The sequence below is a fragment of the Capra hircus genome, chromosome 5 (genome assembly GCF_001704415.2).
Source record: "Capra hircus breed San Clemente chromosome 5, ASM170441v1, whole genome shotgun sequence".
In the NCBI taxonomy this organism is placed as follows: Eukaryota; Metazoa; Chordata; class Mammalia; order Artiodactyla; family Bovidae; genus Capra; species Capra hircus.
The window spans coordinates 54,899,481-55,181,707 of record NC_030812.1 but is presented as its reverse complement, the minus strand read 5'-3'; the positions used below and the strand labels follow the sequence as shown (position 1 = coordinate 55,181,707).

At 46.6% G+C, this 282,227-nt stretch overlaps 11 protein-coding genes, 1 long non-coding RNA gene and 1 pseudogene across 17 annotated transcripts; 6 read left to right on the top strand and 7 right to left on the bottom strand.

The window, feature by feature from the left end:
• LOC108636103 lies at positions 57,159 to 58,799 on the bottom strand (annotated as a pseudogene).
• On the top strand, positions 58,933 to 94,515 carry OS9 (OS9, endoplasmic reticulum lectin). Of its 2 annotated transcripts, XM_018048008.1 has the most exons (15): positions 58,934 to 59,127; positions 59,550 to 59,726; positions 60,599 to 60,662; positions 60,793 to 60,869; positions 61,054 to 61,152; positions 89,341 to 89,551; positions 89,670 to 89,774; positions 89,995 to 90,095; positions 90,297 to 90,348; positions 91,024 to 91,112; positions 91,341 to 91,616; positions 91,894 to 92,083; positions 92,991 to 93,155; positions 93,315 to 93,427; positions 93,751 to 94,515. In XM_018048008.1, exons 1-15 carry the CDS (start codon positions 58,966 to 58,968, stop codon positions 93,874 to 93,876), a joined length of 2,007 nt encoding a protein of 668 aa, XP_017903497.1. In that variant the 5' UTR covers positions 58,934 to 58,965; the 3' UTR covers positions 93,877 to 94,515. The 2 variants fall into 2 exon arrangements, with proteins under 2 accessions (XP_017903498.1, XP_017903497.1); XM_018048009.1 differs by lacking the exon at positions 92,991 to 93,155 and having other exon boundaries at positions 58,933 to 59,127.
• Positions 101,128 to 118,645, bottom strand: AGAP2 (ArfGAP with GTPase domain, ankyrin repeat and PH domain 2). Of its 3 annotated transcripts, XM_018048004.1 has the most exons (19): positions 112,620 to 113,905; positions 110,876 to 110,934; positions 110,168 to 110,255; positions 109,894 to 109,979; positions 109,599 to 109,746; positions 108,361 to 108,495; positions 107,946 to 108,055; positions 107,355 to 107,513; positions 107,119 to 107,205; positions 106,930 to 107,034; positions 106,349 to 106,511; positions 106,055 to 106,174; positions 105,187 to 105,315; positions 104,236 to 104,295; positions 103,856 to 104,004; positions 103,665 to 103,755; positions 103,320 to 103,542; positions 102,935 to 103,190; positions 101,128 to 102,748 (listed from the first exon to the last, which is right to left on the bottom strand). In XM_018048004.1, the coding sequence occupies exons 1-19, from the start codon at positions 113,773 to 113,775 to the stop codon at positions 102,506 to 102,508; spliced, it is 3,567 nt and encodes a 1,188-aa protein (XP_017903493.1). In that variant the 5' UTR covers positions 113,776 to 113,905; the 3' UTR covers positions 101,128 to 102,505. The 3 variants fall into 3 exon arrangements, with proteins under 3 accessions (XP_017903493.1, XP_017903495.1, XP_017903494.1); XM_018048006.1 differs by lacking the exons at positions 104,236 to 104,295; positions 112,620 to 113,905 and adding an exon at positions 117,418 to 118,645; XM_018048005.1 differs by lacking the exon at positions 104,236 to 104,295 and having other exon boundaries at positions 112,620 to 113,906.
• On the top strand, positions 113,644 to 117,745 carry LOC108636010. Its single transcript, XR_001918068.1, has 3 exons — positions 113,644 to 113,730; positions 116,999 to 117,175; positions 117,278 to 117,745. It is a non-coding gene; the product is annotated as an uncharacterized LOC108636010 (long non-coding RNA).
• Positions 119,878 to 122,883, top strand: TSPAN31 (tetraspanin 31). The gene is made up of 6 exons (XM_005680265.3): positions 119,878 to 120,208; positions 120,739 to 120,906; positions 121,135 to 121,215; positions 121,527 to 121,658; positions 121,975 to 122,088; positions 122,190 to 122,883. The coding sequence occupies exons 1-6, from the start codon at positions 120,146 to 120,148 to the stop codon at positions 122,262 to 122,264; spliced, it is 633 nt and encodes a 210-aa protein (XP_005680322.1). The 5' UTR covers positions 119,878 to 120,145; the 3' UTR covers positions 122,265 to 122,883.
• CDK4 (cyclin dependent kinase 4) lies at positions 122,887 to 125,976 on the bottom strand. The gene is made up of 8 exons (XM_005680266.3): positions 125,770 to 125,976; positions 125,126 to 125,362; positions 124,824 to 124,959; positions 124,541 to 124,708; positions 124,279 to 124,388; positions 123,978 to 124,028; positions 123,697 to 123,832; positions 122,887 to 123,288 (listed from the first exon to the last, which is right to left on the bottom strand). The coding sequence occupies exons 2-8, from the start codon at positions 125,341 to 125,343 to the stop codon at positions 123,196 to 123,198; spliced, it is 912 nt and encodes a 303-aa protein (XP_005680323.1). The 5' UTR covers positions 125,344 to 125,362; positions 125,770 to 125,976; the 3' UTR covers positions 122,887 to 123,195.
• On the top strand, positions 129,908 to 134,578 carry MARCH9 (membrane associated ring-CH-type finger 9). The gene is given in 5 exon segments (XM_018048003.1): positions 129,908 to 130,364; positions 130,367 to 130,461; positions 131,491 to 131,646; positions 132,322 to 132,514; positions 132,777 to 134,578. Coding segments are annotated over 5 exon segments (1,038 nt in total). The 5' UTR covers positions 129,908 to 130,105; the 3' UTR covers positions 133,112 to 134,578.
• Positions 136,501 to 141,880, bottom strand: LOC102170758 (25-hydroxyvitamin D-1 alpha hydroxylase, mitochondrial). The gene is made up of 9 exons (XM_005680264.3): positions 141,349 to 141,880; positions 140,566 to 140,756; positions 139,867 to 140,069; positions 139,585 to 139,785; positions 139,060 to 139,235; positions 138,681 to 138,853; positions 138,404 to 138,482; positions 137,934 to 138,131; positions 136,501 to 137,379 (listed from the first exon to the last, which is right to left on the bottom strand). The coding sequence occupies exons 1-9, from the start codon at positions 141,538 to 141,540 to the stop codon at positions 137,266 to 137,268; spliced, it is 1,527 nt and encodes a 508-aa protein (XP_005680321.2). The 5' UTR covers positions 141,541 to 141,880; the 3' UTR covers positions 136,501 to 137,265.
• METTL1 (methyltransferase like 1) lies at positions 142,121 to 146,452 on the bottom strand. 2 transcript variants are annotated; one of them, XM_013963919.2, is made up of 6 exons: positions 146,267 to 146,452; positions 144,954 to 145,117; positions 143,848 to 144,008; positions 143,642 to 143,755; positions 143,396 to 143,497; positions 142,121 to 143,227 (listed from the first exon to the last, which is right to left on the bottom strand). In XM_013963919.2, exons 1-6 carry the CDS (start codon positions 146,377 to 146,379, stop codon positions 143,072 to 143,074), a joined length of 810 nt encoding a protein of 269 aa, XP_013819373.2. In that variant the 5' UTR covers positions 146,380 to 146,452; the 3' UTR covers positions 142,121 to 143,071. The 2 variants fall into 2 exon arrangements, with proteins under 2 accessions (XP_013819373.2, XP_005680318.2); XM_005680261.3 differs by having other exon boundaries at positions 143,848 to 144,032; positions 146,267 to 146,412.
• On the top strand, positions 146,939 to 154,566 carry METTL21B (methyltransferase like 21B). The gene is made up of 3 exons (XM_005680263.3): positions 146,939 to 147,166; positions 147,284 to 147,395; positions 152,566 to 154,566. The coding sequence occupies exons 1-3, from the start codon at positions 146,990 to 146,992 to the stop codon at positions 152,955 to 152,957; spliced, it is 681 nt and encodes a 226-aa protein (XP_005680320.1). The 5' UTR covers positions 146,939 to 146,989; the 3' UTR covers positions 152,958 to 154,566.
• TSFM (Ts translation elongation factor, mitochondrial) lies at positions 154,754 to 162,914 on the top strand. Its single transcript, XM_018048002.1, has 6 exons — positions 154,754 to 154,906; positions 155,135 to 155,305; positions 156,102 to 156,230; positions 157,024 to 157,146; positions 160,279 to 160,366; positions 162,319 to 162,914. Exons 1-6 carry the CDS (start codon positions 154,808 to 154,810, stop codon positions 162,723 to 162,725), a joined length of 1,017 nt encoding a protein of 338 aa, XP_017903491.1. The 5' UTR covers positions 154,754 to 154,807; the 3' UTR covers positions 162,726 to 162,914.
• On the bottom strand, positions 163,894 to 183,545 carry AVIL (advillin). Its single transcript, XM_005680258.3, has 20 exons — positions 182,652 to 183,545; positions 180,098 to 180,182; positions 178,736 to 178,810; positions 177,795 to 177,991; positions 176,284 to 176,392; positions 176,081 to 176,191; positions 175,638 to 175,840; positions 175,078 to 175,156; positions 174,851 to 174,949; positions 174,026 to 174,179; positions 173,823 to 173,923; positions 173,197 to 173,334; positions 172,930 to 173,088; positions 171,806 to 171,985; positions 169,999 to 170,144; positions 169,747 to 169,891; positions 168,128 to 168,316; positions 167,469 to 167,537; positions 166,243 to 166,359; positions 163,894 to 164,485 (listed from the first exon to the last, which is right to left on the bottom strand). Exons 2-20 carry the CDS (start codon positions 180,161 to 180,163, stop codon positions 164,372 to 164,374), a joined length of 2,451 nt encoding a protein of 816 aa, XP_005680315.2. The 5' UTR covers positions 180,164 to 180,182; positions 182,652 to 183,545; the 3' UTR covers positions 163,894 to 164,371.
• Positions 183,597 to 206,654, bottom strand: CTDSP2 (CTD small phosphatase 2). Of its 2 annotated transcripts, XR_001918067.1 has the most exons (9): positions 206,065 to 206,654; positions 192,803 to 192,951; positions 191,203 to 191,241; positions 190,666 to 190,767; positions 190,039 to 190,095; positions 187,819 to 187,911; positions 187,511 to 187,696; positions 187,056 to 187,325; positions 183,597 to 186,672 (listed from the first exon to the last, which is right to left on the bottom strand). XR_001918067.1 is itself a non-coding variant. In XM_005680257.3 (8 exons), exons 1-8 carry the CDS (start codon positions 206,126 to 206,128, stop codon positions 187,200 to 187,202), a joined length of 816 nt encoding a protein of 271 aa, XP_005680314.1. In that variant the 5' UTR covers positions 206,129 to 206,654; the 3' UTR covers positions 183,597 to 187,199. The 2 variants fall into 2 exon arrangements, 1 of the variants encoding a protein (XP_005680314.1); XM_005680257.3 differs by having other exon boundaries at positions 183,597 to 187,325.

The following is a 282,227-nucleotide window of genomic DNA, read 5'->3' as shown; positions in this document are numbered from 1 at the left end:
AACATCAATAAGAAAAAATTATCAGTCACCCCCAAATGGGCAAAAATTGTGATTAGACAGTTGAGGGAAAAAGTAAAAATGGCTTTTCAAACAAATGAATGTACACTTGACCCTATTCATAATAAATAAAATCCAAATTAGAGTAACAATGAAATGGTTTTTGTTTAGCAATTTAGTAAAGGTCAAAGAGTTTGCTAACACAAGTGATCAAGTATTTGAGGAAATAGTCACTACCATACACTGTTGTGAGTGTTAATGGACCCAGCTTAGAGCAGTTGGCCAATCTATTAACAATTAAAATATTAATCAAAAAATAAAATATTAATCATTTAAATCTTAAATATTAGAAAGTTAAAATTTTTAAATATGATTCAGTCAGACAATGCGACACTGGACTAATCTATATCTACTGATACTGAATGATATCCAAAGCTGTTAAGCAAAATAAACAACAGCATATATAGTCAGCTCCTGAGTGTGGGTTTTAGCTTCTAGGATTGTGCAAATACTAGAAATGAAGTGCTGCCATAATAAAAACCTAAAAATGTGGGAATGGATTTGGAACTGGGTCTTGGGTAGAACCAGGAAGTAATCTAGGAGTGTTAGTGAAAGACTGAAAGATATTGAAGAGCATATTAGTAGAAGGCTCATGTCCTTTGAGAAAGCTGCTGATAAAGAAAAGTGAGGAAAGTAGGGAAATTGAGGAGCTTCCCAGGTGGCACTAGTGGTAAAGAACCTGCCTGCAGAGGCGGGAGAGGTTAAGAGATGCAGGTTCGATCCCTGGGTTGGGAAGATCCCCTGGAGGAGGGCATGGTAACCCACTCCAGTATTCTTGCTGGAGAATCCCATGGACCAAGAACCTGGTGGGCTATAGTCCATGGGGTCGCAAAGAGTCAGACATGACTGAAGGGACTTAGCATGTATGCATATATATCTAATGAGTTGGGGATCTCATTGAGATTTTCAAGCAGAATGTTGAAGGTGCCTTCAGGTTTCTTCTTGTCACTTTTAGTAGAACATATATGAAAAGAAAGAGATAAGCTAAAGAAAGGAATGCCAATAAAAAAAAGTCCTGGGGATTGTTAGGTTTGAAATTTCCTAGCCTCTCCAAGGACCAGTGAGGCTAGAATTTAAAAAAATGGCTTCCAGGACTTCCTTGGTGTTGCAGTGGATAAGTATTGGCCAGCCAGTGCAGGAGTCATGGGTCTGATCCCTGGTCTGGGAAGAGTCCACATGCTGTGGAGCAGCTAAGCCAGAGCACCACAACTACTGAGCCCATGGGCTACAACCACTGAAGCCTGGGTTCCTGTAGCCGGTGCTCCACAAGAGAAGCCATCGCAATGAGATGAGAAGCCCGCACATGGAAACGAAGAGTAGCCTCCTGCTTGCCACAACTAGGGAAAGCCCACATATAGCAAAGAAGACCCAATGCAGCAAAAAAAAAAAAAAAAAAAAAAAGGGCTTTCAGGGAAAGACCATATCTAAGGAATGCCCAAGAAACTATTGTCTGAAAATAAAGCCAAGGATATAAACATAAATTTTCTGTTAAAGAAAGAGCTAAGGCAGTGCCTCAGAATGGTTTCATTAAACAATAGGACTCTCAGTGATCAAAGAAGCCCAAGGAAGAAAAGGTTTATCTCGATAATATTTGTGAATATGGCTTTCATGTGATGTAGTTAACCTCCATAAGATTCACAGGAGAACTATAAAGATTTTAAGAGAATTGTATTTGCAGAATTTTATTGGTGATAGAATAATTCTCCCTTACTATTCTAATAGATAAATGTTAGCTGTTTTAGATCCCTCAAGTTTGGAGTAATGTATTACGCAGCAATAGGTAACTAATTCAGAATATTATATAATGAGGGGGTTATAGGCACTGCTTTATTTAAAATAAATTACCAAGAAAAAATTCTAATTAATTTTTTTCTTCTTGGTTATTCATTTCAAATAAAGCAGTGTGTACATGTCAATCCCAAACTTCCTAACTATGCCTTCCTTCACCCTCTACGTTTCCCTCCAGTACCCATAAATTGATTCTGTAAGTCTGTGAGTCTGTTTGTAAATAAGTTCATTTGTATCATTTTTTTGATTCTGCATATAAGCTATATCATATGATATTTCTTTCTCTGTCTGACTTACCTCACTTAGTATGACAATATCTAAGTCCATCAAATTGCTGCAAATGGCATTATTTCATTCTTTTAACAGCTGAGTAATATTCCATTGTATATATGTACCACGTCTTCTTTATCCATTCCTCTGTTGATGGACATTTAGGTTGCTTCCCTGTCTTGGCTATTGTAAACAGTGTTGCAATGAACATTGGGGTGCATATATCCTTTTGCACCATGTTTTCCCCAGGATATATACCCAAGAGTGGGATTGTAGAATCATATGTAGCTGTATTTTTAGTTTTTTAAGGAACCTCCGTACTGTTCTCCATAGTGACTATACCAATATACATTCCAACCAACACTGTAGGAGGGTTCTCTTCTCTCTACACCCTCTCCAGCATTTTTTGTTTGTGGATTTTTTTAAATGATGGCCATTTGACTGGTGTGAGGTGATATCTCATTGTAGTTTTGATTTGCATTTCTCTAATAATTAGTGATGTTGAACATCTTTTCATGTGCCTCTTGGCCATCTGTATGTCTTCTTTGGAGAAATGTCTATTTAGGTCTTTTGCCCATTTTTTGATTGGGTTGTTTGTTTTGATATTAAGCCACATGAGCTGCTTATAAATTTTGGAGCTAATCCCTTGTCACTCACATCATTTCCAAATATTTTCTCCCATTCTGTGGGTTATCTTTTCATTCTGTTTACGGTTTCCTTTGCTGTGCAAAAGCTTTTGAGCTTGATTAGGTCCCATTTAAGTTGCAGCAATATCTTTTTCAATCCATCTCCTAGAGTAATGCCTGAATTCTACTTTAATAAAAAGAATCATGCAGAATGTAGTCTTCTGTGTTTTGACTTTTTTCTTTCAGCATTATGAGTTATTGTGTATAGCTGTAGACCATTGCTTCTCAGTCTATGCAGTTGACCTTTGAACAGCACAAGGGTATTGTTGAACTGTGCAAGTCCATTTATATGAAGATTTTTTTTCCACTAAATACATATTATGGTACTATATGATCCAACACTGGTTGAATCCATGAATGCAGAACCCCAGATTCATCGAGGACTGACTATAAAGTTTTACATGGATTTTTTTGTTTAGAATTTTTTTCTTGGTTAAAAAAAGTAGAATACAAGCAAAACTAATCTATGTTTGTGGTCAGAATTGTGACTACCTTTGAGGCATGGAGTAGTAACTAGAAGGGGTCAATCTGGGTGCTAGTAAAGTTGTGTTTCTGTATTCAAGTGTGCTTAATTTGTAAAAATACAGAGTTGTATTCTTGTAATCTGTACTTTCCTATATGTATATTATACATGAATACACAGTTTAAAAATATGAGAAATACTTGTAATCACATGGGGCTGGATGATACAAGTTGCCTTTTCTCACATGATGGGAGTTTGGTGCTCTCGGCTGAACCTCTCTCTCCTTGTCTTTCATGGCAGTCTCAGGGTAGCCAGTGTGTGAGTGGAAGCTTCAAGCTCCCTTGAAGCCTTGCTTGTAATTCACACAGCATTATTCCTTCCCCACCCTCTCTCTCAAGCATATTTAGGTGGTAAGGCAAATTATCAGGTTATCCCAGCTTCAAGGAGTGGTTATACTCCATCTCTTGATGGATATAAATGCAAAACATTTATGACCATTTTATTTATTTATAAATTTTTATTTATTCACCTATCTATTTATTTATCTTTGGCTCTGCTGGGTCTTCACTGCAATGAGAGGACTTTGTCTAGTTGCACCGAGCAGGGGCTACTCTCAAGTTGTGGTGGACGGGCTTTTCATCGTGGCGGCTTCTTTTGTTGCAGAGCACAGGCTCTAGGCACTCAGGCTTCAGCAGCTGTGGCGTGTGGGATCAGGAGTTGATGTGTATGGGCTTAGTTGCTCTGACACATGTGGAATCTTCCCGAACCAGTGACTGAACCTGTTTTTGAGGCAGGTTCTTAACCACTGGACCACCAAGGAAGTCCCATGACCATTTAAAATCTTCCATTATCACCAATAACCAAATCTTTAAGTGCAGGAATTATGGCTTAATTAGATACTTTTAGAAAGGAAGAATGTCTGAATAACTTGGCGTCAACATTATAAGGAATATCGCTCTGAAACGACAGAGCATTATACACAAAGGTGCCTGGAAATAAACATGTACCCAATAACAATCAACAAGAGACCCAGATCTTTTAATACCCTTTTCCACTAAAAGGAACCAGGGTCCTTGGATTCATTCCAGGTCCTATCCCAGGGTTGGGATAGGAAAAGTTAAAGATGAACTTGGAATGTCAGGCTGAATAAATTAATGTAGGAAAAGAGAAATTGCTGATTGACAAATATAAGGGAAATGATGAAGTAGAAAATAATTCTGCAACCATCAGAGTAAAAATTGGTTTGATCAAGAGTCATCAATGAGTGCTAATTTTAAGGGAGGAAGTTTCATGAGGAATAAGGTGTTTACATAGTTTGTGTAAAGTGTTTCCCTACAGTTTGCTTGTTAGTTATAAGAGGAAAATTGTAACTGCACAGTGGGAACAACAGACAGCACTTGACTAGGTGGTCAAAATTAATATTAATAATGAGAGGCAGAGGAAGTTGTGAGCCTCCAGGTATGTGTCTCCACCCCAAGAAAGACACAGAATCACTTAGGCAGTATTCTGGCTAGGGGTACATAATTTGATTCTAAATATGGGAAAACACACAAGCCCCAGTTGAGGAATATTTTATATATTTAAAAGAAACTGGCCAGTATTTTATTTTTAAATATTAATGTCATGAGAGACAAAGGCAGACTGAGTAACTGTTCCAGAATAAAAGGAGACTAAAAAAAACAACTAAATACAAGATGTGATCTTGGATTGAGTGCTGTCCTTGAGGGGAGAAGAAAATGCTGTAACAGGCATTCTGGGGACAAAACTGGGATATGGATGGCAGCTTACAGTCACTGTTTTATCTTTGTTAAGAGATAGATGGTAAATGTTAAATTTTCCATTGTTGGTAACTGTGGTTACCAGTATCCTGTTCTTAGAAAACGTACTCAGATGTGTTAAAGAAATATGGTGGCATGATGTATGTTATCTACTTTCAAATGACTCAAGAAAAAGAAATAATTGGGTCTCCCTGGTGGTCCAGTGGTTAAGACTCCACACTGACAATGCAGGGGGCCCCAGGTTCAATCCCTGGTCAGAGAACTAGATCCTACATGCTGCAGCTAACGAGTCCACATGCCACCACAAAGATCAAGGATCCTGTGTGCTGCAGCTAAGACCCAGAGCAGTCAAAATAAGTAAGTAAATAAATAAAAATAAGTTTAAAATGAATAAATAATGGAATATGTTGTATATATATGTGCATGTGATATATGCAATATATAATTTATATTTTATTAATGTAATTATTGGGAGAAGGAAATGGCAACCCACTCCATTCTTGCCTGGAGAATCCCAGGTACAGAAGAGCCTGGTAGGCTGTCATCTATGGGGTCGCACCGAGTCAGACACGACAGAAGCGACTTAGTAGAGAGAGAATGTAATTATTGATTATTTATTATGAACTATATAAAATTATATCTATAGAGAATGATAAAAACAAATGACAAAGAAATGAATGGTAAAACAAATTTTGACAAAATGTCCAGAATTGGTGAAGCTGGATAAAAGATATATGGATTGGATAGGAGAAAAGCGATAAGCAGGAAGTTATCTGAGAGCAACCAGAGGCGGCCACTTCAGCTAACTGTTGAATAGGCACCTAATCCCACCAAGCAATTTCGCAGCCCTGCCCAGTACTATGCTCACTAGACCTCCAAAAATAGTCAGGGGGCTGTAAAACCCCCACCCACCAGGCTGGCAGGACTTGCCCTACCTCTAGCACATGCCCACACCTCACAGTATCCTGCCCTAAAGTAATTTTCTGTGGCCACTGGACTCATTAACTGCTCGTGAATATTCCACAAATACATACATCTAATTATAACAAATTATGGGAAGAACATGCAAGATAGTGTACCTTGTTATATAACCTGCAATTGTCAATCACGGTTATCCATCAATGGCCCCTGTGGATTATGCAAATAACCTTGCCTTATAAACTGTACCCCAGGTCTCCAGGGCCATTTGCCTCTTTTGTTGTGGCCCACCTCTCTCTTCAGGTATTCTCTCTGTTTTCTCTTTGTATGTGCTCAGTTGCGTCCAATATTTTGATCACCTGATGAAACAGCTGACTCACTGGAAAAGTCCCTGATTCTGGGAAAAATTGAGGGCAGAAGAAGAGGGCATCGGGGACATGAACTTGGGCAAACTCCAAGAGACAGTGAGGGACAGGGAGGCCTGGCGAGCTGCAGTCCGTGGGGTCGCAAAGAGTCAGACACGACTGGGTGACTGAAGAACAACAAGTCACATCCAAAACAAGTCACATCCAACTCTGTAACCTACTCTTTCTTTCCTTATTGTTAATAAACTTTCTTGCAACAGGTAAGACCTGAGATTCTTCTTTTCATCCTTGAGGCCCTCCCTTCTGGAGGAAGGGTCTCCAGACTCTCCTTCTGCTAACAAAAGTGATCAAAGAAGAAAAAAAGATATGTGGGAATACTCTGTATGTATTTTCCAAATTTCTAAGTTTGAAATTGTTTCAAAGTAAAAATTTAAAAAGAAAAAAAAATTTGCTTCTTCACTGCTTTAGTTAAAAGTGAGCATCTATTTAGTAATTTAGTGATGGTGCTAAGGAATTGTTTCAGCATATTACTGTCACACTTATAAAAATGGGCAAGTAAAAACTGTTAATAATGAAATAATATAAGCATTCTAATACAGTTTCATCTTATTTTTTGTGTCTCAACATTTCCAACTTTAATGGAGATATTTAGTTTCAGCTAAATACTGATTTTATCACTCTGTACACACACACACACACACACGCACACATTATTTTTGCTGGGCCATTTGAGTTAGTTGTGACTTTTAACTCCTAAATACCTAAAAGCTTCAGTATCTATCTCCTAACAACAAAGGTATTCGCCTAAGTAACCGATATGACTGTCAAACTGTGGAGGTTTATTACCGATAGAAAAGAAAGTGAAAGTGTTAGTTGCTCAGTCCTGTCCAACTTTTTGTGATCCCATGGACTGTGACCCACCAGACTCCTCTGTCCATGGAATTCTCCAGGCAAGGATGCTGAAGTGGGTAGTTATTCCCTTCTTCAGGGGATCTTCCTGAGCCAGGGATTGAACTGGGTCTCCTACATTGCAGGCAGATTCTTTACCATCTGAACCACCAGAGAATCCCAAATTTAAAAAAAATTATGTAATACACAGTCCATATTAAATTTCTCCAGTTGTCATAATGATGTCCTTTATAGCTTTTAAAAGAATTTCAATCAAGGAGTGCTTATTGTATTTCTTCATCATGTCCCTTTCCTTTCCTTATCTTTGAGGATATTAAACATACTTATTTAAAACATTTTTCAAGTTTCTCTATTATTTCCATTTAGGTAGAATGAATTCTTCTATTTATTCAGTTTGTTGACTTTCTGTCATGGTGGTATTTTTCATTACGAGCGTTGAATTTTAGTTTGCTAGCTTGTCTTTTCTGTTTCATTCTCATATGTGTCTTGGTTAGTGTCTTTGTAGATTAGGTGTTTATTGCTCGGCATCAGTTGGCTTACAGTGTCGTTCTGCAGTTGGTTTTTGCACTAGTGATAGCGCCATCTGTTCAGTTCAGTTCAGTTCAGCTCAGTGGCTCAGTCATGGCAGACTCACTGCGTCCCCGTGAATCGCAGCACGCCAGGCCTCCCTGTCCATCACCAACTCCCGGGGTTCACCCAAACTCATGTCCGTCGAGTCAGTGATGCCATCCAGCCATCTCATTCTCGGTCGTCCCCTTCTCCTTCTGCCCCCAGTCCCTCCCAGCATCAGGGTCTTTTCCAATGAGTCAACTCTTCGCATGAGGTGGCCAAAGGACTGGAGTTTCAGCTTCAACATCAGTCCTTCCAATGAACACCCAGGACTGATCTCCTTTAGGATGGACTGGTTGGATCTCCTTGCAGCCCAAGGGACTCTCAAGAGTCTTCTCCAACACCACAGTTCAAAAGCATCAATTCTTCTGTGCTCAGCTTTCTTCACAGTCCAACTCTCACATCCATACATGACTACTGGGAAAACCATACCCTTGACTAGACGGACCTTTGTTGGCAAAGTAATGTCTCTGCTTTTGAATATGCTATCTAGGTTGGTCATAACTTTCCTTCCAAGGAGTAGGCATCTTTTAATTTCATGGCTGCAGTCACCATCTGCAGTGATTTTGGAGCCCCCCAAAATAAAGACTGACACTGTTTCCACTGTTTCCCCATCTACTTCCCATGAAGTAATGGGACCAGATGCCAGGATCTTAGTTTTCTGAATGTTGAGTTTTAAGCCAAGTTTTTCACTCTCCTCTTTCACTTTCAACAAGAGGCTTTTTAGTTCCTCTTCACTTTCTGCCTTCTGTAGACTTTTGGAAATTTGTGGGGGCATTTTTGGTGCTAACAGCAACTGGTGAAGCTAGTAGCAATTGGTGGGCAGGTGTCAGCTAAGTTAAATTAATAGAACACGCCTAAGCAACAAAGACTTGTCCTACCCTAGATGCTGATACAAACTTGTTAAAAATACTGCTTTAGGCATAACTTGAAGGAATAGCCCTGAGCCTCTAGGATCAGCAAAATGGAGGTCACAACCTCAACAAACTTCCGAAAACAGGAAGCTGCTTATTGAAGAACTGCTTGACCTCTGCTATGGTCACATCTCTCTTCCCCCAATTTAAGGCTATCCCAACTCAGGTTTCTTAGGCATGCATCTAATTGATAAAGGAATGGCTAGCTGCAAGGGATTTGGAGAAAGGGAGTTTTTAGTACTCCAGTTTCTGCCACAGAACCAGATACATTAGGAAAATGTTCTAAATATACTGGTCCATTTCAGAGTTGTAGGTTTCCCTCTCTCCCACTGCATCCGTCCCTACTAAGTGGTTTTGTGACCATCTCCCTAGTCGAGAACCGTAGTCAATGTTGACCACGCAGGGACCTGATTGAGGGTGATGTTGCAATCCTGTCCTCTGCCAGCTGTGGGTGTAGCTTATTCACCACAGTAGCCTAGGGGGGCTGGCTAGCCTAATCCTCTCTGCTCTTTGCAGTCACTCCAGGCAAGCATTTAAAAAATTTTATTTATTTATTTGTCGCGCTGGGTCTTTGTTGCTGCGTGGGCTTTTTCTCTAGGTTGTGGCCAGCAGAGGCTCCTCTCTAGTTGTAGTTTGCAGACTTTTCTCATTGCGGAGCAGGGGCTCTAGGGCTCTGGGGCTTCAGTAGTTCTGGCCCATGAGCTCAGTAGTTGCGGCTCCCGGGCTCTGAAGTACAGGCTCAATTGTTGTGGAGCAAGAGCTTAGTTGCTCCTTGGCATGTGGGATCTTTCTGGACCAGGGGTCGAACCCATGTCTCCTGCATTGGAGGCAGATTCTTCACCACTGAGCCAACAGGGAAGGCACAGTCATGCAGTTTTAATGTATAGAACCCAGTCAGAAGTCGCAGCAGCATACAGCCACCTGTCATACTGCGGAACATCTAGGAAACACTCCAAAGGAACTGGTTCCAGGTGGCTAATACTGGTCCTGTAGTTTCACTCCCCAGCTATCATAGTTTCATTTCCAGTTCATGGAGATTCTAATTTTGTTTTTGTTTTAAAATGGGCTGCCTTTTAAATACACATTTGGAATGCATTATCAGTCTGTTATTGTATCTGTTTGAAGTTTTTCTCTAAAATTCACTCAATCTGTTTGATAGGAAGTGACCCTATAAAACTTGTCTACTTATGCAATTTTTTTAAGCAGAGAAAAGATTGTATTATACTCACTGAACCATGCACTGCTTATTGAAGAACCGCTTGACCTCTACTCTACCCTGTCCAGAGGACAGGATTACAACATCATCCTCAATCAGGTCCCTGCGTGTTCAACATTGACTATGGTTCTCGACTAGGGAGACAGTCACAAAACCACTTAGTAGGGATGGATGCAGTGGGAGAGAGGGAAACCTACAACTCTGAAATGGACCAGTATATTTAGAACATTTTCCTAATGTATCTGGTTCTGTGGCAGAAACTGGAGTACTGAAAAACCATACACTTTTTTTCACATGACACATATATCTTGGATGTCTTTTTATAAGAACATTTGAAAATATATCTCCATTAAAAATTGACTGCATATTATTTATATTATACAAATATATCATATTTAGACAGTCCCGACTGACATCTTGTTTCCTTTACCAACAGTGATGCAGTAAACCTACTAGGTGAATTTTTGTGAATATGTCTGCTTTATATAAACCAAATGCCAGTTATTATATGTAAGAACACGTTTAATTTAGATTTTTTGACTTGGGTTATGACAAAGAACCCATCCAAAGATGTCAGTCTGAAGAAGCAACCAAAAAAATTGTGAGCCACTTGTTGCTACCATACACAGATTTATTCTCATTTGACAAGTTAATGAACAATCAGCACATTGATCAATTAAATAGCAAGCGGAAAAGCCCTGTGCTACTGAAACCACAGAAGTGTGTCTCAAGGGTAGGGGGTGGACTCCAAGGAGCTCTTGCTGTTTATATCTCAGCACAGAAAGAATTCGCTTTGCCAAATTGTTCTCTGTAAAGACTATATTAATTTAAACTCCCTCCAAATACTACATCATTGTTTTTGAGGCTGCCTAGTATTCTGTCATTCGGATATACCATAGTTACAATGCTTCAAAGAGTGTCTGGTCCAGGGAGTGTTAGTTGTCATGATTGCTGTTACTACAAGACATTTTCACTTTTTTGTGCTAGTATTATGATATTACGATATTGTATTGCTGATATTTACTTGGCACTTTTGCCATTTTCTTTTTCTTATCACTTAGTTTCCATCCTTATTTCTAGTTTTATTGAGATATATTTGACATACAGCACTGTGTAAGTTTATGGTGTGCAGCTTAATTACTTGACCTACATACATCATGAAATAATTACTGCAATGGGCTTAGTGAACATCCATCATCTCATATAGATACTAAATAACAGAGAAAGAAAAAAAATATGTATATATTATTCTTGTGATGAGAGCTCTCAGGATTCGCTCCCTTAATTACTTTCATATTTAACCTACAATGGTGTTAATTATATTTATCATGTTGTACATTATATCCCTAGTATTTATTTATCTTATAACTGGAAGTTTGTCACTTTTGACTACCTTCATTTAATTCCCTCTCCCTCCAACCCCTCCTCTGGTAACTACACATCTGATCTCTTTTTCTATGGGTTTATTTGTTTGAAGTACAAATGATTTATTATGTTAGTTCCTGGTATACAACACAGTGATTCAACATTTCTATACATTAAAAAATGATCACCATGATAAGTCTGTCACCATACAAAGACATTACATTATTATCAACTATATTCCCCACACTGCACGTTTTACAACCATGATTCATTTATTTGCTAACTGGAAGTCTGTTAATCTCTCTCATCTATTTTCCTCATCCCCCTAACACTCCTAATCCATCAACCACCTGTTTATTCTCTGTATATGTGACTCTGTTTCTCTTCTGTTTGTTTCTTTGTTTTCTTTTTAGATTCCACATGTAAATGAACTCATACAGTATTTGTCTTTCTCTGTCTGACGTTTCACAGAGCACAATGTTCTCTAGGTCCATATGTGTTATCACAAATGGCAAGATTTCATTCTTTTTTATGACTGAGTAATATTCCATTGTATATATATATCAGTTCAGTTCAGTTCAGTCTCTCAGTCGTGTCCGACTCTTTGCGACCCCATGAATCGCAGCACTCCAGGCTGCCCTGTCCATGACCAACTCCCAGAGTTCACTCAGACTCGCATCCATCAAGTCCGTGATGCCATCCAGCCATCTCATCCTCGGTCGTCCCCTTCTTCTCCTTCCCCCAATCCCTCCCAGCATCAAAGTCTTTTCCAATGAGTCAATTCTTTGCATGAGGTGGCCAAAGTACTGGAGTTTCAGCTTCAACATCAGTCCTTCCAAAGAAATCCCAGGGTTGATCTCCTTCAGAATGGACTGGTTGGATCTCCTTGCAGTCCAAGGGACTCTCAAGAATCTTCTCCAACACCACAGTTCAAAAGCATCAATTCTTCGGTGCTCAGCCTTCTTCACAGTCCAGCTCTCACATCCATACATGACCACTGGAAAAACCATAGCCTTGACTAGACAGACCTTAGTCAGTAAAGTAAAGTCTCTGCTTTTGAATATACTATCTAGGTTGGTCATAACTTTTCTTCCATGGAGTAAGCGTCTTTTAATTTCATGGCTGCAATCACCATCTGCAGGGATTTTGGAGCCCAAAAAATAAAGTCTGACACTGTTTCCACTGTTTCCCCATCTATTTCCCATGGAGTGATGGGACCGGATGCCATGATCTTAGTTTTCTGAATGTTGAGCTTTAAGCCAGCTTTTTCACTCTCCTCTTTTACTTTCATCAAGAGACTTTTTAGTTCCTCTTCACTTTCTGCCATAAGGGTGGTGTCATCTGCATATCTGAGGTTATTGATATTTCTCCCGGCAATCTTGATTCCGGCTTGTGTTTCTTCCAGTCCAGTGTTTCTCATGATGTACTCTGCATATAAGTTAAATAAGCAGGGTGACAATATACAGCCTTGACGTCCTCCTTTTCCTATTTGGAACCAGTCTGTTGTTCCATGTCCAGTTCTAACTGTTGCTTCCTGACCTGCATACAGGTTTCTCAAGAGGCAGGTCAGGTGGTCTGGTACTCCCATCTCTTGAAGAATTTCCCACAGTTTATTGTGATCCACACAGTCAAAGGCTTTGGCATAGTCAATAAAGCAGAAGTAGATGTTTTTCTGGAACCCTCTTGCTTTTTCTATGATCCAACAGATGTTGGCAATTTGATCCCTGGTTCCTCTGCCTTTTTAAAAACCAGCTTGAACATCTGAAAGTTCACGGTTCACATACTGCTGAAGCCTGGCTTGGAGAATTTTAAGCATTACTTTACTAGCGTGTGAGATGAGTGCAATTGTGCGGTAGTTTGAGCATTCTTTGGCATTGCCTTTCTTTGGGATTGGAATGAAAACTGACATTTTCCAGTCCTGTGGCCACTGCTGAGTTTTCCAAATTTGCTGACATATTGAGTGCAGCACTTTCACAGCATCATCTTTTAGGATTTGAAATAGCTCAACTGGAATTCCATCACCTCCACTAGCTTTGTTTGTGGTGATGCTTCCTAAGGCCCACTTGACTTCACATTCCAGGATGTCTGGCTCTAGGTGAGTGATCACACCATCATGATTATCTCAGTTGTGAAGATCTTTTTTGTACAGTTCTTCTCTGTATTCTTGCCTCCTCTTCTTAATATCTTCTGCTTCTGTGAGGTTCATACCATTTCTGTCCTTTATTGTGCCTACCTTTGCATGAAATGTTCCCTTGATATCTTTAATTTTCTGGAAGAGATCTCTAGTCTTTCCCATTCTGTTGTTTTCCTCTATTTCTTTGCACTGATCACTGAAGAAGGCTTTCTTATCTCTCTTTGCTATTCTATGGAGCTCTGCATTCAAATGGGAATATCTTTCCTTTTCTCCTTTGCCTTTGGCTTCTCTTCTTTCCACAGGTATTTGTAAGGCCTCCTCAGACAGCCATTTTGCATTTCGTTTTCTTGGGGATGGTCTTGCTCCCTGTCTCCTGTACAGTGTCACAAACCTTCATCTATAATTCATCAGGCACTCTGTCTATCAGATCTAGTCCCTTAAATCTATTTGCCACTTCTACTGTATAATCATAAGGGATTTGATTTAGGTCATATCTAAATGGTCTAGTGGTTTTCCCCACTTCAATTTAAGTCTGAAATTGGTAATCAGGAGTTCATGATCTGAGCCACAGTCAGCTCCTGGTCTTGTTTTCGCTGACTGTATAGAGTTTCTCCATCTTTGGCTGCAAAGAATATAATCAATCTGATTTTGGTGTTGGCCGTCTGGTGGGAATGCCATGATCTTAGTTTTTTTCAGCGTTGTTTCAAGGTAGCTATTTTACTCTCCTCTTTTACCTTCATCAAGAAGCTTTTTAGTTCCTCTTCACTTTCTGCTATTAGAGTGGCATTATTTGCATATCTGAGGTTGTTGATATTTTTCCTGGCAATCTTGACCCCAGCTTGTGATTATCCACCCCGGCATTCTGCATATGATATATTTTGCATATAAGTTAAATAAGCAGGGTAATAATATATAGCCTTGACATACTCCTTTCCCAATTTTGAACCAGTTAGTTGTTCCATGTCCAGTTCTAACTACTGTTTCTTGATCTATATACAGATTTCTGAGGAGACAGGTAAGGTGGTCTGGTATTCCCATTTCTTTAAGAATTTTCCACAGTTTGTTGTGATCCACACGGTCAGGGGCTTTAGTATAGTCATTGAAGAAGAAGTAGATGTTTTTCTGGAATTTCTTTACTTTCTCTGTAATCCAATGAGTGTTGGTAATCCTATTGGGCTTGACTTTTGAGGATGAAGTGAGGTAGTGGATTCAATTTATTTTCTTTATGGACTTCTAGTTGTCCCAATAGCAGTTACTGAAAAGTCTATCTGCAGTGCCCCCTGTCATGTTATATCGTGTCTGTATGTGTGGTCCGTTTCTGGGTTCTCCTTGCTCTTCTGTTCTTCCACTTATGTTTCCTTGCACAGGTATTATACTATTTTAATTACTATAGCTTTAAAACTGTCTTTATACCGAGTAGGGTAAGTTCTCCCATCTTGTCATTCTTCATGACTACTCAGCCATACACATTTTAGAATCAAATTGTCAGGAGCAACGAAAATAACTTCGGTCTGACTGATATTTCTTTCTTTTCTCTGTTTTTCATTTCACTTAAAATGTGTTGTGTATATTTTCATGCATATCTTACCCCAATTAACATTGTTCATGATGTCTTATTCTGTAGATGATCTACATTTTTATGTAGTCAGATCACTCAACCTTTCCCTTTATGGTTTCTAGGTTTGGGGTCATGCTGATGCAAGCTTTTCCCACCCCAACATTTCAAAATATTTTTTTGTATTTTCTTCAAACTTTAAACAAATCTGTGTGTGTGTGTGTGTCTATACATGTGTGTTTAATCCTCTGGTATGTACTTTTGTATGTGATGCAAAATAGAGATGCAACTGAAATTTTCATTTTAATCTATGGATGTGTTTGAGAACTAATATATTTTGAGTATTTACTCTTCCAGTCCATGGGCACAGGCAAATTATTAGTATCATAGAAAGCCAAGTTCCCTAATCAGCAATTGTTATAAACCAATAAGAGAAAGAGCCTCATAAAACACCATACCTTTAGAAATTAAAGAAATAGTTCTTAGTAACTCAAAAGTCAAAGAAAGAATGAATATTCTCTTCTTTTTAGTAGGTCTTGTTAATGGTTGAAAATGAATTTTTATAGTTCTCTCCCCAGAGATTTTGCACAATTTTGTTAGATTTACTAGGCACTTTATATTTTTATGCCTTTGTAAATAGTATCTTTGTAGACATTTAATTTTATAACTTTTAACTAGTATATAGAAATTTGATTGACTTCTGTATACCAATTTCATCTTAGTAGCCTCTTTAAAGTCTCCTTTATGGATTTCCCTGGTGGTCCAGTGATTAAGACAGCAAGATTGAAATGCAAGGGGTGTGGGTTTGATCTCTGGTAGGGGAACTAAGACCCACATGCTGTGTGGCATGCCTCCCCAAAAAGAAAAGGAAATTTCCTTTAATTTCTTATGAAATAAAATACAAATGCAAAAATCTCAAAAAAAATTGGTACAGTTTCATGATTTATTCTAAGATGAAAGTCTTTATAAACACCATCCAAGTAAAGAAGTAGTTTACCAGATATTCCATGATTACATCCATGTGCCCCTTTCCAATTCTTATTCTCCACTAAGAGAAACCATTATCTTGATTTTTATAGTAACCATTTCCTTACATCTCCCTATGGTTTAAGTTTCCAGATGTGATTCCCTAAACATGATAGACTTGCCTAAGACCCAGTCTTAGCCTTCTCCTTTCATGTCACTTTTAAATGGGCAAGCATTTTTAAACAGTTACATTAAGATATAATTTACATGCCATAAAATTAATCCATGATATGTGTACAATATTATAACTTTTACTTAATAATTGTTGTGCAACCATCATGGCCATCCAATTTCAGAACATTTCTATCACCCTCAAAAGTTCCCACCTGCCATTTTCAGTCAACCCCCACTTTTACCCCCAGCCCAGGTACCCCTGATCTGTTTTCTTTCCCTAAGATTTGTTTTTCTCTGGTACTTCATATAAATGAAATAATAAAATATGTAATCCTTTGCATCTGACTTTTTTCATTTCACAAAATATTTTTGAGATTCATTCATGTTGTAGCATGTGTCAACAGCGCTTTCCTTTTTAGTACTGAATGATATCCACTGTAGGGATATATCACATTTTGTTTATCCATCACTTGATGGACATTTGAATTGGTTCCTGTTTTTAGTTAGTGTTAGTCACTCAGTCACATCTGACTCTGTGACCCGGTGGACTGTAGCCCTCCAGGCTCCTTTGTCCATGGGATTCTCTAGGCAAGAATACTGGAGTGGGTTACCATTCCCTTCTCCAGGGAATCTTCCTGACCCAAGGATTGAACCTGGGTCTCCTGCTTTGCAGGCAGATTTTTTTACCAACTGAGCCACCAGGGAAGTCCTTCCTGTTTTTGGTCACTATGAATAATGGTGCTACAAACATTTGTTCTTAAGTCTTTGTGTGAACATATGCTTTAATTCCCACTGGCTAGATACTGAAAAAAGGAATTGAGAGGTTGTAGGGTAAGTTTCGGAGAAGGCAATGGCACCCCACTCCAGTACTCTTGCCTGGAAAATCCCATGGACGGAGGAGCCTGGTAGGCTGCAGTCCATGAGGTCTCTAAGAGTCAGACACGACTGAGTGACTTCACTTTCACTTTTCATTTTCATGCACTGGAGAAGGAAATGGCAACCCACTCCACTGTTCTTGCCTGGAGAATCCCAGGAACAGAGGAGCCTGGTAGGAGGCTGTCTATGGGGTCGCACAGAGTTGGACATGACTGAAGTGACTTAGCAGCAGCAGCAGCAGCAACAGGGTGAATTTATGTTACTTTTCAAAGAAAACATCACTTCCCAAAGTGGTTGTACCATTTTACATTACCTTCAGAAATGTAAGAGAATTCCAGTTTCTCTGTGTCTTGCCAATATTAGCTATGTGTCCTTTTCATTATATAGCTATATAGCTGTATCTATTCTAGTGGGTATGTAGTGCTGTCTCATTGCACTTTTCCCTAATGACTCATGATATTGAGCATAATTTCAAGTGCTTATTATTATCCATTTGTTTATTTTCTTTGGTGAAGTATCTTTTCAAATCTTCTGTCCATTTAAATTTTTTTAATTTTTATTTTAAAGTATTTATTTATCTCCTTGGCTGTACTGGGTCTTAGTTGCACCATGTGGGATTTAGTTCCCTGACCAGGGATCAAACCAGGGCCACCTGCATTGGAAACTCAGAGTCTTAGTCACTGGAAAACGAGGAAAGCCCCCAGTCTACTTTTAAATTGAGTTATCTTCTTATTATTATTGAGTTGAAAGAGTTTTTATATATTTTGTGATATGCATCAGTATGCTCTCCCAGGCTTTTTTTTTTTTTCCATTTTCTTAATGATGACTTCTATATAGTCTAATTTACCAATTGTTCATTTTATAGGTAATGCTTTGGTATCATGTCTAAGAATTCTTGCTTATCTCAAGGCCATAAAGAATTTTTCCTATGCTTTTTCTTAGAAGTTTTATAGGTATATATTTTACATTTAGCTCTGTGATTCATTTTGAATTAATTTTTGAGTGTGGCAAGTCTAAATGAATCTTTTACTTATGGATATTGAATTGTCTTAGCACCATTTGTTAAGACTATCCCCCTCATTGAATTGCCTTGGAATCTTTGTCAAAAGTCAATGGGCCATAAATATAAGGATTTTTTTTTTCAGAATTCTCAAATCTATTTCATTGATCTATATACCTACCTCTGCCCCAGTACCATACTCTTTCAATTATTGTAGCTTTATAATAAGTTTTAAGATGAAATGGGCTGAGTCTTCTGAACTTCTTTTTAAAAATTATTTTGACTACTATGAGCCATTTACATTGCCACCTACATTTTTAGGGTAGACTTACTAATTTCTAGCAAAGATCCTGCTGGGATTTTGCTATGGATTACATTTAGTCTATACATCAATCTGGGAAGAATTGTCAGCATATTGAGTCTTTCAAAAGACTGAGAAGGCAAACCACATGCAGGGAGAAAAATCTGCAAAAGATATGTCTGCTAAAGGACTGTTATCCAAAATATACAAAGAACTCTCAAAACTTAAGAATAAGTAAACAAATAAATCAATTAAAAGTTGAGTCAGTTTTGACAGTTTTTTAAGGAATTTGCATATATATTCACTTATTTATATACAAATTTATATATTCATATATATTTATATATGAATTTATTTCCTAAAGTTGGATCATTGAAAAAGCAAGAGAGTTCCAGAAAAACATATATTTTTGTTTTATTGACTATGCCAAAGCCTTTGACTCTGTGGATCACAATAAACTGTGGAAAATTCTTCAAGAGATGGGAATACCAGACCACCTGACCTGCCTCTTGAGAAACCTGTATGCAGGTCAGGAAGCAACAGTTAGAACTGGAGATGGAACAACAGACTGGTTCCAAATAGGAAAAGGAGTATGTCAAGGCTGTATATTGTCACCCTGCTTATTTAACTTATATGCAGAGCACATCATGAGAAACACTGGGCTGGATGAAGCACAAGTTGGAATCAAGATTGCTGGGAGAAATATCAGTAACCTCAGATATGCAGATGACACCACCCTTATGGCAGAAAGTGAAGAAGAACTAAAGAGCCTCTTGATGAAAGCGAAAGTGGAGAGTGAAAAAGTTGGCTTAAAGCTCAACATTCAGAAAACTAAGATCATGGCATCCAGTTCCATCACTTCATGGCAAACAAATGGGGAAACAGTGGAAACAATGGCTGACTTTATTTTTGGGGCTCCAAAATCCCTGCAAATGGTGATTGCAGCCATGAAATTAAAAGATGCTTACCCTTTGGAAGGAAAGTTATGACCAACCTAGACAGCATATTAAAAAGCAGAGACATTACTTTGCCAACAAATATCTGTCTAGTAAAGGCTATGGTTTTTCCAGTAGTCATGTATGGATGTGAGAGTTGGACCATAAAGAAAGCTGAGAGCCAAAGATTTGATGCTTTTGAACTGTGGTGTTGGAGAAGACTCTTGAGAGTCCCTTGGACTGCAAGGAGATCCAACCAGTCCATCCTAAAGGAGGTCAGTCCTGGGTGTTCATTGGAAGGACTGATGTTGAAGCTGAAACTCCAATACTTTGGCCACCTAATGCGAAGAGCTGACTCATTTGAAAAGACCGTGATGCTGGGAAAGATTGATGGCAGCAGGAGAAGGGGACGACAGAGGGTGAAATGGTTAGATGGCATCACTGACTCAATGGACATGGGTTTGGGTAGACTCCGGGAGTTACTGATGGACAGGGAGGCCTGGCGTGCTGCGATTCATGGGGTCTCAAAGAGTCGGACACAACTGAACGACTGAGCTGAACTGAATTTATACCTAAAGAGGAATGATTGACATTTGTTATGCATTTTAATGTGTATGACTTGAGTTTCACAGTATCTTTTTAATGTTGGCAGCATCTTTAGTCATGTTCCATTTTCCAGCCTGTGGTTTCTATTTCTATTAGAATTTGGATTTAATTAATTTTTGACTTGTTGATCCTCTCTATTGAGTGTTTATTTTATACTTCTATCTACTCTTTTTTTTTTTTTGGCCATACCATGTGGCGTGTAGGATCTTAGTTTCCAGACTAGAGATCAAACCTACGCCTCTGCACTGAAACTGTGGAGCCTCAACCACTGGACCACCAGGGAAATGCCTTCAATCTGCTCTTTATTTTATCTTTTATCTTTTTTTTGCTTTCTTTTTCTCTTTGTTGCCTTTTTTCCTGACTTCTGTAGATGGGTATTGAACACATTCATTTTCAACATTTTTTCTTTATTAACATATGCATTAATAAATGCATAAGGCTATGGATGTGGTTCTACATACTATTTTACTTTCATCAAACAAGTTTTGTTATGCAGTTCTTTTGTTATTATTCAGTTAAAATATTTTCTAATTTCCGTTATGATATATAAGGTTTTATAATTATTGCAACAATGCCAGCATGATGACTTATTTGCTTTATGACATAATATACACAAGAAAGTAGGGTAAAAGTATAATACCTGTAATCCTGTGGTTACTGAAAGCAGGTAAAGATTTTTTGGGTCAAATGTACATGTTATTGTGTTTGAAAGACACTTAGGGTTGTTTTTTCCGTGTAGTTATGCCACTAAATGGGTGGATAGTTAGGCTAATTTGTTTAATTTTGTTTTTAAATTTTAGGGGTTAATTTCTCGTGAGGGCTTGGGAGACTTATTTTTGCAAAATATTTACACAGTCCAAAATCTTATCTGAAAAATAAAGAACAAGGCTGTGGTAGGCAGAATAATGTCCCTCAAACTTATCCACACCCAGATCCCCAGAATCTGATATGTTTTGTTACATAACAAAAGGGACTTTGTAGATATAATTAAGGTTACAGACTTTAAAATAGGGAGATTATTTTGGATTATCTGGATGGGCCCAGTATAGTCATATAAGCTCTTAAAAGCAGAGAACTTTCTCCAGCTTGGAGCAGAAAAGATGCAGCAGAAGAATGAGTTGGAGAGATTTTTCTGTATCTACTGAGATGGCCATTAGATTTTTCACTTTTCATTTAAAAATAAATTAAAATTAACAAGCCATCATAACCATTTTTAGTGTACAGTTCAGTAGTATTAAGTATATTTAAGGTATACTATTGTGCAATGAATCTTCAGAATTTTTTTGTCTTGCAAAACTGAAACTCTATAACCATTCCACCCCTTTTTAATTTTTTAAGTATGGCTAATTAAATTAACTCATCTTCTAAGGGTTTTTATCTTTGAATTTTCTGTGGTAATCTATGGTCATAAAGTATTTTTTTTAGTACATTGCTGTATTCAGTATCCTAATGTTTTAATTTATCTTTAAAACTGCTTTCATACATGAGATAAGGCCATACTTTTTTTTTTTTGTACTGTCCTTTTTTTGTTTATTTGTTTTGGAGTCAGCTTATTTTAGCATCATAAAATGCCTTCAGGAGCTTCCCTCTTTTCCTGTTTTCTGGAATAGTTTGCTACTGCTACTGCTGCTGCTAAGTCACTTCAGTCGTGTCTGACTCTGTGCGACCCCGTAGACGGCAGCCCGCTGGGCTACCTTGTCCCTGGGATTCTCCAGGCAAGAACACTGGAGTGGGTTGCCATTTCCTTCTCCAATGCAGGAAAGTGAAAAGTGAAAGTGAAGTTGCTCAGTCGTGTCCGACCCTCAGCGACCCCATGGACTGCAGCCTTCCAGGCTCCTCCATCCATGGGATTTTCCAGGCAAGAGTACTGGAGTGGGGTGCCATTGCCTTCTCCGATAGTTTGCTAAGATAGGCATTAATCTATTCTTTAGAGATTTGGTACTAATAGAACTCTTTAAGATGACCCCATGGGGATGGCTTTTACTACTGATTTAATTTATTTAATGGCTATGCAATATTTTAAGTTTAGTACATCAAGAAGTTTCAATGAATTATAATTCCTTAGACCATTTTTCTGTTGTCTGAGTTTTCAAATGTGTTAGCATAAAGTTATTTATGATGTTTTCTTTTTCTAAACACTATTTTTGGAGATTATCCCCTTTTTCATTCCTAACATTGACTTTTGCCTTTTCTCTTCCTGATGGTCTGTCTTACCAGAAGCGTGTGTATTTTATGAGTTTAAGAACCACCATTGGTTTTTTTTTTTAACCCTCTATATCATCTACCATATCATTAGCATCATTATTTCTTTCCTTTTCTTTTCTCTATGTTTTTTCTGTTTTTTTTTTTCTTTCTGAATTCTTGGGGTTACTTTTAGCACTAAAAAAACCCTGCATTAAATTTTTTAATAGGCATTACATTCATATAGGTCACATATATAGAAAAGTTACGTATGGCAATTTCATGCAAAGATGGGCACAATAAAGGTCAGAAAAAACAAAGACTTAACAGAAATTGAGATTAAAAAGAGGTGGTAAGAATACACAAAAGAACGATATGCAAAAGATCTTAATGACCTGCATAACCATGATGGTATGGCCACTCACCTACAGCCATACATCTTGAAGTGTGAAGTCAAGTAGACCTTAGAAAATGTTACTATGAATAAAGCAAGTGGAGGTGATAGAATTCCAGCTGAACTTTTTCAAGTCCTAAAAGATGATACTGTTCAAGTACTGCACTCAATATGTCAGCAAATTTGGAAAACTCAGCAGTGGCTACAGGACTGGAAAAGGTCAGTTTTCATTCCAATCCCAAAGAAAAGCAATGCCAAAAAATGTTCAAACTACTGTACAGTTGTACTAATTTCACATGCTAGCAAGGTAATGCTCAAAATCCTTCAAGGTCAGCTTCAATAGTATGTGAACCAAGAACTTTCAGATGTTCAAGAAGGATTTAGAAAAGGCAGAGGAAACAGAGATCAAATTGCCAAAATCCATTGGATCACAGAAAAAGGAAGGAAATTTAAAAAAAAAAATCTACTTCTGCTTCACTGGCTAGGCTAAAGCCTTTGACTGTGTGGATCACAACAAACTGGAAAATTCTTAAAGAGATGAGAACACCAGACCACCTTATCTGTCTCCTGAGAAACCTGTATGCAGGACAAGAAGCAACAGTTAGAATCAGACATGGAACAATGAACTGGTTCAAAATTGGGAAAGCAGTATGTCAAGGCTGTATTTTGTGACCCTGCTTATTTAACTTATATACAGAGTACATCATATGAAATGCCAGGCTGGATGACTCACAGGCTGGAGTCAAGATTGCTGGGAGAAATATCAATAACCTAAGATACGCAGATGATACCACTCTAATGGCAAAAGGTGAAGAAGAACTAAAGAGCCTTTTGATGAAAGTGAAAGAGGAGAGTTAAAAAGCTGGCTTAAAACTCAACATTCAAACAACGAAGATCATAACATGTAGTCCCATCACTTCATGGCAAATACAAGGGGAGAAAGTGGAAACAGTAGCAGATTTTATTTTCTCGGGCTCCTAAATCACTGTGAATGGTGACTGGAGCCACGAAATTAAAAGACTCTTGCTCCTTGGAAGAAAAGCTATGACAAACAGACAGTGTACTAAAAAGGAGGGACATCACTTTGCCAACAAATCTGCATAGTCAAAGCTATGGTTTTTCCAGTAGTCATATATGGATTTGAGAGTTGGACCATGAAGAAGGCCAAGGGCTGAAGAACTGATGCTTTTGAATTGTGGTTCTGGAGACAACTCCTGGGAGTCGCTTGGACAGCAAGGAGATCAAACCAGTGGAATCCTAAAGGAAATCAGTCCTGAATATTCACTGGAAGGACTGATGCTGAAGCTGAAGCTCCAATACTTTGGCCATCTGATGCCAAGGGCTGACTTGTTGTAAAAGACCCTGATACTGGTGAAAATGTTAACCTCAGATTAGGACTTGACCCCATGTGCCGGGGCTCAAACCCAGCCAAAACTCTGCTTGGGACTTGAACCCACAATCTTTTAATTAGAATCACTCACCTGGTATCTGGACATACTGAGGCTCAGGATCTTTGTGTCTCATTGCAGAAAGAATTCAGTGAGAAACAAAGTATGAGTAAGAAGGGGATTTTATTCAGGGAAAAACACACTCCACAGACAGAGTGTTAGCCATCACAGAGGGTGAATGCTGCCTTGAAATGTGGTGTGGTTAGCTATTATGGGCTGGGTAATTTCATAGGCTAATGAGTTGGTGGATTATTCCAACTATTTTGGGGAAGGGGCAGAGATTCCCAGGGGTTGGGCCAGTGTCCACTGTTGGGTCTTTAATGGTTGACCTTGGAACTGCCATGGCGCCTCTGGGTGTGTCATTTAGTTTGCTGATGTGTTACAGTGAGCTTGTTCTGAGGATCAAGGTCTAGTCAAGTTGACTTGTCTGCCATCTTGGACCCATTTGGTTCTAATCAATTTATGTTGTACCTTGGACTTTGTCATTCTTTCAAAGGTTATGCCCTGCCCCCTTCCCTCCTGTTTCACTGGGAGAGGTTGAGGGCAGGAGGAGAAGGGGGTGAGAAAGGTTGAGATGGTTGGATGGCATCACTGACTCAATGGACATGAGTTTGAGCAAACTCTGGGAGATAGTGAAGGACAGGGAAGTCTGTCATGCTGCAGTCCATGGGGATGCAAAGAGTCAGACACGACTTAATGGCTGAACAACAGCAACAACCAGCGGTTGGACTCCACATTGCTTTCACTGCCCAAGGCCTGGTTTTGATCCCTGTTGGGGGAACTGAGATCCCACAAGCTGTGCAGCTCTGCCAAAAAATAAATAAATAAAATGAAGCTACCCACTTCACTCTGAGGTCCATGTTGGTTGCATCTCTAAAGTTTTGCTATGTAGTGTTTCCTTGTCATTATGATTTATACTTGGCTTTAAAACTTATTTAGAAATTATGCTTATTATATTTCTAAACAACTGTGTTTTGTTTCTGCTGCTTTTATATGATTGCTATTGATTTCTAATTTTGTGCCATTCTGTCAGTGATTTTTTTGGTGATTGTTGAGACTTTCTTTGTGATAAACTGTGAAAAATAGTCTGGGTGTGCTCAAAAGCATGTATTTTCTCTAATAAATCAGTTTAAGATTCTGCTTGTGTTGTTCAAATTTTCTACTAATTTTTTGTCCAGGTACCAATCAATTATTGAAAGGTTGTGTTAAAATTCTCACTCTAATGGTACATTTGGCAATTTTGTTAATTTTTTTCTTTACAAATTTGACATTGTGTTCAGTGCATATGAATTCAGAATTTTGGTGTTATTATGATACACTGCAGATGGTGATTGCAGCCATGAAGTTAAAAGACACTTACTCCTTGGAAGAAAAGTTATGACCAACCTAGATAGCATATTCAAAAGCAGAGACATTACTTTGCCAACTAAGGTCCGTCTAGTCAAGGTTATGGTTTTTCCAGTAGTCATGTATGGATGAGAGAGTTGGACTGTGAAGAAGGCTGAGTGCCGAAGAATTGATGATTTTGAACTGTGGTGTTGGAGAAGACTCTTGAGAGTCTCTTGGACTGCAAGGAGATCCAACCAGTCCATTCTGAAGGAGATCAGCCCTGGTATTTCTTTGGAAGGAATGATGCTAAAGCTGAAACTCCAGTACTTTGGCCACCTCATGCGAAGAGTTGACTCATTGGAAAAGACTTTGATGCTGGGAGGGATCGGGGGCAGGAGAAGAAGGGGAGACAGAGGATGAGATGGCTGGATGGCAACAATGACTCGATGGACGTGAGTCTGAGTGAACTCCGGGAGTTGGTGATGGACAGGGAAGCCTGGTGTGCTGCGATTCATGGGGTCACAAAGAGTCGGACACGACTGAGCGACTGAACTGAACTGATGATACATTATTCCTCTTATTTCCCTCTTACACCTTACTGTTCTGATCATTTTTTTCCTAGTCACATTTTTTGAAATTATGAAATATATCACTACATAAAATTGTATAAAACATACACATATTATAATAAGGTGTATATATAATAAAGTAAATCACTTTATGGAAGAACAAGAACAGAACCTTAAAACCCTTCTGTGCCCTGCACACCCCATCCTTCTTTCTTCCTTAGTACAGAAGTAATGAGTATCCTGACTTTGTGAGGATAATTCTTCTGTTTTTCTCTAGAGTTTTACCATCTATGTATGCATCTCACTGAATTTAATCTTTTTCTGAACTTTTTACAAGTAGCATCATACTATATGAAAACAAGCAGAGTACATATACAGAAGTCTTCTGGCACTTGTTTCTTCAGTGTGTTAATGAGGTTCCTACATGTTGATGACTACAGTTGCAGTGCATTCACTAACATGCCCATATAATATTCTTTTGTATAATTCATTGTCATCTGTCCACCCAAATTACCTTTCGTGGAGATTTGGATTGTTTCCATTTTTCTGCTATTACCAACAATTGCTTCTACGAACAACATTATCTTAAGTACCCCCTAATATTATGTACAAAAATTACTTCAGGAGAATTTTATTTGGTAATACCTTAGTGGGTGTAGGATATGAAGGTGAGCCTGTATCTTATTTTAGTATAATATCCACTTTATTTGTCTATGCCAATTTGTTTCCAAAATTGTACTCCACATACAGTGTATTAGAGTTCCTAGCATTTCATATCCTGGCCGATACTTGGTATTGACACACTATTAATTTTATAAATAATTTATTGGGTGTTTAATGGTATATCATTGTGAACTTAATTGACATTTCACTGATTCCTAACAGTTGATCATATTTCAATTTTTTATTGACTAATATGAAACTGATTTAAACTAATGTACTTAACTGATATGCTAAAGTCAAACTTCAGGATGAAATTAAGTGTTATTTATTTTAATGTTAAACCAACTTTGTATTCCTGAAATGAACCCAATTTGGTCATTATGTATTATCCTTGACTATCCTTTTTATATCTTGCTTGATTCAGTTTACTAATTTGTGTATGTTTGTGCTATTTTTTAAATTGAATATGATTCAAATATGACCTTATATGAGTTTCAGGTGTACAATATAATAATTTGATATTTGTATATATTGTAAAATGATCACCACAATAAGTCTAGTTAATACCTATTACTCTACATAACTACAAAACTTTTTATTGTGGTGAGAACTTTTAATATTTACTCTTCAAATTTGCAATACAAGAGCCTCTTGATGAAAGTGAATGAGGAGAGTGAAAAAGTTGGCTTAAAACTCAACATTCAGAAAAGTAAGATCATGGCATCCAGTCCCATCACTTCATGGCAAACAGATGGGGAAACAATGGAAACAGTGAGAGACTTTGTTTTGGGGGGCTCCAAAATCACTGCAAATGGTGACTACAGCCATGAAATTAAAAGACACTTGCTCCTTGAAAGAAAAGCTATGACCAACCTAGAGAGCATATTAAAAAGCAGAGACATTACCTTGCCAACAAAGGTCCGTCTAGTCAAAGCTATGATTTTTCCAGTAGTCATGTATGGATGTGGGAGTTGGATCATAAATAAAGCAGATCACTGAAGAATTGATGCTTTTGAACTGTGGTGTTGGAGAAGACTCTTGAGAGTTCCTTGGACTGCAAGGAGATCAAACCAGCCCATCCTAAAGGAAATCAACCCTGAATATTCATTGGAAGGACTGATGCTGAAGCTGAAACTCCAATACTTTGGCCACCTGATGTGAAGAACCAACTCATTGGAAAAGACCCTGATGGTGGGAAAGATTGAAGGCAGGAGGAGAAGGGGATGACAGAGGATGAGAAGATTGGATGGCATCGCTGATGCAATGGCTATGAGTTTGAGTAGGCTCCAGGAGTTGGTGATGGACAGGGAAGTCTGGCATGCTGCAGTCCATGGGGTCGCAAAGAGTTGAACATGACTGAGTGACTGCATTGAACTGATTATTAACTATAGTCACCATGCTGTGCATTATATCCCCATGATTTATTTATTTTATAACTGGAAGTTTATATCTTTTGACCCCCTTCACCTATTTTGCCTATCTCTCATCTCCCACCTCTGGTAACCACCTATCTGTTCTCTGTATCTATGAACTCAGTTGTTGTGTTTAGTTTTTAGATTCCAGGTATTAGTGAGATGTTACAGTATTTGTCTTTCTCTGTCTGACTTATTTTGGGCTTCCCTGTTGGCTCAGAAAGTAAAGAATCCATCTGCCAATGCAGGAAACCCAGTTTTATCCCTGCATTGGAAAGATCCCCTGGAGACAGGAATGGCTACTCACTTCAGTATTCTTCCCTGGAAAATCCCACAGGCAGAGGAGCCTGGTAGGCTACAGTCCATGGGGTCGCAAAGAGTCAGACATGACTTAACACTTTCACTTTTCACAATGTATTCAAGTTCCATCTATGTAGTCACAAGTGGCAAAATTTCATTCTCTTTTATAGCTGAATGATATTCCATTGTGTGTGTGTGTATATATATATATACATATATGTGTATGTATATATATGTACATATATGTGTATATATGTATATATATATATACACCACATTTTCTTTATCCATTCATCCATTGATGAACAACTTAGGTTGTTTTCATCTCTCACTATTATAAATAATACTGCAATGAACATTAGGATGAATATATTTTTGAGTTAATGCTTTCAATTTCTTCTGATAAACAGAAGTGAAATTGATAGATCATATTGTTTCTGTTCAGTCGCTCAGTCGTGTCTGACTCTTTGCCACCCCATGGACTGCAGCATACCAGGCTTCCTTGCCTTTAACCATTCTGGATGGACCATATGCTGGTTCTATTTTTAGATTTTTGCAAATCTTTCATATTGTTTTCCATAGTGACTGCAAACTTTATGGTTCTGCCAATAGTGCAGAAGAGTTCCCTTTTCTCCACATCTTCTTCCTGTTTAGCATTTGTTATTTCTTGGCTGCGTGGCATGCAGAATCTTAGTTCCCCAACCAGGGATGAACCTGTGCCTCCTGCAATGAAAGTCCAGAGCCTTAACTACTGGACTACCAGGGAAGTCCCACTGTCTTTTTGATAATAACCATTCTAGAGGTGTGAGGTGATATCTCTCTGTGGTTTAGATTGCATTTCCCTGATGATTACTGATGCTGCACACCTGATTTTCATGTGCCTGCTCGTCTTGTCTTCTTTGTAAATATATGTATTCAGATCTTCTGCACATTTTACAATCAGACTGTATGTTTTTTTGCTATTGAGTTATATGAGTTCTTTATAGATATTGACTATTAACCCTTTATCAGGTATTGTTTGCAAATATCTTCTCGCATTCAATACGTTGCATTTTCATTTTGTTGATGTGAAACTCCCTTTGCCGTGTGAGAGTTTTTTAGTTTGATGTATTCCCACTTGTTTATTTTACTTTTACTTCCTTGGTTTGGTGTCAAATCCAAAAACTCATCCCCAGGACCAATGGCAAGGAGCCTACCACCTATGTTCTCTAGTTTGTTAATTGTTTAACACACTGATCCTGAGAGATAATGACTTGTGGTTTTTCCTCCTAGTTCTTTTCCCATCTTTCTCATGTTTTGGTAACAAGGGTATACTAGCCTCAAAAAATAAGTTCAAAATGTTCTTTTTCTTTTTACTCAAAGGAGTATATGAGATTGTAATAGTCTTTTATTCAATTTTTCATAATAGAAGTCACTTGTAAACCATCTTGGCCTAAGTTTTCTTTGTAGAAAGATTTTAGACTAAGATTCATTTTCTTTAGTAGTTTTAGGACTTTTTAAAGCTTTCAATTTCTGGTTGGATCAGTTTTAGTAAGTTATATTTTTTAGAAGTTTACCTAGTTTATGTGATTTTTCATATTTATTATCATCAAGGTGTTCATGATATACTTCTACTGTCTTTCTAATCTCTGTAGCATCTGTAATTTGGTTCCTCTTTTAATTTTTCATGGATTATTTTTTTCCTCATTCTTGTTATTGGTCAGTCTCTCCAGAGGTTGTTTAGTTTTGTTAGTTTTTTCAAAGAACCCATTTTTGGCTCTGTTGAGCTTCTGAATTATATTTATTCTCTATTTTATTAATTTCTACTCACTTTATTTTCCTTCTGCTTTGGGGGGCTTAATTTTCTGTTCATTTTTTCATCTTCTTTTTTAAAATATTGAGATATTTTTGTCTTACAACATTATAATAGTTTCAAGTGTCCAACATAATGATTTGTCTACATTGCAAAATGATAAGCCTGGTTAACATCCATAACCACACATAGTTACAATTTTTTTCTTGTGATTAGAACTTGTAGGATCCACTCTCTTCACAACTTTCAAATATATAATGCACCATTATTAACTATATTCATCGTGCATAACCCCAGCACATAAACCGTGTTCATGGATCAGAAGAATCAATATAGTGAAAACGAGTATACTACTCAAAGCAATCTATAGATTCAATGCAATCCCTATCAAGCTAGAACTGTACATGGAACAACAGACTGATTCCAAATAGAAAAAGGAGTATGTCAAGGCTGTATGTTATCACCCTGATTATTCAACTTTTATGCAGAGTACATCATGAGAAACGCTGGGCTGGAAGAAGCACAAGCTGGAATCAAGATTGCTGGGAGAAATATCAATAACCTCAGATATGCAGATGACACCACCCTTATGGCAGAAAGTGAAGAGAAACTAAAAAGCCTCTTGATGAAAGTGAAAGAGTAGAGTGAAAAAGTTAGCTTAAAGCTCAACATTCAGAAAACTAAGATCATGGCATCTGGTCTTGTCACTTCATGGGAAATAGATGGGGAAACAGTGGAAACAGTGTCAGACTTTATTTTGGGGGGGCTCCAAAATCACTGCAGATGGTGATTGCAGTCATGAATTTAAAAGACACTTACTCCTTGGAAGGAAAGTTATGACCAACCTAGACTGCATATTAAAAAGCAGAGACATTACTCTGCCAACAAAGGTCCGTCTAGTCAAGGCTATGGTTTTTCCTGTGGTCATGTATGGATATGAAAGTTGGACTGAGAAGAAAGCTGAGCACCGAAGAATTGATGCTTTTGAACTGTGGTGTTGGAGAAGACTCTTGAGAGTGCCTTGGACTGCAAGGAGATCCAACCAGTCCATCCTAAAGGACATCAGTCCTGACTGTTCTTTGGAAGGACTGATGCTAAAGCTGAAACTCTAATACTTTGGCCACCTCACGTGAAGAGTTGACTCATTGGAAAATACTCTGATGCTGGGAGAGATTGGGGGCAGGGGAAGGGGATGACAGAGGATGAGATGGCTGGATGGCATCACCGACTCGATAAATGTGAGTTTGAGTGAACTGCAGGAATTGGTGATGGACAGGGAGGCCTGGCGTGCTGCGATTCATGGGGTTGCAAAGAGTCAGACATGACTGAGCGACTGAACTGAATTGAGCTGATCTATCAAGCTACCAATGGTATTTTTCACAGAGCTAGAACAAATCATTTCACAGTTTGTATGGAAATACAAAAAACCTTGAATAGCTAAAGCAATCTTGAGAAAGAAGAATGGAACTGGAGGAATCAACCTGCCTGACTTCAGGCTCTACTACAAAGCCACAGTCATCAAGACAGTATGGTGCTGGCACAAAGACAGAAATAGAGATCAATGGAACAAAATAGAAAGCCCAGAGATAAATCCACACACCTATGGACACCTCATCTTTGACAAAGGAGGCAAGAATATGCAATGGAGAAAAGACAATCTCTAATGAGTGGTGCTGGGAAAACTGGTCAACTGCTCGTAAAAGAATGAAACTAGAACACTTTCTAACACCAAACACAAGCATAAACTCAAAATGGATTAAAGATCTAAATATAAGACCAGAAACTATAAAACTCCTAGAGGAGAACATAGGCAAAACACTCTCCAACATAAATAACAGCAGGATCCTCTATGACCCACCTCCCAGAATATTGGAAATAAAAGCAAAAATAAACAAATGGGACCTAATTAAAATTAAAAGCTTCTGCACAACAAAGGAAACTATGAGCAAGGTGAAAAGACAGCCTTCAGAATGGGAGAAAATAATAGCAAATGAAGCAACTGACAAAGAACTAATCTCAAAAATATACAAGCAACTCCTGCAGCTCAATTCCAGAAAAATAAACAACCCAATCAGAAAATGGGCCAAAGAACTAAACAGACGTTTCTCCAAAGAAGACATACAGATGGCTAACAAACACATGAAAAGATGCTCAACATCACTCATTATCAGAGAAATGCAAATCAAAACCACAATGAGGTACCATTTCACGCCAGTCAGAATGGCTGTGATCCAAAAGTCTACAAGCAATAAATGCTGGAGAGGGTGTGGAGAAAAGGGAAGCCTCTTACACTGTTGGTAGGAATGCAAACTAGTACAGCCACTATGGAGAACAGTGTGGAGATTCCTTAAAAAACTGGAAATAGAACGGCCATATGACCCAGCAATCCCACTTCTGGGCATACACACCAAGGAAACCAGAATTGAAAGAGACACATGTACCCCAGTGTTCATCACAGCACTGTTTACAATAGCCAGGGCATGGAAGCAACCTAGATGTCCATCAGCAGATGAATGGATAAGAAAGTTGTGGTACCTATACACAATGGAGTATTACTCAGCCATTAAAAAGAATACATTTGAATCAGCTCTAATGAGGTGGATGAAACTGGAGCCTATTATACAGAGTGAAGTAAGCCAGAAAGAAAAACACCAATACAGTATAATAATGCATATATATGGAATTTAGAAAGATGGTAACGATAACCCTGTATGCGAGACAGCAAAAGAGACTCAGATGTATAGAAAAGTCTTTTGGACTCTGTGGGAGAGGTCGAGGGTGGGATGATTTGGGAGAATGGCATTGAAACATGTATATTATCATATGTGAAATGAATCGCCAGTCCAGGTTCGATGCATAATACAGGATGCTCGGGGCTGGTGCACTGGGATGATCCAGAGGGATGGGATGGGGAGGGAGGTGGGAGGGGGGTTCAGGATGGGGAACACATGTACATTGGTGGCAGATTCATGTCAATGTATAGCAAAACCAATACAATATTGTAAAGTAATCAGCCTCCAATTAAAATAAATAAATTTGTTAAAAAATAAAAATAAATAAATAGATAATTTTTTTAAAGTGAAAATAATAATAATAAAATTGGAATCAACTTCTTGAATGCTTAGCTCCTTCATTTCCAGTGTTTCCTCTTTCATAATAGGAACATCTCATAAATTTCTTATCAAGGACTACTTTAAGTATCTCTCACAAGATTTTTTATCACTATTTTAACTTCCTTATATAATTTAAAAATGAATAATACTTTCCTATGATTAAAACCCAGAAATTTTAAAATTATAGAAAAGTGCATAAAAAAGAAATTATAGAAAAGCATACAGTGAAAAATCTACCTCCCAAACTTGTCTCCCATCTGCTCAGTTCTTATTGTGCCCTCCCCCCACCACCAAGGTAACCGTACTGTTAGATTTTCATGTGTCCTTTCAGTCTTTGTGCATTTATGAGTAATTATGACTAGAGATTCTTTTTTCCTGGTCCCTTTGTTCACACACAGATAATAGGATATTAAATGCATGGCTCTGCAGTTTATTTTTATTCCCTTGAATAAAAATTGTGTTCCTCTTAGAGTTAATTGTGTTTCCCCCTTAGAGTCTTTTCAGCAACAATATGTATAGAGCAGCCTCCTTTGTTTTTATGGTTGTATATTATTTCATCTAGGAATGTTCCATCATTTTGTTCCTAGTACTATCCTGATTAAAATGGTTCCCCCAATCATTTGTTATTCCAAAAGTTTATCACATTGTACATATATAAATATAACATGTTTTTGTGCTTAGTCACACAAGAGAGTCATGTTTGATTGTTTACGACCCCATGGACTGTAGCCTGCCAGGTTCCTCAGTCCATGGAATTCTCACGGCAAGAATACTGGAGTGGGCTGCCATGCCCTCCTCCAGGGGATCTTTCCAACTCAGGGATCGAACCCAGGTCCCCTCTATTGCAGAAAGATTCTTCAATGTCTGAGCTACCAGGGAAGCCCAAGAATACTGGAGTGGGTAGCCTATCCCTTCTCCAGGGGATCTTCCCAACCCAGGAATCAAACTGGGGTCTCCTGCATTGCAGGCAGATTCTTTACCAGATGGACATATACATACATCCATAAAAGTATAGTTACTTTGCAAAGAGTCAGACATGACTGAGTGACTAACATTGAGGGAAAGGTATGTTTATTTAAAGATTTCATTTTAAGAAACATTTTATTATGGAAAATTCAAAACAAATATAAAATTAGAAATATTATAATGACTCCCTATGTATCCCCTGGCTTCAACAATTACGGCCAAACTCATTTCATTTATCCCCTGCCCACCTCCCTGCACTACCCCCCCACCACTCACAGATTATTGGGAAACAAATCCCAGACATTATATTGTGTCATCCTTATGTGAAACATATTTCTGTTTTTACCTCTAAAAGATAAAGACTCTTTTAAAAATATAACCATATACTGTATCACATGAAAAAATTAACAGTAATTCTTTAACAGAATCAAATATTTGATATTTCTAATTTTTCTAATTTAAAAAAAAATCTAGTCTTTAATTGTATAATAGCTTTACAATCTTGTGTTGTACAACAACATGTGTTCTGCTGTACAACAACGTGAATCAGCTATGAAAGTGTTAGTTGCTCAGTCACGTCTGGCTCTTTGCCACCCCACGGACTGTATCCCACCAGGCTCTTCTGTCCATGGAATTCTCCAGGCAAGAATACTGGAGTGGGTAGCCAATCCCTTCTCCAGAGGATCTTCCCAACCCAGGGATCAAATCTGGTCTCCTGCATTGCAAGCAGATTCTTTACCATGTGAGCCACCAGGGAAGCCCAAAAAAACTTATAGTGCATGATACAGGGATTAAGCCTGTGACCTGGTGTCACTAGCACCATGCTTATATGTATACATATATCCCCTCCCTCTTCAACCTCCCTCTCACCTCCCCATCCCACTCATCTAGGTCACCACAGAGCACGGAGTTAAGTTCCCTGTGCTCTACAGCAGCTTCCCACTGGCTATCTCTTTTACACATGGTAGTGTATATATGTCAATGCTACTCTCTCAATTTGTCCCACCCTCTCCTCTACCCACCCCACATTCACGTCCTCTGCACCAGATTTTTCTAATTATCTCAATCTTTTTAAATAAGAAAACTGTACTTGGCTTTTTTGAATCACAATCCAATAAGGCCTATATACTCCATTAGATTGTTATAGCTCTTAAAATTTCCTTTAATCTGTGGATAATTCCACCATCATTTTCTATTTCCTGTCCATCGTTTGTTAAAGAAACTAAATATTTGCCTCCTTGTTTTCCATAGTCTTCTTTTGCTGATTGCATCCCCAGGGGTCTTTTGATGTTTTCCTCAGTCCCCCTGTGTTCTCTGTAAATTGGTAGTTAAATACTGATCACATTCAGATTTCTTTTTTCTCTCTTTTGTTGATTCCACAAGTTTTGCTATAATGATGTTTTCATTATCAATTAATTACAAATGTTTTCTAGTTACATTCTGATTTCTACTTTGTCATCAACAAATGACAGAAAGAACATGATGATCACACAGGATATTTACAGGGCCAGGCCTGAAGGTAGTGTATATCACTTGACGCACCACTGGACAAAACTCAGTTACACAGTTTGATCTAACTACAGCAGAGACTAGGAAATGTAATTTATCTATAGGATAAGTAAGAAAATTAAACATGTTTGGTGAACACAGGATGTGGCTTTTACCTGAGTCCATTCTTTTAGTCACCAAATATGCATTTTATGTTTACTTATACACGTATATCACACACTTGCCTCAAGTTTTGAGAGAACCCAAATTCCCAACTAGTACTTGCATTAAGTTCAGCCCAAAACCTCAGAATGAAGTCTTCTTCCTCAGTTCCAGGTGTGGCTCCTCTCTGCCTCCACCCTCTCCCACCCCTGGCATAGGTACAGAAGAGCTGCAAATAAACACTCAGATAATCACGATGGTGTGATCACTCACCTAGAGCCAGATATCTTGGAATATGAAGCCAAGTGGGCCTTAGGAAGCATTACACGAACAAAGCTAGTGGAGGTGATGGAATTTCAGTTGAGCTATTTCAAATCCTATGAAAGTGATGCACTCAGTTCAGTTCAGTTCAGTAACTCAGTCGTGTCTGACTCTTTGCGACCCCATGAACCACAGCATGCAAGGCCTCCCTGTCCATCACCAACTTCCGAAGTTTACCGAAACTCATGTCCATTGAGTCAGTGATGCCATCTAACCATCTCATCCTCTATCGTCCCCTTCTCCTACTGCCTTCAATCTTTCCCAACATCAGGGTCTTTTCCAATGAGTCAGCTCTTCGCATCAGGTGGCCAAAGTACTGGAGTTTCAGCTTCAACATCAGTCCTTCCAATGAACACCCAGGACTGATTTTCTTTAGGATGGACTGGTTGGATCTCCTTGCAGTCCAAGGGATTCTCAAGAGTCTTCTTCAACACCACAGTTCAAAAGCATCAATTCTTCTGTGCTCAGCTTTCTTTATAGTCCAACTCTCACATCCATACATGACTACTGGAAAAACCATAGTCTTGACTAGATGGACCTTTGTTGACACAGTAATGTCTCTGCCTTTTAATATGCTATCTAGGTTGGTCATAACTTTCCTTCCAAGGAGTAAGCGTCTTTTAATTTCATGGCTGCAATCACCATCTGCAGTGATTTTGGAGCCCAAAAAAACAAAGTCAGCCACTGTTTCCACTGTTTCCCCATCTGTTTGCCAGGAAGTGATGGGACCAGATGCCATGATCTTAGTTTTCTGAATGTGGACTTCTGAGCCAACTTTTTCACTCTCCTCTTTCACTTTCATCAAGAGGCTCTTTAGTTCTTTGCTTTCTGCCAAAGGGTGGTGTCATCTGCATATCTGAGGTTATTGATATTTCTCCCAGCAATCTTGATTCCAGCTTGTGCTTCTTCCAACCCAGTGTTTCTCATGATGTACTCTGCATATAAGTTAAATAAGCAGGGTGACAATATACAGCCTTGACATACTCCTTTTCCTATTTGGAACCAGTCTGTTGTTGTATGTCCAGTTCTAACTGTTGCTTCCTGACCTGCATACAGGTTTCTCAAGAGGCAGGTCAGGTGGTCTGGTATTCCCATCTCTTTCAGAATTTTCCACAGTCTATTGTGATCCACACAAAGGCTTTGGCATAGTCAATAAAGCAGAAGTAGATGTTTTTCTGGAACTCTCTTGCTTTTTCCATCATCCAGCTGATGTTGGCAATTTGATCTCTGGTTCCTCTGCCTTTTCTAAAACCAGCTTGAAATTTTGGAATTTCTTGGTTCATGTATTGCTGAAACCTGGCTTGGAGAATTCTCAGCATTACTTTACTAGCATGTGAGGTGAGTGCAATTGTGCAGTAGTTTGAGCACGCAATATATGCCAGCAAATTTGGAAAACTCAGCAGTGGCCACAGGACTGGAAAAGGTGTTTTCATTCCAATCCCAAAGAAAAGCAATGTCAAAGAATGCTCAAACTACCGCACAATTGCACTCATCTCACATGCTACTAAAGTAATGCTCGAAATTCTCCAAGCCAGGCTTCAACAGTACGTGAACCATGAACTTCCAGATGTTCAAGCTGGATTTAGAAAATTCAGAGGAACCAGAGATCAAATTGCCAATATCCGTTGGGTCATCAAAAAAGCAGGAGAGTTCCAGAAAAATATCTACTTCTGCTTTATTGACTATGCCAAAGCCTTTGACTGTGTGGATCACAACAAACTGGAAAATTCTTCAAGAGATAGGAGTACCAGACCACCTGACCTGCCTCCTGAGAAATCTGTATGCAGGTCAGGAAGCAATAGTTAGAACTGGACATGGAACAACAGACTGGTTCCAAATAGGAAAAGGAGTATGTCAAGGCTATGTATTGTCACCCTGCTTATTTAATTTATATGCAGAGTACATCATGAGAAGCGCTGGGCTGGAGGAAGCACAAGCTGGAATCAAGATTGCTGGGAGAAATATCAATAACCTCAGATGACAGCAGATGACACCACCCTTTGGCAAAAAGCAAAGAACTAAAGAGCCTCTTGATGAAAGTGAAAGAGGAGAGAGAAAAAGTTGGCTTAAAGCTCAACATTCAGAAAACTAAGATCATGGCATCTGGTCCCATCACTTCATGGCAAATAGATGAGGAAACAATGGAAATAGTGTCAGACTTTATTTTCTTGGGCTCCAAAACCACTGAAGATGGTGACTGTGGCCATGAAATTAAAAGATACTTGCTCCTTGAAAGAAAAGTTGTGACCAACCTAGACAGCATATTAAAAAGCAGAGACAGTACTTTGCCAACAAAGGTCCATCTAGTCAAAGCCATAGCTTTCCCAGTGGTCACGTATGGATGTGAGAGTTGGACTATAAAGAAAGCTGAGTGTCGAAAAATTGATGGTTTTGAACTGCGGTGTTGGAGAAAACTTTTTAAAAATATTTATTTATTTATTTTAATTGGAGGCTACTTACTTTACAGTGTTGTAGTGGTTTTTGCCATACACTGACATGAATCAGTCATGGGTGTACATTTGCACCCCCCATCCTGAATCCCTCTCCCACCTCCCTCTCCATCCCATCCCTCAGGGTCATCCCAGTGCACTGGCCCTGAGCACTCTGTCTCATGCATTGAACCTGGAACCTGGACTCTTGAGAGTCTCTTGGACTGCAAGGAGATCCAACCAGTCCATCCTAAAGGAAATCAGTCTTGAATATTCATTGGAAGGACTGATGCTGAAGCTAAAACTCTAATACTTCAGCCACCTGATGCAAAGAATTGACTCATTTGAAAAGACCCTGATCCTAGAGAAGACTGAAGTCAGGAGGAGAAGGGGACAATAGAGGATGAGATGGTTGGATGGCATCACCTACTCAATGGACATGAGTCTGAGTAAACTCTGGGAATTGGCGATGGATAGGAGGCCTGGAGTGCTATAGTCCATGAGGTCGCAAAGAGTTGGACACGACTGAGTGACTGAACTGGACTGAACTGAAACACTCACACTCAGAAAAGTAAGAATGGAGGGAAGACCAGCTGTGATCAATGGTGCTTAGTGACCTGGGCATCTGGCAGAGCAGGACAACAATTTCTCTGATTATATTCTGGTTCTATAATTTGAATTAATGTTGTTATCTTTATTCTCCATGACTCATGGATCTGCCTTTGGCATGGGTGGGAGCTTGCTTTTTTTCCCTATCCTCATGATTGCATCTCAGGTTCTTTGGAGAATACTCTCTCCTTGGGGCTATAGAAGTTTTATAGCCAACTTCCTATATGTAGAAATTTGGATGCCTTATAGTGGTTTTACATTTGAACCATCAGAGACAGTTTGTGGTTTCTATGGAGTGCAATGATGCAAAAACTTGGAGGAGATTTTTATGCCCTCTTAATTCAAGACAGAACACATTATTAATCTGTGTTTTGCCACAAGACAGGACACTCATGAGACTTATTGGTCAAGGCCTTCTCAATTTTGTTTCCCACTTTTTAAGTCTTGAGGCAGTAGATTTTTCCAAAACTTTAAGACCTAATGTTTCTGAACATGTAATTCCCTTTAATATTTGCTTGCAAAAAAAAGGCCAGTTCTCCCCTGAACTCATCTCTTTTTTTTTGTAATGCATCCAAAATTTTCCAGTACATCCTGGCCATTTGATTCTTTTCAACACTTTCGTTTGAGCTCAGTGTCATGTCGTGTGTTTTCCTGATTATTTCAGGCATCATTTTACCAAGGACTTTGTCACCATGTAACATGATGTTCCAGATAGTGTCTTTGGTCTCTCAGCTTAATACTTATCCTTTTAGAACATCTTGTCAAGTAAGACTGCTTTCCTCATCATGTGGTTTCCTATCAGGTCATGGTAGCAGTGAAGGGATGATGACACCCACTGCACTTCAGTGATGACAGTGGAGGCAATGGGGTCCTGAGTTCCTGTTCAGGCAGCTGGGTTTCAAGAGCAGCAGCCGCAGTGCTCAGCAATGGCAGCTTTTAGGGAACACCATTTCCCCTTTTGCTCCTCTGGGAGTTAGTGACTTCCTGCACTTGCTAATCATTGAATAGTTTTATCTTCCTCTTTTTTCCTACTCCATCCCTTGTGAGAGTTCGTAAATGATTTTCTGTATTAAATTCTATTTGATACCCAGAATTGTTTCTGTTTTCTTAACTGAACGGTGTTTACTGTCTTGCTTGCTAACACAAATAAATCTCCATCCTTTGAGCCTCCAGTATAATTTTCTCATTGGCAGCCACCTGGTTGCTATGTTAGTGTCATATGTTTTTGTTTTAATTACAGCAGCACTTCACTTCCACTACCGTAACCCTGATACTTAACCCAGACAAAGAACTACAATAAAACTACAGACAAGTATCCTGTATGAATGAACATAATGTAAAAATCTTCAATAAAGATTTATATTCTTTCTATTCTAGCAAATAGAATTCAGCAACAACAGAAGGGATTTCCCTGGTGGTCCAGTGGTTAAGACTCCACTCTTCCATAGCAGGGGACATGAGTTCTACCCCTGGTCAGGGAACTAAGATCCCACATCTTAGTTCAGTGCAGCCAAAAAGGAAAAAATAAAAGCAGTCACACACCCAAAAGCAAAGTTGGATTAAAAAAAGGAAAATAATTCAGCAGCTTATTAAAAGGATCATACACTATGACTAAGTGGGATTCATTCCCGGAATGTAAGAATGATTCGGTATAAAATCAATGTAATATCCCACATTAACAAAACGAAGGGAAGGGATCACATAATCATCTCAGTTGATATAGAGTAAGCATCTGATTGCTGGAAAGGGTGTGGAGAAAGGGGAACCCTCCTACACTGATGGGAATATAAGTTGCTTAAGCCACTGTAGAATGGAGGTTCGATGGAAGTTCCTCAGAAAACTGAAAATAGACTATCATGTGACCCAGCAATCCCCCTTCTGGGCATATACCCAGACAAAACTGTAGTGCAAAATGATACCTCACCCTTACAGCAGTACTATTTGCAATAGCCAAGACATGGAAGGAAACTAAATGTCCATCAACAGATGAATGGATAAGGAAGATGTGGTACATGAATACTACTCAGCCACGAAAAGAACAAAATAATGCCATTTGCAGCAACATGGATGCAACTAGAGATTATCATAGCAAGTGAACTAAGTCAGAAAGAAAAAGACAAGTAACATATGGTATCACTTATCTGTGGAATCTAAAATATGACAAATGAACCTATGTATCTGTGAAACAATAGAATCATGGACAGAGAGAACAGACTGGTGGTTGCCAAAGGGGCGGGGTTTGGGGAAGGGATGAGGGGGAGTTTGGGATTAGCAGATGTGAACTATTGTATATATAATGAATAAGCAACAAGGTGCTAATGTATAGCACAGGGAACTATATTTAATATTCTATGATAAACCATAATGAAAAAGAATATCTTTTTAAAAAAGCAGAGTCTCAAAGAGATTTTTTAATATTCATTTTTATTCATTTATTTGGCTGTGCCAGTCTTAGTTGTAGCACACGGAATCCTCGATCTTCGTTACCACATGCAGGATCTTTAGTTGCAGCATGCGATGTCTCAGTTGCAGCATGTGGAATGTAGTTTCCTGACAAGGGATTTAATCCAGGCCCCCTGCACTGGGAATGCAGAGTGTTAGCCACTGGACCAACAAAAAAGAGATATTTGTACACTCGTGTTCATAGCAGCATTATTCCCAATAGCTAAAATATGTAAGCAACCCAAGTGTTCATCAGAACAAGACTGGATAAGCAAAATGTGGCATATACATGCAGTGAACTATTATTCTGTAATATGCTTCTACACAGATGAAACTTGGGGCCTTTAGACTGAGTGAAATGTCAGTCACCATAGTACAAATACTATATGATTTTGCTTTTATGAGGTACTTAGTGTAGTCAAATGGTAAAGACAAAAAGTATAATGGTGGTTGCCAGGGGCTGGGGTAGGGGATCAGTTCAGTTCAGTTCAGTAGTTCAGTTGTGTCTGATTCTCTGTGACCCCATGGACTGCAGCATGCCAGGCTTCTCTGTCTATCACCAATTCCCTCAGCTTACTCAAACTCATGTCCATTGAGTTGGTGATGCCATCCAACCATCTCATCCTCTGTCATCCCCTTCTCCTCCCACCTTCAATCTTTCCCAGCATCAGGGTCTTTTCCAATTAATTAGTTCTTTGCATCAGGTAGCCAAAGTATTAGAGCTTCAGCTTCAGCATCAGTCCTTCCAATGAACACCCAGGACTGATTTCCTTTATGATTGACTGGCTTGATCTCCTTGCAGTCTAAGCGACTCTTCTCCAACACCACAATTCAAAAGCATCAATTCTTCATCACTCAGCTTTCTTTATGATCCAACTCTCACATCTATACCTGACTACTGGGAAAACCAAAGCTTTGGCTAGATTGATCTTTGTTGGTAAAGTAATGTCTTTGCTTTTTAATATGCCATCTAGGTTGGTCATAGCTTCTCTTCCAAGGAGCAAGCATCTTTTAATTTCATGGCTGCAGTCACCATCTGCAGTGATTTTGGAGCCCAAGAAAATAAAGTCTCTAACTATTTCCATTATTTCCCCATCTATTTGCTATGAAGTGATGGGACCAGATGCCATGATCGTTGTGTTTTGAATGTTGCGTTTTAAGCCAGCTTTTTCACTCTCCTCTTTCACTTTCAAGAGGCTTTTTAGTTCCTCTTCACTTTCTGCCATAAGGGTGGTGTCATCTGCATATCTGAGGTTATTGATATTTCTCCTGGCAATCTTGATTCCAGTGTAATAGCCCCAGAGTTTCAATTTTACAAGATGAAAAGTGTCTATAAGATGGATGGTGATGATGGCTGCACAATGTGAATGTACTTTATACCACAGAACTGTACACTTAAAAATGGCTATGATGGAACATTTTATGTTATGTATGTTTCAACACAATAAAAAAAATATTTTAAAACAATTGCTTGCCTATATACCAGTAATGAACAAGGGAAATTTGAAATTAAACTCACAATATCATTTACTTTAGCATTCCTCCAAATGAAATAATTAGGTATAAATTTAACAAAATGTGTATTGTATCTTTATGAGGAAAACAAAAATTCTGATGAAGGAAATCAATGAAAAATAAATAAGGAGAGTATTCATGTTCATGGATAAAAGGCCTCAATATTGTCAAGATGTCAGATCTTCCCAACTTGATCTATAGATTCAACACAATTCTAATCAAAACACCAGCAAGTTATTTTGCGGTTATTGACAAACTGGTAACTAAAGTTTATATGGAGATGGCAAAAGACCCAGAATAGCCAACACAATATCAGAGGGAAAGAACTAAATTGGAGATTGACACTGCTTGATTCATGACTTTCTATAAAGCTACAGTAATTAAAATATAGTGGTATTGATAAAAGAAGAGACAAATCAATGAAGCAGAATAGAAATCTCAAAGATAGACCTACATAAATATAGTCAACTGATCTTTGAAAAAGGAACGAAGTCTGAGAATTTCCTGGTGGTCCAGTGATTAGGACTCTGTGCACTGCTGAAGGCTTGAGTTCAATTCCTCATGGGAGAATTAAGGTCCCAGAAGCAGCATGGGATGGCCAAAACAAGAGAGAGAAAGAAGTAAAAGCAATATAATGGAGAAATTGCAGTCTTTCCGCAAATGGTGCTGGAACAACTGGACATCCATACACTGAGAGAGGAATCCAGACATGGACCTTACAGCTTTCACAAATATTAATTCAAATGGATCACAGGCCTAGGTATAAAATGCAAAACTATAAAACTTCTAAAAAATCAGTGGCATCCGGTCCCATCACTTCATGGGAAATAGATGGGGAAACAGTGGAAACAGTGTCAGACTTTATTTTGGGGGGCTCCAAAATCCCTGCAGATGGTGACTGCAGCCATGAAATTAAAAGACACTTACTCCTTAGAAGGAAAGTTATGACCAACGTAGATAGCATATTAAAAGGCAGAGACATTACTTTGTCAACAAAGTTCCATCTAGTCAAGGCTATGGTTTTTCCTGTGGTCATGTGTGGATGTGAGAGTTGGACTGTGAAGAAAGCTAAATGCCGAAGAATTGATGCTTTTGAACTGTGGTGTTGGAGAAAACTCTTGAGAGTCCCTTGGACTGCAAGGAGATCCAACTGGTCCATTCTGAAGGAGATCAGCCCTGGGATTTCTTTGGAAAGAATGATGCTAAAGCTGAAACTTCAGTACTTTGGCCACCTCATGCGAAGAGTTGACTCATTGGAAAAGACTCTGATGCTGGGAGGGATTGGGAGAAGGGGACGACAGAGGATGAGATGGCTGGATGGCATCACCCACTCGATGGAGGTGAGTCTGAGTGAACTCCAGGAGTTGGTGATGGACAGGGAGGCCTGGTGTGCTGCGATTCATGGGGTCGCCGAGTCGGACACAACTGAGCGAATGAACTGAACTGAACTGAAATGATCTTGGGTACGGCAATAACATTTTAGATACAACACCAAAGATATCATCTATGAAAGAAATTATTGATAAGCTGAACTTCCTTAAAATTAAAAATTTCTGCTCTGTGAAATATGCTGTCAAGAGGCTGAGAAGCAAGCCACAGACTAGGAGAAAATTTTTCAAAAGACATATCTGATAAAGGAATGTTATCTAAGATATACCCTGAAACTCTAAATTTCAACAGTAAGAAAACAAACAAGCCAATTAAAAATAGGGAATAACATCTGAACAGAAACCTCACCAAAGAAGATATACAGATGGCAAATAAGCATATGAAAAAATGTTCCACATCCTATGTCACTATGTCACTGCTGCTGCTGCTGCTGCTAAGTCGCTTCAGTCATGTCTGACCCTGTGCGACCCCATAGATGGCAGCCCACCAGGCTCCTCCATCCCTGGGATTCTCCAGGCAAGAACACTGGAGTGGGTTGCCATTTCCTTCTCCAATGCATGAAAGTGAAAAGTGAAAGGGAAGTCGCTCAGTCATGTCCAACTCTTAGCGATCACGTGGAATACAGCCTACCAGGCTCCTCTATCCATGGGATTTTCCCGGCAAGAGTACTGGAGTAGGGTGCCATTGCCTTCTCCCACTATGTCACTAGGGAACCGTAAATGAAAACAACAATAAGATAGCACTAGCACATTGCTGTGTGGATCACAACAAACTGTGGGAGATTCTTCAAGAGATGGGAGTACCAGACCACCTGACCTGCCTCCTGAGAAATCTGTATGCAGGTCAGGAAGCAACAGTTAGAACTGGACATGGAACAACAGACTGGTTCCAAATAGGAAAAGGAGTATGTCAAGGCTGTATGTTGTCACCCTGCTTATTTAACTTATATGCAGAGTACATCATGAGAAACACTGGGCTGGATGAAGCACAAACTGGAATCAAGATTGCCAGGAGAAATATCAATAACCTCAGATATGCAGATGACACCACCCTTTGGCAGAAAGCAAAGAAGAACTAAAGAGCCTCTTGAAGAGTGAAAAAGTTGGCTTAAAGCTCAACATTCAGAAAACTAAGATCGTGGCATCCGGTTCCATCACTTCATGGCAAATAGATGGGGAAACAATGGAAACAGTGAGAGACTTTATTTTCTTGGGCTCCAAAATAACTGCAGATGGTGACTGCAGCCATGAAATTAAAAGATGCTTGCTCCTTGGAAGAAAAGTTATGACCAACCTAGACAGCATATTAAAAATCAGAGACATGACCTACAACAAAGGTCCATCTAGTCAAAGCTATAGTTTCTCCAGGAGTCATGTATGAATATGAAAGTTGGACTATAAAGAAAGCTGAGCACTGAAGAATTGATGCTTTTAAACTGTTGTGTTGGAGGAGACTCTTGAGAGATCCAACCAGTCCATTCTAAAGGAAATCAGTCCTAAATATTCATTGGAAGGACTGATGCTGAAGCTGAAACTCCAGTACTTTGGCCACGTGATGCAAAGAACTGACTCATTTGAAAAGACCCTGATGCTGGGAAAGATTGAAGGCAGAAGGGGACGAGGATGAGATGGTTGGATGGTACCACCGACTCAATGGACATGAGTCTGAGTGAGCTCCAGGAGTTGGCAATGGACAGAGAGACCTGGCGTGCTGCAGTCCATGGGGTCGCAAAGAGTTGGATGTGACTGAGCAACTGAACTATAGCACACAGCTATTAGAATGGCCAAAATCTAGAACCCTGACAACCAAAAGGCAATGTGGCTCAGAAAAACTCTCATTCATGGCTGGAGGGAATACAAAATGGCACAGCCACTTCAAAAGACAGTTTGGAAGATTCTAACAAAGCTGAACATACTCTTAGTGTACAGTCTAGCAATGTGGGCCTTGGTATTTATGCAGATGAATCAGAAACTTAAATGCACACAAAAACTTGCACACAAATGTAATAGTGGCTTTATTTGTAATAGTGCTAATACCTGGATGAAGGACAAAGATGTCCTTAAGTAACAGAGTGGATAAATAAACTGGGGTACATTCAGACAATGGAATATTATTGAACAGTTAAAACAAACAAACAAACAAAAAAAAAAGCTGTCTAAGCCATGAAGAGACATGGAGGAAACTTAAGTGCTTATTACTAGATGAAAGAAGCCAATCTGAAAAGGCTACAGACTGGATGATTCCAACTATATGACACTGTGGAAAAGGTAAAGCTATGGAAACAAAACGACCAGTGTTTGCCAGGAGTTAGTGGAGAAGGTATGAATATACAGGTCACAGAGGATCTTTAGGGCAGTGAATGTATTCTGATGATACCATTAATGGTAGATGTCATTACATTTGTTAAAACTCAAGGGAAACAAGGGCTTCCCTGGTGGCTCAGTGGTAAAGAATCCACCAGCAATGCAGGAGACACAGGAGACACAGGAGACAGGGGTTCAATCCCTGGGTTGGGAAGATCTCTTAGAGGAGGACATGCCAACCCACTCCAGTATTTTTTCCTGGACAGAGGAGTCTGGTGGGCTACAGACCCTGGGGTTGCAAAGAGTCAGACACAACCCTAGTGATTGGGCACACATGCCTGGGATCCAGAGGCCCAGGCTGGGAAGGGAGCACAGGCAGCTGGTTTCAGGAGGAGCAGGAGCACTTGGCCACAGTAGAGACCTCCCAGCCATTCCCAGGAGAGGAACCTTGAAGGACACCAAGATGCCTGGTGAACAGCAGATTGAGGAGTGTGGGGAAAGGAGGAGGAAGAGATGCAAGACGAGATGGTGCTGCCAGTGAAGAGGGAGGAGGATGAGGGTGAGAAGTATGATGTGGTGACACTCAAGATCCCCGTGGACCACAAGGAGGTCTCCAGCAAGCTGCCAGTGCGATTGGCCAACATGGCAGTTCACACTTGGGCTGACCTGCAGCCACACCTTCGCTGGCCTTCCACACTGGCCAAGTACCCACTGACATGGGTGAGAGGCCCTTCCTTTGCATTTAATGCAGCCAGAACTTCCTGGTGAAATGGGTGCACACCATAGCCAAAAGAAAAAAAGAAAGAAAAAACCCTCATAGAATGTATCACTATAGCACCAAGAGTGAATGAACCCTAGTGTAATCTGTGAGCTTTGATGATGTGTCCTTGTAGACTCACTAATAAGGGAAGGGTCACTCTTGTGTGGGATGTGGATAGCAGTGGAGACTCTGTGTGTGTGAAGACAGGGGATATATGGGAACTCTCTGTACTTGATACTCAATTTTTGTGTGAACCTGAAATTGCTGTAAAAAAAATAGAGTCTGTTTACAAGGGAAAAAAATGAAATGTAGTTTTCAAAATACAAGCCCCAGAACCACAGTGGTATATAGAAGGGTGAATTTGAAGTAGAAAGACATATTTGATAATCAGCACCCTCTCCTTGCAGATAATACAAGAAACCTTGAAATTTTTAATTTGGTTCATCAAGTTCCCAATGTATGTTATTGCTTTGGTGTGTTTTAATTCCTTTCTCTTAAGAGTTAAACCCTAGAAGACATTAGCATTGGTGTTTTTCAACTCAATAGTCAGTAAGATTTTTACCTATTTCTCCACTTCATTCCTCAGACCTTTTGTTTAGTATCCTTGCCTTTCCTCTAAAGTATATCTTTTAGATGTTCCTTAGCGACAGTCTTCTGGTTGCGAATCCTCCTGGGGGAGTTGTTTTTGTTTGGTCTGAAATTTTGCCCTCATTATTGAAAGCTATTTTCAGTAGCCATAAAATTACCAGTGGAGATTATTTTGTTTCATCACATTATCATCTATTATCTTCTGGCTTCCATTGCTGTCATTCAAGAAGTTAGTTCTCAGTTTAACTGCTACTCCTTTGAAGATAATCTGGTTTTCTGGCTGCTTTAATTTTTTTTTTTTTTAATTTTTGGCCTCGCGGGGTCTTTGGTGCTTGCCTGGCCTTTCTCTAGTTGGCGGGGAGTGGGGCTCCTCTTCGTTGTGGTCTGTGGTGTGTGCTCTTCCTGTTGCTGTGCGTTCTCTTGTTGCAGAGCACAGACTCCAGGGTGCGCGGGCTCACTCGTGCACACGCTTAGTTGCTCCGCAGCATATGGGATCTTCCCGGACCAGGGATGGAAACCGTGCCCACTGCATTGGCAGGAGGATTCTCAGCCACTGGACCACCAGGGAGGTCCCTCTGGCTGCTTTTAACCACTTTTGTTGTGGTAAAATGTACATGTAGCGAAATGCACAGGACTTACATGTGTAGGTCCGTGAGTTCTGAAGAATGTGTCCACTCATCCAACGCACACTCTGGGTGCTTTTAGTATCTGCTGTTTTTCTTCAGTGCCACTCAGGTTCATAGTGATATACCTATGAACAGACTTCTTTTCATCCATTCTGCTTTAAAGTTTTGGTGGGGGACATATTGAATCAGTGGATTTTGTCTCTTTCATTAGTTCTAGAATATGCTAAACCATTATCTTTGCTTCATTCTTTCCTGAACTGTAATCAGTTTTCTCACTTTACTCTTTATATATCTTATTTTCTCTTTCATGTTTCTCCCTTTGTCATTCTGTGTTTCGTTCTGGGTAACATCTTCCAGTGTATTTTCTACTTCACCAACTGTATCTTCAGCTAAGTTTAAACTGCTCTTTGAGACTTTAAAAATAAGATTTAAATGAAAAATTTTCAAATACAATGCAAAGTTAAGTATAATGGATCTCTATGCACTATCATGCTGCTTCAACTAAAAATATGATCAATTTTGTTTCATCTATGCTCCCGCCACTTCTCCTAGACTCCCACAGAATTATTTTAAGGCAAATGGTAGTCATTACACTCTTTCATTGGTGAATACTTGAGTATGAAGTCCCTAAGAGTTAAGACCTATCTTTTCAACATAACCATAATGCCATTATTACATCAGCAAAATTAACAATGGTATCTTCAGTTCAGTTCAGTTCAGTCGCTCAGTCGTGTCCGACTCTTTGCGACCCCATGAATCGCAGCACTCCAGGCCTCCCTGTCCATCACCATCTCCTGGAGTTCACTCAGACTCACCTCCATCGAGTCTGTGATGCCATCCAGCCATCTCATCCTCGGTTGTCCCCTTCTTCTCCTGACCCCAATCCCTCCCAGCATCAGAGTCTTTTCCAATGAGTCAACTCTTCGCATGAGGTGGCCAAAGTACTGGAGTTTCAGCTTCAACATCATTCCTTCCAAAGAAATCCCAGGGTTGATCTCCTTCAAAATGGACTGGTTGGATCTCCTTGCAGTCCAAGGGACCCTCAAGAATCTTCTCTAACACCACAGTTCAAAAGCATCAATTCTTTGGTGCTCAGCCTTCTTCACAGTCCAACTTTCACATCCATACATGACCACAGGAAAAACCATAGCCTTGACTAGAAGGACCTTAGTCGACAAAGTAATGTCTCTGCTTTTGAATATACTGTCTAGGTTGGTCATAACTTTTCTTCCAAGGAGTAAGCGTCTTTTAATTTCATGGCTGCAGTCACCATCTGCAGTGATTTTGGAGCCCCCCAAAATAAAGTCTGACACTGTTTCCACTGTTTCCCCATCTATTTCCCATGAAGTGATGGGACTGGATGCCATGATCTTCGTTTTCTGAATGTTGAACTTTAAGCCAACTTTTTTGCTCTCCTCTTTCACTTTCATCAAGAGGCTTTTTAGCTCCTCTTCACTTTCTGCCATAAGGGTGGTGTCATCTGCATATCTGAGGTTATTGATATTTCTCCCGGCAAACTGGATTCCAGCTTGTGCTTCCTCCAGTCCAGCATTTCTCATGATGTACTCTGCATATAAGTTAAATAAGCAGGGTGACAATATACAGCCTTGACGTACTCCTTTTTATCATATAATGTGTAGGCAGGGTCTGAATCTCCCTAACTGACTCATAAAAGTCTTTTCATAATAGTTTGATTCAAGATCCAAACAAGAGTTATATGTTGCATTTGACAGATAGGTTTCTCAAACTTCTTTTAAACTATAACAATTCTCCACCCCCCTCCCCCGGCTTTTTCCTTACAATGTATTTGTTGAAGAAACTGGAGCATTGATCCCATTTTATTCTTGATTACTTTCTGATGGTGTTTAACATATTGTCCTGTTTCTAATATTTCCTGCAAAACCAGTATTATATTTATAGTCTTGTGTTTTTTTTTGGCAAGAATCCTTTGTAGAAAATGCTCTGTGCTTCCTATTGTATCCCATCAAGAAGCACATACTGTCTGGAATTTCTTCTTCTCGTTAAGTTTTATCAGTATGTGCACATGGTGTCAGTTTGATTCATGTATAAGCCTCTTGCTTAATATTTCTGATAGTCATTGATGACTATTGCCTAGATCATTTCATTAGGATTGTAAAATGATGACGGTATAGAATTCCTTCTGCTCTTATTAGCTAGAATTCTTCCATGAAGAATAATTTCTTCTTAAACTACTTAGTTACTTTATTCAATTTTTAGTTTAAAACTTTATAATTGTATTTCTAGAGTCTCTACTTTAAATGTTAGATTATTTTTATAGCTTCCTGTTTTCCGATATATTTTCAAATTTCTCTTGTATTTCTTTAAGTATAGTAAGCATAATTACTCTATAATCTATGTCAGATAATTACCATATCTGAAGTCTTTGAAGCTCAGTTTCTGCTGCTGTTTCTTCTGGTTCTCATTCACAGTGTCTTGTCTCCTTTGGGGTTTAGTTATTTTTCATTAAGAGTCACTAACTTCCCTAGGAAATGATCTGTAGGAGTTCTTTGGGGTCTGGGATGAAGAGGACATTTTTCCAGAGTGAATTTGCATTTACTTCAGCTAAGTGCCCACACCATTATTTTCTCCTCCTCAGAACCACTTAAATCTAAATTTACAGCTTGAATTTTTAAAAAACATTTAAATGTTGTGAAATTGTTCTGTAAAATTTTTTAAAGTCCTACTTGTAATCACACATTCTCCATCTTTGTTTGGCTCTGAGGCTACCTTCCTTGCAGGTCTCTGGAGCTGCGGAGCTGGGGGCAGGTCCACCAGCAGGAGAATCTTTCCTCAAACTCTTCACCCCCGAAGGATCGTCTTTCCCTTTCTCTAGAGAGAAAGCTCACATCTGCACACTGTTGGTGGGAAGGTAAATTGGTGCAATTGCTGTGGAAAACAGTATGGTTTCTCAAAAAACTAAAAATAGAGCTACAATATGATCCAGCAATATGTATATACATACAATGGAATACTACTTGGCCATAAAAAATAAAGAAAATCTGCCATTTGTAGTAACATGGATGGACTTGGAGGATATCACGCTAAGTAAAATGTCAGACAAAGAAAGACAAATGCTGTATAATATCACATATATCAGATCTAAAAAATACAACAAGCTAGACAATATAACAACAACAAAAAAGCAAACTCACAGATATAGAGAAAAAAGCTAGTGATTACCTGTGCAGAGAGAGAAGGGAGGAGAGGCAATAGAGAGCAGTGGATTAAGAAGTACAAACTGTTGGGCATAAAATAAGCTACAGGGATATATTGTACAGCACAGGGAAGGTGACCAATATTTTATAATAACTATAAGTGGAGTTTACCCTTTAAAAATTATGAGTCAATACACTGTACACCTGTAACTTGCATAATTTTGTATATCACCTATGAAGTGAAGTGAGGTGGTGAGCTGTGTCCGACTCTTTGTGACCCCGTGGACTGTAGCCTACCAGGCTCCTCCTCAGATAGAGGTGAAGTATATCACCTATACTTCAATTTAAAAAAGAGTTCAAAACATACATGAACAAAACAAAGCTTAATTCTGCAAATTTGGCAAATGCCCTCCAAGCAAATGTAACTACAGGGTTTTGAATACCTCTCTAGGTTTCTGACTTAATTTAAGTTTGGGCCTGTTAATTCTTTACTATTTTGTTGGCTTTATCCTTGCTTTAAGAAGGAAGATAATTGTATTTCACTTAGCATTTTAAATCATCTTTAGTGCAAGGTTAACCAACTGTGTTGAAGAAAACAGAAATCTGGTTAGCTTTTCCAGCACAACTTTTTATCTTCATAAGAATTAATGTGTTTTTCTCCCCTTAACTTTCTACACATGTGTGTGTGGGGGTTCATTCAGTCATGTCTGACTCTTTGACCTGCCATGAACTGTAGCCCACTAGGCACCTCTACATACTTATCATTAATATATCCTCTGGTTAAGCAAATGTCTCTTCAGTAAGTTCCAATATCTTAGGTAGTCTATCAATTTTATTTCTAAAAAAAATCACTCCTGAATCCTGAATTTTCTCTAATCTTGATGAATTGATCTCTGATCCTGCCCTACAACTTGAAATCTCCCTGTAACATCACCTTGGGGATTTCTTTTTCTCTTTTGTGCTGGATACTCTGTTTCATGGATTTCATACCTTTCTCTCTTTTGACTAATTTATTTGTCTTGGTGTAATAAATCCTCTAGTCAAGGCTATGGTTTTTCCTGTGGTCATGTATGGATGTGAGAGTTGGACTGTGAAGAAGGTTGAGTGCCGAAGAATTGATGCTTTTGAACTGTGGTGTTGGAGAAGACTCTTGAGAGTCCCTTGGACTGCAAGGAAATCCAACCGGTCCATTCTGAAGGAGATCAACCCTGGGATTTCTTTGGAAGGAATGATGTTGAAGCTGAAACTCCAGTACTTTGGCCACCTCATGCGAAGAGCTGACTCATTGGAAAAGACCCTGATGTTGGGAAAGATTGAAGGCAGTAGGAGAAGGGGACGACCGAGGATGAGATGGCTGGATGGCATCACGGACTCGATGGAGGTGAGTCTGAGTGAACTCCAGGAGTTGGTCATGGACAGGGAGGCCTGGCGTGCTGCAATTCATGGGGTCGCAAAGAGTCGGACATGACTGAGCGACTGAACTGAACTGAATAAATCCTCTCCTAACTTTCTGAAGAACAATGCATGGAATATCTGTATTTTGAATTGCATGTCTGAAATTGTCTTTATTCTGGACTCATAGTTAGATCATAGTTTGGCTGTGTGTATTAATAGAATTCTAGGTTGGAAACAGTTTTCTTCAAAATTTCGAAGCCATTCTTTACTGTCTTCTATCTTACAGAGTTTTGATAAGCCAAATGCTATTCTGATTCTTGCTCTTTGTATGCAACTTGTCCTTTTTCTCTGGAAGCTCTTAGAATTGTCTGTCTGTGTCCAGTGTTCTGAAATTCTATGATGAAGGATTTGGTGCGGGTTTGCTATCAGTGCGCCCTTCCAATTTAGAGACTTTCTTCATTTTAGGATAACACAATACTTTAAAATAATTTTGGTGATGATTTCTTCCTTTCTGAGTCTCTGTCCTTTTTGTGAAACCCTCGCTATTCAGAGAGGCTTTCCCGGTGGCTCGGTGGAAAGAATCCACCCATGACGCAGGAGACCCAGATTCAGTCTCTGGGTCGGGAAGACCCCCTGGATGAGGGAATGGCAACCCGCTCTAGTATTCTTGCCTGGAGAATTCTTTGGCCAGAGGAGCTGATTGGGCTGTGGTTCATGGGGGTCGCAAAGAGTTGGATACAACTGAAGCAACTGAGTACCCACGTATGCAATATTCAGATGCTGGACCTGCTGGACTGATCCTTTACATTTTATTAATTTTCTCCTAAAGTAGGACAAATTTCATTTTCTTTCTTTCTTTCAAAGACTTACTTATTTGTTTATTTATGGCTGCACTGGGTCTTCACTTTTGCATGCATGACCTTTCTCTAGTTGTGGAGAGAGGGATCACTTCATTGTGATGCTCAGGCTTCTCACTGGAGTGGCTTCTCCTGTTGCAGACCCCAGGGTCTAGAGCGCTGGATCAGGAGTTGTGGCGCACAGGCTTAGTTGCTCTGAGGCTTGTGGAATCTTCATGGATCAGGGATTGAAGCCATGTCTCCTGCATTGGCAGGCAGATTCCCAACCATTAATTTTCAACTTTATTCTCTAGTCTTTCTATTGAATTTCTATTGAATTTTTATTTTTACTGGTTTTGATTTCTAAGAGCTCTTTTTTTTTTCTCTGAATAGTAGCTGCTTTTAAAAATTGCTTCCTTAAAAAAAATAATAAATTTCTGTTGTAAATTTTAAGTCAAAAATTTTATTTCTAAAATATAATCCAATGACTTCATGATCTTTCATGAACAAACATACCACCAATTCTCTAAAGGATAAAGAAAATTGAACCTGTCTATAACTACATATCTTGCCTGGATAGTCACAGAATATTTCATTCAATAATCAAAGAAAATAATTTTTCCAATGAGGAGTCAAGAGATCTATATTACAGTTCAAACTCTTTAAAATTAAAATACATAATATACTGCAATATAAAACAAGATTTGTAAGAGGGATGAGCAAGATAGTAGTCCAGTTTCCTTTTTGTAAATAAGGTGAGTTGGTCTATTTAATTTATAATCCTTGTTGGACTTAATACCTGAAAATTCCAATTTAGGGCTCAGACTTTGGCCTTATCATCCAAAATAGCAACCAAATTAAAAAATGCAGTAATTCTTCTACTTTAGCTCATTATATATTAAAAACTCAAAAGGCCAAAAATTCTATAATACATATTACCAATGAGCAAAAATCTAAAAAGTTTATGGCAGGGCATCACATAGAATTACCTTGCAATATATTTGTTTAAAGTAGACTTTTAAAATAGAGTACTTACATATTTCTTTCATACATTCATACTTGCCTTGGCAATTTCACATCTATAAAAATCTTATAATCATTTTTTAATAAATACAAAATAATAAAAACACCTATGAAATTTGGACAAACAACATTAGCACTAAGTATAACCCATCCAGATTCTTAGTTTAACTCATTCAATTACTACAAAGATCTTTATAGAGTTGAATCTAATACTGTATATTGTACATCACTGCCCTCTGATGGCATCACCAATATATAATTTTAAATTAAGCAAGCAAAAGAAAAACTTCATTATAATGTAAAACAGGGTATGTCAATTTTATAAGCTACAGAGGTAGAAAATAAATTATAAGAAGTTTAATGTTTTCCAGAAATATTAATTTCTTAGTAAGTTCTAAAAATTTACAGTGTTCCTTCATATAAGGCCTTCAAATAATTTTTCAAGATTTTCCCTGATGATCAGTTCAAAAGGCACTGAGTCTCCAGTCAGTCAGTTCAGTCGCTCAGTCATGTCCGACTCTTTGCGACTCCATGAATTGCAGCATGCCAGGCCTCCCTATTATCACCAACCTCGGAGTTCACTCAAAGTCATGTTCATCGAGTCGGTGATGCCATCCAGCCATCTCATCCTCTGTCGTCCCCTTCTCCTCCTGCCCCCAATCTCTCCCAGCATCAGAGTCTTTTCCAATGAGTCAACTCTTCGCATGAGGTGGCCAAAGTACTGGAGTTTCAACTTCAACATCAGTCCTTCCAAAGAACACCCAGGGCTGATCTCCTTTAGAATGGACTGGTTGGATCTCCTTGCAGTCCAAGGGACTCTCAAGAGTCTTCTCCAACACCACAGTCAAAAGCATCAGTTCTTCGGCGCTCAGCGTTCTTCACAGTCCAACTTTCACATCCATACATGACTACTGGAAAAACCATACCCTTGACTAGACAGACCTTTGTTGGCAAAGTAATGTCTCTGCTTTTTAATATGCTACCTAGGTTGGTCATAACTTTCCTTCCAAGGAGTAAGAGTCTTAATTTCATGGCTGCAATCACCATCTGCAGTGATTTTGGAGCCCCCCAAAATACAGTCTGACACTGTTTCCACTGTTTCCCCGTCTATTTCCCATGAAGTGATGGGACCAGATGCCATGATCTTTGTTTTCTGAATGTTGAGCTTTAAGCAAACTTTTTCACTCTCCACTTTCACTTTCATCAAGAGGCTTTTTAGCCCCTCTTCACTTTCTGCCATAAGGGTGGTGTCATCTGCATATCTGAGGTTATTGATATTTCTCCCGGCAATCTTGATTCCAGTTTTTGCTTCTTCCAGCCTAGTGTTTCTCATGATGTACTCTGCATATAAGTTAAATAAGCAGGGTGACAATATACAGCCTTGATGTACGCCTTTTCCTATTTGGAACCAGTCTGTTGTTCCATGTCCAGTTCTAACTGTTGCTTCCTGAACCTGCATACAGGTTTCTCAAGAGGCAGGTCAGGTGGTCTGGTACTCCCATCTCTTTCAGAATCTTCCACAGTTTAGTGTGATCCACATGGTCAAAGGCTTTGGCATAATCAATAAAGCAGAAGTAGATGTTTTTCTGGAACTCTCTTGCTTTTTCGATGATCCAGCGAATGTTGGCAATTTAATCTCTGGCTCCTCTGCCTTTTCTAAAACCAGCTTGAACCTCTGGAAGTTTAAGCAAAAATCTTCGCATATAATGAAATAATGAGATATGAGATTAAGTGGCAAATTAAAAACAGCTAGATCACTTTATAAAGGAGGGGAAATACAAGTGCAAATTTGAATATTTGAGACATATGCAAATTTTTTCCATGCAATATAAATATATATTCACAATTTAGTTCCATGTTCTGACTACTGAAAAATAGCAAATCACCCAGTGTCTGCAGAAGAGCACATGTAGGGAAAATAAATATTTAATGAAAGGTCTGGACATTTTCTAAGTCTGACAATCAAAAGGATTTTCAATATTCAGTTTTGAAAAAGCACTGCACTTTAGAGCTCTAAAATTACAAAGTCTGAATCTTCATTTATTCAAAGAGAAGAAATTAAATTGAGGATGTCCACTTGATTGCAGGTATAGTTATTGGCAGTAGACTCTTACACTCATGCTTTATAAAATTGTCCAAGTCCACCTTCTGGTGGGGGTTCAGATGTAGCCTTTTTTTTTTCTATTTTTTCTTTTTTCTTCTCTTTTCTTCCACAGACTGAACATTCAGAATACTTCGAGATGCAGCCTCCTTCTGTCTTCTCTCTGCAGCCTCTGCAAGCTTTGCTCTTTTCTCTTTCAGGTCCGGCGAGGGAGGCGCGGCCTCCGTGGGACAGGGAAAACACCCCCCCACGGGGATCGCGGTTGGAGGTCCCCTCCTCCGCCCGCCCTAACTAGGCGGTGAGACTGCACGATCTAACGCGGGTCCCAGGTCTGCGGTGCTCGCTCCGCCCTCCTCCTGCTATAATTTTATGCACACAATATATTATTTATCTGAGGCTCTTACTGATGGGTTTTTGTTTGTTTGAATTAATTTTCGGTTGCTTTTTCTCCCTTGCAATTTGCTTCCTCTGAGTTGCTGCTTTTCTTCTTCTTGTTGTTTTGTTTTCTTCTTTGTATATTAAAGACATTCCTTAAATGTTTTATGATCCTTGGCTGTCCGCTTATATTTTGAAGTGAGGCTATCAAAAAACTGATTGGAAAGCTTGTGTGCCGGCTAGGGCACGAGGGCTTCCCCGGTGGCTCGGACAGAGAAGAATCTCCCTGCAGTGCAGGATTCTCGGCCAAGGACTTAAATGTAGGATTCCCTCATTTTGTTTCTTTAAGAGAACCCTGATGAAAATATCTTTGGGGATTTCTCTGTTGGGCGGGACAGAGTCTCCAGATCAGTTTTTCCAAAGATATAGTCATGATCTTGTTTATGTTTGTTTAGGAATCAATTTCTCAGGATTACTTAATCAGTTCCCATTCCTCCATTTGCTTTCTAGCTTCTGAAATGTTGCTGCTGTCTCCTTTCCCTTTGTTCCTAAGTGGCCTGGAAGACAATACCTACGTTTGTCACTCGCAGCTGTCCAGCTCCCAGTTTTCAACTGGAAGTTCCCATTATTTCTTTGGGGGCTTCCCTGGTGGCTCAGAGGTTAAAGTGTCTGCCTGCAATGTGGGAGACCTGGGTTCGATTCTGATCCCTGGGTCGGCAACCCACTCCAGTATTCTTGCCTGGAGAATCCCATGGACGGAGGAGCCCATGGGTTCACAGAGTCGGACACGACTATTTTTATTGGAAGACAACTGCAGGATCGTCCAGAAAGGTTTTGACACAAATTACCAGATCACCTAAATATGTATGTAAAATGAAAAGAGGAATGCTACTATACAATAATTGTTTTGTAACAAATATTAAGTAGCTTTCAAGAGTATTGTGTGCACGCACCCATCCACCTCAAAGATCCGCTTGGCGGCGGCCAGACACAATAAAAAAATGACTTAAAAAGCAATCAGAAATGCGTACAACAGCTGGGCTAGAACAGAAAAGAAAAAAACACACACAAAAAACTGCTTAACTGGGCCCGGCGTGTAGACCGCGCCTCCCTGGAACTGGGAGAGGGGAGGAGGGGGTCCGATATCATTGGTGATTGGTTGGCCTCTTCAACCAATCACGCGTAGCGAGTGATTTTGCTAATTGTCATGATACACCTCCTCGTGGGCTTTAGAGCTACGTTGACAAATGGGAATAGGGCACGTGAGAGGGACAGAAAGTTTCGCCAATAAGACCTTGGGGCGTTATGGGCGGGATGAGGCCGCCGCCAGGTTTAGGGCGGAAGGAGTTGTTCTGGATTAGAAGGGGAACGAAAGATGGCGGCGGAAACGCTGCTGTCCAGTCTGTTGGGACTGCTACTTCTGGGGCTCCTGTTACCCGCAAGTCTGACCGGCGGGGTCGGGAGCCTGAACCTGGAGGAGCTGAGTGAGATGCGTTATGGGATCGAGATACTGCCGTTGCCTGTCATGGGAGGCCAGGTGAGGAGGCGTAAATGGGCAAGGGTCCTGGGCAGAAAGGGAAGGAGAAGGTAGAGGAAAAAGGGCAGCTGTGGAGTCTGTGGCGGAAGCCTAAGGAGAATCGGGAAGAGTAAGCAGCGGTTTTATGAGGACTCCTGAAGATCGTAGTCAAAGACCCATTCCCTTGGGGCCAGGGACTGGGAGGGGTGGGGCTTCCCTCTGTCAACTTCAGGTCCCAGTTCCCTATTGAAACACCCAGACTCCTCCCCTGTGAAAAAGTGGGAGTGCCCTCTCCCCTCACCCGCTGAACACCGCTGGAGGACTTGTGGCTCACTCTGTCTTGACTGGACTCCTCCCCATTATGTGAAGAGGGATCTCGTTGTTCTCCCTGATCCCAAACCTCTGTTTGCCTCCCTGTCCCCCGACCCCCACTTCTTTCCCAGAGCCAAGCTTCGGACGTGGTGATTGTCTCCTCTAAGTACAAGCAGCGCTATGAATGTCGCCTGCCAGCTGGAGCTATTCACTTCCAGCGTGAAAGGGAGGAGGAGGCACCTGCTTACCAAGGGCCTGGGATCCCTGAGTTGTTGAGCCCGATGAAAGATGCTCCCTGCCTGCTGAAGGTGAAAGGAACTGGGATAGAGGGAAGGAGGGCATGGAAACTAGTTATCTATTTGGGAACTAGTTATCTATTCACAGTGTGTCTGTGAATGAAGAGTGATCAGAGTATCTGTAGGTGTTAAGAAGGCCATTGAAGGAGCAGGCATATTGTACAGACAGGAAAAAAGCAAAGAATCCTGTAACCAATGATGATACTTTGCTGATTATAGAGGAGTGTTAGGATAGAAAATCTCAGAATAAAGATTAAACCAATACTGAGGTGCTTAAAGGGGTCAGGCTGAGGCAGTAGGCGTACTCCCTTAGAGAAACTTTCCTGGTTAGGTCACCCCTTTCCCTGTCACTCTCTGCCCAGTGTCCTGTTTTATTTTCATCATGGCACTTTTCATGACCTGAAATTATTAACTGAATTATCAGTTTATTTATTTTTGGTCTGAATCCTAGTACTAGAATGTAAGTCTGTGAAATCAGAGAATTTATCTTGTTCACAGCTGTATCCACAGTAACTAAAACAGTACAAGGAAGTTCAATTAATACTTTGATATTCCATGTTTCCCTGGTCTGAGTGCTTCAAGGATATCATGATTTCTTATCTTTATGGACAACAAAGAAGGATTAAAAAAAATATTTACAAAGAAAAAAATTTTTTTAATATTTAGAAAGAGAAGAGTAGTAAACCAACTAGGCTGTAGAAGTCTCTCTCCAAGTTACAGAAGACAAAGAGCCCTCCTCACCAAGAATCTGGAGGATTAAGAATAAGGAGGAGATGAGAAGTAAATCAGTGGTTATGTGTTTTGAGGCCAGGAGAGATTTTGGTTTCCAAGAAGAGATGTCTGCATTCCATCCCCCTGACAGTTCTTTTTTCTTTTATTGTCAGACCAAGGACTGGTGGACATATGAATTCTGTTATGGACGCCACATCCAGCAGTACCATATGGAAGGTGAGTTCCACCTATGTTTTCCCTAAGCCCTCAGAAACCTGTCATGGAAGGTGACCTGCCTCCCCAGTTCCCTTCCCTCCCAGTCCTCTGAGAACAGGGTAACAATGCTTTACTGTGCTCTCTCTTGCAGATTCAGAGATCAAAGGTGAAGTCCTCTATCTTGGCTACTACCAATCGGCCTTCGACTGGGATGATGAAACAGCAAAGGTGGCAGGGGTGCGGGACTGGGAGAGAAAGGGGTCTGGGCTGCAGACTGAGAGCTCTGTTGAGAAGGGGAGGGGCAGGATTAACTGACGTGCTTCTCTGGGCTCCGTCTTAGGAGCGAGTGCTCTTTTTCTTCCTCCTTGCTGTCTTTCTCACACCCCTGCCTCATGCCTGATGTCCTCCCCAGGCCTCCAAGCAGCATCGCCTGAAACGCTACCACAGCCAGACCTATGGCAATGGGTCCAAGTGTGACCTCAACGGGAGGCCCCGGGAGGCTGAAGTTCGGGTGAGTCTTGGGAGAGGGACGTTGACAGTCTGACAGTGACAACTCAGAGTCTAAGGGAAGAGGGCAGGGTTGTGTGGTATAGTCAAGAGTGTCTACCAGGCCCTAGACCCTAAGTTTAAGACTCATATTTCCAGCTTTGTGTCACTGCCTCAATTTTCACAGGCACTTCTATTTTTTTTTAATTGGTTCATAATTGCTTTACAATGTTGTATTAGGTTCTGCTCTACAACAACGTGACACAGCTATATGTGTACATATATGCTCCCACTCTTGAGCCGCCTCTGTCCGTGCCCCCACACCCCACTCCCCTAGATGAGCGCATAGCCCGGAACTGAGTTCCCTGTGCTGTACAGGAGCTTCCTGCGGGCTACCTGCTTTACACATGGCAGTGCATACATGTCAGTGCTACTCGGTTAATTCATCCCACCTGCTCCTTACCCCACTGTGCCCAGAAGTCCATTCTCTGTGTCTGCATCTCTATTCCTGCCCTGCAAATAGGTTCATCAGTACCATTTTATAGATTCTGTATAGACACATTAATATATGGTATTTGTTTTTCTCTTTCTGACTTCACTCTATATAACAGAATCTAGGTTCATCCACATCACTGCAAATGACCCAGTTTCGTTCCTTTTTATGGCTAATACCCCACTGTATATATGTACCACATCTTCTTTGTCTCTTCTGTTGATGAACGTTGAGGCTGCTTCCATGTCCTGCCTATTGTAAATAGTGCTGCACTGAACACTGGAGTGCATATGTCTTTTTGAATTATGGTTTTCTCAGGGTGTATACCCTGTGGTGGGATTGGTGCATCATATGGTAGTTTTAGTTTTTTAAGGAAGCTCTACTGTTCTCTGGGCTTCCCAGGTGGTGCTAGTGGTAAAGAGCCTGTCTGCCCATGAAGGAGATGTAAGAGATTTGGATTCCATCCCTGGGTTGGGAAGATCCCCTGGAGGAGGATATGGCAACCCAGTCCAGTATTCTTGCCTGGAGAATTCCATAGATAGAGGAGCCTAGTGGGCTACAGTTCATGGGGTCACAAAGAGTCGGACACGACTGAAGCGCATTAGCACACGTTTACACTGTTCTCCATAGAAGTTGTATCAATTTCCATTCCCACCAACCAACCACACTTTTATCTGTGTTTCTCCTTTCTTTCCCCTAAGCTGGACACCTGAGTTTCATTACTGACTCTTCTTCACTTTGTCCTCCTTTCTACACTTACTTGACTCTGTAGTGAGGTCGTGCTGGAGTCGGTACTGGGCTCCACTCTGGAGATGCAGTGGTGGGCAGACATGCAGCCCCTACCCTCATGGACTGCAGGCGGGAGACGAAGGCAGAGGTTAAAGAATCACAAAAATGAGCGTGTGATTACAAAGCTGAGAAGTGATATAGAGGAAAGGAATCAGAGTCGATAACGAAGCTCCTTCATTCTTCTGCATTTCTCTCATAGCTGACATCTTCTCTCATATGCTTCATACCTTCATCTCTCACCTACATCATCTCCAACAGCCTCTTAACAAAGTTTCCTGGTGTTGTGGTACTTAAAGGAATTCAGGCAGGCAGCTGTCTGGTAGGCCAAGTTCCTCAGGTGATCTAATGTGTATTCACAAACATATACGCCTGTAGAGAGCCGGGACACAAGAGTTCTCTTTACGCAATACAAATTTGCACATGCAGTTGTGTGGTGGTAAGTGTGGGACACTAGGATCGCCCAGGTAGGGTGGGGTGGGGGAGGGGGGAGCCCAGGTGTAATGTCTGCCAATATCCATGGTATAAATATCCCCACCATGGCCAAACTCATGCTTTCACTATGACGTCAATCATAGTGCAACATTCCTGAAAACTTACTACTTGGCTCTTGTGAACTGGCCCGAGTTGGCTCTAACACACCACTCTGAGCAAGTGTCACTTCTCTACCGAGTTCTGGAAAGCCTTCAATAATTCTGCCTGGCATAAATGATAAGACCCAAATACTTCAGAGCAGACTGGGGTGGTAGCAGCAGAGAAGGGGGAAAGCAGCCAGATTCTGCTGCTTTTGAAGCAGATTTTGAAGATAGAGCCAATAAGATTTGTTGAAGGATTGGATGTGACGGGGAGTCCACAATGATTCCAGGGCCTATAGCTTGAACAGCTGGAAAAATGGAATTGTCATTTAGTTAAGTGGGAGGGAACGGGTGTGGAGGAGTAAAGTAGGCTGGTGTTGGACATATGAAGTTCAAAATGCGTAGTAGATCTCCCAGTGGTGATGGTCAGTTGGTAGTTGGCTCTCTAATTCTGGAACTCCAGGACAGGGTCTGGGTTAGATATATAAAATCTTACTGCATTTCTGTCCCACTGCTCTTCTTCCTGCCCTTTGATTTTTTATTGTTGTTGTTTGTTTTTTAAAAACTATTTGTTTATTTGGCTGCACTGGAACTTAGTTGGGGCATGTGGGATCTAGTTTTCCCAACCAAGGACTGAACCCAGGCCCCCAGCATTGGGAGCACAGAGTCTTATCACTGGACCACCAGGGAAGTCCCTCTTCCTGTCTTTTGAACCACTGGGTCTGTTTCCTCTGCCTAGAGATCTCTGAATGGCTGTCTCCATCCTCTCATTCGGATTATATATCCCTGTGACACCTCCACAGGGAGACCTGACGGGCACACAGACACACACTCTTCTGCCTTCATCCTGGTGAACTCCTGTGGTGTTTTATATTCTTCAAAGCATGTGTCGTTTCCTGAAATTAGCTTATTGTTTGGGTTTAATTTCTTTGTCTATCCCCACTAGAATAAGCTCCAGGAAGTCAGGGACAATATCTGACTGTCTTATTTTCTGCTGTATCCTCAGTGTCTTCCACAGTGCCTGGCACCAAGTAGATGCCCAGAGATTATTCACTGAATGAATGATGAACCATTTCAAATGTCACTGTATTTTTTGTGACCTTTCTTGGCTAGCCCAGAAAGTTCATTGTGTTCTTTCAGTGCTTCATATATCAGTACATCCGCATCCACATGTATCCACATCTTAGCCTGTTTGGGCTGCTGTAACAAACTACCACAGGCTAGGTAGCTTATAAACATCAGAAATTTATTTCTCAAGTTCTAAAAGCTGAAGTCTGAGACTGGGGTGCCAGTGAGGTTGGGTGAGGACCCTCTTCCAGTCCCAGACTTCTTGTATCCTCACAAAGGAGCTCTGTGGGGTCTCTTTCATAAGAGTATTAATCCCATTCGTGAGGGCTCCAACCTCATGAGCTAAGCATCTCTGACAGAACCCTCTCCTGATACCATCACAGTGGGCATGAGGATTTCAACCTACAAATTTTAGGGAGACACAGACATTCAGATGACAGCAATCCACAGCACCCACACACATATATAATCTATTATAGCACTTACTTCATTGTATTCTATATATTTCTTTACTTGTTTGTATGTTCCGTAACACTGAGAACTGAAGGCAAAGACTTCATTTTCCTCATAGCTACTGACAGCGTGCCCTGTGCCAAGCACTATGACAGACAACTGGAGAGGAAATGCTGACTGAGAGACCTAGTTTTGCTGTCAGGAGACAGACATTATACAAATAGCCACAGCACACGGACAGACTCTCTGACGGGTGAGGTATTTTTCATAGGGGAACACACAAAGAACTAACCCAGGTCGAGGGGAGACCTGTGGGGAAGGTGACCTTTGAACTGGCAGTAGAAGGATGAGGAGTTATTCCAGCCACTGTAGAGGAGTGGGAAGGAGAGGGTGTTCCAGGTGGAAGGTTCATGGAATTCAAAAGGCTTGGAGATGGGAGAGATTGATAGCTGTGCACTGGCTGGAGGGAACTACGGGAGGTGAGGCTGGGCAGTCGCTAGGGGACAAGTCACGTCACGCTAAGCTCTGCACCTGTGCTGAGGAGTTTGGACAGTCTGAAAAAGGGGAAACCAATGAAGTACTGTCCTAGAAAAAACCCGAATGAACTTTCTGCCAGCCTGATCTTTTGAGCAGATGCTGACAAATTCACTGTTGGTTTTGACGGCTCGCTCTGCTTCCGTTCAGTTCAGTCGCTCAGTCGTGTTGGACTCTTTGCGACCCCATGAACTGCAGCATGCCAGGCCTCCCTGTCCATCACCAACTCCCGGAGTCTACCCAAACCCATGTGCACTGACTCGGTGATGCCATCCAACCATCTCATCCTCTGTTGTCCCCTTCTCCTCCTGCCATCAATCTTTCCCAGCATCAGGGTCTTTTCAAATGAGTCAGCTCTTCACATCAGGTGGCCAGAGTACTGGAGTTTCAGCTTCAACATCAGTCCCTCCAATGAACACCCAGGACTGATCTTCTTTAGAACAGACTGGTTGGATCTCCTTGCAGTCCAAGGGACTCTCAAGAGTCTTCTCCAACACCACAGTTCACAAGCATCAATTCTTTGGCGCTCAGCTTTGTTTATAGTCCAACTCTCACATCCATACATGACTACTAGAAAAACCATAACCTTGACTAGACGGACCTTTGTTGACAAAGTAATATCTCTGCTTTTTAATATGCTGTCTAGGTTGGTCATAACTTTCCTTCCAAGGAGCAAGTGTCTTTTAATTTCATGGCTGCAATCACCATCTGCAGTGATTTTGGAGCCCCCCAAAATAAAGTCAGCCACTGTTTCCCCATCTATTTGCCATGAAGTGATGGGACTGGATGCCATGATCAGAGTTTTCTGAACATTGAGCTTTAAGCCAACTTTTTCACTCTCCTCTTTCACTTTCATCAAGAGACTCTTTAGTTCTTCTTTGCTTTCTGCCGTAAGGGTGGTGTCATCTGCATATTGGATGTTATTGATATTTCTCCTGGTAGTCTTGATTCCACCTTGTGCTTCATCCAGCCCAGTGTTTCTCATGAGGTACTCTGCATATAAGTTAAATAAGCAGGATGACAATATACAGCCTTGATGTACTCCCCCAATTTGGAACCAGTCTGTTGTTCCACGTCCAGTTCTAACTGTTGCTTCCTGACCTGCATACAGGTTTCTCAAGAGGCAGGTCAAGTGGTCTGGTACTCCCATCTCTTTCAGAATCTTCCACAGTTTAGTGTGATCCACACAGTCAAAGGCTTTGGCATAATCAATAAAGCAGAAGTAGATGTTTTTCTGGAACTCTCTTGCTTTTTCTGTGATCCATCAGATGTTGGCAATTTGATCTCTGGCTCCTCTGCCTTTTCTAAAACCAGCTTGAACATCTGGGAGTTCACGGTTCACATATTGCTGAAGCCTGGCTTGGAGAATTTTGAGCATGACTTTACTAGCGTGTGAGATGAATGCAATTGTGCGGTAGTTTGAGCATTCTAAACTGACCTTTTCCAGTCCTGTGGCCACTGCTGAGTTTTCCAAATTTGCTGACATATTGAGTGCAGCACTTCCACAGCATCATCTTTTAGTATTTGAAATAGCTCAACTGGAATTCCATCACCTCCACTAGCTTTGTTTGTAGTGATGCTTCCTAAGACCCACTTGACTTCACATTCCAGGATATCTGGCTCTAGTTGAATGTGAGTGATCACACCATCATGATTATCTGGGTCGTGAAGATCTTTTTTGTACAATTCTTCTGTGTATTCTTAACATCTTCTTAATATCTTCTGCTTCTGTTAGGTCCATACCATTTCTGTCCTTTATTGTGCCTACCTTTGCATGAAATGTTCCCTTGGTATCTCTAATTTTCTTGAAGAGATCTCTAGTCTTTCCCATTCTGTTGTTTTCCTCTATTTCTTTGCATTGATTGCTGAGGAAGGCTTTCTTATCTCTCCTTGCTGTTCTTTGGAACTCTGCATTCAGATGCTTTTATCTTTCCTTTTCTCCTTTGCTTCTGGCTTCTCTTCTTTTCACAGCTATTTGTAAGGCCTCCTCAGACAGCCATTTTGCTTTTTTGCATTTCGTTTTCTTGTTGATGGTCTTGATCCCTGTCTCCTGTACAGTGTCATGAACCTCTGTCCATACTTCATCAGACACTCTTATCAGATCTAGGCCCTTAAATCTATTTCTCACTTCCACTGTATAGTCATAAGGGATTTGATTTAGGTCATACCTGAATGGTCTAGCGGTTTCCCCCACTTTCTTCAATTTAAGTCTGAATTTGGCAATAAGGAGTTCTTGATCTGAGCCACAGTCAGCTCCTGGTGTTGTTTTTGCTGACTGTATAGAGCTTCTCCTTCTTTGGCTGCAAAGAATATAATCAATCTGATTTCAGTGTTGACCATCTGGTGATGTCCATGTGTAGAGTCTTCTCTTGTGTTGTTGGAAGAGGGTGTTTGCTATGACCAGTGCATTCTCTTGGCAGAACTCTATTAGCCTTTCCCCTTCTTCATTCTGTATTCCAAGGACAAATTTGCCTGTTACTCCTTTCTTGACTTCCTACTTTTGCATTCTAGTCCCCTATATGATACGGACATTCTTTTTGGGGTGTTAGTTCTAGAAGGTCTTGTAGTTCTTCATAGAACCATTCAACTTCAGCTTCTTCAGTGTTACTGGTTGGGGCATAGTCATGGATTACCATGATATTGAATGGTTTGCCTTGGAAACGAACAGAGATCATTCTGTTGTTTTTGAGATGGCATCCATGTACTACATTTTGGACTCTTTTGTTGACCATGATGGCTACTCCATTTCTTCTAAGGGATTCCTGCTCACAGTAGTAGATATAATGGTCATCTGAGTTAAATTCACCCATTCCAGTCCATCTTAGTTCACTGATTCCTAGAAAATCAATGTTCTCTGGCTGGAGTGAATCAAATGATTGGGAGACCAGTGAGGAGGTGGTCACAGTGATCCAGGTGAGAAAACAAGGTGGCCCGGGGATGAAGACATTTGAATTATTGGAGAGATTCAAGGGGTCCCAGGTCTCTGGCTTGAGCAATTGGATAGATGGTGGTTTCCGTTCCCAAGATGGGTATAGTGGGAAGAGCAGTAGGTTTGGTAAAGGAAAACGTTGGTTTGGGTTTTGAATAGGATGACTGTAGTGGCTATAGGCATCCATGTATATATATGAGGAGGCTGTGGGATCTCTGGGTTCGCAGCTCAGGAGAGAGATCTAAATTGAACCCAGAGTGTTCGGAGCCATCAACCTACTGGTTATGATTGAAGCTGTAGTATGGATGAAATCCCACCCAAAGAGACAGGATATTGTGAGAAAAGTGGAACAGAGCTCAAGGAAGCCATCACTGAAAGCCTGGGCAGAAGCGGTCTCTGCCGAGAAGAAGGGGCCAGAAAGGAGACCGTGGTGACACAGAACATAGAAAGGACATGTCTCGAAGAGGAACTGGCCCGTGGTGTTGGCTGCATCTGAACCTCAAGGAAGTGAAGAATTAAAAGCTGCTTGTGAGCGATCATAGGAATTGTCATTTTAATAAAAGCAACACACAAACATGGAAATAAAAATTTGGATGGTAGGGATGGGAGCCAGATGAGGATTGGTAAGTGCCCTGTTTGCAGCCTCCCCTGACCAGTCCTTGGTTGGACTCGGTGCCAAAGGTCATTGGCGGTTTCCTGCAGAGCAGTTTCAGTGGGCTGGTGAAGCTGAGGTGTTGAGCACTGTGGTGAGAAAGTGGAAGTCTTTGAAGAAGTCTGAATTTGAAGGGGACGGGTGTGGGCTTGGGAAGGTGGGACTTTGTGCTTGTTGTTTCACGTGTTAAGGTAGGAGCAGGTTTACATGCTGGGTGGACTTAGGAGAAAGGAGGGTAGGTTGAGGTATAGGAGAAGGAATGAGAACAGAATGTGGGCAAGGCTGGGATCTGAGTAGGGGACTATTACTGTAACTAGAGCAAAAATACAACATATTTTCTGGGGAGTCTGGAGGTTTTGGTGGCAGAAAATTGATGGTATTCCTATCTGACTGCTTCTCATTTTCAGCTTTTGATGGGCCCCCAAGTTAATAGCTTTAGTGACTGACTGAATCCCCCACTCCAGGGCTGGCCTGGTGAAGTTCCATCTTCCAGGTGCCTCCTAGGTGGGAGCAGTGTGCACAGAGTTTGGTAAAAGTGCATTTTCTATGGAGTTTGGGAACAGTGGGTTAGCCATCTGGAATTAAATAAATTTGGATCCCTATCTCACTTATATTAAATAGGATTTCAGAGAGCTCTGAGATTTTTTCCCACTAAAATGTTTAATTATGAAACATTTCAGACATACAGGAAATAATGTCATAGACAAGTTAAACAGATGTTTAACATTTTGCCATATTTGCTTCAGATCTGTTTTTTTTAATAAGATGAATAAAATGCTAATGATATAGTTAAAGCCCACCATCTCATTTCTTCGTCTTGTCTCCAGAAACAACCAGAACCATCTCTGTGGTTGCTTTGTACTTTTATTAGTGCTACCCTGGTGGCTCAGATGGTAAAGTGTCTGCCTGCAATGTGGGGGACCTGGGTTCAATCCCTGGGTTGGCAAGATCCCCTAGAGAAGGATATGGCAACCCACTCCAGTACTCTGGAAAATTCCATGGACAGAGGAGCCTGATTGGCTACAGTCCATGGGGTCGCAAAGAGTCGGACACGACTGAGTGACTTCACTTTCACTTTCACACATATCACAGGCAACATGCATAGTTTTGTGTTTTAAAATTATCATCAGCATAGTTCTGCTTTTTCACTAATGGAGGTATTTACCGTTCTGTGGTGTGACATGGAGATCCAGTTCAATGATTTTAATGGCTGCATTGTGTTTCATTGTTTACTTATCCATTCCTCTATTGAGGAACAGTTGGATTTCAACTCTACTGCCCTTTATGTAGACCGCATTGTGAATGGGGAAGAGATTCTCCAGGGAAATACCTACTAGAATCACCGGGTTATCGGGAATGCAGATATTGGTGAGTTGGGTGCATTGCCCATTTTTTAAATGTCTTTTTAACATAAAGGCATTCTTCATTTATTTTTAATTATTGCTTTTTAAGTTATAGTAAAACAAACATTAAAAGTTGCCATTTTAACAATTTTTAAGTGTACAATGCAGTAGCAGTAAGCACATTAACAATGGTGAATAATTGTTACCACTAATTACTATTTCATTAACATCTTCATTTTGTTTTCTTCACTAAGCTGTGTCTGACTCTGTGACCCCATGGACTGTAGGACGCCAAGCTTCTCTGTCTTTCACTATCTCCCAGAATTTGCTCAAATTCATGTCCATTGAGTCGGTGTTGCCATCCAACCACTTCATTCTCTGTCGCCCACTTCTCCTGCCCTCAGTCTTTCCCAGCATTAGGGTCTTTTCCAGTGAGTCAGCTCTTCTCATTAGGTGGCCAGAGAATTGGAGCTTCAGTTTCAGCAACAGTCATTCCAATGAATATTCAGGGTTGATTTCCTTTAGGACTGACTGGTTTGATCTCCTTGCAGTCCAAGAGATTCTCAAGAGTCTTCTCCAGCACCACAATTCAGAAGCATCGATTCTTTGGCGTTGAGCCTTCTTAATGGTCCAACTCTCACATCCATACATAATTGCTGGAAAAACCGTAGCTTTGACTATCCAGGCCTTTGTTGGCAAAGTGATGTCTCTGCTTTTTAAGACACTGTCTACGTTTGTCATAGCTTTTCTTCCAAGGAGCAAACGTCTTTTAATTTCATGGCTGTAGTCACTGTCCGCAGTGATTTTGGAGCGCAGGAAAGTAAAATCTGTCACTGCTTCCATTTTCTCCCTCATCTGTTTGCCATGAAGTGATGGGACTGGATGCCATGGTCTTAGTTTTTTTAATGTTGAGTTTCAAGCCAGCTTTTTCACCGTCCTATTTCACCCTTAGTTCCTGTTCACTTTCTGCTGTTAGAGTGGTGTCATCTGCATATCTGACATTGTTGATATTTCACCCAGCAATCTTTTTTTTTTAATTTTTATTTTTACTTTATTTTGCTTTACAATACTGTATTGGTTTTGCAATACGTTGACATGAATCAGCCACGGGTGTACATGAGTTCCCAATCCTGAACCCACCTCCCACCCCATATCATCTCTCTGGATCATCCCTGTGCACCAGCTCCAAGCATCCTGTATCCTGTATCGAACATAGACTGGCAATTCGTTTCTTACCTGATAGTATACATGTTTCAATGCCATTCTCCCAAATCATCCCACCCTCTCCCTCTCCCACAGAGTCCAAAAGTCTGTTCTAAACATCTGTGTCTCTTTTGCTGTCTCACATACAGGGTTATCATTACCATCTTTCTAAATTCCATATATATGTGTTAGTATACTGTATTGGTGTTTTTCTTTCTGGCTTACTTCACTCTGTATAATAGGCTCCAGTTTCATCCACCTCATTAGAACTGATTCAAATGTATTCTTTTTAATGGCTGAGTAATGCTCCATTGTATATATGTACCACAGCTTTCTTATCCATTCATCTGCTGATGAACATCTAGGTTGTTTCCATGTCCTGGCTATTATAAACAGTGCTGCGATGAACATTGGGGTACACGTGTCTCTGTCAATTCTGGTTTCCTCGGTGTGTATGCCCAGCAATGGGATTGCTTCACTAAGCAATCTTGATTCTAGCTTATGATTCATCCAACTCAGCATTTTGCATGATGTACTCTGCATATAAGTTAAATAAGCAGGGTGACAATATACAGCCTTGTACTCCTTTCTGAATTAAGACCCAGTCATTGTTCTGTGTCTGGTTCTAACTGTTGCTTCTTGACCCACATACAGGTTTCTCAGGAGACAGGTAAGGTGGTCTGGTATTCCTGTCTCTTTAAGAGTTTTCCACACTTTGTTGTAATCCATGCAGTGAAAGGCTTTAGTGTAGTCACTGAAGCTGAAGCAGATATTTTTATGGAACTCCCTTGCTTTCTCCATGACCCAGCAAATGTTGGCGATTTGATCTCTGGTTCCCCTGCCTATTCAAAACCCAGCTTATGCTTCTGTAAATTCTTGGTTCACATACTGCTGAAGCCTAGATTGAAGGATTTTGAGCATATGCTAACATATGAAATGAGCACATTTGTATGGCAGTTAGAACATTCTTTGGCATTGCCCTTCTTTAGGATTGGAATGAAAACTGACCTTTTCCCATCCTGTGACCACTGCTGAGTTTTCCAAATTTGCTGACATACTGAGTGCAGCACGTTCACAGCATCATCTTTTAGGATTTGAAACAGCTCAACTGGAATTCCATCGCCTCCACTAGCTTTGTTCATAATGATGCTTCCTAATGCCCTCTTGACTTCACATTCCAGGATGTCTGGCTCTAGGGGAGTGATCACAGCATCGTGGTTATCTGGATCATTAAGATCTTTTTTGTACAGTTCTTCTGTGTATTCTTGCCACCTCTTCTTAATATCTTCTGCTTCTGTTAAGCCCATACCATTTCTGTCCTTTATGGTGCCCATCTTTGTGTGAAATGCTGCCTTGGTATCTCTGATTTTCTTGGAGAGATCTCTAGTCTTTCCCATTCTATTGTTTTCCTCTATTCTTTGCACTGATCATCGAGGAAGGCTTTCTCATCGAGGAAGGCTTTCTCATCTTGCCTTGATAGTCTTTGGAACTCTACATTCAAATGGGTATATCTTTCCTTTTCTTCTTTGTTTTTTGCTTCTCTTCTTTTCACAGCTATTTGTCTGCATTCAGTTGGGTATAAATTTCCCTTTCTCCCTTACCTTTTGATTTTCTTCTTTCCTCAGCTGTTTGTAAAGCCTCCTCAGACAACCACTTTGCCTTCTTGCATTTCTTTTCCTTTGGGATGGTTTTGGTCACCACCTCCTGTACAATGTTGCAAACCTCTGTCCATAGTTCTTCAGGCACTCTATCAGGTGTAATCCCTTGAATCTATTTTTCACTTCCACTGTAAAATCATAAGGGATTTGATTTAGGTCATACCTCAATGGCCTAGTGGTTTTCCTTACTTTCTTCAATTTAATCCTGAATTTTGCAATAAGGAGCTCATGATCTGAGCCACAGTCAGCTCCAGGTTTTGTTTTTGCTGACTGTATAGAGCTTCTCCATCTTTGGCTGCAAAGAACGTAATCAGTCTGATTTCAGTATTGACCATCTGGTGATGTCCATGGTTGAGTCTTCTTTTGTATTGTTGGAAAAGGGTATTTGCTGTGACCAGCATGTTCTCTTGACAAAACGCTGTTAGCTTTAACCCTGCTTCACTTTGTACTCCAAGGCCAAACTTGCCTCTTATTCCAGGTATCTCTTAACTTACTTTTGCATTCCAATCACCTATGATGAAAAATACATCTTTTTTGGTGTTGGTTCTAGAAGGTGAGGTAGGTCTTCTTAGGACCAGTCAGCTTCAGCTTCTTTTGCATCAGTGGTTGGTGCATAAGCTTGAATTACTGTGATGTTGAATGGTTTGCCTTGGAAATGAACCGAGATTATTCTGTTGTTTTTAAGACCACACCCAAGTACTGAATTTCAGACTCTTGTTGATTATGAGGACTACTCCAGTTCTTCTAAGGAATTCCTCCCTACTGTAGTTAGTAGATACAGTGGTCATCTGTATCATCAGAATTAAATTCTCCCATTCCTGTCCATTTTAGTTCACTGATACCTAAGACATCAATGCTCAAAATTCTCCAAGCCAGGCTTCAGCAGTATGGGAACCATGAACTTCCAGGTGTTCAAGATGGTTTTATTTTTTTATATATGAAACTTTTAGTATTTTATTCATTTTCATAGTTTTACAGTATTAGTAAAAAAAAAAAAAAGGCCATTATAAATAAGTATAAAATGGAAGTTGATGAAAAAATAACCCCAAGTCTTCCTTGACTTCCACCCTCCCACCAAAAAACTAGCTAGTGTATGGCAAATATCCTTTTCACACATTATCTTTAGGCATATGTTCACTTTGTAGTGGTGGATGGTTTAGTCGCTAAGTTGTGTCTGACTCTTGTGACCCCACGGACTGTAGCCTGCCAGGCTCCTCTGTACATGGTGCTTTCCAGGCAAGATTACTGGAGTGGGTTGCCATTTCCTTCTCCACAAGCTGGTTTTAGAAAAGGCAGAGGAACCAGAGATCAAATTGCCAACATCTGCTGGACAATGGAATAAGGAGGAGAGTTCCAGTAAAACATCTACTTTTGCTTTATTGACTATGCCAAAGCCTTTGACTGTGTGGATCACACTAAACTGTGGAAGATTCTGAAAGAGATGGGGATACCAGACCATCTGACCTGCCTCTTGAGAAACCTATATGCAGGTCAGGAAGCAACAGTTAGAACTGGACATGGAACAACAGACTGTTTCCAAATAGGAAAAGGAGTACGTCAAGGCTGTATATTGTCATCCTGCTTATTTAACTTATACGCAGAATACATCATGAGAAATGCTGGGCTGGAAGAAGCACAAGCTGGAATCAAGATTACCGGGAGAAATATCAATAACCTCAGATATGCAGATGACACCACCCTTATGGCAGAAAGTGAAGAGGAACAAAAAAGCCTCTTGATGAAAGTGAGAGAGGAGGGTGAAAAAGTTGGCTTAAAGCTCAACATTCAGAAGACGAAGATCATGGCATCTGGTCCCATCACTTAATGGGAAATAGATGGGGAAACAGTGGAAACAGTATCAGACTTTATTTTGGGGGGCTCCAAAATCCCTGCAGATGGTGATTGCAGCCATGAAATTAAGACACTTATTCCTTGGAAGGAAAGTTATGACCAACCTAGATAGCATATTAAAAAGCAGACATTAGTTTGCAAACAAAAGTTCGTCTAGTCAAGGCTATGGTTTTTCCAGTAGTCATGTATGGATGTGAGAGTTGGACTCTGAAGAAAGCTGAGTGCTGAAGAATTGATGCTTTTGAACTGGTGTTGGAGAAGACTCTTGAGAGTCCCTTGGACTGCAAGGAGATCCAGCCAGTCCATTCTAAAGGAGATTAGTCCTGGGTTTTCTTTGGAAGGAATGATGCTAAAGCTGAAACTCCAGTACTTTGGCCACCTCATGCAAAGAGTTGACTCATTGGAAAAGACTCTGATGCTGGGAGGGATTGTGGACAGGAGGAGAAGGGGACAACAGAGGATGAGATGGCTGGATGTCATCACCGACTCAATGGACGTGAGTTTGAGTGAACTCCGGGAGTTGGTGATGGACATGGAGGCCTGGCATGCTGCGGTTCATGGGGTCGCATGCGGTTCATGGGGTCGCATGCGGTTCATGGACACAACTGAGCTACTGAACTGAACTGAAGTCATCAATGCTCAATTTTGCTATCTCCTGCTAGGCCACATCCAGTTTACCTTGATTCATGGACCTAACGTTCCAGATTCCTATGCACTATTGTTCTTCACAGCATCAGATTTGACTTTCTCCACCAGACATATCCGCAGCTGAGCGTCATTCCCACTTTGGTCCAGCTGCTTCATTCTTTCTGGAGCTATTGGTAATTGCCCTCTGCTCTTCCCCAGTAGCATATTGGACACCTTCTGACCTAGGGGAGGCTCGTCTTCTGATGTTATATCTTTCTGCCTTTTCATACTGTCCATGAGGTTCTCCAGGCAAGAATACTGGAATGAGTTACCATTTCCTTCTCTAGTGGACCACATTTTGTCAGAACTCTTCACTATGACCTATGCCCTTGGGTGGCCCTGCATGGATTGGCTCATGGCGTCTCCAACTTACACAGGCCCCTTTTCCATGACGAGGCAGTGATCTGTGAAGGGGAACGTCACTATTTTATCATTTATTTCCTTCTTCTTCCTTTAAGTTCTGTTCTCTTTCTGACTTCTTGGATTTTTTTCACACTTAGAAAATTTTTTATATTTAATTTTTGAATAGGTATGAATTTTCATAGCTCTAATATAGAAATGCTTTACAAAGTGTACAGAGAAAAGTCTTAACACACTTTCCCCTCATCACTCTGTTTCTATCCCTGTAGAAAGGTAACCATTGTTAGCTTCTTTTTTACAATCAGAGATTTTTTTTTGCTCTTATTTTTAAAAAATTAAAAAAATTTTAATTGGAATATAATTGCTTTATCATGTTGTGTTAGTTCTGCTGTGAAACAAAGTGAATCAGCTGTATGTGCATATACATCCCCTCCCTCCTGAGTCTCCCTCCCAACCCCAAAATTTTTAATTAAAATATCCTTGATTATGAATTATGTAAATTATACAGTACAGTATAATGATTCACAATTTTTAAAGGTTATACTCCATTTATAGTTATTATAAAATATTGGCTGTATTCCCTGTGTTGTTCAGTATATCCTTGTGGTTTATTTATACATTATAGTTTGTACCTCTTAATCCTCTGCCCCTATATTGCTCACCCTTTCATCTCCTCACTGATAACCATCGGTTTGTTCTGTGTATCTGTGATTTGACATTAAGTTATTTATTGATTTTCTAATGTTAAACCAATTTTGCTTTCCTGAGATGCATCTAGTTTTAAAAATATCTTAAAAAATATACTATTAGTTATTTATTTTTGGATGCACTGGGTCTTCGTTGCTGCATGCTGGCTTTTTTCTAGGTTCAACGAGTTGGGGCTACTCTCTAGTGTGGTACACAGGCCCAGTTGCCCCAAGGCAGGTGGAATCTTCCCGGACCAGGAATCAAACCCCTGTCCCTGTGTTGATAGGTGGATTCTCAACCACTGGACCACCAGGGAAGTTCATATGTATTATCTTTGAGTATCCTTTTTTTACCTTGTTGGACTCAGTTTGTGATGTTTTCAAGGATCTTGTATGTCTCTCCTGAGAGAGAGTGACCTTAGTTTTCCCTTCTAGTACTGTCCTTATGCTTTAGACAAGGTTATGCTAGCTTCAAAAAATCAGTCAAAAAATGTTCACTTTTTCTATATTCTGAAGATTGTGTAAGATTGTGATATTTTATTCTTACATGTTTGCTTGAATTCACCTGGAAACTCATCTTGGTCTAGGTTTTCTTTGCAGGAAGATTTTTACTTATGATTCATTTATTTTAGTAGTTTTAGGAATATTCAAAGTTCTTTTATTTCTACTTGGGTCAGTTTTAGTATATTTTCTAGAAATCAGTCTAGTTTGTCTCCTTTTTCCAATTTCTTGGTATAAAGGTGCTTATTTCCTTCTAATCTCTGTCAGTTCAGTTCAGTTGCTCAGTTGTGTCCAATTCTTTGAGACCCCATGAACCGCAGCACACCAGGCCTCCCTGTCCATCACCAACTCCTGGAGTCCACCCAAACCCATGTCCACTGAGTTGGTGATGCCATCCAACCATCTCATCCTCTGTTATCCCCTTCTCCTCCTGCCCTCAATTTTTGCCAGCATCAGTGTCTTTTCAAATAAGTCAGCTCTTCGCATCAGGTGGCCAAAGTATTAGAGTATCAGCCTCAGCATCAGTCCTTCCAGTCCAAGGGACTCTCAAGAGCCTTCTCCAACCCCACAGTTCAAAAGCATCAATTCTTTTGCCCTCAGCTTTCTTTATAGTCCAACTCTCACATCCATACACAACCACTGGAAAAACCATAGCCTTGACTAGACGGACCTTTGTTGACAAAGGTCTCTGCTTTTTAATACGCTGTCTAGGTTGGTCATAACTTTCCTTCCAAGGAGCAAGCGTCTTTTAATTTCATGGCTGCAGTCACCATCTGCAGTGATTTTGGAGCCCCCCAAAATAAAGTAAGCCACTATTTCCACTGTTTCCCCATCTATTTGCCATGAAGTGATGGGACTGGATGCCATTATCTTAGTTTTCTGAATGCTGAGCTTTAACCATATTTTTTCACTCTCCTCTTTCACTTTCATCAAGAGGCTCTTTCAGTCAGTCAGTTCAGTCACTCAGTCGTGTCTGACTCTTTGCGACCCCATGAATCGCAGCACACCAGGCCTCCCTGTCCATTACCAACTCGCAGAGTTCACTCAGACTCACGTCCATTGAGTCAGTGATGTCATCCAGCCATCTCATCCTCTGTCTCCCCTTCTTCTCCTGCCCCTAATCCCTCCCAGTATCAGAGTCTTTTCCAATGAGTCAACTCTTCGCATGAGGTGGCCAAAGTACTGGAGTTTCAGCTTTAGCATCATTCCTTCCAAAGAAATCCCAGGGCTGATCTCCTTCAGAATGGACTGGTTGGATCTCCTTGCAGTCCAAGGGACTCTCAAGAGTCTTCTCCAACACCACAGTTCAAAAGCTTCAATTCTTCAGCACTCAGCTTTCTTCACAGTCCAACTCTCACATCCATACATGACCACAGGAAAAACCATAGCCTTGACTAGACGGACCTTAGTCAGCAAAGTAATGTCTCTGCTTTTGAAGAGTCTCTTTAGTTCTTCACTTTCTGCCATAAGGGTGGTGTCATCTGCATATCTGAGGTTATTGATATTTCTCCCAGCAATCTTAATTCCAGCTTGTGCTTCTTCCAGCCCAGCATTTCTCATGATGTACTCTGCATATAAGTTAAATAAGCAGGGTGACAACATGCAGCCTTAATGTACTCCTTTTCCTATTTGGAACCAGTCTGTTGTTCCATGTCCAGTTCTAACTGTTGTAGCATCTGTAATTAGATTCCTCTTTTCAGGTTATTCCTCTTGCATGTAATTCCGTCCTCAGAGTACATCAGAGAATTCACACAGGTGTAAAATCCTAAAAATGCAGTGAGGGTGCAAAGACCTTCTCTCCAGAAGTCAGATCTCAGTGCACACCAGAGAATTCACACAGGAGAGAAACCCTATGAGTGCAGTGAATGTGGGAAGGCTTTTAGCCAAAATTCAGCTCTTGGAATACACCTGAGAATTCACACAGAGGAGAAACCTTATGAATGTGGAAAACCTTTGTCCATAAAACAGCTATATTAGAGTATATCACACCACAATGCATACCATAGGGAAAACCCTGGAGTGTAATGAGTTTGGAAAATGCTAAAGGAAGTATGGGGCTTCCCAAGTGGCTCAGTGGTAAAGAATCCACCTGCCAAGCAGGAGATGCACATTCAGTCCCTGGGTGGGGAAGAGCCCCTGGAAAAGGAAATGGCAGAGTCCCATGGACAGAGGAGCCTGGCAGCAACAGTCCATAGGGTCTCAAAGAGTTGGACATGACTAAGTGACTCAACAGCACCCACAGGTTTTGTTACTGGTCCGTCTCGAGAGGCTGGTCAGTTTTATTAGTTTTATTTTCCAAGAACTAATTTCAGCTCTGTTGAGCTTCTGTAGCAATTCAATATTTGTTTTCTATTGTATTTATTTCCAGGCTAATTGTTCTTTTCCTTCCTTTTACTTTTTTCAGCTTTAATTTGCCTTTTCCCCCCCTAATTTCTTGAGTACTTAACTCATTTCCAGCTTTTCCTCTTTTACATCCTCTTACAAATTTCTCTTCAGTTACTAATACAAATATGTCACGGTTTTCTGAGGCTATTTTAAGTTTTTTTAATCTAATTTTCAAATTGATAATACTCTCCCATAACTCAAAACCCAGAAAGTATAAAGGTGTGTGATAAAAATTTTCCCTCCCAAACTTATCTCCCACCTGCTCATTTCCCATCATGCCCTCCCTCACTGCCCAGTAACCCTGCTCTTATTATTCTGTAGCCTTCTGGCCTTTCTTTGTGTGTTTAAAAGCAGTTGTGATTAGAGATTCTTATTTCCTGTTCCCCCTTTTTTTAAAAACATACAATGCACAGTACGTTAAACATACTTTGTGCCACCTTATTTTTATACATCTTGACAATAATTCTTAGCAATCTTTCAGGGCAGTACGTCTAGAACTTTATTTGTTTTCATGTTTACATAATATTCCATTGTATGAATGTTCTATCACTTTGTCACCATTACTATATGCTTAAAATCATTTCCCTCCTACTTTTTGTCATTACAGAAGATAATTCTATTATACATAAAGTATAATTGCTGGGTGCAGGTGATATATATTTAAAGATTGTCTGTAAAAACTTTCTGTTACAGAAAATGAAAAACAAAACCAGAATTGTCCAGTGACCTCCCTGTGTATCATTTGGCTTCAACCAATATGGCCAGTCTCATTTCACCTATCCCCTTGCCCACCTCCATGCAGTATAATTCCACTCCCACTCCAAGCTCATATGGAAGCAGATTGCAGGCATCATCTCATTTCATCCTTAAATATTTCTGTGTTATCCCTAAAAGACTAGAGCTCTTTTAAAAATATAACCACAGTACTATATCACACTTGAAAAATTAACCAAATTTCTTATCACCAAATAGTCAAGCATTTCAAGTTTCCCTGATTATCTTATATATATATATTATATATATATATAATATATATATAATAGTTACATAGACTTTCATGGTTATACCATTAAATTTGAGTCCTTTCAAATTTGGTGAGACTGGTACAGTACAGTGTATGTCAGTGTCTGTGAATGATTCTTTGTGTTTGAAAAGAACATGTCCTCTACTGTGAGGCACGATGTTTTCTGTATGTCTTTTAGGTCATGCTGTTCACATCTTTTATATCCTTACTGATCTGTCTCCCACTATAATTATGGATTTGTCTGTTTTTACTTATTATTCTTTCAATTTATTCATCATTATTCTGTCAGCTGTTGCTTTTTGTATCTTGGGGCTATGTATCAGTTTATTCAGCTAATGTTTATTAAGTGCGTCTATGTGCCAGGAACTGTTCTAGTTGCTAGAGATATTTCAAGAGAACACGAGACAAAAATGCCTCATCTCGTTGGGAGAGACAGACAAGGAAGATAAAGAATTACACACAATTTAAATTATTATTCCTCATAAATTGAATGGTTTAACATTATGAATTGACCTTTATCTTAGTAATTTTTTTACTTTAAGTCTCTGCTGTGATAATAATATAGCTATAACAGCTTTGATTATGTTTACTGATTTTTTTCATCCTTTTGGTTTTACCTTTTCTATATTCTTATGTTTTAAGTGTGTCTCCAAATAGCACGTACTTGTATTTAAAACATTTTTAGCCATTTATATATGTGTGTGTATATATTTGGACTTATGTCTAACATTTTATTTTATGCTTTCCTTTGTTCCATTTTTTCTTTCCTTCCTTGCTTTTGGTTTATCTTAATGATGCCACTTTTCTCTCATCTCAGTAGGAAGTTTTGCTCTGTCTCTTTATTTTTTAAAATAACACGTTTATGGAGATATAAGTCACATAGCACATAATTCAGGGTGTATTTCAGTGGTTTTTTCATGTATTCAGAGGTGTGCAGCCATCAGCACAAGCAATTATAGACCATTGTCATCACCCTGAAAGAAATCCTCTACCCTTGAGCAGTTACTTTCTATTCTACCTCCACTCCCCACCCCATCCACCTCTCCAGACAACCTCTCATCTTTCACTCTGTCGATGTAATGGTGTATAATGTGTGACCTTTTATGTCTGGCTTCTTTCATTTATCATGTGTTCAAGAGTCATCTGTGTGTAGCAGGTACCAGTACTGCTTTACATTTTATTACCAAATAATATTTCACATTCTATCTATTCTTTCATCAGTTGGTGAACACTTGGGTTGTTTGCACTTTTTGGCTATTATGAACAATGGTGCTTTAAACATACATGAACAGGTTTTTGTGTGGTTTTTTCTTTTGGTATATACCAAGGAATAGAATTGCTGGATCATATGGTAATTCTATATTAAATTGCCAGACTTTAATATTTTTAGATTGCCAGACTTTCATTAAATTCTATATTTAATTGCCAGACTTTTTCTGAAACAGTCCCATTGTTTTATTATATAATCCCACAAGTGTTGGGTGAGAGTTTGAATTTCTCCACATCCTCATCAGCACTTGTTTTTCACCTTTTTTAAAATTAATTAATTAATCTTGTTTTACTTTTGGCCACGCTGGGTCTCCGTAGCAGTGTGCAGTCTCCTCATTGAGGTGGCTTCTCTTGTAGCGGGCTTCAGTAGTTGCAGGATGTGGGCTCAGTTGTTGTGGCTGATGGATTCTAGCTTGCTGGGTCAGTAGTTGTGGCTTAGTTGCTCCTCGGCATGTGGGATCTTCCCAGACCAGGGGCTGAACCTATGTCCTCTGGATTGGCAGGTGGATTCTTAACCACTAGACCACCAGTAAAGCCCTGTTTTTCATCTTTTTGACTGTAGCCTTCCTAGTGAGTATGAAGTGGCATCTCATTGTAGTTTTGATTTGCATTTCCTGATGGTTAACAATGTGGAGCAACTTTTCGTGGGTGTATTAGCAATTTGTCTTTTTTTTTTTTTAGAGAAATGTCTATTCAGATCTGTCGCCCATTTGAAAATTGCATTGTCATTTTATTATTGAGTTATAAAACTTCTTAATATATTCTAGATACAAGTTCCTTATCAGATATAATTTGCAAATATTTTCTCCCATTCTGTGAATTGTCATTTCACACTCTTGATGGTATCCTTTACAACACAAAGGCCTTTAATTTTGATGGATTCCAATTAATCTTTTTTTTCCTTTTGTTACTTGTGCTCTTGATATTGTACCTAACAAATCATTGCCTCATTTAAGGCCAAGAAGACTTACACTTATGTTTCCTTCTAAGAGTTTTATAGTTTTACCTTTAGGTCTTTGATCCAATGGGAGTTAATTTTTATGTATGGTATGAAGTAGGAGTCAAACTTCACTGTTTTGCTTGTAGATATCCTTTTGACTTAGCATCATTTGTTGAAAAGACAGTTCCCATTGAATGATCTTGGTAACCTTACTGAAAGATGATAATAGTAAAGGTTAATTTCTGGACTCAACTCTGTTTCATTGATCTGTATACTTATGTTAGTACCACAGTATCTTGATACTGTAGCTTTGTAGCAAGCTTTGAAATCTATAAGTACGATTTGAAATCCAACCCTGTTCTTCAAGATTGTTTTGGCTATGTGGAGTTCCTTGAATTTTCATGTGAATTTTAAGAACATAACTTCTGCAAAGAAAGCACCTGAAATTTTGATGGAGATTGCAATTAAATCTATTGCTATCTTCACAATATTAAGTTTTATAATCTGTGAACTAGGATATCTTTCCATTTAAGTCTTTCATTTCCTTCAGCAATGTTTTATAGTTTGGGGTTTTTTTGTTTTGTTTTGTTTTGCCTTTGAAATAGTGGATGTTAAAGAATAGTTAGCTATTGTTTTTATAGTATTATATTTTAAATTTATTTTTTAAATAGAAGCATTGTTGGATTAGGGAATTCCCTGGTCTCATAGAATGAGTTGAGAGGTGTTCCCTCTTCTTCTATTTTTTGTGTTTTGGGGTTTTTTAAATATTTATTTATTTAAAAAAATTATTTATTTTTGGCTGCACTGAGTCTTTGTTGCTGTGCATGGACTTTCTCTAGTTGCGGAGAGCAGGAGCTCCCCTCTAGTTTCGGTGCCCGGACTTCTGTTGTTGCAGAGCATCAACTCTAGAGCTCAGTCTCAGGAGTCGTGGCACACAGGCTTAGTTGCCCCGCGGCATGTGGAATTTTCCCAGACCAGGAATCGAACCCACGTCCCCATTTGCAGGCAGATTCTTAACCAGTGGACCACCAGAGAAAGCATTATTTATCTGTTTGTCTGTCTATGCCAGGCATGCAGAATCTCCTAGTTGCAGCATGCAGGATGTTTAGTTGTGGCAAGCGGACTCTTACTTGCAGCATGTGGGGTCTATTTCCTTGACCAGAGATCAAGCCTGTGCCCCCTGCATTGGAAGAACAAGTCACTGGACCACCAGGGAAGCCCCTCCTCTTCTATTTTTTTTGAAGAGTTTGAGACCAATTGGAATTTTTATGTTTTAAATGTTTGGTAAAATTCATCAGTAGACCCATTTGACCCAAGCTTCCCTGTGTGAGTAGTTGTTTTTAATTACTAACTTAACCTCTTTAATTGTTACTGGTCTGTTTGAATAGATTTTTTCTTCTTTACTCAGTATTTTGTGTCCTTCTAGAAATTTGTCCGTTTCATCTGAGTTATCTGATTTGTTGGCATATAGGTGACCATAGTATTCCTTTACAATCCTTTTTACATCTGTAAGGTTGGTAGTAATGTTCCTTCTTTCATTTTGAATTGTACCAACTTGAGTCTTCTCTTTTTTCCTTGATCAGTCTAACTAAAGTTTTGTCACTTTTATTGATCTTTTCAAAAATCAACTTTTAGTTTACTTTCTCTATTATTTTTCTGTTCTCTGTTTCATTCATTTCTGTTCTAGTCTGTATTATTTCTTTCCCTCTGCTTGCTTTGGGTTTAGTTTGCTTTTCCTTTTCTAGTTTCAAAGTGGAAGTTCAGGTTATGGATTTGATCTGTTTCTTCTTTTTTATACTTTACAGGTAAAAATTTCCTTCTAAGCACTGCTTTAGCTGTATCCATAAGTTCTGATATATTATGTCTTCATTGTGTTTTCATTCATCTCAGTATTTTCTAATTTTCTTGTTATTTCTTTGAGCCATTGGTTACTTAGGAGTGTATTTGATTTCTACACATTTATGAATTCCTCAGATTTCTTTGTTATTAATTCCTTTTTTAAATATAAATTTATTTTAATTGGAGGCTAACTACTTTACAATATTGTATTAGTTTTGCCATACATCAGCATGAATCCGCCACATGTATGCATGTGTTCCCCATCCTGAACCCCACTCCCTCATCCCTCCCCGTACCATCCCTCTGGATCATCCCAGTGCACCAGCCCTGGGCATCCTGTATCATGCATCGAATCTGGACTGGTGATTCGTTTCATATATGATAATATACATGTTTCAATGCCATTCTCCCAAATCATCCCACCCTCGCCCTCTCCCACAGTCCAAAAGACTGTTCTATGCATCTGTCTTTTGCTGTCTCGCATACAGGGTTATCACCATCTTTCTGAATTCCATATATATGCATTATTATACTGTATTGGTGTTTTTCTTTCTGGCTAACTTCTCTCTGTATAATAGACTCCAGTTTCATCCACCTCATTAGAGCTGATTCAAATGTATTCTTTTTTAATTTTTTTTAATGTATTCTTGTTAATGGCTGAGTAATACTCCATTGTGTATAGGTACCACAACTTTCTTATCCATTCATCTGCTGATGGACATCTAGGTTGCTTCCATGTCCTGGCTATTGTAAACAGTGCTGTGATGAACACTGGGGTACACATGTCTCTTTCAATTCTGGTTTCCTTGGTGTGTATGCCCAGAAGTGGGATTGCTGGGTCATATGGCCATTCTATTTCCAGTTTTTTCAGGAATCTCCACACCGTTCTCCATAGTGGCTGTACTAGTTTGCATTCCTACCAACAGTGTAAGAGGCTTCCCTTTTATCCACACCCTCTCCAGCATTTATTGCTTGTAGACTTTTGGATCATAGCCATTCTGACTGGCGTGAAATGGTACCTCATTGTGGTTTTGATTTGCATTTCTCTAATAATGAGTGATATTGAGCATCTTTTCATGCGTTTGTTAGCCATCTGTATGTCTTCTTTGGAGAAATGTCTGTTTAGTTCTTTGGCCCATGTTTTGATTGGGTCATTTATTTCTCTGGAATTGAGCTGCAGAAGTTGCTTGTATATTTTTGAGATTAATTCTTTATCAGTTGCTTTATTTGCTATTATTTTCTCCCATTCTGAAGGCTGTCTTTTCACCTTGCTTACAGTTTCCTTTGTTGTGCAGAAGCTTTTAATTTTAATTAGGTCCCATTGTTTATTTATGCTTTTATTTGTTATTAATTTCTAATATCATTACACTGTGGTTAGATAACATACTCTGTCCCTGTTTTTATAAAAAAATGTATTTTATTGAAATATAATTGATTTACAGTGTTGTTTTAATTTCTGCTGTAGAGCAAAGTGATACACGTATATACATTCTTTTCCATAATTATTTTCCATTATGGTTTATCACAGGATATTGGATTAGTTCCCTGTGCTATACAGTAGGACCTTGTGTATCCATTCTGTATATAATACTTTGCATCTGCTTGGGCTTCCCTGGTGGCTCAGATAGTAAAGAATCCACCTGAAGTGTGGGAAACCTGGGTTCGATCCCTGCATTGGGAAGGTCCCCTGGAGAGGGGAATGGCTGCCCACTCCAGCATTCTGGCTGGAGAATTCCACTGGCAGAGGAGCCTGGCAGGCTACAGTCCACGGGGTCACAAAGAGTTGGACACGACTGCTCGACTTTCACTTTCGAATCTGCTAGCTTCAAACCTCCAGTCCTTCTCTTCTCCACCTCCCCTCCCCCTTGGCAATCACAAGTCTGTTCTCTATGTCTGTGAGTAGATTTCTGTTTCATAGATAAGTTCATTTGCATCATATTTTAGATTTATGTAAGTGATATAATAAGGTATTTGTCTCTTTCCGAATCACTTCATTTAGTATGATAATCTCTAGAGGTCCATCCATGTTGCTGCGAATGCCATTTCATTCTTGTTCACAGCTGAGTAGTATTCCAGTGTGCTTATGCACCACATCCTTATCCATTGATCTGTCAATGGACATTTAGGTTGTTTCCATGTTTTGGTTTTTGTAAATAGTGTTGCTGTGAACATAGGGGGTGCATGTATCTTTTTTAATTATAGGAGAACATACTTTATATGATTTAAATTTTTAGCTCTTTGAATTTATCATAATGACTACTTTATTTATTTATTTTTTTTCATAATGACTACTTTAAAATGTTTCTCTCTGAAACCTAACATCTGTCTCCTCTCACAGGCATTTTCTGTTGCCTGCTTTTTCCGTGTATGGATCACACTTTGTTTCTTTGCATATCTCATAATTTTTTGCTGAAAAGTGAACAAAAATATATTAAAATATACCTAAAATATTTTAGGTAATATATTGGAGCAAGTTTGGATACTGATTCTTGGCCTCCACCATGAGACATGTTTTGGTCATTTGCTTGTTTCTTTCGTGACTTGGCTGAGCTATTTTAGTGAGGCCTACTCCTCTTGCAGTATGAAGCCCTGATGTCACTCCTCTGAGGGCACAGCCATGGGCATGCACACAGCCGCAGTGGATGATGGTGTGTCAGCAGGGCTCCCTTTAACTGTCTCTCTTGCTGATGTGTTAATCTGTCTGCCTCTGCCGATGTCATACCCAGCTGTTCATACTCATTAATTGCTAGCCAATTGCTCTGTAGCTTTTGACATGTGGGGCATAAGTTGCTCCATAATCTGATCCAATTAAATTTGGGCTTCTGTACCAGGGTTGTTTTTGATGATACCAGCCTCTTCTTTAGTACTTACCTCCAATTTTTTTCATTTTTTGGAAAGTGCCCTTAGGCTTAAACTTCCTCATACTGTTTCACAAGAAGTCAGTTCATTTGGAAAGATCTTTGGAGCTTTCTTTTCTAATGGATTCCCTCTCCCCCTGGCAGAATCTCTAAGCCCCTACTCTGGAGCTGATGTCAGAGACACTGACCCAGTTCTGTCAGAGTGACGCTCCTGTTTTATGAGCAGAGACCTGGGCAGGGGTGATAGCCTCTGGTCCTCTCAGTTCTCATCTCTGTTGTGAAGCCTCTGCCCTTTTAGTGATCTGTGGTAAGGGTGATCAAGGCCCAGTATTCCTGTCCTTCTGCTCCTGAGGTGCAGCCACTGTCCTATGAGCGGGGCTGGGTGGAGGGAGTCCTCAGTCTCTTGACTGTATTCAGCAGTTATTCTCTGCAACTTGTAACTAGAGAGGATTGAGGAATATTGGTGGCCTGCCCCTCTGGTGACATACCATATCTCTTGGCTGGTTGCTGAGGGGATAGAAGCCCCATTTTTTGGAACTTACTCACCTGGAATGGAGCATCTGTCTGAGCTGTGAAGTCAGGGTTGAGAGAAAAGAAGGAGGGTCATGGCCCAAGTACTATAAACTTACACTATTCAAGATTTAGTGGATTTTCTTGAATAGATGTTTCTTAATTTGTTGTACGTCCTTAGGAAAATATCCAGAGATTTTAAATGCCTGAGTTAAAAAAAAAAAAAAAAAGCGTTCACCAGTTATGGAATTTCACTAGGGAGTGGATCTGCAGAGCTCCTTGGGCTGCCACTCAGAAGTGGGACCTCTCTTCTACTTGTAACAGTTACTTTAGAAATTACAGAGTGTGTGTGTGTGCAAGCTCAGTCATGTCCAACTCTTTGCAACTCCATGTCGCACAGAGTCGGACACGACTGAAGCGACTTAGCAGCAGTAGCAGCAGCAGCAGCAGCCCTGCCAGGCTCCTCTGTCCATGAAATTTCCCAGGCAAGAATATTGGAGTGGGTTGCCATTTCCTCTTCCACGGGATCTTCCTGACCCGAGGATCAAACCCACATCTCTTGCATTGGCAAGCGGATTCTTTACTGCTGAGCCACCAGGGAAGCCCCAGAAATTACAAGGGTGAATCCTAACATCAATGGCTAATCCTAATCAAAGGCTAACATTAATTGATATCTTTACTCTCTTTCTGATTAATACAAAGACCTTAGAACTGTTTAAAGTTTTTTTAAATCATACACACATGCACACACACACAGAATATACATATTTCAAATACATATAAAAATATATATCAAATATGTATAAGTATGTACATACTATATTTACATAAAGCAAGAACATGAAACAGAAATCAGCTGGTTACCTACAGTTAAGTTGCCCAAGTTCAATTCGTATTTTTACCACTTACCAGCTGGTCAGCCTGAACAAATCCCTCAACTACATCAAACCCTTGTATCTTGAGCCACAGAGTTGAGATAATGTTACCTCCCTCACTGGGTTGTCGTGATAATTAAATGAGCTAATGCATGTAAGGGCTTCCCTGGTGGCTCAGAGGTTAAAGCGTTTGCCTCCAATGCGGGAGACCCGGGTTCTATCCCTAGGTCGGGAAGATCCCCTGGAGAAGGAAATGGTAACCCACTCCAGTATTCTTGCCTGGAGAATCCCATGGATGGTGGAGCCTGGCAGGCTACAGTCCACGGGGTCGCAAAGAGTCAGACAGGACTGAGCGACTTCACTTCACTTCAATGCATGTAAAGGGCTCCCCTGGTGGCTCAGTGGTAAAGAATCCACCTGCCAGTGCAGGAGATGGGGGTTCCATCCCTGGGTCAGAAGATCTCCTGGAGAAGGAAATGGCAACCCACTCCAGTATTTTTGCCTGGGAAATCCCATGGAGGGAGGAGCCTGTCAGGCTATAGTCCATAGGGTTGCAAAAAAGTCAGATCCAATGTAGCAACTAAACACTAACAATCCATATATAGCACCATATACACAAGGCACAGAATACAGTGCCTGACAGACTGTTAAGTCCTTAATAGCAGACAACTGTTTTAAGAATAACAGTAATGGTTGGTGGTGATTACTATTTATTCATCCTCCTGTCCTGGCAGTTCCTCTGTGATGAGGGTGCTGGTATCTCTGGGGACTACATTGACCGAGTAGATGAGCCCTTGTCCTGTTCTTACGTGCTGACCATTCGAACTCCTCGGCTCTGCCCTCACCCACTCCTTCGGCCCCCACCCAGTGCTGCTCCCCAGGCCATTCTCTGCCACCCCGCCCTGCAGCCTGAGGAGTACATGGCCTACATTCAGAGGCAAGCTGGTGAGTAATTAAAAGAGGACAGGGAGGAAGCAGACACAAAGGGAGGGACAGGCAGAAGATCGAGTATCAAGGAGCTGAGAACGTGTCCTCGTCCCGCTGACATGCTATCTTCCGGTAGACTCAAAGCAGTATGGAGACAGGGCCCTAGAGGGGCGGCGGCAAGACCCGGACCCTCCAGTGTGGAGTGAGACCAAGCCTGGGGTGGTGCCACCAAAGAAAGCAGGTAGGTCCTTGAGTCACCTGTTTCGTGACCCACGTCTCCACTTCTTCCTTTCTTCAGTGTTACTGTCCTGTGCACCCAGGGATGTGCTGTCTTCAACAGCCCAACAGCCCTGACTTTTGGGGTGGGGGAAGGAGTACTACAGGCCCTAACCCCTCACAATAGAAGAGGGAAACATATCCCATCTATCCTTTCAGGTTTCTCTTTGTTTTCTGTATTCTAGGTGCAAGCCCAGCCAAGGAGAACAGTAAAGAATCAGATTTCTGGAAGATGCTTCACGAGCCAGAGGAACAGCCCCAAGAAAGGGAGGAGACACAGGCTGAGGTGAGAGCCAGCTTCCTAGCCACTTCTCTGAGGAGGCTGAACATGGGCTTTGGGTCGGAGGGCCACTCAAGCTGAGGTTCATTATGAGATGACCTCTTTTTATCTAGGGATGCAAGACCATACCAAGAGGCAGTGCCTTAAGAGTGTGGTTGGCATGCAGAGAAGCCTGTGTACTTGACTCTGCCCTTTTCTCCCCATCAGGAGCAGGAACCAAACCTTGAAGCCATAGACCCACCGCCAACCTCTCCCGACGGTGAGTGAACTCTCCATGTCTCCTATACTGCTTGCATGTGTTTTCAGGTTGGCAAGCATGGCGTGGGGATAGACCTAGACACTAGGAGGGAGGCTGAGCAGCCAGGCCAGCAGCAAATTCCTTTTTAGAGACAGCAGTGCTTCTCTAGGGGGGTAGCAGAACATAGTGGTTCCACTGCTTGCCTGACTTTATAGTCCTGGATAATTTCACTCAAGCTCAATTTCCTTACCCATAGCATGTGGGCAATAACCCCTAACATAGAGGGCTGTTACAGGATTAAATGAGAATGAATCTAATTTACAATACAATCCCTGGAACTGAGTAGACAAAAAAGGGTTTGTATTTGTGAGGAGAACAGGATTCAGGGAGGAGGAGCCCTTGGTCCCAGAATCTCTTCTGTTGACCTAAAAGCCAGGTTGATTGCCAGGAAGCCCTCAGTGGCACGTGAAAGAGCAGGTAACTCGGCAGCCTGTTAGCATCCTTCTCTCTCTCACCTGTGAGGCCCCCTTAGGCCCCCTAAGTGCTATTTGGAGGGGTGTGTTGGCCACTGTCTCTCAGACCAGACAGGTAGTTCCTGGAGCCAGGGACCATGTCCTTCCTTGACTTCCTTAACTCCTCTTCTTAGGAAGTAAAAGTAGAATTAATTTATGATCTGTTCCTATTCCTTCATCTCAGATTTTCAGAACAACGTACAGGTCAAAGTCATTCGGAGTCCCGCAGACTTGATTCGATTGATAGAGGAGCTGAAGGGTGGAACAAGAAAGGTATGAGCCCTGCTCCCGGGAAAGTTGGAACCTTTCTCCCTGCTGGGGGCACCTGGAACACCACCCCTGAACTGGGCCCACAGAGTTGCCTCAACTTCCTTTACTCCTCATGAGTCCCCAACTAAACCACATCCCTGCTGTCTGCCCCCCACCCCACACTGTTTGTCTCTATGGAAAGCCCAACCATCTGCCATTTCTCTCTTTCTCCTGATCCTCACCCATCCAAAGGGGAAGCCAAACACAGGCCAGGAGCAGCCTGGAGACAGTGCTACAGAAGTCCCTTCCAGGGAACCAGAGGTGAAGGAAAAGGGAGACTCAGAACAGCAGAACGAGGTTGAAGAAGAGGAGGATGATGAGGATGAAGACGAAGATGAGGATGAACGGCAGTTGCTGGGAGAATTTGAAAAGGAACTGGAAGGTATACTGCTCCCATCAGACCGAGAGCGGCTCCGGGAGGAGGTGAAGGCTGGCATGGAGCGGGAGCTGGAGAACATCATCCAGGAGGTGAGCTCTGCTCTCCCACCTGCAGCTTCCAGCTTCCTTGGCTGCCTGTGCCGATGGCGGAACCAGTTGAGGGGCTGGGAGAGAACCTGGGCCACGCCTCGCCTGCCTGGGGCATTCAGCCAGGAGCCCTGAACTGCTAGTTGCTTAATTAAAACTGGGACGGTGGGGAAGGGGATCTGTGAGAAGGATGAGACTTAGCTGTTACTCCTTTGTAGAGCCTGGATAGCCCCTCACTCCCCAGATCCCTGACTCTCCACCCCCATCTTGGGCCTCCCAGACAGAGAAAGAGCTAGACCCAGACGGGCTGAAGAAGGAGTCAGAGCGCGATCGGGCTATGCTGGCCCTGACATCCACTCTCAACAAACTCATCAAAAGGCTGGAGGAAAAACAGAGCCCAGAGCTGATGAAGAAGCACCGAAAAAGGAGGGTTGTCCCCAGAAAGCCTCCCCCACCCCCTCAACCAACAGGTGAGGGCTGTCAGACAGGAACAAATGGCCAGGTCCATCACCTTTATCCCTTCTGAGAATGCTCACCCTCTCACTCTTTCTGGAACACCATTCTCGGGCTTCCCAACACCTCTAGCCCTTTGCCTGGTTACTTCCTAGTGATCCTTTTGAGAAGCAGCTTTCAGAGCCTGTGTGGCTCCCTGGCATGGCTGTTTCCTGGCTTGCTCTATACATCCAGTGTCTAGCACTTTGCCGGCACCTTGTGATTGATGAGTAGATGTTAAATGAGTGACTGTGAATGTGCAGGCCAAAGGCCACACACCTGTGACAGGTGCTCCTGTCACCTAGGACTGCACAGGGAGCGCCCTCAGCCGGCAGAGGGGAACAGGCAGCCCAGCTGCTCATAAGCCAATTGCCTGGACAGACTCATTCCCTTCCTGCTATGTCCCTTGTGTCTGTCTCACGGGTCCTGTATGTGTGGAGGCCAGGCATTCCAGGTCTAACGTCCTAGTTTCAATCCTTCCACCCTGCTATCTCTGTTATAAACACTGAAATGTCTTTCAAGTCCCAACATTGTTGGGTGCCAAACCAAAGTTTTCCAACCTCCTTCTTAAAACAAACTTCTCTGCAGGCCCCAACTTCTCTGATTTTTGCTTCAGAAAACAGTTGTTTTCCTGTAGGTGATGGGCAGAATTACTGGGTCCAGCGGGTAGAAAGGAAACTGCAGTCGGTGGAGGGAGCTTTATAGGTTGGAATGGGGTGGGGAGTGATGGGTCCTAATTTATTCTGAACCCTGACTCACATACCTGTTTGAGAGGGAATAACTTGCCGAAACCAACTGATGGCTTAGGGAGAGGCGAGCACCCCAGCCCCTAACCCTGGAGTCACGGCTCTGCTTTGTGTCTCCCTGTGTGTCTCCCCCTCTAAGAGGAGGATCCTGAGCACAGAGTCCGGGTCCGGGTCACCAAGCTCCGTCACGGAGGCCCCAATCAGGATCTGACTGTCCTCGAGATGAAACGGGAAAACCCACAGCTGAAACAAATCGAGGGGCTGGTGAAAGACCTGCTGGAGAGGGAGGGACTCACAGCCGAAGGTGGGCCCTGGGGGGCGGGCTGGATTCAGAGCTGTTGGTAGGGCTTGCTGCTGGAAGTGGAGGGGCTGGGGACCTTGGCTGGGGACCCAGGGGGCAGAAGACCTACACTGGAGCTGCCACCTGGCCTCTCCTCTCACTGCCCATCCCACTCCTTTCCAGGGAAAATTGAGATCAAAATTGTCCGACCAGGGACAGAAGGGACTGAGGAGGATGCACGCTGGCTGACTGATGAGGACACAAAAAACCTCAAGGAGATTTTCTTCAATATCTTGGTGAGAGGCACCCCACCCCTGAGTCCTAGACTTCCCACCTTCCCTGTCCCCCAGCAGGCTGAGGGGTTGAGGGTGAGGTTTAGAGTCCTCCAGGCAGCCCCCAGCCTTGCCTCTATCCGAGCCTCAGTTTCCTCATCTATAAGAGGAGGCTATCAGTTCTGGGTGTTGAGCCCTCAGCAAGAGCCCTACAAGTCACCTGTGTGAGTGCTGGCTCCTGCCTCCCCACCAACAACTGCCCGCCCACCCCCCACCCCCATCCTCCAGTGTCTGCTACAGCCTCTGCTTATCCCACCTCCCCACCCCACCGTGTGGCCTTCCCCCAGGTGCAGGGAGCTGAAGAGGCGCAGAAAGAGCGGCAGCGGCAGAAAGACCTGGAGAGCAATTACCGCCGGGTGTGGGGCTCCCCAGGCGGGGAGGGCACTGGGGACCTGGATGAATTTGACTTCTGAGACCACCACCATCAGCTTGCCAAAGAGTCCAGAGTCTTCTAGACTGGCCCTGCCTCTGTCTCCCATAAACCCCAGGGCCCTGAAGGCAAAACAGCAGAGAGCTGAGCTGTGAGCTGTGGACCCCGAGGCCCTCCTGGGGTGTGGAGGGGCTGTGGGGCAAGTGCTGCTGCTACTGCTGAGACCTGGAGACCTCCCAGGCCTATGTGATCTACTGTCCCTGGTTCTCCCCACACCCTCTTCCTTCCCTCCTGGCTTCCCCTGCTGTCATCCCCCAGCTTGTGGGTTCCTTTCCCCTCCCTAACGAACATTTTGAGATCTTTTGAGTAGAGCAGGGAGAGCAAGAAGAGGGGCTGGTCAGCAGGCCCTAAGAGGTAGGCCCTCCACCCTTGCCCCACTGCTATTGAGAGTCACCTCCCTGCTTCCCCCAGATCAGCTTGAGATGTCCGGCCCCTTTCCCTTTCCACACTGTTCCCTACAAATCTGTGCTTCTGAGTGGAAGCACCTTCTCTCTGTTGCTAAGAAAATGGGAAGGAAGTTGCCCACCGTCTCTGACACAATCCCACGAAAAGGGTAGGCTACAGACCCACCTACCATGTTCTAGAACAATCAGGTTTCTAAATAAAGAACTGGACCATCAAACCATCAGTCTTTTTTTCCTTGAGGGTGGGGGGCTCAGTAGAGGAGACTTGGTGTTCTCCTAGGATGGAGGGCATGCTCCCTGATCCTTTTCTGTGCTTCACAGTTCAGGGCAGTGGCAGTGGATCTGGGGTATGCAGAAGAGACCAGGACAGTGAAGCAAAGCCTGCTGGCCTGGCCAGGACTGAAGCAATTCCAGTGCTAGTCTCCCTCCTTTTCCTAATCTGTCCATTTCTGTTCCTTCTCCCCCCTTTATATCCCAATAGCCACAGGGTACATACAGAGTTACCCCACCATGGGGATCCTCCTGCTGCACTCTCCCTACAGTGTGCTGCAGACTCCATCCCCATACCACTTCATTTCCCAGAAAAGACCTCTAGCTTTGGTCATGCCCAGAGAGAGGGCTGCCACTCACACAGGTCAGCTCCGTAGTATGCCAGTGGTTGGTGGCCTGGTTAGGTATCTCCATCTCTTTCTCACTAGCAAGTGCAAATCTAGGTCCCCTGCTTCTCCTACTTTCTTTCTCTGTCTGCATCTCTCAGGTGTGCAGCATTTCTGACAACTTCACTGACTCATGAGATAAGAAATAGAGGGCATGAAACTCCCAGGTCTCCAAAAGTGGACAAAAAGATTCAGCTGGGGAAGGAAGCTGTATGAGGCTGACCCTCTTCTTGCTGAAAGTGGTCTTATACTTGTTGAGCAAGTTATGCTTAAATTGTTTTATTTAAAATTACAAATGGGTAGGCTTCTAAAACCCTGCAACCCCAGATCCACTTGTGCATCTTAAGGAGAGGGATCTAAGACACTACCACAAGTGCAGCTAGAGGCAGAATGGTGGGTTCAAATTCCCACCCCTCCACTTACTATTAGTAGGGCCTTGAACAAGCTGTCTAATTGTTGCAGTGCTGTTTCCTCCTGGGTAAACTGTGGACAACTATACTGGCCTTGGGTGGTTGTGAGGATTGAATGAGACAGTGTGTGTGTTGTGCTCTTAGCACAGTACCTGGCCCATAGGAAGTACTCGATAACATAATAAACCAGCTGCTGAGTTCTGAAGAGACTGGAAGGTACCTGGAGACAAGAGTCATAGAAGGAATACCATCAGAAGCTGATCAGAAGCTATAGCAGAATTTTGTAGAATGGGAGCATGGGGATAGGCTGGGGCAGGAGGCTTATCTTTGATTTGATAGGCATAAAATCTTAACATCATCAGAAGAAACAGTGCATATAAGTGCACATGGAATATTCTCTAGGATAGACCATATACTAGGACACAAAACAAGCCTCAAAACATTTAATTGGATAGAAATTATTTCAAGTATCTTTTTTGATTATAAAAGCATGAAACGAAATCAACCACAAAAAAAGAGAAATGAAAGAAAAAAAACAATTACACAGAGATTAAACAGTGTGGTACTAAAAAAACCAATGGGTCAATGATGAGATCAAAGAGAAAATTTAAAAATACCTTGAGACGAATGACAATGAAAACATAACCACACAAAATCTATGAGATGCAAGAAAAGCAGTCTTTAGAAGGAAGTTCATAACCATACAGACCTTCCTCAGAAAACAAGGAAAATCTCAAATAATCAACCTGGAGAAAGAACAAGCTAAAACAAGCAGAAGGAAGAAAATAAAGATCAGAGAGTAAATAAAATAGAGATTAAAAAAAAAATAGAAAAAGTCAATGAAACCAAGAGCTGAGTCTTTGAAAGGGTAAACAAAATCAGCAAACCTCTGCCCAGGCTCACCAAAAAGAAAAGAGAAAGGACTCAAATCAAATAAGAAATGAAAGAGGAGAAATAACCAACACTATAGAAATTTTCAAAATGTAAAAAATACTACCAACAAGTGCCGGAAATCAGACAACCTAGATGAAATGGACAAGTTTCTAGAAATATATCCCACGGAAACTGAATCAAAAAGAATTAATTTGAATAACCCAATCATTACAAGTGAAATAGAACTTATAATTTAAAAACAACAATAAAATACAACTCCCTGCAAACAAAAGCCCATGACCAGATGGCTTCACTGGGGAATTCTACCAAACTTATAAAAGCAGAAATTATACTGATCATTCTCAAACTCTTCCAAAAGACGAAAGAGGAGGGAACAGTCCCAAAGTCATTCTATGAAGCCTCCATCATTCTGAGACCAAAGCCAGACAAAAACACTACAAAAAAAGAAAGTTACAGGCCAATATCTCTGAAGAATATAGACACAGAAATTCTCAACAAAATATTAACAAGCTGAATCCAACAAAGATCATGTACCACAGTCAAGCTGGATTCATCCTTGGGACAAGGATAGTCCTTGGGACAAGGATACAAAGATCAGTGTGATATACCACATCAACAAAAGAAAAGACAAAAACCACATGATCACCTCAATCGATGAAAAAAGGCATCTAATAAAATTCAACATCTATCCATGATTTTAAAGAAAACTCTTACCACAGTGGGTACAGAAGGAAAATATCTCAACATAATAAAAGCCATATTTATGACAAACCCACAGATTATATAATACTCAATGGTGAAAAGTGGAAAGCCTCCCTGCTAAAATCTAGAAGACAAGGATGCCCACTCTCACCATAGTATGGGAAGTCCTAGCCATAGCAATCAGACAAAGAGAACAAATAAAATGTATCCAGATTGAAAAGAAAGAGGTAAAACTCATTTATGCAGATAACATTATACTAGGTCAAAAAATTCTAAAGACACTACACAGAAACTACTAGAACTGATAAATTCAGCAAGATACAGGATACAAGATAAACATACAGAAATCTGTTGCATTTCTTTACACTAACAATGAAATGTCAGAAAGGGAAAGTTAAAAAAAAAAAATCCCTTTTAAAATAACATTATTAAAAAAAAAACAAAACAGGATCAAACCTGACCAAGAAGGTGAAAGACCTACATGCTGAGAACTATAAACATTGATAAAGGAAACTGAAGATGATTCAAAGAAATGGAAATATAGCCTAAGATCTTGGATTGGAAGAATTAATATTATTAAAATGGCCACACTACCAAAGCAATCTACAGATTTAATGCAATTCCTATCAAAACACCCATGACAGTTTTCACAGACCTGGAACAAATAATCCTAAAATATATATAGAACCATAAAAGATCCAGAAATCCCAAAACAATACTGAGGAAAAAGAACAAAGTAGAGACATAACCCTACCAGACCTCAGACCATACTACAAAGCTACAGTAATCAAAACAGCATGGTATTGGCAAACCAGAAAAATGAACAAACAAAAAAACAGACATATGGATTAATACAACAGAATAGAGAGCCCAGAAACAAGCCCATACACCTATGGTCAATTAATCTTTAACAAAGGAGGCAAGAATATTCAATGAAAAAAAAGGCAGTCTCGTCAGCAAGTGGCGTTGGGAAAGCTGGACAGCTGAATGTATATCAATGCAGTTAGAACGTTCCCTTACACCACACACAAAAATAAATTCAAAATGGCTTAAAGACCTAAATATAAGATATGACACCATAAAATTCCTAGAAGAGAATATGCAAAACATTTTCTGACATAAATCATATTGTTTCCATAGGTTAGTCTCCCAAGGCAATAGAAATAAAAGCAAAAATATGCAAATGGGACCTAATCAAACATAAGCTTTTGCACAGCAAAGGAAACCATAAATGAAATGAAAGGACAACCTATGGACTGGGAGAACATATTTGCAAATGATGCAACTGACAAGGGCTTAATTTCCAAAAATATACAAACAGCTCATACTACTCAATAATAACAATAGAACCAACTGAATCAAAAAATGGGTAGAAGACTTAAACATTTCTCCAAAGGAGATACAAATGATCAATAGGCACATGCAAAGATGCTCAACATTGCTAATTATTAGAGAAATGCAAATCAAAACTATGATGAGGCATCACCTCACACTGGTCAGGATGGCCTTCATTAAAAATGTGTACAAATAATAAATGCTGGAGGGGGTGTGGAGAAAAGGGAACGCTCCTACAGTGTTGGTGGGAATGTATATTGGTGTAACAAGTATGGAAAACAGTATGGAGGTTCCTTAAAAAAAAAAATAGAGTTGCCATGTGATCCAGCAATCTCATTCCTGGGTATATATCCAGAGAAAACTAACGCCAAGAGATACATGTAGCTCAATATTCATTGCAGCACTATTTATAATAGCCAAGACATGGAAGCCACCTAAATGTCCACTGACAGATACACAGATAAAGAAGATGTGGCATACGCACACACACACACACACACACACTGGAATACACACACACACACACACACACACACACACACACACACACACACTGGACTACTACTTAGCCATAAAAAAAGAATGAAATAGTGCCACTTGTAGCAACATGGATAGACCTAGAAATTATACTCTGTAAGTCAGAAAGATAAATATCACATGATATCACCTATATGTGGAGTCTAAGATATGATACAAATGAACTTATTTATAAAACAAAAACAGACTCATAGATATTGAAAACAAACTTATAGTTACCAAAGGGGAAAGTGGGTGAGGGAGGAATAAATTAGGGGTGTGGGATTAGCAGACACAAACTGTTATATACAAAATAAACAACAATGTCCTACTGTATAGCACAGGAAACAAACTATATTAAATATCCTGTAATAAATCATAATGGAAAATACCCCCCAAAATATATATACATGTGTGTGTATATATACACATATATATGTATATGTAACTGAATCACTTTGCTGTTCACCAGAAACTAATACAACATTGTAAATCAACTATATAATTCAATAGAAAATAAAAATAAATGAAAAAGAAAATAGAGTTCTAGAGACTTTGCTAGATTTAATCATTTTGTACTTTCAATAATAAATTCCTTTTTACTTTCCTTTGGCTTCTGGTGAAACTCCCAGCTGTACTAAGGCAAACAAGAGGAGGGGAGCAGGATGTATGGCAGATGGTAACTGGAAGAGGGGAGAGCAGATAGCAGCAGGAATCAGGTGAGGACCCCAAGGGGAACTGGGAAGTTGGCGTGGATGTTAGGGATAGCAGCGCCCCTCCAGCCCGCAGGGAATCCACTTCTAGAGTCCTGTTCTGCCACAGTCTGGAGAACCACCTTTTACATTTCCCACAGGCCAAGATGCAGCCCATGATAAAAAGAAGCCAGTGGAGTCCTTAGTGTGGGAATCTGATGTGGGATTGCTGACACCTTGGCCACCTTTCACTGCTAGGAACTGAAAGGAACATCCCACTCGCCTCTGGCTCCCTGTGGTCATTCATTCTCTCCAGGGTCCTTGTTTCCTTCTCACAATCTCTCACATTCAAGCTTCTGAGGAAGGGAGTGAGCTTTTGCTACCAAAAAAGAAAGTGAGGATGGAGTGGGGGCATCTAGGGGCTCTGATAAAGGGGAGCATGGTGGCTAGGTCTCCCAGTTGAGTCTTCTTTGCTACTTGCCTCTCTTCCTCTTGCTTTGCCTTCCCAGACCACACACCTGCGACTACATCTGCAACCCTGACTCCACCTTCTCCTGGGTCAGGCTGCTGTGCTAGGAGGTCACCCAGCCTAGGACCCTGCAGAAGCAGGGCCTCCCATGTGAGTGAGATCTGGGCTCCTTCATACAATCAGCTCACTGGCACACCTGTAGCTGAATGTCCCTCGTGAGGCTGAGTGTGCCTGGGGGGCCAGAACCAACTCCACCGGAAGACAATGGGCCATAGACTGATTTATCAAAGTGGCTGACAACATGTGTGTGGCTGTGCCCAGGTTGCTGGCCCAACAGCACCCCATCTGGCCCCTCTACCAGGTTGAATGCTTTCAGCTGCAGACAAGCAACAGCAGGACTGGCTACATGCTGAACCACAAGATGCTGCAGCTCTTGGCATGGTGTGGGCCTCAGGCTGCCATGTCCTTGCAGTCTTTTGCATGTCATGGGGGTAGGCAGATGTCCGCCTCAGCGGAGCTGGAATTTGTGACACCAGTGACATCTGTGGTTGGGAGATCTCCCAGCTCTTCCCTCCCTGCCAGGAGAGGGACTCTACTATAAAGCTCTACTTCTGGTACCAGATGCTCAAAGTGAGTAGTCTGGCCTGGGGTCCCCCAGGGCTGATGCTGGAGCCCTGACCAGGTGCCGTCTGAGCACATATTGTTCAGATTACAGATAAACAGATGCCACCAAGATAACCTATCCAAGATCACTTAACTATGAAGCGGAGGTACTGGTGTCAAAACCAGATTTGACTCCAAAGTTCTTGCTCTTAACCAAAGCGACCTTATCGCCTCATTCCTCCAAGCAGCCCCCTCTGGTCTTCTCTAAACTTCACACCCCAACTCCCGCCCAGAACAGGAGTCATCTTGGGAGTTAGTGACTTCTCTACTCCCTGGGTCCCCACTGTTGCTCTGACCTGCCTGTCTTCTTCCACTCCAAGAACTGTTGCACATGATGGAGTACCTGACCTACCACCTCTTCCCTCTAGATATTGCCCTGCCACCAGCCCCAGCAGGAGGCACCCGCCCTAGCCCTCTCCCACCTCCAGTTCCCCAGCCTGACCAAGGCCATTCCCTGACCCAGCTCTTCAAGAACAGACCAGCAGCTCACCCCCTAGACAAAATCACTTCCTCTTTAATTGCTGTTGATGAAGATTCACACCACTTGCCTTGGAGGAGATGAGGGGGTAGTATCCCCTGCTGCCCCCGCCCCTCTTCTCTCCCCAGTTACCTGGTCCTCTGCAAAATATTTTAGCCAGGAAAAAAAAAAGACCGGAAACCACTGACACAGACGGCCCAAGGGCTGGGTTGATTGAGGGAGGCGGGGCTGGGCCAGGTAAATTCACCCCACCATCCCCTTTCTGGGGATGGGACGGGTGCGGGGGCGGGGTAGGGGGGTCTGGAAACCCTCCCAGCCGCCTCACACCATCTTAACCCTGGCTGGGGGGGATCATGGGGTTGAGGGATGGGTCTGGAGCTGCTCCAGTGGGAGGGAGGGGCTGGACAGGAAGAATAGTGGGGGAGGGGTCCCATTGTAGGGGTGCCCCCTACCCCAGATCACCACGGGCGCTGCACAGTCACAGGGACGCAGTCACGGTCACAGACACTCACAACCCGAGAGCACCCCCACCCCACCCCACCCTCTGCCCACCCTTGGCTTCCCCTACCCTGAAACGCCCTCCCCAAGCCCTGCCCGCCCCCGCCCCTTGGTTGGGGAACAAAGCAATAAATTACAAGGCCCCTCCCCAGTCCCCATTAGCCCGCTCTTGCTCCGTCCCTTCTCCCTCCCAAGATAGTGAGGAGGGACCCAGGTTTTCGGCTCCCCCGACCCTTTAGTTTCCATCCATGGGTGGATGTGGGGGGAACGTCCTGATTTCCACTCCTCTTGGTCCCTTTCACGGAAAGGGTTGGGGACCCCCTACCCCCATGGGCAGCAGGGGTCCTGCCCCTCGCTGCCCTTCCCCCTTCACTGGGCAGTGAGATTAGCATGGAAGGGGTAGGGTCCCCCTTATTGGCCCCAAGTCCCAGAGCTAGCCTTCCCACGTACTAACCCCTCCCTGTGGCGTGGCGTCGCCCCAGGAGCCAGCCTGGGTAAATGCTCCCGCCGTGGGATAATCGAACACAGGCAGGACTTAGTCCTATCCCCCACCCCTAGGGGGCGCGAGCGGGCACATCCAAACGGCCAGGAGCGGGGACCTCGGCGGGGGAGTCCCTCCAGCGGGTAGACCCAGAGCAATCCGAGTGTGGAAACAGTGGAGAGGGGGCGTGTCAAGCTGGGGTCTCCATGCCTCGCTGGGGAGAGGGAAGTGCGTTTGTGTCTTCCGGGAGGCGCGGGGGCTGTGCCCTCTTGCGGGGATGGTGTGGGGGAAGAAGTGCTCCCGCGGGAACGAGGTGCGGATCGGAGAGGTGAGTGGGTGCATCTGTCCAGCGGTCCACCCGGTGTGGTCGTGCCCTGCCCGTGTGGGGGTGGGGGTGTCTCTCCGGCGGCGCAACTATACCAGCGCGACTGGAGCGTCGGCTCGGCCCACGCTGGCAGCGCTGCTCCGGCGGCGGGGGCTGGGCGTGGCGGTAATGCTGGGGGTGGTGGCCGCGCTGGGAGTGGTGGCCGTGCTGCCGCCCTCACACGGGCAACCGTGCTGGAGAAGGATGTCGGCGCACAGCTGACTCCCAGCCTGGCGAGCGTAGAAGAGCGCGGTGCGGCCCTGCGCGTCGCGGGCGGACACGTCGGCGCCGTTCTAGAGAGAGCGGAGACGGCCGCGTTACGGTGCGTCCCCGGGCCCAATCCCCTCCCGCCGGCTCCCCGGGATCGCCAGGCCCACTTCCACAGGGTGCCTTTGGGGATCTCGCCCCGCCCGCCGCGCGCCTGCCTGTTTCCCAGACGGAACCCTCAAGCCCCTTTACAACATCCCCGGTTCACTTACCCACAGCAGCAGTTGCGTGATGACTACGTGGGAGAGCTCGGCCGCCAGGTGAAGTGGGGAGCGAAGCTGCGGGTCCTCTACGCTGGTGTCGAGCGGCCCGTGTCGCGCGTGGGCCAGAAGCAGGAGAACGGCGGCCACGTCCTGGGCCTGCACCGCGGCCCACAGCTGGCGGCCCAGCGGTTCCTCGGAAGTGCCCAGTGGCGCCAGGAACAGCAGCTGTTCGTACTTGGCGCGAATCCACGACTCACGCTCCTCGCTGCAGGACCAGAGATCAACAGGAAAGGCTCTAGGGACCTCCCACCCCAAGACCTCTGCTCCCTACCCAGGTGACCCTCCTGGGAGCTGCACACACTAAGTCGCCCCCACCCCTCTTCTGCGCGCGTACCGCGAAGAGTCCCGCGTGGGTTTGACGCGGCCCCGCGTGTCACTCTCCCACACGCGGTTGGCCATGTCGTTGCCAATGGCTGTCAGCACCAGGGTCAGCTCCCGCGGCCAGTCGTCCAAGTCGAGCGAGCGAACGCGGGACAGGTGTGTGCCCAGGTTCCGGTGAATGCCAGAACACTCGATGCAGATGAGTGCGCCCAGGTTCAGGCTGGCCCACGTGGGGTCTGGGGACGGATGCAGGGGTCAGCTCCCTGGCGGAGCAGCTGGACGGGCCACCCAGCAGCATTCATCAGTTCTAGCGAACCACACTCCCTCCCGGGTCTCTCCACTGCCCCCTTGTGCTCACTGGGGGCCCCGCAGTCCACGCAGATTGAGTTCCCCTTGGCATTCCGGATCGCCTGGATGGCCACGGCTTCGCTTTGGCTGTCTGTGCGCAGCTGCAGAAAGGGTTGGAAGTAGTCAGACTCTCCCTCTGAGCCCTTCTCCGGACGCCTCAGACACTCACCTCTGCTTTCCGCCCAACACCCGACCCTTTACCTTGACCTTACTGCTCTCACAGCACTGGAGACTGGCTAGGATCTGACTTTCGATGGCCTGAACCCAGGCGTCCCGCTCCTCAAAACTGGCTGCCTCAAAGTGCCATGTCTGACCGGTGCTGGACACGATCAGGAACTCGAAGTTTTCCTCTAGGTGGGGGGATGGGATGGGGTCATTAGGGATAAAATTCAAACAGGAGCTGCCTCGCCCAAACCGTTCCTCCCAGAGGTCCATCCCAAGCCCCTGGGAGTGGAGCAGAGTGGTTGGGGAAGCAGAGGGTGCGGGAGAGCAGGAAGCCCGAGCACATGCAGGGGGAGGCAGGGGCACCCCCACCCCTCTGCACCCCAGCTCAGCGCCCCACCCAGCTCCCCGCTTGTTACCTGCTTTATAAATATTTCTTAAACTACCAAAGGATTTTAGTTTCCACATTTTGCGCTTGGCTGGTTTCCCGAAGCAAAGGAGATAGAGATAGAATGGAGAGCAAAACAGAGAAAGAGACCAAGAAAGGAGAAAAAAGAGAGGCAAATGGAGAGGTGGAGAGAGAGAGAGTGACAGAGAGTGCCAGAGACAAAGCAGGACAGACAGATGGGGAGAGAAAGCAGAACTAAAGTCAGTGGCCCCGAGCAGAGAAGAGCGGAAGCCAAGAGCCATGAGAGTAGGCAGATCTGGAACCTGGGTCTGAGCACCCGGCAGAGAGCAGGGGCGGCAGGGACCGGGGATCATGACCAATGAGGAGCCGGGTCTCTGGGAGGGGAAGGGATGGCCAGGATCTGAGGGAACATGGGGAAGGGGGGCAGGAGTTCAGAGGCCAGGGGTGAGGGGTCCCTGGGATTCAGGCAGAGTCTCATGGGTCTGTGGGAAGTCACAGGGAGGCAGGAATGGAAATCACTGTAGTCAAAGGCTGTTGTGGGAGCTTGGCAATCACAGAAAGTTATTGGGAACAGGAGCTGAAGAGTCACTGGGGGTCACTGAAGTCAGGGACTGAGTCCTCGGGGATAATGGGGCCTTCTGGGCACAGGGGCTGGGGTGTTAAGCAGAGTTGGGTCTGGAACATGAACTAGAGGGTCATGAGGAGAGGGAGCAAGAGCTACAGACTTACAGGGGCCATTGAGAGCAGGGGCTGGGCCCTATTGCCATAAAAGGCATTGGCTGGGGAATAGGAGGAAGCACAGGGGCTGAAAGGCATCCGTCCATTTTTCACTAAATACTGTACAGAGTGGTGATGATAGTCAAGCACTCCTCTCAGGCACCTTTCCTCCTCCTGCAGGGGTGACCTGGAGTTTGGGGGTGAGGGTCCACGGTGAGAGTGAAACTGCCCACCAGGGCCTCACCTTCAGCCTGCCCAGCCGAGCCTTCAGTTTTAGATGGTGTCGTCAACTTTTTCCTCCTCTGCTTCTTCACCATGGGAGAAGGAGGGGGTTCCCGACTCAGGGGGCTCAGGTCTCCAGATGGGGTACAGTCTTGGGGAGGGGAACACAGCTGCCTCAGCTGCCCCCTCCACAGATTCCCTGATTTCTCCATAACCTGTCTCCCCTGAACTAGATTTGGCATTTTAGGGTCCCCCTCCTCAGCCATCCCTCTCTAGGAGGTCCCCCTTGATCAATCCTGGGGAGGAGGGCAGATGAGTGGTTTAGAGTCAGACCTGTACTCAGATCCTGGCTCTGCCACTTACTGGCCTTGAGACCTTGAGCAAGTCACTTAATCTTCTGAGTCTCAGTTTCTTCATCCCTAAAATGGGGATAATAATCTTGACCCAACAAGGTTGTTGTGAGGACCACTTGTTACAATGTTACTTGCTATTTGTTTAAAAAATACATATTTCCAAACATTCCAAATGTTGATGGCTGGCTATGTGCAGGACAATGTTCTCAGTTTAAGCCTCAAAGCAACCGTCTGAGGTAGAAACTATTATCTCCATTTTACAGATGAGGAAACTGAGATGTGGAGAGGTCAAGTAACTTGCCCAAGTGGCAAGCCAGGATTCAAGTTCAAGTTCAGGCAGCTTAGCTCTAGAACCCACTTGTCTTAGCCATTTTGCTAAACACAGTATGACTGAGCTTGGTGCCTGGGTACCCAGTCAGTGCTTGGGGTGTCCACTTATTCACTGAGTCCAGCCTCCAAGCTCCCACCCCAGTTTTAGTTCCCTCCGCATCCCTTCTGGATCTGGAAGACAGCAATGGAGGATGATTCCTTACTGACCGGTGCTGAGGGCTCGTGCCAGGCTCCGGTCTGGCTTCAGCAGGTGCTTGGATGTCTGGTCTGGTGGTGGCTGCAGGGAGCTAGGGCTGGGGCTGGGGCTTGGTGTAGGAGTGGTGGCTTCTGTCAGATGGGGAAGAAAATAAATCCTCAGTGAGTCAGTCTCTGAGTGAGTCCTTACGTGGTCCCTTGTCATTACCCACCTTCCCATTTAACCAGTCCCATTCTCCTCTTCCTCGCTCCTCTTTTTCCTAGCCCTGGCCCCTCTCCTGCCCCTTTGTCAGCAGCCCCACTCACCAGGACCTTCTCCCATCTGGACAGTGCTCATGTCCTTGACCAGCCCGTTGATGCTGGCTGAGGGGCCAAAAGCAGAGATGGCCCGTGGGGGCCGCTTGCCAGGGACTTTTACTGTTGTTCGTAGTAAGTCCATCTCCTTGCCATGGGTACTGTGGATGTAATCCTACAGGAGTATAGGGGTTGAGAGTGTAGGGAATGTTGGGGTCCTCAGTAGTGCTGGGAGGCAGCCAATATTATGGGCAGAGAGGGACTGGAGAGAGGGCTCTGGGAGCTGACTGGGTTGGGATGAGCCCAACAGACTGGGCCCAGCACTGTCTCCAAGCATCCCTGAATGGCAGGCCAGGTTAGAGGTCTTTTCTCCATCTGCTCGCACTAGATTGCAAGTCCTCAGGAGATGGATTTACATTTCTATCTGCAACATGGGCACATGGTAGCTGCCTAACAGATGTTTTGCTAAAGTAAAAAGAAGAGGACTAGCACTTCCCAGAACCAGTGTTGATATCTGCTAGAGGCATAGACTGGAAGAGCTAGAAGTGTACCCAAGGCCAGCCCCTGTAGCCCAGCCAGTCTCTGGCACTCACATTAATGCTGGGGTGGTAGAGTAGGAAGCCATTACTGGACAAGGTCACATATTTTTTCTTCCATTCTTTGTTCAAGGAGTTGCCACTTCGCTTTAGTAGGAAGCTCTGAAGAATGCAAAGAGACATGTGGGAGAAAACCCAGTGAAGACCAGCTCCCCCCAGCCCAACCCCAGTCCCTGCACCACCCACCTGTTTGATGGGGATGGCTCGCCCACTTCCCGTTGTCTCTCCCCGACTGTCCAAGCTCCGTTTCTCAGAGTCACTGCCCCGACGATTCTGGAATGGTTATTGGCATAAATTAGAGGATGGATATGCTGATGGAAGGACATGAGAGACAGATGAAAGGCCAACAGAGAGATTTAGGGACCAGGGAAGATAGGCATGTAACAGGGGACAGGCAGATAGGGGGTTAGAGTGTCCAATACCGCAAAAAGGCTGGTCCTACGCTTGGCTGCCCGGTGCAGGGACCCTGGGGTGCTCAATCCGGCCACTGCAGCTGCCTCAGCCCGGAGCTCCCGGTGACCGACATTGGGTGAGGACGGGAGAGAGGAAGAGTAGTCGCTAGTGTGGCCCCCGTTACCAGCCTGCAGGCAAACAGAGGGCTCAGAACTGCCGAGGGGCCCCCAGCCCACCAGGCTACAGTCACATCAAGTGATGAGGAATTTGAGATAGTCCCTCATCTCATCACCATTTATTTGTATTATCATTAATAATAAAACTCCTCACTAGCATTGTCACAGTGCTTTAGATTTTGCAGAGGTTGACTTCACAAGTATTATGCCATACAATTTTCCTGACAAGCTTGGGATGTTTAGGTGAATTGCTCAAGGACGCTACAAATGGTGTTTCAAACCTGGTTGATTTCCAGTCTGATGCATTTTCTACAAACTGTCACCACCATTTCCATCTGCCCTCACCCCCACAACTTCCTTGGGTTCTTTGTGCCTCTCCTTGGATCACCAGCCCCTCCTCTAATTCCCACCAGCCCTTCTTTGGACCATGAAATCCTGACTCACCTGCCCAGCTACAGGAGTGGAAGCTGCTGAGTGGCTCGGGGAGCTGGGGAGGGACTTGCAGGCAGCCAGAAGCTGCTGCTGCTTTCGCAAGGTCACCACTTTCTGGGCCACTAGGGGAGGGGAGGGGAAGAAGGCATGAGCAGGGCAGATACCCAAGACCACCCTTTCGTGCCCAACTTTGAGAAATGCCCAGGAGATAACAGGCTCCAACTTCCTTGTCACTGTGGCCTTGCCAGCTCCTCCTGCCCAGAAGGACCTGTGGCTATTAAGCAAATCTTCTCTGACCTCCCTGGTCCCTCCTCCCTCCCACACAGGCTAATTTCCTGTCGCTCACAGAGGGAGGCCTGGAGGTGGGACCTTGAGGAATATCTAAGTTCCCTGCTCCCCAACACATGCAAGGGATGGCCAAGCTCACCCTCCTGGAACACCCGATCCACATTGAGCCCATAGGTTGCACAAGTCTCATAGTAGCTGCAGCGCTTCATATCAGCACACAGAGCCCTGGCACGAGCATCGCCCACCACGCGGGGGGAGGAAGCACTGATCCTGTCTGAGGGGACGAGAGAGAAGGGGTGGTGGATGAGGGCGCCCATGCCCACTTTGCTGCTTTCCTTTCTTCTGGGTTCTAGTCCTAGTCTGGGACTGCTGCTGCTGCTGCTAAGTCGCTTCAGTCGTGTCCAACTCTGTACAACCCCATAGACAGCAGTCCACCAGGCTCCCCCATCCCTGGGATTCTCCAGGCAAGAGTACTGGAGTGGGTTGCCATTTCCTTCTCCAATGCATGAAAGTGAAAAGTGAAAGTGAAGTCGCTCAGTCATGTCCAACTTTTTGCGATTCCATGGACTGCAGCCCACCAGGCTCCTCCATCCATGGGATTTTCCAGGCAAGAGTACTGGAGTGGGGTGCCATCGCCTTCTCCGCTGGGACCACTAGGGATAGGGTATGAGACGATATCCCTCCTATGACCGGGTGCAATGGGAGCGTATAGTCTTTTCTGAATGTTGGGCCCAGCTGCATCATGAGTAGGCTGGGTGAACTCAGTGTGCCAGTCTTCAAAGAATACTCCAGAGCTGACTGGAATGTCCTGATAAGGTCTGACACGGCTGACACTCCTGAGTGGCACTCCCCCTGCCCTGCAAATTCAGTGAGTTCTGAACTGAGTGGGAAGACACCTGGCAGCATATGAACTGGGATGAGGCTAAATGTCCATGGTAAAAGGTGGACTGTTCATCTGCAGCAGGAAGCCAAGGGGCAAGCAACAGGTGGAAACAGCCATCTGCAGGACAGGCATCTAGACAGAAAGACCTGCCAGCTTCGTACAGGTGGGTCCTGGAGAAGCTTTTCCTGGCTCTGCTGGTGAAGAGGGCCTGGTGGTGGCCTCAGGAAACGGCAGTGTGAGAACACCAAGCAGGTGACATCTCAGAGGAAGGAGGTTGCCATTGCAGCTGTCCTTCCTGGAAGGTCCTCTTTTCTCTCTCAGACCTTGGGGAGTTTGTGTTTTGTTTAACGACTCTTATTTAGAGACCAGGCTCCTTCCAGAGGGTTACTGAAATCCAGTGGCCCTGTCCACACACCTTGCCAAGCTCTCACTTGTGTTGGGTGACACCCAGTAGCAACCCCTCTGAAAGCTGTGCTTCCCCAGCCCCTCCTTACCTTGTGTTCCCACCAGTGCCAGGGCAAGGCCTCCTCGTCCCTCACCCCGAAGGGAGCTCAGCTGCCCGTGAAGACGGCTCACGGCCTGGAAACTGTTCTCATCCTCCAGGCTGAAGACGAAAATCACAGCATCTGCCCAGCCTGAGAACTTGCGGAGGGTGAGGGAGCAAATGGATGGTCAGACAGGTCCACTTCTCTGGATGTTATTCCCAAGGAGACCTGGGAAACCAGAGGCCTCTCCTTTGGCCAGTGCTGACCCCAGCCCACCTGCCTACCCCATCATCTCATCCCTCACCTTGGCATCGGGTGCCCCAGCTTCCTCTCGGATCAACACCAGATGAGTCTGTCCATCCACCAACATTTCTTTCTTGTGCTGCTCACCTGTCCAGAAGAGTTGGGAGTGATAGGAGGTCAGAGGTCACAGGTCACCAAATCTCCCCATGCTCCCTGTATTTTAAGCTGTTGTGGCTGCATTCTTCTCTCTGGCCACCATACCTGCAGAGTCATTGATCACACTGCCCAGATCCCTGACCCCAACCCTTAGGTTACTATGGGTCCTGAGAACTCACTCTCTGTCTTCTCCAGCACCTGGTATGAACCAGTCAGGAATCGGTGGATAAGCGAGGACTTCCCACTCCGGGCATCACCCAGCACACCCTGAGGAAAGGTTGTAGGGCAGAGATGGAAGGAATTAAGAAGAGGCAGGATGACTGAGTCTGAACATTCCAGAGAACTCCAAGAGACTGGCAGTGTTAAGTCTTCCAAGCACGGTTCTACAGGGCCTGGGTGACATCAGTCAGGAGGGCATTTGCAAGGATCAGGCCACGAGTGTTGTAAGAAATGATCCCAAGCTAGAACTGGACCACAAGCTGAAGAGTGTCAGTTCAGTGCCTTTTTTTTTTTTTTTTGGTATTCTGTTGTTTAGGAAACATACCAGATGCATGTCTGGTGAGGGACATGTTACAGCTCTAGGCAATAGTTGGAAAATTTTACCCAATTCTAGGCAACAGAACATGAAGGACTGAAGGGGAGAAGTCAGAAATGAGGAGAAATCTGGAAGAGGACCATGGACCAGCAGGAAGAAGGGAAACTATAGTAGGAAAAGTTATGAGGATGTATCAAGCCCCAGGAAGGTGCTATGAAGGTAGAATCTCAGAACTGGAAAACTATTCCCCATTCTCATAGAGGGAGGGAAGGGAAGAGGTGAAGGTGAGAGAGCTGAGTGCCAGTGGCAGAGAGATCAACCTTCACACAGACCAGGAGACTGGGTTACCTACCAGGCGCAGTTCAGGAATGGAGCGGCTCAAAGTCCATTCCTGGCTATTGACCACAGCTTCTGTAACAGAAAAGGAGTCTTAAGAGGGATACTCCAGGCCAAGGAGGGCTCCCAACCCTGTTACCCCTCCTCCTTTTGTAGTTGCCCTGCCTGGGCTGGAGAGCTGTGTGGAAAAGCTGAGGTGAGAGTGGTCCCCAGTCCTCCCATCCTAGTCTCTCTCCCCACAGCTGTTGCTGCCGCTCAGTGGTTGCTTAGCAACGGAGCCAGCAAGACAAAAATACTTCAGTGGGCATCTCCCTTAAAACACATCCCCAAACATGAGTCCCTGCCCCAAACTGGGGGACCAAGACTCTTGACAGTTGATGGGGTCTTCTCTCTGGAAGACAAAAAGGTGTCCTGCTCACCAAACTGACTGATTCCCAGGGTAAATCCCCAGAAAAAGGGACTGGGACATAGGAGGGAGTGGGTCCACCTCAATCTCCCTTTCATAGAACCGAACCTGAAGTGAAGATATCATTCCCCCTTTTCAAGGTCAACGGCACTGTGGCCCTGACCCCTCCCCACAGCCCAAGGAATGGAGGTTGGATTTTTCTATACGCCCCTCTCATACCCTTCTCACCAGCACCCTCCAGAAGAACGATGGGGAACCGGGCTCCACTCCCAGGCCAAGAGAAGCCACCGGCCTGGGGAGGGATAGAGTGGGGGGGCGGGAGAGGAAAGATGCTCCTTCCGCCCGCCGGGTCCAGCCCCCGCGCCTGACACTAGCCGGACGTTCCCGGGGCGCCGCAGCTGCGGCGGGAACTCTGGGATCCGGAGCCATCTGCTCCCACCCGCTCGAGAGCCAAACCCCGGGGGCCGCCTGCGCTCCCGGACTCGCCACCTCTCCCGGGAGTGTGAGCTGAACCGAGACGCCCTCGCCTCTCTCTTCTAGAAAATAAATAAATAAAGACCACCACCACCACCGCCCCCTCAACCGGAAAAAGACAGTACTTTCTCCGTACCCACTCCCAAGTCTCCAGGAGTAAGAATTGCCTTTGCAGCAGTTCCACCCCACTGAGTTACTCCCGGTCAGGCCCCCTAGGAATTTCAATGCGCTCTGGGGCTGGGGTGGGCGGTGGGGGGAGAGTGAAGCTACCTATCCGCCCCCTCTCACTTCACACGCAAGTGTTCAGCACGTTCCAGCCCCCGTGCACTCCCGTACTGCCCAATTCGCCTGAATGCAAAGAACCCTGTCCCTTCCTGCTAGAAACTTCACCAGCCTGCTCTCAGCCCAGCAAAAGACCTGTCCCTGGCGAGGACTGTCTGCAAGGTCACTCTGATCACCCACCCCAAGTGCTCAGGAGAAACTGAGGCTTCCCACCTCCTTTCTCCTTCAGTAACCCTCTGGGCAACGCAAAGCCGTTTCCATGCTCCCAGAGGCCAGCTGAAGCTGGGAGTGGAGTCTGGGGCTTCTCTGGGTGCAATTTCCTACAGCCATGCTGACCAAGGGCATTATTTATCCCAGAAACCTCTGAGGCTTTCTGAGTCCCTCTGACATCGTAGTCTTTCATGTCCCACAATGCCTACTCACCCCGCTTCCAGGACCTCTTATCCTTTTTGCCCCAGTTCTTGGCAGAGAAATGAACCTGGTTCATCCATCCACCCAAGAAGCTTCTCTCAGTCAGTCCTGGACACCACTCCTCCACCCCAAGCTGAGCATTCCAGGTGCCCTCCCCTCTCTGTCCTCAGGCCCTGGGCCTACTCACTGGGGGAGGCGCGGAGCTCTGCACCCAGCAGCTCCCTAGACCCGCTGCCAGAAGACAGGACCGGCGGACCGGGAGGGGGCCCGGGACCAGGAGGCCCTCCTGTGCTCTTGGTAAAGATGCCGCTGATAAACTTGAGCATCTTGCGATCTCGAGTGGATGCTCGGCCCCCCTCCCGGCCCCGTTTCAGCCCGGGAGCTGGAGGCTCCAGAGTGATTGGAGGTGCAGGCCCGGTGGGCAGCGCGGAGGCGGCGGTGACAGCAGAGGTGGGAGTCAGGGTGGCTGGGACGGTTAGCGGAGGAGGAGAGCCGGCAGGCGGTCCCGGGTGCAAGTCACTGTTGTCCAAGGTCTTACTCTTGCCTTTCCGAGGGGACAGCTTCCCTCGGACTCCGGGCACAGCCCCGACCCCACCAGAGGTCGTGGCTGCCGCTCCCCCTCCCCCTGCGGCGCCGGCGGCGGCGGAAACTCCAGTCCCGGCGCTGCTCTTTGACCCCTTGACCCTGGGCTTGCCCTCGCTTTCGGGCCATGACAGGCGGCTACCGGCGCCCTTGCCCCCGCCGGCTTTGGCGCCACTCGTGGTCACGGTCTTGCAAGGCTTGGGAGCCGGCGGGGGAGGCGCCACCTTGAGCCTCCGGCTGCCGGTGCCGGGGTGCGGGGAGGACGAGCCGGGGACGCCGACGCCCGCCCGGCCTTCGGGTTCCGGGCCCCCCCAGCTGGGGCTGCTGAGCAGGGGGCGCCGGGAGGAGGTGGGGGCGCCCCCGGGCCTGGGGTCTGGACTCAGGCCCCCGGAGAGCGGGGGTCCGGGAGGGGCGGCCCAGAGGGAGAGGCGGCGGCCGGGAGCCGGGGAGACGGGGCGGGCCGGGCTGGCCGGAGCCGGGGACAGGGCGAGGGGCTCGGCGCCCCCGGCGCCCGCGCTGCTCGTGCTGATCCACAGCGCATCCTGCCGGTGGAAGAGCCGCTCGTGCCGCTTCTTGCCCGGCTCCTCAGCGCCTCGGGGGCTGCCGGGATCCGCGGTCTCGGTACCTCTGGTCCCAGGGGCGCCGGCTGCGGCCGCAGACGGAGAAGGCGGCGGCGGAGGCACCGACTCGAGCTTGACCAGGGTCAGCGAGATGAGGTAGGTCGTTGTCCGGCGCTGAAGCGCGCCCGCGCCCCGGCTCATGGGGCCCCGAGACCCCCGAGCTGGGGAGGGGAGGGAACTCCCCCGGACTGCCTCAGGGGGGCCCGGCCATGGGGCCGCCCTGCTCGCTGCCCCCAGCCCCCGGACCCCGCTGAGCCCCCGGCCCGGCTCCGCTGTCGCCGCCGCCGCCGCCGCCTCCGCTTGCGCCCCCTCCCATCACACGGGGCGCCCCCTCCCCATGCTCCCCGCCCTGCACCCCCACCCCGTTGGAACCCCGGGACCTTGGTGCTGCTCCAAGGAGGCGCGCCGGACCCTGCACCCCGGCCTGGGTGGGGGCGCTGAGATGGGCGGGGGGAGGGCGGGGAGGACTGTAGTGGGGGCAAAAGGGAGAGGGAGGAAAACGGGGCAGAAAAGAGGAACCCGGGGCTGAGGGAGAAGAACCGGTGCGGGGGAGGCAGGGGTGGGGAACGGGGGACTCGAGGGACAGGGGCGGCGGATGGGGGTCGAGAGGGGGTCTTTAGGAGGGTGGGAAGCTAATGGGGCTGGTCGTGCGGGGGATTCGCAGGGGCGCGGGGAGGATGCTGGGCATGGAGATACAGGCGCCGGCGCGGGAGGAAGCAGGGAAGCCGGAGGGGGTGGGAACCCACAGGTCTGGGGTCCGGGAGAGGAGGGGCGTGAGATCCGGGCGCAGGGTCCGGGGGGCTCGCCGGGGCTCGGCTCGGTCCGGATGCGCGCTGTGTCCGGGCGCTCCCCTCACAGTGAGGAGGAGGCGGCCCCCTGCCCCCCCACCCAATCTCCCCCCCACCTTCTCTCCACCAGCACGGCTGTCTGCGAAGGCGGTGCAAAATCCAGGACTGGATTTCCCTCCCAAATCCTGGGCTGGATTTCCTGGAACTTGGACTCATCTACTCCAACATCGAGCCCCCTCCCCTAGCACACCTCGGTTAGGAAGCGCTACTGTTGGGTGTGGCCTTTAGGCAAGAGAGTAAAAATCGTTGTATGGGTGGGCAATACCCGGCGAAAACGGAGCAAATTCGGATTCACTGTCAATTCCGGGGAGGCTGACGTGGGAAAATGGGGAGCCTTGAAATCCCTTTCCCAAGACCCCTTGTTTTCCCCAGGTACTTGCACGGGTTCCTCTTCCCACGACCCAGCCCCGTCGTCCACCCCCACCTTCCACACGCAGTGCGTTGACTGGGCCATGACTTGAGCCTAACTGTCCCAAAGTGAACTTGGAAAGTGTTCCCTGGGGATGGGGACAAACATGGAACTCAGCAGGGTGGGTGGAAGGAGGGGTTGCCTCAAGTGGAGAGAGATCTACGGAGTGGAGGAGCCCGGCGGAAAAGTGAGTCCCAAGGTTCCAGCTCGAGGTGGAAGGAGAAAGAAGACGTCTACAGATCGACACCACCCCCCATACCAAAATGCATCCGGTCTCCATAGCAACCGTAGCTCCAAGAGCGCCTCAGAAAGAGCGGGGATAAGCAGAGAGGAGGATCGGTGTGTATGGTGGGTGGGGGGACCGGCTGAGTAGTGGAGGCACCACCTTCACACCTGGTTACACGCATGCCGAACATTTAGCGGCTCAACATAAAGACCCCGTCAGCTGAGGCAGAGGGTACAGGCCTCTTCCAAGTTCCATTCAATCTCCTGAGGTTTTCGGGGTGGGGCTTTTTTCCGAAGGTTAAAGAGGAGATAGAATGAAAAACGCCTTCTCTGTGTCCTCCAGCCTTTTAGGGACCCTGGAGTTAAAGGCTGACTGTCCTCAAGCGCAGGGAGAAGGGTGAAAGGGCTAGGCCGATGGAGGACAGACGATGAGATGGGCAGGTGTGCACCAGTCGAGGGAGGCCTCCATTCCAGCCTTGAAGTCCCCTCCCTGGGACTCGGGGAGTCTCAGCGTTCCCCTAATTTGGCGTCCCACCCTCCTGACGCAGCGGAGACTATAATAAGTGCTGCCGTGGGCGGCTCTTGGAGGCAGAAGCCGGCGGCATGCTGGGCCTGGTAGGGGATGAGGGGGGGACGGTACCAGGATGCTGGGTGCCCTTTGTTCTCCCTGAAACTTGTACCCAGTCCCTCTGCGGTCCTCAGTCAGCACCCACCAGCGCCCCCCTCCCACCCTCAGCAGAAGGATGACACCATCCCCCGAACAGAAGACCCTTCAACAAACTTTTCTGAAAGAGAGGGTGAAAATGTGTGGCTTCTGGCTTAATATTCCTTCCTTTGGTTGCCTCAGTTTTCGTTTAGGTTCAATGGGAACAGAATCCTGACTCTTAGAGTGGAGTGGAACAAATCACTTAGGAAGAGTGGTTTTCTGAGTTCAGCCTCCACTCTTCCTCTCTCTCTCCTCTCCAAAGATAAGCTGTGTTCCTCTACCTGGCCTAAACCTTTCCTCACCCACTCTTTCTTTTTTTCCCCTAAGCAGTGGGTGGAGCTTGGAGTTCCTCCCTAGGAGGCCTCATGGGGCCACTCCCCGCTAGGTCTCCTTTTCTAACCCCTGTAGGGAAGCTATCAGCTGTAATTCTCCGCAAAAGATGGGGGAGAAATGGTGAGAGGGGTACCAGTGGAAGAAAGGCAATGAAAAAGGAATTAGACTGTTCCCTTAGGAACTTGAACCAAACTGTTCCTTCCCCAAGTGAACCAAAAGTTCCTGTTGGCCTCTATCAGAGGGGTCTGGCAGGAATCATCCTTGATGGGAAGAACAGTCTCTTGCCCACTCACCCCCCACCACAACCCCCAGGTAGGCAGCTAAGCATGGAGAGCCTGGAAGAGACCAGGGTATAATGGAGGATATACTTCACCCAGACACCTTTAGTGAGCAAAGTAGCTAGCTTTTATTGGCTCTTTGCAGCTTCAGAGGCAAATTAAATGACACCAGACCAGAGATGACCTCCAGCTCCACTATTTCCTTAGTGGCGGGGCCTTGTGGATAGAGAGAAGCTACTCCTGCCAGGGCCCCACCACAGGATTGAAGGCTGGGGTGGGCAGGAGGATGTGGCGGATGGTGTTGCCATGGCAGCACTTCCTCCCTGTGTTGTCATCACTTGCTCTAATGGCACTAAGGAGGTAGAGCGGAAGGTGTGTGTGTGTTGGGGGGGAGAGACAGGAACAGGAGCACGGGGAGGAAAGGGGACCAAGGAGAGTCCTGGGGACTTCTCTGCACTTTCAGCTGTGCAGAGCATGCTGTGTGAGTGTTACGTGTGTCTGGGAGCCTGAGATACTCTGCGTGGTGTATTTCTGGCATATGTGTGAGTGTGTGTTCTCTCTACAGCTGGAAAACAAGAGGTCACTGATCCTTCGTGGGTCCTGGGAATGACCACATTATCCAGTCCTGGAACCTCCTGTCCCAAACTGCTTCCTGCCCCAGACTCCTCCAGCAGGGTCCAAGTCTACCGTGGGTCTGTCACAGCCTGTCTTCCTCATGCTCACCCACTTCTCCATTGCCAAGGTCAGCTCAGCAATGATCTGTATTTTGATCCCCTGGGAGGAGGAGGAGAGTTGGGGAAAGAGGAAAAATGACACCTCCTCTGTCTTTTTCCATCCTTTCCAGATGTATTCTTTCCCCAAGTCCAAGCTCCATCTTGGGAACCAGAAAGTGGCTGATTGGGAAATGATGGATGACCCGGCAAGCCCTTATACACCCCTGCTGGTCCTCAAGACACCGAAGTTGGGAGCTAATCCTTCTCTTACCTCGTACGCTGTCCAGCGAGGCTTGAATACTGTCCCGAAGTTCAGGGTCGCTCACCCTCTCTGCCAGCTTCCTGAGGCGGTTTAAAGCCTGCCTGGCCACCTCATGTCGTCTGACTTCTGCTCTCACTGCAGCTACAGCCAACTGCCTCTGGGCATGCATGTTGCCCAGACCTGTCCTGCTGGGCTAAGAGCAACCACTGGCCCTGAAGCCCATGGCCCCACAGCCCCCAAACCCCAGAAGGCCCCTTCTGCTCAGCCTTAGAACTCCCTCCCCTGCCCGCCCTTCCGTCTGTCTGTCGACTTCACTTCCTGACTGGTGAGTTTCAAACCCACAGCCTGGGTCAGCACTACCTCCTGCACCACCCACCCCCTCTAGCGTTGGCCCATCAGCTCTGCCAGCCAGCCCCTGCCACAATTGCCCAGCCAGGTGGATGGAGAGGCCTTAATGAGCATCCGAGGGCCTCCTGTGGGAGGTAGCTAATTAAGATGGGTGTTGGTAAGGGGAGAGTGTGGCATGTCACGTCCCAGATGCAGTCCCAAACTCCTGGTGACCTATAGGTTTGTGTGCAGTCTCAAACCCTCACAGGAATCCACACACTCTTGTTCTGGCACCTTTAATGCCCTGCATTCCAGCTTACGGCTGTACTCCCCACCTACTCTGCACATCCAAAGGGTTCACACACTTAACATCTTGCAATGTAACCCTTCCTTAGTCGGCTACCCCACTGCAACCATCTCCTGCTTAAAAGGGCCAAGCAGGCCCAGGGAGAACAAGTTATGGAGGATAGTAACCTGTAACCAGACAAAACCACTAGGCTCCATGTTCAGTTACTTTCATAATAATTGACTTGTCTATAACACTTAATAGTTTACAACACACTTTCATATATATTGACTTCACAACAGGCCCAAGGGGTAGGATTTTTATCCCTCTTTGGCAGAAAAGGAAACTGAAGCTCAGAGAGGCCAGTAAGAGGTGACACAAAGATAAGGATTTAGGTATTCTGATTATAATTCTGATACACTTTTCACTACACCACCCAACTAAGACACTCGCCAACCAGATCCCCTTATGCCTGATACCACTGTCCTGTCCTTGATTTAGTCCCTGAAAGAGGGTGGGTGAGGAACTGAAGGACAGAAAGAAGATGCGGTAGGGGGAGGGACTGAAGAGGAAAACAGTGGGTAGTTTGATGTAATCATTTTGTTTCAGGACTTATAAACCTTTCTGGCCCTGCCAAATGCCTCTTCTCCTGTATATCTTACTGATACTAATTTGTGATGGATGAGGGATTTTAATATATGAATGTGTAGTTGGAGATAAGAGAATTAGATTTAGGATTACCCACTGGAAACTGTAAAATAGCCCAAAAGATAATAACTAGCAGTGAGCGTTTACTATGTGCCAGGTACCATTCTACATATATTCTAAGCATTCTATATATATTAACTCATTCAGTTTTCACAACACAAGAGGTAGGTGTATGGTTATTTATCCCCATTTTACAGATGAGGAAACAGGCACAGGGAGCTTAAGTAACTGGCCAAAGGTTACACAGCTAGTAAGCCGCAAAGTTGGAAGCCCCTGCGATCTGACTTGAGCGATAAGACGGTGCCACTAAGGCAGTCATAGAAACTAAGTACACACAAATGTAAATTATTCTGTAGGGCTGAAGGGAGGTTTTTCATTTGTGTTCCTACTACGACTGCCTCTTTGTTTTGGTGGAAAGAGGAACTATGTCTTTTCCTATCCCCACGCAAAAGGCGGTGCGTCAAAGCACTTATTCCTTAATAAGCAGATATTGATCAACCACTACGCCCGCCCCTGGAGTGAAAACGTGAAGACTCCGCCTTCCCCTGATATTTATTCATATTCCAGGCCCCTCCCTTTGTCTTTTTTTTTTTTTTTTTTTTTACCGCCCAGGATCAGGCATGTGCTCTGAAGACTCCAGCACACTCATGTGCGTCTTGTGGTTTTGTCACATACAGGAATGCCTCGCTCCGAGGCTGCTAATTTTCCTACTGAATTTCTAGCATGTTCACAGCCCATCAGGAGGGGATATGGATCAGGCTATGTGTACTAGTGGACGCACTTGCAAAGATGAGAGTATTTGCTAGGTGGTGTTATGCCCAACCCGGGGCCTCTGTGGCCGGGCTAAATAGCTTAGTATTTTGCTTCTCTGGGTGTTCCCGAATGTGATGCAATAGTAGCAAATGAGAGCGTCATCATGAAGTCATTGCGGGACAAGGGGAAAGGGGCGGGAGGGCCCTCCCTTGAGGGGAGGAGCCCTTTCACCTAGCCCTTGAAGCACCTTCTCTTCACCGGGATTTCCCGAGAGCCTCCTCCCTCGGATAAATCCTCTTGCAGCTGCCACCACAGAAATCTCCGTTTTCAATCCGGGGTTTTGAAATTTAGGCTCCGGTCTCTATGAGACTCTCTGGAAGCCCTGCCCTCAGTTTTAAGTTTCATCCAATAAAGAACCTAAAGGAGGGACCGGCAGGCGGGTCAGTGACGCGATGCAGATTGATTGGCATTCAGGCCACCGACGTCCTAGATTAGTCCCCAATTTCGCCAATCCAAAGGCGGGGGTGGGACGGTGCAGGCGCAGAGGATTGGGTTTGGCTGGACTCGATTTAAAGAGACAGAAGCTGTCGGGGTCCAAGAAGACGGTCCGCGAGACCCTCCCCCCAAATTTTTGGGACCACTTGGGTCCCCAAAGCTGGGGAGATGGTTTGCGGAGGCTTTGCCTGCTCCAAGAATGCGCTCTGCGCGCTCAACGTGGTCTACATGGTGAGGTTTTGGAGGTCGGGGGAAGCTCCAGGGCGGAAAGGCCAGTGGAGAGAATGTCTAAGGGACTTCGGATGGGGAGAGGGATGTACTAGGGGTTCCGGGAAGATTCCCGGGAACTTCCGGCGACGAGGGAATTCCTAGGGACTTCCGTGGGAAGAGGGGAGACTTCCGGTGATCAGAGGGTTTATCTAGGGGTGGGGGGTGGGGAGTGATGAAGTGAAGGCTCATCGTGGGGATAAAGGCCCAGCCCTCCCTCTTCTGAATTTAGGCTTCTCCCAAATGGAAGTGATGGATGAAGCTAAATGTTCTATTTTATATTCTTAGACTTTACGCCCCCTGCCGCCTCTCAACCCTATTCCAGCCATTCTGACCTCTGATGGGAGGAGTGCCCAGGGATGGTCCCGGTCCTGGTAGTAGCACCTCTCACTCACGCAAAACTCAGTTCTTTATTGTCCAGCCACCTCTCTCACCTTGGCCTTTGGCTGTGATGCACACCGGAATTCTTTTGAGATATATCCTGTTTTCCATAGCTGGTAGGCTTGTTGCTCATTGGAGTAGCTGCATGGGCTAAGGGCCTGGGTCTGGTGTCCAGCATCCATATCATCGGAGGAGTTATTGCAGTGGGAGTCTTCCTTCTTCTCATCGCGGTTGCTGGGCTGGTAGGTGCTGTCAACCACCACCAAGTACTGCTTTTCTTTGTATCCTGACCTGAAGTGATTGGGGCACTGGGGAGGGTAGGAGACCTCCGGTGTTTGGGGGATATGTCTCTTTACCCTCCCTTATACCATACTCTATGAAACAAAAGCCAATGATTTTGTTTTCAACTGACATAACTGTGTAAGTTCTTCGACTGGATCAGATCGTTGCTATAGGTGGAACATAAAGGAATCTAGGACTTTTTTTTTTTCCATAACTCTTCCTCTCAGTACATGATCATCCTTGGTTTGGTCTTCATCTTCCAGTTTGGAATCTCTTGCTCATGTCTGGCTATTAACCTAAGCAAACAGGTAAGAAGGTGCCCTTTCAAGTACTTTTTCCCCCACCCTCTAACCTCTTGACTCCTTACTCTCAGTCTGGCCCCAAAGATCATTCTTAGACCCACTACTTCCAGAGCTATTTGCTTCCTTTGGGATGTCTGGCTAACTGACCGTGAGGACCATCCAGAAGTGGGTAGTTATTGTGTCTGCACCTTTGCTTTCCAAGGACGTTAACTTTTTGCTTAAAAAGGGAAATTGAAACACTGGAGCTAGGATCAAAATGTTAGGGGATTCTCAAGATTAGCAGCATCAAATGATTTCCTTCTGCCTATATCCTCCAGACAGATGTCATCAATGCTTCTTGGTGGGTCATGAGCAACAATACCCGGGATGAACTGGAAAGAAGTTTTGATTGCTGTGGCTTGTTCAACCTTACAACCCTGGATCAACAGGATTATGCTTTCTGCACTGCAGTGAGCTGGCATGGGAGGGGGTGGGGGGTGGCGGTGGTTTGTGTGATAGAAAACTGGCTAAGGCCGATGCTCAAATTGGCAGATTTGAGCTTAATGTGATTGCCTGTCTCTAGCAGCTCACTTGTACTGGGGCTGTGTGCTGGTAGGGGTTGGGGGATGGATACAGATTCTAGAGAATTAGCCAAGTGAGCGTCCAGTCTATAGGATACTAATCAGGAACTGGAAGATAATTCCTAGGGTCATTCACCACAGTTACGATAGAGCACCGTAGCAACTCTGCATCCTCCAAATATGCATATGTGTGTTTTTCGCTCAGGTCTGCAAGAGCCGGAGCCCCACATGTCAGATGTGTGGAGAAAAGTTTCTTAAGCATTCAGATGAAGCCCTGAAAATCCTGGGGGGTGTTGGACTCTTCTTTAGCTTCACAGAGGTAACATTCTCTAGTTCCCTTATATCCCTTTTGTACACCTCCAAGTCTTAGCCCCAGAAATTCATAGTTCGTGTTTATCTCTTTTCTCTTTGCTTCTACAGATCCTTGGTGTTTGGCTAGCGATGAGATTTCGGAATCAGAAGGATCCTCGAGCCAACCCCAGTGCCTTTCTATGAGACTCTGGATCCTTCTGACATCTTTCCTGCTGTCTGTTCCCCCTAAGCTTTTTCTTCCCCTTAGGGAAAACTTGGGGTCTGTAGCCCTTTTTGAGAAAAAGGGCCTTTGCCATGTTCCCTAAAGATGACTGAACAGTTAGGCTTTATGCCTTGATATGTTTTGCTGGGAGAAAGATTATAAGGAATAAAGAAAAACCCTTCTTCCTTCCTCTCTCCCTAAGTGGATATGGGAAGTTTCCAGGATTACATGAGATGGGATGGCGGTTGGAGTCATTCCTGGCTGTTTCCCCTCTCCTCCCTTCCATATGCTGGACCACCTCAACACATCTTTGCTCCAAGGGTAAATCAGGGACAGATCCCGAGAGAAAACTACCAAGAACTCTTGTAATAAGGAGGACCTGGTTTGGGGAGGTTCAGTAAATATAAAAATAAAAACCATTTAAACTCTATAATCAAAGAAGCCATGTAAGTGCCTTTCCTTCCCTTGTTAGTAGAGGGGCTCCACTGACCCTGTGATCTAAAGAGAATCTGCAAGGAAGTTCCATCTTCCAAATGGTTTTTTCCAAATTCCCAACCAGTAAAGCCAATCAGAGGAAGAAATATTAAAAAAAAAAAAAAAGACCAAATTTCTTTGTTTTGTTTGTCCTGTATAAAAAAGGATCCCAATATAAAGGTATAAAGAAGGGGAGAACAAGGGACATATCTCTTGGTGTAAGGACAGAGGATAAGGATAAGCCTCAAAAAGAAGGGTGGGAGGGGAATATTGTTAAGGCAGTAAAATATTGTCTGTAAAAAGTTGGAGGAGGAGTCTCCACAGCTTCAGAGGTGAAGGCAGAGGTTGCCTTCTCAGTGGTGGGGCTCTCCACTCAAGTGTTCAAAAGTAGGGAAATTTGGTGTCTCTCGCCTTGGTTCTGTTCAGCCATTCTGTTGCTCACTCTGCGTCACCTTCTGCCTTGTGTAGATAAGAGTGCTGCAGGGCTCGGAAGGCAGAGATTCGCTTGTGTGGGTTAAAAGTCAGCATCTCCTGAGAAGAGACGCAAATGTCAGAAAACATGGAAGAAACAAAAGGGACTCCTGCTTAACCCCAACAATACCTAGAATGGGTGATTTTTTTCTATCCCTCTTGTGGACAGCCGTTCAAAACAGTAATAAAAACCAGCCCGTTCATTATCAAGTCTCAGCAACAACAATGCATTTGGGTCCCTTTTATCCTGCTCCATTTCCCCCCACTGGTGGCTCAAGTGGTAAAATAAACTGCCTGCAATGCAGGAGACCTGGATTCAATCCCTGGGATGACCCGCTGGAGAAGGAAATGGCAACCCACTCCAGTGGGCTACAGTCCATGGGGTTGTAAAGAGTCTGACAGGACTGAGTGACAAACACGTGATTTCCCCCTGCAGTCTCGCCCTGTGCCCATGCCTGAGTCTATTACCAGCAGCAGCTGTGCTCCAGATTCCTCCAGCTCAGGGACCACCGACTGCACTGGGCGGGGCCCTCTGGGGGAAAAGGCTCCTCGGGGTAGAGAGACATCTCGGGGCCAGTCATCCTCCGGGGGCAGTCCGATCAGGCTATGGGGAACAGGAGAATTCTGGTCAGGAGGGCCCTTTTCCAGCCCCCATCTCCAGGGGCAGAGCCAGCTGCTGTCAAGGACTCAGCAGAATGCAAAGTCAAGGACTCGGAATGCAAAGTTCTTCCCCCTTGCAGGTCACTTACTCAAAGATTTTGCCTAACTGGTCAGCTTCAGAGTTTCCACAAAAGAGAGGCCTAAGGTGAAAAGAGACAGTCATTCCAGTAGCAGTTTTACAAAGACAGGGTGGTAGATACTGTTTAGTGGCTCAAAACACAGGGTGTGGAGAATAAAGGGCTACGAAATTCCTAATTCCAGAACATTTCAGAGTTTCCGGCTATGGACAAGGTGGCCAATAGTAAGTGGAAGAGCGGGCAGGGTATAGGCGTGGCTTATGAATAAAAAACTTGGGAAATTCAAAATGTTTGGGATACTTGGGCCCCATACTTTCGACGAAACATCTCTGCAAAGATACAGCCAACACTCCACATGTCCACAGGTGTTGCATACGTAGACTGCAAAAGAACTTCTGGAGCACGATACCAGAGTGTAACAACCTGATGGGAATAAGTAATGCGGATGAGAGTCCTGCAAGTTATTGCAAAGCACATGGAAAAACACGCTCCTTCTCAACTGTTATGGGCAATCACTCTTCTCCCCCAGCCAGACCCCACTCTGGCCCCATCCTGGCCACCATCATTCTACTGACCACAGGTGTAAGTGCCATCTGGTAGCTGTAGATTCTGGCCAGGCCAAAGTCAGCCAGCTTGACTGTCCCACCACTTGTCACCAGAATGTTCTCTGGCTTCAGGTCTCGGTGAACGATGCAGTTGGCATGAAGGAAATCCAGGCCTCTTAGAAACTGGCGCATCAGATCCTGGTTTGGAAGGGGGAAGTACAGAGAAACTGGGAATCAGGTGCCACACCTGAAATTACAACAAACTACCACAAAGGTCTCAAGCTACCTCTCAGTGTCTGCCCGCCCTACTTACCTTTATGGTCTCTACTGGCAAGCCTGGTGGGGGTGCCTTGTCCAGATACGTCCTGAGGTCTTGGTCCACATGCTCAAACACCAGGGTCACTTTGGTCTCCCGGTCAGTTCGGGCTGTTGCACAGACGTCCATGAGCCTGGCCAGAACAAATGGTCACTCATTGAGCAACGGTCTTGGACCCAACACGGCCTCCCCTATTTCCTCAGGGTTCCCACTCCTCTTCTGACCACCACTCCACATCTACAGGTTAGGCTGTCTTTTTCCTTTCACGACCCACTCCCACCCTTCCATCTTCTTCTCACCTGACAACATTGGGATGCTCAAAAGCCTCCAGACGCCGCAGTAAGGCCACCTCCCGAACGGTGCTGATGGGCAGGCCCCCTCCAGCACCTCCTCCATTGGGGACTCTTACACTCTTGAGGGCCACAAAGTGGCCACTGTGGGGATCACGGGCCTTGTACACTGTCCCATAGGCACCGACACCAATCTCAGCCACTGGCTCATATCGAGAGGTAGCCATTCTCAGACCAGAGGAGACCCTACAATCACAGAGGCTCAATGAGCCTGCAGCAACAAAGTGACTCCCACAAAAGACATCACAAAGACAACACCAAAAGCATTCCCAAACTTCCCTGAAGGCAGCCCCCTAGGTAACACAATAACTCTAACCCCAAACCCTCCAGCCACGTGAGGCCCTATAACTTTTTCAAAGATGCATTTTCCTCGGGGACCATCAAGCCCCACACAAGGGAAATCCCATAAGACACACCCCCTACATCAAAGACCCGACACCCAGTTCCTGAAATTACACCTCCCTTCGGCCACAAAGGAACATTATCACATCCTGCCCCACTTCCCGCCCTCGAGCAACCCTTCCATAACCAGCCCGCGTAGGAAGCAGTGGAGGGCGAGAATGGTCCCCATTCCTGAAAAGGGCTACACTCACCTCGCCCCGTGTCAGGAGCTGCGGGGTCGGCCCGTTATCCGGACCCCGGAGCCGGTTCCTGCAGCGCCATACACTCGAGGTCTGTCCTGGGCAGCTGGACGCTATGGGCCCGACCATAGACACAGGCCGCAGGCTAGAGCGGCCCCCTTTACCCCCACCCTCACCATGTGACCAGCTGCCAAAGAGGCGCGCGGAAACTGGAGGGGCGGGGCCAACGCCGGACGTTCGGACCACGTGACCGGACTACTCATGCGCAGAGGGGCAGCCAGAAAGCGGCTTTGAACGAGAAAGGGGCGAGGAGGGAAAAGAGGCGGAGAGAGATGGCAACCACATGATCTGTTGCTATCACACGTGACCGCTTGACATTGCTTGGAGGAGCAGAGGTGTGGTTACGCTGAAGGGCACGTGACTGGCTGCCTTAACTCTGGCTGGGCGGTGGGGCGGGAGAAGAGAGAGGGTGGAGTCCAATGCGGTGCCATGGCAACCTGGGCCACCCAGGATTCCCAACTCCCGGCTGCAAGCCGAGCCTGAGTCTCACTACCTGTCTCTCACTCTCTCTAAGCGGGGAGATGAGTCGAGGGACGGGAGGTGGTGCTGTCGTCTTTCTGCTCCATCGCTAGCGGAAAACATGTTCTCATTTGTGTCTTTGTTTCATTCATTCATTCAGCAAATGTTTACTGAGTCCTTGCTTCCTGTGTGTATGTGGGGTTTCTTTTTTTTGTTAATTTTTTTTCGAGTCGCAGACACTTGACCTTTTGTTCAACTAATGATAAGGTTACCTATAAAGATACAGTCACATATTTTATATGTGGTCATATAAAATAGGCAGTAGACGGTGCCCAGTTCAGTTCAGTTGCTCGGTCGTGTCTGACTCTTTGCGACCCCATGGACTACAGCACGCCAGACTTCCCTGTCCATCACCAACTCCCGGAGCTTACTCAAACTCATGTCCATCCAGTCAGTGATGCCATCCAACCATCTCGTCCTCTGTCGTTCTCCTCTCCTCCCGCCTTCAATCTTTCTCAGCATCAGGGCCTTTTCTAGTGAGTCAGTTCTTGGCCAAAGTATTGCAGTTTCAGCTTCAGCATCAGTCCTTCCAATGAATATTCAGGACTGATTTCCTTTGGGATAGACTGGTTGGATTTCCTTGCAGTCCAAGAGACTGCCCATCTGAGGACAAAACTAGGATTAAAGGGCTAATGGAAGGCAGGTTAGTACAATAATCCAACAGGACGTGTGGCATGGTAATGTCGTCCCCTCTTCCCAACTTCCAAAGCAGAGACCAGATACCTGCTGACAGAGAAGTTATTGATGAGCTGGAAAGAGGAATACTTGGGCGTATTCTTTAAGGTTCTTTTCTGCAGTAAGATGGTATGACGTGTGTATGATATTATATACATCACATATAGGTAGACATAGGAGTGAGCGAGCATGAGCAAGGAAGTTACCACCACACTGCATGAAAGTGAGTGTTCCCTTCTGCAAACCTTGTGACTCCTTATATGGGGTTGTTGCATTTCTTTTTTTTTCTCCTATGGCAAGCTTTCCTAGCCCTTGTCCTAAGAGACTTTTCCCAAACAACCTCTGCTCACAGACATCTAGGTAGACAACAGGCAAGTTTCTCTGACTTCCCTTGTCTTACTGACTCCACCTTCTTTGTCTCCCAGTCCTTTGAGAGAATGGGAATAAGGAAAAGAAGAGATCAGTTTCTCATTTATGATAAACTGTCTAAAATCTGAAAGTGAGAGTGAAAAAGTTGGCTTAAAGCTCAACATTCAGAAAACGAAGATCATGGCATCCGGTCTCATCACTCCATGGGAAATAGATGGGAAACAGTGGGAACAGTGTCAGACTTTATTTTGGGGGGCTCCAAAATCACTGCAGATGGTGACTGCAGCCATGAAATTAAAAGACGCTTACTCCTTGGAAGAAAAGTTATGACCAACCTAGATAGTATATTCAAAAGCAGAGACATTACTTTGCCGACTAAGGTCCGTCTAGTCAAGGCTATGGTTTTTCCTGTGGTCATGTGTGGATGTGAGAGTTGGACTGTGAAGAAGGTTGAGCGCCAAAGAATTGATGCTTTTGAACTGTGGTGTTGGACAAGACTCTTGGGAGTCCCTTGGACTGCAAAGAGATCCAACCAGTCCATTCTGAAGGAGATCAGCCCTGGGATTTCTTTGGAGGGAATGATGCTAAAGCTGAAACTCCAGTACTTTGGCCACCTCATGCGAAGAGTTGACTCATTGGAAAAGACTTTGATGCTGGGAGGGATTGTGGGCAGGAGGAGAAGGGGATGACAGAGGATGAGATGGCTGGATGGCATCACTGACTCGATGGAGGTGAATCTGAGTGAACTCCGGGAGTTGGTGATAGACAGGGAGGCCTGGTGTGCTGTGATTCACGGGGTCGCAAAGAGTCAGACACGATTGAGCGACTGAACTGAACTGAATTAAAATCTGAAACCATTCTATTACTCTATTTGCTCTTCTTGTGCCCTGAACTTCTATTCTTAATCATCTGGCTGAAGATATGAGTTCAAGCTTGAGATTCATATAAACCATGCTCCAGGGCCAAATGGAAGACATGTCAGTACAGATTTCCCCTCTTTGCATTCTGACAGTTGTAGTCCTGGACCTTTGCTGGCAAAGGCAACTGGAATTCTGGTAAGAAAAATCCCAAGGTGCTAACTGATTAAGGGGCTTGTGAGGTGAATGTTTCATTGACTATTTTGCTAGGATTGGTGGGTTTGTAAACCTCTGGAAGGCTAAGTGTCTCTGAGTGTTTTAAACTTTCATCCTACACCAGCAAGGTCCCACTTTGGCCTCACTCTCCACATAAGCTTACTGTTTTTAAAATAGAAGTCATCCTCCATCTTGGCTTGGGTTCCAGACCCTTTTTCTGATTCATTCATCCATCCATCCAAAATATTTGAATGATTTGTAACACCATTACTCTCCTTAATCACTTTCTATTGAGGATCTTCAGTTTGGCCGTCTGTCCCTGATTACATCCCCTCCCTTTTCCTGTTAATTACTTTTTTTACTAATTAATTTTTTTTCCCAGTGTGTTTGACCCAGTGAGCTTCCCTGGAATTCCTTTTCCCACAGCATTGATAAGGAGAGGAGGAGGATGTAACCATAAGGCAGAAATAAGGGATGAGAAGGTTACAACTGGTTCTCAGGGTCAAGAGCCCCCATGCAGCAAAGAGCTAAGCATGTGTGTGCATGCGCGGGTGTGTATGTGTGTGTGTTAGGTATGGTTCACTTCAGTGCAGTGGTGGTGGGTCAGGGGAATAACAGGAAAGACACTCACCCCTTTAACACTCTGCTCCTTTGCTCACTCACCTCCCTCACACAATTACACACTTCTGTTTTTCATACAATCCAATTCCACCCCTTACACATTCATCTCTTCCACAGTCCCACACTGTGCACACTTTTCAGTCTTTTGTGTAAAAGTGTTTATTGCTTGAGCCCATGTCTTGCTCACTCACCTCAGACCCTTGCTTAGCTTTCTTTCTTTGCACACTCCCATTTTGCACAAGCCTCTCCCTCCCTGGTGCACCTGCGTCTGTGACCACTCACCTTCCATCCTCACCCGCTCCCCCCCTCAACACCCCCATTCACACACCTATTCTCTTACCCATGTGCACACTCCCCTCCCTTGGCCACTCCCCTCCCTCCACCCTCCCCCGGGTTCGCACACTCGCCCCCGCCTCTGGGGACACCTGCTCGTGCGGGGCAGGGCGGGGATGCGCAGCCGCGGCCACTTCTCCTCCTCTCCCCCTCCCCGCCCCGCCCCTCCCTCCATCCCTCACCGGCTCCCCGGCTCCCGCCCCTCCCGCCCTCCCGCCCCGCCCGCCCGCCGCTCCGGGGGGGTCTCCGCCGCCGCCGCCGCCGGAAGGAGCCGCCATTTGCCACCGCCGAGCGCACGGGCCGAGCCGGAGCCGGAGCCGGAGCCGGAGCGGGACTGGGGCCAGGAGGACGGCGATGGGGGGCGGCCCCGGCGCAGGAGGGCCGGGGCTCGTAACCCCGCGGGCCCGGCCCGCTCCGGACCCGGACCCGCGGGGCGCGGCACCCTGAGCCCACCCCCACCCCGCCCCCTGCCCCGGCCATGGCCGCCCGCCCCGCCACCCCCGGGCCGCCAGCCCCCTCGCCCCGCAAACCCCGGAGTCCCGGCGGTGGCAGCAGTGAACGGTTCTCGCAGGCCCCGTAGACCTCAGCCGGGCTTGCCTCTCCAGCGCGCGCCCCCTTCCCGGCCTTGTCCTCTCCCTTCCCCCCGCCGCCTGAGAGCCCCCCTTGCACGCCGCCCCCCGCCCCCCGGCGCCCGGACGATGCTCAAGTCTCGGCTCCGCATGTTCCTGAACGAGCTGAAGCTGCTGGTGCTGACGGGCGGGGGGCGGCCCCGGGCCGAGCCGCAGCCCCGGGGGGGCGGGGGAGGCGGCTGCGGCTGGGCACCCTTCGCCGGCTGCTCGGCCCGGGACGGCGACGGAGACGAAGAGGAGTACTACGGGTCAGAGCCGAGAGCCCGGGGCCTGGCCGGCGACAAGGAGCCGCGGGCCGGACCCCCGCCGCCGCCCGCGCCGCCGCCGCCGCCCCGGGCGCTCTGGACGCCCTGTCGCTCAGCAGCAGCCTGGACAGCGGGCTCCGAACCCCTCAGTGCCGAATCTGCTTCCAAGGCCCTGAGCAGGTCAGGCCCGGGCACCTGGCGGGGCGGGGAGGGGTGGGGGCGCGCACCTGGGGCGTCCGGGGAGACCGGGAGCAGGGGGCGGGGCCTGAGGAGGCTGGGCGGGACCCAGGGACCTAGGGTGGAAATGGAATGAGGTTGGGGGGCTTGGCTGAAGACTCCAGGAGCGCAGATTTGGGGTGGAGGCGGATCAGGGGTCTCCAGGAAGGGGTGGGGCTTTCTCCTGGGGGGGCCCCAAATCCTTCTCTCGGCTTAACCGAGACAGCTTTTCTCCCCCACTTCTCTTACCCTAGGGTCTCTGTAGGCTGAGGGCCGGGAGGTGGGCAGACAGGAGAATGCTTCTGTTCCCACCTTGAAAGGAGGCGCCCAGCCGGTGCCCTCGCCTCCCTCAGTAGTTCTCTCCGTGGGGCACTTTTCTTCACTTCCCATTCCACAACTTTCTTTCTCATTCCAAAGAATATTCTTTGTTTAAATGTTATGGACAAAGTTGTCCTGGGATAGCACCAAGGGGGTGTCTTGAGAAATTACTTGATTAAAGGGGAACAGCCTCCACTCCCACCCTTAGGATATCTTCCTTTCTGATTCTTGGAAACTGAGGGCTGTAACCTATCCCAGTCTGCACCACATCTGTGAAACACTTTTTCAGTGATGGAATGGGTTAGGAAGGCATGGCTCAGAAGCTCGCACTTCTGTTTCTCCAGATCCTAAGGGGTGGCCCTCCATTTGGGAAACCTTAAGGAGCACCCTCCTCAAACTCTAGGAACAGAGAAGACCCAGTATTTACCAGCCAACTCCCCCCTCCCCATCCCTTCTCTTGTCTCTTCTATTGGGTCCGGGAAGTTTACCTTGAACTCTAAATTTTTTTCTTTTGGGCTTGTAGCCTTAGCGTCTTGCTTTGTTTTGGTTGAAAGGCCTGATTTTTTTTTTTTTTAAGGTAGGAGACACCTGGAGAAGAGGTTTCTCTCTCTGGAGTGGAGAGGACTGTGGTCGGGTGGCGATAGCTGACAGGGACTCTCCTTACTCTTCCTCCAGGGGGAGCTCCTGAGCCCCTGCCGTTGCGATGGCTCAGTGCGCTGCACTCACCAGCCCTGCCTCATCCGCTGGATCAGCGAGAGGGGCTCCTGGAGCTGTGAGCTCTGCTACTTCAAGTACCAGGTCCTGGCAATCAGCACCAAGAACCCCTTGCAGGTGAGGTATAAGGGGAGCACTCTGAGACTGGGGCAAGGGCCTTTCAGCAGTTAGAATCAGGGACCTTCCAGGCAGCTTATTTCATTCATTTACTCTTGCTTCAAAGTCACCCTATCCTCCATTATCATAATCTTCTGTCTATAATCTCCCTTCCTTCATTTACTCACAAAGACATTTATTGGGCGCCACCTGTGTGCCAGGCCCTGGGACAACAAAAGATGAAAAGGCAGTGGCACTGCTGTTACTGCTGGAAGCATACATGTAGAGTGATCTATGTGTCAAGTTCTTGGTGTGTATTAACTCTTTTAATCCTAGTAATTATGTACCATTAGTATCTACATTTTAAGTCAGTGAGGACATTGATGCACAAGTAAATTTTAAAACTTGCCTGAAGTTACTCAGCCAGAGAGTGAGTGAGGATTTGGAATTCAGATCCTAGATGATCTGATTTCAGAGCAGTTGTCTGTCATGCCTTTCTAAAATAAGACAGGAAATGGTCTCAAACAATATAAGAAGTGCCACATTCTAGACTTGATCAAGGCACAGAGAAGACAGATTATTAGTCCTACCTGAAGGGTTTCAGGAAGGCTCCTGATGCATCCTCCTAATAAGGGCAACCCTAACCTGGCTTTCCATCTCTTTCTGTGACTTTTTGGAGCCTTTTCTCCCATACAGTGGCAGGCCATCTCCCTGACGGTCATCGAGAAGGTCCAGATTGCAGCCATAGTTCTGGGCTCACTCTTCCTCGTCGCCAGCATCTCCTGGCTCATCTGGTCCTCACTTAGCCCTTCAGCCAAGTGGCAACGGCAAGATCTGCTCTTTCAGATCTGCTATGGCATGTACGGCTTCATGGATGTCGTCTGCATAGGTGAGGGCACCTCTCTCTCTCTCACCTGCTCAGCATCTTCCTCCAACTGACGCACTTCACTTTCCCTGCCCATTCCCTCAGTTTCATGGCCACGTTTTCTACCATTGAGAACCTTTAGGGCAATCCTGGTGTCCCTCCCTTCCCTGCTTCTCCTGGCCCTTTGCAACCGTATCTCCACCCCCCCTGGAGAAATGTTGGCTTAAGTACCTCTGGTTCTAGGTCTGGGCAGCATTGACTCTGGACTTCTTATCCTCTTGCTCAGGCCTCATCGTCCATGAAGGCTCCTCCGTCTACCGTATCTTCAAGCGCTGGCAGGCAGTAAACCAGCAGTGGAAGGTCCTGAATTATGACAAGACCAAGGACATAGGAGGAGATGCAGGGGGAGGGACGGCAGGGAAGCCGGGCCCCAGGACCTCACGGACGGGCCCCCCTACTGGGGCCACCAGCCGCCCCCCGGCGGCCCAGCGCATGCGGACGCTCTTGCCTCAGCGCTGTGGCTACACAATCCTGCATCTCCTTGGACAGCTGCGGCCACCAGATGCCCGTTCCAGTTCCAATTCTGGCCGTGAGGTGGTCATGAGGGTCACCACGGTCTGAACTCCAGGAGTGGGGATGTTGAGTCAATGCATCGGCCAGAGATAAGCTGTCATGGCTGCTGGAGGTACCACCTGGACAAGGTGTTTGGGGCACACTGCCTCCACCAGTGAGGATCTCTGTGGACAGCTTCAAGCTGGAGACATTGTCTGGCCTCTACTGCCCACTGGGTAGAGACACCTGGATACATTCCAGCCCCCACTGACAGCCCCTCACACTCATCCTGGGGCAACCAGTGGGTAGGTGGGAAGAGCATCATTTCTTCCCTAGAGAACCGTCCTTACCTCAGCTCCTAGGGCCTCCAGCCCCCCAGCTCCACTATGGTGACTTGGTGAAGGGGGACCAATGCCAGAAGAAAGGGGCTGTAGACCCCCCCATTCCCTACCCCATGGCCACAGGGCAGCTGGCAATAAGACTAGTATACATTGACCTCCCGTTCCCTGCATGAGGGCGGGGGTACTTCCCTGTGCTCCACCTCCCCCCCCATTGCATGGGGGGAAGGGCATAAAGAATCATTTATATGCACATGGAGACTCCTTTCTCATCCGGGGGTTTTCTGGAGGGTTGGGAGGCGTGGGGAAGTGTCTCTGCAGAGGTTGCAAATCCCAAATGCAGTAGTGGTTTCTGAGTTGGAGGTGTAACTCCCACTTGGTGGTGAATAATTCACATTGGCTGCTAGGTGGCAGTGCTCAGAAGCATCTCAGGGGTGGACCTGATAACCTGGGTGTTGTGTGATTTAGAAAAAAAATCTCCCCACCGTGGTTTTCCTGTCTACCTCATAGGGCTGGATTGAGGATAAATGAGGGAGAGGTTGAATGCCATTGTAGGGAAAATCAGTGATGGCATAAAAAGATTTCTAGACTAGTTGATGGTGCATTTATTTCAAATAATAGCTGATTTACAAATTCCAAAATGTTTTTCAACTGGAGTTACACAGAGTCTTGGAAATTTGTGTTAAGTATCATAATAGATACAGAAAATTTGAGGGGAAATAGACATTGCAAATGTGAAGGATGGTGGTTATTTGCAAGAATGAGAGCTCCTCCAGTCCCCTAAACATTGGGGGCTGGAGCAGTCCTTGTTCAGGGAATCTTGCAGGTTCTATCAATCCCTACTAGGTAATGTGCTTACCAGGAAAAGTGGTGTGAAGTGAATTTGGACTCGTTTGGAGTGAGACAGACAGACTCTCCCAGGGTTATGAGTCTCCAGCCCCAGTTTAAGCTCCCTTGTTCAGGGCCACAGGTCTGATCCTGGTGTGCCCCAGCTAGTTGATATTAACTGGAATATCTTGTGCTTGGAGGCAGGCGTGTAGAGGGCTGAAAAAGGTTTGGGAAGGACTGATGAAGATGCCAGCATGATGCCTGGTCCCTTTTTCTTGCGGCCTTGGGGCTGTGTGTTATATGAAGGATGGTGTCTTTTATGTGAACTATTTATCAGCAATTAAAATAATTAGTTCATAACATTGCTTAAGTCAGATCCAGAGACCTCTCCTATTATTGGTCCTCCTCTCAAGGAAGGTTCTGCTTTGTCTTCTCCCTGGGGGTGTTTTGGGAAATGGTCCTCCCCAATCCCTCTCCAGAAGGGGGTCTCAGCCGCTGTCCATGGTGCTGGCACCCAGACTCACTTGGGAGTATAGGAATCAGAGCTGTGCTTGAGTGTGAGTAACCTGGAAGTGTTGAAGTGTATCACCTCCAACCTCAGAGGGGATTAAAGTGAAGAGAAAACTGAGGCAAAGCCCTATCCCCCACCTCCACCCCCTACTTTTCCAGTGGGAAATAGTTTCCCCAGAGAGACAACCTTCCACATTCCCCACCTGGGGATACAGAAGGACCAGACTTCACTGATTTGCCTTTCACAGACTAGCTGGTGAGAACCAGAAGGGAGACAGCAAAACTAAGTGACTCCAAGTTCTTATCCAAGTAGATAGGGTTTAGGTAGGTATGACACAGGTGGGATTTCCTGTGCCAACCCTGAGCTTTCCCCCTTGATGGCCCCACATAAAGACTTAGATATAACCAAGAATATAGGCACTTCACACACAAGCACACTGTCCATTTGTGTGCTGGGTCCTAAAACAGGGCTAAGTGAGACAGCATTTTCCCTTCCCCTTTAGGACCATTGGAGGTATAGGTATGGAGGTTGGGACTGGCAATCTATTTTGTCCTCTCTCCTTTTTCTACCTTTAAAGGATTATTGTCCAGGAAAGGGTCATAACATCTGCTGCCCTTCTTAAGTGAGCAGGCCTGCTTTCCCATGAGGAGTGTGAATGTGAAAAATCTTGACCACTGATTCCAGGGGAAAGGGTCTGAGCGGAATTGGGGAGTTAACTCTCCCTCTAAGCTCAGAACTGCCCCAAATCAGGTCACTTAAGTTCAAGTTGAGCTCGTGATAGTGAGTAGGGTTAGAGACTGAGAACGCAGCTGAGAAGGAGCTGAGAGGAGGAGCAGTAAACCAAACCTTGGTCTTTGCGCACGGTTGGGGGTATACCTTACCCCGCTGTAGATCTTAACATAAATAGATAGCCCCCAGAAGGCTAGTGGCTGATGGAGTTTCTGTGGAAGGGAGCCATGTCTAGGGCAGGGGCTGAGGTGGTGAGAGGAGGAGGAAGTGTGAAGTGAAATCTCCCGTCTCCATCTGCTAATTGGAATGGAGGGGAGCAGGAAGAAGGGGGACAAGTCCTGACACGGGGAGGGTAAGCTAGGCTGCAAAAGGTGCTGCAGGGAAGGTGCTGAGAGATTTGTTTGTATGGAAGATGAGTTAATCTATATGCATCACGAGCAGAAAACTGAGTCCAGCCTCTGGGGGGCCAGAGAGTGCTGACTCAGGGGAACAGGGACTCTTGCTGCCCACTCCTCTTCTGCTTTGGTGCCCTAGGGCTTCTAGCCACCCCCACACTTGGCGTTCATCCTCTCTGACGCCACCTCTCTGTCTGTATCCTTATCTTTCTCTGAAGGAAATTACCTTGGAGCAACATCTCTAAAGAGGGCAGAGTGGCCATGCTAAGGTGTTCTTTTAGTCCTGGCAGTCCAGGTTTCAAAAGCACTCCTCTACCAAACAGTCGACCATCTCTGGCCATCTCTGCAAGTCCCTCCCCACCCCTTTTAACAGCCTAGCCCTTGAAGCTACTTTTCAACACCACCCTTCCTTAATCTCTTACCAGGAGCCAGACTTGACTGTTCCCACCACAGATAGAAATGTGTCTGGGTTTGTGATGCAAACCTTTCTCCCAGGTGTCTAGACCTCCCATTGTTATGGAGGCAGTGGGGGGGTGGGTGCGGGTGGTCACTTCTGGGACCTGAGAAACCAAAGTAGGTAATCTGGGTCAAGGTCTTACCTCCAGGTCTTTAGTAGGAAGTGAGGGAAATAAATCAGTCAAAAGTCAAGGATGGAACATTCAAAGCAATTTTTAAATTTAAAAACAGTATTTAAAAAACTTCAATATGTAAAAGGAGGACTTCGGTCCAAAGACATCTCTGCCTGGGGTCTAAGTGGTGGGGGGCAAGCAAACTTAATAGTGACCAGAGAGCCAAGGAGAGTTTTTAAAAAATCACAACCCAGATGAGGATAGACTCACCTTCCTAGGGGCAAGATGAGGAAGAAGCAGGGTAGACAGAGCCTGGTAAGCTGTTTGTCCCTTCTGCCACATCATCCAGATACAATCTGAGAGTCTACATGGTGTCACTCAGTCAGGGACAGGCCCTGGCAAGGTGTATGAAGACAGAATAAGGCTTCATCCTTCCTCTCAAAGAGCTCACAGGCAACAAGAGAGGATCAACCAGGGGCAGACCAGATACACACTTAGCTCAGGCTAAGTAAGTGCTTAGCCAGCAGCATCAGTAAACACTGTGAAGCCCCAAAAGGCCAGTGGTTGAATTCTTCCTCAGCCACCCAGCATGATTAGTTAAAATTGAAGTTGGCCCTTGAAGGACGCATATGATATGACTAAAAGGGCTAAGCAGGTTAATGGGTCATGGTTTTCTCAAGGCTTGCTGGGTCAGGCCAGGTACATACTTCCTACCTCGATCAGGGCTGCTTCAAGCACTTTGCTATGGTCTCTAACCAGACAGACTGCAGAGAAATACACATCTCTTGGTCTCATGCCTCATAAACCCCTGTGATGAGAGAAGCGGAGATGGTGACAGCCTGTTTCCACCATGCTATCTGTCCACAAACTGTAGGTTGATGCTTCTCTCAGGCACCAGGACAGTCCGGGTCATCGGTCTGATGGGGGCAGAACCTGGCTCAGGTTGCACCTCAAAGTGGATCAAGATCTGGAAAGGGAGGAAGAAGGCTATCACTATGGAGGGGTCTACAGTGGTGGGCTTGATTGGTAATGGGCATTATTAGTGTTAGGATGGTCAGTGTTGGAATGGCACCTGTGGCTACTAGGGGATGTCTTAGTCAATGAGGGTAAGAGATTATGGTAGGGAAAAAGAGTCTGAAAACCCTCACTCACCCTCCGGGCCTATGATGGGACTGACATATTTCAGGGGATTAGGTCTCCCAGGTCTTATATATTTCCACATGCCTATCTAGAGGGCTTCCCAGGTGGCTCAGTGGTAAAGAATCCACTTGCCAAGTAGGAGATGTGGGTTTGATCCCCGGGTCAGGAAGATCCCCTGGAGAAGGAAATGGCAACCCCCTCCAGGATGCTTGCCTGAGGAATCCCATGGACAGAGGAACTTGGTGGGGTACAGTCTATGGGGTTGCAAAAAGTCAGAGACGACTGAGTGACTGAACAAGAACAAAAAATGACTATCAGAAGGAGAGATCATGGCTTTAGAGCCCTCTGCTCTGGGGAAGGCAGAAGATCTAGATCACTCACCTGGGCCAAGGCCATGTACAACTCAAGCTCTGCCAGGCGTCTTCCCATGCAGCTGCGCTTGCCAAAGCCAAAGGGGAGAGATGCGAATGGGTGGGGAGCTGGACCTTCCCCTAGCCAGCGAGCTGGACGAAAAGAGTTTGGTTCTGGGAACTGGGCAGGGTCCCTTGAAGTAGCATAGTGACACAGAGTGACCAGTGTCTGGTGAGGAAGGAAAATAAACTTGTCAATTTGGGCCCAGGAATGCCAGGAGGGAGGGAGAGAACAGGACCTATGGACTGGGAGGAAGGCAGGCTCTGGTTGACTGTGATTTGGAAGTTTTCTGGAGCAACTTTTCTCTACTGCCCCATTATATCCCAGAGAGGCACCCAGGTCAAGGAAAGGGTTTGAAGGGCTTATGGAGAGTATCTGAGAACAGGAACAGTCGCAAGGTAGGGATGGCTTAGCAGGAGGGGCCCGTAGGCTCTACTCACATTTTTGGGGATGATATATTCACCCACACAAATGTCTCTGTCTGGGACACGGGAATTTCCAGGTACCACGGGGTACAATCTGGATGGCAGAGCACAAAAGGGAGACAACAAGGTGAAGCAAAGGCTATAGCCCTCCTCTCCTGCCATCCAAATTCCAAATCCATTCTTGGCCAGGGGTAGAGTACCATTTTCCTGTACTCTCCCAGCTCCCACCCCCTGTATGCTTCCCCAGCCCTCCCCCAGCATTTTCTCTAGCTCTCCTCTCCTGCCCTCTCACCTTAGCACTTCCTTGACCACGGCCTTCAGCAGGGGCAGCTGGGATAGGGCAGTGGCCGAGGGTTGGGTACTGGAGCCAGGGCCCAAGGCAGCTGTGATCTCAGCATGGAGTGCTGTCTGGATTTCAGGGTGCCGGGAGAGTTCATATAGAGCCCAGGAGAGCGTGTTGGACACCTGTGGGGACAGGGGGAAGCATTAGAGGTGTTGAGAGTGGGGACCCAGCATAGGGGGCAGGATATGAGGCAGTCTGGACCCTGGGAGGTGCTAAGCCAAGCTGGCATAGAGGACCATAGTGGGTTTCCAGCCGCAGGGAAATGGCCCCGAGATGGAGGAGGTTAAGCTGTGGAAGTGGGGCTCCCAACACAGAAGGAGAACCTCACCGTGTCCACCCCAGCGAGAAGCAGCTCCGTCACATTCCCCAGGATGGACGCGGCAGGCAGCTCTTTCCGGAGCAAGAAGTAGGTCAGGTGTGCCGCAGGTCCCGTGTCCTCCTCAGACTTCCCAAAATGGTTCCTCATGGCTACCTCAGCCTCTCGCTGCTCTACGTGCTGCTGGGCTGTGCGGACGGGGACAGGGTGTTCCTCACCACCTGGGAACAGCTTTATGCTCTCCCATCCCCACTTCATTTCTGTGCCTTGCTGTGCGTGTGCCTGCTAAGTCGCTTCAGTTATGTCCCTGACTCTTTGCGACCCCGTGGACTATATTCCACCAGCTCCTCTGTCCATAGGGATTCTCCAGGCAAGGATACTGGAGTGGGCTGCCATGCCCTCTTCCAGGGGATCTTCCCGACCCAGGAATCGAACCCTCTTCTCCTATGTCTCCTGCACTGGCAGGCAGGTTCTTTACCACTAGCGTCACCTGGAAAGCCCAGCCCACCTGGGAAGCCCAACCCGTCTGTGCATTACCGAATGCAAACATCTGGTCCCAGTCTCGGCAGAGGCGGTCCCAGGGTCCGGGCACGACGCGGTGCAGCCAGTTGGGCATCGCCATGGTCAACAGCGTGGACACGAACACCGAGCCGACCGCGCGGATGAAGGTCTCTGTGTCTGGGGGTACCTCCGCCTCCAGGCAGCCGAGGCGGGAGCCCAGCAGCACCGCAGCAATGCCTGGCCGGGAGGGGGCGCTGTCAGGGCACCTCGAGACCCTGCCCAGGTGCCTCTTACGCGTGTTCCAGTCCTGGGACTCACCTTCCAGTCCAAACTTGTAAAACTCTCCCGCCACGTCTCGAACCAGGGCGGGCGGCCCAGCGCCCAGTCCCCGCTGGCGCCGCAGTCGCCGCACAAGGTCACGGACCACGCCGTGTAGGGTCCCGGCATAGCGGGCGGCCGCTTGAGGCCGGAGGAGCAGCGGGGCCAGGAGGCTGCGAAGCCTCTGCCATTCTTCCCCTTCCCTGCGCGGGGGTGCGGAGAGGGCGCGCATCAGGGCAGACGGTAGTGTGGAGAGGCGACCCGACGGGGCTGGTGGCGCTGGAGATGGAGCGTGTCGGGCTGGGGTGGCCAGGAGAGGGATAGCGTCTTCTCCCTCGGGGGTACAGAAACCTGACCATGCCGGGACCCGCTTTCCATCCCCACTCCTCGTTACTCATTTCCTGCCCCGGAGGGGCCTGGGTTCCTGGGTAAGCTCAGTCACAGAATCTTCCTTTGCATCTAGATCCTGATGCCTCAGCCCCTTCCGGAGTCCCCAAGATTCCGGCTTCAAAAGATAAAGAGGTGAACAAGCACCAGAGCCGGGCTCCACCTGAGCTTGAGCGAAACGGACTAGGGTGGGAACCTCGACTAGCCAGAAGGTTGGGGAGAACGACTTCCACCTCCCCAGACTGTCTCCAGACCGGGCCGCAAGGGAGGAAGGCAGCTGGACGTCGGGGGCTTTGGGGCCAGTGGACTCACGCGGTAAGCAGTCCGCAAGCCCGCTGGCGGCGGCGACGGTGCTCCGTCCAGGGTGAGAAGCTGCAGCGTTCGGGCCGGGGTCCCTCCTGTCGTAGCAGCTGCTCGACCAGCGCAGGGGCCGCCAGGTACACGGTGCGCACCGTCCCAAAGCTGGCCAACCACACCGGCCCGAAGCGCGCGGCGCCCTGCACCTGGGAGAACGCGAGCGGCGGACTTGGAGATGCAGGCCGGGAGCTCCCGGCTTGGCCTGCGCCAACTCCAAAGGCGCTGTTTCGGGTTTGAAAGGGGGAGCTTCTGCTCCCAAGTGGTGTATGGCTCTGATGCTGCAAATCCCTCTCCCTCACTCCCCATCCTTAGGAAGTCTGGGGGTGATGGGCAAAACGGAGGAGCTGGGCGCAAAGCTGACTTTCAGAATCTCTCTTTGGCCACCTGGGTGGAGAAATCCCTAAAGGCTCCTCCGGTGGACTGTTCATTTTAGGACGAGCCCCCACTGAAGGTATAGGAGCGTACTAGCTGTAAGAGAGTCCCGCCTCCCGAGCACTTGTTCTGGATCTGCGAGCCTCGAGACGGCTGCATCGCCAGAACGGGCGTTTTGAATGCACTCCTCCGAGGGGTATCCAGAGGACTCCGCGTCCCGGGAGCCACCGCCCCCACTCCCAACTTCGTCTTTTCCGTAACGCATGGGCATCCCTTCCCACCGGCCCTCCTTGCTAAGTTCTGCACTAGGGTTTGTGAAAGTCAACCTCCCCAGCTTTCAGTCGTGGGAACGGCGCCCCGTTCTACCTGCAGCTCGTGTAGCCGTGACAGCCCCCCTTTGCAGAAAAGCTCCGCAAGGAAGCCGGGCGTGGAGGGGCCTGGGATGTCCGCCAAAACCCGGGGTGCTGAGTCGGAGCCTCTGGAGCCCAATGAGGCACCCAGCTCAGGACAGCGGACGCGATGGAACACTCTGGATGCGAATTTGAGGGTCTGGGTCATGGTCTGGCTCCGGAACCCACCAAAGCTGGCTCCTCCACAGCATCTTGCCCGGCCCCTATTTAACTCTTGGACGTGGTAGTGGCGACGCCCCCTCTCCAAGCTCCTCAGCCAATCCCCTCTCTTGAATGGTCAATGCTGGGGATTAGCACCCAGGAACAGTAGGCGGGGCCGGAGCGGCCAAGGCTGCTCCCTTGGGCCTCATGTTACCATGACCCTCTTGGGAGGGGAGGCTTGCCTCAGTTTCTCCTGGGCTGGTGCCCTAGTCCATCAGCCTAAAGATCTCTTCCTCAGAAAGTCCATTTGGTGAGGTTTAGTTGACCAAGATACGGACTCGGTCCCTGGTATTCCCACCACTTCCCCAGGGAGCTCGGCCCGCCCCCCACCCCCTCAGGAATTCCCCGACCTCCAGCTCTTGCAGGAGTAAGAGCGGGAAGAGGCACAGCTGGGGCTCTCCTCAGATTCTTGCCTCGTTGGGCTGCACCTTTTCTGTACCTGAGCAGAATTTTTCTGCACTACCACATGGCTCCCCCTGCCCCTATCCCTGCCCCCCTACCCCGCAACTGGACAGAGGGCAGGTGGGTTCATGGGCTAAAACGGTTTCAGGAGCCTTCATTTTTATTCCTTGAGGAGAGGGGGTTGGTCTTTTGGGTCAACAAGCCCTGTCCTACCAGCCATGGGAATATGAGACTTGAGGAGCAGAAACCAAGGAACTTATTGCAAACTAGAAGAGTTGAGAGATTTTTCTGGGCTCCTGGACAGAGCAAGGGTTAAGCTAGAGTTCTGACTCTCCAGCTGACTCAGTCTCCTGTGTGTGTGTGGGGTTTCTAGTCAGCAGCCCCTTTCCACTCTTAGCCTCAGAATCCTCCCCAGCTCAGCTCTCTGCTCCTTACTCCCGCCTCCCACAAGCAGGTTCGGTGCTAGTCAGTCAGCTCTGAAATCAAAGCAAAGGTCAACATGAGAAGGGAGGGGGTCTCCACCACCACACTCTCCCAGGATCTCCAGAGACAGCAAGAACAAAGGGAACACGGGTTCCCCAGGTCAAGTCTTGGGCAGGGAGAGGATGGGAGTGATACACACTCTAGCCTTTCCTCAAAAACGTAGCATGTTATGTGCACACACATGCATGTTACCCTCAGAACCGTAAAGGAAACGTGAGTGGGCAGGTGATTTGAGTCTAGCAGGCAGTGTAGATGGACAGTGGAGAAGGGCATTCCTCACTCCAGCTGCGGAGAGCTCCTAGGAAAAGGGAGTGCTAAGGAAGAGCAAGTTCCCACTCCTTTCCAAGGATCCCTTCTGGTCCAAGGTCTTTTGACCTTCCCAGTCAGCTGCTTTGGGTTTTGCTGCCAGTGGAAGGGCAAGAAGGTAAGAGGCGTCTGGGGCAGTCCTGAACTCCAGGGTCCTGCCCTGGGCAGCTCTTCAACTTGGAGACTGCTGCCTGCTCTCTCTGTAGCAGGCTCAGCTGGGAAGGTCCAAAGGCCTGATCTCCGTTCCAGTCCCCCAAATACAGGGTTCCACTAAGGCAAAGGCAAAGTCAGTGACCAGGAGGGGTAGGAGTGGGAGTCACTGCCTGGAGGGTGGGATCCTGTATTCTTCGGAAGATGGCTGGGAAGTTCTTTCCTCCATTGCGTAGAACTTTCTTTCCCTCCTCGGTTGAGGTGCCCAGATGTCCCACAATGGGGTCTTCACTCTGGGAGAAGGAAGGGTCCAATAAGTCCTTGCCCATCTTTCAGATTGCCCTGGTGCCTAGACATTCATCCCATCCTCTGGGCATTAAGCTGGATTCAAAGAAGACAGAACCACTCTGGCAAGGATCTTTCCGTAACTCTCCACAGTTTCTCTTAGGCTCCCTACTTACCAGCTCCTCCAGAGGCACACGCTCAAACAACGGGTGCCCTTCAAAGTGGGTGCACATCCACTCATGCAGCTCCAGCACGTCAGTTATGGTATACACCAGCCCCTGCACAGGCAAAGTCAGTCTGGAGGGGCCGCTGCAAGCGGTCGAGCAGCAGGGTGATGGGGATGGTGGTGAGTCCCCAACGAACCCCCACTGAATTCTCGGTTGGAACCCCTCACCCCGTCCTCCCTCCTGCTCTCGACTCACCCCAACTCTCAGCACGTAGGCATATTCTGCCAGCAGTGTGGGACTGATGATTCGCCACTTGTGCTTCGTCCGCTTGAAATGTGGGTCAGGGAAGAGGAAGAACATCTTTGTCAGCTGTGAGACAGACAAGCACCGACAGGGTGGTGAGAGCCTGGCCTCCACACCCCACCTGCTTACCAGCCTAAACCCCTGGGGCCCAGCCCCACCTGGCCCTTGTGGAAGAAGTTAGGAAGGTGCTTCATGGCATTGCTGCGGAGACAGGCGATGTTCTGGAAACCACCTCCAGGAGCGGCTCGCAGGGCCCGGATCCGGTCTTGTACATAGTCTGAGACTTTCACCCGGATCTCCAGACCCAGAATCAGCGTGTCTGGGAACAGCGGTGACAGTTCCACTGGACACAGAAACAGAATCAACCTCATCCTTACAGGATGTACAGAGGGGTCAACACGGGAAAGGAAGCCTCAATCAGCAATTACCCAAATCAGGAACAGAAAGTGTGGCCAGAGAGCTACCTCTATGGATAGCTCTGTGCTGGAGAGGCTGAGGGACACCCCAAAATTGTCACCAGAACCGGAAGTGGGAAGGCCTGGCAATACATGTGTCTTTGCTCATGCTTTAAAGTCTTCACAGTGTTTCCACACATTGTCTCACTTAATTCTCATGACATTATGTGGTAAACTGCAAAGATGATAAAACTGAGTGTGGGAAATGGCTGAAGCCACAGAGCTAAGAAGAGGCAGAACTGGAACTTGAAACCGTGGTTTCCCGCCATCAAGTACTATGCTCTTCCTCTCTCTCATGCTGCTATTTCCACAGAAGAGCTCTACATAGAGAAGGAGGTCTAGCATGCACGGCTGGGACAACACAGACGATATGAGAGAAATCTGAAAATAGTATCTTGGAGAAGGAATGAGTTCTGGTGAGGAAGGGGGAAGGGAGAGGGGGGTGGAATCCCCGAGAAAGACAGTTCAGGATCATTGGCCACAGCGACTAATCTCTGACGCTTGTGCTGACCAGCTCACTGACCCGGCACCTGGCAGGTGAAACGGCTCATGTAGGGACCAGAGCCAGAAGTGGGGCCAGACCAAGACAACTCAGGTTCTAAGAGGCTTTGAGGCAGCCCCCTCCCTTCTCCTGGGCGAAGGCCACAGACCCAGAGTAGAGGGAAGGTGGAGGTTCTTCACAACGATGTCACAGCAAGCAGTGTCTGGTCCGAAGGGGAAAGGCCAACTATGGCCCCCAGCAAACCTGCTGAGGTGGCAGAAGCTAGGCACTGCCTCTCCTTGCCCCAGAGAGAGGGCCAGAGTGTTACCTAACAGGCCGCCATAGCCACAGCCTACGTCTGCAAACTCCACTTGAGCCTGAGCTTTCTTTTCTTTCTTATCCTTTGGGTCATCGTGGCTCTGATTTTGAGGCACTGGAGCGAAGAACTCTGGGTATAGCTCAGACCAGTCCATGTCCTCTGGTTTCACAGGGCTATTGGAGAGAAGACGTGAGAAATGTGGTTACGCCATTGTGGAAGTGGTACTATGTGTGTGGGTGGATGGGTGAGGGTGGGAGATGCATGAGAGGAGGGTTTCTCAAAAATTCGGTAAGAGTGGGTCCTTTGGCCTCTAGGGAGCACAATGGAAACCACCCTTAACCCCCAGTATGAATCATCGGCCTATCATGGGGCCCATGACTGTGATCCGCCTATCTCCCTTTCCAGGGTTGATGTGACTGACTGTGCATCTCTCCTTTCTGGGGTTCAAATTCCCCTTGTCCCAGAGACCGGCTGCCTAAGGCACTGGGACTTGTCTTTGCTGAAGTTCTCTTCGGGAAGAGGATGGAGTAAGGTGTGGGTGGGGTGGTGTGGAAGTTCCTCTTTTTTTTTTAAAACTGATTTTATTGGCGTATACTTGATTTGCGAAGAGTTGACTCATTGGAAAAGACTCTGATGCTGGGAGGGATTGGGGGAGGAGGAGAAGGGGACGACAGAGGATGAGATGGCTGGATGGCATCACTGACTCGATGGACGTGAGTCTGAGTGAACTCCGGGAGTTGGTGATGGACAGGGAGGCCTGGCGTGCTGCGATTCATGGGGTCGCAAAGAGTCGGACACGACTGAGCGACTGAACCGACCTGAACTGAATGCTTGATTTACAATATTGTGTTAGTTTATGCTATAGTGCAAAGTGACTTAGTTACACATATAAATATAACCACTCTTTTTAAGAATCTTTTCCCATATAGGTCATTACAGACAATTGAGCAGAGCTCCCTGTGCTATACAGGAGGTCCTTATTAGTTATCTACTTTAGAGATGAAACTGAAAGATGGAAACGACATTCTTCCTCCATCACTCTAGTCTCAGTAACAATTTCTTTCTCTTCCCAGCCTAGCAATCCTACCCAGACTTCGGCCAGAACACCACGCCCCCTCCAACCCGCAAACTCCGCCCTCTACCGAATCTTACCCCCCCCCCCCCAACGCCCGCGCCACCACACACAAAAATGACGTCACCCAGCGATCCTCCCAAGAGTACCCTAAACCCTCCCAACCGTTCCAGTACGATCGCTTTTCCGGGCTAATCCGAGAATTCTGCCCTCCTCTGGCTCCCCTGCTCGCCCCACCTCGCTCACTCACTAGCGCAGCGTATGATCCGCCATGGGGTTGGAGTGAGCCCGCTGCCGATAGTAGCGCTTCTGAGGCTGTGGGGCCTCGGCTCCTGCCGAGTCCCCAGTCCCGGTTCCCGCCATGATCTCCAGAGCGAGTTTCTCTACGGAACCCACGTGGAGAACTAGGCTCTGGACGCAAGAGAATGACGCAGCCAGGCACGTATGCTCAGAGCCCTCCCCTTAAAGCCCCAGGAGTGAATTCGGCTGGGCTGGGCAGGGAGGACCGCAGCGGGGCCGCAAGGGAGGGTGCCTCCGCGCCGCAGGTCTTTAACTGGGCTGGCAAGGCCAGACTCGCACCCAGCCTCTATCGTTAGCCTTCCTCTGTTTGGTCTGGGTTACTATCCCTGTTGCAGGCCCCTGTGCACCCCGCAGGTGAGAGGGGTCCAGGGACCCCGCTTTCCTATGTTGAATTAATCCTCGTTCCTCTCCCCTCCTTCCGGTCTCCGAACAGTGCACTGGGTCTGACCCTCGTAGCCCAGTGTAAGTCCCGTCGGGTGTGCGCTGGGGACCGGAGCCAGGGAGGCAGCTCCTCGTCCCACCTTCAGGAAGTCAGACTGGAGGAAGGAGGGCAAACTCGAGGAGGCGGGGCTCGGTGCCACGGGGCAGCCGTGGGGCTCGCTGTCTCCCAACCCCCACCCCGCTTCAGATCAGGGATCCGAGCGCTGGCTGGCGTCAGGGCACTCTCGGCCAGATGGCAGATTCCCGCCCAGATCCTGAGTCAGAGCCCGATTCGGTGTTCCCACGTGAGGTCGGGCTCTTCGCCGACTGCTACTCGGAGAAGAGCAGGTTCTGCTTCTGTGGGCACGTGCTGAATATCACGGAGAACTTCGGGTCCCGCCTCGGGGTGGCAGCGCGTGTGTGGGATGCGGTGAGGAGTGGGCGGCCCTGGGCTAGGGTCCGCGGGGAGGTCAGACCCCGGACTCCCGCTCTCCCATATGGAGCCATCCCCGCTGCAATCTTATATTTTCTGTTTTTTCTCCTGTAGGCTCTAAGCCTTTGCAACTATTTCGAGAGTCAAAATGTGGATTTCCGAGGCAAGAAAGTGATCGAATTGGGCGCGGGGACTGGTATCGTGGGAATCTTGGCAGCGCTGCAGGGTGCGTGAGCTTTGCGGTGGGAGGGAGTGAGGGGAACCGGGATGTAGAGAACTTGTCACTTCCTGGATTCTTGAGAGAGGGAGGGGAGTGGTTTGGGACCAACACACTGTTTTCTTTATAACAAACTTAATTTTTTTTTTTTTTGCCCCTGCCTGCTCCAATGTGCCAGACAGTGCTGATTCGCTGTTCTAGCACCTATGGTGATTGATTGGGGGGTGGGGGTGGGCAGGAAATAAAACTTGGGCAGGGCTTAGGAGGAGTTTTTCCTACCTTTTTTCGATTTCCTGGACAATGCTGTCAGAAAAAATCTTTGCTTTGGATATGGTCTTCTGTTAAAATGCCTATATGGAATTACTCTCTAGAGGGAGCAATCTGCAGGTGTTAAACCTCATGAGTACTTTATAACTTCACTGTGAAGATATTTTTGATTCTTTAGGTTTTGATTGCTTGGGAGGAACAAGCTTATGAGTTTTTGAGGGTTAGGCTGTGTTTTGTGGGAAGTGGTGTAGGAATTAGGCACTGCCGACTTGGGAAATAAAAAGGTAAAAATTCTGCTTTATTTTTGTCAAGAATCAAAAACTACAAAGGAAAAAGTTCCTTGGTTTATAATCTGATGGGCAGGCAAAACCCACACTGAAAACATTCCTTTAAAAACACAATGACACCTCCCTAGGAATGCAAATTAACATGTCCTCGTTCATAGGGACATAACACAAAACACATTCAGGAAAGTCTTCCCAGTAGCAGGCTTTCATTCTTTTATTCTGTTCATTCAACCAACATGTATTTGGAGTCCTATATGTGCCAAGAATCATGCTAGGTATTGAGATACAGCAATGAGTAAGACAGATTTCCTCTCCCCAGGGAGTTTATGGCCTGGGGTTGAAGATGGGGGAAAATGTTACAGGATGTTATGGAGAGCTACGTGTAGGGCCAGTGGACACGCTCTGGCCATGTCTCCCTTGACTCTGGGAATCCATCAAGAAGACGGTCTATCAGATGAGGAGTATGAACATAGCAGGCTCAGAAAGAACCGAAGGAATGTCACCAGCAGCTTTCCATGACGGATGAGTGGATAAGTGGGCAGCTATGCTAAAATGGCAGAAAAGATGTGTAATATCAAGGGAAACACCTTTCACTTGCTTCCAGACTGACTTCTTTTGTCTTCTGTTCTGCTGCCCACTCAGAAATCTGGGTGTCATCCTCATCCATTGCCCTCTCCCCTCGCATCCTGGCAGTCATCGAGTCCTGTGAGTCACATGTCCTTAATACGTCCCCAGTTGTCTGTTCTCTTCCCCCTAGCTCTAATTAGCTCTGCCAACTTTCCCGTGGATTTTCACGAGTGTCTTCAAGCTTCTCTAGGGAGGAGTTTGGCATGCCCAAAGTAGATCTTGTGATCTTCTGCCACCAAACCTGTTTCTCCCTCAGGCTTCCCCATCATAATGAATCAAACTCCATCCAACCAATGGGGAATCTAGACCCACCTCTGACATGTCCCTTTTTCTCATCCTCATCTCCGTTATCCAAGTCTGGCTGATTTAACTCCTAAAACTCTCTTGAAGCTCCTGTTTTTCCATCCGCACTGATGGCTCCCCAGTCCTTGGCACCGTCATGCTCTTGGATGGCTACAGTTAATCAAACTGGTCTTCCTGCTTCTGCTCCTTGCCCCCACCTAGACCTCTGCTCGCTCCACCCAGCTGGCAGAGTGATCTTCCCAGCACACCTTCCCCATCTTTCAGTGGCTTCTTGCTGCTTTCAGGATGGAACTAGTCCCTTTGGCACGGCCTCCCTCGCCTCCTAGACTCCTTTGCTACGTGCTCTCCTGTCAGTTCCTCAAGCCTATCTCGGCGTCCCCTTCCTTGGAGCCTTCACATGGGCTGTGCTTGTACTCTATGTGTATACCCCTCGTGCCACTTGGTTAATGCATATGCCTTCTTCAGTGCTCAGCTCAAACATCACTTCCATGGGAAGGCCTCCAGGGCACTCCCACCCCCAAGCTATCTTAGCTACTTCTAGTATTATAGACACAATTGTGCTGACAGGTTTCATTTTAAATTTGTTGTCATTATCCTCAGATGTGTCCTTAGATGATGTCCTGCTAGCCTCTTACCTCTCCCCCATCCAGTTATTCTTCTGCTCTCCCAAATGTCTTATTCCTTACCATTTCACCCTTCATGCCTCCAAATGTCTCTTTCCCCAGCCTATGACTTTGTTCCCTAGCTCTTCTGATTGCTTTTTTTTCCTTATAGAAAATGTCCACAAGTTCCTCTCACAGCATCTACTCACCCAGCTGTGTCTGTCTGCACTGCCTTCTCTCTTGGTACCATGGTAGACGTGCTGTGCTCCTAGTTAAGGTGAAGCCCCTCATGCCTCATGAGACCCTAAACCTTCTCAGCTATTTAAAGACATTGTTCAAGCAGATACCCGGCTCCCCTGCCTCTCCTGCATTGTTTTCCCTTCTCTCTGGATCATTCCATATGTGTGTTTGCGTGTATTATGCATATAAATATGCTATAATTTCTCCTATCTCAGATCCTACACATCCTTCCAGTTACCATTCCATTTCTCTGCTCAGCCTGGTGATGAAACTCAGAAGAGTTAATGCTCACTGTCATCCCTCTCTTCCTATTGTTTCTTCAGTTCTGTTCCAGAACACCCCCTCACAACCCCCTCCCCCCGCCCCGGACAACTTGCCTTCTCCATTCCAGTTGCTCCAGTCAAGATTGTGAGCTTCACTTTTGACTGCATGTTGTTAAGTTCAGCAATCAGCGGATTTCCCTGATGGTCCAGTGGCTAAGACTCCAAGTTCCCAATGCTGGGGACCTCGGTTCCATCCCTGATCAGGGAACTAGATCCCACATGCCAAAACTAAGAGTTCGTATGTCGCAACTAAAGAACCTGAATGCTGCAACAAAGGTTGAAGATCCTGCAACTAAGACCTGGTGCAGCCAAATAAATAAATATTAAAGAAAAAAAAAAAGTACAGCAGTCAGTATGAGCCCAACTTCCTGGACTTGGCAGTTGTCATTCCCTCCTTGAAACACTCCTTCTTTGGATTTCAAGACACCACGCTTCTGGGTTCTACCCACCTTGCTGGCACTTCTTCCATTCTCCTTTGTTGGCTGCTGTTCCTCTTCACAACCAAAAGTCTGAGTGCACCGGGGCTCAGGAGCAGCCGTTTGACGCCTCCCCTATTCTGTCTGTATTCACAACTCTAAATGCCCTTTCCATACTGATGACTCTGACTCTTACTTATATCTCCAGACTTATTTGTATAACCTATGGCCTACTTGATGCCTTCCTGTGGTTGTCTGATGAACATGTCAAACTTAATGTGTCCAGAAACGCATTCATGATTTTCCTGTCCAGCCTGCTCCTCCTGCAGCCCTCCTCACCTAAATAAATGACAATATGATCTTCTGGTTGTCAGGCCAAATATCTTGGAACCATCCTCAGCCTCTCTCTCTGTTAGTGCATATCTAATTTGTCAGAACCCCCCTTATTGACTCTGCTTTCAAAATGTATTCAGGATCTGACAAACTGCTGCCCTGGTTCAAGCCATGATCACTTCTCCCCTGGGTAAGTGTAGCCGCCTCCTAACTGGTCTGTTCTGACTTTGCCCCTCCGTAGTATTTCCTCATCGCAGTAGCCAGAGTGATCTCTTTAGAGCCATTCTTCAATTCTTAAAGCCATAAAGTTTATGACATTCTTCCATTACAAATTTTCCAATAGCTTCCCATATCACTCAGACTAAAAACCAAACTTCTTGGTTGCTTTTTAAGGCGCTATCTAGAATCTGACCCCTACTGACTATTTCTCTCACTTATTTTGCTCCAGCTACAGGCATTCCGACTGGTCCTCAGACTTGTTAGGTGAACTCTTGCCTCAAGGTCTTTATTCTTGGTCCTTAGTTTATGGCTGGTTTTGGGGGGGGGCAGGGGGAGGGTTTTCTAAGCTCTGTCAGTCTTTCCTTCCTAATGTGTTTTACCTTGACCTCTTTTCTTTCTGTTAGCCCATCATTTGGTACCTTTTAATCTGAGAGACCCATAGAGTTTGCCCCATCACTTCGTACAGGTCATTGCTCAAACATAATCTGCTCCCTAACTGCCAGTTTGAAGCTTTCCCTAACTACCTTGTTTAAAACAACCTTCCCTGCCCTGTCCCTTAAGCAGTTCTTATCCTCCCTCCCTGCTTCAGCATACCATCTGACTTACAATGTGTTTTGTTTCATTTTTTGTTGTTGTTGTCTCTAGCCACTAGACTGTAAGTCCTAGGAGTGGAGGGATTCTTGCCTGATTGGTTCACTGCTGTATTCTCAGCACCTGGCGTATAGGCATATAATGACTATTAATGGAAGAATGAATTCTGAATATTTCCTGTTTCTGTAATAATCACCATGATTATGACTACAGGCTATTACTTGCATTACCTCATTTGTCTCCGCCTCTATAACAAATCTCAAGGAAGGCCAAGGTCTTGTCTGGCTCACCCCTGTACCCTCGGAACTTGGTAGATGCTCAGTACACGTGCTTACTGCATGAAGGAAGGTTTCTGAAGTCCTAATCTAACCATCGTCACCCTCTGCTTCTGCCCTTAAGCCTGTTGCCCTCAGGATCAAGCCTGGATCTCCTTAGCATGTCATAATGATTTTTCTCTGTACTCTCATGCCTTAACACGTTTCCCTTCCACCGTCTTTGAGGTCTAGCCTTCCTTGCATATGCCGTGCTCTCTCATCACCAGCCTTTGTACTCTCTGTTCTCTGCTTGAGAAGCTTCACCTGACTAACTCCTCCTTGCCCTTTAAGGCTTGCTGAGGTCATGTCTTCTGGGAAGCTTTCCAAATCCATGAAGGCTGGTTTGTGTCAGTAGGGGGTGGGTGCATAGCCCACCTCCAGCTTAGTCTTGCCCAGGCTTCTGCTGACATCTGATTGTTGTGTGTTGGGCAGAGAGGTTGAAGATTAGCTCGGCGAGAATGTTGATGTTGTAGAATGTAGAGTAATGAGATGGCAGTGGATGAAGCTGAGGTTAGGGCAGCTAAAATCCACAGTGTGGACTTTGGGCAGTCAAAACATTATCCTCTAGGCCCTGAGGTCTCTGGACCTTCTGGGGAGGAGCTGAAACCCCTTGGTTGGTCCCTCTGACTTGCATTTCTCCTCCTTCCTCTCTCTCAGGGGGGGATGTTACCATCACTGACCTACCCCTGGTTCTAGAACAGATCCAGGGCAACGTCCAGGCCAATGTGCCCCCTGGAGGCCGGGCCCAGGTCCGCGCCTTGTCCTGGGGGGTTGACCAGCATGTCTTCCCTGGAGACTATGACCTGGTGCTGGGGGCTGATATCGTGTACCTGGAGCCCACCTTCCCACTGCTGCTGGGGACCCTCCGACATCTGTGCGGGCCCCATGGCACCATCTATCTGGCCTCCAAGATGAGAGAGGAGCACGGGACAGAGAGCTTCTTTCAGCATCTCCTGCCCCAGCATTTCCAACTGGAGCTGGCCCAGCGGGATGAGGATGAAAATGTCAACATCTATAGGGCCAGGCACAGGGGACCAAGACCTGCTTAACATCACCCTTCTGCCTCTCTGAACCCCTCGTTCTCATGAAGGAACTGCCATATCTCCAGAGCCATAAACATAAGGACCAAAAAAAGATGGATCTCCCTTGCCTGTCTTTCCTCCTTCCCTCATTGTTTCCTGAGAGCCTCTTGGGAAGTTGCAGGGAGGTGCCACTTGTCAGGGATACTAGAGCCCTTGCTGTGTGGGCTAGAGTGCAAAGGAAATTCCCAGTTCCTGTTCTCAACAGAGGAAGATGAGAGGGCAGCTAGGATTTTAGGGGAAGGGGAGGTTAGGTGGGATGTAAACAGTGGCTGCAGAGAGACTGTCGTGATCCTGTCTGTCCTGCCATTGTCTTTTTATACAGAATGGATTATTTTTTCCAGATTCGATTGGAAGTTTTTTTTAAAGGAAAATAAGCATTAAAGATCTCTCCTGCATCCAGAGAACATAGGCTTTTGCTGGGGGGCACTGGGAAGCAAGAAACTTCAGACCACCCACTTCTTGCTTCTAGAGATAGTCTGGTGGAACTGTGGCTCTAACTGGGTCAAGTCTTCCTAGCCCTGAAGTTGGGGTTAGGCCGCAGAGCTGTCCTTTGGACTGTAGCTCCTTCAGTCTTTTTGGAGTTGGAGTCCTGATCACCAAGTTCCAGGTTCTCTTTGATTTTTTTTTTGTACCTTTCCAAGCCCTGTCAGTCCTTCCTTCCTAATGCGCTTTGCCCTCACCTCTTTTCTTCTCCCACTATGGGGCCTCTGGTCCTCTCTTGACTTACTCCTTGGGTCACACATCACCTCCTGTGGTCTCCTAGCCTCCATTCACTCCCATTCAAACTGTTTTGTAAACTCTTGTAATCTTCCACAATCAGATCCGATTAGCTTCTGCTGCTGCCAACAGAAGCAAGAATAAGCTCTTCTGGTTGGTACTCAGTGTATCCCATGTGATCCCAAAAAAGTGAAGTCGCTCAGTCGTGTCCCACTCTTTGGGATCCGATGGACTGTAATCTACCAGGCTTCTCTGTCTATGGGATTTTCCAGGCAAGAGTACTGGAGTGGGTTGCCATTTCCTTCTCCATGTGATCCCAAATTACCCTTCTATTTCATTTCCTACTGGTTTCCTACATGTGTTCTAACCTCTGGCCAAATTACAAAAGTCTACTCTTTGTTTCCTAGACCCACACCAAAATTCTCTGACTTCTTCCTTCATTCTGATGATTCCCTGCCTGGGTTATATTTCTACCTCTCAAAATCTTCATTGCTCTTAGCCTGTCTCTTGAAAAAAGCTTTATCTGAGCCTCCTGTTTGAATATGATTTTTCTCCTGTGAGACCCTTTCTTTGTCTCCTGGGGTTTATTTACCTTGTCTTGTGTGATCTTTGTCTGCTCCCTATTTCCTCACCATCAGATCACCTTAGAGGGTAGGGCTATATGGTTCCAGGCACACATCAAATATTTCTGCTTGTTCAACAAATAATTTACTCGGTTTGTTGGAGGGACACCCTTCCTCCTCCCTAGGTGACCTTGGTCAAACTTCTAAACCCACTCTCCTATCTCACAAGTTTGTCAGTGAGCCATAAATGGATACAGAAATAAGCATTGGAAATAAACATAAAGTCTTACCACGTGTCTTATGTTGTTATTTTGTGACAACTCGGTTTCATGTTTTCCATTATTTTACCTCTGGGGAGTAATTCTCTTGTGAAATGTCTCAGTAAACCAAGTAGGGGAGGCGAATGCGCCCCCTGGACAGCAGGTGGCGCTGTCCCCGCTCGGCGCGTTCTTGTGAGAGTTTTGGCCCCGCTGCCACGCCGTAGGCCCGTGGCCTCATAGGTGCGCCGACCGGCTGCACTGTACGGCCACCGGAAAGATGTCGCTGCTGCGGTCATTGCGCCTCTGCCTGGTCGCGCGGACCGGGAGCTGCCCGCTGAGCGCTGTTGGCCCTGGTCCCTTCCTGCCTTCCTTGCAGGTCTCCCGTGCGCCCGGCACCCTCCCTTCCCCTCCCCTGGCTGCGTTCGGCTCCATCTCACCCTTCTCCCCACCTCGGTGCCTCTTCGCGGTCCAGCGTCCCGGCCCTGCCTTTCCCCCGACCCCCTGGGCCCGTCTCTCCTGAAGTCGTTCCCCGGCCGACGTGCTCCCTCCCCCGGAGGGAGCTCCTCGCCGCTTCCTGCTTCTCATCCCTTCTTATTCCCTCCAGGCCGGGCTCCCTCTGCTGCAGTCGCCCCAGCAGTGGCATACATTTCACTCTGGGTCCTGGCTGTCCTCGGCTTCCAGCAAGGAGCTCCTCATGAAGCTGCGGCGGAAGACGGGCTACTCCTTTGTAAACTGCAAGAAAGCCCTGGAGGCTTGTGGCGGGGATCTCAAACAGGTGTGGGGAAGGAAGTGGAGGGGAGCGGGGGTGAGGTACTGGGGCCCGACCCCAGTGCTTTCCAGAGGTCGCTCTGGGGACCGTAGAAATCACACCTGCTGTCCAGTGACCCATACACAGTCCTACACAGGATTCTGACTTTAATGCCATTCTCACCCTTTGACGCTTACGTGTTTTGAAGCAACTGACTCAGGGTCCCAGGGTTAACACACTGTTCCATGCAAGGCTGTTACAGTAGTAAGACCAACGACCAACGCTCAGATCCTGGTACCCTCACACGAATCCCCGCGACCATGGATACCTTACTTAATCTTTAAGAGTTCTTTTTTTAGGTAAAGAAAATACTGCTATCTCCCCCATAGGGTTGTTGTGAAGATTAAACTTATCCAAAATACCAGGCGTGGGACTTCCCTGGTGGTCCAGTGGCTAGGACTTCAAGCTCGCAGTGCAGGGGACCTAGTTCGATCCCTGTCCGGGAACTAGGTCCCACATGCTGCAACTAAAGATTTGCATGCTGCAGCTGAGGATCCTATATGCCATAATGAAGACGGAGATCCATGCTGCAGCTAAGATCCACAAGCCAAATAAATAATTTTTTAAAATTTACCAAACATCAGGCACAATGTCTACTGTTTGGCATTTGGTGGTATGCTGCCAGTAAATGATAGATTACTTTAGTTTCTGTTGTAGGTTTGAGGAGAAGGAGAAAATTGGGTAACCTGGAGATATTTTAGAGCCCCATTCTTTTCTAAATTCTGTGCTTGTGTCATCTGCCCTTTATCTTTTTTATTTATAGGCAGAGAGCTGGCTCCATAAGCAGGCCCAGAAGGAGGGCTGGAGTAAAGCTGCTAGGCTCCATGGGAGGAAGACCAAAGAAGGTCTGATTGGGCTGCTGCAGGAAGGAGACACGACTGTGTTGGTAGAGGTGAGTGTCAGAGTTCTAGATATCAGAAGCAACTGTCTGCTTGAGTGTGAGCTTTGTGGTAGACCTTTGCATTCTTAAAGAAGAAGAGTTTGAGAACCATAAAAGCTAATTAGAATTAAGCCTGTGAGACCCCAGTTATTAGCTCTGGATTCATTTAAGTATAGACATGCACAGGTTGTTGGTGAGGGAAGGCCTATTAGGATAGCCCAGAGGGTCTCCAACCTCCATGCTAGAGACTGGTACCGGTCTGTGGCCTCTTAGGAACTAGGCCACAGAGCAGGAGGTGAGTGTCAGGTGAGGGAGCTAAGCTTCCTCTGTATTTACAGCCTCTCCTGATCGCTTGTATTACCAACTGAGCTCTGTCTTCTATCAGATTAATGGTGGCATTTGATTCTCATAGGAGCTTGAACCCTGCTCTGAACTGTGCATGTGAGGGGTCAAGGTTGCGTGCTCCTTATGAGAATCACAGAAGTGGTTTGGCATTGGAGGAGCCCGGAGAATGAGAGGATTATGGCTTGCGGGCACGGGCAGGTGTGAACTTGAAGTGAATCTTTTGGGGACATTATGGAACCAATCTCTGAAGGTGCGGTCAGTGCTGACTCATTGGCACAGCAGGGATCACTTCATTAAGTTTCTGGCCTCACGCTAGTGGAGCAACTGTAGCTTTAAAATCCCACAGACATTTGTTTCTGTTTTGTTGGGTCTGCTGCCCGTTCTGTCAATATCTTGCTTTAAGACACTTTGGAGACTATTATAAAGCAGCTTATACAACAATATCAATTTATTCCCATAGGTGAACTGTGAGACAGATTTTGTTTCCAAAAATTTAAAATTTCAACAGTTGGTCCAGCAAGTAGCTCTGGGAACCCTGTTGCATTGTCAGAACTTAAAGGATCAACTCTCCACATACAGTAAAGTGAGTTTTGGGGTTGTCGCCAACATGCTGGGTTTGTTCCTCCCCTCTTAGGGTCTTTGCTGTTCCATTTTTTCAGACGTTCTCATGTCTCACTTCCTTATTTCATGTCTCTGCTTATCTCTCAGGAGAGGAGTATCTTTCCTCCCATGGCTCTGTCCCCTTATTTTGCTTCATTTAAAATATTTTGTTGTAGTGCTTATATATTAAATTTATATTTACTCATTTCTTGTTTGCCTTCCACAATAGACTATAAGTTTCATGAGGCAGGAAATTTGTCTTTGCACTAGTGTGTCTCTGGTGCATGAGGGGTGGGTCCAGCACTTGGTTGGGGCTCATTACATCTCTGTTAATGAATGAATGAATGCCTGTGGGACAAAAATCCATCAAATCAGGTGAAACTTTGTATTTAGGAATCTAGAATGTCCTAAGGAAAGGATTTCTAAATACTGTCCTAGAGAAAGGCATAACTGAGGAGACAGAGCATTTTCTTTTCTGTAGATGGATCAAGGAAGGAATTATTGACATATCCGTATGCCTGTGATCCATCCTTATTGTCAAAGGAAAAACAAACCAACTACTCACAACAGTTTTTTTGTTTGTACCACCCTTTTCCTTCCATTTGTCTTTCTCTTGAGATCTTGTGATAAATGTTAATTATTCCTGGTATTGTGTTGTTTAGTCACTAAATCGTGTCCAACTCCTTGTGACCCCATGGACTGTAGCCCGCCAGGTTCCTCTGTCCATGGGATTTCCCAGGCTAGACTAGAGGAGTGGGTTGCCATTTCCTTCTCCACTGTAGATTCTTCTTTTGTATTAAATGTGATAGACTACAATTTATCATATAATCCATCAGTCATTTTAATGTTCAAATTATCCCTGGATTTGGCCAGTATAAGCTAAGCCTGTGCAAGCTGTCTCCATTGTCTCTTTGGTATAGCTTATTATTTTCCAAGTATTTCCTTACTTTTTGGCATAACAAAATATTCTGGGCTTATATCATACTTTCCTTGCCCCCATCCATGGAAGTGGCCGCTTCTACAAGGGCTCTTGACCCTTTTTGGTGGGGAATGGTTTTTAGAAACAAAGATCTGGGCATTGTGTGCATGTGTGCATGCTGACTCTCTTCAGTCGTGTCCGACCCTTTGCAACCCTACGGACCGTAATCCACCAGGCTCCTCTGTCCATGATATTCTCCAGGCAAGAATATTGGAGTATGGAGAAAGTAACGTGAAAACTTACATTACCATATGTAAAATAGATAGCCAGCTGGAATTTGCTGTATGTCTCAGGAAACTCAAACAGGGGCTGTATCAACCTAGAGGGGTGGGGTGGGGAGGGAGATGGGAGGGAGGTTCAAAAGGGAGGGGATATATGTATACCTATGGCTGATTCATGATGAGGTTTGACAGAAAACAACGAAATTCTATAAAGTAATTATACTTCAGTTAAAAAAAAAAAAGAATACTGGAGTGGGTTGCCATACTCTCCTCCAGGGGAAGATTTGGGCATTGGGTATGCTTAATTCTACTGAGATGTCACTGCTGTTCTGCTCTTTCAGCAGAGCTAGAAGTGTGTGTGTGTTTCAGTTCTAATCCTGCACCACAGGCTCCTTCCTTGTCTTCCCTCATTCTGTAATCTATACCTTTCTTCTCTCATAGTGAATGCACTGGCTCCTAGCAACTTCAGTATGTTTGCTTATTTACTTGCTGTACAGTGCATACACGCTTTGTTTCAGAGTTACTGTCCCTGATCACTGCAAGTAATAAACCTACTAAGTAGTTTCAAATTTCTCTGAGGTTCTTTTTGTCCTTAGTTGAAGTTATGTCGTCATAGTTGAAGTTAAGTCGTCAAAGGACTCTATCAAAAATAACTTGGATTAGTTGTGTTCCTCCTTTTGAAGTTAGTTATTCCTTTGAATCTTTGTTTCTGTTTGGTCAGTGTTAGAATCTCTGTTAGAATCTTTGTTTCTGTTTGGTTTCTGTTTGGTCAGTGTTCATTTTCACTCCAAGTCCCCTTAATTTTATCTTTGAATATGTAAAACTAATGAAGTTCTGAAAGTTAAAACTATAATAACTACCCCCAACACATACACAGGTGTTACTCTCTCCTCTCCCTTCTACCGCATTCCTATCCACTCTTGTAGATAACCAACTTCATTGGTTTCTGGTTATCCTTTTTGCAAAGATAAGCATATTCATCCTGGTAGCTCGGATGGTAAAGAATTTGCCTACAGTGCAGGAGACCCAGGTTGGATCCCTGTGTTGAAAAGATCTCCTGGAGAAGGGAATGGCTATCTACTCCAGTATTCTTGCTTGAAGAGTCCCATGGACAGGGGAGCCTGGTGGGCTGAGTCCATGGAGTCACAAAGAGTTGGACACGACTGAGAGGCTAACACTTTCATACAAATATTTATTACACAAATGGTGATATAATATGTATGTATTCTTTTAGTTTGCTTTTTTCACTTCTTATACCCTGGAAATACTCCTTAACAGCTCATGGAGGCATCTTTTCTTTTTTTTCAGCTACATAGTATTCTACCTGTGACTGAACTGTGGTTTATTCAGCCAGTCTCCACCTATGTTTAGACTTTTAAACTTTCCAGTATTTTACAATTAGAAATATTTGCTCAATGAATAAGTGTGCACATGTACTTTTGTATCATTGGAAGAGTATTATAGTAAATTTCTAGAAATAGGATTGCCAAATCAAAGGATAAAAGTATATGTAATAGTTTTGTTAGCTATCGTACAGGTCCCCACCATTGGATTTGCACCATTTTCCCTCCCTACCAACGATCTACTAACCTTTTAGCTTTAGTATTTTATGATTGTATAAAAATGTTATTCCTGATTTCTAGGAAGCTACATTCTGAGAAGTTAGGCTGGAGATTGGGATGAATTTAGGGGTGAAGTGTTGATAGAATAAAATATTTATAAAAGTGGAGCTTTTAGCAATTGTTAATGTCCTTGGCTTAATGAAAACATTGTACTTAATTGTCTTAAATAACTTTCTGAGGAATAACCTATAACCTATATTTTTGCTTAGTCTCTTGGTAATTTGAATTGTACAGACTGACTCATGTTCAATTGTACTGAAAATGACTCTTGTTCATTTTCTTTGCACACTTAGGGCTTCTTGAATTCCTCTGAGCTCTCTGAACTTCCAGCAGGACCCGAGAGAGAGGGTTCTCTCAAGGATCAGCTGGCTTTAGCAATTGGTGAGTATTTGTAAGGATATGGAAACTGGAAATTAAGAACTGAATCTCCTGATATCTTTGATATTCCTCCAAATCTAGATCAAAAATTACAAGGTCAAGTTCCTGCAAGGGTCAGACAATATGAATGTGAGAAGTGGGTTGTGTGTTAGAGATTGGTGAGCAGTGGACACCTTGAAAAGCTCACATTCCACTGAAGGAAACCATTACCAAACCACCTGATAACTTTGAGGGAAATAGGATCCCAGTGTCATCAGAATTTTTAAATTCCTTTAAATGGATTTAGATTTATATGAAAAAAATAATCTTAGTTTTTAGCTGTTTGCAACTAATTAAAATTAGCAGGCATCACTGCTTACCAAACAAGGCATGTCTTTAGGCAGAGATGGCCTTTTGACCTCCGGTTGACTGCCTCTCTATCCACTGTGAAAGAAATAGTCCATCAGAGGTTGTTTCACCTTTACGAAGGAATCCAGGAATATTTCAGGGCATGGTGTTTAGGAAATTGTCCTCTCTTTATTTATTTATTCATTTTTTGGCATAGAACAGTAAACGCCTTTATTAGATTTTTTTTTTTTTTTTTTCCTCTCTTTAAAAAAAAAAAATCTGATCCTGAGATTGTGAAGGTACATTTTTTCAGAACCACTGGCTATAGGAACCGCATCTGGATCATTGTGGTGGGAACAGCATGGGTTTTGCCTCCCTCCTGTATGACTTTGATGGAAGGAGGGAAGCAGGGCTGGGGTGGAGCTTGCGGGAAGTTACTGCTCATCTGATGTTTCCAGTCAAGGCATCAGTTCTGTTTTTATCATGTCATCTTGAGGTATGTATGGTGTTTCAGTGAGTCATGGTTGAGAAACCAGCCAGCCAGCCAGCTATGTATGAAACTTCTTAAGAAATTCTGGAAGAATTGAGTGTTTCAGCCTTGTCAGTTTCTGGGAATTGACTGTTGGGTAGGTGCTTAGAGCTGTTTTAAGATCCCTTTTGGTTTATGACTTCTATGACTTTTAGATGTAACAATGGCTAATTCAGGGTTATTTACCCAGACCCCATTATTTTCCTGCCCCTTTCCTACCTTTTGACTTATTTGAGCTTCCAGTAGGAGGGGACAGCATCCTGAGAGAATAGTGTTGGGGGAGGGGTGGGACTAGAATCTGGTTTTGGTTCTTGCAAGTAACTCCAAAGATGTTATCTTTTTATTTTTGATGAAGGAAAGTTGAAACCACCAGATGACATGGGGTTTCAGATTTTCCAGGGCTTTTAGTTTGGGATTTTCCCCCCAATATAATGGATGATCAGGAGTCTGTGTCAGTCACAGTGGTTTGGGGGAGGGGGTGGTGATTTGATGGGGAAAAGCCCTGAATTGAGTCAGATCTGAGTTCGAATTCCAGCTGTGCCATACATTAGCTCTGTAGCTTTGGAGAGGTTCCTTAAGCTCTCTAAGCCTAAGTTTAATGTAGTGATGTTAGCCAGATGGGAGTACTCATATTAGAGGGCCAGATACTGTAATGAGTTCTTTACACCTCTTATTTATTTCTTCCAGTAACCCTGCCTTGAGGTTAAGTGGCATGATCTCTATTTTGCAGATGAGAACACAAAAGACTTGATGAATTAGTAAATGGGGTTATTAAGTTACTTGCCTAAGGTTGTGTGGCCGGTGAGAGGCAGAATCTGTGGCCAGGGTCTGTGTGACACCAGAGTCTGTGTTTCTGAATACCAGCATGGCACCTGGTTTGTGCTCCATAAAGTACGTTCCATTTCTCCCACCTTCTCCCCCAAAACCCCTTTTCCTATTTGTCCTGAAAATGGAATCTTTCCATCTTACGGCACATCCACGGCATAAATGCAGAGGACTATCTCCCAGGCTTGGCCACTGCTGTGCGTATTTTGGTACTACCATGGGCACTGTATTCTGGAAGCATGGTTTTTCTTTGTTTGTTTTTGCTCTCTCACAGGGAAACTGGGAGAAAACATGATTCTGAAACGGGCTGCATGGGTGAAGGTGCCAGCTGGGTTCTATGTTGGCTCTTACGTCCATGGGGCAATGCACAGCCCCTCGCTCCACAAGCTGGTGCTGGGGAAGTATGGGGCCCTGGTCATCTGCGAGACGTCAGAGCTGAAGGCAAACCTCGAAGACCTTGGCCGCCGCCTTGGGCAGCACGTGGTGGGCATGGCTCCCCTCTCTGTTGGCTCCCTGGACGATGAGCCTGGGGGAGAGGGGGAAACCAAGATGCTGTCCCAGCCATACTTGCTGGACCCTTCCATCACACTGGGACAGTACGTGCAGCCCCATGGGGTGTCCGTCGTAGACTTTGTGCGGTTTGAGTGTGGAGAAGGCGAAGACGCAGCAGATGCCGAATAGGTTCCAGAGATTTTGGGCCCAGGAGGACGTGTTTATTCTTAACCCGGGACATTTACAAAAAGAAGTTTACTTCCTAAGCCTTTTCAAACCCAGAATTTGTTTTTCATTTGAGTTTATAATGAAATTATATACTTTGTGGGTAAAGCTATTAAATAAAATTGTTAGGTAATAAAGAAAGTAGAACTTTTCCTTGTTTGCGTCATGCTGGGTCTAGCTTTTTTGTGCCTGACTTGTGACACTTTTTAGAAACCAACAGGTGAGCCTCATGGAAGTGGCTGACAGTGTCTGGGAGAACTGTGCTGATTCTCCCTTCCACGCATTTATTATGGCGTCCCCAGGATGTCTGACTCTTCCCCTCCTACTCCTGTGACAGAGACCTCTCTTGTTCAGTTTTACTTTGTGATGCTTTGGACTACGCTTCTATCCTGGAACTTCCCCAGTTACATTACTTTTGCCACATGGAATCTTCTGCAGTTGTTGACTCAAGAGTTGTCTGGAAAATGTGGTTCATTTGTTGATGTCTGTAGCATGCTTTGAAGGCTCTCTGTGGTGGTATACACACTGGTTCTGGCCTCATTCCTGAAATTAATAACACATGGCCTTGTTTCTCTTCTGGATAGTAGGGTGTAGCTCGGTGGGGCCTGAGGTTTCCTGGACAGCTGTGAGGCAGATTCTGGGATTCTTGTGCCAGAAACAGGGATCCCAGCTATCCAGAGAGCTCCCTCAGCAGTGCCTCTTTTTAAAAAAGTTTTAATAGTTTTATTTGTTTACGGCTGTGCTGGGTCTTTGTTGCTTTCTGGGCTTTTACTCCAGTTGTGGTGCTCGGGCTTCTCATTGCAGTGGCTTCTCTTGTTGCGGAGCACGGACTCTATAAGTTTGCAGGCCTCAGTAGTTGGGGCTCATGGGCTCAGGAGCTGGGGCTTCTGAGCTCTAGAGTGCAGACTCAATAGTTGTGTCTCAAAGGCTTAGTTGCTCCATGGCATGTGGAATCTTCCCAGAGCAGGGATCGAACTCATGTCTCCTGCATCAGCAGGTGGGTTCTTTACCACTGAGCCACTCTAGGGAAGCCCAGCAGTGCCTCTTGACTTCCCCAGTCCTGAGACATTTCTCTCATAGAACACAATAGTTACCCTAATGGGCAGACCCAAAATACTGAAAAGAACTCCCGTTTGTCCTTATAGATATCTTTATTTGAAAACTTAAAAGCTTCTGGCACATACAGATTTGAGCATTTAGATTTTGACTTCAGGGTATATATGTGAATAACTTTGATGATTTGTGGGTTAAATAGAAAATACCAACCTTAAAATTTAAACTTAGGCCCTTGCCCCAGAATTAAGCACTTTAAACAATTTTTCTGTTCTCTTACTTTTGACTTCTCCAGATTTTCATGCAGTTTTAGCGTTTTCTGCTAAGGCTTCAGCCAGAAGACCATAAAAATTTCGAAGTGAGCAGCTACCATTTTAGGTATATGACAACTAAGAAACACAGGGATGAGAAAAATGGAGTACATGCTGTGATTGGCAGGCTCAACTATCTCTCCATTAAGTAGCTGGACATTAGGCAGAAATTAGAGAAATTCTTTCCTGACATTGGCACTGTCTACTCTCTTCTGGGATCTTGCAATAGGCAGATGCCTTCTTGCCTCAGAAAAGCCCCTTTTCTTTCTTCATCTGGAGCTGTTTCCAGCCAGGCAGAGCAGCAAACTGCCCTCTTGTGATGCCAAACACAGAAACAAAGTCCCGTTCAGAGAGGTAATTCTAAGAGAGAAAACAAAGTTTCTAGTTAGAAGACCTGGCACCTGTCAGTGTTAATGGGGTGGGGGCAGAGGGGCCAAGAGGTAGTCCCAAGTAGTTTCTTGAAAGGGGAAGTAGAATGAATTTTTCAGAAAGTCTGTGTTTGACTTAAATTATTCATTGGCGAGCTCTTCAGCTTGTGGAATCCCACCGTGGCCTGTGGAAGCGCTGACTGGGTTCACTGCGCTTGCAGTCCCACCTGGCACCAGTCTCTTGCCAGAAGGACAAGAAATGGGTTATATATTATGTATGAGTGCTAAACATTAGGCTTTGGCTGAATGGAGAGCTAAACTGAGTGACAGGTTTCCTTGCCTTATGCCCTCATCTGCCATTTTTTATTAATATTTTTCTTTTTTTATCTGCCATTTTTTATCCAGATGTTTTCCAATGCAGGATCAGGTGGATCTTGTTGAGAGCATAACATTCTAACATTTATTTATTAATGATTAATGAATATTTTCAGTCCAAGTAAAATTACTAAGGTATGGTTTCTGTTTTCAAGGAAGTTGTAGCCCAGATACTGAAGAATTGGTTACATAAGACACTGTGGAAAATTTAGAGACCCTTCAAGTGAAAGTTGCTCAGCTGTATCTGACTTTTTGCAACCCCATGGACTGTATAGTCCATGGAATTCTCCAGGCAGAATACTGGAGTGCGTAGCCTTTCCCTTCTCCAGGGGATCTTCCCAACCCAGGGATTGAACCCAGGTCTCCTGCATCTCAGGTGGATTCTTTACCAGCTGAGCCACCAGGGAAGCCCATGAATACTGGAGTGGATAGCCTATCCCTTCTCCAGCGGATCTTCCCTACCCAGGAATCAAACCGGGGGCAGGCAGATTCTTTACCAACTGAGCTATCAGGGAAGCCCAGAGACTCTTCAAGGGGAAAATAAATTCATTCATTCAACATGACTGTTGATTAAATCAGCTGAAATGGAAGTTGTGCCTATGATCTGCCGTCACCGTTCAGGTGCTGAGAAGCTGAGAATGTGACGGTGAACGGTACAGACAAGGCCCCTGCTTTGGAAGGTGTCAGGGAGTGGGGCAGACAGACACTGAGTGACCAGGTACAAGAGGACTGTAGGGGCTGAGGGAGGCAGGGTCGGGTGGCCAGGGAAGGCCTTCCTGGGGAGGTGACCCTGCAGCTGTGACCTAAACAATGAGGCGGGCCTGGCTCTCTGATGATCTGGGAGAGATGTTTTCTCAGGCAGGAGCAGTAGCCAGCAGAAAGGCTTACATTTGAGGAACAGAAAAACAGCAACTGGCTAAAGGGCTGTAAGTGAAGACAGTAGTGGCCTGTAAGACTAAATCAGAGGTGGGTAGGGGCCAGGTTGTATAGGGTCTTGGAGGCCATTACAGGGACTCTGGATTCTAAGTGCAGTGGGAAGCCATTCAAGGTGTGTTAAACAGAAGAGTATCATCTGCTGTAAAAGCCCATTGGTTGTTATATGGGGATCAGATTGTAGGGACAGAGGTGGAAACTCACTGGGGGCCTATGGCAGTGGTCCATGATGGCTGGCCATACTGGCAGCAGAGAGATGGAGAGCAGTGGGTGGCAGCTAGCTGATGGGTTGATGTGGGAGGTGAGGAAAAAGAATCGAGAAGGAGCCCTGGGTTTCTGGCTTCAGCTCCTGGGTAGGTCAGATGTCTACTGAGTGTTTACAGTGTTGGCCATACTCCGAGATGGTGCTTATGCAGAGTTCCACTCACGTCAGTCACTCACCTCCTTTTTGGCAGGGTTCACGTCCTCTGGCAACTCCTGACTCTGATTTTTCAACAGAACTTCTAGGGGGTAATATTTTGGCTCAGAATTCAGGGGAAGGGTTGTGTCCCTCATATCCTAGGGAAGATAAGAATGTAGACACAATAAAAGACCACTCAGGTCTGTGCATTGAAGTTCTGTGTTTATAACATTTAAATTTTTTTTTTTTCACCACTTCACACTTTATAATCATCTTTTAGAACAGTGGTCCCCAACACTGGCTGCATGTCAGAGTCATCTGGAAATCTAAAATATTTTAGTTTGGGGGTTCTTGGGAAGCTGATTCAGTGAGTCTAAGGTAAATCCTGTATCATCAGTTGGCGTGAATGTTTTGCATAAATCTCACTTAAATACTGTGATCACATCCTTTCTCTTGGTACTTTTACTTTGGGCTCTACATTTCTGGCCTTCAGATGATTTAAAATTGAAGTCATACTTCTCTTAAATACATTTTAAAGATGCTACATTGCCATGAGTTTTGAAATCTTGAGTTTTTAGAGCACAAACAACAAAATGCAAGATGGTTTGGACAGTGGTGCTGTGCACTGTCCTGATGTTAAAAAGCTGTTGGATTCTCGGCCAGGAGCTCCACTTTTGGGAGCCATTAAAACAGGGGTAATGGCCTGAGTTTCTGTGGATGCCACTGTCAGAAACTAATAGTGTCACCTGGGTTGAAGTGAAGTGAGCTCGCTCAGTCGTGTCCGACTCTTTGCTACCCCACGGACTGTAGCCCACCAGGCTCTTCCATGGGATTCTCCAGACAAGGATACTGGAGTGGGTTGCCATTTCCTTCTCCAGGGGAACTTCCTGACCCAGGGATCGAACCCAGGTCACCCGCATTGCATGCAGGCACTTTACCCTCTGAGCCACCAGGGAAGCCCCACCTGGGTTAGAAGCTTGTTATTTCTGAAAAATACTACTAGTAAATTTAATCTCTCCTGAGTGACAGAGTTGAATAATTTGATTTGGTAACAGCAAGTCTGTTCTAAATTCTGGAAGGCAGTAAAATAAGGAACTCGGCTCTGAAGCCTGCTTTTTCTACCAATTAAAACAATCTTCACATCCAATTAGACCGTCAGAGTGATACTGAGAAGGACATGATAGGGTTTCGGCCATGCTGTGTCTGTAGCATCTGCTGTTTCTTTCTGGCTCTGGTTGCCTGTGAATAGCTCCTCCAAGAAACTCACAGCAGTGATTCTTGTGATAGCAGCAGCGTCTCCCAGCTCCTCTTTTAACTGTTCATATGATTTCCCTGCCTGGAAAGAAGAGAGAGAAAACACAGGATGAGATGCTGCTTATAGTGGAGGGACGTCTCAGGTCTGGTCTATAACCCTTGAGAGAAGAAAAACAGCCAGCGGACAGAAAACATTTCAGAGATAAGCAGAAAGGACTATGCAGGGTTGGAAGGTACTTAAACATGATCTGCACTTTTTGCTGGTGGCTCCTCAATGTTCCATACTAAGAACAGTTGACTAGGAGTCAGAAAACCTGGCTTCTTCCTACTGGTTGTGACTGTAGACAAGTAACTTCTCCTCTGAGCTTCCTCATTTGTAACACAGGCAGCAATGTTCCCCTGGCTATCAGGGTGTAATGTGTGTGGACAGACTTCACGAACTTTACTGCTTATCACGTTGCCTGTTCCTGAGGCAAGCTGTGAATTTGCTGACTAAACTTAACTGCTGTGCAGGATGTGAAAGAGAAGGAAGGTGAAAACGCAAGAGGGGAGAAGGGAGTGGGGAGGTACAGTCCTGGGTCGACTCGGCCCTCGAGTACCCTGCCATCCTTCTGAGCTGTCAGTGCTGAGCACCCTGGCAGTAAGAACATCTCCCTGCTTCTCTGTCCTTACACTCCAAATGTGAGGGTCCCAGGCCAGGAACCAGCCAGTGAAGATGGGAGGCTCGAACCCCTGTTTAACAATCAGGATCGGTGTGCCGGTGTCTCGGCCGCTGGGGTGAGTGTGCAGGTACTCCTGGGCGGTAGACAGAGCGCTCTCCTTCTCTGTGGCATTGGCCTCAGCCCCGATCCACAGGAACACCTGTTGTCATAGAGACTGTTCGTTACTGCGCTCACTCTCACTCGTGCCAAAGCTAGATAGTACATGCTGCCCCGTCTTTCCCCGCCAGCAGTTCACAGCCTCAGCAGAGTAAAGTTTTTCTCAGATTTGTTTTGATTTGTGTATCTCCCACATCTACATCTCCAGTCCTGAACTCTCTGAACGTCAGCTTCCTGAATCCAGCTGCTTGCAAAACATCTCCTCTTGGCTGTCTCCAAGCACCTCAAGTATAACACCCCCAACATGTAGCTCTTTTCTAAACTTGTATCTGCATCTCCATTCTTGGGGAATGGTGTCCACTCAGTCACCCAAGGCAGTAACCTGGGAGTCATCCTGAATGCCTTCTGTATCACCAGGACTGAGCTAGTTTACCTCCCACACTTTTGTCAAATCTGTCGCCATCCATCCAGCTCTGCTCCACTGCTTCTGTGTGGGCCAGCAGCAGCTCTTTCTGAACTAGGACCATGGTGTGCTGACGGGCCTCCCAATGTACAGTCTTCGTTTTTCTCACACCCCCTCCCTCCTCTCCTGCACTCGCCAGAGTAAGTGATCTAAAGCACACTCTGACCGTGTCATTCACCTGCTTAAATTTCAGTAGCTTTCCAGGGTAAGTTCCAAACTTCTTGACTTGGTTGGTAAGGTCCATACCTACTTCTTTAGCTTCACCTCTAGGGCACTCTTTAACTCTGTATTATACTCTGATAATACTCTTTGTAGTTCCCTATATACTAGACTATTTCCTGCCTTGCTTTTCTTTTGCCTGGAATGGCCTCTTTACTTGGTTGATACCTGTTTCTCCTTGGAGTCTGGGAGCCATCTCCTCCAGAGAGTCTTCTCTGAGCCCTTGAACTGTGTTGAATACCCCTAATTTGTGCTCCCGAGGCACTTCATAGGTACCTCCATCACAGTAAAATGATGATTCTACGTCCGGTCTCCTCCACCTTCCATCAGCCTGTAGACTCTGAGAGTGGGGTGGGGCCCTTCGCCTTAGTGACACCACACCCAGCACAGTGATTAGAAAGGAAGAGGTGTCAGGATGTGGCGGAAGGGTGGCCTTGAAGATGTCCCCTTTTATCCCTTTATTCCCCCAAAGGCCCATATCTCCAGGTGTGGAGCCTGCTGCTCTTGGTCCTGAGAGAATGGAGTGTGTGATAGGTAGGATGGCATGATTTTCGCAGAGCATGGTGGGAAAATTCCCAGGATGGTGAGTTTTAAACAACATTCTATTCTCTCCAACGCTGGCAAAAAAGCAGGCTCTCCCTTCGGTCACCACTGACAATTGTTTGATTGACTTGGGGATGGTCCAGGGCTACCCTGACTTAACTGGGGTTTGGGGGAGAGATACTATACAAAAATAGACTAAAGCGTGAGGATGTCTGTCATTCGTTCCAAGCTCTCCGGCTGTGTCTTACCTGGTCCCAGGTATCCAGGAGCATCACGTCACCTGGGTTCAGGTCGTCCTGGGTGAAGTCTATGATCTCAGTGACAGTGAACCGGCCAGTCTTATTGGAACATTCAAAGAGACGAGGCTGGACATCTAGGATCTCCTGCTGTAGTCTGCAATACAGTCCATGCAGAGGAGCTGAGCTGCTTGGAAATCACCTGCAGTTCACCAGTCTGGGAGGCAGGGGGAGCCAAACGGAGGGGATGCTGCGGTCCTGTACCTTTTGTCACTGGCGTAGGGAGTTTTCCCTCCCAGCAGGTCCCAGAACTCAGCTGGCTCCTGGCCCTCAGCCACTGTGTTCTCAGTACCGTCGCAGAGAAGTCCGGCCAGCTCCTTAGCCATCGCCCGCTCATCCCCACTAGACCCCTGAGAACGATGTGGCGAGAACACAGATGTTAGTCACACACAGGCACGTTGATGTGGGAATAAAGTGCCTTAGACTAATAACTCAGTGTAGAAGGAAATGGCACCCCACTCCAGTGTTCTTGCCTGGAGAATCCCAGGGATGGGGGAGCCTGGTGGGCTGCTGTCTATGGGGTCACAGAGAGTCGGACACGACTGAAGCGACTTAGCAGCAGCAGCAGCAGCAGCCAGGATTAGTTACCAAGCCAAAAGACCTCAGGACAGGGAGATAGATGGGTTTGTTCCGGTGCTTGGAAGGGTGGTTCCGGTGCTTGGAAGGGTGGAGGCGGGGGTGGGCGGCTGGGGGGGAGGCTGGGGGGTGGGGGGAGGCTTGGGGGTGGGGGGTGGGTGGGAAGGAGGAAAACAAGTGTGGAAGCAAAGGACAGGACTAGACTCTGAACTGCTCAGTGGGTATTGAGAGGTCACTTTTGTTTTACCTTCAGTTGGAATTTTAGCACCTACTTTTGATTTTTTTTTTAAGAAAAAAATTAAACTTATTTTTAAAATTATATACTGGAAAATTCACCCTTTCTGCCATAGAGTTCTATGACTCTTGACAAATGCATAGAATCATGCTACCACCACCACAACAAAAACAGAGAAGTTGCCTCACCTCTGCAAAAGCTTCCCTCAGACTACCCGTACCTTTGTAGTCAAACCCTCCCTGAATCCTTAGCCTCTGGCAACCAGGGATCTGTTCTCCATCACTACGGTTTTGCCTCTTCCAAAACCTGGTAAATGGAGTCCTACACTGTGTGGCCTTTGAGTCTAGCTTCTTTCACTTAGCATAACGCATTTGAGATTCTTCCTTGCAGCTGTGGGTGTTCTGCAGCTGAGTATTCCATTCCAATTGTGTGGAGGCACCACTGCTTGCTTATCCATCCTCCAGTTGATTTGCTTCCGGTTTTTGGCAATTACAAATAAAGGTGCTATTAAACATTTCTGTATAGATTTTTGTGTGAAGGTAGTTTATTCACATGGGTACATACCCAGGAATGGGCTCATACAATAAGTATATGTTTTATAAGAAACTGTCAAATTGTTTTCTAAGGCCATATTTGCATTTTCACCTGCAGTGTGTGAGAATTCCTATTGCTTTTTGCCACCAGCACTAGATATTATCAGTTTTTTAGTCATTACTCCTAGGTGTGTAGTGGTATCTCATTGGGGTTTCTATTTGCATTTCCCTAATGACTATTAATATTGAGCATCTTTTCCTATTCTGTTCTCTTTTGTAAAACAGTTCTAGTGCTTTTCAATGCATGAAATCTGAATTGACAAACATCATATTTTTAGTGTTCTTTTGTTCAGTGTTAATGCCTGTCCTATTACAGTGCATCACACTGGTGTGGAAAGATTGGCTTTTCCATCCTGCATCCAGCCTCCATGTGTTTAGCTGTTTATGGAGGGTCTCCTGGGTGTGAGGAGTGCCATTATTGAGTGTGTAACTGGAGGCCTAATTGTGAGAAACACCGCTGGTCCCTTTGAAGAATCTTTAGGAAAAAACTCCTCTTTGTGAGGACTGCTCCAGCCTATTCTAAGCTCCTTTGCCCTTGCTGACCAGAGGGTGGGTGCAGGGCTGGGAGCCAAGGGATGGGTGTTGACTGCTGGGCCAGCCGTCCTACCTTGCCAAACCACAGGTAGTGCTCTGCCTGCGTCCGCAGCAGAAAGACATCATTGGAGTTTAGGGAGGAGGTGAAGGCTGGGACTTCCACTGCTTTGGTGTTATATTTGTTATGTCCTTGAATCTGGAAGAGTCTTACTGGAGGATCCGGCTCAGCATTTCCCTTCCTAGAAGTCCCACCCTAGAGAGAAAAAGAAAAGCAGAGTCTAGATCTAAGGTGTGCCGTGTGCGCTGAGCACTGGGCCAGCGCTGTGGAGAACAGGGCTGTATCTGACACCATTTTTGCCCTCAAGGAGCTTCTCAGCCAACTGAGAGAGGTCGAGGTGAGCCGGAGTTACGGTACCAACAGTGTTAGCTTTCGGGGGCTTCCCTGGTTGTCCAGCAGCTAAGACTCTGTGCTCCCAGTGCAGGGGGCCCAGCTTCAATCCCTGGTCAGAGAACTAGGTCCCACATACGAGAGCTAAGACCCTCTGCAGCCAAATAAATAAATATTTTTAATAAACGGTGTTAGCTTTCATTCTGAGACCTGAGTCATATGCCAGGCTCTTTTCTGGTCCCTTGGCTATATCATTTTATTGATCCTCATAATAACTCTGTGAAGTAGGTATTATTATCCCACAGTGCAGGTGAGGAAACTGAAGCTCAGAAAACTGGCTAATCAATGACAAGACTAGGGCTTGACCACAGACTTGTGTATGTCAAGCCTGTGACATCATACAGTCCTGGTGGTGCTTCAGCCAAGGCTTTCTGGAAGACATGGGACTGGAGTCAGGGGCACAATGGCTGGAGGAGGCAGACAGGACGATAGAGCACATGTGAGGTCTAAAGAGGAGACCCACCTGACTGGAGTGGAGTGTGGAGGTTAGGGAGCTGAGGCTGATGCACCTGCACAGGTAATATGGATCAGATTATACAAGACCTTGAACATGAACTAGGCAGGAGTGTGGACTCGAAGCCCTAGGCAGTTGGGATACACTTCAGTGTCTTAGAGAGATTCACCCCCTTTTTGTCTGTGTCCACCCCAAGCCCCACTCTCCACCCCTCCTCTCCTCTACTGTAGCTCCCTGCTGACCTGCTGGTTCTGAGCGTTCTGCTTCTGGTGGAATTTTACCTAAGGTTTCTCACCTCAAAGATGACCAGCTTTCCTTTGAAGATGGCCATGAAGTGGCGCGGCTCCTTCCCCATGGTGACCCGAACCTGCACGGGGGCCCCTTCAAACTGCTGGTCCACCGCTACCGCCTGATATGCCGAGGCTGCCAGCTCATCCTGTGAGGCGTGGCGGCCCTGCAGGGGTGAGAGGGTGCAATGGGGCCCTGCCACCTCCCCCCGCCCCCCAGCTCAGTGGCCAGAGGAAGCACCAGATCCAAAGCTAAGAGCCTGCCCCAGGCCTACCTGCCAGATATACAGGATGTAATGAGGCTTTCCATGCATCTCGTACGTATAGAGGACCAGATAGCAGTCTCCCCCGTAAAAAAAGCCATACCACTGGTGCTCCACGGGGACCAGCTCCAGGCTTTCTATCCTCCAGACCTGGGCATAGAAGGAGACACAGTTCCCCGGAGATGGGGGGAGTCCTCTTTGAACAAACAGCCACCTGGAGGGAACTGGGCCATGCTGAGCAGAGAATCCAGGTGGATGAGGCACAAAGGTCCATTCACAGTACGCCTTATCCTCTGCTGCTTCTTCCCAGTACTGAGGGCTTATCACATTTGCATGATTTGAATCCAGAGAACTAGGTCATCCCTGGTCAGACGCACCCCCATCACAGCTCAGAGGTGATTTGAATGCGTCTGCCAGGTGAGCTGTTGACAGCACACTGGGGTGCCTACCTTTCCCTTCCCTGAAGAATTGTGGGAGAGCCCTGCAGACGCAGACACCTCTTACGGAAGGGTCCCGAGGCCCCGGAGGTGACAAGGGAAGCAGAGGAGACACAGGATCCTGTGCGCTCCTCTGCAGCAAAGCAGCCAGGCGAGCCGGTGCCCTGCCTGCCCGGGCACACGGGTCACTGGGCTTATTACCTCAACTTTGCCATTGCCATCATCCACCATTCTTTCCTGGGCTGCCACCCCTGGTTTGGTGTGCAGCAGAATTACATCAAATTTATCCTGGAAAACCTTCGCTGCAGAGAAGGGGTTGGGAGAAGCCAGGTGAGTGAAAAGCATCTGTGCCCGTCTTTCTAGAGACTCCCCACAATGAGAACACCATCTGGGGGCAGTCTTACCAACTTTACCCATGCTGAACGTTTTCCCCAGACCTGTGGTCTGTTCCTTCACCGTCCACTTCTGGAACAGCTGCTTGAACATGGCCGACTCGGCACCGTCATTGACAGTCTCCACGTTGGTGCTGCTGGGGTAGCCCTTCATCCTGATGAAATTCTGTGGGTACCCCCCCACCCCCAAAGGGCAGGTCAGTCAGGGAATGCACTGGGTTCTTGGCTTGATTGGTAATTCACCCCTTTGAAGCCATTGGATAAGATTGTTTCCTTCTGGGAGTCAGAGCCAAATTCTAACCCACTTCCGTCTAGGGACCAAGCTAGCTGCCTCAAGGAAAGGACTAAATGGAACATTTTGGCATTCCTTCATTGGTCATGATTATTACTGATTTTTTTTTTAAATCCCCTGTAGTATATTCCTTCAGCACTTCTGTGCTCTACTGACTTTGCATCACCTTCATTTCCTTTTTTTTTTTTTTGCTTGGTAGATGCATCCTGCTTGGTTCAGCTCAGGAGGCTGCACAATAATGTCATAAGTTCCTTGAGGACAGGGCTGTTGATATGTGATATTGCCTTCAATAGTAACAGCCACCTTTTATTGGGAAGTTGCGTGTGCCAGTGTGTTGGAGTGCTTTACAAATGTTATTTAACCATCACAACAACCCCAGGAGGTAACACTAGACCTGGATTTGAATCCCAGTTCGTCTGTCTGACTTTGAAGTCACAGATATAACTGCAATGTTTTGTGCTCCAGCGCCTAGTACGGCTCTCCGAGCACCTCTGACGCTTTGTGGACAGACTTTTTGGATAATACTGCATGTCCATAGCTCCTACCAGGGCTTTAGACATGGCCATCTGTTTCTCAGCCTTTGTGGCTCCTCTTCCTTTCCACACATAGATCTTGGTTCCACTTTGGTCCAGGAGGTAGCAGTCCTGAAGCAGATGGCCAGGGACAAAAGTGGTTACTGCTGCCCGAGACCATAAGGAAGGCATCCCCGTGCGGCCTGCCTCTGAAGCCAGGTCCAGCTACCCCAAGCCAAGCCCACCCAAGTGCTACTCACATCAGGGTTCAGTAAGTCCTGGACCAGAGGCCTCGTTGCTACCTCTGTGACGACCAGCTGTCCAGATGAATCTGAGACACTGGAGAAGGGGAGAAGTTAGCCTGTACCTTCCCTTCTTCAATGCATCATGTGGTCAGTTTGCTATTTCCTGCCTTGGTCTTAGGATGGAGTTTCTGGGTAGAGTTTGACTTCTTGTGACAGGCATGGCTTGAGTGCAGACTGGAATGTGATGGACACTGTTGTCTGGGGGAGACTTCCGTTTATCTCTTTCCTGAATATTATCTCTACCCTGCCCCTGACATTATCCTGTCCACACCCCTGGGATGCATAGACCTGAGTCAAGGAACATCTCTCCCAGAGACCAGGAATCATTGCTAACAAGAGCAGACAGTAGCTGCTCAGGGAACAATGAGTTCCTTGTAGAAGCTGCATTAGAAGAAAGACTGAAAGAAACCCAGGTGCCTGCACCCCAGATGGAGCCAAGCAGAAGTGCTTGTTTCTCTGGGGGCCACCTTCTCCTGACCCCAGGTTCCAACCAGCAGCCAACTTTAGCTACTCACTGATACAACGTGATGTTTGATTTCTGCTGCTGATCTATGACCTCATCTGGGACTGCCGGTTGGATAATGGAGCGCCGGCCGAGGGTGTCCTGAAGGACCTTCATCAGCTCCGGGCTGGCTGCCTCCTTGTCTCCCTCGATCACTCCTATCTCAGCACGGCCCCCTCGCTCCCTGTCCCGAATATCCTTTGCCAGAAGCATCGCCTGTAAAGAAGGCCAGGGATGCCCTTACCTCCAAGAGAAACAGCCTAGATCCCAGACACAGGGGTTACCCTGATGCTGAGGAACCCCAGGCTGAGTCGCAGCCTCAGTCATGTGGCCTGTCTCTGAAACAGATGCTGCTCAAAGGCAGGCATCTGGCTGGAAGGGCAGGAAAGAGCCAGCCAGGAAAGAAGAAGGAAAGAGTAGCTGGGGGAAAGGAGGGGCTGACCGCATGGGCCACACCTTCAGGCGCTCCCCACTGTTGCTCTCCGGGCCGTTCCATTGGATGATGACCTTCCCAAGATCCAGCAAGAAGACATCCCCTTGGTTAAAACTGTCCCAGCTCATTTCCACCTGCAGAGAAGAGGTAGACATCAGGCAGAAGGAATTCCTGAGTGCCAGGCGGAGAGGCCTCAGACCCAGGACAGACAGGGGGCAGGACTCACCTCGGTGGCCCGGATGTTTCTCTTCCCCTTCACATGCAGCAGCCGCTTCACGTGGTAGGTGTTGGTCTCCACGTGCTTCATCCCAGAGGCCACACCCCCCTTCTTGTAGCTGAGGGAACAACCGTTGCGTTATTTACTGAGAACCTGCAGTGTGCCAGGTCCTGGGGAGAGAGTGGTGGGCCACACAGAGGCAGCCTCTGCCCACACAGGTGATGACAGTAAATGAGCAAGGCAAACACTGATGCTGGTCACCCCTGCCGCAGAGTTGCCCTCAGTGGAGGGCTTTTTGACAGAACATTTGGGACTGTCTTCTCTGGAGGACTGACATTTGAGTTGAGATATTAAGAGTAGGAACCAACCACCAGAGGACTAGATCTCCAGACAGAGGAGTGATCGAGTCCCCACGGCATGGAAGAGCTTGGTTTGTTTTGTTCTTGAAGCTGAACATCATGTGTGTTGGGGGAGGGGCACAGTCATCTCCCTGTGGCCTGAAGACCAGCTCACTCCAGGAAACCACTCTCCTGCCTCTGGGTCTCACCCCAACCCAGCCTCCTCTAGGCATCCCACATGTGAAGGGCACCCAGAAAGCCCCCGGGAGCAGAGGGCCTCTGTTGCTGGGTTCCCTGGTGACTCAACAGGCTGCTCTGTGCCCAGTGGGTCCTCAGTGAGGACTGCTCACCTGCAAGAAGCTGGCCTTCGACCAGCCTCAGAACTCTTGAGCTCCTTGAGACTGACAACAAAAGAATTCCAAGTGTAAATGTCGTCAGTCTCAAGTGTAAGGTTTGGAGGTGATCAAACTCCTCAGCTCATGGAAGGCTGTCTGTCATCACTGGCCTTTACAAGACCCCCCTCTTGCAGCGTTTATGTGTTCCCTTCTATCTGCAAACCCTCCCCTCCCCGCCTTTTTCTCCCCACCATAGGCATCCATTCTAACCATTTAACATCTATCTTTCTATTTTCATTCTGGTAAACGTGGCCTGTTGTTTTGTGCTTATGTCATTTTTTACAGACAGGAATTGGCATTCTGTTCTCTATTTCAAGCCTGTTTCTTCCTGTGTTCCTTAAGCCCAGTGTTTTTAAGGTGTGTCCACAGGTCAGATGTGTCTTAATGTGACGGCATGGTACTCCGTGCTGTCTCGGAGTGTTTCTCCTGTTCAGTCTCCCCGGGGGAGGCACGCCCCACTGCCTGCAGCTTCTCACCACCACTAATACCACTATGAACATTCTGGCTCCCTTGCCCTTGTGGACCTGGGAACTGCCCCAGTGGCAGTAGCAGACTGCCCTCCGGAACACTGGGCCAGTCCTCGCTCCCACCAGCAGGGCTCCAGGCCCATCTCCCCACAGCCTTGCCAACACTCAGCAGCACCCAGCCCTCTAACTTATACTGGTGGAAAGGACAGCTTTGTTTTGATTCGCGTTGCTCTGATTACTTTCTTCACATACTTTTTAGCCTTTGGGTTTCCTCTTTGGTGGACCACATCTACGTCCTTGCTGCGTGCCCAGCTACTCACATGATGCCCTGCTTGAAGTATCCGTGGAAGGTGTCGGACTCGTGGTACTGGACCTCCCGGTGCTGAACAGGGCTGCCCCCCAGGTAGTCGTCCAGCTGCGTAGTGTAGATGGCTGCACAGCTCTGTTCATCCTGGGAGGAGTCCTTCCCAATCCAGAAGTGGATGTCTTGGGAGAGGAGGCTGCCCACTCTCCGGGTCTGGGGTGTAGTCAAAGAGACTGGCTCAGGGGCCGGTTTGCCCCTCTGGCCTGGGAAGGTAGCTGCCTAGGGTGACTTGTGTCCCATTCTCAGCAGGCTCGGGCCTCTGTGTCCTGCTCTGCAGTCTCTTCCTCCCTGCAGTGGCCCCTGGGCAGACCTGTTACGTGACTCAAGCCCTAGCAGCCTGAGTCCCTCCCTACGTTTGGGGAATGCTGACAGCTTACTGTCCTCCACATAAGCAGAGGTGGGAGGATCTTGCCAGGCTGGACTGCAGGCAAGAGTTCTCTTGTTGCTCATTTGCACCCCTGCACTCTCACAGCTGTATAGAGCTGCTGTTTGCCAGCGTGGCTCTGTTAGCACCATCCATGTGCGAGGCTGTCCCCTCGGCTAGGTGAGCACTTTGAGGCCAGAGACGGCCCTGTGTCCACCTAGCCTTCCTCCACAGCACTGTAATCTGGGGTCTGGGCCCAGGAGGCGGAAGTCTGGCTATGGGCCACGTGCTGAGGTTCAGACTGAGGGCCTCACCCCCACCCCCCCAATTCTGATGCAAAATTTAAAACCCTGGCCTAAGCACAGCCTTTGATAGTCAAACTGGAAGCCTGTTCCATGCAATAGCGAGGAAGAATCAAGACGGATACCAGAGGCCTGATTAACTTTGTGGGCAGATCTCCCAGGGAAGCCCTGGAACTGGCTTTCTGGGGAGGAGCTTGTGAGAATCAGAGGAGAGGGCGGGATGGTGCTCACCGAGAGGATGACATAGCAGTCTCCCTCGTAGAAGTTGCCGTGGGCACTCAGGGGGACCAGCGCCAGCTCCATTTTCTGGAAGGACAGGGGTATGGGTAGGCTACATTCCTTCCCCCTCGCCCCCGCAAGCCTCCTCCCTCCACGCTATTATTTGGCACAGGTGACAGGGCTGGGGAGTGGGTGGAAAGGTAGGGAGATGTCCCCAACGGGGCATGGCGGCCAGCCCCAAGATAAGCGCACATCCCTTCGCCTTCTGTTGAGCTCCGCCCGCACAGCCCGGGGTCTGTCCTCCCACCACCTGCCTGGTCTCATCTCGCTACACTAAGGAATCTGGTGAGCCCCCTCAGTCCTATGCAGCTGGGTGTAAGCCCTCAAGGAAGAGCCTCAAGTCTCTGAGCCGAAGCACCAGGGTCTCCAGCACTGACTCCATCCACCCAGCACTGGCCCAGGTCTGAGAATGGAGTGGAATACCCGGACTCTGTGTGGCTCTGGGGGCTGAGGGCTGGCTGTGTGCAGGTTCTGAGCTCAGGGCTCCTGTCTGGAGTCTGGATTGGAGCTCTGGTGCATCTGTCATAGCACGTCTGGCTCGTCCCAGGAGAGCCATTCACGTGGCCTCAGATGGGGACTATCATCACTGTCTCCAAGGAGGTAAACCTGCGGTCCTATGTGAGTATATTCTATGTAAAATATGTGTGTCAAATGTGAAAATATTAAATATCCCACAGTTTGTGTGACTTCTTGTTCCTGTTAGTTGTTAAATGCCCAGGGAGCCTTAAAAGCAGTGGGAGTGCCTGGCTCTGAGCAGCTCGCTAGGCAGCTGTGAGCCTTCCTGTGGACGACAGTGAGGTGGGCATCTCCCCTGGGTTTTATGCAGCAGTCCCTCACTGGGCTCAGAGCAGGGAGGAGGAGGAGGTGAGGCTTTCTGGGCCAGGGCGGTTCCCAGCTACAGACCGGTGGTGCTCCAGGTCAGCCAGAGGGGCTCAAGCCGGAGTAGAAGGGATGAGCAGGGCCCCATCTGTGGTGTACCCAAACTTCCTGCTTTGCAGGAGCGAGAGTGCCCCGTGCAAGATGGGTTCCATTGTCCTGACTAGAGCAGCCAGTAGTCTTGGGGCTCTCTGGGTGGCCGGACCCCACCCATCTCTCCAGGGCATTTACTGGAAGTGCAGATGGCTGGATAAAGGGCCAGCTTATTTTTGCTTGGAGCCCTGCTCCCAAAGTGAAGAGCATTTCTTCCAGTTCACCCGCCCGCTCTGTGCAAGGATAGGAGACCATGTTCTTCAGCCCTGCCTCTCACTGCTGCGGAGCCACTAGCAGGAGACTCAGTGTGGGGGGCCTTCGGCAGCCCCTTCCAGCCCAGCTCACCTCTATCCTCCAGGTGATGATCCCAGGGTCGTTGCCCACAGCCCGGAAGGCGCTGCTCAGAGACATGGTGCTTGTCTTCCCGGGACTGAAACATCACAGACAAGTGGGGAGATGACGCCTCTCAGAGCAGGCATCCAGCCTGCTTTCCTCCTAAGTCACTTCCCAATCTCTTGTCAGCCATCTGGCCATGTCCTCACAGCGCATCCCTGCACCGTCACCTCACAGTGATGTGGGAAATGACTTGTCCAAGTTCACGTTGTAAGCCTGGCTGACCCGGCGGGGAGGTGGTGGGGGGTGGTGCCCACCGGAAGTTCTGCTTTGCCCTTGCCACTTCCCTTGTTAAGAGCTCTGGTAACAGGCATGATTATTTACCAAAGGGGTGACAAATGTGTTAAGCCCTCTGTTGACTGACTTTATTTCTCTCATTTAATTCTCATAAGCTGAATATATTTCCTTCATCTTAACATTGTGGGAAAATTGAGGTTCAGAGAGGTTAAATAATTTGCTCAGTTATCACTAGGAAGAAATCCCTCCCTGATCTTAAAATCTCTGTTCTAATTACTCTGAACTGCAACCCTTCCTAACTCACCTAAATCCAGTGGCCCACGGGGCTGAAAAGCTTACATCAGAGTATTTCCAAACTGAGTTTCCTTCTCTCGTTCTTATACCAGTTCTCCCAGACTCTTTGCTTGGCAGGTCCTCTTCATAGTCCACTCTTTGGGCTTTCACTTACCAGACTTTTTAAAGTAAACCATCCTTAAACTATCCCATCCTGCTTTTGTCATATGACTAACATATTCCCTGTGCCTCACAGAAGAAAAGGGAAAGTAAAATGGCAGAGGTGGGACATAGAATTCAGGGGGTGGACTTCCCTGGCAGTCCACCACTTAAGACTCCGGGATTTCCAATGCAGGGGGTGGTGGGTTGGATCCCTGGTTGGAGTACTAAGAGTTCAGGGTGCCAGCAGGGACAGGTGGGCGTGGCCTGTGGACAGATCCTACCCCCCCTCCCCCACAGATCCAGCCAGTGGTGCAGTGGCCTCCCGCAGGCGGGGTGTGGAGCGACAGGGAGAGGGAAAGAGAAGTGCGCATTGGGCGCCATCTCTACTCGAGGTGTGTCTAGGGTTATCAAGCACCTACACATGGCCGTGGTCACACAGCTTTTACATAATGAAGATTCCTGTGCGGTTCTTGCTCTCAAGGGGCCTGCAATCTCGTGATACACAGTAACTGATGGATGCTCTCACAGGCAAAGGTGAAGGATGGGCTTGACTGATTCATTAATACATAGGAAAAGGAAAAAACAAAAACCAAACACCCTGAAAGATCTATCTGGGATTTTGCTGGGAAAGTGTTAGTCACTCAGCTGTGTCTGACTCTTTGTGACTCCATGGACTGTAGCCCACCAGGCTCCTCATCCATGGAATTCTCCAGGCAAGAATACTGGAGTGGGTAGCCATTCCCTTCTCCAGGGCATCTCCCTGACCCAGGGATCGATCCCGGGTCTTCTGCATTGCAGGCCATCTGAGCCACCAGGAAAGCCTGGGGTTTGGCTATTTGGAAGCATATTGTGCTTGTTAGGAGGAGCATGTCTGGCCATTCTTTTCTTGAGCCTTGGTAGATGAACCTAGGTTTGGATATGTGCCATTATCTAGTGTGGACACTGGCAAAACAAAAGAAGAGAAACAAAAACCTCCCTTTGTCTACTGCTGTAGCAGGCCTAAAGCAGAGCAATGATGCGGAGCAGTCAATGTTTGAGGATTTCATTTGATAACTGGCACTGCCCCACCCTGTGCTGCTTGGAACTGCTGGGGAATATTTGTTCAGGTTTTCTGCAGATCCTAGATTTCAGTCACTAAAGGCAAATGCCATGACCAAACTAGGGGAAGGGGATAAAGACCAATTCGTTCCTGGGAGAGAGCTAAGTGTAAACCTGCTAAAAGTCAAACCAGCGGTCACTAATTAGGACTGTGAGTCCAGGGGCCAAAAGTGGTCCCAATTCCCAACAGGGACTTAGCAATCAAGACACTCACTGGGCCAGGAGTCCTGAAATGCAGGACAGGACATGCTCACAAAAGGAACTTTGCAATACTGGAACACCTAGAAGGTGTGATTTCCATCTGTGACACTGAAGTCTCCCAAAGCATCTCTCCGTCCCTCCTCAACTCCTAATTTATTAACTTAGTATCCTTTGACACTACCGCTGGGTAGGGTGCAGTTAAAAGGTAGTGGCCCTTAATTCCTATCAACACTCCTATGAATGGACCCCAAGTAGAGAGAGCTGGTTTTCATTTATGCCTTGCTCTACACCATCTATTTGAGCTGGGGTATTCTCTTTCTTAGCTTTTGAAAATGTGCCTTAATGTTTAGGGGTCTCTCAAACATTACCTCAACTTCTCAGCAGGAAGTTTGCAAAACTGACAAGCTCCTCGTTCAATCCTCTAAAAGCCTCGTCCAAGAAGACAAGGCCAAGGAAATTTCAATGTCTTCTCCTTTCTTTCTAGTCTAGTAAAATTGCTCTACTGACATGCACCCATAAACCAAAGAGAACTTACCTTGCCTTCTCTCACCAGTCTTCCCAGTTTTCTTGCAGTCGGTAAGCAGTGTTGAGGAACCACCCAATGTGGGAGGCTCCAGGCCCTGCTGCCTTCTCTTAATAATGGCTGTGCAGACAGTGGGTTTTATTTGCTTGGGTTTGCATTTTAACCGCATTTTCCTAGTCCTGGCCAATCACAGCCAACCTAGCCCTGGGCTTGACTTATTCAAACCAGAGGGAAAGCTTTATCTGTTCCTATTCAAAACAGCAAAAATAAGAGCAGACTTTTAAAGGCTTCTTTTTAACTCCAGTCCCACTCCCTGATCTAATTGATTTTTTAAAAGTGCAGTCCATCAATAATGCAGGAAAGAGGGTGGGAGGATATGAAATTTGCCATCCTGTAGATATGAATGCATTACGATGACAGGAGGCAGGGCTGGGCCGCCCGCTGAGCCCCTGGGGTGTCAAGGCTGGCAAGCGCCTCCCCCAGAAGCTTCTGGGCATTTCTCGGAGGTGAAGTCTGGGTGAAGGGCCTACAGTGTGTTATCAGGTCATCCTGTTTTGTCCCTTGGCAGTCCAATCAAAATCTAAGTGCTTACTAGGTGCCAGGAACCACTGTTGAGTTTCAGGACTCCTGCTCTGGGAAAACCAGTAAGGGGCACAGAAGGAAGACTCTACGTCCCTAAGTCCCTCCAGGGCTTCTGGTTCCTCACCAGAAGTCAATAGGACACCAAGCATATGCTTATTAAGCACCTGGAGGGAATGGGGTTGGTTCCACCCTGGGGCCAGGGAAGAGCTAATAGAGCCCGACTTCTGTGACCTCGGGCAGAATCCCTGTGCTGAGTCCATAGTTGGTCTCCCAGCCTGGGCACTCCAGCCTCGTAATGACAGAGGGGTTTTGAGGGAAGAAGGGGTGGGGGGGTAAGTTCCCAATGAACAACAGCAGGGGCAGGAGACAGCACCATTCATGGATGGGTTTTTTAAACCCACTTTTATTCATTAATTGTAAGTAATACAAATATTTCAAAAATATAAACAGACATTTAATGGCATCCTACATTTCAAGTTTTTGAATACAACAAATTTATCAAATTATGGACTTGTAAGCAAGGTGGTCAGAACCCCAGAGCCCAGTCACAGTGGGAGGCAGACCTCCCTGACCCTCCCGATGGCGGTCTTGAAGGGGGTTGGGCGGCATAACAGACAGGTCAAATCTGAGATGACTACAAGCAAAGAAGCTCAGGGCCCCAAAGACTAGAGTCTGCTCCAGGGGCATGCCCCACAGCATTAAAGAGAATGCGGCAGGGGGCCAGACCTCTGCCTCCCCTCCCCGGTTTGAATGCAAGTATTTACTGGTGTTTTTTTTAAGACAAAACTAAAACCTCATTTTACAAAAAAGGCAACTGAGGGACAACAGTAACAAATAACCAAATGAAGACCTGAAGGGGAAAACAGGTTTACCTTCTGTAGACACTTGACCTGGCTGGGACATGGGGTGCAAGACAACCTTGGAGGGGGATGGGGAGTTGCCTTACTGAATGAGGCCTCCTCAGCAACAGGGTAGGGCTGCAAAACAGAACGGGACCCACTTCCCAGGGAATGACTGCCTTAAGACTTCCCATGCTGTTAGCACAGGGAAGCTTCAGGGGCCACTGCGAACAGAGGTGAATTTATACATTTATAAAATGGTCCAACTCTTTGTGAGGTGGGAGGGAATTAAACAGAAGGTCCCAGGTTAACTGAAGGCAAGTTACCTCAACCTCTTTAGTGAGGGACCACGGGCCCGCAAAGGGTCCCCTCTACAATGTGCAGAGTGAAGACCCTTACCTGACCCTTCCACACTGGTCCTGTGTCCAAAGCTCCCCCTATGAGAGGGACACGAACATCAGGCTTTTGATTTAGAAGCCCAATCAGAGAGACACGCTGTGTCCCTGAAGAGGCACCTTAAAAGAACTGAACTTGGCAGGTGGGCAGATTCCTGGCATGGCTTGAACTGGGGTTGGCCAGGCCTGGTGGCCTATTGCTTCCCAAAGGCCAGCCTCAAACAGTAAGGGCTGGTAGGAAACCCTGAAACAGATCCTGGGGTGAACTGGCTCCTCCTTGCAATCTTGCCCTCCTCCCAAGTTGAGTCTGGCCTGATTCCTCTAAGGAGCAAGTTTTGCAATCATCTCTTGTCCCTAACACACTGAAACTGGAGACCAGAAATCACCTAACGACTTCAGGCTGGCTCTGGTCCAAACGGATAGACCCTGCTTAGACTTATATTTGGCTGAGCTACCTCTCTAGGGAAGGAGGGGAGGGGGTGTGGCATTTCTGGTAAGGAACCACAGGGGCGGGGCAGGGGTCTGGTGAGACAGGCCTGCAGAGCTAGGCTTCTTCATGCAGAAGCATCCCACCAGGTCATCCTGGGCCCTGGTCATGATCCCTTGGAACACTTAGACAAGCCTGACAGGAAAGTGGGTGGCACTGACACTTCCTGGAGACCAGGTGACCCAAAGGAGGGCAGAAAGGGTCGAAACTGGGTCAGCCTAGAGCCTCTTATTGCTTGTTTAGTCAGAAAAGCTTGGCTGGACCCCATGGCAGATCTGGCCAGAGGTCTGACCCTTTGAGTGGGGCTTAGGAGAGGCCCCCCTGTGATACCAGGAGAGAGGCCTAGGCCAGGGGCTTGGAATCAGAAGCTCCTTCTTGTCTTCAGATGTCGTTCCTGGCCAGCCCTGGAGCCCTCTTTCCCTACCTGCATGAAGCAGGATCCCACAGCCACCAGGAAATGCTGCTGGGGAAAAGACCACACATGCCTTGGGGGCCCTACTCCACTCATGCGACACCAAAGCAAAAGGCAAGGCCTCACGAAGCCAGAGGAAGAAACTGGGCAGCCAGAAGCCCAAGCTGCTGCTCTGCTGCCTGGTCCTGGTGAGCTCCTCAGACTGGCCTAGTGTGCGGGAACCGGAAGGGACAATGGGGGCTGTCCTGAGTGGGCAGTGTTCTCACACCTGAAGCAACTTACAAATGCTTGGTGACACCTGCCTCCAGGGAAAATGGGGGTGGGGGTGGGGTGACAGGAGCTCCCACCTGAAGGAGGGAGGGGAGGCCAAGGTTAAGGCAGTGATGCTGAGGTGGGGCTCCCCTTGGGGGGCCCCCTGTGCTCCCAATTACAGCAGCTCTTCCTCTTTTGTTTTCCATCCTGGGGAAACTTCCTTTTTGTGGCTTTCTTTTTTAAAAAAGCATTTCACTATTAAGAAACTTTGAAAGCAAAGAGACTCGCAAAGCACAGGTGAGTGCAGAGCTCACTCACACCTGTTACTGTTGGCAGGGCGCACGTGTGTTACGTTGGCAAACTAAACGCAGAGAACACCCAGCCCCTTCGCCCAGGAAATGCAAGCGTGCCTGAGGCTCTGGAAAGAAAAAGCGCCAGCCAGCCAGCCAGCCAGCCAGCCAGCCAGCCAGGAGGGATGAAACACTCGGCACAGGCCAGGCCCTGGGGAAGACACGAGAGGAGAAAGCCCTGCCCAGGAAACAGGAGGGTGGGACGCTGAGCGCCCTTCCCGGACTTGGGAGCAAAGTCCTTGTGGCAGCACCAGCAGAGATTCCCTGAAGGGCAGACCGAGACAGCCCCAAGCTCAGCTGCCCTACAAGCCAAGGGGACACACACATTCATGCTTTGGGGACCCGTCCCCACACCCCCGAGGCCTCCCACATTCACCTCAGGCCCAGGACTGCAGCTCTGTCAGAAACAAAACAGCTCAACACTGTATTTAGAAAGGGAATTTTAAAACAGAGTCAAAAGAACGGAAATCCGTTATCTGTCCTCTTCCAGGGCAGGGAGAAGACCTCCTTCCCCACAGGTTCAAGACTATGGCTAGGCGGCGAGGAAGGCAGGCCTGGTGCCCAGGCCTTGGGGAGATGCAGACAGGACCCGAGTCAGGCACTCAGCTGGAGGCAAGGGCAGCTGTCGGGCCACAGGACTTGATGGCCACTGGGGCTACCAGTTCTGGAAACAAGCTTTCATCTTCCCAGAAATGTCGTTTCTCTGTCTGCAGCAGCTGGCAAGAGAAAGGCTTCAGAAAGACGCATGCCTGGGGCACCCGAAGGCAGCCCCTGACCCTACTCTCTCCTTGGCATAAACCTTACAACACTGAGGAAAGGCCATAGCTTTGGCAATGGAGCCTTCAACAGTCTTCATGCCTGGAGCTCGGTGGCTCTCAGGGTGAAGGGAGAGGAGAGAGACTAACTCGATGAGACTCTTGATCCTTCAGTTTCTCCCCCAACCTGAAACACTTATATCCTGGGGCCACAGTTCAAGGCAAGACACACCCACACACACACACATTCTCTCTCTCTCTCTCACTCACATCTCAGGAACCCAACTCAGGGAGTAGGGAGTTCTGGTATCACTGGTCTGATATTTGCCCACTCGGCATCTAACCTGTCCTAACGCTCTTTCCAATCACGTCTATTTCCAGGCCTCATTTGGTGAGATGCTCCAGCTTCCACTCTGTCAAGCTGATCATAAAGGCACAGTGTAGGAAAGCCCCCTACTGGGATGGCCGTGGCTTGGCAGCAGGGAAGGCTAAGGGGCCCGCAGCTGCCCCAGGCTGGTGTAGACATCCTCAGCTCCGCTCAGCTCCTCAAAGATTGGGATCAGGTTAAGCAACTCAGTGTCCGCCATGTCGTCAAACCAAGACTGCACAGGCACCTGGGGAGAGAGAGGGAGGCCTAAGTCTCCCTGCCCCGGATCCCCCTGGAGCTTGGCCCATTCACCTGGGCTGGTGTGCTCCTCCAGTAAACCCCACAGCTCACCACCCTCCCTCTCCTCCCCGCTACTTCTCAGGACAGGGACTCTGCCAAGCCCTGCTGTGTGGGTGTGTCTGAACCACTCACTGCATTCTCTGGGTGGAAGATGTAGGAAGCAGGCGAGTTGTCCAGAATGAGGGTTTTCCTCAGGTCCCTTCCCAGGCGGCTGAGGTCCTTGACGTAGCAGCCCTGGTGGAACACACAGGACTCACGAAACAGGCGAGCCCGGAACACCCCACACCGGTCCAGCAGATCCGTCACGGGGTCAGCATACTGGGAGGAGAGAGGAGGCTTTTTGTGTGGATGCGGTCCTGGTTTCCCCGTGGCCTCCTGCAGACCCGCAAGGAGCTGCCACCCCTGCTCCCGGGCCTTTGCCCCCCTCCTGCCCCCAATACCTTGGCCAGGCTGGCAGTGAAGAGAACACATTCAAAGAGCTCCCCCATCCGTCTCAGGAACTCGTCCACGTATGGCCTCTTGAGCACGTATACCTGAGGAGAAGCAGAGCAGACTGCTGGAGGTGACCCTGTGCGGGGGAAGCTGCGCCGCGTCAGGCCCCATCACCACTTGCGCAAGTCGGAGACTGGCTCAGTCCACATTCCCACAGCCCCGCCTCTGGGCCATCTGGCCAGCAGCCTTCTGCCCCACCGACCGGGGCACCAGCGTCACCTCCTCACCAAGCTCCTGCTGGCTCGGTGGTCCCAACCTTGACCCAGCTCAAAAACAAACAAAAACACCTCAGGTCCCAGGAGCCATCTCTTTCCAGCGGCGAACCATCAGCTGCCTCCAGAAACAAGTAATCAAGAATAGGCCTCACGGATGGAAACAGCCTATCCTGGATTACTTGAATCCAGCCACAGCCTCGGCAGGAGTTTCTATCCTTGGTTCTGGCAGGACAGTCAGTCCAGGTCCCCATCAGGCAAGGTTGCAGATCTTTCCTAAAACCTCAAGCCCTCCCTTGCAGAGCTTCTCTGAAAGGCACCAGGGGAAAAGTGGCCTGTTCCCCTCCTGTGACCACAGATCCAACACCCCGAGGCATCTTGCCCTAGTGACTCCCACCCATTTTGTGCTTGCTCCTGCCAGCCACCCCACCCCTCGTGTCACCTGTCATCATCTTGCACATCATGGCCAGAAAGCTTCCCTGGGTGCGTGTCCCTCGTGGGTCTGCTGTGTGCCTGCCCCCATCCATGCGTGCTCCTCTCATCCAGCCTACGTAGGTGCTCCTAGAACCATCCCTTCAAAGTTCTTTTTACCCACGTCTCTCCCTGCTCAAGAGCATGTGCCTCTGTGACTCTTCCTCCTGGAGGTGTCCTGGACTGGCCATCACTCACCAGACCCCTCCCAGCTCTGCAGCAGGAACCCTGGGCTCCAGGTAGCCACAACTGGGCCTCCTCTCACCTGCCGTTTCTTTACCCTTTAACAGGTCCTCTCTTCTTCCTGGTTACTCATCAAGCTTGGCATCCTCTCACCATTCTGCTGAAAACCCAACTTCTGCACACAGACACCCCACTACCACCCCCACCCCCCAATCATTTAGATCTCATCCCTTTTCCATTATTCACGTCTCTCCTTGTTAGCCAGGAGTTCACTGTGTTTATTTGTCTCTCTGAGGATATGCCTTTGTCTTCTCTCCGAGTTTTATATACCTCTATATACTCAAGTGTATTGCTCAGTTGTGTCCGACTCTTTGCACCCCCATGGACTTGCAGCCCACCAGGCTCTTCTATCCATGGGGATTCTCCAGCCAAGAATACTGGGGTGGGTTGCTGTTCCCTTCTCCAGAGGATCTTCCCAACCCATGGGTTGAACCCGGGTCTCCAGCACTGTGGGCTGATTCTTTCCCATCTGAGCCACCAGGGAAGCCCCCAGGCAGACTGTAAAGGGCTGCCACGCAGAATCTGGCGCTAGGCCTGGCGGAGCACCTCAGCTGGGAGGAGGGCCTTGGGACGAAGAGAACTTTTAATGGATATAGGAGAGCGATGACCATCCATGGGAGCCTCAAGCCCCATTTCTCTACAAGTAACTCTTCTGTTTGATTATCAATACCACCGATCCTTAACCCTGGACTGAGCCGGTTATACAGAGCCAGAATCTGCTCTTACTTAGAATCAAGTGTTTTTAGATAGATTTATTGTGACAGAATCCTGTGAAGGGACCCAAGGGGAGGGAGCTGCATAGAGAGATACAGAGGAGGAGATGCCTGAGCTGGGAAGGAAGAAAATTCACCAGCTAGATGGAATGGGTGGGCAGGGGAGGAAAGGAAACAGCCAGTACTGGCTTCCTTGCCTGTAACAGGCAGACACACCAACTCTTCAGATCAGAGAAAATGTAATAAAGCATTAACAGTGCTGGTCACATTCAGTAGGGGCAGGGCAGGTAAGTAAATGATAGCTATTACTGTTATTAAATAATACTTGTTTTTAAAAAGTTTGGCTGCAAAGAGAATAAAAATGGCACCTTGAGGCGACTGGGGGGCTGAACTTTTTAAGATGAGAAAGCCCTGAGTGTGCAAGGTACCAATAAAGATGGAGAGACTGAAGTTACAGGAAAGGATCAACTGATGGAACACAGCCCTGAGATACGGAGGACCCCAGAGCCCTGGGCCTGGCAGTACTTACCTGGTGAGTGGTCCCTTCGATCTCTACAGGCACTATGAAGTCAGCGTTGTTGATTGGCTGAAAGGCAGAGGAGTTAATGAGTCAGCTCATGAGAAGAGACAAGAAGCCCAGCCACACCCCAGTCCTGGCTAAGGCCTGTCCCCTGGGAGGAGGAGGGAGGGTCAGATCTCAGAGGCTCTAAGAAGCTCCTGCCACCCCACTAAGTGGCTCTCACCCCAGAACAGGCTGCAATATCCCTTCTGGTTTTCTCTACCTACTACCACCTGCAAATTCTACCTGAACTGAGAGTCTCTGGGCCTGATAAAACAGACAGGGACAGGGCCCAAGGCTGACTCATGGCCCGTAGCCTTCTTTTGGGCCTGTCCTGTACAGAGCCCTGGTGGCTCCTATGCCACAAGGGGCAGATGCAGCCTGTTGGCAGTGACGAGAGAGAGCAGGAGCCCCTGCTCAACATTCTCTGGAGTGGTCTCCAGGTATCTGCGATGCCAGTGTGGCCAAATTCCAGAGGCCGGCCCTCCTATCTCTATTCACTCTTCCAGCATCACCTTTAGGCCAATTCACGGCACCTGAGTCAGGTTCCCAGGACAGCCCGAGACGGGTGAGGAAGGGCTCCACAGGTCACGTTACCTTAAAGGAGCTATGCACAAGGGTTTCATCCAAGTCAATGACCACGCAGATTCTTCCCTGATCTTCCTCTGTCACCTCTGGGAGCAAGCAGGTCCCTGGAATCTAAAACCAGAGCCAAGGTGCTATATCTGCCACCAAGATTAATTTCCCTCAACAGAACTCTGGGAAGAGCTAGGCCCGTTGAGGAGATGGAAGATGCCCCCCACTTCAGCCCGAGAGAGGTGACACCAGAAGACCAAGAGGAGAAAGAGTAGAGACCGACTCCCTGCTCCAGCCTCCCCGGGGACCGTGAAGTGATCCAGATACTAAAGACGGAGGCCAGCGCTGGTGGTCAGCTCCACAGGTTGGAGGCCAGCTACCCCCTCCACAATCCAAGGCCTTGCACATAGTGGGCCTTCAGTAAATGTCTGGGACAAACAGCTTCCCAGGTGGGGAGCTCGCCAGCACGCTACAAGGACTCAGGACATCGCCACAGGAGGTTAGCAGGGCTCACTGGGTCTCGGGGCTTCTGAGTAGACGCCCTGTAGAGTCACATACCTGATAAAACTGGTACTGGAGGCACTGGAGCAGATCCGACTACGGGAGAAAAGGAGGCAGTCAGTGCCAGCCACTAGTGCCTTTCCTGGCCATCTGAAGCCCACTCAGCCCTGCAGGGGAATCTTCTCCCCAAGATCCCAGCCCCCTGAAGCCCCCCTGACATAACAGAAGTGACTTTCCTTCAGAGCTGGGCAGGAAAGGGGCCGAAGTCTCCCTTCCGCACTAGGCCTGATGAAGGATGGAGAAGGCAGTGTCCCTGAGCTCGGCTACCATTGCCTCTCAGAGGAACAGGGAACTGACGCAGCTGACGCCAACTGCACAGAGCCAGAATCCAAATCAGGACCCCTTACTACAGAGGCTTAGCCTCTTGCTTAGTCCAGAAACCAGCCTTTTCTTTGAGAACCTGTCTTTTTCCTATGTTCTCCATTGGGGCACAGATGGCGGGGGTGTGTGTGCACGCGCTGAGCCCCTACAAAACACAAGTAAGCCGATGTGAACCCACACTACGGTCCTAAAATGTGAAGGGAGATAGAGTGCAGAGAGATCAGAAGTGTTTTTCCTGCCTTTGGCTAATAATAAAAATGTTACGGTTGTAGCAAGTAAGTGATCTTAATGGAAACCCTGAAGAAAAATGAAAGTCCCAGCACTTAGAGAAACACTGCCGGCATTTTACTGCCTTTCCTTCTAGCTCGCTTTAGCCGTCTTTCCCCCTCATGACACATAATCTTGCTTTCTGTTTTTTGACTTAATGTTGCAACTCAACACTTCCACATTGTCGTGAACAGTTCCGTTAACGCTGTCACCTTGTACTTCATTTAACCATTTCCCTGTTTTGGACAGTGAAGTTCATGTCTATAGCCTGGCTTTGAAAGAGAGGAAGGACAGCTAAAACTTGGTGGTTCAGAAAGAAATACCAATGGCCTAGGGGGAAAGAAGAATTTCTATCCCCACCTCTGAGATGCCAGATGTATCTTCTGGTAATTATGGGAATCAAAGACACCCTATGTATTTCCAAATGTCTCTAACAGGTATAGCTCAGAGTGCTGCAAGGAGTTACCAAGAAATGTGACAGAATTTCAGTTCCTTGGTTCCCTTAAAGTTCCCTGAAAGATAACTTGGAGGTTATCTTTGCTTAGTTAAAAATAAAAACAAGTCACAGGACTTACAGCCAGAGAGATTTTAGTTCAAACCTTGATACTATCATTTACTAACCGATAACTCTTCAGGGGCTAACATATACCCTCTGGGTTTCAGTTTTCATGTCTGTGAGCTGAAATCCTTGAGTCTCTTTGCAAGGCTGCTATGGGTCATATGAGACAATATATGCAAAGTGTGTTGGACAGTTCCAGGAACTTGGAAGGATCTGGATTACAGGGGCCCTCAGAAACCACAAGGACATCCACGTGGCCCACACCACAGATGGGAATCAACAGGAAGAAGATGGCCCACGATGGGAAGGACAGAGGAAGGGCCTCCTCTGGGCCAGAGATCTTCTGATGCAGGCAAGGCTGGCTTGCCCTCTTGCTATGGTTACAGTGACCCTTACTCGCCCATGGCAGTCTCATCCTTGCTGGCATCACACCACCCTGGATCCAGCTACCTTAGCAATGGTGTTGGGTTCCTCCTTGTAGGGGGAGAGCTCAGTGGAGGAGGTTGACTGGCCAACATGCTGGGCACGAAAACAGCAGAAAAGGGCCTTGAAGATGTTACGGCCACGTGGCTTCTTAGGAGAGGACTTGGACACCAGGCCTAGAAAGGAGGGAATGACAGAGGCGTTAGCAATAGGACATCCACGGATGCCCACTTCCCACGCTGGATTCCCTCTAGTCTGTAAGCTCCACTGGGGCACACGGCACGGGCCAGGTGAACAACCAACTACAGTCAACAGTGAAATGTACATGTTTATTCCAACATCTCTGTAAAGTAGAAACAGGAATCCCCAGTCCCTGGTTTGGGAAATGAGCTGCATAAAACTTGCTTTTAATTGCACAGTGTGGGGAGGGGCACTGAAAGATGGGCCAGGTACAGAATCCACTTTGGCAACAGCACACTAAGGGAACCCTCAAGATGAATTCACAAAACCAAAAATCCTCCCTACCACCAGTTTCCAGAAGACTACCAATTCTATAGAAGGGAGTGAGCTAGACCCCTTCAAGTTAGCAGAGCTCCTGTCCTGTCCTGGATCAGCTTCTTTCAATGCCCAATCAGTTGGCAGCACTAAGCCCAGACTAGAAAGCAGAACGGCTTCAGTCTCAAGAAGAACCTACATGCTTTGTTCACACACCTGTGTCCTTCCCACATTCCAGCCACTTTCCTTACCACTCCCTCTCCTCCAAGACCACAAGGTCACTCTCTTGGGATACATGCATCCAGCGCTGGGTTCTGGGTTGATGTCCCTGCTTCTAGGCTGTAACTGCTAAGTCCTGCCTTGACAATTTGGGCTTTGGAAATACAAAGCCATCTTAATCAGAGGCTTGGTAAAGCAGCCTCAGAAAGGTCAAGCTGATACAAAAAGCTATAGGTATTATAGGATCAACCAGAATCAGACTTTGGAAAACCTTTCTCAAGTTCCTTTTTAGATGAACTGTTCCAGCAACTGTGGAGCCAGAGTAGGAAGCCAGGATGTGTACTGTGGCCAGGAGGTGGCACTGCACCACTGCTCCAGAATGGTCCTTGGCCACAGGCCTGCTCTCCTGGGTCCAGGGCAGGAGATGGCCGTGGAATGAAAGCCACCCCACTCCACTTTAAGGCTTAAGGCAAACTCCAGTGCAGGAAAATAAGCACCGGAAATACCTCCATCTCTGGCGAGGGTAGGGGACAAACAGAATGTAGCACTGAGGACAACGTTCCACGTGCTGTTGGGTTTAAGAAGGGAAAGGGGAGGCAAGGTGGTACCCAAACTGCCATCCCAGCAAGGCCAAGCTCCCTCAGCTCAGTCCTCAGAGGGTGTGCTGCACCTGCTTAGAGGCTGCTCCTATAGAAGTGATGGAGAGACATTTAACACCCAGTTCCTGGGCTGCCTGAGCCCCTGGAGAGGAGGGAAAACCAAACTCTGTCCCTGGGACCAAGGATGAGGAAATGGCTGCTGACCATCAGTCAAGTGGCAGTCAGCACCGCCCCGGAACAACTGACTCAGCTCTGGCTCAACAGAGAGGCTGAGGTCGGGCACCAGTCAGTCCAGTCTAGCCCTCTCCCCTCCCTGGATCAGGCAGATCCCCTGACACTGGTATGACCACTTATAACCTTTCAGAACATGTTCAGGCTTCCCAGAGATGAGCCTAAAAACCTGGATATCACTCTTGAGCTCCTGGCCCTGGCGGAAAAAGCAGGATTTCCAGAGACTGGGGATCCTGGTCTGAAGGAAGAAGCTGCATTGGAGACCTTGCCCAAGGCTCCTGCGTCCAGAAGACAAACCTGTGAGCAGAGACCAGTACTTAAAGGCCACAAGGTAAGACGTTCCTTGGACTTTTTCCTACTCTGAATAATCTATGCAGAAATCAGAGGGAAAGGACAGTTTCTCCACCTGTCTATACGGCCCACGTTCAATACCAAGCCCAGAGACTCAAACAGACGCTGACACAAAGCTCTAAGACCAAAGCTGAACCATCGCTTTTCCTCTGGCTTATGGTTTCTTCACACAGAACCACAATCAGAGGCTTAACCTGGGCACCAAGCCTTTCTTAAAAGGCCACACAGCCCAAGCCCTTCCTGAAGAGAGGCCGTCAAGAACGCACTCAGGATCTTAGTGACAGATGCTGTGAAGGCTGAGTAATCCTGGGAGGCAGCGGGGGTGAAAGGGGCAGCTGGCTGGGGCCACGGAGAGGCCTCACTGGTTCCCACTGTGGGAGGCCCAGCAGGCAGGAGCGCTTCAGCCTCAGAAGGAGCTTGTGAGGAGGGGCTGGGGGCGCCTCAGCTTGGTTCGGACTCTGCAGGGGATGAGGGTTTCCTCAAAAACACAATGTGACCAGGCAGCCCCTGGGCCTCAGAGACCACGAATGCCTTGACCCCAAGGGCAGGCACTCGGAGCAGAGCACAGAGCCTTGGAGCCTCGGGAGGGGACCCCAGACCCATGACAGCAAGGTCAGCGCCCCAGACGCCCCTCACCACCCCTCCACCTCTGGGGCCCCACTTCCCTCAATCCTTCTTCAGGCTGTCCATCCTCCTTACCTTTACAAACAAGCCACTGAGAATCCAGCAGGGCCTCTTCCGCCTCCCCCTAACATGGCTGCCTCCCGACGGGGCCTGCAATGGCCTCCAGCTTCTAAGTAGCTGGTGCTCAGCAACTCTGGCTGAGTGAGTGACTCTGGGGCCTCCAGGGCCTTGGTCAGCTCGACAGAGCCAGGACCTGTGGAAGCCTTCTGTGCAACTGGCCCACAAGAGTTAGAAACAAGCTCCCTTATGAGGAGAGGTGGGTAGACTGAGGAGCTGAGCACCTGAGACAAGCCACTCGGTCCTTCTGGGCCTCAGTCATGTTTACTGAGCACCAATGATGTGTCAGGCCCACGATAAGATACCTGACATCATTATTTCATTTAATCCTCACTACAAACCCATCTATAGGCTTAATCCCCCGTTTTATAGAAGGTTAACTGAAGCACAGAGGCTAAGCAACCTGCTTGAGGTTACACAGGGAGCAGGATAGCAGAGCAAGGGTGTGAACCCAGATCCGCCTGAATCCAGAGTCAGGGCTCTTAGCTACTCTGTCGGGTCCCCAACAGCTCGGGCTTCGTGAGCGTTTATTCCTGCAACAAGTGGGAAGCAGTGGGGCACTCTCAAGATCTCCTTTAGAGTGTTTGCTCTTTTCCTCTTTAGGCTGGACTGGTCAAGGATCAGTTTGGGTTTTGGCCCCCTTCTTTGCTGCCCTTGTGGGCAGTCCCTGAAAGGGGTTCGGGGTAAAACAGTACAAGGCTTTGGGATTCCATTCCAAGGCTCCCTTCACCCCCACCCCAGCCTAGCACATACTCTGACTGGCAGACAGCTCTGGGAGAGCAAGAGGACAATGGGGGCGGGGAGAAGCTGGAGCCAGGACCTTTGGTCAGAGATCCTCTGTGTTGAGTGGGTTTAAGGGTGAGGGGAAACACCCAGGGTGGGATCTGAGCCTTGTGTCAAAGAGCCTGTCACAGGACTCCTTTCAACCAGCCAGGGACTGCAACCGCTCCCCAGGAGAGGAGCCCTGGCACCAGCGGGTATACAGGCCGGGGGGGGGGGGGGGGGCGCGGGGGGAGGTGGTGTGGATCTCACAGCACACAGTGTCGCCAGAGAGGGAGGGCAGGACTCCAGTGGGTACCACAGAGCTCCATTACTGATGTGTGCCTGCGCCCCCCGTTCCGAACCTCTGGTCTGAGGCTGAACGTCAGAAAGGACCAGCACTGACCTAATGGGGGGACCTCTGGCTTAAGAATAAAGTGTGCAGGTTGCTGAGAAAAGGGAGGCCAGGACACTCCTTCAACTCACTGCTGCAAGGCTTCCTACTGAGGCAGGATGTGAAGAGAAAGGGCGACGGGGGAGGCATTGCCCCACCCCGCCACCCCACCCCACTGCCCCAGGACCACCAGGGCTGGGGTCCAGGCCCTGCCAGTTACCAACTCAGCCACACCGCTTCTTTGAGCCTTAGCTTCCTTATCTGTTAACTTCGATAACAAGACCACTCCTGACTGCGAGGACAGATAAAACTTAAAAAGCACAGTAGCGCACCATGTGGAATAAACCTAAATCCATGCTGGTTTTAACACGTTATCTAAGGGGAAAACGACTGCACCTTGGCAACCCCATGGGCCCTCCCACCCCAGCACGTGGTTGAAGCTCTAGAACAGAAAGCAAGAAAGGTGTCAGAGGAACTCTGATCCTGAGCAGGCTTCAAAAAGTCAAAATCACCCCATACCTTCTCCCCAGTTCACTACAAAAGTTGTTTTCCAGTTGCAAATTCCCTCGCTGGCATCAGCAAGTAACAGGAAAGCAGGTGAAGCCATTCCACTTGAGACAAAGAATGGCCTCACCCCTTGTGTCCACCATGTCTGCCCCAGAGAAGCACCAGGTGGGGATGCTATTTGCCTCTGCCTCTTAAGAAGCTAGTGCACAAACATGCGTGCGTGTATACACACACACACACACACACACACACATACACACAGATGGAGAAGAGCTTTGCCAGGACAACACTATTTTTAACCTCCTTCTGAAGGTCAGGCTCAGATATCGCCGTTGCCAACAACACAGCTTCGTGTCCCAGCAAAGGAACTCCTCACATACCCGCCTGGGATTCGGCAGAAGGCAAGCTTTTGGGCTGTCGGGTTTTAACAAGCCCATTCATGCAGAAGGATGCTTTCTTGGTTCACCCCTCAAAAGTACTTCTCTCGCCACCATCTCTCATCCCCCCACAGCAAAGGATGCCGCCTGGCTATGACTATAAAATGGCCTCTCAGAGGGGCCTCCCTCCCCTCAGCGTTTGGAGGAAGGAGCATGTGTGGAGCATTTCCGGCCTTTCCTGGCCAGCTGCCTGGGACCTGAGGCCAAGACGCATCTGATTGGGGCTCCCCGTGGAGCGGAGTCCTCCCGGGTCCCCAGCACGGGGCATCCGTGCCTTGGCCGAGGAGAGGCCTGGAAGCGCCAGGTGGACGGAAGGGCTCTTGGACCATCAGGCGAGCCGGCAGGGGAGCCAGGTGAGAGGTGCCTCGACATCCCCCACACAGGAAAGGCTGGAAACGAGGGCCGACCGCGGACACTGCTCTCTTCAGGCGGCAAGGCAGGCGGGGTCCCTCCCCGCTCAGCGCCAGGTCCCTCGTTCCAAAGAGCAGCGGAGAAGCTGACGGTTCCGACTTTCAGAAAGTTGTAGCCATGCTGTTTGGCTTGCGCCAGCGTGTTCTGTAGGAGCGCCATCCCTGCGGCCAGCAGCAGGGCTGTCCTGCCTACACAGACGCCTTCATTAGCTCTTGCCAGGGCAGAAGGGCTCCGTGCCTCTCCCTCTCCTCTAAGGAAGGAGGACTTCTTTCAGTCCTGGGTCCTTCAGGCCACCGTGGGGTGGTAGCAGGGTACCCGGTCACCAGCAACCTCGTCTGCTTTTCCCCGGCCCCCTTTGGCAGTCTTGTCACTGATCACAACATGGGGCCACAACTTCAGGGCCCTTCCCTCAAGGACGACTCAGTCCTGGAAGCAAGGGATTCCTGGCAACTTCTGAAACAAGACCAAGATAACTGGGTCAATTTCAGAGTCAGCCTTTACAAGAGTTATTGGCAAAACACCCTTCCGGGCAGCTCTAACGTATTTTAGAAACAGGCTGGGGTTCCCAGGAGAAACAACAGGCCCTGGAGCATAGCATCTCCTCATAGGTGCATCAACAGCAGGCCCAGACAGCCCATACCAGGGTGCTCTGGGTGGATGTCAGGAAGTGACCGGATGGCCCACCACAGCAGCAGGGACAGACATGAGATGCCACCCAGGAGAACCCACAGGCTGGCCCCTGCCCCTCTTCCACTGTGTGCAGCATCTGCTAGGCCAGAGGGGGTACTGGAAGCCATCCCCTCCCACCTTGAGCCTTCCTCTTCCCCTAAGGAGGTACTAAGCAAACCCCTGTGGGAGGTTAGGGGCTAAAAGAAACCTCCCAGCAGGACACTAACATCCTCATAGCGGCTGTTTCCACCCGTCTCAGTGCTCTGCCTGATCTCTGGTTTGGTGAAGACCTGAAGAACTTAGTGTCTCCTCTCTCTCCAGCTATGGAGCCTGTTCTAGGTGACACATGCATGAGAGCGAGATGGAAAAAGATCGAAGGCCCAAGATACAGCAAGGGACTCGACCATCTCTCCTCTGACCAGTGGACAACAGGGTGGTGACACAGGTGTCACAGACTTGGGCTTCAATTCTGGCTTTGCTGCACACAAGGTGTGTGGCCTCAGGGCTCAGTTTCTCCCTCTGTAAAAGGGGAAGACTAACGTTACCCAGTTCACAGAGCTGTGCGGATTACAAGTGGGTCTGGGTGTGTCCTGAGCCTAGTAAAACACTCCTAAATTCAGCTGCTTGCCTTCAGCACAAAGCACTTTTATACCCTTATCTCAGTCTCAATCTCAAACGGCCACATTGAAAGAGACCACAGAGGTTTCTTACCATTCCAGAGGTCACATAGAGGTCATGGCAGGGCCAATCTTGGGAAATGGCGTTTTCCAAGACTCCACAAAAACCAAGCATACACACACACACACACACTCTCTCTCTCTCTCTAGTTGAGGGTGGCCAACCATTTCCTTCCTTCCTTCCTCTCGTGGCTGGCCCCTGCAAACAACTGGAAGGAGTCTGCCAGGGAGTCTGTCCCACCTACAGGGTCACTCACCCGCTCCCCCCACAGCCCAGCTGCACGAGGGACCAACCCACCAGTCTTGTTATGTCCACTGACGGCGCTAAGCTGGACATCAGGAAACCTGGCGCCTGCCCCACCTCAGCCACTCAAACAGCCTTGTGGGCCTGCCTAAGGCACAACCACCCTGGGTTGTCTGCTTGAAGGCCAATCAGGAAAGGGCCAGGCTGCATGGTCCCTTACAAGGTAGCTTCAGGCACCTGAATCTTGAACAGGTACCTTGAGAGGTGGCCTGCACAATGCCGAGAAGAGGCTGTGTGGGTCAGAGTTAGGCTTGACTCAGTCAGTCCTAGCTGCCCCAAATTGGCTATGTTCCCATGGACAGGGTGCTTGGTTTCTCGGCAGAGGATTTCCTTACCTGTCCAGACAGGATCATTCCTACCTCACAAGGTCACTGCGGGGCTTAAGTAAGATACTAGATATAAAAGGCTGGGGCAGTTCCTGCCCCACAGTAAGTGCTCTCTATCATCTGTGATCATTACTGGTGAGGGAGGACCATGACTCTGCCCATTTACACTCAGAAAACTTTCAGACCCCCCTTTAGGAGCCACAGGGTGGTTAACAGCAAAACTGGACCCCTCCAGGGACTCTTCATGCTCAAGGCTAAACAGGCAGTTGGGCTACTGCTGCACTCACCTGGCTTTCCTCCAGGGACACCTGTCAGACTCACAGGGAGCACTTGGAACACACGTATGCCCGTCCCACCTGCTCATGCTCTGATTCTGTAGGACCCAGGTGGAGGTTGTATTTTTAGTAAGTGTCACAGGAGAGTCTGATGTGTGTCACTGGCTAAGAGCCAATGTCTAAAGGCTGCCAGTGGTCCTTGACTAACCCTTCCAGGACCGGAGGGTGATTCAGTTAGAGAACCCAAGGCCCCTTTCCCTACTACATCCCACTGCCTCAGTGTCTCTGCAGGCTTCAGGGGACTTGCACCCCAGAGCCTCATTTTCCTTTCTAGGGGTACTTGTTCTATTCTATCACAGAGTCAAAAGACCCAAGCCTGCCGTCTCTTAATATAGGCCCCTGTTCCTGAGAAGGAGGCCCGAGCCCCCTCGGCGGACCCAGGAGACACTTCTGAACATCTGTGGTACACGCTCTGAGCCTTCTCATGAATCTGCTTGGCTCTCATTGGGTTTGGGGCCCCATTTGTTCCCTGAGATCTATGTGGGTGGGAAAGAGAAATTCTACAGAATGCAAAAGAGATGAAAAGAGGTATTGAATAAAAAGGGAGTAAGAGCAAAGTCTGATTTGGGATGGGGGTAGGGTAGGAGAGGACGACAAGGATCACCTGGGAAAGAAAAGGAGCTGTCAGCAGGTCTGCTGAGAGATCAGGTTTAAGGCTAACCCCTAGAATAGCTGAGGAATAAAACAGAACATGCCTGTAACTCCTGCCCAGGAGGCCATGTGCTTGCTGGAGTACCCATTCTGCCATAACAGACCTGGTTCAGACACACTAAGACCTGAAGGGCTGGGCACCTGGCCAGACAAAGGTACTCTGTTCTGCTTGGCCTCTGGTACAGAGAGGCTTCCAGTGCTAAATCACATTCTCCACTTTGATTTCTACTAGTTCATTCCTAAAACGTGCATGATAATAAACTCATCTGCATCTCAGTTGGGAACTGTTCCTCCTCTACAGAAGAGGGAGGGAGTTCAGACAGGGCCACACCCAATCCCATGTCCCCAGGACAAGTGAGTTAACGCCGTGCTTCCTGAGCTGGCCAGCCTGAGCCAGGGTGAGACGCACTTTAAGGCTGTCTGTGCTTTCTCAAGGTTCACTCCAAAAACACAGAAACAAAGACACAGCTCTGGAACATCTATTTCTCTTCAAAACCCCAGTTTCTTTTTCTCTCCTTGTTACCAGAATTTCCTAAAAAAAAAAAACATATATATACATATATATATGTGTGTGTGTGTATGAATCTCACCGGGTTCTTTAACTCTTAGCTAATGCAGACAGTAAGAACGTAGCATACAGTTGTCTCAAGTCTTCACTGTACCCACTTCTGAGGGACTGAGCAACTGTTCAGAAGATTTAGACTTCAGGGACTCTACATAGGAGGTGTGCGGCTGCCTGGCCTCCTCCCACCCCAGATGCCTGGGCTCCAGAAAGAGCAAAAGGCCTAAGGCACAATCTACTTGCATAAAATCCCATCCAGTGTCACAGGGGCAGAGAGGGGGTCTGTGCAGCAAGGCTATGATCCTCCCAGAAGGCTTAAGCTCCCACATTAGTGTTCCCTCTGACCCTCAGCCACCTGTCTTTAACAATAAAACCCATATGATTATTTTGGTGCTTGTATTGTGTCCTTCAGGGAATGGAGGAACACTGGAGTGGCAGTCTAGCTGTCTAAAAGAGAAGGATGTTAACATTTTTCAATCATCTTCTAAGTACCAGGGATTACATATGTGTAGAGACCAATACTTCCATCTTACAGAAAAGTCACTAAGTCGCTAAGAACAGGGAAGTGATTTGTCAAGTCTCACTGTAAACAGGGAAAGCAGGGATCTGCACCCAGGCCAGAAGCAACCAATTCTGCTCCCCAGCAATTCTCCCGAACACTTTAACTGCTGTCCCTGCCTTCCACCCTCCCCTCCCCAATCCCCTCTCCATTCCAAGAGACAAGATGAGAATATAAGACAATAGCTCAACTTACCCAAAAGCTAGGAGGAAGAAAAGTTGAGAAGGGGAAGGGACATATACTTACATATAAACACATACTGTCTTTCTCTTGCTAAGTAATGAACACATGTATTAACTCTTCACAGAAAGGTTGGGTGCATCAACTTACTTCTATTTATCATTTTAACAAAGTCTGTGATCATAGGGGATTTGGAAGGTTCCACTGAGAGGATGAAAAGGGACCTCTCTTCTATTCAGCTGAAGACCCCTATAGTTGAGAGGGAGGAGACAGGAGTCAGGGACAAGACCACCTCTGCCATCTCTGGAGGGGTTTTCACAGCAATCCCTGAGTCCAGCTCCACCGCAAACTGTCCAAGTCAGACTCAGCAGCAGAACTACAAACTCCCAGCCCAGGATGGCGGGCATTTACAATCATTGTTGCTGAGTTAGCAGGGCTCCCTTGGGCTGCTTTGGCAGGGAACAAACACAAGTGTCAGTCACCACCCAGGCCCCCACCCCACTCCAAGGTGGGGCAACAACTCCAAAGGAGACACAGGAGCGAGGCTCGGTGGCCACAAAGAAGCCAAGGCTGAAGCTGGGCCAGGATGGGAGAGGAACCCGTGGGGCGGGAGGAGCCAGCTGTAAACACACACCCTGGACGCTCACCCAGCCAGCTGAGGAAGAAAGCCAAACTTTTCAAGTTAAGGGCCTAGCTACAACTACAGTGAAAGGTGTCTGAGCTTTTACATGAGCGAATAAGGCAGAATTTCTCCCTTGTAGGGAGGAAGCAAGAGTCAGAAAAACCTGCCTCAATCCTAACTCTTAGGGATGGTCAGTTACCAGAACCTGCTGCTAAGACATGTGAGAAGACAATTCAAAGCATCACCATCAACTGCCTGAAAAGAAGGGGCGTTAGGTCCCACAAAACAAAACAGAAGCAGTCCCAGCTCCCACAGAAGGGTTGTCGGTCACTCAAGCTCTGGAAGAGGTTGCCCCACCCTTGCATTTCACCCCAGGAGGTTATAAGCTAACCTATGTCCTTGGCTTCTCCCCATCTAACCTCGAAGCCCAAGGCACAGTCTCGCAGCAAAGGGGAGACATCCTCAATGGCTGCCATAAATGGTGCTTTTCTAACCAAAGTGATACTAACTTTCCTTTTTCACTTTTGATACTCCACACAGCCCTAGCCTTGCTGGACTAGGGATACTAACTTTCCTTTTTCACTTTTGATATGCCACACAGCCCTATCCTTGCTGTACCAGCGAGCCATCTCACCCATCTGTCTGGGGAGATGGTCCAATTTGGGTCCTTTCATCATCAATGCTTTCAGCAACTTTGTTCTACTTCCCCTACTGTAATTACTTTTGAATCATCAACACCCAGCCAGCCTTAAAGCTCTGAGAGCAGAATGCTAAAGAAAAAGAGGAAAAAAACCATCCAGCAAACAACTTCACTAAAAAACCACCCAAGCTAGGAGCCGTTAGTATTTTTCTGGAAATTTACTGATTAATAAACTGGGTCTGTACTCCTTCCCCATTTTTCCAAAGGGAGGCAGAAGCGTAGAGATAGGACACTGGAGAGGAGAGAGGGCCAAACTCTTAAAGAGAGAGAAAACATCTGCACCCCACTTTTTTTTTTTTTTTTAAGATGCAGGATTTGTTTGTAAAGGATGAAGGAATCAGAAAGTTGGCTTGCTGGTTGCCTTTTGCCCAAGCAGTTCAGGAAGAAATCATGTCTTCTCTGGAATGCAGTCAAATTACAGGGGAGAGAGACCCCCAAGCTGCCGGCTTGAGGATTCAGATTCCTCCAGGGATAAGTTTGAAGGATAAACCACACACACAAAAATGAAAATCGTAACTCTAAAAATTCAACCAACATCAGCAACTAAAGACTGTCAAGAAGACAGCTGCTTGCTCTCTGCTGCTATCTATTCTCTTCCCCACCACTTGCCCTGGTGGATAAAACTTCCAGCTTTTACTGGTAAGCTGTCTCTTCAGCAGTCCAGCCTTCTCCCACTCCTGGTGTGGTCCTCTCCCTGGGAGGGCACCCTCCTGAGCCCCTACAGGAGGGGAGGACCAGAGTGGGTTCAGGGCAATTCTTCCCCTTCTCATCAACACTGCCCCCTCTGGAATCCTCCATCCACACATTTCTTCATTTTTGGCTAGCACTTGGGAATCTTTTTCTCAGATGAGGTTGGGAAGAGAGCAGGAAGAGTCAGGAGTGAAGTTATAAAAACAGAAAGCCTCCCCTCTTCAGCCTCAGCACAGCTGAGCAGCCAGGGGAGGGGTGAAGCTGCAGCCTGGTTAGTGATGTGGCCAGGAGAGCAGGGAGTCAGGGGCTTTGGGATCTGAGTAGGCAAGGCTTATTTAAATAGGGCCAGCAGATGCAGGAAGCACGCACTACTTCCCGCCCCCCAGCATTCCACTAAGGGAATTAGGGAATGGTGAAACCACCGGCCCAGCTTTTTAGCCTCTAGGCAAGTTGGGGGTACTCCTTGGGACCAGGAACCCCCGAAATAAGTGATCTGCTGACTAATGTTGCCTAACAGGGAGCTGTGGGGCTACACCGAGGCCCCAGGGCTGGCCCCTCACAAGGCACTGGGCCTTTTTTGCCCTGTTCTGGGGGATCGAGGGATGAGCAGGGACGCTCCGAATTTGGTCCCAAGAGCGTGAGCTCCCCAGCCTCCCCAGGCCAGGTGGCCCGAGTCTGGGACGTTCTCCAGAAAAAAAAAAAAAAAAAAGACTAGTCTTTATTCCCCGCGGAAATTCTGTCCGCTCTTCCAGACACATTCCTCAAGGCCTGATGAGGAACGTGGGGGAGGGGGAAAGAGTTTCGGGGCCTTCTCCAGGACCAAACTCAAAGATCCCACCCTCGGACCCCCACCTTCCCCGTCCCTAGGAAGGGCCTCGGCCCAATCACGCTCCAGCCCCCAAACCGACACCCAGAGAGGGCCCGAGACGCCCCCCTCATATCTCCCCGCGACCCGCAGGAAGACGGGGGCCGCTGCCCACCGAGAACTCGCACTTTTTCGCAGCGCGATTCAGAAACACGCCGGGTCTGATGCCATCCGGCGAATTATGTAACCAGGGACACCGTTCTCGAGCTAAACAAACGCGGCTCTGTGTGTGTGGCTGCGGCCCGGGGGAAGCGCACCGGGGCAGGGAGGGGCTCCGGTCGGGCCTTGGGGTCGCGCTAGTTTGCTCAGCGAAAGCGGCAGGAGGCCGCCCGGGGAGAGCCCCGCGAGCCGAGGTCCCTGGCCCAGCAAAGGGCCGCGGGCGGACCAGGTCCGGTCAGCCAGGGCTCAGCCCCTCCCCCACCGCGGCCGCCCCCGCCTCCGGGCGGTGAACTTGGTCCCAAGTCCCGCCGGACGCCGTCACCGCCCGCTGCCTGAGCAACCCCGAGCTTTGGCGGGGGTGAGGGGCTGGGGGGTGGGGCTGGGAAGTGCTGGACTCCAGTCCCGGCTCCATTCTAGCCCGAGGTCGGCCGGGACCCTCTCTTTTTCCTCCCCTCCCCAGTCCTTGTAGTCCTGGGGCAGCCGCGCGCTCCGGTGCGGGAAAAGTGACGACCCCACCCCCTAACTCTGGAGAGGATAGACGCGAGTAGACTCGCGCTTCGAGCGCTCACCCCTTAGTCTCTCTGCCCGGAGAGGGGGTGCAGGAAGGGGTGACAGCTGCGCGGATGACGCCCCTCCCCCTAGGGCGCAGGGAGCCCGGGCCCCGGCGCAGCCCTCTGCCGGGTGTGAGTGCGCACCAGGACGCAGGGGCGGATGGAGTAGGGGATCCGGTCGGAATCGCCCACTCTGAGCCCCGGGAGGTCAGGGGCCGAGACTCGGGTTCGGAGCTGTGCTAGCCCCCTCCCCGCCTGGGGGCGACGCAAAGTTTTGGGAAGTTGTTGCCCCTACCTTGCTTGGTGAGCACCAGGGCGTCTTCCCTCCGCGCCTGGGTGATGATGGAGCCGTGTTCCATCTAACAATCCCGCGGGCCCGGGCTGGCTGGGCGGGAGGACGCGCGGGCGCACAGGCTGGGCTGGGCTGGGCTGGGGGGCCTGGGCGGGGGCCCGCTCCGGCTCAGGCTCGGGTTCCCGAGACTCCGACTCCCACTGCTGTTCACATCCCGGCTCTTGTTCCCTCCCTGGGCCGGGAAGGGAGGCGGCCTGTATGGAGAGCGGGCGAGCCGGGTAACGGCTCTCCCGGGTGCCCCCAGCCCCGATCCCCCGGCAGCAGCTCCGGGCTCCTCAGTTTGGGTCCAACATGGAGAATCCGGAGCGAAAACAAGAGGAGGAAATGGGACACGGGGCGGTTTCCAGGCTCCCCCCTCCCCTCCGTACTCCAGATAAACAACCCGCGGCTGCAGTGCCCACCCCCGCGCGCCTCCAGGCTCCGGACCCGGCCTCTCTACAGCCTGCAGGCGCTTCCCGCTTCGGGGCACAGTCCTAGGCCCCGGGCCCCTCCACCTGTGAGCCGCCGGGGCTGCGGAACATCCGGAGCTTTGCAGTTTTGTTACGGAAAAAGCGAATCCCCGAGGGGGGTGGGGTGGCGGGCGGGCTGGCTGGCGGGGGAGACTTGAAACCGCTCCGGCATTCCGATTGGCCCTCTCCGAGAAAAGGGGCGGGGCTCCTCCTTACTATGCGGTGCGGGGACCCAACAACATTCCAGTCGTTAAGGCCACGCCCCGGGCCACTCCCCCCTCGTCGGGCTGCGGCCTCCCAGTCTCCTCGGCCACACCCCCTTCTCAACTACTTAAAAGGACACTCCAAAGCTCACGTTTCCCTCCTCTGTGCCGGGGTGTTCTTGTCTGGGTATCTCTACCCGCTTACGGTGGAATGGTTGCGCCCTTCGGGTAGCCAAGCAAGCCTCCAAGCATAAGTCAGGTCGGACCAGGATGAGAGAGAGGCTTCGGGCAGTTGTTTTACTTCCTGCTTGGCGCTCGAATTGTGGCCCCTTCGTTTCACGTAAGAGTACAACCATCGAAACCAGAAAGGGATACGTGTGGTGTGCGTGGTGTGTGAGTAGGCCGAGGACTTTAAGAATATCAGAGCTGGAACTGACCTCGGGATGGTCTGACTCTCACACAACAAATGAGACCTAAGGAGCCAGCTTTGCTCAAAGCCTTTCACTTACTCCCATTTAAGGCTTCTTCCCTTCTCCCCCTCCTCTCAATCCACCCCTGGGCGCTTCGCTCCCCCTCCCCCACAGTACCAGTCTCAGCTTAGATGGATAGAAGTCCCTAAGCTTAAAGTATCAGCTCTGTGGACCCTTACTGCCCTCCCTCCGTGGTTTTAGGGCCCAGGCACTCTCCTGCTGCTGTGACTCCTGGACTCAAGATAGTGGGTGAGGGATATACATTTGTTCCCAAGAAGTGGAAACTCCAGAAAGGCAAATTTCAGTTCAATATCAGGTCTTTTCCAGTGAGCTACAGCTATCCACAGGTGACATGGGCGCCTTGGGAGGAATGGAGCTGTTCAAGTCAAGGCTGGGGAGAGTGATGTCCAGTGAGATTGCACTGGGTGACTTCTGAGCTACCTCCAACCCCCATAGTTTATGATGAATGAAACTTAGGCTGCCAAGGAAGAAACTCTCTGGAAGATCAGGATTTCTCTGGCCCCTGGGAGGCTGGGGCAGCTGATGGCCTTTCTGCTGTAGTTCCCATTGCCCAATATGTACCAGGCCTCACTGGGGGTTGCCGGTCAAGCAGGTCACATCTTAAACTTGCTCCCCATGCAGACAGATGAGCTTGTGATGCATAAGCGCCTGTGTGCCTTAACAGTGCTCACGTGCACCTGTTCTTCTGTTCCTACACATACATACATAAAACCTTTTTATATAACACTTTTAAAGGAAATGCAGTTTTTCCAAAGTGAAAGCTGGTACAGAAGATCTGAATGATGCTTATGTAACTTTAAACACTGAGTTTGGGTAGATGCTAATTCATTAAAAGAAGGGGAAAGGGAGGAGTTCTCATGTACCTCCCATCATTGTGAAAAAGTTCATAAAAACCTTAAAAGATTTTTAAGGTAAATCTTTTAATAGGTTGCTAGGGGGCCTTTTCGGGCCCTGCCCCCATCCTCTTGTGGGGAATTCTACTTCAGTGAGACGAGGGGGAGTGCAGGCAGAAGCTGAGGACAGAGGATTGAGGGGCATCTGCCCCACCCACCCTTACTCCCCCAACACTCCCTTCCTCCTGCTCTCTAGTGTTAGACAGGACACTTCACCTCTCTACACGGTCATTTCCTCATCCATGGAGACAATCCCTCCCTCATTTATAGTTTACAAAGTACTTTAACATACATTTTCTGTCATGTTTGATCTCTTACTGTTTTGAGATTGACAGAGCAGATATGCCCATTTTGTAGACAAGGAAACAGGGTCTGGAAAGATTAACTGACTCACCTAAGGTCTCACAGTTTGTTAAGAAGAGGAGGCAGGACTAGAAATTGTCTTTTTTTTTTTTTTTTTTGGTCAGGCTGCTTGCAGGATCCTAGTTTCCTGATCGGGATCGAACCTGGGTCCAGAGCAGTGAAAGTGTCAAGTCCGAACCACTGGACTGCCAGGTAACTCCCTAGAAGTTGTCTTTAGACTTTAAGACTTGAATCTTAACACTTTACCATCGTTCTTTTCCTATCAATAGGATGGAAGAGATACCAGAATCTAGTCACCGGTTTTTCCATTTCTTCTTTTTCTTTCTTCCTTCCTTTTTTTTCCTTGTCACTGTCTTTTCCTATTAAGAACTCTGACTGCATCACCTCCTCTGGGAAACCCTCCCAGATACCCACTTTCACACCAGGGCTTTATAGCCTCTTACCTACTCTCTCAGAGCACTTAGCATCATTTCTTGCAGATAGTTTGCTTATTGCCTTCCCCACCAGCAGATGGATTAAAACTGTATTGTTCGTTTTGGATCTAGCATAGTGCCCGACACAGAGCAGGCAGCCTTTCTTTCTGTATTTGCTGTTTGAGTCTATGTCTTAACTAGTGCTCTGAACCAGGGGTTCAGTGACCTACAGCAAGAAACATATTCTGAACTGTGAGATAACTGAAACAAAAGCTTCTTGGGATAATACTTATCCTTGCTATATGCGTGCACTATGATATTTTATTTATTCTACTTTTTTTTTTAAGATGCTGGCCATGATTTCATGACCCATTACCAGGTTGTGGCCAACAGTTGGAGGCACACTGCTTTCATCTCTGTGTGCTGAGGATGCCTTCTGAGTGCAGGGCTCTAGCTGTCCCTGAAGGATATAGAGTAGATGGCCCTCAAGTACCTCTTGCTCTGAGGTCAAAGATAGTTTCATTTATAAGAAGACACACAGAAACCTAAGACCAGAGGCACAACGGTGCAAATAGAACCCAGGGTGGAGAGGTTAGATGAGGAAAGGTCCCCAAGAGGCCTGGTAAGGACCTTTGTGCCTCCAGAAACTACAAAGGCAGCGGCAGCTTTACTGGGGCCTGGTACACAGGCAGGGGCCTGGACTCTTGATGCCATGGGGTTCTCATTGCTCTGTCCTCAGATTTCAGGTCCCTGACCCAGACAGCTCTCTGGGGTCATGATGAGCATCTTTCCTACAGTTAAGGGTGTAGGGGAGGTGAGAGGCCTCACTTCTGCCTCAAACCATCTCATAACCTACCTCCAGGCCTTGGGCCAGTTGCTGGCTGTGTGACTGGGTGGGCCTTGTTTAATTAGGCTCAAGGATGCTAGCTGAGGCCAGGGCTCTTTAGGCCTAACAATTCTCCCAAGAGAAAGCTTGCAAACTGTATCAGGTCACCTACCTGTTTCTTCCCTTTATCTCAATTTACTTCCACCGGAAGGCTAGGGAGAGGCAATCCAGAAGCAACAGGATCTTAATGGCCCTATCCCCTCCCCAAGTGCAAGGTGTGGGGTAGTGAGGCTGGGGCTCCAAGGAGTGCCGCCCCTGTCTGTCTCCCATGGCTCTCTGGGTTGGCCTGGGTGTTCCTGAGCCAGGGTTGGGAAAGGGAAACAGCTGGAGAAGTTTCCTCTATGGGAGGGGCACACTTGCTCCAGAACTCTGCCCCTTTCCCCACAGAAAATGAGCACAGGGTTGGGCCAAGGAAGACTTTTCTTGACCCTCTGATGTTACTGAAACGTTCCATTAAAATGAAAAAAAATTTTTTTTACTACAAATGGACCACACCCATTTTTTTGCTTTCTCTGATTGTTTGTTGCCGTTTCTCAGTTCCGTTTTGTACTGTAACTGAGAAGGTGGGATCTTAGCACCAGGGTTGCAGAGCCCTGTGGGCCTCCTGACCCAAGGTCTGTGTGGCCCTGCCCTGGCTATTCCGGGCAAGGACCTGGGGGTGAGGTGGGGTGGGTTAAAGATCTGGTGACAGTGACTGAACAGTTGTGGGTGATGCCACATGTAGGATCTGGGGAGGGGAGGAGGAGCCAGTAGTAGTGGGTATACTTTCTATGTAAAGGAGCCTGGGGAACTTCACTGGAGCTTCAGATTGGCATGATGCATTCTGCAAGGTGCAGGTATGTTCATCATCCCAACCCTATTACTTCGTTATTGAACCTCTTGATTTAGTTTCCTCATCTTAAAATAGGAATAACCAATAGTATTACTTCACAGGTTACTGTGAGGATTAAATGAGGTAATATGGGAAGCACTGAATGCCTGGTACACTGGAGGTGCTCAGTAAATAGGACTCTCATCAACCTCGGCTTCTTCATCCATCATCTGCCCAGTTCCCCAGGCCAGGAACCTGAGGTCACCCAAGACACCTCCTCCCCACTCCCCTCCACTCCCCAATCCATCCTGAAGCCAAGTGGCTCTTCCCCTCACAAGTATTTGTCAAGACTTTTCATTCTTCCGGTTCCTACTGCTGCTATCTGGGAGGAGGCTGGCAACAGGCTCCTAATCAAGCTCTCTCCTGCTCTAGGGCCCGTATCCAAATCCATCCCCAGTTCTCCTGGAAGATGCAAATCTGATCCTGGCTGTATGAAATGATTCAGCAGTTCCCTAGGACTTTCAGAACAAGCTCAGAAGCCTGGCTCTGGCTCCTGGTGGCTCACCCGCCCCATTTCTCACACACCTTCCTACACTCCCTGGTGCTTCTGTCCTGAGGAAGGGTTCACCTGCGGTTCTTTGGCACTGTGTGCTTCCATGCTTTTGCACCCAGGGTTCTTTCTGTCTGGAGGCCCTACCCCCTCCCCGGTGCGATGACTCCTCATCCTTTTAAAATACAATTCAAGTGCCACCTCTTCCTCAAACCCTCCCAGGTTCCAGCTGGACTTCGATGTGCTCGACGTATTTCTCAATGCTCCAGTATTTTCATTCTGCTTTACTTGACTGTTGTCCCTGCTCCAGTGTAAGCTCCTTGAGGGCAGACGCTGTCTTTTTTCCTCCACACCCCTCATGCCCACACAGTGGGCTCTGTTGGAAGCCAGTCCCGGTGGGCACTTTATTCCCTGGGAACTGCAGGTCTCCTGGGCCACTGAGCCAGGGAAGCCAGGAGGCAGGACACCAGGCTCCTGGACACCTTCTCTGCCACCCAGGATGGCGAGTCCTAGACCCAAAGCAGAGCTTTGGAGCCTGATGGCCACCACAGGCACAGGAGTCTGGGACCAGGTAGTCTGGTCACATCTAATCCTGGTTTTGCAAAGGAGGCCGGGAGCCGATTGAGGCTTGGCGGGACCGACAGACACACTTCGCCAGGGCATTCAGAAGGGCTCGTGGCGAGCAGGAACCCACAGCAGGGTGGACCCTTGACTTGCCCACCCCACAGGCAGGGTGCAAGCGTCTAAGATGAGGACAAACAGAACTATTTGGGGCTCGAGCCACCAGGCCTGGAATGGCGGCCTCCCAGAATCCCGGTTCCTAGGGAGCATTGCCTCCCCCTCCCTCCACCTAGTCCTGGGAAGCCACGTGACCTGCGCCCCCAGGAGCCACTAATCGCCCGTCTCCGTCCCTTCTCCTAAATAGGGAAGCGACAGGAGCAGATCGAGTTTCTAGGCCCGTATTTACAGGTTTCCTGGACGAAGCCAAACCGTCTACCTCCTTGCCTCGCTCCCCCGGCGCGCGCGCTGGGGGAAGAAAAGGCCCCCTCCTGCGCCCCACCCCCACCCCTCCAGTCCTCCCAGCCTCGGGTGCGGCCCCTTCCTCTTCCCTCCCTCCCTCCGCCGCAGCTCTGCCGGCCCCTCCGGGGGCGACGCTGAGGTCGCCGCATTCCAAACCCCTGGCGGCCCTTTGAGGTCACGTGGTGTGATGGGGGTGGGGCGGCAGGACGCCCCTGACCCAAGCCTGCGACCTGCAGGCTTCCTAGTGAGGCGAATTGTCCAGCCCGCTCCCCAGACCTCGTGGGAGTGAGGCAAGGCGGATTTTTACTGCCCATCACCTACTGTTTGCCTGGCCCAGGCTGAGCACTCACGCTTCTTACCTCCAGGCCTTCCTGAACCCGGCCTGGGGGCTCTCATCTTTCCCAATGGATGTACTGACCCTGATGCCGGGAAGGATTGAGGGCAAGAGGAGAAGGGGACGAGAGAGGATGAGATGGTTGGATGGCATTACCGACTCGAGGGACACGAGTTTGATCTAACACCGGGAGATGTTGAAGGACAGGGAAGCCTGGTGTGCTGCAGTTCATGGGGTCTCAGAGAGTCAGACACGACTGAGCGGCTGAATAATACCGGCTGGGAGTCAACGAGGCAGAATGCAACGGGGGTGGGGGGGTGGGGGGTGAGAGACTGGGTAGAGCCAATCGCTTAGTTTATGCAAAGACGGACCTTTGTCAGGCCAAAGTTAAAAGACTGTGTCCCCTTTGTTTAACCGGGGACCCAGACGTCTCTCTCCGTGGGGAAGATCCCCTAGAGGAGGGCATGAACACCTCCAGGGTTCTTGCCTGGAGAATCCCATAGACAGAGGAGCCCGGCAGGCTACAGTCACAGAGTCAAACACGACTGAAGCGACTTAGCACGGCAGGCCGACCTCAGACCTGTGTTTTAGGCTCTGCGACAAGAAAACTAAGAGGGAGTTGATTTCCTCCCGGATTGGGCAGACAGTCTCTAAGCTGCTCCCTCTATTTTAGTATGAAATGGGTTAGAAATTGCCTTTACTGGAGCTGAACCTGGTCATCGTGAAGGGGCCTTGACTGCTTTATGGGATCAAGGCAGGAGTGAGGTTGAGGCACTGGCCACAGCCAGCTTGCCTGAGAAGTTTGATTTTATAGGCCAGGGAGAGTACAGAGGATAGAACGGAGATGACGCAAGGGTGGCATGTTTTGGATGGGGGCGGGAGGTCTGCATTTGAATATTTAGAACTCAGATCTGAACCCTTACTAAATGTGTCATGTATATTAATATTTAGCCGTTTGCATGATCATTCACTATTTTACCAGGAACAGGCCCTGACCTGGAACTGGAGGGATTAAGACTGAGTTCCTGTCTTCTTTGAGCTTACAGGCTAGTGGGAGAGCTAAACCAGTGAGGGGGCATTTGCAGTGCAGGGAACTAAAGATCGACAGTGAGGACCAGACACACAGCTGCAGGATAACACAGAGGGGGAGCATTTAGCCCCAGACTGGGGGGGAAGGAGTGTTATCTCAACTGACGCTTGAAATTTAAACTGTCCTTAATCTGGAACTTCCCTGGTGGTCCAGTGGCTAAGACTCCATACTCCCAGTGCAGCGGGTGGAGTTTGATTCCTGGTCAGGGAGCTAGATCCCACATGCTACAACTAAAGATCTCATATGTCACAACTGAAAAAAAAGATGCCACGTGCCACAACCAAGAGCTGGCACAGCCAAATAATAAATATTAAAAAAAAAAAATCTGTTGCAGTGAGAGTGGGTGAGAGTGGAATAGGAACAAATAGCCTTCCAGGTCGAGGACACAGTGCACGCAAAGGCCCAGAATCAGGCTCAGTAGGGCTGGAGTATAGCCACCCTGTGGATGGTGCGCAGAACAGGAAGAGATGGAGGGAGTGCTCTGGGAGAAGAGGGCTGAGCTGATGAGTAATGCCCATTTCGGGGCAGGGGAGGGGGGCGATGAGGATGGGAGACCTCTGGTCCTCTGAGGCTACAACAGGGTCCCTCAGGCACTCTGTCTTGGAGGATGTGACACTTCCTTTTACAGTTGCTTTATAAAAGTAATATTTATTTTTATCGAGCTAACACATACACATTGCTTACAAACCAAATCCTTCTAAAGGGCTTGTAATAAAAACAGAAGTCCTACTGGCCTTTCTCCCAAGCTTTATCCTGCTCCCCAGGGACAATCACTTTCAACTTGGTTTGGCCGTTTCTTCTGGAATTTCCTTCCTTATTTCTAAATAACGTGTACTGCCGTTCTGGGTTCATTTATCTAATTTGTTCACTCCTTGTCTTGGTAGATGAGGGTTCTGATTCTCTTCCTCTCTACCCACCCCCATTATGTTTATATCACAATTTATGGTCAAGTCCATGTTCAGTGATCTCATTATTGACTTTGAAAATGTTGTTTACTTTTGAGGCAAATATGCTGGTTTCATTTCCTTTTCTAATATAACTTTTTGTTGTGTGCTCTGTTTACATTTCCTTTCTTATACAACTTTCTTGTTTTTCCTGGAGTTAATTGCCTCATTTTTTTGTTTGCTTGGTTTTCTTTGAATCTCTGGCTCCGTCTTCCCACTCCCTTCAATGGTTCTGTAAAACGCCTTCTTAGTACAATTTTGCATATGGGCAAACCTGTCATGTAATCTTATTGGTTCTGTTTTGTTTCTCCTTGGAGACATTTGTCCTGTGGCACCCCATCCTTCTGCTCTTCTATGGATGCTTTGCTCTTAAGTCTTGCAGCACACCTGTCACCCTGGGACTGCCCATGACTGGCACTTAAGAATTCACTTTGCCCTTTTCCTCTCCAGGGACTCAGTGTCTTCCTCTTCCTCGATTTATTTCCTTTTGAGTGAAGCACATCCTCCAGTAGCTTCCTGAGAAAGAATGCCTGGGAAGTAATATTTTAGAGATTTAATGCTTACCTGAAATGGCTTTATCCCACCCTCATTCTTCTTCTTCTTTTTTTTTAGTGCATCTGTGCTGCCTGAGCTTTTTTTAAAAAAAATATTTATTTATTTATATTTATTTGGCCATGCTGGGTCTTGGTTGTGACACATAGGATCTTAGGATCTTTGATCTTCATTTTGGGATCTAGTTCTCCGTCCAGGGATGGAACCTGGACCCCCTATATTAGGAGCACAAAGTCTTCACCACTGGTCCACCAGGGAAGTCTCCCACCTTTACTCCTGATGACTACTTTTCTCTGGTTATAGAATTTTAGGTTGAAAATCATTTCCTTCAGAATTTTGGAAATGCTCCTTCCTTATCTTGCAGACTTTGATTTTAGAGCTGAGAAATCTCATCCTATTTTGATTCTCGAGTCTTAGAATTCATCTCCCCCATGCCTACTTTTAGGACTTTCTCTGTTATCCCTGATATAGTAAAAGACCACAATTTATCAGCATGGCTCATTTTTCGTGGCACTTGACAGGTCTTTTTAATCTAACAGTGGCTTTCAAAATGTGGGCCCCAGACCAGCACTACTAGCATCATCTGTGAGAAATATTAGCTATGTTAGAAAGGCAAATTCTAAGCCCCACCTCACAGCTACTGAGTCAGAAACTCTGGTGATAGGTCCCAGCAAACTGCCCTTTGTTGTTGTTTTTATTGAGGAATAATTGACATATGATGTCATATTAGTTCCAGGTATATGACATAATGATTTTATATTTGTATACATTATGAAATGATCACCACAGTAAGTCTGGTTAACATCAGTGACCATTGTTGTTTTTCAGTTGCTAAGTCATGTCCAACTCTGAGAACCCATGGACTACAGCATGCCAGGCTTCCCTGTCCTTCACTATCTCCTGGGGTTTGCTCAAATTCATGTCTGTTGAGTTGGTGATGCTATTTAACCATCTCATTCTCTGCCACCCTTTTCTCCTTTTGCCTTCAATTCTCCCAGCATCAGGGTCTTTTTGAATGAGTTGGCTCTTTGCATCAGGTGGCCAAAATATTGGAGCTTCAGCTTCAGCATTAGTCTTTCCAATGAATATTCTGGGTTGATTTTCTTTAGGATTGACTAGTTTGATCTCCTTGCTGTCCAACGGACTCTCAATAATCTCCAGCACCACAATTCAAAAGCATCAATTCTTTGGTGCTCAGTCTTCTTTATGGTCCGACTTTCATATCCATACATAACTACTGGAAAGACCATAGCTTTGACTATATGGATGTCTGTCTGCAAAGTGATGTCTGTGCTTTCTAATACACTATTTAAGTCTGTCATAGCTTTCCTTCTAAGGAACAAGCTGCCGTCACCGTCCGCAGTGACTTTATATTGGAGCCCAATAATATAAAATCTGTCACTGCTTCCACTTTCCTCCCTTGTTTGCCATGAAGTCATGGGACCAGATACCATGATCTTAGTTTTTTGAATGTTGAGTTTTAAGCCAACTTTTTCACTCTCCTCTTTCACCTTCATCAAGAGGTTTTTTAGTTCCTCTTCACTTTCTACCATGAGAGTGGTATCATCTGTATATCCAAGTATGTTAATATTTTCCCCACAGTCTTGATTCCAGCTTGTGGTTCATCCAGACTGGCATTTCCTATGATGTACTCTGAATATAAGTTAAATAAACAGGGTGACAATATACAGCCTTGTTGTACTCCATCCTCAATTTTGAAGCAGTCAGTTGTTCCATGCCTAGTTCTATCTGTTGCTTCTTGACCCGCATATGGGATTCTCAGGAGACAGGTAAGATGCTCTGGTATTCCCATCTCTTTAAGAATTTTCCACAGTTTGTTGTGATCCACAGTCAAAGGCTTTAGTATAGTCAATAAAGCAGAAGTAGGTGTTTTTCTGGAATTCCCTTGGTTTCTCTTTGATCTGATGGATGTTGGCAATTTGATCTCTTATTCTTCTGCCTTTTCTAAACCCAGGTTGTACATTTGAAAGTTCTCAGTTCATGTACTGCTGAGGCCTAGCTTGAAGGATTTTGAGCGTTACCTTACTAACATGTAAAATGAACACAATTGTTCAGTAGTTTAAACATTCTTTGGCATTGCCTTTCTTTGGGATTGAAATAAAAACTGACCTTTTCCAGTCCTGTGGCCACTGCTGAGTTTTCCAAATTTGCTGGCATATTGAGTACAGCACTTTCACACCATCATCTTTTAGAATTTTAAATAGCTCAGCTGAAATTCCATCACCTCCATTACCATTTTTTGTATTAATGCTTCCTAAGGCCCACTTGACTTCACACTCCGGGATATCTGGCTCTAGGTGAGTGACCACACCATCATGGTTATCTTGGTCATTAAGATGTTTTTTATATAGTTCTTCTGTGTATTCTTGCCATCTCTTCTTAATCTCTTCTACTTCTGTTAGGTCCTTACCTTTTCTGTCTTTTATTGTGCCCATCCTTGCATGGAATATTCCCTTGATCTCTCCAATTTTCTTGAAGAAATTTCTAGTATTTCCCATTCTATTGTTTTTCTCTGCTTCTTAGCATTGTTCATTATAGAAGGCCTTCTTAGCTCTCCTTGCTATTCTCTGAAACTCTGCATTCCATTGGGTATATCTTTCCTTTTCTCCTTTGCCTTTCACTTCTCTTCTTTACTTAGCTACTTTGTAAATCCTCCTCAGATAGCCACTTTGCTTTCTTGCATTTCTTTTTCTTGGGGATGGTTTTGGTCACTGCCTCCTGTACACTGTTACAAACCTCCATCCATAGCTCTTCAGGCATTCTGTCTACCAGATCTAATCCCTTGAATCTATTCATTACCTCCACTGTATAATCATAATGGGTTTGATTTAGGTCATACCTGAATGGCCTAATGGTTTTTCCTACTTTCTTCAATTTAAACCTGAATTTTGCAATAAGAAGTTTATGATCTGAGCCACAGTCAGTTCCAGGTCTTGTTTTTGCTGACTGTATAGAACTTCTCTATCTTTGGCTGCAAATAATATAACCAATTGGATTTTGGTTTTGACTGTTTAGGGATGTCCATGTGTAAAGATGTCTCTTGTGTTGTTGAAAAAGTGTGTTATGACCAGTGCATTCTCTTGGCAAAACTATTAGCCTTTGCTCTGCTTCATTTTGTACTTCAAGGCCAAACTTTCCTGTTACTCTGGGTGTCTCTTGACTTCCTACTTTTGCATTCCAATACCCTATGATGAAAAGGACATCTTTTTTTTAAAAATAATGATAGTTCTAGAAGGTGTTATAGGTCTTCACAGAATCAATCAACCAGCTTATTCGGCATCAGTGGTTGGGGCATAGACTTGGATTGCTGTGATGTTTAATGGCTTGCCTTGGAAATGGACTGAGATCATTCTGCCTTTTTTGAGTTTGCACCCAGGTACTGTATTTCGGACTCTTGTTGACTATGAGGGCTACTCCATTTCTTCTAAGGGATTCTTGCTCACAGTAGTAGATGTTCACTCTTGCCATCTCCTGCTTGACCATATCCAATTTACCTTTATTCATGGACCTAACATTCCAGGTTCCTACACAATATTGTTCTTTAAAGTGTCAGACTTTCACCACCAGACACATACACAACTGAGCATCGTTTTCACTTTGTCCCAGTTGCTTCCTTCTTTCTGCAGCTATTGGTAATTGCCCTCTGCTCTTCCCCGGTAGCATATTGGACACCTTCAGTCCTGGGAGGCTCATCTTCTGGTGTCATATCTGTTTGCCTTTTCTTACTGTCTGTGGGATTCTCCAGGCCAGAATACTGGAGTGGTTTGCCATTCCCTCCTCCAGTGGACCATGCTTTGTCAGAACTCTTCACTATGACCCATCTGTTGGGTGGTCCTGCACAGCATGGCTCATAGCTTCATCGAGTTCTGCAAGCCCCTATGCCATGACGAGGATGTGATCCATGAAGGAGTCAGTCACCATACCTGGTTGCTGCTGCTGCTACTGATAGAAGTACAGTTGATTTACAATGTTTGTCAATCTCTGCTGAACAGCAAAGTGACTCAGTTTTACACACACACACACATATATATTTAATACTTTTCCATTATGGTTTATTGTGATGAGAACTTCAAGCAACTTTCAAATATACAATAGTATTATTAACTCTAGTCACCATGGTGTATGTTACATCTCCATCACTATTTTATAACTGGAAGTTTGCACCTTTTGAACCCATTTACCCATTTCTCCTACCCCACCCCTCATCCTACCCCCCTAGCTTGTGGCAACCACCAATGGATTCTCTGTATGAAATTTTTGTTTGTTTGTTTGTTAGATACACATGTAAATGTGACCATACAGTATTTGTCTTTCCCTGTCTGCCTTATTTTATTTAACATAATGCCCATGAGATCCATTCATGCAGTAAGTGGCAAAATCCTTTATTTATTTAAAGTGGGCCATTAAAACTCATTTATTTATTTTTAGTTGCACTGGGTCTTTGTGTGTGCAGGCTTTCTCTAGTTGCAACAAGCAGAGGGGCTACTGTTCGTTGTGCATGGCTTCTCGCTGTGCTGGCTCCCCGTGCTATGGAGCATCTAGGCACATGGGCTGCAGTAGGTGCAGCATAAGTGCTCAGTAGTTGTGGCTCACAGGCTTTAGAGCTCAGGCTCAGTGGCTGTAGCACTCATGCTTAATTGCTCTGTGGCATGTGGGATAGTCCCAGTCCAGGGATGGAACCCGTACCCCTTGCACTGGCAGGTGGATTCTCATCCACTGTACCACCAGGGAAGTCCCTGATGTGGACCACTTTTAAAGTCTATTGAATTTATTACAATCTTGCTTTTATTCCATGTTTTGTTGTTTTGGCTGCAAGGGATGTAGGATCTTGGCTCCTCAACCAGGGATCGAACCTGTGACCCCCTGCATTAAAAGGTGACATCTTAACCACTGAACCACCAAGGAAGTCCCAAGATCCTTCTTTTCTTAAGGCTGAATAATATCCCTTGTGTGTGTGTGTGTTTTAACAATTTGTGTTTTGACAGGCTCACCATGTATTCTGATGCAAGCTAATGTTGAAGAATCTCTGTTCTAACAATTTATGTCCTTTGGATCTTGGAATTTCTTTTTTATTTGCTTCAGATTTTTAAAATTCTTATTATTTGGTTACTCGGCAAGAGGCTGTGATCAAAGAGGACTGATCCTCTAGTTTTCATATTATTTTCTCTCTTGCTGACTGTTTCTTTCTTCTGTATTCTGGGAGATGTTCTATCCCCAGTGTTCTCTCCCAATCCATTTACAAAGTATGTTGTTATGACTTTCTTTTTCTCTTTCTTTTTTTTAATTTTCAAGAATACTTTTGTGTTCCCTGTTTTTTCTTTTCCTTTCTTTTCAGAATGGTTTCATGTTCTTGCTCTTTGGATGCAGTCAGCACCACCTCTCGGAGGATATTCGTTTGACGTGGTCTCCCTATATCATCTCCGTTTCCTCTGATTTCATGTTTTCTGTTGTTTGTATCATATTAGAGACTTTCCTCATACACCCTGCTTACCTGGGCTGTCCATTCATGTTTGAGAGGGAGGCACTGTGAGCCAGTTGGGAGCACTCCCTGAAGGCTCCTGGTAGAGCACTTGAGGGGCTGGCTGAACTCTTTCTTTAGGGAGCTCCAGTTGTCAGCATCAGTGGCACAGTTTGGTTTTCCCAGAAGATGATCCTGTAGTCTAGCCTCCTGCTTGGAGGTTATAAGCCCAGCTGCCGGGGTTCCTCATGCTGGTAGAGTGTGAGGGGTAGAGAGAGGTGTGTGGCAAGCAGGCCTAGTAACACAATCCAAATGCTGATTTTCCCTAAGCTTTTGATCCCACTCCTCCACCCAATCCCTGCAAAGTCCATGATCTCTCTATTACAATATTGTATCTCCAGAATTGACATCCCTGTCTCCTGCATGAGTGGAGAAGGGGGTCACAGTAAGTCCTTGATAGTGCTGAGTACTGCTGAGTTTCCTATCAGATTGTTCTTTAAGTAGCTCTTCAAACAAGCCTCCTAGATTTTAGGCCCCTGCCTTCTAATTTCCTCGCTCCTTCCAATTCCTAGCTTCCCTGAGGGAAGGGTCAGCTTGCTTCTTGTGGGCACTTGCCTCTGGTTGTTTTGCCTTTCTTAGTCATTTGCCACTCTTCCATCCACTTTCTATGTATGTTTTCATATGATGTACTTCAGGGCTCTTTTTTAAAACTGTTACGTATTTGGCTGTCCCAGGTCTTAGTTTTGCACATGGGATCTTTAGCTGTGGCACTGGAACTCATAGTTGGCAGCATGTGGGATCTAGTTCTTCGACCAGTGATCCAACCCAGGGCCCCTGCATTGGGAGCTCAGAATCTTAGCCACTGGACCACCAGGGAAGTCCCTAGTTCAGAACTCTTAATGTCTCCTGGTTTAGTTGAAGATGGAGTTTAGGTTTCTGTTTCTGATTCTCCTTGTTGTTTGCGGAGTGGTTTTTTGAGAGAAAAGTGGAAACAGAAAGGACTGTATGCCACTCTCTTGTGACCAGAAGCCTGAGATATCTCCCTAAGGTCAACAGTAGAGGCTGACACCCCTGCTGACAAAGGGGGAGGTAGTTATCTGTAGGAGGAGTGGGCAGGGCAGGAGAGGAGCTTCAGAGCTTAGAAGAGCTGCTGGGGGCCCTTGATTGGGAGCTCTCCAGAGATAACAAGGATTACTGGGCCCCAGTGAGGTCTCCTTGAGGTGAGATGGAGAATCAGTGGAGAGGGCAGCAGGGAACAGTAATGGAGGTAGTGAGAGGCAGGGAGTAACCCCCTCCCTACCCGTACCCCGCTCCCCCCCAAGATGCAGAGAGTGAGAAGGCTGCAGGGCATTCTAAAATAGGGGAGGGCATAGTTACGTGACTGGCCTTGGGGCAGGCCATTCACCAGGAGGCAGAAGAGGATGAGACAATCTTGATAACCATTAATCATATGTCATTATGTGCCAGGGACTGAACCAAGTTCTTCAGGGCAGTGAGTGGGCAGCCGAGAGGAGGAGAGGAAGGGCAGGAGTTTAAGGTCAGAGACAGCAGGTCTGAGGCTCAGGTGTGAGGGTGGGGCAGGTCTAAGAGATGGTGGAGTCTTAGGTCCAGAGGTGAGACAGCGGCTCGACTGCTGAACCATGAAGAGGCATCTCCTTGTGGAGGGACGTGAGGTGGAGGAAGTGGCGATGTGACTGCTCAAGTCTTCTTCGGGAAAAGCAGTGGTGGAAAAGGCCAGTCATCTACATGGATGCCCTCTTGGACACCAGGGAAGAACAGAGTTTTTAAAAGGGAGGGCGGTCGCTTCAGTCAACTTCAATATTTACTGAACCTCCATGTGACCCACCTTTCCCAGGTTACATAGCCTGGGGCTACAGTCACAGTAAAGTCACTTGAAAATACATGGCCTCTGGCTCTAACAACTAATCACCCAGCTCCCCAAACCCCGCAGACTGTTTCCGGGGTCTCAGGACTATTTCATGCCCGCTCCTTGTGTGGTCGTTCCATTCCAGCTCAGGGCCATGTGCTGACATCACTCCTCCTGGCCATGAATGCCGCTTTGTCCCTCCTCACTGTGCAGCCCTTGGGCTGCATCAGCCAAAATTCTGTGGTTACAGGCCACAGAAACCAACTCTGGCTAACTGAAGCAGAAAAACAATTTATTGGATGGTTACTGGGCAGCTCATAGATTCAACAGCCACTCCCTACCTTTTTTCTGGGCTGGTGAGTCTTGATTTTGTTCTAGAATTTACCTGCCCTGTACTCAGGGAAGGAAACCCTCCTCTCTCAGTCACAGGAGATGCATGTTGATAAGTCTAAGCAGCCAACCAGGGTGCTTCTGTCTCCTTGCCAGTGATTGGCTTAGGCCTCAGGCATGTGATGCAGTCCTGGCCAATGAGACAGAAGGGGAAGCGCACTATGCCAGAGGTCTCCATAGAATCCTGGAGAAGCTGACTGGAGCCTTGACTTTATTGAAGGTGGAGTTAACCCTCTCTTCCTCTGACAAATGATATACTTGTTTATTGCTTGAGTCACCTGTAGTTGGTCTTCTGTTGCTTTCCACCAGAAGGTCCTGTCTGACGTATAGCACATGCTTAGTCGCTCAGTCATGTCTGACTTTTAGCGACCTCATGGACTAGATCCTGCCCAGCTCCTCTGTTCAAGGAATTCTCCAGGCAAGAATATTGGAGTAGGTTGCCATTCTCTTCTCCAGGGGATATTCCCTACTCAGGGATAGAACCTGGGTCTCCTGCATCTGCATGCAGGCAGATTCTTTACTGTCTGAGCCACCAGAGAAGCCCCAACTGACAGATAAGACACTGCCAAGTATCTTTCCCTGGTAGCCTGGGGTGAAGGAGGGAAAAAATAAGCTGATGGCAACAGAGTAAGATTGATAAATTTTCAAAATGAAGGAGGCTGATCTATCTTTTGAAGATACAAGAATTACCTCATAAATGCTAAGTCACTTCGGTCATCTCTGACTCTTTGTGGCCCCATGACTTCTCTGTCTATGGGATTTTCCAGGCAAAGATACTGGAGGGAGTTGCCATTTCCTCCTCCAGGGGATCTTCCCAACCCAGGGATCAAACCCACGTCTCTTATGTCTTCTGCATTGGGAGACGGATTTTTTACCACTAGAGCCACCTGTGAAGCCCACCCCATAAATAAGCACTGACTAAAAATGCTAGAGAGAAGAGGAATAACTCTGAGAGGAGACTGCTAGTTGTTAAGTAGACACTTACTGTATACCAGGCATTGTGAAAGGGGCTAGGATGTGCTGGTTACCAGAAGACAGATCTTGCTTTTATGGAACTTTTGGTCTGAGTGGAGCAGAGAAACAAAGAGCATACAAATAACAAAATAAACAGGGTAGGGTAATGGAAAGTAATTTTCCGGCAGTGGTTAATTTTGTTAGATGGTGGTCAAGGAAGTCCACTCTGAGGAGGAAAGGGTGAGAATGAGCTAGACACATGAAGAACCATATGGAGACTCCAGAAAATGTCTCAGGGAGCGCAGTTGGCTCTGTCCTGGCTGGGAGTCCAGTGTCCATTCCAGAAAGGGAAAGACATGGCAGCAAAGCTTGCCCTGGAGACTCACACAGGCCAGGAGTAACAGAATAACTGAAGACATGTAGTTTCCCAGGTCTGCCAAGGACATTCACGCCCCTGTGACAGGATAGGCTGGGAACCCAGGTGTCATTGACTTGCTAGAGGCTGAAAAGGTTTGAACAGAGAATTTTGAGAGAAAGCACCTGTGAGTTGAAGGAAAGACACTTGGAGCCAACAGATGCCCCTTGTGCTACCACCTGTCTCCTCCTGTCCCCCCATTCTGGAGTCTCATTGTATCAGACCACTATAACGTGATACCATAGACTAGAAGGCTTATAAATGAGAGAAATTTATTTCTCACATTCCCATTTCCAGATCAAGGTGTGGGAAGAGTCAGTGTCTGGTGAGAGCCTTCTTCCTGATTCATAGGTGGCTAGCAAAAGGGACAAGAGTGCTCTGTGAGATCTCTTTTAAGAGGACATAAATTCCAGTCATGAGGGCGCATGATCTAACCACCTTGCAAAGGGCCGACCTCCTAATACCATCACACTGGGAGTTCGGATCTCAATATATACATTTGGGGAAGGGGACACAAACCTTTATAGTCTATGACAAACAGCTCAACCAAATTACTAGGCACTTCGAGAGTGTTAACTTTTTGTGTAGCTTCTTCTGGGAGTTTGTGTGAAGTGGCTACCACAACAGAAAGATTAAAAACCTGACCTCAAGGAGCTTGCTGGTAAAGGATTCAAGAACTCTACCAGCTGAAAATCAAGGCCATCTCATAGAGTTATATGCCACAGCAACCATCGCAAGCCCCTCACTGTCTACTGGTCACAACCTCCCGATGTAGTACCAAGGGTCCCCTCTCCTCACCCACTGTCCCCTTCTACCCTCAGAGTTAAGGGTGGCCTATTCCTTACTGAGCCCCCCACTTCACCCCATCCCTTTAGGGTGATTCATCAACTTGGAGCCTGATGCATGATTTCTCCTTATCCCAAACTGCTTCCTCCAGTGTGAGGAATGAGAAGGAGGAGCAGGGGGAGGGACCACTTCCCTGGACTGTGATCCCTTTGTCCGGAGGTGACAGTGCCACAGTGGGGCTCTTCTTACCCAGCAAGAGGCCCTTGTTTGGGGGATCCTGAAGCTGAACAAATAGGAAAAATGTTAAAAAATATATTTATTTGACTGTGTCAGGTCTTAGATGTGGCACGAGGGATCTGCACTGCATTACCCGGTATCTTTCATTGTGGTGCGCTGGCTCTCTAGTTGTGGTGTGTGGGCTCAGCTGTTGCGGCACGTGGGATCTTAGTTTCCCCACCAGGCATCAAACCTGTGTCTCCCCCATCGCACGGCAGCTTCTTAACCACTGGACCTCCAGGGAAGTCCCATGGACAAATAAGAAAAATACTGAACGTGTTCCTTGTTGGTCTGTTGAAGAGGCAGACTATTCACATTTTTCTTGTACTCTCTCATTAAATCCACACAACAATCTGATGGGGGTGGTGGGGGTGGGGAGGGGACTTTATTCCATTTTACAGTGGAAGAAACTAAGGCACAGAGAGGCAAAGCCACTGTCCTAGTCAAACAACTAGTAGGTTGCACAGCCAAGATTTGAACCCAAGCAGTCTGACTGCAAGCCTCTCCGTTTGACACCACAGTACACGGTGCCAAATTGGCTCATTCTAGGAATTTCCCTTCTCCTTGCCACAATATTAAGAACTGAGCTAGAGGCCATTCTGAGTGAGGACCAGGTCCACTCCTCCCTGTGTGAGGAGAGGGAGCTGGGATCCAAGAGAGGAATTCCAGAAAAGACAATGCCATTTTGGCTATTTTTCCTTAATGGTCCCCAGGCAGGGAGAGCTGGATTTTGATTTGCCAGGTGTCTCTCTGTTCTAATTAACACCAGAATCCACCTTTAGCCAGAGCTCTGCCTGCCCCTGGAATCCGTGTCCCTGTAGCTCAGGGCCCGTCCCGGTGAGAGCCAGAGAGGACAGAGCCAGTCCTAACTCTGGGTGGAGTTTCCTGTGATGATGTTCCCTGCGCCTCATCTATAAAAAGCTCCAATCTGATCTCCCCCATTTATGGTGGAGGCCAGGGTGGCAGGGTGTGCGGGAGGAGGAAGAATCAGGCTGAGACAGCTCCTCTTTGCCTCCCTGGATTCTCTTCCAAAATGCTGTCAGCACTGCCAGTTGGAAAATATTTTTCTCCCTCCCTTTGTCTTCTTTCTTATTTAAAAGAAAAAAAAAAAAAAAGCCATCTGGTGTCAAATTCACTCCTGGCACATCATAAAGGGTAGCACTAAAAATGTCCCTGAAAAACTAAAAGCAAAACCACAGCAGTACACATGGGATTTAGCCTCAGCATCCTAGGATTTCAGAGTTGCTAGGGGCCTCGGAGATCAAACCGTTTGTTGCACCTGAGGAGGAAACTGAGGCGGGGGATGCGGGCGGGATTAGCTCACGCTTTCAAAACTGTTTATTAAGCGCCTACTGTGGTCAAGGCACTTTGCAGGCGTGGGAGGCTAATCGAGATCATGACGAAAACCTCTGCCTTCCCGGAGTTCTCGGTGGGAAGTTCTCGTCTCTGTCCACTGCCTCTTCCCAAACGGCCCGGCCATCCTAGCCCCACGCTGCACCACCGGTCCGCGTGGTTGTCACCCCCTCCACCGGCCGTGGGCCCGCTGGAGCCCCGGGGTGCACCCGCGGTTTACGTCGGGGCCAAGTGTGCCGCGCGCCGCCCCAGCGCGGTCCCCGGCAGGCAGCCGCTGTGATCTCCCGCCGCTTCCTCCCGCCGCCGCCGCCGCCGCCGCCGCCGCCGCCGCCGCGGCTCCGCATTCCTCAGGGTTGAGCAACAACTTTCCCTCCGAAGGCGGCTGGGCCGGGGCCAGGCGGGGAGGCTTGCGCTGGGCCCCTCGCGGGGCGCGGCCCAGCTCGCCGGCGTGGGCCTCCTAAGGGGTGCGGTCCGATCTCTGGTACCTGCCGCGGGGGCTCGCCCGGAGCGCGGCGCCACCGCCCCCGCCCCTAGGAGCCGAGGCCGGCGCTGGCGGGGGCGCAGGCCAGGGACAGCTCCGCGCTTCCTGCCCGCAGCACCCGGACTGCCTGAGGACCGAGCGGCTGCGTGGGCCTGACCTTGGCCTTGATCCTCGAGCTGGTCCAGGCTGACCGCCCAGTCTGGAGCCCTGCGCGCGCTAAGCATGCAATGTTTGCCTCGACTTTTTACTCCACTTCCGAAAGTTCTTCGACGACGGAAGGAGGAGGGTTTGTAATAATTACAGAAGAGAGGTCCTAACCCACGTCTTAGTCTTAATTTAAATAGTTACAACGATCATATTCGTGCAAGTGCCTTCTTCGCGCCCACTGAACTTCAGCATCTCTGGCAGAAAGTTGGTTTCTTACTACTGTGTTCATATAACAGATGAGAAAAGGCAGGCAGGTAGTTCCATCTCTAGTTAGAAGCCAAAAGTTAGGCCAACTCAGCGTCCAGTTTGGAGCCACCTCAGGCCTCCTGACTCTTGCTGGTCAAACAAAGCCCTTCCTACGACCCTGATGTGACTCCAGGAGGAATTGGGCCCACCTTTCAGTCCTAGGAGCCGAGTGTTGGAGCCTGTAGGGTAAAGTAGGGTTAGGCAGAGTAAGCTCCAGATGCACTAGCAATGTAAGCTCCAGGATGGCAGGGATTGGCTCAGTTTTGTTCATTGCTGTTTCCCCCTCTCTGAAAACAATGCTTGGCACATAGTAGATGCTCAATAAGAGTTTGTTAAGTGGATAACTGTATACAGTCAAGGTCTTCAGATTTCTAACTAAGAGTTAAACGTAAGTCCCACTCTTTACACCTTTTGTTGTTGTTTAGTTGATAAGTTGTGGCCGACTCTTTGCGACCCCACGGACTGTGGCTGGTCAGTCTCCTCTGTTAGTGGGATTTCCCAGGCAAGAATACTGGAGTGGGTTGCCATGTTCTTCTCCAAGGCATCTTCCTGACCCAGGGATAGAACCCCGGGCCCCCTGGTCGGCAGATGGATTCTTTACCGCTGAGCCACCTGGGAAGCCCTTCGGCACCTTTTGTTGTTGTTCAGTTGCTCAGTTGTGTCCGACTCTTTGTGAACCCATGCACTGCAGCACACCAGGCTTCCCTGTCCTTCCCTATCTCCTGGGGCTTGCTCAACTCATGTCCACTGAGTCGGTGATACCGTCCAACCATCTCGTCCTCTGTTGTCCCCTTCTTCTGCCTTCCATCTTTCCCAGCATGAGGGTCTTTTCCAATGAGTCAGTTCTTCACATCAGGTGGCCAAAGTATTGGAGCTTCAGCTTCAGCATCAGTCCTTCCAATGAATATTCAGGACTGATTTTCTTTAAAATTGACTGGTTTGATCTCCTTGCTGTCCAAGGGACTCTTAAGAGTCTTCTCCAACACCGCAGTTCAAAAACATCAGTTCTTTGGCGTTCAGCCTTCTTTATGGTCCAACTCTCACATCCATACATGACTATTGGAAAAACCATAGCTTTGTGTGCATGGACCTTTACATCTTTACCTTTCCTTTAAACTTTTGCTTTCTCTTTCTGCCTCTTAAAATTTGAACTTATTGTTTAAGGATTTTTTTTGTTTTATTTTAATATATCTGGAGTAAGTTTAGATTTACAGAAAAGTTGCAAAGTATTTTAGAGAGTTCCCCAATACTCTTTTATTTTACCTAGCTACCCCTAAAGTTAGCAACTTCCCTAACTGTGGTTCATTTGTCAAAATGAAGAAATGAACTCTGGCCTGATACTATTAACCAAAGTATCAACTTCTTCTGGATTTCATGTTTTCCACTCGTGTCCTTTTTTCTTGTTCCAAAATCCAGTCAGGGATATCACACTGCATTTAGGGTGTGAAGCTTTTTAATACATAAGCCGGATCTCCTTGTGTAGGGTCTCTTTCCCCGGCAGTGAGGCAGGAGACCGTTGTTCCTGACAAAGGACTGAGCTCCCTGTCCTGGGGGCCAAAGAAATACTTTGACCCCTGGATTTCCTAAGAGCACTATTTAAGGGATCCCTTCTGGGTCTGTCTGCTGCCTCCAGCAGTGTCTGCTTCAAATCTAGACCTCACTGGGTCTCTCCTTCCTGCCTCCTTCCCTCCACCATGCGCACAGCTGCCAAAGAATGGCCACACTGCTCCAGGTCTGCGTTTCCTTTGAGACCTGACTCTTCTCTATGCCCCTCATGACTTGGCTGTCACTCCTGGGTCTTCATGAGGGGCAATCCCCCATCCACCTCTCCCCAGCCTCACTGTTCCTCTTCTCCATCCTGGAGTTGTCTTCCAGCCTTAAACTCTCAGGGAGACCTCTCTCTCTTGAACTGTGTTCCTTGGTTGCAGCCCATCACTGAGCAAGCCTTGGATTTGAGATGAGTGAAATGACGGTTGTTGCTGTTTAGTTGCTAAGTTGTGTCCGACTCTTTTGCGGTCCCGTAGCCCATCAGGCTCCTCTGTTCATGGGGTTTCCCAGGAAAGTATACTGTAGTGGGTTACCATTTCCTTCTCTAGGGGATCTTCTTGACCCAGGGATTGAACCTACATCTCCTGCATTGGCAGCTGGGTTCTTTACCACCAGAGAAGCTCTGGAGTGAGGGACAATCCATTTCTTTGGTCAGCCAGGATTTACTGAGCATGACTGGGTCACAAAGACAACAATTCTCGTCCATTCTCTCCAGGATCTTACTATCTGGAGGAAGGAACAATGTGCAGAGATACCTACATATATGGGGACATGTGTGCATGGAGATAGTGTGTGTACACTGTTGTGTGGCGGCACAAGGGGAAGAGCCCAGCTGCTGGGTGTGTGGAGGGAGCATAGGGCCAGCTTCTCAAATGAGGTCATGCTGGAGCTGGGCCTTGAAAGATGGATAGGAAGTGGTAGGTGCCCCGGAAGCGGGCAGCGAGAGGAGAGAAGAAGGGCATTCCCAGGAGGATTGAGAGAGGGTGTGACTCTGCTGGGGTGTTTGAGAATAGGGCGTTTTTGGGGAGCTGCAGGGTAGCCCAGTGTGGCTTGCCCTCAGGTGGTTTAGGAGAGGGTGGTTAGAAAGGCCGCTGGGATGGGTGGAACAGTCAGGTCTCAGGTGCCATGGTAAGGCATGTGAAACTTGTCCAGCAGGAGTGCGGCTATGAACCAATTTACTTCTTAGAATGGTCACTTGGGCGCTCTGTGGATCCTGGACGGGAGGTTGAGGGCACCTGGTGGGCAGCTGCGATGAGAAACCAGACAAGAAGCAGTGGGGTTTAGGGCAGAGGGAACAGATGCCAGAGATACTTAAGAGGCAGGGCTTAGTGATTGGATGGTGGGGCAGCAGCAAGAGATGAGAGGGGTTAAGGGTGACTTCAGACCCCTGCTTGCAGGAGGAAGGCCAGGGAAGCTGAGGGGGCTGTTCATCAGACAGATGTAGGGGCTGGGGATGGGGTGTTGCACAGATGGGCTGGCTGGACCCCCAGCTTCACTGCCCAGAGGAGAACTGTCTTAGGGCAGGGAGACAGCAGCAGAGCAGGCCGACTGAGTGTTGTAGCTCCCTCAGGTAGGTCGGGGGCCCTGACCTGGGAGACACTGGTGGGAGGGTGGGGTAGCGGGGAGGAGGGGCACTGGAGGAAATGGGGTGAAGGACGGAGAAGAAGGGAAGTTTGGTTCAGGGAACTGAGGGAAGGTCATCAAGTCATTCCAGATGTAAAGGCCAGAGTAGCACTCAGCATCCTCCTGGCATCTGAGAACAGACCACGCAGGGACAAGGAGGTCCATGGGGTCCTCAGAGAACTCTCAGGGAGGAGCAAGCGTTTTAGCGCCCCTGACTTTGAACATTTCAGAACCTGCTTGAATTCTGGAAGTGGCTGGAATTTCACCTGAAGGGTACTCCCTCTATTTGATTGTGGGAGGGGCAGAAGTACCTGGAAACACCCGTGTGGACAGTTTTTGCAGCTGGGGGTGGTATCTAGTAATCACCTCCACAGAATCCCTGATTCTTAGCTGAACACTCTCAAGCACTGTGAAGATCTGAGACTTTATTCTATTTACAAGCTAGGGAATTAGTCTCTGTGATAGCTGCTGGGCAGCTGAGACTCCTGGGTCAAAGATGAAGGACAGTTTATCATAGCAGTAGTCACAGAGGAGTATCGGCCTCAGTTCCCATAGGGGCTTCACAAACATAGCCAGGTGATGATGCCTGGACACGCAGTGGCTTGCATTTCAGGAGAGGAATCCGAACTTGGGGAACCCAAAACTTTTATAACAGGCACTGTGCCCACCTTTCGCTCTGGAGGAAGGCATCTTATACCTTCCTTGGATGTTCACTATATCCTGGAATGATAATCTGAAATGGACAGTCAATGTCTCACTTGCAAGATATGTAAAAATGGAATGGAACCATGAATTATCTGCCAGGAAACACATAGCCAAATAAAACAAAGAACACATTTCTCAGCCTCTCTTGCAAGGTATAAACATCTAACTAAGTTTTGGTGTATTAAGTGTAAGCTTTTGTGCGGCAACTTCTGGGAAACTGCACAAAAGAAAAGAAAAGACTGGCCTATGCCCTGGGCCCCTTCTCATCTTATCTCCTGGTGGCTGGAACGTGGACGTAATGTTGGAGTATGAGCAGCCATGTTGGGCCAGGAGTGGTATGTTAGGACTAAGGATGGCAGAGCAGCAGATGCAAGGGGCCTAGATCTCTGATTATCTTTGGACTTCTTTACATGAAAGAAAAAGAAACTTTCGTCCTAACTTTTTTTGTGTGTGTATGCAACTGAACTTGTTTCAGCAGCTGTTACAGGACTAGCACAGAGGAGGACTGACAGAGGGTTAAACTTGTCAGCAGACAGAAGGGTTGGGGTACTTCTCCCTCTTCCTCCTGCCTCAGCTTCATCAGGGCCAGGGGGAGGGGACGGGGAGTCACCTCTGGCTTGTTCACCACCCACCGGTGAAGCCCCATTCATAAGGGGGCCCGGGTTGGCCACGCGACCCAGCAGCGTCCATTTGAAGGCAGCAAGCAACAAGCTGGCTCCATTCACAAACCCTGTTCTCCTTTGAAAACCAATCACCGTGCAAAGCGTGACTGGGTGGTGGCCAGCGCTGGCCCATCTGTCATGCCCTTTTAGAAAGCCAGGCGTCGGCAGCCAGCCTGGGCCTATCCATCCCCTCTCCCTTTGTACCCCAGGGACACGCACTGTAACGAGATCACGGCGCCTACTGAATTATTCAGAGCCACCCTGAGTGTCAGTATTATTATAAACATGCAGATTTCTCCCAGCTCCAAACTTCCACATCTCCAGCAGCCATCTCCCTCCGGGATTTGCCATTGGCTGCTTTGTGTCTGAGATTTCAGATTCCCCAGGCCTTGATGGCCTAATCTGCCTGTGACTAGTCCCTACCTGCCACCAGGCACGAAGGCCTCAGGCGGTGCCCTTTACCCTCCACTCTGGGCCCCACTATTGGCTCAACAGCCATCCTCACTGCAGCCCCAGTGACCTGCCTCTTCCCTGTCTCCTCCCGGCTTCACCGCCCAGGTCGGTGACATCACACTTTCCCAAGTGCCTGCCTGATGGGGCCATGTTAATAACAGCAACCTCCACTTCTGTGGCTCTTCATCTGATCTATGTTCTTGTGAGGCTTTAAGCCTCTGGATTTCCCCTCCCATCCCCATGTCCTAGCTCCAACTCAATCTTCCCCTTCCCCACAAGTCCCAGATTCCCCGTTCTCTCTGGAGTTGGTCTGGAGAATACCCCCCAGCTGGTAATGAAGCAGAGATGGTAATGCACATTTAAGAGTAATGAAATGCAGTGATATTTCAGGCCTGACAGACCTATTTCTGGCAGCCTTAGAATTAAAGTGTGAGGCTTTGTACTGCAGCTGCTACTAGGAGCCTTCAGAGTTTTTCTAAAGATGTGAATAAAGCTTGCAGGGTTTCAGCTCAGATCACTGTGGCTATTTATCCTGCTGCTGCTTTCATTGTACCTTTTTATTTGAAATTTTAGAGCTTTTAGATGAAGGAAACGCAGCAGCAAGTGCAAAGCATACAAAATACCCTGGTGGGGAGAATGTCCCGGTTTTTCTCTCAATTGTCCGCAACAGCTCTGGGGAGGAAGAGGGCTCTCAGGGCTTCTCGGCGTGGCCTCCAGCTCTCCTTTGAATGGGCTCCTCCTGGATCCTTGCTCCACCACAGCAGGGAGTGGGGCCTTGTGAGAAAGCTCTAGGAGGGAGTCCATGCCACCAAGATTGATGGGGCTGGCGTGGCCAGCCCTCGCTCACTGCCTCACTGCTGTGAGCTGAGCCTACAGCATCCCTGGTGGGGGCATGTGATAGAAAGGAGTAGCTCCACTCTAGGCCAACAATGAGAGCTCACTCTCCAGGCTCTGGACAGGAAAGGCGGCCTGCTGATCCCTGCCTTGGCATGCAGCTCCATCCTGCCATGGCCACCAGGAAGGCTGGAGGCGTTCCTGTGGGGGGCAGCGGTGGGAAGCATGGGTTCTGCTGTCAGACCAGCCTAGGAGTGGATCCTGACTTTGCTCACCAACTTCAGTGTCCGGGGCAAGCCACCTATGCTTTCTGGACCTCAGTTTCCCTCCTGGTAAAATGAGAATAATGATGCATTCTGCTCACCAACTTCAGTGCCCAGGGCAAGTCACCTACCCTTTCTGGACCTCAGTTTCCCCACCTGTAAAATGGGGATAATGATGCATCTATCATTTAGGTACTTGTGATGTACGTAAGGCACCTAAATGTCTCAAGTCACAATGTCTATTACGAATATGGAAATTCTCTTGGGAGTCAGGATAGCTAGGTTTCCTTCCTGACTGCCACTTGTGGGCCAAGCCCCTTCCCCACCCTGGGGCAGTGGAAACAGAAGGGGCTTTGGAGTCAAACAGAACCAGGTTCCAACCCATCTGCTTCATTTTCTGGCTCTGTGAAATGAGTAGGTTGCTTAACATCTCTGAGTTCCAGTTTCTTCACCTGTCAAAGCAGTGATCATGCATACTCATCTCAAAGGGTTGAGGTGGGGACGAAATGAGATCATCTTCATAATAGAATAGATCATCTTTATAGAACCCACTCAGTGCCTGGCATATAGTAGGTGTTGTGTAAATAATGACCTACTTCTCCTTCCCTTCTCCTCCCTCTGCTTCTGTTCGAAGGGGAGAAGTTTTAGATCCAGCCACCAGTTCACAGGCAATGCAGCAGGAAAACAAGGATGTTGAATGACAACAGGGCAAAATCCAGAGCTTCACAAACTCTGTAGGACACAAATGACCCAGAATCCTTGACTGGTAAATGACAAGAGAGAGAAATAGAGAGAACAAAATGGAGTGTGTGGACCTTATTTGGATCCGGGTTCAGATAAATCAACTGGAAGAAAAAAAGACATTATCAAGGAAATTTTGCTACTGGCTGGATATTATATAATGTTAAGTAATTATTGCTAATGTTTTAGGTGTGATAATGGTATTGTACTTACTCTTTAAAAGAGTGTTTATCTTTTAGGGCATATAGTGAAGAAATTACAGATGAAATAATATGGTAATTGGGATTTGCTTTAAAATAATTGAGTGGACTGAAGCAGGGAGGTTGGGGCATAGATGAAGCAAAACTGGCCTTGTGTGGAGAACAGTTGAAGCTGGGTGATGGTATATGGGGGATTGTTAAGCTATTTTTCTCTTCCCTTGTATAAAAAAGGCAGTGATCCTTTCTAGAGGGGCAGTCTCTTCCCGCGCATCTTCTCAGCACTTCCTTGCTTCAACTCCACCTCAACCCTCTAGGCTATTACCGCAGCCTCCTATAGTCTCCCAGGCTTTGGTTTCTCTCCCTTCCAAGCTCCTTCCCATTTTTCTACCAAAGTTATCCTCCTAGAACACAAAGAAGATCATGTTAGTTACCTGATTAAAAATCTTTGGGTAGCTCCTCATTGCCAATAATCTACAGGGGTGTAAAACCCATATTCTGATATTCAAAGACCTTCAGAGTCTAAACCCAGCCTTCCTGTTAGTCCCAGCCCCAGCTTCATTCTCACTCCTCATGAAGCCTGACTTTGCTCACATTTGCTAGGCACTTTGAGACCTCCATACCTTCTCCTATACAGTTCTCTGTTTGGCAGTCCTTCCCACTCCCCCCTAAATTCATCTATTTAAGACTAAATTATTTTTCAAAGCTCAGTTCAAGCGCCATTCTGCCTTCATGCTTTCTGGAAGTCTTTGCACTGTTCACCAAATATCTCTGCCTCTCTGCCTTCTGGCATATGGTAGGCTCTCACTTCCTTGGCTCTCTGAGGCTGGATGGGGCCATGTGACCAGTTTTAGCCAATAGGTTGCGAGTGGAAGTCAAACATTTCACTTCTGGGCCAAGAATTCAATTGCTAATTCGAAACCCTCTCAAGCTCTCTTTCCCTCTGGTTCAGCAACATCCATATACTGGCTGCTTCATCAGGCTGGGTTTTGGCGTGAGCATGACGCCATGGAGCAGAACCTTCTGTCCACTGTGAGGGCTGGCAGGATAAGTAAATCAGAGGGGGTGTCTGTTTCTTCAGGATGGCCTAATCTATTTTGACTGATAACTCTTCCCTCTGTGATTTAGACTCAACTGTGCTGATGTCTCTATGTCTGCTTCATCGTCCTGCCCTTCAGGTCAGGAATTCTATTTCATGGTGCTTGTATTCAGGCCCCTAGCAGTTAGCATGGTGCCCTGCAGGGCACAGGTGTGAACTGAACGCCCAGCAGTGCATAGCTATGCATAGCTATGGTTGGTGCAGGTTGGGGAGGGGTGGAATGTGTGGGGGTTAAGATGTGCCATCCTTGTGAGGGGCCTTCCACTCATTAGTCATGGGAATCATGATGGTTTGGAGATGGAGCTGGGTTGTAGCTTGATGCTTTCCATGGATGTTGTGCCCAGCCCCAGGGAATGGGTCATGACTGGTCTAAACCAATCACAGTCATCCCCTTTCCTTGGGCTCATGATGAGTTTATGCATGGGCACATACATAGTCCAGTTCTGAACTGTGAGATGTAAGGGAAAGTCTTGTTCTCTTCCTGAAGAACTGAAAGAGAAATGAGAAATGGATCTGAATTTCACTGAAAGCAGAGCCTGAGAAAGGATTCAAATGCTAATGGTTTACACGGGAGGGGTTCTCAGGGAGCAGAGGAGAGGGTAGTGGAAAGATTTGAAGATAAACCAATAAAGGGCATACTTATTTTTGAGTTTGTTACCCTGGGGCTCAGTGCTGCTTGGGACCCTCTGAGGGACACTGGAATTGTCCCTCCTGCTGAGAAACCTATATGTAGGTCAGGAAGCAACAGTTAGAACTGGACATGGAACAACAGACTGGTTCCAAATAGGAAAAGGAGTACGTCAAGGCTGTATATTGTCACCCTGCTTATTTAATTTATATGCAGAGTACATCATGAGAAACGCTGGGCTGAAAGAAGCACAAGCTGGAATCAAGATTGCTGGGAGAAATATCAATAACCTCAGATATGCAGATGACACCACCCTTATGGCAGAAAGTGAAGAGGAACTAAAAAGCCTCTTGATGAAAGTGAAAGTGGAGAGTGAAAAAGTTGGCTTAAAGCTCAACATTCAGAAAAGTAAGATCATGGCATCTGGTCCCATCACTCCATGGGAAATAGATGGGGAAACAGTGGAAACAGTGTCAGACTTTATTTTTTTGGGCTCCAAAATCACTGCAGATGGTGACTGCAGCCATGAAATTAAAAGACGCTTACTCCTTGGAAGAAAAGTTATGACCAACCTAGATAGCGTATTAAAAAGCAGAGACATTACTTTGCCAACAAAGGTCCATCTAGTCAAGGCCATGGTTTTCCCAGTAGTCATGTATGGATGTGAGAGTTGGACTGTGAAGAAAGCTGAGCGCTGAAGAATTGATGCTTTTGAACTGTGGTGTCGGAAAAGATTCTTGAGAGTCCCTTGGACTGCAAGGAGATCCAACCAGTCCATTCTGAAGGAGATCAGCCCTGGGATTTCTTTAGAAGGAATGATGCTGAAGCTGAAACTCCAGTACTTTGGCCACCTCATGCGAAGAGTTGACTCATTGGAAAAGACTCTGATGCTGGGAGGGATTGGGGGCAGGAGGAGAAGGGATGACAGAAAATGAGATGGCTGGATGGCATCACCAACTTGATGGACGTGAGTTTGAGTGAACTTCGTGATGGACAGGGAGGCCTGGCGTGCTGCAATTCATGGGGTCACAAAGAGTCGGAGATGACTGAGCAACTGAACTGAACTGAACTGATGGCAGGAGGTGGGGCATTTATCCAGTGACGTTCATGGGTTGCTAGTCACCCCTCCTTTGCTGGGAACTGGATGTTCACCAGTAACTTCCTGGTGACCAGAATCCAGTGGGCACCTTGCTACTCAGCTGCTTCTTTGCTGTGTGTGTCCCCCACTTCCTGCTCCAGAACTCTTTCCTGCCTGAGTTTCTAGGCCGAGTCTTCCTCCCGTGCTTCTTTGCAGCCTCTGTGGCCACTTCTTGTTTTCCCTCCCAGGCATCTTTCCCTTTTTCCACTTGGTAGACATCTCCTAGGTTCTATTCTGGTCATCCTCACTTCTACCTACCCTCACCGGGCACACCAGTTCACGGAATGGTTTCAGCTGTTACTGTTGTGATGCCAGCCCCAAAATCCACACCCCCAGCCCTCTCTCCTGAGTTCTGCAGGCATAAATCTATTCATTCAACCAACAGATATTTATCAAAAAGGTTTTTTCTTTTCCCCTTTGGCCACACGGAGTGGTTTGTGGGATCTTTGTCCCCTGACTAGGGACTGAACCTGGGCCTTGACAGTGAAAGCACCGAGTCCTAAACACTGGACCACAGGACCACAGGGAATTCCCTTTATCAAGCGGTTTGAATCTGCCAGGAGCTGGGATAAAGCAGTAAATAGGAACTCAACTTCTAGGAGGGAACAAATGGACAAAATCCAAGAAAACCAGATAATTTTGGCTAGTAAATACTAAATACTATGCAGACAATAAAACAGGTCTGTGTGATTGAACGTGTGCGTGTGTGCACACTATTTCAGAGTCACTGCCTTGACGATGTAGTGTTTGAGCAAGGATCCTGTTGTTTGTGCCTGTGCAAGGGCAAAGGTCATAGAGAACTTCCCAGTGTATTTGAAGACAGATCGGAAGGCCGGAGCGGCTGGAATGATGTCAGCATAAGGCCACGGTGTGGGTAGAGATACGTCAGAGATAAGGTCAAGAAGATAGCAGGGCTGGGGCAAGCAGGGCCAGGAGAGCAAGGGTCTAGCAAGATTCCCAGGCAATGCTTATATGCGCTTTCGCACTCATTCAAGAACAACTGGGGCAAATGGAGAAGGGAAGAGATGAGAAGAGAAACTTCATTTAAAAATTATTTTGGGGGGTGGGATGAATTGGGAGATTGAGATTGACAGTCAGTCAGTCAGTTCTGTCGCTCAGTCATGTCTGACTCTTTGTGACCCCATGAACTGCAGCACACCAGGCCTCCCTGTCCATCACCAACTCCTGGAGTCCACCTAAACCCATGTCCATTGAGTTGGTGATGCCATCCAACCATCTCATCCTCTGTCGTCCCCGTCTCCTCTGGCCTTCAATCTTTCCCAGCATCAGGGTCTCTTCAAATGAGTCAGCTCTTCACATCAGGTGGCCAAAGTATTGGAGTTTCAGCTTCAACAGCAGTCCTTCCAATGAACACCCAGGACTGATCTCCTTTAGGATGGACTGGTTGGATCTCCTTGGGATTGACATATGCACACAGTTTTTTTAAAAAAAGTATTTATTGAATTTGTTACAGTATTGCTTCTGGGTTATGTTTTGATTTTTTTAGCTGAGGCATGTGGGATCTTAGCTCTGCAACTGGGCATCCAACCCACACCCCTTGCAATGGAAAGCAAAGTCTTAACCACTGGACCACCAGGGAAGTCACTGACATGTATACACTATTGATACAATGTATAAAATGGATGACTTGGATAACTAGGATAACTAGTGAGTACCTACTGTGTAGAACAGGAAACTCAAGGCTCTGTGGTGACCTAAATGGGAAGTCCAAAAAAGAGGAGATTCATGGATATATAAAACTGATTTACTTTGCTGTACAGCAGAAGCCCAACACAGCATTGTAAAATGACCCTACTCCAAGAAAAATTAATTTTTGCTAATTATATACATTTATTCTATATACACATAAATGCATATCTATTATAATCAATAAAAATTTTCTATTCACTTCATAGGATAAAAGTAAAAGTTATTCTTCCTGGAAATGCCTTGGCTGTCTATTGGTTAGGACTCGGTGCTTTCACTGCCGGGCCTGTGTTCCATCCCTGGTCAGGGAGCTGAGATTTCACTCAGTCCCAAGATTAGGCCAAAAAAAATGTCCTTCGAAAGTTTTTCTGGGACGTGTAGAACACAGAGAAGTATAAAATACTACCACACCCGCCTATGAGCTCATTGCCAGTTTCAACACCATTAACTCAGTTTAACAAAGGAAACAAATTGGCAGCCAGGAAGTAGGAGGAAAACCAAGAAAGTATTGTGTCCATGAAACCTGTCAAAGAGAGATGCCAACAGTGACAAATAAAGGCAACGAGGTCTTGTAAGTTTATTTTAGTTTTAATCTTTTTACTGAAGAATAGTTGATTTTCAAGACTGTGTTAGTTTCAGATGTTCACCATAGTGATTCAGTATTTTTGAAGATTATACTCCATTATAGGTTATTACAAGATAATGAGGGTAATTACCTGTGCTGTACAGGATAGCCCCATTGTTTATCTATTTTATATATAATAGTTCATATCTATCTAATAGTTAATCCCATACTCCTAATTTATATCCCTCCTCTGCCTTCTCCCCTTTTAACTGTAAGTTTGTTTTCTATGCCTATGAGTCTATTTCTGGCTTGCATAAACATTTATTTGTATTGTTTTTTAGATTTCACTTACAAGTGATATCCTACAATTTTGTTTTTTTTTTGTCTGACATTTCACTAAGCATAATATTCTCTAGGTCCATCCATGTTGCTACAAATGGTAATATTTTGTTCTTTTGTATGGCTGAGTAATATTCCATTGTATAATTTATACCACATCTTCTTAAGCCAGTTGCCTGTTGATGGGCACTTGGGTTACTTCCGTGTCTTAGCTATTGTAGATAGTGCTTCTATGAACACTGGGATGCATGTATCCTTTTGAATCAGTGTTTTTATTTTTGTCTAGATATATGCCCAGGAGTGGAGTTGCTGGATCATAGGATAGTTCTATTTTTAGTTTTTTAGAGAAACTCCTTACTGTTTTCCATAACGGCTGCACCCTTTTTTCCACATCCTTGCCAACATTTGAGAAGTCTTTCTAAATTTCTTCAGGCAGACGTAGGTGCACCTTCTTTTATCCCCCCCGGTTAATGTTACAGTCCTAACCTCATTTTGGTAATACCATTCAGAGGTCTGCTCCCCTCTGCATTTGGCTATAAACTCCTTCACAGTACCTGGCTCCCTTTTAGAGGATTTCATCCATTCTCGGCCCTGGGATTTGGGTGGGGTGGGCTCTTATCCCCAGTTATCCCTTAGCTACTCAGCACACTGGCCACAGGGGCTGGTTCAGGCACGGGCTGTTGCTGTTGTTCAGTCGCTAAGTCATGTCTGACTCTTTGTGACCCCATGGACTGTAGCATGCCAGGCTCCTCTGTCCCCTACTATCTCCCAGAGTTTGTTTAAATTCATGTCCACTGAGTCGATGATGTTATATAACCATCTCATCCTCTGCTGGCCTCCTCTCTTTTTGCCTTCAATCTTTCCCAGCATCAAGGTTTTTCCCAATGAGTCAGCTCTTTGCACCAGGTGGCCAACGTTTTGGAGCTTTAGCTTCAGCATCAGTCCTTCCAATGAATATTCAGGGTTGATTTCCTTTAGGATTGACTGGTTTGATCTTGCAGTCCAAGGGACTCTCAAGAAGATCCTCCAGCACCACAATTTGAAAGCATCAATTCTTCAGTGCTCAGCCTTGTTTATGATCCAAATCCCAGTTCTGTACATGACTACTGGAAAAACCAGTACAGTCTGTAGAGTCACAAACAGTCGGACACGACTGAGCAACTGAGCATATAGGAGGCACTCAGGGATGGGTATTTGATCCATTTCAAGTGAATGAGAGAGTATGAGTCTCAGGACTTACAAAGCAGTCACTAGTATGAGGATGTGAGTCTGGAATTGCTGTGACCATTTTATAACTCTGAACATGAAGCTGATGGAAGGCCACTATATGAAGCATGATGATGAAGCCACCATGAAAGGCTGAGTGACAGAGTGGGGAAGCGAAGTCCTTGGTGACACTGTATGAACTCTTGCATCAAGCCTTGCTCAGAGCCAGCTTTTCCTCTGGACTTTAGAGTAACATAAGCCAGTAAATTGTCTTTATTGTTTAAGCCAGTTGAGTTGGATTTTTGTTTATTCCAGCTTAAAGCGTCCTAACTAGTACAGCAATTAGTGCCATGAGTAATGTTAGTTGCTTAGTCCTGTCTGACTGTGACCCCATGGACTGTAGCCCGCCAGGCTCCTCTGTCCATGGAATTCTCCAGGCAAGGATACTGAAGTGGGTTGCCATTTTCTTCTCCAGGGATCTTCCTGACCCAGGGATCCAAGGGTCTCCTGATTACAGGCAGATCCTCCATCATCTGAACCACAAGGGAAGCCATGAGTAAGAGGCCACACAAATGGTTCAGTCCCAAACTGATTCAACCAAAGAGGAAAAATGAAGGGCAGTAATAACCGCTCTATCTTGGGTTGAGAAATTAGCAATCCGATCCAGCTAGTTATACAGTTTCCTGTTGTACCTTGGAATGCAGCTCACATGCTATGGTTATAGCAGCACATTACTCAGTAGAGAAATTCAGAGTGTTGGATTGGGTTGGTTCCTTCTCATTGCTATTAGTAAAGTACTATAAAAAGGTAAACTTATGTTCAAACTAGCCTACCCAAAAAGAGAAAAGGAAGAAAATAGAGCTTTGCTAAGAGAAGCTCTTTCTGCCTATGGTAGAAAATGGCTAAGATTCTGGAAACTGGCAGAATTGTAAAATCCCCAAAGCTTTGCCCCAGAGTCTAAGCAGAAGCAGGGATGGGGTACACATCACAGGAGATAAGACTGGGACATGTCCTTTCCTAAGTACTCCTGGTTTTCAATCCCTTGATATGTACAAGGGATATAGCCTACAGGCAAGGACCAGACTTGGGGTGCCTCTCCTGTTGTCCTAAGGTATTCCTATCCTAAAGTAAGGCTGAGAGTCTGGAAGAGCACTGAGGTTTGTTGCTTAAAGAAAGAAATACCTGCACTAGACGCCAGACCCAGAGACTAGTCTCAGCAAGACTTTTGGTTTTATGTACTAGCTCACAGAATCCATCAGAAGCAAATAGATTGGAAGCCTATAGAGAGATTTTCAGTGCTAAAGAAACTCTGAGCCCAGATGCCAATGGCCAGAGACTTCAATTCTAATGGAATTTCTTAGGTGTCCAAATACAGTGAATGAAACTTCATAGGGATAGAACATTACAGCAGTATTTCTTACACTTTTATGTATATAAGAAATTTATTAAAAGTGTCAGTTCTTGGGAATTCCCTGGTGGTCCAGTAGTTAGGACTCTGCTGCTTCTGTGGGGGACTCCAGTTCCATCCCTGGGATCTCTGATTTGAAACTGAGATCCCAGAAGCCTCATGGTGTGGCCCCCTCCCCTACCCTCCCCCAAAATATTAATTCTTGGGCTTTGTTCCTAAAGAATATGATTTCTTCTGTCTGAGATTGAGCTCAGGCATCTTCACTATTAACAAATGTCCCTGATGGTTTACATGCAGGTGACTGGGAAACTTCACTTTGGGAGAAATTGCACTTAGGGAAATGATTAAATTCCTTAGTGACAGCAGGACTCTTTTTGTCCTTATAGCATCTAGCACTGTGTAGGGCGCAGAAGGGGAGCTTGGCAGAGACTTGCCCACTAGACTGGAAAAGCACGGGTATCCAGAGTCAACAGGGATTTGGGAAGTATGTAGACTCTGATCCCAGAGACTGATGTGTCCTGTTCCCCTGTCCCTTGATTCTGCTTGCTCCTGCTTTGCACCTATTGGGGTGGCCTTATCCAGACACTGAGCTGGCAGTGAATGTACCTGGGGTCCTCTGCCAGTGCCCCTTGTTCAGGCAGAGAGTTCTGGACACATCTGTGGGAAGGATGAATGTGTCAAATGTTGGGGAGTGTTTACTAGGCATCTCCATGTTTATTTTCTTCCTTCCACCACACCCCAGGACAAGGAGCATTCTGAGAGCAGTCACACTTTAGTGGCACCTTGAGTGACTCATGCGTCTCAACTCTACACACCCTCCATCAAAGGCCTTGGAATTGTCAAGGTCAGGATATTTAAAGCCACATTCTTGGGAGTGCTCTGGACACTGCCAACTCAGCTCAGGAAGAGGGACATGCCCAGAGGACAGCTGTTACAGTTGGTGCCCACTGTTTATGGCAAGTCTGAAGCACATACCAGTCGTGAGTATGGCCATATGGTCCTGCTTGGCCATGGCCCAGTGATCATAGATTTCTCTTCATTCATTTTCCTAAAATTTTAATTCAGCACCTACTGTATGCCAGACACCAGGAATGATGCAAAGGTATGCAGACACAACCCTAAATGAGCTCACAGACTTCTTTTCAAAACAATGAAAGCCAGAAGTCAGTGGAGCAACATCATTAAACTACTGAAAGAAGAAACCGACACCCTTGAATTCTATACCCAACAAAACTATTTTTCAAAAATTATGTTGAAATGAGAACATTTTCAGGAAAAATATGAAAAAATTCATCACCAGCAGACCTGAAATATCGACATAAGTCCCTCAAGCAGAAGGAAAATTATACTATGTAGGAGTGTGGATCTGTACAAGGCAATGATGAGTGGAAGAAATGAGATGTTCCAACTACTGAATGAGGAAGGAACGTTATCACTAGAGTGTCACAGTTCTGAAAGCCTTACTGAAATCACGGATCTAGGCAATGAAGAACAATGGCTGACAGTATGACAAAAAGAGAGACATGCTGCATGCTAAGGCGGTTCACTTGTGTCTGACTCTCTGTGACCCTAATGGACTATAACCCGCCAGGCTCAATCTTGCCGCCAGGCAAGAATACTGGAGGGAGTTGCCATTTCCTTCGCCAGGGGATCTTCCTGACACGGGGATTGAACCCGCATCTCTTGAATCTCCAGCACTGCAGGTGGATTCTTCACCACCAGTGCCACCCGGGAAGTCCCACAAAGAGAGACAACCAGATATTATGCATGTCGACAGAGGCACACTTCACCACCTATGTGAAATAATCCTGTCCAAAAACAGAAACAAGAAGAGGCAATAGTAACCAAACCTGAATCTAGCCTGGTGGTCCAGTGGCTGAGACACCCGTGCTCCCAGTGCAGAGGACCTAGGTTCAACCCCTGGTCAGGGAACTAGAGCCCACGAGCCACAACTAAGGCCTGGTGCAGCCAGATAAATAAATAATAAAACAATAAAAAATCTAACTATCAATTTATAGGATACATAAGAGAAAGAGAAACAAGTTAAATGACACCACGGTGTTTGTCTGTTTTTTTTTCTTTTTTAATAAAATATTTATTTGGCTACACCAGGTGTTAGTTGCATAAGGTGGGATCTTCAGGCTTCATTGTGGCAATCCGAATCCTGAGTTGCAGCATGTAAATTCTTAGTTGTGGCATGTGGGATCTAGTTCCCTGACAAGGGATTGAACCCAGGCCGTGTGCATTGGGAGTGTGGTGTCTTAGCCACTGGACCACCAGGGAAGTCCCCTGTATGGATTTTTAGATCCCTAATTCAAACTAACTAGAAAGGGGAAAAAAAAAAAAAGAATACACTTAGGGAAATGTGAAATCTGGCAGATATATTAAGGAATAACTGGGGGGAAAAACAGTTATCCAGGCAAGAACGAGAAGGTGGGCACAGCACTGGCAAAGACATGTCCTCTTAGGAAGAGAGCGAGAGTTGGCAGGTACAGGAGAAACAGCTCTTGCTGCATACATGTCCTCTGACCTCTACCCCAGGCTAGGACTGGTGGGGGTGTTCTGGTTTCTGAGAAAGAAAGATGCAGAATACTGACATGGAGACTATTTCTCTTGACCCCTTCTGGCCACCCTGGGTGTGAGGGGCCACCCTCAGGGGAAGAAGTCCTGTTGAGGGCTTTCAAGGTTACCCTCAGCAACAGGGTCTGAGCGCCAGAAGCATTGGGGAGACAGACGCTTTGAGCACTTCAGCCCCCTTCCACTCTCTCAGCTCTACCTGGGGGTAGAAGAGTAAGAAGGCAGAGAGAACTGGCGTGAAGAAGAGGTAAGAAAAGAGGGAAGGAGAGACAGGAGAAAAGAGGAGAAGAGGGAAGGGAACAGGAAAGAGACCGCAGCACACACTCAGATGCTCCCCTCCCAAGTACCAGTTGACTTCAGCCTCTAGACGTTAGGATAGAGTTCTCCCCTCCTCTCCTCGCACTCCCTGCAGTTCAGTCCAGAGACAAAGCTGCTCATGAGGAGGGACTGAGGGGGTGCTCCGGCCACAGAGATTAATGAGTTTGCTCAGGTCAATGGGCAAGTTGTGATGATGAAATGGCTGAAGGACGTGCCCTGGGCTCTGACCCTGGTTTGTCCACCATCACTCAGGGTCAATCCTGCATGCTGTGGTGCCTCTGTCCTGTGGGCCCTTGTGGCACAAAGTGCCCAGTGAGAAGCAATAACCAGAATCTTAGCTGGCATCATCGAGGGCTCAATCTGCCTGGTTCTCTTCTAAGTGCTTTACACAGTAATTCATTTCATCAACAACCCTTTGAGAAAGGTACTGATATTAAACCCATGTAATAGATGAAGTAGGGGTACCCTCAAAGCTCAGTCAGTAAAGAATCTGCCTGCAATGCAGGAGATCCAGGTTCTGTTCCTGGGTTGAGAAGATCTTCCTTGGAGAAGGAAATGGCAACCCACCCCAGTATTCTTGCTTGGGAAATCCCATGGACAGGGGAACCTGGTGGGCTACAGTCCGTGGGGTCACAAGAGTCGGACACAACTTACTGACTAAATCAATAGATGAAGTAACTGAGCTCAGAGAGGTTAAGTCACTTACTTCAAGTCACACAGAGAATAAGTGATTCCCCTGTAACCAAACCTAGGAGGAGTCTGGTTCCAACCACTCCGATGGCAATGGTGACCTCACTACGCTCCCTCAGACAGAGCCTTGTTCAGACTTCCTCCGCCCCTGTGAGCAGCAGGGGCCCAGGACTGGAATTAAGGTTTCCCAATGGCAACCCACTCCAGTACTCTTGCCTGGAAAATCCCATGGACGGAGGAGCCTGGTGGGCTGCAGTCCATGGGGTCGCTAAGAGTCGGACATGACTGAGCAACTTCACTTTCACTTTTCACTTTCGTGCATTGGAGAAGGAAATGGCAACCCACTCCAGGGTTCTTGCCTGGAGAATCCCAGGGATGGGGGAGCCTGGTGGGCTGCTGTCTATGGGGTTGCACAGAGTTGGACACGACTGAAGCGACTTAGCAGCAGCAGCAGCAGCACTCTGGAGGAGACCTGGGGGCCACACCAGAAAAACCACCCTGTGCTCACAAGGCTGAGGGCCCCCAAGGCTGGGGAACATTTTGCCAAAAACAACAGCGTGGCTGTTCTCAGCTGAACAGCCTGGATGCAAGGCTGCTCGGCGTATGATTCTTATCAGCTCTCCAAGAGAGAACTCTGCATCACGACATTCTGATCCCGGGATATGAAAAGGGAACTGGGGAAGGGGGTGTCCAAGGCCATGCAGCATCAGGAGAAGGGCTGGGGACTGGAGGGCAGCCCAGATCTCAGGGGGCAGCTGGGTCCCCTCCCCAGGTTCTGGCAGAACACCCTTGAATGATTTAGCCTGAAATAGCATAAGAACTTCTTTCCCATTTTTTCCAGGCTTTTGGATGAAATTATATTTTACAAATGACTCATTATTATATTTATAGCTTCTCTCCAAATGATTCAAATTGTGGTTTGTCGCCTCCCTGTCTCTCAACTTCCCCCCTAGCTTGACAGGAAGAAGTGCTGTTTACTGTACGGCCAGGTGTGGCCGCTGAGAGTGGCTGTGCCCCCTATAATTACGTTCCCTGAGCCCTGACAGGCACTCCGGCACAGAGAGTCGTGTGCAGCCTTTGTTCCAGCACGTCTTCGGGAACTCGGCTTGGGATCCACTGCTGCAGGAACTGCCTGTGTGCGTGGTGGGAGGGAGTGGGGAGGAGTGGGCAGCGGGAGGAGGGGGGCCCTGTTCCCCGGGAGGCTGTGACAGAGGGGGCCTTTGTGAGGGCACAGGCTGGAGAAGCCAGAGCTGCGGGTCCTCAAAGCACCCTGTGAGAAGGCTGGGGAAGGGGGTGGATCTGGGCCCAGACCAGTGAGGACCCTCCACCCCACCCCGGTGTGGGGGGCGGGCAACACTCCGCCCCCTCCTCCAGCCTTCATTGAGAAGTTGAGAGGGTGGCTGGTGGAGGCGGTGGCGGCTCAGACATTTCAGGCTGTGCTAGGGTCTGGTTATTGACACTTCATGGTTTCTTGTGAGGAACCACTCTGGCTGTATCAGGAATGGGAGCGGGTGGTTCTTGAGTTCCCTCCCTTTTCCAGGCTCAGCTTCCCCACCCCTACCCTCCCACTCCGGCACCCCGCAGCTCCCAGGTAGGTGTGGTCAGATTAGCCGCAGAGTGGCTTGCTCTTAACAGGCCGTCTTTGAGGGGAAAGGTGGCCAGGAGGCCCCATTTGCAATGATAGTTTATTCCACCAAATGCCCATGGGATCAAAGTCCCCTTGGTCTGCCCTCATATGTACTAAGAAAAGCTTAAAGTCCACAGAATGGGACAGAAGGACACTCTGGAAGTCACAGTCTCACAACAATGCCCCTGTCCCTCGGGGTCCTTGGACCTCAGGCATGGTGACCCCAAGATGCCTGTGGCTGGCTGCGGGGTGAGGGTCCTGGGGCCACAGCAAGGACAGGCCACCTGGGGTACCCAGAAGGCCCAGAGGGAGCTGGCTTCTCAGGCGGGACCTGTCTGCAGACCTCTCCCTGGGCCTCAGGGGAAGAATTGGCTCCTTGATGTTACAATTCTGTGCTGAAAGGGAGGCTGGGCCCCGTGAGGGTCAGAGCCTGGAGTTGCATGCTGGCCAAGCCTTGGGCTCTGGTTGTGTCCCCAGCTTGCCTGCCCGCCCGGGGTTCTTTTGGGTCTGCTTCCATTTTTCCTTCTTGGCACTGCCTGAGTGAGTGTGAAGGGGGCTCCGGTAGGGGCGGAGGTGCTTGTGGAAATGGGTGTGGGCAAGCATAACATAATTATTGGTGAAATCAGGGTGAAGCCCGAATACAGATGACTTCCATCTGGGCTGAGCTGGGTCCCTGTGAGGTGTAGGAGGCGGTCCTGAGGAGTGGCTAGGGACTCAACCGGGGACCCTAGATGAGAGGCCTGGGACCCCCTCTCTCTGGGGGATTCCATGGAAGGAAGCAGAGAGGCCTTGACAAGTCCCTTCTCAGGGGAGGCTGTGAAAAGAACCAGAAGGGGTCCTGGTGAGGTCGGGGTGGCAAAAGGGAGGAAGGGGCAGGGCCAGGTGTGCGTTTACCTGGGCTGTGGGTGACCCGAACGTACTCCTTGGGCCTGAGGGACAGAGAGACTCTTTGTTGGAGAGAAATGCTGCCTCCTGCATCTGGGGTAGAGCCGGGGCTGGTGGCCTTCCGAAAGCAGCCAACCCAGCTGGTGGTCAGACTGAGGGGCAGCCAACTCCGCCAACTGAAGCCACCTTTGGACCACCTTCTTCATGGGGTTTGTGGTCCTGGAGCCACCCTCCTTGTGCTGGCACCTTTTCAGCAGGCTGTTGACTGTCACGTCAACGTGTGAGTGCCATGGACGTGGTTGTTGTTTAATCGCTAAGTTGTGTCTGTGTCCAGCTCTTTGCCATCTCCTGGGCTATAGCCCGCCAGGCTCCTCTGTCTGTGGGATTTCCCAGGCAGGAATACTGGAGTGGGTTGCCATTTCCTTCTCCAGGCGATCTTCCCAACTCAGGGATCAAACCCATATCTTCTGCTTTGGCAGATGGATTATTTACCACTGAGTCACCAGGAAGGCTTGAACATGGTTAGAAGGTGTCATTTTTGAATACGTGTTCAAGGGATTCCGCTCTCCCTGGCCTCTCCCATACCCCTCTCCCAACTCTGCTCCTGCTTGGAGCCCCACTGCATGCCGCATGCAGGCAATGCTATGGGCAGCCTGCGGGCAAAACTGGACCCTGCCTCTGAATTAAGAGCAAATCATGGAGAAAAATGTGTCTTGACAAAATGGGTTTTCACGGCAGAGAGAGATCAGGCTGGGAAGAACTTGGCATCGTTCCACCTTCAGTGAAGATGATGATTTAGGGATGATGATGGAGGATCAAAGTATTATCTTTAGGTTGTATTTATGGAGCAATTTACTGTCTACCTCCTTATTTTCAGGTAGAAACTTACTTCTAATGTTTGAGATGTTTTTAATTCGACAAAGTGAAATTAGAGATGATGAAATCAGCTTGCACACACTTCTCAAACTGTGTTCATATCCATTATCTCTCAAGGGGCAGCCTGTTCCCTTCTCTGTTTTCTTTATAAGGATATTGAGAGACAGAGATTAGATAACTTGCCCAAGGATGCACAACTAGTTACTGACTAGGTTTAGAATCAAGGCCCTCTTCCTTGGGCTTCCCAGGTGGTAAAGACCCTGCTTGCGAATGCAAGACACCTGAGAGAAGCTGGTTTGATCCCTGGATCGGGAAGATCCCCTGGAGAAGGGCTTGGTAACCCACTCCAGTATTCTTGCCTGGAGAATCCCATGGACAAAGGAGCCTGGCAGGCTACAGTCCATGGCGTCACAAAGAGTCGGACACGACTGAATGACTTAGCACGTGGATGGTGCCTCCTCTGCGGCTCTTCTGCTTTTTGTCAGTTTGGAAACGGAACTGAAGCCTACAGCCGTGTAGGTGGGGTCAGCAGAGAGATGACTGAGAGCAGGTGAAGGTGCCCTCCTTAGCTCGGGGCTCCCTGAAGGTGTTCGCAGAGCTGCTGAAATGTAGGGTGGCAGAAGGAAAAGCCTCCCTTTTTTCAATTAACTGCAAGTCTCTCTTGAGGTCAGAGTGGATGGGTTTTGTTGTTGTTAAATCTGTTTAATGTATTTGGCTGTGCTGGGTCTTAATTGTGGCATGCAGGATCTTTAATTGCGGTGTGCAAACTCTTAGTTGTGGCATGTGGGATCTAGTTCCCTGACCAGGGATCGAACCTGGGTCCCCTGCATGGGGAGCACAGAATCTTAGCCACTGGACCACCAGGGAAGCCCTGAAGTCAGACTGAATGTTGCTGACAGTGCTTATTTATTGTGGTAAAGTATGCATTATATAAAAGTCACCATTTTTACCACTTTTAAGGGTACAGTTCAGTGGCTTTAAGTATATTTACATCATTGTGCAACCATTCCCACCATCCAGCTTCAAAACCTTTTTCGTCTTCCCAGGCTGAAACCTCATACCCACTGAAAAGTAACTCCCCATTCTCCCCTCTCTCCAGCCCCTGGCAGCCACTATTCTACTTTGTGTCTCTAGGAATTTAACTACTCTAGGGACCTCATGTAAGTGGAATCATATAGTATTTGTCCTTTTGTGTCTGTTTTGTATTGACTTCTTTTTTATTGGATCATCATTTTTAACTATAACAGGGATAGTAATTAGCAGTGCTCCGTGCCCATAAAGGGGTGAAAAAAAGAGAACAAGAGTGAGTGATTTGGGGTGGATTTCTCAACTGAGAGGGGTACCAGATGTAAGGGGGTGGTGGTGGAGGGTGGATAGGAAGAAAGTGTTACATAGAGAAAAAATGCTGTACTTTATCATTCTAGGGGACGGGTGCACCATTCCCCCCACCCCAGCCCCCAGAGGTAGATGCCTCTTTTTTTGAGGATTATGAACCCTGATGGAGAAGCCCCTCTGTCTGGTGAGAACAGAGTGACCCTCTGGGCAGGCTGGAGGCAAGACAAATTGTTGTGTGACAGAAATCAGCAGGAACTTGGAGTTTGGATAGAAGGGTCTGGAGGAGAAGAAGTGAGAGGCTGGAGAAGATAGTGTAAGTTGGGTCTTAGGAAACATGAGAAAGTTTTTGAGCTGGGAGGATGGCTGACAAATTTTTAAGAGAGTGATGTCTGTTAGATTCGAATGTGTTTACTGTGATTCTCTATCTCCCTGCTGCTGCTGGTGGTGGTGGTGGTGCTGCTGCTAAGTCGCTTCAGTTGTGTCCGACTCTGTGCGATCCCATAGACGGCAGCCCACCAGGCTCCCCCGTCCCTGGGATTCTCCAGGCATGAACACTGGAGAGGGTTGCCATTTCCTTCTCCAATGCCTGAAAGTGAAAAGTGAAAGTGAAGTCGCTCAGTAGTGTCCCACTCTTCGAGACCCCGCAGACCCCAGGCTACCAGGCTCCTCCACCCATGGGATTTTCCAGGCAAGAGTACTGGAGTGGGGTGCCATTGCCTTCTCCGCTATTTCCCTGAGGTTTAAGTAAAAGTCTGGGCTTCCCTTGTGGCTCAGCTGGTAAAGAATTTGCCTGCAATGCAAGAGACCTGGGTTTGACCCCTAGGTTGGGAATATTCCCCTGGAAAAGGGAAAGGCTACTACTGTGCCCATTAGCCTGGTGTGAGCTGGTGGGGTGGCTGGGAGGATGCAGGAAGTGGGCAGTGCTTGGATGATAAGGGGTAGTCAAGCAGGAAACCAAGCCAGAGGTCTTCAGAGGAAGCATAAACACCCTGAGTGTCCTGGGAGCACGGTTGGTTGTGGGACAAGAGACAAGAGGGACTGGGAGGTTGGGAGTGGGAACCAGTGATGAGGTCCCCACGGTTGGGGGGGAATCTCCAGCCTTCTCTTGAATATATGGGGCCAGAGTGTCAGTTAGAGAGCCTGAAGGAATGGGTGGATGTGGGTTTCCCTTCTTGGAGTCCTTCTGGAAAAATCTAGACTGGGCACAGCCTGGGTATCAGGAAGCAGAGGCTCCCTGCAGTCCTGTCAGCTCAGCTCACTGGCTCCAGGACGTCCAGATTCACAGGGGACAGAACTGGTGATGGAGCTAGAACCAAAGCCAAGCCCGGAACATGTCTTGAGCTTTCAAAACACCCTTCTCTTTAAAACCGTCTGAAAGCAGAGACCTGGAGCTGTGACTGTCTCTGAAGGAGACAGATGTTTTTTGGAATTCCCAGATCTAGCAGGAGCCCAGCGAGAGGGTCTGGCTACTCCCACCCAGAGACCCCAGAGGAATCTGGCATGGAAGGTGAGCTTTGTGTTACTAGGAATGTTGGAGATTCCCTGACCAGGTCCTGGGCTGAGTGTGGGTTAAGGATGGAGCCCTGCCTGGAATTACTGATGCATCCTAAGATCTCGGAACCAGCCTGCGTGGTGGTGGTGGGGCCGACCGAGGACATTTCCCTCTGGTCCTCTCCAGCCTTGGCCCAGAGAACCAAGGCTCAGGGCTTGTCTGGCTGGACCCCATTTTGGTCCCAGCCCAGGATCCCTTCATCAGCTGGATCCTGGGGAAAAGGGCCCAGCCTGGCCCACACTTGAGGAGGTTTGCCAAATGTGTTAGCTGCCACTAAAAGCTTGTAAACTGGGGTGCAGGATACTGAGGGGCCTGGGCTGGCCCAAGGATGTGCTGTTTGGAAGTTCCAGAAGTTGCCTGCAGGTTGGGAGGGAGGAATGTCTCTGCAGAATTGCAGGCGAGCCTGTCCTGGGGCCGGGCCAGCTTTCCCTTCGATGGGCCCCTCTGCTCTGGGGGGAGCTGTGTGTTCCCTTCTACTCTGGCAGCTTGGGAAAGACCAGAGGCCCTTTCAGGGAAAGGAGAAAGAGGGAAAACAGGCCTGAAAACACTGCAGTGAAAGGCCTGATTCTGAGCTCCAGCTGCGGACCCAGGCCCGGAGCACAGATGCATCCGCTATTCTGTGATGAGGACATGGAGGGTTCTGAAATAGGTTGTTTAGGGGAGCTGTAGAGCCTCGATGCTAGAAGGACTTGGAAGAGCAGCTAGTACAGCCCCCTCATTTTTCTGGGAGGCTAATCTGAAACAGAGTGGAATTTGGCAGGGGTTAGGATGCCTTTTCTCTTTGGAGGCCCCTGTTTCCTGAAAGAGACAGTGTCCGAGATGAGCTGATTTCACTCATTGCCCTCCTGGGTGCATTTTTTAAAAAAAGAAAAGAAAGAAAGCCCTCAGAGGTCCTGATCTGGCTTCTTTAAAAGTCACTGAGTTTGTGGCTTCCAGGGTGTTTTCAGTTTGGAGCCATCATTTCTGTTTGTTCATTAAAATGTTTGTTCACCACAGGCTTCTCGCCAGGCCTCCTTTTGCACGTTATCAGGCCATGCTGATGAACGGCTGAGGGAAGCCAGAAACCGAACTCGGGAAAAGAGTGGAATAAGGCGGGGGCTGGTATGGTCTGGGAGTCGGGTGGGGTTAGAAGGTGGAGGTTGACAGGGCCTGCGGTTAAGGGTGAAGTCTGAGTACCCTCAACAAGAAGCCTTAAGGCAACAGAAGAGACCTTGGCTTGGCATCTGTGTAGGGCTGGGTGTTTGGGCTCCTGCAGAAGCGGAAAGGCTACCTTGAGAATATGGTACTCGGAGCATCAGGGAAGCTCTGAAGATGGGCAGACCCCTGGCATATGAAGCTTAGAAAGAGGAGCCCTGGATGGGGGGCAGCCGGGTCCCTCAGAAAAAAGAGCAAAGAAAGAAAGAAAGGGGCACGGAGTGAAGTGGGGCCTGAATTATGTTTTGGGAGGGGCCCAGGAGGCTGCCAACTTTGATCTCACTTTCTGGATAGGCCTTTGGGTTTCTTCTTATACCCACCACCCAATCACCAGGGAGAGGTGTCGCCTTCTGATAGAAGCAGCTCTTGGCAGACTAGTGAGACGCAGGCAGCTGGAACTGGGGGCAACACAAGCTGGGTGTGGGCTGGGGAGGGGACATTTGTGTGCTAGTTGGGGAGAGGAAAGTCTTTCCTGTCTGGGGTGACAGAGCTGGGGAGCAGAAAGTAAAGTCCAGGCAGGGGTCTGTGTGTCCTGTTTCCACGGTCTCCCTGGTGCTCAACGCAGGGCCAGGCACACAGGAGGTGCTCCCTGATAGCGGCATGAATGAAGCTGGCATCTGTCCGAATGCATGGAGTGCTATTCCCTTGAACCCCTATGTTAACTTCTATTTTTCTTCTTCCGGATTTAAAGAATAATCGGGAATATTTGCTTAACTTGAGCTCTCTCCTTCAGGAAGGAACTTACTGTCGGTGTGACAGAGAGCATTGGGTGCTGTCCCGGAAACTATCTCAGCATAAAGGCCCTCCGTCTGTGGGGGGAGGGGAGATGGGAGGTGGGCCAGAATGACCTCTCGGGGTCCAGTTGGCTCTGTGGGATGTAGAGGGTGGACTGAAACTGGTCAGGCTGTGCTGGCGATGGCAGAGGTCACCACAAGACGATGCGTTAGCAACTTCATTAATTGCATCATGGTTTTCTCCATGTGACAGCACTGGGCTTATGCCTCATCCCTAGCAGATAACCACCAAGGGAGGAACATAAAATGGAATTCCAACCTTCTCTCTGGCAAGGTTTAACTCCTGGAATTGGTAACTCAGAGAAGGGTCTCCTTCCTTGGACAGTATCAGGGCCAATCACTGAGGTTTATAGAAAAGAGGGATATTACGGTTTATGGCACTGAGAGAGATTTCCTCCCCTCCTAGCCCTTTGCCCTGAGGGAGCTCCCCCAACTTCTCTTGGGCTTGGTTTCGGAAGTCATGGTTAACTCTCTTCCAGCTGGAAGCACTTCCTGGAAGGCCTTAGCATAGCATTCCTCCAGAGACAGGGGGATGGCTGAGATGAACTCTTCAAGTCTTGCCCGCTCTACAGTTTCTGCAGCTCAGGAGGATCTAAGCATTTCTTTCCCTTCAGAAGTTGTCAGAGTTAACTCCGCGTGGGCATGGGCTCCTTGTAGCTGCACTACCCTTCCTCTAATATTTAAAAGATCTGTGCGGGTTCTTAGAGCCTCGGTATCATGTATTTATTTTCCTTGGCTCTGGCTGAAAAGGCCACATCGTTTCCCCCCGCCCCCAAAAGCTAGGTCCTTTGGGCTAAAAACACACACTGCCTTTCAGCTCTAGAAGTGGCTGATTTTCATCATGCCCTTTCCCGATCAAATGATTTCTTAAATTGCTCTCCCCCCGCCCCGCGCCGGGTGTTCGGGGTGCGGGGGACACAGAAGTCGGGCCGTTGGGTCCCCTGGCGTTTCTTTCTCCTGGAGGACTTGGGTGGGGGAGGAGCCTCAGTTTCTCCGTCACACACTTTGGTCGGAATCGGGCAAGGGGCCCCCGGGAGGGGATGCTCGGGGAGCGGGCAGCTGCGGCCCAAACCGCTGCGCCCCCAGGCCGAACGCCGGCTTCGTCGGCGTCTGCGGCCACCGGGCAGCGGCGTCGGAGTGAGGCGCGGTGGACCCAGGCCCTTCTCGGTCACGTGCGCGCCCCGACGCGCGGGGTTCCAGCGCTTAGAGAAGGGAGGCTCGGGGCGCCCCCAGGCCCGCCTGCCTGGCTCCCTCCCCTCCAGCCCTGCCCGGCGGCCGGGGCCAGGGCTCCTCTGGGAAGAGCTGGAAGCGACACGACACGGGAAGGGGGCCGGTGGAGGAGGGAGCGTTCCTGCAAATCACATGATTTTCCCGCTTATATAAATCACAGCTTGTTTTTCTCAACTGGCTGCAGACTTAAAGGTGCAGTGTCTTCTTTCTCTCCCAAGGGCAGGGGTGTCCCGGGGTACTTCTGGCCGGCCAGCGAGCAGGCTGGAGGTTGCATCCCCAATGGGAGGGTCAGGGTTTGGGGTTTAGGGAACCTTCCGCCCCAACTCCATCCTCTGGGCTGTTTCCTTCTAGCTGGAGACCAGGGAAGGACATGAAAATGTGATCACTAAAGTAGCAGACAGAGCCAACCCTGGTTGGTGGTGTGGGTCAGAGACCTCTCTGGCAGACCAGTCTCCTCTGAGAGTAGTTGATGCCCTTGATGCTCCAGGGGTTGGGGAACCCTGGGGAACCCTGATCTGAGAGGTCGAGATGAAATTGTCTTGCTGGATATCTGTAGTGGCCAAAAGCAGGCTTCCAAGGTTGATGCTTATTATTCTGGCCAGCCCTGGTTGTTTGAGGCCAACACAAGTTCATAGAAAAAGGAAATCAACACATGTGTTAAGCACCCACTATCTAAGTACTAGGCACTGCAGGGGGAAGCTTAGACCCATTAGACAGTCTTCAAGTTTATACTGTTTGGGATGATAAGATAGAGACCTGGGAGAGATTACATGCACTAGTATATTTCAAAGCCTGTTCCAGGCTAAATAGAAGAGTTACAAGGCAGTACATAATTACTGCCTGATGAGCAGTACAGATAATGAGTCTTGCAGCCTTGGAGGGGAGGGCCGGCAAGCCTTACCTAAGAGGTGGCAGGAGGGAAAAATGGACAGCCTCCTGGGGGCACTGGGGCCACAAGTGGGGAAGAGAGGGGAGGAAAGTGAGGGGTGTATGCAGCGAGTAATCCTTTGCTAAACTGAGAAAATGAGGAGTGGATGGGGTTGGAGGCTGGAAAGCCACAGGGCCAGATGCAGACAGCCTTAGGGAGCAGGGCTGAGCAAGTACTTGATTTGACGAAGGCAGCCTGCCATCCAGTGAAGGTGCAGAGCAGGTATGCGGTGTGATGTTTATGGCATGGTGTACAGGTGACCTGAAAACCTTGAGGAAACCTGCTGGAGACTTCTGTAGGGGCCAGGCAGATAGAAGGTTCATAGTGCTAGGCTGCAAAGAGAAAAAGGAGAAATGAAAAATGAAGGGTAAGAGATTTTGAAGAATGAATTGAGATCATTGAGTGATTGTGTATATAGGGAAGGGGGAGAAAGGACAGAAGTGATGGTGATTTTGAGCTTGGGAGGCTGGGAAGATGGGGTGTTTGAGTGGGGAGGTGAAGAATTCCTTTTAGAGCCTGTTGTGTTTGTGAGGGCAGTGGGATCTTAACTGGGAACTGTCCAGGGGGCTGGAGATCAGAATAAAGAATGTGCATTTGACCCAAGGGGTGAAATGACCCAAGATTTTAAAGGGAGATAACAGAAAGGGAGGAAGGGGAGGGGCGGGAACCCCCGCATTTAGGGGGAGGAGCCAGTGGTGAGGCTGTGGAAGGAATTGCGGCCTGGTGGGTAGTGTCGCTGTCTGACCTTGGCTAGGCTGTTCATTCCCTCTGATCTGTAAAATGGAATAAGCGCACTTGCAGCATATTCTGCGGGGCTTCCTTGGTAACTTAGTGGTAAAGAATCCGCCTGCCAACGCAGGAGATGCAGGTTCAATCCCCCGAGTTGGGAAGATCCCCTGGAGAAGGAAAAGGAGCAATCCACTTCAGTATTCTTGCCTGGAGAATCCCATGGACAAAGGAGCCTGGTCGGCTAAAGCCTGTGGGATCGCAAAGAGTCAGACATGACTGAGTGACTAAGCAACAACAGTCATATTCTGTGCAGATTAAAGGAAACACATGTGGCCTTTTGCACACTGCATGGTGTTTGATACATGGCACTGACTCCCCAGTGGCTCTGTGGTAAAGAATCTGCCTGCAATACGGGAGACCTGGGTTCGATCCCTGGGTCGGGAAGATCCCCTGGAGAAGGGAATGGTAACCCACTCCAGAGAAGCCTGGAGGGCTACAGTCCACGGGATCGAAAAGAGTAGGACACGACTCACACACACACACACACACATACACACACGCACATGCTTAACCCAGATTTCCTCCTTCTCCACACTACCCTTCCCACTTCACTCATCACCAACCCCAAGTTCATTTACGTGACAGGCACTCAATCAGAATCTCTCCCTTCTTAAATTGTAACTGAGTTATTGCTGCCTTTTTTTTTTCTTCTTTTTATTCTTCTTACCAACCCCGCTTTGTCTTCTCCTTCTAGAAGAAACAGTCTTGTTTGTGTGACGAATTGTTTGAACCGGATATATTCTCCATTATAAAGGAAGGAAATAATAAATTTGTTTCCTAAGGGCCTCTTAGCTGAAGTTGGCTATTACCTCGTTTGATCCTTCCAGCCACCCTACAAGGTTCGGGAGGGAGGTATTGTCAGGCTCCCTTTTCCCCCACTACAGTTGAAAAAACAGAAGAAAGCTTGTAAAAAGTTTGATTATTATGTTTGAGAACCACATGTCTGGCGGTACCCGCTAGTTTAAAGATTTCAAAACTTTTATTTTCAGCCTTTTATTTTTGGCAGTAAATTTTACCAGGAGTCAAAACAGATACAGGTTACAGAGTTCTGGTTTCGGTGGAATCAGGAGGCTCTGAGTCTCCAATTTGGGCCTTACTCCTAGCGCCAGTCCCTAGGCCAGGCTGAAAAATGGGGGGTTTGCACCTACAGCCTCCATCTCTACACACAGCTTCTTTCCCCTACCTTTTCAGTCACAAACTTCCTGACTTTGGAGGTCTGGCTGGAGCCCACAAAGGCTTTGTAGACCCCTGAGTGTGCCTATGGTGCAGGCTAAGTGTTGTCTCTGGTGATGCTGCTGCTCTGGGTGTGAACCAGCTAAGAGGAACCAACGGGGCTTGGAGGCAGAAGGCCCAGGGCGATACGTCTGGTCTGGCGTGGTACACAGCAATGCCTGGTGTCCCCGGGCCCAGGACTGACCCGCTCTGTGAATGTGCTTTGGGTCCTTATTTCTTCTTTGAATGTATTTCTTGGTAAACAAACCCACTGAGGTCAGAAAACAGTTTATGGTTTTCAGAATGGTGATTAGAAGTAAAACAAATAGTGCAGCATATTCTACAGACAGATATATAAAGCTGTGAAAGAGCCACAAATAATGTACTTTAACAGCAGTACTATTTATCATCCTGTTCAAAGCAGTCACCTTTAGGATTCATTTTTTTGAGTGCTCTCAATTCCCGAAAGAGATAAGCATAAAAAATGATTAAAAGAGTTTCATGTGATTTTTGCCTTTAAAATAAAATCTTGGTAAACTAACATCCTAATCTTATAGCTGTTATTTGTTTTTTCTGCTGATTTATCTATTTATTTATTTGTCTTAGAAAGGTAATATATACTAATGGTGAAAACAGAAATTCAAATCATTCTGAAGGGTGTAAAACCTTTCATTATCCAGTCTTACTCCCCCGAGATGATCAAAGTTAATGGTTTCTTATGATCCAGAAGTTTTTATGTGTGTGTGTGTGTGTCTATATATCTAATCTAATATTTTTCCACAAATGGTCTAGTCCTGTGATTATTTTTTCCCACTTTATTTATCTTGGCATACAGGTTTAGCTCAGGCTTTTAAATGATTGCCTAGCTCTGGCATTTTATTGAATATTTGATATAATATTCCCATATTTAGGTTAGTTTCAGTTTTTTCTTCTTATAAACTGTTACAATAAGCATCTTTGTATATATTGTTGCATTCTTGTATATATGCAAATGTGTATGTAAGATAAATTCCTAGCAGTGGAATTAGGTGAAAGTATACATGCTGCTGCTGCTGCTAAGCCGCTTCAGTCGTGTCCGCGACTCTGTGCGACGCCATAGATGGCAGCCCACCAGGCTCCCCCGTCCCTGGGATTCTCCAGGCAAGAACACTGGAGTGGGTTGCCATTTCCTCCTCCAGTGCTTGAAAGTGAAAAGTGAAAGTGAAGTCGCTCAGTCGTGCCCGACTCTAGCGACCCCATGGACTGCAGCCCACCAGGCTCCTCCGTCCATGGGGTTTTCCAGGCAAGAGTACTGGAGTGGGGTGCCATTGCCTTCTCCGATATGTACATAAATTAAAAAAATTTTATTCTGCACTCCTTAAGACATATGAAAAGACCTAAAGATCTTCTGACACTTGGATCTTTTCCTCAGCATTATATTTCTGAGATTCTTCCAAGCTGATACCATTTTTTGAGCTAATTTCTTTTCAGTACTGAATAACTTCAAATTATATGAATGGATCACAGTTTATATATCCATTTCCTGGTTAATGGATATTGAAGTTGCACTAATTTTATTTTGTCATGAATAATGCTGCAGCAAAGTTTGTGTTCTTGATTGTATCTCCTGAGGGGATTTCTCTAGGGTACTTGCCTAGGAGGGAATTTCTAGTTCACGAAATATGAGGACCTTCAATGATATTAGAAATTGTTCTCCAAAGTGGTTTTGTCCTCTCACTCCAGTCAGTTACTCCACATCTTCACCAACACTTGGTATTGTTCAATCTTTTGATTTTTTCCAGTTTGATTGATGTGAAATGCTTCTTGTGGTTTTCGTTCACATTTCTTGGATTACTCACGAGGCTGGGCATCTTTTCTCGTCTTTTGTGGCCACGCATGTTTCCTCTTGTATGAATTGCCTTTGACCATTATTTTTTCCTGTTGGAGTATTTGTCCTTTCTGATCTTGGGTGGCCTCAGCCTGCAGTGACTTCAAGCAGGATTTTGGTTCCCCAGCCAGAGCCTGAAGTCAGGCTGAGGTAGGGAGACTGCTGAATTCCAGCCACTAGACCAGTGGCCAGTGACAACGCCCTGTCCCATTGGCTCTGTAGACATGAATTTCCACAAAGAGATGGAAAGTAGTGAGACAAGTAAAGTGTTTATTAGGAGGGAAAGTGTACTGTAGGTGGACACATGGGTAGGCTCAGGGAGTCAAGCCCTCCTGATAGTTGAACCACTTGTATGGGGCGTTTCTTCGAGGTTTCCTCTGGCCAGTCATCTTGCTTTGCCTGGTTCTGAGTCTGTATTTGATTTATTTCTGCTGTGCGAGGGCCTGTTGCTTAGCCAAGATGGATTCTAGCGAAGAGGCCTCTGGGTAAGTTGACATCACCTACTATGGGGTGGCACCCCCTCCCTCCCTTTCTGACCCCTGAGGAGCCTTTCTGCTCATGTGTAGTCAGGAAGGTCTCCTTGACCTTGAGAATGAGAAATTTGTGGTCTCTTTCTCTTTTATTTGGGCAGAATTAAGCTCCTTTTTGCCACTGTCGTTACTGTTGTCTTCAAGTGTCCACTGGGGACAAAGTCCAGCTATTTACCCTTTTCCTGTTGTTGCTGTTATTTCTTTTTTTCAGTTATTCAGCATTTATTTTGATTAGTGTTAGTAAGATTTTTCTGTCCTTTATTTATCTGGCTGTGTCGGGTCTTAGTTGCGTCATGTGGATCTTTTGTTGTGGTGAATGGACACTAGTTGTGGCCTGGGGGCTCAGGGGCATGTGAGCTCAGGAGTTGTGGCACAGGAGCTTAGTTGCTCCAAGGCATGTGGGATCTTATTAATAGTTACCCAAGGCAAGGGATTGAACCCATGTCCCCTGCATTGCAAGGCAGACTCTTAACCACTGGACCATCAGGGAAGCCCCCCATGTTGTTATTTCTATTTGGAAGAGTAAACAGGATGCTGGCTGTAAAGGTCTAATCTGGAGCCCATCTATCTCCTGTCTCACTTGTTTTATTGATTTGTAGAATTTCATTATATTTTGTGCTTACTGGTCTGTTATGGGTTAAATAGTATCTTTTCTCAATCTGTTGATTCTCTTTTCACTTTTATTTATTTTTATTTTTTAATAATTAATTTTTATTCGAGTTTAGTTGATTTTCATGTTGGGTTAGTTCTGCTGTACAGCAAAGTGAATTGGTTACACATAGGCACATATCCACTCTTTTTAATTTTTTTGTTACCCCACTCTTTTTCAGATTCTGTTCCCATATGGGTCTTCATAGAACTGAGTAGAGTTCCCTGTGCCATACAGCAGGTTCTTATTAGTTATCTGTTTTACACACAGCAGTGTGAATATGTTAGTTCCAATCTCCCAATTTATATTCCTCTTGTCCCCCTCATTCTCTCTTGGTAACTGTAAATTTGTTTTCTCCATCTGTGACTCTATTTCTGTTTTAAAAATAGATTAATTTGTACCATTTTTTAAGATTTCAGATGTAAACAGTATCATATAATATTTGTCTTTCTCTGACTTACTTGACTCAGTATTGACAATCTCTGCATCCTTCCACGTTGCTGCAAGTGATGTCATTCCATTCTTTTTATGGCAGAGTAATATTCCAGTTTTGTATGTGTATATATATATAAACATCTTCTTTATCTACTCCTCCACTGATGGACATTTAGGTTGCTTCCATGTCCAGGCTACTGTAAATAGCAGTAAACATTAGGGTGCAAGTATCTTTCCAAATTATGGTTTTCTCTGGATATATGCCCAGCAGTGGGATTGCTGGGTCATATGGTATCTCTATTTTTAGTTTTTTAAGGAACTTCCATACTTATTTCTGTAGTAGCTGTACAATATACATTCCCACCAATAGTGTAGGAGGGTTCCCTTTTCTCTACACCCTCTCCAGCATTTATTGTTTGTAGATTTTTTGATGATGGTCATTCTGACTGGTGGGAAGTGATACCTCATTGTAGTTCTGATTTGTATTTTTCTGATAATTAGTGATGCTGAGCATCTTTTCACCTGCCTCTTGGCCATCTGTGTGTCTTCTTTTGAGAAATATCTATTTCTTTTCACTTCTTAAGTGGGTGACTTTGGATGAACAAAAGCTGAACTAATGTTTTTGTTTTGATTTAAATTTTTTGTTGGTGTTAATTGCCCAGCTTAGACTTTAGTCAATAGTGTATAAGAATGCTCATTTCTCTAGCCCATTTCTCCATACTGCTGCCAACACTGGGCATTATCGGTTTTAATTTTTATTAATCTGATGAGTGAAAAATGGTGCCTATGGTTTTGATTTGTCTTAGTTATGAATAAGTCTGTTCTTATTCATTCTTGTTGCATTCTTTTCCTGTTCTTAGTCTTCATTTTTTTTTTTCTGTTGAGTAGTTTGCTTTTTCTTAATTGATTTTCCTAATTGGTTTTTAAAGGTTTCTTATTGTTAAAGAAATCTGTCCCATTCTGCCATGTGTGTGTCTGTATATTGTACACATAGCTGTCTTTGGCCGTTGAACACTTGGGCACATTGAACAATAAAGTAAAAAGTTGTAGTTGGAGGCACAGGGGGGCAGTGTGGTTCTATGAGAGTGGGGGTGACTGAGGTAGGGAGTGTGCGTTTGCACTGTGGGTGTCCATCTGATATTGAGGTGGATGTAAACATGGAGGCTGGGGAGAGAGTTTGAGTTGGGGCAACAGTGATGTAACATGCTTTCTTATTTCTTACATCAAATGTTACTAATGGCTGGATGAGTAAGTCTGAGGTGTCTTGGGTAGCTTGGCTCTCTCAGCTGGCAGTGAGTACGGGGGATTGAATAGCTCTGAAGGTCCAGATGTGCCAGGCACACTGGGTGGGGACATGGAAGCTTGAGAAAGCTGATTTGCTCCAGGTCACCAGGCAGTAAATGGCCAAGCTGGGTCTCATCTCAGGACTAGCTCACTCTCCAGGCCAGTTCTTTGCTGTAATGCTAATGATTCTACCATGATTAGGCTCAATTGGGGGAGGACTCAGCTGTTATAAAGAGGTTTGTCAGGAGAACCTTCTAACAAGAGAGTAAAATTAGGACATATTTTAAATAGATTGCCATCTCAACAGTGAAATTTCACATTTCTATGTTTTAATGTTAGTAATTGGCTTAAGTAGTCCTTCCAGGAGAACACAGGTAAATGAACAGTAATTATAATTGGACTCTATTGAAAAAGAGCAGTAGTCTTAATAGCCCTGTTCACTCCTGAAAGGATGTTCAGCACAGAAACCAGCCAGAAATCCATTTCCCCATCTTGGATTTGGTAGAACTGGATCATACTAGACTTTCTGTTCATGCATTTTTTCACTCAACAGCTGTTTATTAAATGTATACTTTGTGTCATTTTGCTGAAAGCTGAAAGAGGAGTGAACAGAACTGACTCAGCCCTTGCCCTCAGGGAGCCTAGTCTAGTGGAAAAGGTGATAAACAAGTAAACAAACAAATCAAGGACTTAAGGGCTGTTATCTGTGCTGCAATGGACAGTGCCGAGACAGAGAATAATATGGGGATCACCTTTAAATGGGGGGTAAGGGGGAAGCCAGGGAATGTCACATAGATTCTCTGGGTGCTTGGGTGAAAGTGAAAGTCACTCAGTCGTGTCCAACTCTTTGCGACCCCGTGGAAGCCCATGGAATTCTCCTGGCCAGAATACTGGAGTGGGTGACCTTTCCCTTCTCCAGGAGATCTTCCCAACCCAGAGATTAGACCAAAGTCTCCCAGATTGCAGACAGATTCTTTACTGTCTGAGCCACTAGGGCTCAGAAGAATGGAGTGGGGAGCCTATCCCTTCTCTAGCAGATCGCCCCAACCCAGGAGTCGAACCAGGGTCTCCTGCATTGCAGGTGGATTCTTTACCAACTGAGCTATCAGGGAAGCCCAGGGTGCTTGGGTACTAATATTTAATTTTTGGTTGAAAATCCCTCCTATAACCAACCTGCCTATCGGGAGTTTTCTCTTAACACAGGAGGAACAGCAACACGCTGTGAAGACGAACAGCAGGGCACAGAACGGTTTCTTCTGGGGGCTACGAAACTGAAATAATGATGAGGCTCCCTGGACAGCCGCTTCTGCTCAGGTCTTCTGAAGGGAAGTACCATGTACCCTTAGGGCAGTCTTTTCTTACTATTTGGGTGTCAATCATGATTTTTTAAAATTGGAGTTTAGTTGCTTTTGCAATGTTGTGTAGGTTTCCTCTGTACAGAAAAGTGAATCAGCTGTATGTATACATATATCCTCTCTTCTCACCATAGAGCGCTGAGTGGTTCCCTGCGCTATACAGCAGGTTTTCATTTGCTATCTATTTTATATATTGCAGTGTATATATGTTAATCTCAGCCGCCCAATTCATTGCACCCCCCTTGCCCTGCTTGGTGACCTTATGTTCTCTATGTCTGTGTACCTATTTCTGCTTTGCAGATAGGTTCATCTGTACCATTTTTCTAAATTCCACGTATATATGTTAATATATGATATTTGAATCATGATTTTTAATGGAAGGGCTTCCCAGGTGGTGCTAGTGTAAAAGAATCTGCCTGCCAATGCAGGAGACACAAGAGACACGGGTTTAGTCCCTGGGTTGGGCAGATACCCTGGAGGAGAGCATGGCACCCCACTCCAGTATTCTTGCCTGGCAGGCTACAGCCTGTCAGACACGGCTGAGCACACAAACACATTTTTAATGGAAATCTCTTGCTTGAGGTAAATAACTAGCTCAACTGCAATGGGAGGACCTGAAAGCATCCAAGAATGTAAATTCCAGAGGTCTGTCCAGAACTAACATGAAAAATTCCTTCAGTAAAGCAGCTTCCTCCAAGCCCAGTCTGGAAGACTTGCGTTCTGCACCCATACCCGCCTCCCCTTTCCACCTGCCAGCCCACCAAGGGCCAAGTAGCAGCATGTGGTTTTCTTGGCCCAGAAGAGGTCTCCGCCAAGCTGGAGTTTCCTCAGTTCACAAACACTTTGATTTTGGTTGTTTGAGCCATGATGAGAGCACCAGGCTTTCAGGAATATAATTTGATGATTGTGGTTGCGATTCATCAACCCATCTCCCAGGACTTTTTAAAAAGAGACTTTAAGTTTGCCTTTAGTTATGTATGTGTAGAATTTGGATAACATTGAACTTTCTCTTCACTCAAAAACTGTTTACTGAACACACACTTTGTGCCATTTTGTGAAGAGCTGAGAGAGTGGTGGCCAGGAGGACCTGGGTCCTGCCCTCATGGGCTGAACACCACTTATTAAACCACTATTCTTAAGCAAAACATCAGTAATTAATTTGTTTAGGTAATATTTTGAATTCACCTAAAACATCACCCACAGTCAAATTTCTGGTCTTTTGTTTGGCCTGGAAGAGGGCCTTCTCTTTCTAGCTAATTTTAATTAAGTTCTTAGTGTTGCTCCTCTTTCTTCCTACGTTCCCTCTTCCTAAACAAATATAGCTGTAGACAATTCCCAGGTATTTCCCGATCACCTGTGGGAGAGATTTCAGTTTTCAGGGAAAAGGAATAAGAGAAACCGGATTCTAACACGCAACTGATGGAAAGTAAATCCTTGCCTCCGTTAAACTGGTGTTTGGGGTCCATCTTGTGGCCAGAAGGGTTTTGACACAAACCTGGACTCCCTGTTGCCCCCTCGTGGCAAGAGGCAACAGCGCGACACCCTAGGAACCTTTCCCTGCCTTGTGTAGGATTACAGAAATAAAGATACAGATCAGGAAGGGAGTTAACAGTTAACCTTTACTTAACACTCGTAAAGCAGAGATGACCCAGGAGAGTGCCAGCACCGGCATGGCATTTGCAATTGCTGCTTGCTTCCCGAAGGATATTGAAGAAACCCTCAAATATGAAAATCCAAATTTACAGTTTTGTGTGGCTATGACATGAATATATGACATATTCTCAACTATTATTTTTTGATCTTTATGCTATGCCTGAATCACAGAAATTTTAGACCTGGAAACGATCTTAGAATTTAGACAACAAAATTGTATTGAATTTAAAAATTTATTTATTTATTAATTTTTTTTGATGTGGACCACTTTTAAAGTCTTTATTAAATTTGTTACAATATTGTTTTATGTTTTGGTTTTTTCAGCTGCAAGGCATGTGGAATATTAGTTCCCCAACCAGAGATGGAGCCACCTGCACCCTCTGTATTGGAAGGTGAAATCTCAACCACTAGATCACCAGGGAGGTCCCTGCTGCTGCTACTGCTAAGTCGCTTCAGTCATGTCCGACTGTGTGACCCCATAGACGGCAGCCCACCAGGCTCCAACATCCCTGGAATTCTCCAGGCAAGAACACTGGAGTGGGTTGCCATTTCCTTCTCCAATGCATGAAAGTGAAAAGTGAAAGTGAAGTCACTGAGTCATGTCCAACTCTCAGCGACCCCATGGACTGCAGCCTACCAGGCTCCTCCGTCCATGGGATTTTCCAGGCAAGAGTACTGGAGTGGGGTGCCATTGCCTTCTCCGAGGGAGGTCCCTAGATTTTTACTATTAGTCTCTGTACTAAGTGCTGTTAAGGACCTAAAGTGAATTAGATACAATGTATACGCCCTGTCCTCAGGAGTTAAAGTGTAAAGACAGATAAATGAGCAGGTAAATGCCATGTAGTATGCAGTGATAGTGGAAGGGCTTGCTGTAGGACAGGGCTGAAGAACGGCCCCTTCTGCCTGGAGGCTGGGAAAGGCTCGAAAGAGAGGAGGCGGCACCTGATTCATGTCTTGCAGAATAGGGCGTTTTCTAGGTGGGCTGGGTGAGGGTGGAGATAGAAGACGGAGGCCCTGGGCAGTTGGAAAGCACATGCCAGGAGGCGGGATGTTCCTTTAGCTGTACAGGTAGTGCAAATAGAGCTGCAGCATGGGGTGGGAAGTACATTGTAGGAGCCTCATAAATCCTTGGTGGATGGATGAATGAGAGAATGAATGATGATGAAAGGAGTGTGAGAGAGGACGGGGAAGGGGTTATGTGGGGGACAGATGATGACACTAAGGAAAATGAACACTATGCTGGAAGAGGTGAGAGAGGGAGGGGTGGAGGACCAATGAAGTGTTTGAACAGTGGGCTTGAAATGGAGCAGGACCATACGGTCCTTGGCCCCCCAGCATGTTCTCTGCCTGACTTTTGCCCGTGGAAAACTTTAGTCAAAGAATAAGTTTGAATCAGAGAAGTGAGAATTATAGGAATAAAGGAAAACAGTCTAAGGAGACTAAATAATAATAATGTGGTCATTAAGCATAGTCAAGGACCTTTACTTCTTTCTCAAGGGTTATAGATAATATTCTGAGCCATATCCTGTGAGGTGTCTTATAGATACCAAGACACCAGGTAGAGAAGTTAGCTACATGATGACCGGACTGTACCCGGACTTAAGCTGCCACAATTCTAAGAACTGACTGCAAAGAAATGGGACCAAGTGCACCCCCGAACTGAAGATTAACTGTACCTCAAATACCAAAATGATGCTAGTTAGACCACTGATGACCAATTTGAAGATGACTGTTAGAGATGGCTGTACTATTTCTGCATGTAGCCCCCCACCATGCCACTCTGTCTATAAAAGCTCTCACTCCCTGCTTGTCAGCGGGGGAGTTGGCCTTTGGACAGATGTCTTCTCCCCTTCCCCCCAGTTGCTGGCATCTGAAGTAAAGCAAACTTTCCTTTCCACCAACCTGGCCTGTTTACTGGCTTTTAAGCAGCTAGCAGCTGGACCCTCCCCGCCTCCCCGCCCCCCACCCTGCCCCGACGCATACCTTTGGGTAACAGAGTGACAGTATCAGATTTATGTTTTAAAAATAATTTGATTAGGGAATTTCCTGGTGGTCCAGTGGTTAAGACTCTGTGGGTCCCCTGCAGGTGGCAGGGATTTGATCTCTGGTTGGAAACTTCCCTGAAGCTCAAACGGTAAAGAATCTCCTTGTGAGGCAGAAGACAAGGGTTCAATCCCTGGGTTGGGATGTTCCTCTGGAGAAGGGAATGGCAATCCACCCTAGTATTCTTGCCTGGAGAATTCCATGGACAGAGAAGCCTGGTGGGCTACTGTCTGTGGAGTTGCAAAGAGTTGGACATGACTGAGCAGCTAACACACACACACACACACACACACACACACACACACACACACACAAGGAACTAAGATCCTGCATTCTATACCAAAAATATATATATATTGCTAATATATATTAGCAGTGAGAAGGAAGCAGAGAAAAAATTAACAGGCTATTTTAATAATTCAGTGAATGATAAGGACCTGAGATGGTGCAGATGGCATTTTGAGGAAGGAATGGATTTAAGTACTATTTATTATTTTACATTTTTTCCAATTTTATTGAAATAAAATTGACATGTAACTTTGTATTAGTTTAAAGCATACAACATAATGATTTGATAATATGTGTGTATTCAGAATGGTTACCACAGTAAATTTAGCTAGCATTCTCCACCACGCATAGTTACAGATTTTTTCCTTGTGATGAGAACTTTTGATTTACTCTCTTAACAACTTTAAAATACATAATAAAGTATTAGCTACTACAGTCACCATGCTGTACACCCCCCAGAACTTATTTAGTGTATAGCTGGAGGTTTGTACATTTGGATCACCTTCACCTAATTCCCCCACCTCTGCTGACTACCAATCTACCATGTTTCTATGAATTGGTTTTTTCAGATTCCACAGATAAGTGAGATCACACAGTATTTGTCGTTCTCTGTCTGACTTACTTCACTTAGAATAATGCCTCAAGGTCCATCCATGTTGTCACAAATAAAAGGATTTCCTTCTTTGTTATGGTTGCATAACAGTCTCTTGTATTTATATACTTTATCCATTCATCCTGAACACATAGGTTGTTGTCTCCTCATCCTCACCAACACTTATCCTTTGTCTTTTTGATAATAGCCATTCTGACAAATGTGAGATGATATACCTCGTTGTGGCTTTGATTTGCATTTCCCTGATTAGTGATGTTGTGCACGTTTTTATGTGTACATTTATTTTGGAAAATGTCTAGTATACAGTTGCTCTGTCTGCTTATTAAAAATGGACAGATTACATTAGTTTTGTTATCAAATTATGTAAGTTCTTTATATATTTTGAGTATTAACCCCTTATCAGATTTATGGTTTGCAAGTGTTTTCTCCCATTCCATAGGTATCCTTTTGATTTTTCTGATGGTTTCCTTTACAGAAGCTTTTTAGTTTGATGTAGTCCCACTTGTTTATTTTTGCTATTGTTGTCTTTGCTTTGGTGTTAGATCCAAAAACATCATTGCCAAGGCTGATGTCAAAGAACTTATCAACTATGTTTTCTTTTAGGAGTTTTATGACTTCAGGTCTTATGTTCAGGTCTTTAATCTATTTTGAATGACTTTTACACATGGGGTAAGATGGGGGTCCAGTTTCATCCCTTTACGTTAGCTGTTTTGTTTTCTCTTCATTTACTGAACAGACTATCATTTTTCTGGGCTTCCCAGGTGGTGCGGTGGTAAAGAATCTGCCTCCCAATGCAGGAAATGCAAGAGACCCAGGTTTGATCCCTGGGTCAGAAAGATCCCCTGGAGTAGGAAATGGCAAGCTGTTCTAGTATTCTTGCCTGGAAAATTCCATTGACAAGAGAACCTGGTGGGCTACAATCCATGGGATCAAAAAGAGTCCAACATGACTGAGCACATACACACACACACACACACACACACACACACACACACACACGCACACATCATTTCTCCGTTGGATATTCTTGGTTCCTTTGTTGCAATTAATTAGCCATATGTGCATGGGTTTATTTCTGGGCTTTTTATTCTGTTCCACTGATCAAGTGTCTGTTTTTATGCCATTACCACACTGTTCTGATCGTTACAGCTTTGTAATGTAGTTTGAAATCAGGAAGTGTGATGCTTCTAGCTTTGTTGTTCTTTCTCAATTTCTTTGGTTATTCAGGGTCTTCCATGGTTCCCTGCACATTTTAGAATTGTTTTTTCTGTTTCTGTGAAAAATGACATTGGAATTTTTATAGGGATTACATCGAACCTGTAGATTGCTATGAATAATGTGGACTTTTAAACAATATTAATTCTTCTAATCTATGATCCATTTACTCCTTGGAAGGAAAGTTATGACCAACCTAGATAGCATATTCAACAGGAGACATAACTTTGCCAGCTAAGGTCTGTCTAGTCAAGGCTATGGTTTTTCCATTGGTCATGTATGGATGTGAAAGTTGGACTGTGAAGAAAGCTGAGCACCAAAGAATTGATGCTTTTGAACTGTGGTGTTGGAGAAGATTCCTGAGAGTCCCTTGGACTGCAAGGAGATCCAACCAGTCCATTTTGAAGGAGATCAGCCCTGGGATTTCTTTGGAGGGAATGATGCTGAAGCTGGAACTCCAATACTTTGGCCACCTCATGCGAAGAGTTGACTCATTGGAAAAGACTCTGATGCTGGGAGGGATTGTGGGCAGGAGGAGAAGGGGATGACAGAGGATGACATGGCGGGATGGCATCACTGACTCAATGGACATGAGTCTGAGTGAACTCCAGGAGTTGGTGATGGACAAGGAGGCCTGGTGTGCTGTGATTCACGGGGTTGCAAAGAGTTGGACACGACTGAGCGACTGAACTGAACTATATGTCTTTAGTTTTCAGCTTTATCTCTCAGAACTCCTCTGCTTGCTTCCTCCAAGTCAGACCCTTAGACACATTGGTACACATTTCTCCTTCCTCTATATTGCCACCAAAATTCTTTCCATCCTTTAAGGTCAAGATCACACAGTCCTTCATTCAACAATTCAACATTCCTAATTCTTCTGACCCAAACTTCTTTTTTTTTTTTTTAACTTTTCTGAACTTCCATAGCACATTTACACATAGTATGTGTAAACACATACTCTATTCTTTGTAGTAATTTTGAATCCATTTTATTCCCTCTAAGCCTGTTTAAGTAGAAAGGTCTTGTCTTATTTCCTTTGTTTTCTCCTAAAAGCATAGCAAAATATCCTGTGCTTATGCTCAGTGAATGTTAAAAGAATAATTGACTATACAGAAATCCTTAAGAAGTAGCTTAAGGGAGTGCTATGCTCTGAATGTACCCTTGAAATTAAATTGTCAAAACCCTAATGACTGATGTAATGGTATTAGTATAGTGTATATGTGCTCAGTGGCTTCAGTCATGTCCGACTCTTTGGGACCCTGCAGACTGTAGCCCGCCAGGCTCCTCTGTCCATGGGGTTCTCCAGGCAAGAATACTGGAGTGGGTTTCCACGCCCTCCTCCAGGGGTTCTTCCCAACCCAGGGAATGAACCTGCATCTTTGGTGTCTGCAGCATTGCAGGAGGATTGTTTACCCACTGAGCCACCTGGGAAGCCCCTTAGTATAGTAGGTAGAGCCTTTGGGAGATGCTTAAGCCATGAAGGTGAAGCCCTCTTAAATGGGATTGATGCCTTATTGAAAGTGGCTCCAGGACTGCCCTGGTGGCTCAGTGGTAAAGAATCTGCTTGCCAATTTGGGAGAGATGGGTTCAGTCTCTGGCCCAGCAGGATCCCACATGCTGAGGAGCAACTAAGCCCATGCGCCACAGCTGCTGAGCTGTGCTCTGCAACAAGAGAAGCCACTGCAATGAGAAGTCCGAGCACCTCGACCAGAGTACCCCTGGGGCACTGCAACTAGAGAAAGCCTGTGCAACAACGGAGACCCCGTGCAGTCAGAAATAAATAAAATTATATATAAAAAAAGTGACTCCAGAAAGATTCCTAGCCCCTTCCACCATGTTAAGACAGAGTGGACCAGGAAAAGGGCCCTCACTCACCCATGCTTGTGCCTTAATTTTGGATTTTCCAGCTTCCAGAACTGTGAGCAATAAGTTTCTGTTGTTAATAAACTACTCAGTCTGTGATATTTTGTTATAATAGTCCTAACAAGTGAAGACATGGCAGAACAGCAAAAGTAGTATTTTTTTCCCAAGCTATAAAAATACAGGTTTGGGGCAGAAGCACTCTATAAAGAGGCCCTGGGAGGGGCAGTCCTCTGAGGAAGAGGTTGGGTACCTGCAGAAAAGGCAAAGAAATCGATCTAGGGATTACTAAAGGATGAGACTCCCAGAACTGGGCCCAGAGATGGTTAACGTGGGCTTCCCTGGTGGCTCAGACAGTAACGAATCTGCCTGAAATGCAGGAGACTCGAGTTCAATCCCTGGGTTGGGAAGATCCCCTGGAGAATGAAGTGGTAACCCATTCCAGTATTCTTTCCTGGAGAATTACATGGGCAGAAGAGCCTGGCGGGCTATAGTCAATGGAGTTGCAAAGGGTTGGACATGACTGGGTGACTAACAGATTTCAGATGGTTAATATGAGGGTCCAACATGAACCAATACTCTGCTAAGAGCTTGATGATGTGAAAGTCCTGACAGGTAAGTGTAATGACTAGAGCTATTTGTGAAACTTACCTGGCTTGAGTGCAGTCTGTATTCCTTGTCTCCATTCACCACACAGTTGAAAGTTTTAGGTGATGTAAATTCAGGGCCCACTGCCCAGCGACTCAGTGGGCTCTTTTCACCCACAGGTGAAGGATATGAAGTCCACTTAATTTAAACATCTCACTCAGAGCCACATAGCTAATAAATGCTAGAAATCATATTTAAATTAATCTCTCACCCTTGCAGTTCCCACAGCTAAAGGAGGGCTGGGGAGGGGGTGAGGAATGAAGGAAGTTTGGTGGCTGCAGGGAGGGCCTGTGATAAGGTGAGCAGAAGCAGAACCAATTTCTGTGGGGCTGAAGTTTCTACGATTTGGAAAGTGAAGTGAAAGTCGCTCAGTCGGGTCTGACTCTTTGCCACCCCATGGAATACAGTCCATGGAATTCCTCAGCCCAGAATACTGGAGTGGGTAGCTGTTCCTTTCTCCAGGGGATCTTCCAAACCTAGGAAATGAACCAGGGTCTCCTGCATTGCAGGCAGATTACAATTTGGGGGGCTCCTTAACAAAAAGGTTGCAGGTAGTCCAGTGGCGAAGACTCTGTGCTGCCAATGCAGGGGGCCTGGGTTCAATCCCTGGATGGGGAGCTAGATCCTACGTGCTACAATTAAGACTTGGTGCAGCGAATAAAAATATATATTTTTAAAAAGCAGGCAGACGTATGTAGAAAATTGCCTATGTAGATACTTATTTAGGATAAAGAAATAAATCACAATAAACGATTGGTGCTTTGGGGACTCAGAATACTTTCTTATGGTTCTTTTTAGGCAGTTTAGTAGAATTGCTCATATAGAAATTCCTCCTGGGACTTACCTGGTGGCCCAGTGGTTAAGAGTGCACCTGCCAGTGTAGGGGACACAGGTGCAAGCCCTGAGTCAGGAGGATTCCACGTGCTGTGGAGCAACTAAGTCCGTGCTCCACAACTCTGGAGCCCAAGCTCTAGAGCCCGTGCTCAGCTACGAGAGAAGGCACCACAGTAGGAAGCCCATGCATGGCGATTAGAGAGTAGCCCCTGCTCTCCACAACTGGAGAAAGCCCGAGCGCAGCGATGAACACCCAGTGCAACCCCAAATAGATAAATGAAGAAAGAAAATTAAATGAAAAAATAAAGAAGTGAAGCTATCTCCCTTCAGAGACAGCATGATGTTACATGTGGAAACCTGAAGGAACCCCCTCACACACACAAAGTTAAAAAAAAAAAATGAAAGAAATACCTTCTGATTCCTTGGCCTCTCCACCTGGACCCTGCACACCCAGTAGAGGAGCTGGGGTTGGGTCTTGTCCATTGTGTCAGGAGACGGTTTAATGAAAGGAACACCTGGAAACATTTGAGTTTTGAAACAGTCTATCAGCAACAAAACATTTTTAATTATTTAAGGGGTGTGTGTGCACGCAAACACTTGTGAGAGAGGGAGAGGACAGAGTTTTTGAGCAAGTCAGTCTTCAATATCTGAATGATTTTATTTCTTCATAAATTTGTAGATTGGCTGCTAAATCTTGTTTTAAATAAAGAGAAAACACATCTTCACATCTATTCTGTGAAGATGATTATTCCTAATACCTTTTTTTTTTACACTGAGTATTTCTAAAAACCAAGGATGCTGGTAGACAATACCTGGGCCAGATATAAAGGAGATAGTTGAAAGTGGTCTAGGCCACCGGTATCTCTCTGTAATGCAAACTCCTTCCGTGGAGGTCTGTAAGCTTAACAGTTGGCATACACATGGTGATCTCTTGGAGATGGTGAGCTGAGCTGGGGCTGATGGTCTGGATCAAAAGGTGAGACCCCCTAGAAGGGAGAGGGCATTAATGGTAGTCCCCAAGGTACAACCAAGTGATTGGGATTGATTGCTGATGATAAGAACAAAACGAAGAGGACAAGGTTGAGCAGCATTTAATGGGCCTTCGACACAGCTTAAATGCAATTCACATTTAGTAATAAATTTTCTATGTGATTTAAATAATTCTTCAATTTTATTTTATTTTTTGCTCTATGTTATTAGAGAAGAGTGACTGCTTATTAGTCTTTAACAATTTAGAGGGACTTTTTTGAGGGAGGTTGCAGTTGGAGGTTTGTTGCAGCACGTGGGTTCTTTGTTAAAGCATGCAGGCTTCTCTTGTTGCGGAGCGTGGTATCTTTAGAGCTCTGGGGCTTCAATAGTCCCATGCACAGGATTAGTTGCCCCAGGGCACGTGGGACCGTCTTTCCCTAACCAGGGATGGAAACCATGTCTCCTGTATTAGAAGGTGGATTCTTTTTTTTCCCCTGGCAATAGCTTAAATTTTTTTTAAAAATTAATTTATTTTAATTGGAGGCTAATTACTTTACAATATTATGGTGGTTTTTTGCCATACATTGACATAAATCAGCCACGGGTGTACATGTGTTCCCCCGTCCCAAACCACTCCCCCTCCTCCCTCCCCATCCCATCCCTCTGGGTTGTCCCAGAGCACCGGCTTTGAGTGCCCTGCTTCAAGCATTGAACTTGGACTGGTCATCTATTTCACATATGGTAACATACATGTTTCAATGCTATTCTCTCAAATCATCCCACCCTTGTAGAAGGCGGATTCTTAACCACTGGACCATAAAAGGAATATATGTTATTAAATATTTTTTCTGGACAGTATAGTGAAACTGTATTTTTTTTTAGGAGGAGAAAAGGTAGAGATTTGGACGTCTTAACCTGGTATTCCGGAGAAGGCACTGGCACCTCACTCCAGTACTCTTGCCTGGAAAATCCCATGGGTGGAGGAGCCTGGTAGGCTGCAGTCCATGGTGTCGCTAAGAGTCGGACACGACTGAGCGACTTCACTTTCACTTTTCACTTTCATGCGTTGGAGAAGGAAATGGCAACCCACTCCAGCGTTCTTGCCTGGAGAATCCCAGGGCCGGGGGAGCCTGGTGGGCTGCCGTCTATGGGGTTGCACTGAGTCGGACACGACTGAAGCAACTTAGCAGCAGCAGCAGCAACCTGGTATTCAGAGAAAGAGGAGTGGGGTGCTGTCAGGACCTAAGTTCACTGAATCTTTCGGCAGGGGGGCTTAGGTGGTGCTTCATTAATTAGTAACTAAAAGAAGACTGTGGATGCTGTTGAGGAGAGCATCACACACTTTTTGCTGAAGGACACCTTGCATAGGGGCCGGTCACCAGTCCTCCTTTCTCTGTGACTGGAATGGGGCAAGAAGCACCAATGTGTGCCCGAGGCTGATTCATGTCGATGTATGGCAAAAACCACTACACTATTGTAAAGTAATTAGCCTCCAATTAAAATAAATAATTAAAAAAAAAAGAAGCACAAATGTGGGTGGAAAGGTGTGGTAGGCCAAATAATGACCCCTAATCCCTGGTGTCTGTGAACATGTTAAATTATGTGGTGAAAGAGACTTTGCAGAGGGAATTAAGGTTATGAACCTTAAAATAGGAAGATTATCCTGTATTATCCAGATGGACCTAATGTAATCACATTGTAATCACATGAGCCTTTAAAAGGAGAAGAGAAAGGCAGGAAAATGAGTCAGAGAGATGCGACTGAAGAGACAGGAGTGAGTTGAAGCTTGAGAAGGACTCAGACCCTGGCTTTGAATATGGAGGAAGGGGGCCACGTCCATGAGGCAGCCTCTGGAGGCTGGGAACAGCACCCAGATGACAGCCAGCAAGGAAGCGGGGGCCTCAGTTCTACAACCATGAGGAAGTGGATCCTGCCAACAACAGGAATGATCAAGCAAACACATTCTCCCCTAGGGCTTCCAGAAAAGATTGCAGCCTTGCCAACACCTTCATTTAACCTGGAGAGACCATGTCAGATGGAACGTAGGATAATAAATTAGTTTTAAGTGTCTAAATTTTTGGTGATTTGTTACTGAAGCAATAGAAAAACAGAGTTGGACATGACTAAGCGCAACACAGCACAATAGAAAACTAATACAGCAAGTTGGGCACTACTTAATTCCCACTGTTTAATTTCATATTTTGTTGTTGTTCTCGTTCAGTCACTAAGTCATGTCGGACTCTTTGCAACCCCGTGGATTGTAGCCTGCCAGGCTCCTCTGTCTATGGGATTCTCCAGTCAAGAATGCTGGAGTGGGTTGCCATTTCCTTCTCCAGGGGATCTTCCCAGCCCAGGCAGTAAACTTGCATCTCCTGCATTGGCAGGCGGATTCTTTAGCACTCAGCCACCAGCGAAGTTCAGCGAAGTTCACCCAATTTCATGCATTTTTTTGGCCACACTGCATGGGATGCAGGACATTAATTCCCTGACCAAGAATTGAACCCATGCCTCCAGCAGTGCAAGTTCAGAGTCTAAACCATGGGACCATCAGGGAATTCCCAGTACTTAATTTCTTATGTCAGTGGTTTCACTTTCTGGGGGTCTTTTTGAGAATGAGATGAAAACTGCACGTCTTCTCCCTAGAAGAATTCATATACACACAGAACTGAACACAATTTCAAGAGGTTCATGAACCCACCAAAGCACATCTCACGGCCCAGGTTAAAAACCTTTGCAGATGGTAATGTTCAGTGGAGACAAGCAGAGTAGAAGTGACAGGCTTGTTATCTCCCACCAAAAGCTATCACAGTACTCAGGAGAGCACTTAGCTGGGTTGCATTGAACTCAATCCATTTCAGTGAAATGAATTTCCTAGATACTGAAGCTAGAAGGCAACCATCTCAGCCTGCTCTTTTGCCAATGAGCTCCTTGGAAGGAGGGTGCACTGTTGAAGGTGACAGTCTTCATCAGATAGCTACTGATACCTAGTGATTTGAGGGTCAGCCAAAGGTTTAGAGAGTAATGAAGCATCGAAATAAAAATTCTGAGGCATCAACGTTATTTAATGTACATATATGAAGAGAGCCTCAGCGGCCCAAGGACCTATTCCATAGACGCGTGGCTGCCATTTCTGCTCCTTTGGATCATGTGCGTAGTGATGCCACTGCCTAGAAAGTGTGAAGGAAGGAGAAAAATGAAAATCTTAAGATTTTTTTTTTTCGGCAGATTTTAATTTAATCTGGTTCACCTAGAGAAATTTTACGTGACTGTCTCTGCCCATAAAAGGACTTTAGTAGACATCTGTTTAATTTTTGCCATTAAAACTACAATTTTAATATTGGAAAAGACCTTTAAGATAATTTCCTTTTTAAATTGAGGAAGCACAGATTAAAAGATAAAAAAAAAAAGAAAGTATAACGATATCTTTCCAGTCTTCAGTCCGTGGAGCTTTTATGCACCTGTGTGCTCACTCACTAAGCCCTGTCTGACTCTTCACGACCCTATGGATGGTGGCCCACCAGGCTCCTCAGTCCATAGGATTCTCCAGGCAAGAATAATGGTGTGGGTTGCCATGCCCTCCTCCGGGGGATCTTCCTGTCTCAGGGATCAAACCCACATCTCCTGCGTCTCCTGCACTGTAGGCAGATTCTTTTCTGCTGAGCCACCAGGTACCCTTTGAGGTAGGAAGCTGAAGTTCTTTCTCTCCTTATTCAATTACCACCATTACTACCAGCTATTAGTTATTGGGCTACTTATGTCAGATACCAAAACCATTGTTGTTAATTCTACAACAGCTCTACAAAGTAGATCTTATTATCCCCATTTATAGATGACAAAACTGAGAACAGGAAGGACTACTATGATATGTCCAAGGTTGTAAGGCTCATGAATGCAGAGCTAAGAGCCCAAACCCACGTTTTTCAGTCCAGAGTCTGTGCTGTTTCCAGTGTGCCACCCAGCCTATGTCAGCCTGGGTAGGAGAGGACCACAGCAGGCTTGGGGAAATACCAGGCAACGGAAGTGGGGGTCAACAGTGAGAGACAGAGTGCAGAGACTGAAGAGGTGTGGCATACACAGGGCAAGGTGGTCGGATAACAGCAGGGCAATTTCTTCCACCTGTCCTGGTTGCTGGCTTGGAGGCCCTTCCTTGACAGCCAGCCAGGCAAGTGGCTTTGAGGAGGTGGAAGAGGAAGACACTGATGAGTTGCTCGATTCCTTCGAAAAGGAGCTAAGCCTTGTGGCTGGTTCCACAATTTTTGTTCATTGTGTGTGTGCTAAGTCACTTCAGTTGTGTCTGACTCTTTGCGACTCTATGGACTGTTGCCGGCCAGGCTCCTCTGTCCGTGGGATTTCCCAGGCAAGAGTACTGGAGTGGGTTGCCATTTCCTTCTCCAGAGGATCTTCCTGATTCAGGAATCAAACTCACATCTCCTGCGTCTTCTGCATCGCCAGGTGGGTTCTTTACCACTAGTGCCTAGCCCGCCCTTTGTTCATTGACAGATGTGCTTTTTGCTGCCTAGGATTCGGAGGATGGTAAGAACACAGTGAAGGTTAAAGGCCTGTGCCTTCCTTCTGACTCACTTCACTCTGTATGACAGAATCTAGGGCCATCCACATCACTTCAAATGATTCAGCTTTGTTCCTTTTAATGGCTGAGTAATATTTCACTGTATACATATACCACGCCTTCTTTATCTGTTCCTCTGTTGATGGATATTTAGGTCGCTTTCATGCCCTGGCTGTTATAAACAGTGCTGCAATGGACACTGGCGTACATGTGTCTTTTTGAGTTACGGTTTTCTCAGGCAGATTCGTGTTGTTATATGGCAGAAGCCAACACAACATTGTAAAGCAATTATTCTCCAATAAAAAATAAAAAAATAAAATGAAGCTATGAGGAAAAAAAAGGCTTATGCCTTCTATTCACTCTACTCATTCAACATCCTTGAGCTTCTCAGGATTTGCCGCGTGCATTTATCAGACTCAGGAAACATCTGCAATGTGCTGTCTTCTTGCTGTATCTCTTGGTGACATTTAGTTTCATACCCATAGATTTAGTATTTCCTTGGTTTTCTGTGCCAAAGTTTCCAAAAGTGGAAATTATTTTCTTACAGGATGAAAATATGTGAATGAAGTTAAGACACGCTTTTCTGGGAAGATAAACACAACAGCCAGTCTTTGAGACAATATAATGACAGGGATGTGTGGGTCTAACTTTGAGTGGTTATCCTCAGGGAATATCTCTGCTATAGCCTGCTTCAGGGTGACAGCCAGACTGACTACATGTTTTGGACACGCACCTTGCCTTTTTGTAGGCTTTCAACCGCATTGTTCCAAAGCATAGCTGCCAAAAAAAAAAAAAAAAAAGGAAAATCCAATAGAAAATCCACTTGGTTCCAAATCCACATAATGAAAACCATGAAAGAAAAGGTTGCTTATAGTTCTGTGGGCTTCCACCTAAAATTCTTTTGGGAAAAGTATCAATTTTAGGATGTAAAAATAGACATGAATGATGGTTACGGTTATTGTATTTTTAAATTTTTAATTAGTTAATTTAACATCATAACTGATTATATTTTTATTTTTAATTTTTCTTCCAGTTTTCCCTACTCCAGGGGATCTTCTTGAGCCAGGGATTAAACCAGGGTCTCCTGCATTGCAGGCAGATTGTTTTTTTTTTTTTTTTACCATCTGAGCTACAAGGGAAACCCAATAATTGACACACAGCACTATATATGTTTAAGGTATAATGATTTGACTCACATATATCATGAAATGATGATCACAGTATGTTTAATGAACATCTATCATCTCATATCGGTACAAAATTAAATAGAAAAAAGAAAAAAAATTTTTGTTAGGCGAACTCCTAGGATTTACTCTCAACAGTTTTCAAATAACATAGAGCACTGCTAATTGTATTTATCTTGGTGTACATTATATCCCTTGTTCCAATTTATCTTATGACTGGAAACTGGTACCTTTTGATTGCTTTCATCCAATTTGTAACTACAAATCTGATCTCTTTTTCTATAAGTTTGTTTGTATGTTTTTGAAGTATAATTGACCCACAACATTATATTTTTCCATTTCAAAACATAGTGATTTTTTTCTGTACATTTCAAAATGATCATCACAATAAGTCTGGTTATAATATGTCACCATACAAAGATAGTCTTTAGTTGTTGACTGTATTCCCCACACTGTACATTTCCTACTCATGACTCATTTATTTTGCAGCTGTAAGTTTATACCTCTTAATCTCCCTCATCTGTTTCTTTCTTCCCTCCACCCACTTCTCCTCTAGTAACCACCTGTTTGTTCTCCGTATCTATGATTCTGTTTCTGTTTTATTATATGTGTTCATTTGTCTTTTTTTAGATTCTGCATATAAATGAAATCATATAGTACTGGTCTTGAAGGGGATTTGACAATGTCTGAGAAAACTACATGTGAATTTACCCTTTGACCCAATTCACTAGCAATTTATCCTGAAGAAACATTTCTAACAATATAAAACTACACATGTGTAAGATTAGATATCTCAGTGTACTTGTAATTGAAAAACGCTGGAGCTAACGCAAATATGTATACATAGGAGACAGATCAAATGCACATAATAGAGTCCTATGCCCATAATAGAGTATGAGGCAGCTTTTGTGGACTGATTTTCAGGATTTACTGTTTAGTGAACAGAGCAAAGAGCAAAAAAGAATAAATGGTATGATGCATTTGGGGTAGGAAATAAGAGATATAATATACCTGTATCTGCTCATTTTTTTACAAAAAGGTACATTGGAAGAATAAACCAGAAACTAATGAAAATTACCTATAGAGGGAGGGTGGGAACAGAGTGGGAAGGATACAAGAGATGATGACGCTTCTCTGGGTAAGCATTTGTATGTATTTCTGACTTTAGAGCTATGATTTTTGGGGGCTTCTTCTTTAGTTTATTATAGGGGTAGCCAGACAGGTAATATGAGGTGTAAAGCACCTATTATGCTGTTTAGGCTCAAGGTGACAAGGTCTATATCTTTCTTTAAGGAAGTGGGATATTTTCCAAGGTACTAACTTTAGCAGAAGTGTGGGGACTTTAGCTCCATTCTTGGCATTAATGTGATGGACACCTTGTGTTTTTCTGTGTCCAACTGGTCAGCTGAGCAATTGGCTACTCTTGAGTCTGAAATGTGCTTTTATCAGTTGTGATGCTCTTGGCTGAAAGTAAAAGAAAATCCAATTCAAATTTGTTCAAACATTTGCTACTTTGTGTAACAATACGGAGATAGG

Bases quoted from the DNA above. Each gene is read 5' to 3' on its own strand.
- METTL21B (XM_005680263.3), top strand. From the start codon at position 146,990: ATGGCAGATTCCCGCCCAGATCCTGAGTCAGAGCCCGATTCGGTGTTC. The intron at 147,167-147,283 runs GTGAGGAGTGGG...TTTCTCCTGTAG, and splicing joins CAGCGCGTGTGTGGGATGCG to GCTCTAAGCCTTTGCAACTA. The intron at 147,396-152,565 runs GTGCGTGAGCTT...CCTCTCTCTCAG, and splicing joins AATCTTGGCAGCGCTGCAGG to GGGGGGATGTTACCATCACT.
- METTL1 (XM_005680261.3), bottom strand. From the start codon at position 146,379: ATGGCGGGAACCGGGACTGGGGACTCGGCAGGAGCCGAGGCCCCACAG. The intron at 144,033-144,953 runs GTAACACTCTGG...TTCTGTGTCCAG, and splicing joins TGGCTATGGCGGCCTGTTAG to TGGAACTGTCACCGCTGTTC. The intron at 143,228-143,395 runs GTAAGTAGGGAG...TCCTTCTCCCAG, and splicing joins GTGTGCCTCTGGAGGAGCTG to AGTGAAGACCCCATTGTGGG.
- TSPAN31 (XM_005680265.3), top strand. From the start codon at position 120,146: ATGGTTTGCGGAGGCTTTGCCTGCTCCAAGAATGCGCTCTGCGCGCTC. The intron at 121,659-121,974 runs GTGAGCTGGCAT...TTTTTCGCTCAG, and splicing joins ATTATGCTTTCTGCACTGCA to GTCTGCAAGAGCCGGAGCCC. The intron at 122,089-122,189 runs GTAACATTCTCT...TTGCTTCTACAG, and splicing joins TCTTCTTTAGCTTCACAGAG to ATCCTTGGTGTTTGGCTAGC.
- TSFM (XM_018048002.1), top strand. From the start codon at position 154,808: ATGTCGCTGCTGCGGTCATTGCGCCTCTGCCTGGTCGCGCGGACCGGG. The intron at 154,907-155,134 runs GTCTCCCGTGCG...TATTCCCTCCAG, and splicing joins CCTTCCTGCCTTCCTTGCAG to GCCGGGCTCCCTCTGCTGCA. The intron at 157,147-160,278 runs GTGAGTTTTGGG...TTGCACACTTAG, and splicing joins AACTCTCCACATACAGTAAA to GGCTTCTTGAATTCCTCTGA.
- AVIL (XM_005680258.3), bottom strand. From the start codon at position 180,163: ATGTCTCTGAGCAGCGCCTTCCGGGCTGTGGGCAACGACCCTGGGATC. The intron at 176,192-176,283 runs GTGAGTCCTGCC...TCTTCTCTGCAG, and splicing joins GAAACATCCGGGCCACCGAG to GTGGAAATGAGCTGGGACAG. The intron at 174,950-175,077 runs GTGAGTAGCACT...CATCTGCTTCAG, and splicing joins AGGACTTACTGAACCCTGAT to GACTGCTACCTCCTGGACCA.
- OS9 (XM_018048008.1), top strand. From the start codon at position 58,966: ATGGCGGCGGAAACGCTGCTGTCCAGTCTGTTGGGACTGCTACTTCTG. The intron at 60,663-60,792 runs GTGAGTTCCACC...TCTCTCTTGCAG, and splicing joins CCAGCAGTACCATATGGAAG to ATTCAGAGATCAAAGGTGAA. The intron at 89,552-89,669 runs GTGAGTAATTAA...ATCTTCCGGTAG, and splicing joins CTACATTCAGAGGCAAGCTG to ACTCAAAGCAGTATGGAGAC.
- LOC102170758 (XM_005680264.3), bottom strand. From the start codon at position 141,540: ATGACCCAGACCCTCAAATTCGCATCCAGAGTGTTCCATCGCGTCCGC. The intron at 138,483-138,680 runs GTGAGAGGGCAG...TCTGCCATCCAG, and splicing joins GTGGTCAAGGAAGTGCTAAG to ATTGTACCCCGTGGTACCTG. The intron at 137,380-137,933 runs GTGAGTGATCTA...CTCCCTTTCCAG, and splicing joins TGTACATGGCCTTGGCCCAG to ATCTTGATCCACTTTGAGGT.
- CTDSP2 (XM_005680257.3), bottom strand. From the start codon at position 206,128: ATGGAACACGGCTCCATCATCACCCAGGCGCGGAGGGAAGACGCCCTG. The intron at 191,242-192,802 runs GTAGCTGGATCC...TTTCTCCCGTAG, and splicing joins AACCCAACACCATTGCTAAG to TCGGATCTGCTCCAGTGCCT. The intron at 190,768-191,202 runs GTATGTGACTCT...CTCTGGTTTTAG, and splicing joins TCCAGTACCAGTTTTATCAG to ATTCCAGGGACCTGCTTGCT.
- AGAP2 (XM_018048004.1), bottom strand. From the start codon at position 113,775: ATGAGCCGGGGCGCGGGCGCGCTTCAGCGCCGGACAACGACCTACCTC. The intron at 109,980-110,167 runs GTGAGTTCTCAG...TCTTCTGGACAG, and splicing joins GGTGCTGGAGAAGACAGAGA to GTGAGCAGCACAAGAAAGAA. The intron at 104,296-105,186 runs GTGAGGCCCTGG...TCGGGAAACCAG, and splicing joins CTCGGCTGGGCAGGCTGAAG to CCAAGCGCAAAATGTGGAAA.
- CDK4 (XM_005680266.3), bottom strand. From the start codon at position 125,343: ATGGCTACCTCTCGATATGAGCCAGTGGCTGAGATTGGTGTCGGTGCC. The intron at 123,833-123,977 runs GTAAGTGACCTG...TGTTCCCCATAG, and splicing joins CAGTTAGGCAAAATCTTTGA to CCTGATCGGACTGCCCCCGG. The intron at 123,289-123,696 runs GTAATAGACTCA...GTCTCTTCTCAG, and splicing joins CTGGAGCACAGCTGCTGCTG to GAGATGCTGACTTTTAACCC.